The 288,358-nt window shown below is 41.9% G+C and overlaps 7 protein-coding genes and 1 long non-coding RNA gene across 14 annotated transcripts; 2 read left to right on the top strand and 6 right to left on the bottom strand.

Moving 5' to 3' along the window:
- Positions 1 to 49,990: 49,990 nt before the first annotated feature.
- Positions 49,991 to 59,382, bottom strand: MTX3 (metaxin 3). 4 transcript variants are annotated; one of them, XM_030237237.1, is made up of 9 exons: positions 59,266 to 59,382; positions 58,760 to 58,829; positions 57,719 to 57,795; positions 56,110 to 56,202; positions 54,880 to 55,062; positions 54,699 to 54,775; positions 53,709 to 53,866; positions 53,231 to 53,319; positions 49,991 to 51,871 (listed from the first exon to the last, which is right to left on the bottom strand). In XM_030237237.1, the coding sequence occupies exons 1-9, from the start codon at positions 59,344 to 59,346 to the stop codon at positions 51,761 to 51,763; spliced, it is 939 nt and encodes a 312-aa protein (XP_030093097.1). In that variant the 5' UTR covers positions 59,347 to 59,382; the 3' UTR covers positions 49,991 to 51,760. The 4 variants fall into 4 exon arrangements, with proteins under 4 accessions (XP_030093097.1, XP_030093096.1, XP_030093099.1 ...); XM_030237236.1 differs by having other exon boundaries at positions 49,991 to 51,897; XM_030237239.1 differs by lacking the exon at positions 53,231 to 53,319.
- A 69-nt stretch (positions 59,383 to 59,451) lies between these two features.
- LOC127061053 (uncharacterized) lies at positions 59,452 to 63,154 on the top strand. The gene is made up of 3 exons (XR_007780476.1): positions 59,452 to 59,883; positions 60,028 to 60,134; positions 60,929 to 63,154. It is a non-coding gene; the product is annotated as an uncharacterized LOC127061053 (long non-coding RNA).
- A 2,850-nt stretch (positions 63,155 to 66,004) lies between these two features.
- THBS4 (thrombospondin 4) lies at positions 66,005 to 106,093 on the top strand. Its single transcript, XM_030237215.2, has 22 exons — positions 66,005 to 66,092; positions 70,122 to 70,325; positions 74,369 to 74,616; positions 75,702 to 75,807; positions 81,269 to 81,351; positions 81,910 to 81,961; positions 83,288 to 83,460; positions 86,554 to 86,691; positions 87,256 to 87,333; positions 90,626 to 90,778; positions 92,100 to 92,204; positions 92,431 to 92,538; positions 93,976 to 94,135; positions 94,828 to 94,946; positions 95,752 to 95,804; positions 97,764 to 97,957; positions 98,251 to 98,429; positions 99,839 to 99,887; positions 99,987 to 100,183; positions 100,674 to 100,846; positions 103,090 to 103,229; positions 105,151 to 106,093. The coding sequence occupies exons 1-22, from the start codon at positions 66,005 to 66,007 to the stop codon at positions 105,210 to 105,212; spliced, it is 2,862 nt and encodes a 953-aa protein (XP_030093075.1). The 3' UTR covers positions 105,213 to 106,093.
- Positions 106,094 to 108,755: 2,662 nt separating this feature from the next.
- Positions 108,756 to 149,722, bottom strand: SERINC5 (serine incorporator 5). 2 transcript variants are annotated; one of them, XM_030237491.2, is made up of 12 exons: positions 149,576 to 149,722; positions 136,416 to 136,583; positions 129,433 to 129,611; positions 129,000 to 129,082; positions 126,106 to 126,199; positions 124,323 to 124,534; positions 123,420 to 123,515; positions 121,284 to 121,410; positions 119,627 to 119,693; positions 116,486 to 116,525; positions 115,643 to 115,790; positions 108,756 to 115,382 (listed from the first exon to the last, which is right to left on the bottom strand). In XM_030237491.2, exons 1-12 carry the CDS (start codon positions 149,600 to 149,602, stop codon positions 115,235 to 115,237), a joined length of 1,389 nt encoding a protein of 462 aa, XP_030093351.2. In that variant the 5' UTR covers positions 149,603 to 149,722; the 3' UTR covers positions 108,756 to 115,234. The 2 variants fall into 2 exon arrangements, with proteins under 2 accessions (XP_030093351.2, XP_050842968.1); XM_050987011.1 differs by lacking the exon at positions 149,576 to 149,722 and adding an exon at positions 148,940 to 149,102.
- Positions 149,723 to 157,398: 7,676 nt separating this feature from the next.
- CDK7 (cyclin dependent kinase 7) lies at positions 157,399 to 181,122 on the bottom strand. 3 transcript variants are annotated; one of them, XM_030237141.2, is made up of 12 exons: positions 180,962 to 181,122; positions 180,708 to 180,767; positions 177,611 to 177,644; positions 175,703 to 175,770; positions 173,854 to 173,922; positions 172,409 to 172,519; positions 171,117 to 171,235; positions 170,005 to 170,104; positions 168,157 to 168,243; positions 166,299 to 166,448; positions 163,982 to 164,129; positions 157,399 to 158,728 (listed from the first exon to the last, which is right to left on the bottom strand). In XM_030237141.2, the coding sequence occupies exons 1-12, from the start codon at positions 181,019 to 181,021 to the stop codon at positions 158,706 to 158,708; spliced, it is 1,029 nt and encodes a 342-aa protein (XP_030093001.1). In that variant the 5' UTR covers positions 181,022 to 181,122; the 3' UTR covers positions 157,399 to 158,705. The 3 variants fall into 3 exon arrangements, with proteins under 3 accessions (XP_030093001.1, XP_009092266.1, XP_030093002.1); XM_009094018.4 differs by lacking the exon at positions 157,399 to 158,728 and adding an exon at positions 160,670 to 160,882 and having other exon boundaries at positions 180,962 to 181,121; XM_030237142.2 differs by lacking the exons at positions 157,399 to 158,728; positions 177,611 to 177,644 and adding an exon at positions 160,670 to 160,882 and having other exon boundaries at positions 180,962 to 181,049.
- A 1,947-nt stretch (positions 181,123 to 183,069) lies between these two features.
- Positions 183,070 to 190,249, bottom strand: MRPS36 (mitochondrial ribosomal protein S36). Its single transcript, XM_009094020.4, is given in 5 exon segments — positions 183,070 to 183,340; positions 184,557 to 184,711; positions 184,714 to 184,758; positions 189,040 to 189,103; positions 190,144 to 190,249. Coding segments are annotated over 5 exon segments (321 nt in total). The 5' UTR covers positions 190,183 to 190,249; the 3' UTR covers positions 183,070 to 183,322.
- An 88-nt stretch (positions 190,250 to 190,337) lies between these two features.
- Positions 190,338 to 197,841, bottom strand: CENPH (centromere protein H). The gene is made up of 9 exons (XM_018918501.3): positions 197,567 to 197,841; positions 197,409 to 197,464; positions 196,142 to 196,190; positions 195,693 to 195,767; positions 194,959 to 195,015; positions 194,008 to 194,071; positions 193,674 to 193,725; positions 192,352 to 192,512; positions 190,338 to 191,118 (listed from the first exon to the last, which is right to left on the bottom strand). Exons 1-9 carry the CDS (start codon positions 197,815 to 197,817, stop codon positions 191,026 to 191,028), a joined length of 858 nt encoding a protein of 285 aa, XP_018774046.2. The 5' UTR covers positions 197,818 to 197,841; the 3' UTR covers positions 190,338 to 191,025.
- A 9,043-nt stretch (positions 197,842 to 206,884) lies between these two features.
- On the bottom strand, positions 206,885 to 226,857 carry SLC30A5 (solute carrier family 30 member 5). Its single transcript, XM_030236842.2, has 16 exons — positions 226,710 to 226,857; positions 226,390 to 226,512; positions 223,782 to 223,848; positions 222,404 to 222,489; positions 220,915 to 221,002; positions 220,110 to 220,197; positions 218,420 to 218,496; positions 217,115 to 217,285; positions 216,146 to 216,434; positions 215,569 to 215,777; positions 214,397 to 214,554; positions 213,623 to 213,752; positions 213,013 to 213,232; positions 211,463 to 211,689; positions 209,554 to 209,682; positions 206,885 to 208,968 (listed from the first exon to the last, which is right to left on the bottom strand). Exons 1-16 carry the CDS (start codon positions 226,781 to 226,783, stop codon positions 208,798 to 208,800), a joined length of 2,307 nt encoding a protein of 768 aa, XP_030092702.1. The 5' UTR covers positions 226,784 to 226,857; the 3' UTR covers positions 206,885 to 208,797.
- Positions 226,858 to 288,358: the final 61,501 nt, after the last annotated feature.

A 288,358-nucleotide genomic window follows, 5' to 3' on the forward strand; every position in this document is an offset into this window, starting at 1 on the left:
TATTTTTGCATACATTCAGTAACTTCAGTAGAACCTGAATAGACTGGGCATGCTGATCACATGTGGCTCATTTGGGCAAGAGCAATAAATCAAACAATTCCTCAAAGCGTGAGATTTCTAGGACACCTGCATGGTGTCAAAATGCCACCAGCTTTACTTCCAGTTGTTCTTCCACAGTTGTTGGACCCTGGAAAACTGTTTAGAAGGAGCATAGCAGTTAGTGTCCATCTGAACAATATTCCTGCTACATTCAAGCTGGAGAAGTTTACTTTGCACTTTAAATCATGCTCAAAGGTAAAAGTTCAGTTAAAAGGACGAAGGTGGGTAAGTCACACTGAATTTACCAGGGAAAAAATCCAAACCACTAAAGAGGTCACCTTCCCCAGCTACTCTACAAGTACTTCATGGTTGTGGCCCACTGTAAGGAACCTTTTGGTGTTCTGTTACTGAATGCCATATTTTCAACCACTTTTTAGTGTATTTCTCAATTTAAAAAAGCAGGATCTCTGCTAACAGCAAAATGAGTTACAAGAAATCCCAAGAATTTATACAGAGCTCTGTCTTTGGCGTAATTTTTACACTGTTGTTGTTCAAACAAGTCTAGAAATAATTTAAGATCTTCACATTAGTGAAACTCTTCCCTTAACTAGTATGATTTTGATCTTGAATTAAGCAGGCTAGCTTTAGCTTTCAAAGCTTAAAATAGTTATCTGCCTTTTACAGTTTAGTTTCTGTGTTTTAAGGTGGTACGCATGATCTGTTCATATTGTAGCTGCAAGGCAGCTCTATTATCAGCAGTGCAGTGGTTATGGAAGACATTAAAGATTATGAAGTAATGGGTTAAAGGCTGCAATAATCACGGGGAAGCTAAAAAAAAAAAAAAAAAGAAAAAGAAATCCACAGCTGGTGCCACATATGTGTAACATTTAAGTATTCCATAGGGAAGCAAAAGCTTGGGGATATTACTGAGTATTACAGATGTTACCCAAGAAAGATGTGGATGCTGACTTTTATTGCACAAAGAAAGGAGTGAACAAGAAAGAGAGATATGCTTGATACTTGGATGAGGTCTTATTTTTGTCAACATGTAACAGACATGTAAGAGTACACTAATGACTGGATGCAGCACTCAGTGCCATGGTTGAACAGACAAGGTGGTGATCAAAGGCTGGACTTGATTATTAGAGATCTTTCCCAACCAAAATGATTCTGTGATTCTGTGAATTCTTCTTTTCAATGTACACTTAATTAGAAAGCAGTGGATCATATATATGTGCATTGGAAAAGCAAACATTTTGTCAGACTTTTGGCACAGAAATTAATCCAGAGCAACAGAGTAACAGTTCCCACACTATGGCTTTACATAGTCTGGTTCCTTGGATACCCCACTCCAGCTGAGAACTGTAGAACAGCCATTCTGGATTCACTGCCTGCTTCCTTGGGACTGCCACCAAAGGAGCCACTGAAAATGACAGTGATGCTGGAGTGCAGTTCCACCTCCTTAGCCCTACAGAGGTGCAGCAGGGTAAGCTGTTAAATCACCCCTCTCAGCCCTTGTATCCTATACTTAGGGTAAAAGAAAACTGGGAATGGCAGAATGGCAAGCTCCAAATCAGAAAGACAACAGAATGTGCTGGCACATGGAACAGCTAGTCCCTGCCAAGCAACAGCTCCTAAAAACAGCTGAAAATGGTAACTACGTGTGATGTGTACTTGACTTACAGCAATTTCACAGCAACTTGTCTCTTGCTGTAATTCTATGAGAGTGCAATTATTGTTTTTCATGTCCTACTGAAATTTGCCCAGTCCAGCTGTGACAAGCAGGTCTTTTTTTTTTATAATGAAAAAAAAAATACTTTTAAGAACATTCTTGACTTGTGGTGTGCAACTAGCCGTCTGTAATCCCTTCTGTGAGCTTCTCTGTTCTCCCCCAGGTGGGGAAGGTGCTTGTACCATGAATCTAGGACAGCTGTGGTATGGTACCAGGTATATAGCACATCATCCCCACCGAAATGTGCCTGCTTGTGACTATCAAAGACCGGTCGGTTGGTTTGCTGGTGTGGTAAATCAACCAATAACTTGTTCAATCCCTTCTACCTTTCATGGATTAACCCGTACATGCCTGCTTTTTGCTTTTAAATGTTTATACTCTGCTTACAATGTCCTTGCTCCCACCAATATTAATATCTTGGAAGACTCCAAGGCAAACTGTTTGGACAGATGTGCTCTGGAGGCAAGGATTTGGCCAAAGAAGCAAGAGGAGCTTTTTTAAACTGGCAAGACCTCCAAACCAGAGCGGAGAGAGGCACGCCAGCCCCCTCTGCCCTGAGCAATGGAGGAAGCAGTGGAACCCTGAGTCACAGGCAGCTCTGACTCAGAGAGGGTGGCAGTAAGAGTGACAGGGGCCCCCACACGTACAAAAGCCACCCCCAGGGAGTGCAAGCAACCAGAGCAAGGTGCGGCAGCTCACAGGGAAGGGTGCACAGGGTAGGTGCTGAGGACTGCCGTCTCAAACACTTAGCTCAGCTGGTGGTCATCATTCTCACTGAAGAAGTTTGGTTTCCACTTGGCCAAAAGACACATCCTCTTTGTGCACCAAAAAGGATGCGGTGGGCCAGATGGAGCTCCCACCAAAACATGGAGCTGTTCAGGTCTCAAGCTGCAGGAAGTGCCAGAGCCTGACACTGCTCTTAGAAGGTAGCAGAGAAAAGAGTTGTGTGAGATGTGATCATGGGGACAATCTGTTCAGCCTGGTGGCTGAGCTGGAAGGAAAAGGTGAAAGGCTGGGAAGTGTTGGGGCCTCTGAGAAGGAGATTGTCTGGTAGAACTGCACTCTACCACCCCTTGGACAAACACATATGCCATCCACATCACAAGAAGCAATGGATCCTCTATCCTCTCATCACCAGGCAGAAGGATTGGACATCAGAGACAGAGGGGAATTGAAATGAGGTTCTGCTTGGGATGGCAGGCAAATCTTCTCCTGACCTACCTCACCTCGCCAGCTGTCCTTATGCAATAGGTGTGGGACTCTGGAATTCAAGGACCAGGGAAAACAGAATGTGTGTACGAATGTCCATCCAGGCTGGGGGGGTTTCCCAGGGCAGGGCAACCAATCCCATCCATCATGATCACCCTAATTAAGGAGGGAAAAAAAAAAAAAAAAGGTAACCACGGGTTTGTCCCTTCTGAGAGGAACAGAGGAGCAGAGGGCCTTTTGTGCTGACTGGATCCAACCCATAGGGAAGTGTGCTGCCTCCCTGGGGCCACATCACCAAAAAACTCCCCAGCCTGGTACAGCCCACTGATTATTACCTGCTACTGGTTTTCCAGGTGGGCAGCTGCAAAGTCACACCAAGAAGCTGGCAGGCAATCAGTCATACAACCATAGAAAGGTTTGAAAGGGACTTTAAAGATCATCTCTTTCCAATAACCCTGGAATGGAATGCCATTCATTAGATCAGTCCCCCATCAAACCTGGCCTTGAACACTTCCAGAGGTGGGGCATCCACAGGTGCTCTGGGCAACTGAGAAATGCATCAGCAACAAAAGGAGACCCAAGGAAAATCTCCTTCCTTAGTTGTTTGTGGGGGAAACAGTGAGAAAGGATAAGGAGAACGATGGGGTACTTAATGCCTTCTATGCCTCAGTCTTTAATCACAAGACCCTTGTCCTTAAGGTACCCAGATCCCTGAATCTGGAAGACAGAGACAGGGAGCAGAATGAATCCACGTGATCCAGAAGGGAGCTGACAGTGACCTATTATGCCACTAAGACCTGCAAAAATCCATGGGGCCAAATGGGATCCACCTGAGGCAGTTAGTGGGAAAGCTTAACCAAACTAGTTTTTATCATTTACCAGGAATTCTAGTTAGCCAGGGAGGTCCCAGCTGACCAGAAGCTGGCAAATGTGACACCCATCTCCAAGGAGGTTTGGAAGAGCATCAGACCAGAGCCAGATATCACTACTGGGGAAAGTCACAGAGCAGCTCATCCTGAGTGCCATGACACGATGTGTGCAGGACAGCCAGGGCTTAGCCCCAGCCAGCAGGGGTTTGTGAAAGGCAGGTCCTGACTGACCAGCCTGATCTCCTTCTGTCACAGGGTGACCTGCTTCATAGATTAGGGAGGGCCTGTGCATGTAGTCTCCGTGGACATTACTAAAGCCTTTGACACTGTCTCCCACGGCGTTATCCTTGAGAAACTGGCAGCTGATGGCTTGGGCAGGTGTGTTGAGTTCATGATTTAAAAACCTCCTGGATGGCTGGGCCTAGAGTGGAGTTACACCCAGCTGGTGCTCAGTCACCAGGGCAGGTTCAGTTACCTGGTGTTCCCCAGGCTCAGGACTGGGGCCAGTCCCGTTCAATATCTTTGTCAGTGACCTGGACAAGGGGATCGAGTGCATTCTCAATCCGTTCACAGGTGACACCAGGCTGGGTGGGAGTGCTGATCTGCTGGAGGGCAGGAAGGCTCTGCAGAGGGATCTGGGCAGGCTGGATCGTGGGCTGACATCAGTGGTGTGAGTCTGATAAGGAGCAGTTGAGGGAGGTGTTTAGCATGGGGAAAGGAGGCTCAGGGGAAAACTCATTGGTCTCTATGCCTCTGCAAAAGGAGGTTACAGACAGGTGAGGGTTGCTCTCTTCTCCCAAGTAACCATGGTAGGACAAGAGAAAATGGCCTTAAGTTGTGCCAGGAGAAGTTTAGACAAGGTGTTAGGGGAAAAAAGTCATGGAAAACATGGTAAAACATTGGAACAGGCTACCAAGGAAAATGGTGAAGTCGCTGTCCTTGGAAGTGTTTAAAAAATGTGTGGATGTGCCACTTGGGGAAGTGCTTTAGGGGTGAACATGATGGTGGTTCTGGGTTGATGTTTGAACTTGATCTTAGAGATCCTTTTAAACCTTAATCATTCTAATAATTCTGTGACTCTATCTACAGCCAGTAGATACATCTACAAGTAAGGAAACTAGTAGCCATAGCAAGTCTTAGATTTTCTCTCATATTTCTCCTTCAGCTGTAATGACAGCACTGATTTCTGTTTCTGCAAGTGTCTAATTCAGTGACTGCAGCAATGTGAGAAGCACTCTCACTTTCTCCAGTTTTAATCTACAGTCAAAGCATGAGTGTGTGGGAGTATATCATGCAAGTATGGCTTCACAAGGACTGACAAATGCTTAAAACACTTTCCTCTGATTACGTTCCTGGAATGACCCTAGTGCAAATGATGAATATTTGGGCAATTTTATGCCATCTCATTAGTTCTTGTAACTAAGGTTGAGGAAAGGGGAAGAGCATTTAATTTAAAAAAAAGGCTGTGAGGAAATTTTAGGGAGACCAGAGAATACATGGTAATGTTACTAAGCCATATAATTCTGAGCTACTCAGTAACTCTTTCATTATATATTTTGCTTTGGAATAGAGGGCCATATCCTATTGAATCCCTACCAATATAAAAGGTCCATCACCTGTATCACAGAATCACAGAATGTTTATTGAGGTTGTAAGGAACCTCTCTAGGTCATCTTGTCCAGCCTCCCTGACAATCCCTGTTACTGGCTGCCCAGGATGATGTCCAGGTGGCTGTTGAAGATCTCCAAGGATGGTGACCCCACCAGCTCTCTGAGCAGCATGTACCATTATTCTGTCACCCTCAAAGTAATAAAAATTTTCCTGATGTTTCCTGCCTCCTAGCCCTGTGGAGCCTTCCCACAATGTTTGCAGCTGCAGTAGCCAGGCTGCTGTTTTATAAAAGTGTCTGGAAAAGGCTTGGAGGTCTGTGACTGGAGGATGAAAAGAGCTATTTGTTTGCAAAGAGGGTCCAGGAAAGGACAGGGCTGTCAGCATGGACTCTGTCCAGGGGACCCTGCTTCATGTCAGGTGGCCCAGCAGCTGCTTGGGATACATAGACAGCTCTGGCCTGGTGGGTGGGAGAGAGAGGGGAGGAAACTGGAAAGCATTTACTGCAGTAGCTTGTGCTTTGGTTTTGAAACAAATGCAAAAGCTATCCAAAAGCTTCTGCATCTTTATTCAAATTCCTTTCACCACTGCAGGTCATAGCAGCTGCCAGGTTAATCTGCTGGGCTGGCTGCACTCTATGCTGTGACCTGCTGGACAGAGACACCGGGACACCGTGGAGCTGCTTGGCACCTCCCTGAATGCCCCTTCTCCCATGGTGGCTCACTGCAGGGGCCTAGCCTTTGGCACAGGGTGTAGTGCTGCTACAGGCTTCTGCTGCCCGCCTGCTCCCTGGCCACAGCCTTTTTCTGGCAGGAGGCCAGGTTGAGCAGAGCTCCGTGAGGCTGCTGACTGCCCTTAGAGTGCCCGGGATGTGGCTGAAAGGCTGCCTGCAGGGCGGTCACAGCTGTCACAGCCCATCACTGCGGGAGCAGTGGAAGCAGAAGGTGTGGAAGCATCCGTCAGCAGCAAGGGCTGCCCTTGTGGTGTCTCTCCAGCGGCTGGAGCCCCGCTCCAGTGAGCCCTGCCCACTGCAGCTTCCTGCTGGTGGCTGCTGTGGCAGAGGTGCTCGGCTCCTGGCTGTTCCCAGCACCCAAAACCATGTCCTGCCAAGAGGGATGATTAGAGATTTCTTGGCATTACAAATGGAAAAGCAAAGAAAGACCCAGAAAAAGGTGGGAGAGGAGAGTCAAAAGCTTCACAAATAGTGAAGTTTCCTTGAAGGATGAAAAGTGGCAGCAGAAGCAGCCCTGTGGGACAGCCAGCCCCAAGGACTGCCCTCCCTATCTTTCTCAGCTCCTTCACAGTTCAAGACACCACCACCCCCCCCCACTCTGTTCCTCCCTTAAAACACCACAACTTAGGCAAGCAAAGGGTACGGAAGGAGGCATCCAGGGAAGGCAGAGGAATGCTGGAAATCTCCAGTGGCACCCACTCCAGTGGCCTAAGCCAGCCAGGCTTGGCACAGAGGTGGTGCTCCTGGTGGAGGTCTGCAGTCCTGAGAGACTACCAGGACCCACAGTTCCCTTACCGTGTAGCTGCTTTCCAGTCAGCCAGTTCCCTGCATACACTGGAGCTTGTTCCTCCCCCAGGGCAGGACTTTGCAATTCCCCTCACTGAAGTTCATGATAGTTTTTCCCCAGTTCTCCAGATTGTCAAGGTCCCTCTGGCCAGCAGCCTTACTTCCAGCATATCCTCCCAGTTGTGTGTCATTGGCAAACTTGCTGAAAGTACTCCCTAACTCATCATCCTGTTCATAAATAAGGATGTTGAGCAATGTTGGACCCAGTATTGAATTCCTGGGGTGCACCAAGTGTTACTGGCTTCCAGCTATACCTTACATCATTCAATGATCACCATGCTGAATCCACCTGCCCATGCCTGTAACAAAAGTATCCTTTGTAACCCCTTCAAAAAATTATTTTAAGCTGCCACAGTAAATTTAGCACTATATAATGGAAACTTTGCATGTAATCACATCTCAGTGGGATGTTTGAGCTTCACCATGACATTCTGGTGAGGCAGATCCCCAAGATTTTGTGGAGGTCTGATGCCCACATAGATACTGCTTAGCAACCAAGAGCTTCTTTAGGAGAAAGCAAATCCTTTGCAGCCTGGGAGCTGGTTGCTCTGACTTCCATCCAGGAAGGAGGAGGAGAGCTGAAACTGTGAAGTGAGTGGCTCATGGCTCATTCATCTTCAAGAAGATACCAATGGCTTTGTACCTCACCCCATTATCTGTGTTGCTATCTGAATCAAGCACAGCTCAGAGCCAACCACCGCCTTGCAGACTTCTCTGGTGCTCTGAGGACATAAGGAACCCTCACTTCCTTCCTTATGAAAATCTTTGCTTAAAGGTCTGCACCCGGACTCCTGCCGTCAGAACCTAGACTGTTCTGAAAGTCTGTCCAAAATTTATTCTTTTCCTCAGCTCAGGTAGCATTAGCCTAGTCTTGAGGAACATTGGCTAAGAACCTAGTGGGGAGCTGGGGCCAACTGAGGCTCAGTACTTGCTTGTCACCATGAGGATCAGTCCCTTCACCTACAAAACTACCCCAGGCGACCTGTTCCAAAGAATGCAGTGTATGCTGATTTTTCAGAGCTCTAGAAGTGTCTTTGCAAAGGGACAGATGAAGGAAAGGAGAAATTGCTGAGCCAGCCCAGGAGTAACAGTTATTTTCTAGTGAGTGATGGGCACATCCAGAGATGTCTGTCACCGTCCTGTCTGACACAGTCCACTCAGATTATGCTGCAGCTGCAGACCACTGGCAAAGAGATGCTTGTCCTGGGTTATTAACACTGCTGAAAGCTGGACTCCTGTTGGTACCCTGAACCTTTTCTGGAGGATAAAAAACAAGTCCACTTTCCCTCTCCCTGTTATTTTAGCTTTCCCAGCCATGGGAACAACACACCGTATACAAAGAGGAGATAAAATGGAAAAAATATGCTGTGTCTCAGGTGTTCCCTGTGCTAAAAGCTGATTCTAAATCTCTGACAGCACCTTCGCTAACTTATCTCATGCTTCTTGTTTTTTCTGTCATTTTCATTGTCCTTTAATAAGTCCATTCTGATGTGGATTTACGTTGCTCTGCATCTTCTTGCGGTCATTTCTGTAAATATTAAGAAGTTGCCTTGGAATTCCTTCTATAAATATTAAGTCTTAACCAGCATCTTATACGATCTGTGGCAATGTTTTGGAGCTATTTTCAGGGCCAAAGTCTTTAAGGATGGTGTACAGACTTCACAATCATTTTGCTCAGGGAAGTTCTCTTGTCCAATAAAATTTTAAATTCTATAAGCTCTCTGAAAAGCAATCTGGTACTTGATGTTCCTTGTGGCTCCAGATTTTTTTCCTTGTGCCAAATGTAAATCTTCTTGCTATGCTATAAGCAAGTGACATGCAGAAAGATCTATTTCTTTCCATTTTGTAGATACTTATTTACATCGTTGTATCTCTGTACAATATCATCTTTGCATAAATCTGATTTGTAATCTATTTTCTCACCAGTTATCTTTCCACACCTCTAAAGAGCAACTTTTCATTTTCTGTATGCTCCCCAGCTGCTGTACTCTTTTTGTAGTTTGGTTTTTTCCTGACATCTACTGACTAATACAAGAAATAGAGACCCACTAGTACTGAGTCAAGAAGAGTATTTGCCCAGAATTCTTATTTATGCTTATGTGCTCCCATAAAATATACTCCCTTTTGTATATTACAGCTTATGATACAGTGAAACTGACAGACCCATTCCTGAACTACTGATGCCATCCGTTGCTGTTCCCATCCTATGCATGTGTAACTCTATATTCTTACCTAAGGGGTTTTGCTCTTTTTCTCCAGGTAGGGTAGGGTTATTCTGGGCTCTGATTCCGTCTTCCAACACTCTTGCACCACCGTGACTGTCCCCAGGCTCTCTTGTATGTTCCTAGAACAGCACAAAAATCACTGAAGTTATTCTGAAATAGCAGTGGAGTCAAAATTCCTTCTTTCATATGGGTATTTTGGAGATGAGAAATGTGTATTTTCCAATTATTTATAAATAATAGATTTTTTTTTTCAATAATAAACTTTGTTTCTGGTCACCTATTTCTATAACAGGGCAATATGTGGTAAGAAGAATTGAACCGCACAGAAAGTTTTTGTCAGGACCCAAGAATGGGTGCATTTTTGCCCCCAGTTTTCTCTGCTTTTCTTCATCAGGGAAGGAATTTGAAGGATCTCAACCTTATTGGTTGATGATGTGTTATTGGTGTCTCACATCTCTTGAGAAGCTCATTTTATTTTACACACTTATGGCCTTCAGTTGGAACAGTTGTGCTGCATTTGTCTTTAGAGAAAGAAAAAGTTTTTTGTAAGAGAAAATAGCAACTTTTGTTTTCCATTTTGATATGTTGTATGAAGAACGGGAGAGTAGTACAAATGCATCATTCAGCTGAAGCTGTACAATTTTGGAAAAATAGTTTTGCCAGAAGTGGATGAGATTACAAGATGAATATCCTGTCAGTGGTATTGAAAGGGAAATCTATTGTCAGTTCACTGGCAGTTCATCCACCTTTATGCTTTCACAGCAGTGCTCCATATAGAAGGGGGAGAGGGCAAGGTAATTTTTCAGCTCATATATGACTTTGCTATTCCTAAACCAGCCTGATCCTTCACATAAAATTTAAAAAGCCTTATGGACAGAAGCCACTGATGCCTAACAGCTGGGATTAGCCAAAAAATGATCTTCCAGACATATCCCATTCCCTTCACCTGTGCCACAGATGGCACTGCCAATGAGGCCACTCTTCTGTATGTGGCACCCAGGGTGTCTGCCTGTGCTAGTCATGGCTGAATATTTCTGGTGGAGCAAAACTGGCAGTGAGGTTCTCTGTGCATCAGTGGTGGGCACTTGCACTAGCAATCTACATCATTCCTTGACAGATAACAACAGTGATCATTACCTGTCCTGAAAAACATGTAGAATAGGATATGCAAGAAGAGACACTGTGTAATAGTTCCAGAAGGAAAAATATGCACAGGAGACCCTGGTAGTCTCATCCTTTTTTCTGTTAGTCATAGACTGAAGGATCTGAGGGGTAAATCTGTAACCAGATCCACTGAGCTGAGGACAGTAATAATTAACTGGGGGCCAGGACTTGCATCTGTCAAGCAGGTCTCTGATAGCTTTTGCTTGGTTCCAGCTGCTGTTATCTGAAAGATATTCTGAGTAAATTGTACTATTTAAGTATTTTGGTGTATGTTAATGTTTCTGAATGTGTTCCAGGAACAGTGGCAAAAAATATCTTTACTCTGCTAATGAGTAAAGTTGTTAGCTTCTACAGAGGCCAGCTTCCCAATATCACTGAAATGCCAGGCAGTCTGAGTCAGTCTTGATCATCAATTTGGAAAAAAATCACTCCTTTTCTGAAAAATAGCATGAGAGAGGCATGACCTCCCAATTACTCTGCCATTCCTCAGAACTGGAGAACTTGGTGTGAAGCACAGCACAGCTTCCTGAGGCTCAGAATGGGCCATGTGACAGACAGCTCTTTTATGCCCCAATGCTTCAGGTACAGAAAAAGATATTTTAGACTCCATGGTGCTAAATGTCCTTTCCCCTCTGGACAGCTAAAGCCTATTTTTGTTTTCTGCCCCTCTTCCTTCCCAGGCATGGTAATCACCACCAGTGGAGCTCTGATTTACTTCTCCATTTGAGTCTTCTTTTATGCCACTTTTCATTAAATGCTTCAGAAAATCCATGCCAGGCTCTGTGCTGACAGAAGTTGAGCCCTTATTAAGAGATGGTGGATTCATATTTGTGCAGCCTAGTCTGGAACTTTAGTCCCAGTAACAAGTTATGCAAAGTAGTTGTTTCTTGTTTGGCTTGTCCTATGGCTACACACATGTCCCTGCCTCCCACCAGGGTCTGGGACAGTGGGCCTTGGGAGACCTCTGTGTGAGATTTTGCAAAGCTTCCCATCACACTGCTCTGCTTTGGCTGCAGAGAGCCAAAGGAAAATGAGCACCAAAGGATTCGTGTCCAAAGGTGTATCCTTAAGTACTAGATGTATCCATTCTCCCTAATTGGCCACATAACTCCTTACTTCAACATACTCTCTGTCTTAATACCAAATATGTCTCTAAAATTAGAACTAACAAGAAAACTAAGGAAACAGAAGAGGGAGATAAACTGATTTAAAATTCTAAGACTAAAAACATTTTTCTCTTATGAATTTGATATGAAAAACAGATGGTCCTCTGAAAAAAAAACAACCCCCCCTCAAAAAAAAACCCAAACAAACAAAAACCCCCAAACAAAAACAAACAAACAAACCCCACACAAACAAAAAAAAAACCAAAAACCAACCAAACAAACAAAACCCAAAACCAGTTCAGGCAGAAGAAAGGAGCCTAGAATGAGTCTCCCACTGCACTGGGACTAGGACCAACCAAAAGGCTAATGTAATTGATTGCTCTGTAGAATGTAAATGTCTGTCCTGACTGCAGAAAAAACAGCTCTGGCATTTTTAAATTCATAGTTGCTTCTTTTAATTTTGTTTCTCAGTAACCAGTGTATAGCAGAATTAGACTATATGATGCTGAAATACACTGTCAGTGGGAAGCCTTAGCTGGTCTTCTTGGGATGCATTTTCATTACTAATCTATATGTGCAAGAGCTAGACAATCTTGCTATAATGATGTTTGAAAAGGGATTGTTGTTATGAAGATGAAGAAGCAAATAGTAAGACATCTTATTTTCTTTATCCTAAAATACACTCTATTTCCAGCCATCAAGACATTTGCTTAGTACTGGTCAGTGTGTGTCTAAGAAGCTGAATTTTTCTTCTCCAGAGATTGCTCTGAAAGGCTCAGTTGTTATTAACTGAAACTGCTACCCCCAAAATGTAAACCCTACTGAAACAGGTTTTGCCTTTAAGAAATTATTTTTCTGCTTCAAAACCTCTAGTATTTATCTTTACTGACATCTAATGATGAACAACTGGTAGCTGAAAGACAGGCTAAACTTTTCTTAAGTCAGTGCATTACTTGCCTTGGTGGCCACCACAAAATCTGTCACAAATCCAGACCATCTTGCCTTCTTTTCCTTCTGTAGTCACAGCTCTCTTAAACTGCTTTCTATTCACATGGAAATAATTTTGAAAGTGGAAGTCAAGCAACTGGATCTCCTGTGGTACATTTTTATTTAAAACAATTGAGCTATTAGTCATTTATGGTGGCTTGGTCTCCCACCATTTTTCTGTGGCAGGCCTGAGACACCATGTTTAAAAAGAGGTTTGCTTCTAAAACTAACAGAAAAGGTCCATTTCAAATTGGATGAGTTAAAAACTTATTGTTTGCCAGGTGCCAAAGGGAGAGTATTTTGAGGTAAACAAGCATTTGGAGCCTTCACCTCGCAAATCAAAAGATACTTCCTCAAATCAAATGCTTTCTATTCCAGCTTTGTTATAATGTTTTGTACCCTTCCTTCAATTTGTTTAATTCGGCAGGACTGTAATTACAGGCCAGACATGGACAAGTCTTCATCTGAGGAAAAGAACAGTGAGTGAAGCAGAAGAGTCTAGTTGAATTTTCAAGAAGCATTTTTCAAGGATGAACATCCTGTTCTTTAAACTGAAATACTCAGGGAAATGACAAGGCTCTTCTTTTTCTAATTGCTTCTGTTCTCCTTTAAAATTACTGCAATCAGTAATTTTAAAGGGGAACAAAACAGAACAAATTCATTCCAATCACATCACAAAAAAGGGTAAGACCTCACTAGAGGGGCATCAGGCAAATTCAGACTGCAGCTGTTACAGAAATAAACATTAAGAATCTTCTCCTCTTTTCTCCTCTGCAGAATCAATGTGCTTGTATCATCTTTATGCCATTGTAAGACTTTACTAGATTAACTTCTGGTTTATTCCCCTTGCCAACAGTGGAGGGTATATTCCCTCCTGTTCATGCATCCAATGTTGTGGGAACAGCAACACTGACCGTACAATAAACTTAATCAGTTGGAAAAAATTAAGAAGCATCTGACTAACAAGAGTGTTTCCCCAGAGGCAGAGGAAGAACTTTGAAGAACAGCTTCTGTATGTTCTGCAGTTTTCATCCTTTGGCTGCTTCAAGTATGTGTCTGTGAAGGGCCTTTGTGCTTGAAATTAAATACTCAAATGAAGTACTATCACAAAAAGTTTCTGTATGCTATAAAAGTTCCCACCCTTATACGTACTTGTTGCTCTTACTGCTTTCTGATACTTCACCATGAGGAAAGACCATTTTTGTAATTGGAGTTGAGTAAAAATAACACTTGAATCTGAAAGATATTTGCTGGGTTTTAGAATATTTTGATTTCTGGAAACAGACCACCTGCTGCGTAGGACCCATAAGTCTCCTAGCTAATAATCTTCTCTCCACTTGGACTAATTTTAGCTATTGCCACTTGAAACTTTTAATGGTTTCAGCCACCTACTGCCTTAACGTAACTTTTACAGCCCCTCTCTAGAGCTCTGCCTGTTCATATATCTGAAGATTATAAATAGTTTTATTTGGAAAATGGTCACTGGAGATGGAGGTGGAGAGACAGGAATCATCTGAGAGTAAATAGATTGTTAATTCCCTTCTGAGCACTGAGCTGCTGATTCATTCCCAATCAATTCCCACACAGCCTGGGCTGAGTCAGCCCAGAGGGTGTTGAATAGTCAAGAGCAAAGACAATTCAGAGGATAATGGTTCTGAAAAGTCCAAAACAGAAAAGTGATTCAGAAGGGGTAACTAAAAGAAGAAAAATACATAGTGGAGACAGGGAAAAAAAGAAAAAGAGGAAAAAAAAAAGAAAAAAAAAAAGACAAGTAACCCCTATGCTGCCACTTCTGTGTGGGAAATGAAGGTGAGCTAAGAGAAGAAATAGGTATACTGCAGTGTATGGAAGCAGTGAAAAGACATTAAAAACAAAAAAATAGAACTGGAATGAAATCATCAGAAAGAGCAAAAAAAATAAGATGGGTGTAGGGAGAAAATGAACTTGAAGTAGGAACACACTTCCAGGTATGTCTCAGCCTAGGCACTGATTCCCCATCCATGTAAGTAAGCATATAAGAGCGTGTATCTATAAATGTCGTACCATACACATCTGTGGGGAGGAAATAGAAGAAGATTGACCCTACAGTCAAGGACTTTCTATTCTTTACAGATCAAAGAGCATGAGATGGAAAAATAATAAGATTCATATGAGAAATGGACACTTCAGAGATATATGAACATATTGGGAAGTACAATGATCCTGATTAAAGTCAGTCTTCTCCCTCAGAGTCTGCTGTCAATAAAGTGAAGAGGGTGAAGCCGAACTGGATGCTCTGAATCAACCTGTGAGACATTTCCACAGCCTTTGATTGAGCTCTAACGCTTCAAAAAGTTCTCTAAGCCTCCTTGGTCCTCATACTGCAGTTGTCTTAAATCTGAAGGCCGGTGCTGCAGCCTGCTTGGGCTCAGGACAGAGACTTGGCACACTGGAGAGTGTGGAGCCTTCTCCCCCTGCACTTTGCTCCCATGAAAGGCAAGCTGCTGCCATGGTGCTGTGCCTCCCACAGCAATAAGCTCCCTGCTTGCATTTGGCACTGCTGAATATATGTTATGCCACAGTAATATGGGCTCTGATTTCCTTCTTCTTAAAGCTTCTTATTTTAAAATAGTGTGTATATATTTAACCTGAGCTAGTTTAAGGAGGCCATAGGGAAGGCTTATCAACAACAAGAGAGGAGATTGTTGGAAAGATACAGTATTTCCTTCCATCTGGCGAATTAAAGCAAATTAAAGTAATGGTTAAGATTTAGTCACAAATTACTGGTATTAATCTCAAAGCTTGAGGACAAACACCTTAAGGCATGTCCCTGGGTACATCAGCACTGCTCTGTACAGAGCTATAGGGATGATGCAAGGCACACTTGAGTGAGATACCTAGGTTAGGAATGTGTTTGCCCAGTAAAAGGTGTGGTGTGAGTGGAGAGAGATGGAGCCTGAGATGATGATTCAGCCAACTCAACCCCTACAGGTTTAAAGAGCACTGGATGGTTGGTGTTATCAGCTCAGTCAATTAATTAATGCCCAAGTATACATCCCTAATTCAGACACTAAGTTAGGTGTTCAAGGGAGGCTGTGCAAGCTCCTACAAGAGCATATTGATTATTTATATGCAGAGACAAGCCCCATATAACTGTGATGGGAATGCTTGTTTGACAGTTAATCCCATCTCGTTCCTCTAGGGAGCTGAGATAGACTTAGCATTGCATCTAAGCCTGCTGTGTACTGCTCTGACACCCAAACAGATACCAGAATGGATGAAAAATAAAATTAACAGTTCTGGTATATTGTTCACAATGCCACAGTCTTCTGCCAAAAAGAGAGACTTGTATGATTGTGGTTTATGATCTGGTAAGCTCCTGAAGTTGTTGAGAAAAATTTGTTTTGCTTTAGTTTGCTGTGTATTCACACAGAGAAGGAAAACTCTAGAAAGCACTGGGCAAATACCACTGAGTTTTGACATGCTCCCTGGCTCCTGGCATGGCTGAAGAGAAATTTCCAGTCTCAGACCAGCTCCAGAGAAATTCATATCTCCATGAAATGAACATAGTTATTATATCTCTGAGGCACTGATGGACCTCCAAAGAGAGGTCTGTCTGTGTCTGACTACTCTGACTGCTGACTGGGAAAAATTACCATGTGATGGCTACAGCAGGCTGTGCTAGTGTGACAGAACAGAAAACCTGTGAACAGTCATGCTGCCTGTGTCAGGACTAACCAGACTACAGACCCTGAGCTCCACTGGGAGCATGGAGAGCAGCTGGCTCAGCCTGGCATTGACCTGAGCCATGACGTCCCACAGGCACTACTCAGCCATGCTTGTCTTCCTTGTGGGCTGGAGACCTCAGAGAAAAACATCTGCTCACCTCCAGTTCAGACAGAGCTCCTTGTCAAGGGCTGTCTTCATGCATTACTGTGCTAGAGGCTCGAGGCGTTCCTTGCTCAGCTCACTCTGACGCGGGGATGGCTCAGAGCCACGCAGTGGTGCAAGGAGCTCCCAGCAGATGTGAGTCCTGGGCCCTCCTCCTCCCCCACCATTGCATGGTGTACTTCTCTTTCCTTCCTAACACCCTGCTTTAGGGCCTGCCACAGTTTTCTTTGCTGGTCTTCCCACAAGGTTGTTCTGGATTGATCTACTGTTACCTAACAACACAGCTGGCGGGGACAGGAAAGGAAATGAAAGTATCTCGGAGTTCTGAAAAGCTCCAACAGTAGGAGACATGTCAGCTCGAATTGCTCCTTGCTTCAGAGAGTCTTTGGTATTACAGCCATTACACTGTAAACATAACATGCATTTTATAATTTACACACTTGAACACATGACTAACTTCAGAGGACTGTTCCCATAATTAAAGTTAAGTCTGTATGTAAGTGTGTTGCTGAATCAGTGACCAAAGGCTAATGCAGAAACATTGATTCATTATATAAGAATAAGATTATAATAAGAATTAATAACACCTTAACACACTAATAAACTCCTAATTGGTTTCTGCCTATTTGCACTGATAGGATTTAAGAAAAAAAAGAGTATACTTGCAAAACAATTTGGGATCCTTATTAAGCAGAAATGAATGGACTTGCCTTACCTCATTATGTTTGACTGGAAAAATTATATTTGTTTTTACTGATGGTGTAGTCAAGTGTGTCCAGGTTAAGTGAAAAGCTTTTTATATCAGCTAATACCTCAATGTACTAAGAAAATTTTGATAGCAAGTTTTTCAACAACTCACTGTTCATTCTGTGTGTATATACTTCACAGGTGTGGATCTGGAATCTTATGAGAGTTTTCTTTTGGGGAAAAACAAACAAACAAACAAACCCCACAAAACCCCCACAAAAACTAAACAAAAAAACCAAAAACAACAAAAAACCCCCACCCCAACCCTGGAATGATGATATTTGGATTTTTTACATTCTGCCCAGAAAGAAAAAAAAAATATTTGCTGAAAGCATTAATTTTTTATTCAAAATGGGGCATCTTCATTTTGATGTTGGAGATTGGAGAGTTGGGAGAGTACAGCTAACAGAGAAAGAAAGACATCAATATAAAAGCAAGTGGAGATCTCAAAAAGACTGAGAGAAAAAACCCACTCTTCAAGGAAAAAAAAAAGTTTAAATTTACATAGGAAACTAAGGTGCAATCAAGTAAACAAAGTAATGTATTGAGATAATCTCTTGTCTATTAGCAGCCTTCATCTGAAAGAGACCAAGTCCAGACCTTTTGTCCAAATGTCTGGCTTGGGATATGTTTTAGCTGTGTTCTGTGGGAAGAATTACCTTATGCAGGGAGGGTATTTTATGACCTAAGTTAATGTTTCATATCCTCTGGAAAACAGAGGGTTGGCTTCTAAGTATTTGAATCCACTATGTGGAGGGTGTTTGATCATGTGGCAAAACATTTCCAGTTTGATCAACTGGAGAAAAGAGAGAGATCATCTTTCATCATCCTAGATCTATGCTAGGATCCTGGCATATGCTGAGCTGGAAAGGACCCCACAGGATCATCAAGTCCAGCTCCTGGCCCCATGCAGGTCACTACAGGAATCACACCCTGTGACAACATTCTCTCCTGCGTGAGAGAATGTTGTCAAACACTTCTTGTACTCAGATGCTCCTACTACAGACTGCATCAGTATGCTGGATAGCTTAGGCTGGGTTCTGGGTACTTCAGCTATCCAATACCACACTGGAGTTTAGAAGTCAGCTTGAGGTTCATGAGAATACTTGAAGGAAAAACATTTTCCTTCACTTTATTCACTCAGTTCAAGTCTTAGAATATCAGGCAGTTCAGAAGAGCAGAAATAAAAAAACACAGAACTGAACTAAGCCTTCAAGTGATAGCAGTGGGTGCTCCGGGGATCAGATCCAGGCTTGAGCATCATGGCATTTGAAAAATCTCAGTACAGCTTCTCTGCCTTGGTTGCCTCCTAACAACAACCTCAGACAGGGATTGCATCTGAAGCTGGAGCGAATTATCTTTTGAATAACCTGACTTTTCCAAATGCTGAGTTTTCTCCAGACTGTTGTACTTAATGAATCATCTTATATAAATTACTGACAATTCCAACAGGACACTGACGGAAATGGTAGCACAGCAAAGGACCAAGCTGTTCCTCCCTTTGAGCTGGTGCAATATTCAGCAGGCCCTTTATTAACGAGTCTCTTTCACAACACTCCTGGAAGGGAGAAACAGTTCGTGGGCTTCTTTTGTAGGTTAGTTGGGGTTTTGCTTGGTGTTGTTTGTTTTTTTTTTCTTTTGGTGGCTTTTTTGTTGTTGTTGTTGTTGCTGGTTTTGGTTTTTGGGTTTTTTTTGGGGTAGCTGTTTCATTTCTTAAAAAAAAAAAATAGTTAACTCTCTGGTGTGTTATTTCTTTACTTGTTTTTCTCCATCTTCAGTCACACCAACATCACATCTTTTTTTTTAATTCAGTGTTGCAGAGACTGGGCACTTTTTAACAGTCTGTTTCCCTCAGTGAATTGGGAAATTTGAAATTTCTAACTGAAATACTTCCCAAAGGCAGATGCTTGAAATTGGTGCTATTTCTAGCATAGGATATTGCTTATTGGGACAGTGCTCAATGGGAACACCAGCAGCTTATGGCCCTGGTTTAACTTGCATTTCTGATGGTGCTGCAGGTTTCTGGAGGCTCTGCTCCCTTAGATGCCAACTTTCCAGCTTTCCTCTAGCTCAAGACAGGCAGAAAAGCTCCTCTCTTGTGCAGTAAGCACTGGCTATGAGTGCAGAGGCTCTAAAACCTGGATATTTTATACCTGTTACATATGATTAAGGGGGAAAGTCCTCATCCTGTATCAGCCAGGACACAGTTGCATTTTTATGCCAGTCAGTGGAGCCAGAAGCTGCTCCTCTGAGAAGATCTTGCTCTAATTACAATGGTTACGAGCACCACCATCTTTCTGTGCTGTTTTCCTTTCCAGTGGGAAGGAGGATGTTTGGAGAAGAAAGCCCTGTGAGGAATCTGCATGGGTTTAAAACAGTTTCTTCATGCAGAGATTTAACACTGGGTTCCAGCTCTCCTGCCAAGATAAGCCAGCTACCCCATAGCAGCCTGGATCAGAGTCTAATCCTGCCACATCATCACTTTAAACAGGGAGTAAACAGACTTTATTGAATTGGCTAAGCTTTCAATTAAAATAATTGGAATGCTAGAACATAACAAATGCTTAAGCAGTGAAGTGAGGACTAGATAAAAATGGTTTTAGAAGCCACCACTGAGAGAGAAAAAAAAGAGCTCTTAAAGAAACCCAAGAGCATAATGCGTCATATGTACCAGGGAGGAAAATAAGCACTAGGAAAGAAAAACATATTATTACGATGATAAAAGGAACTATGTTGGAGCGATTGTCTGCAGACTCCAACATCAAAATTAGAAGCATTTCTTTTCCCAGAACTGCAAAAGAGCTGATTCTCCACATGAATAATATGTTTACCATGTATTTTCTTGTGCTCTTCATTACTGAGACATTGTAGAAAAGAACTCTTTATTTTTTTCTTGGAAGCCAGTAATTTCAACAGGAACAGCTGAAGAGCCTATGACCCATCAGTCTAGAGGTCTGTATATTAGTAGAAAAATCTGATGTTCATAGTCTGATCATAATCCAGGGCTTGCAGAAAATGACAAAGTGTTTTTTCATCCTACGTATTGTTAAATTACCTTCATAATACATAGTACAGGTCACTGTGAGCTAGGAATTCATGCTGGGAAGTGAAGGTCGATCCTTTGTAGCAGCATGGGGATGTATCAGCCTGAAACATCTGCCTCATTATAGTCGCTGGGTTTGTAGCATTCATTTGAAAAGCATTCATATGAAAACATTTGAATAACTAGTTTGAGAGACTGAGGAATATCCCCTTCCCAACAGAGCAGTCTTCAAAGTCTAAAGACGATGCTTAAACTATACTGGATGATCTAAATAAACCACGTGCCTGGAAAATTGTTTGCTTAAGGTTTGTTTGCACTAAAATTGTGCACATGGCAGCACAGTGTGTGGCTAGCTCTTGCTTTTGGAAACCAGTGTGCACATATCAATTTCTGTTTCACCTGCCAAGCAGGGAATAGCTGAGCAAGGATGGAGGAACAAGGTTCCTCTAAGTGTGGTCATCTGGTCATCAAAGAAGACCCTGCAGGGAACAAAGAAGGAGAAACTGCCTGATGAAGGATTAGTGAGGAAGTGGGAGTGTCACAGAAAACATGCTTAGCCCAAAATGGTTAGTCTGATCAGCTTGTGAGCACTCTGCTTTAGCTAACTCCTCGCATTGCTGTTATATCCCCATAACTGCTCATCTTCTTGCCCCTGTCATCTGACAAAGCATGCCCCACAGGTCTCCTGTGACTATGAACCTCCTTGCACTTAGGAAGTGGAGGGTGCTTCCTCACTTGTTTTTTCCTACTTACAAAAAAACCTATCCCCTTCTTGATCTTTTCTTTCTTCCTTGGCCAAGAAAGATGATCTCCTGCTGCAAATCCCCTTCTGCCTTGGATCCTGCTGTATGCCCTTGCTCTGTGACATCCACCTAAACCAGGGAAAAGCAGGAAGAGAGAAATGGGATCATGTGAACTTTCTCTGCTTAGTCATTTTCCAGCTATTATCCATGTATTTTAAACTCTTTTTCACCATCCATGATAAGAAGATACTCTGGCCATAATTTGCAGTGAATAGGAAAGGAGAATTTCAGGTTCCCTTTCCAAGACCAGAAATAAACCTCAACCTAGCATTGCATTTGCTACTGACACCAGACTAATGGAGGCAGATATGTACAATTATGACCACCTCCTCACCTTATCTCCTCATCTCTTATATCTCTGTGTCTTCTGGAAAGCTGTTTCCTGAGCACAGTCAGGGAAAACTTGAGCCTAAAAACAAGAAGTTCCTCCTAACCTTTGTACCACAGAAAGGGCACCAGGCAAGACGAACTTTATCTAGTTGTGAATAGTACAGATCCAATATTTGTATTAGAGTTTAGCATATTCTAGTAGTAGTAGTCTAGAATTTTGTGTCTCTTTTGAATTTAGAATGGACATAGATATATTTGGTGCCTAGATTCCAATGTTTTTTAGTCCACTTTTGAGAGCATTTTGACCAAGCCTTTCTCTTTAGGAATGCTACAATAAACTCAAGCCCTGTGCCATCTCTTAGTTTGGTCCCTGTGGGAGTATTCCCACAAGTATTCCCTGACCCCCCAACCCCAACCAGTTGCTGATTGGATTTCCTGCCTTTGCCCCTTGCTTCTTACCATATTGGATCACATCTGGTCATACACCATAAAAATGTAATGTGGTGGTGTGCTAGATGTCTTTATACCACACAGGAGGTGTAAACATGGGAGAAATCAATTACCCTTATAAGCCATCAGAAAGAGAAGGTGAGAAAGTATTAGAGAAAATATATGCCGGGCAAATAGAGTAGGATAGAGTTACTTTAGGCCTAAAAGATAAATGGATTTTGTCTTCAATAGCAAATTTTTCTTTGAGATAATTTGAACTTATTGTTAAGGATAAATGTAAGGACAGAGAAACAGGGCATTTCTGACAATTGATGTTTGTTAGACCTGCAGAGGTTCTTCCTGAATGGTTGAGGGGAGAACAGTGGATAGTGTCTCCCTCAACTTCAGCAAGAGTTTTGATAGTGTGTCTCACAACATCCTCATAGGCAAACTCAGGAAGGGTGGACAGAATGAGCAGAAAATGAGGTGAATTGAGAAGTAGTTGAATGGCAGATCCCAGAGGGTCATAAATAGTGGCACAGGGTCTAGTTGGAGGCCTGCCCCTGCTGGTGTCCCCAAAGGTCAGCACTGAACTGTTTAACTTCTTCATCCATCACTTGGATGAAGGGGCAGATGCCTCCTCAGCAAATTCAGAGGACACAGAGCTGGACAGAGTGGTTGATACCCTGGAGTGCAGCCCTTCAGAAGGACCTCAGCAGGTTGGAGAGATGGACAAAGAACCATCTGAAATTCAGCAAGGGCCAGTGCAGGGCCCTGCACCTGGGGAGGAACAATCGCAGGCACCAGCACAGGCTGGGGCTGACCTGCTGGGGAGCAGCTCTGTGGAGAAGGACCTGGGGGTCCTGGTGGACAAGAAGCTTTCCATGAGCCAGCAGCGTGTCCTGATGGCCAGGGAGGCCAGTGGTACCCTGGGAGGCATTAGGAAGAGCCTTGCCAGCAGGTGGAGGGAGGTGATCCTGCCCCTGTACTCAGCCCTGCTGAGGCCTCACCTGGAGTGCTGTGCCCAGTTCTGGGCTCCTCAGCACAACAGAGACAAGGAGCTCCTGGAGTGGGTCCAGCAGAGGCTACCAAGGTGATGAGGGGTCTGGAGCATCTCTCTTGTGAGGGATGGCAGGGGGAACTGGGGCTGTTCAGCCTTGAGAAGGTATAACTAAGAGTAGACCTCATCAATGTGGTACAGAATATATTCTTAACTGGAAGGGACCCACAAGGATCATCAAGTCCAGTTCTTAAGTAAATGGCCCATAGAGAGGTTGAACTCATAACCTCAGTGATATTAGCACCATGCTATAACTAACTGAGCTAATCTCAGGCTCATGTGTACAGGTACCTGAAGGAAAAATACCAAGAGGATGGATCCAGGCTCTTCTCAGTGGTGCTGAGCAACAGGACAAGAGGCAATGGGCAAAACTGATCTACCTGAGCATGAGGAACAACTTCACTGTGCATGTGACTGTTCATGGAACTGGTGGCCCAGAAATGTGAAGTCTCCCTCACTGCGAGGGAGAGCTGTCTGGACACAGTTCCAATCCTGTGAAATGTGCTCTGGGATGACCCGGCTGGAGCAGGGGGGTTGGACCACAGGACCCACTCTAGTCCCTTCCAACATCACCTTTTCTGTGATATCATCAGAAAAATAAGCGAGAAGGAACTTTTTGCATTTATTGCATTCTATAAACAGGTTTTGTACTAGCCAATGGTCTAGAATTTAGACATTCTGTAATGAAAAAGATTCAGAAATTCATCAGGAGATCAGGTTCCGCCAATATCACATTTAAATAGCTGAAGGTTTCACTTTGGCAATATTGCAGCAAATAAAGCACATACCACACAAGGCTCTGCAAGAAAGATCACCAGTGAGAATTCCAGCTACTACAAGATGCTAGACAAACATGTATCACCTTTCAGGCTTAAAGCAATAGAATTTGAAATTTCCTATCTGGATATCCTCTCAGATCCCTAGGCTTTTTGATTGGCAAGTAGTGGAACAACTGAGAGGTTACCAAGACTGTGCTTTGGAATTTCCTGAGGAGTTTAGCCATAGTATGTCCTACTTTTTGACAATGATTGCAGATGTCTGATATCCATAATGAGATTTTATTGCAATCCGTGGGTGCAGTTAATTCTGCTTTGATTTTTTCCAGTTGTCATGAGTCTTCACTTTGGAGATAGAATATCTGTTACCTTTAAAAACCACCACAAGAAATCCAGTTCCTGTCATAGCACATAAATATTTTTCCCTTTAAACAATTTTAACCCAAATGCTGTTCTACATCACAAAGATGAGAACTGACTCTTAAGAACCCAAACAAAGAAAATTTTGATTATGGACACGTAGTATTGGTACCCTATCTCTTAAGAACACAGTTCCTGGACAGGTTATCTGAACACCATTCTGTGAGTTCCCTTGAGTCAGCATTCACCTCTCCAGAGACATCTCATTCAGCAGAACATGAACCTTGGTGGAGGCTGTAGAAATGGACACAGCCTGTGGCCTTGTAGACAAGAGAGAAAAAAACCTTAAAGGTTCTGCTGCAGAGAAAGGGTTTTGGTCAGATGAGATATTGGTACCTGTGGGTTGCAGAACACTGTTGCAGGGGTGAGGGTACAGAGACTGGAGACTGGCACCTGTGTCCTCCTGTACAACATCTGCCCCAAACAGAACCCTGCTCTGAGCCTAGGGAGTGCCCTCTGCCCTAGCAGCAAAGCCACCTTCTTCACCTGGTCACTTGCTGAGACTTGTGAAGACAGTGTACAGTCTTTAATAGGATCTGCTTGTTTAAAATGCTGTTATGGTGCCCACAAGTCACCAGCTTCACCCGTCACTGAGATTTAATTATGTGGCACACAGAAGGATTTTCAGCACTTTTTTTTCTTTTATCTATGAAATTCTGAAGGTGTCTCATTACAGTCTCTGAAAGCCTTCTCAGTATCCTCCCTGCACTAAGGTCATAAACCTGTTAATGAGTTATATTCAATTGTGTTTAGAACCATGTGAAGATTCACTCTGTTCCTATTAGACCCTGTACTTCTTGAAAGACACCAGAGATTTTAATCCTACAGAACTTTCTACATATTTCAGTCACAATGCTCTTCCAAACAGAGGTAAGACTAAGATCTTCTGGCATGAAAAACTGATTCTCTTATCTGTCCACAAATTACTGAGTCCAGCCATGTCTCAAAAATTCCAGTCCCTGGGACTCTGATACTTAGTTATTGACAGAAATTTGAACACCATTAATAAAAGATAATTAGGAGTTCTGAGAAGAGAACTGTTAATGTTCTCAGTGCTCTCAGCAGGGCAAGGTGATGGACCAGATGAGCTCCAGGCCTTCCTTCCTGTTAGTACTTACTACTCAATGATGATGCTGTTGCTAAAAACAGGCAGCTGAATTGCCATCTTGAAATTCCTGTGTAAAAATTCAGACCTAGGGGCTACTCTGGGTTTTTACATAGGAATTTCAAGATGATAATTGAAGGGGGCAGGTTTTAGAGAAAGTATTTTTTCAGAAAATTCCTTCTCATCTCTCACATTGCATTCTCAATGTTTCACCTGGGCATGTTCCTTAGAGGCTGCTCTTAATCACTGCAGCCTGCACTTCATGATGACCAGTTTTTCATCAGAATTTGTTTAATTCTGGGTAGATCGTACTCTGCTGTCAGATAGTTAAAAGTTATCTTGACTAAATCTTTGTAGATTGGGTGTCCTTCAGCCCCATATGCTTTAAAGAGAGCTACCAATGGCAGGATGACACTTACCCCTAAGACTGTGCAGCACACCTGATATTTTCAACATGTAGATGCTGACCTGGCCTTGTAATGCTGTCTGGTATAGGGGAATTGTTCTGGTAAGCAAGATGGGGTTTCTGCATTGCTGTTTTTTTCTTTTAATATTGGCATGCATTGCTCTCTCTGACAGCTCATTTGCTAGTAGATCAGAAGGAAATACTATGAGAGAAGTATAGCCTATCTGTTCAGGCTGCAAGGTGCTTTGTGACCTGTTGAGCCAATGAAGATGTTGATTGTTTGCTAAATGTTATTTGCCTAAGCTTTGGTGTCTGATAACCAGCTGAGCAATTCGCTGCAGGTTTCTACTCACGTCTGCATAGCTTGTATTGCGTCCACCAACACCAAAACTGCTGATGTCTGCAGCAGTGTCCGTGGGCTTGGAAATTACATCAAATACAGCTTGCAGTACATGATCAGGTGTTTCTAGGTCTTCCTTTAAGGAGCTGTGTGAGATCAAGTTAGACATGATATTCCTCTAGCAGCAAAGAGAATACACTCTGTAAGTGTTTTCCATGGGGGAATGCACCTGTCCTTATACACTTTCAGCTATGATATTTCAGGCTTGACCCCTTTTGGATGTGCCCTTTCCTTCATATATCAGTCATAGGTGCTAAGAATAGTAGCTGACTTTTCTGGATGATGTGCATTTTTCACATAATTCTAGTACATCTTAGCTGTGTGTTAAGCTGTACTAGAATTATCACAGGTATAATTGTTTCTCTTACCTAAATGTCATATGAACAGCAGTACAGTGCCTTCTTAATGTTAGAGAATCACACTTTTGTAGAGTTTCTGAAGCCCCTTCTGACACTTTGATATTGTACACAAGTACAATTCTTGCCCCAAAGGGTCAATACAGTTCCTTTGTTCTGTTTCACTGGTCCTTGTTAAATTTGTACAGACCTCATACAGACCTAGCATGTGTCTTGACTTTGCAGCTTGTCAACAGTTTTGAATCATCTTAGGTGAAATATGTGCCCCTCCAGATACTGAGGAAAGTGACTTTGAGCCATTCCGGTCATGGGCTGATAATCATCTTTGGGAAAGTTTCTGGTATAACACAGTGGACAGAAGCTTTGTTTTTCACATGAAAAGGTACTGCCGACACCAAGCTAGAGATGCTGCCTCCCTGAGGAGTTCTGCAATTCAGTAAGGATCTCAGAAATAGCACACTTTGCTTGGGACCTGTTTCCTCTGCTTTGATCTGTTCTGTCTTCCAGTGGGGTTACTCCTGTTTTTTGGTGATCTGATAGACCTCATCTTTTGTAGACTCTTATCACAGCTGTGCCTCTTCTGCTCCCACTTTCAGAGTACTTACTCTGCATTTATTTCAGGACTGGGAGAGTCAGATCCCAGGGGGAGCTCCCTACCACCCTTACTGCTATTTGCTTACTTCAGACTACCTGCCTCATATAAGACATTTCCGTTTATTTTTCTGAAGTATGGACTCTTTTCTTTATAAAAGTTTCTTCTGTGTTTTTTTTACCTTCTAGATCAGAATAAGGCATATAAAGCAGAAATTTTGATTTCTAGCATTTTATTTATTCTCACTTCATTCAGAAGCCATTTCCATTCACCACAGGAACAGAACTCTGTAGCGCTGAATTTTTCTTTACTGTTGTAGCAACCTATCCCATTCTCTCTACGTTCTCTCTCCCTCTCCTCCATGCTGGGGTGTTGACTTTTCCCCTGGCTATTTGTGTTGGAACCTTTAGCAATAGCATTTCAGCCTCAGCATTCTTTCCAGGTTGGGAACAGCAGGGAGTTTTCCTTCTGACTGCCTCTGATAATTTCCTACAAGGTGAAAAAAGGAGTGTGTGCTCTGAGCTCCCAAATGGGCATTGGTTTACATGTTTGGAATTACAGGTCTAGACAGCCATTTGACTAATGACATTTTGAAAGTGCAAATGTGTTTTTTTTTAAACACACCTCCTGTCATCCTTCTCTAGAAACAGACAATCAAAATGTCTTGGAGGTGAAGCTAGCTCCTATGGCCTTTGGGTATTATTGCTTGTCAGTAATTTCTTTTTGAGATCTAATGTTGACAAAGGCAAGTACCTCTCAATAAAGCTTCAGGAGTGGGCTCCTTTAGGTGAAGTTCCCGGTTGTAAAGTAAAGTGTTATTTACTGTCTGTGTAGGAAATTAGTGTAGGAAGACTAAGCAAAAGACCGTGTGAAAGGAGAGTGGGATTTTATTTTGCAAATCTCTGTGTAAGTTGTTTCTACCCACTGACATTCTCACAAGCACATATTCCAAAGTAGGAAGACATATAGGCAAGTTTCCTGACTGTTTTCTTTCCCAGTTTTGGGCATTTTTGCCACTGCGGTGTGTTGTCCTGTTGGGAGAGCTGGAAGAAGCACAGCCACATGCACCAGGCTGTACTTCTGTTACTACCCTCCTCGCACCACAGTGTGGCTTCATCACAGGCTGTCTGACCTTTTTGTAAACATTATCTTCCTCTGTGTTGATCAGTTTCATTGCTTCCACTCAAGACCTATAAGCACAAGCCATTCTTCTAAAACTTGCTTTTTTTTCCTTTTTCCCCTGCTTCCACATGCATATTTCCACTTTATATTAGAATTGTCATACTTCTGTTACAGATCTCTGCACCTGCCAGCAGATACTAGGATAGCTTGGGGGTGGAGATTTTCAAAGGATACCATATGGCAGGTTTTCTCACTAAATGTAGTCCCATGTCACACACTAATGCCAATACAACCCCACTCTGTGCATCTCACCGATACTTGTTTTCACAAAATACTGAGTAGCATTTTATATTCTCTAAGAAGTCATACATTCCTAATACTTGTGGAGGTATTAGGCCTGGAGGAGGATGGTCCCTTCAAAGAAAAACAAACTAAAATTAATTTGGAGGAGTGTACTAGTAGGAAGCCACACTTCGGGTCGATTTATTTGCTGTGTACACACAAAGCTGGCTTCTCTGCTGAAGCTTCAGCCTTCAGAGTATGAAGCCTTTGACTGCCTTTGAAGTGAGACCTGCCTGGGATGAGAGCATCAAAACACATTCCGCAGACATGGGCAGCAGCCCCTTGAGGGAAGGCACACTGTGCCATCTGCTGTCTCCAGCACAGCAGAGGCATGCCGGTCATCTCAGCAGGCAGAAGTGTTGGCAGGGAACAGGGAGTGGTAATGCTTTCAGTCTGTTAGCAGAGCTTTCTTCATTCTTTGAGAAAACCCATCCTTTTGGTTTCTTGCCTTAATCTTTTGGGAATCATAACTGGGCCTGTCTTTATTTAAAAACTCCTGTTTCTGCTGAAGAAGCATATTTCTTAAACACTGGGCTCAAAGGATCTCATTGATAAGCTGCTGAGCTTCCAAAACTTGCCATGCTGAAGTCCTTGTGAGACATACATTCCAAAGACCTTAATGAAAGATACCCCTTCTCTATTGCTGTGAATAAAGGTCACAGAAAATTGCTCTAACACTGAGTAGAGTGCAAACAAATAAATTACATGCAAAAAATTTCTAGCAATATAGTTATTCTGTAGTTTTCGGTATAAAAACATATTATCTCTATTAGCTGTAAAAGCAAAATTAGATTCATCTGCAGGATTTTTTTAGTAATTCATTTAATTTCCTGCTTTCTGAGTTCTTTGACTTCCAGAGCATGATTGTTAAGACAGGGGCTGAAAGCATCAACTGCTTTTCTTTGAAGATGGTACAGGAAACTAAGGAAACATAAATTTCAAAAGATTATCCAGTTCATATGAGGAATATATTTTACCAAGTCCATGTATATTCCAAATAGTGAACTAACTCTCAATTGGGCTGTGGTGACCAGCAGCCTTCATCTGTTTTTATAAAAATAAAATAATGTCTTTCTCATATGTCAAGGAGCTGGGAAAAAAAGGGAATATGTAACATGGTTGTGTAACAGTGACAGAGAATATGTACCTGCCACCTTTAACGTAAAAAAATAATTTAGGTTCTCTCTCCTCACAGCCTCCCAGTCCCACCTGTAGCCCAGTGTAAAGATCAGATCTTCACTGGTCTTCCCCATCAAAACACTGCAAATGTTTTCCTTCCCACATCTCAAATCCAGATCCAGAAACCTCCCCTTCAGTTGTTGGGGAGTAGTGAAGCTATCATTCCAGGTTTGCCCATCAGCCATGGGCTAGGGCTTTTTCTCTCAGGATACAGATCTTTGTCAGCTCTGCCTTGTTCCTGTGGGATCCTGGGCCCTGTACAGACTTTGGTCTCCCTCCCATTAGTGAGCCCCAGCTAATATGCCCTACTCTGGCCTCCAGAGTTCATCAAAAAACACACAATGAAACGGCAGCAGCATGAACTGGCAACATGAAAAAATGAGTCCTGGTGAAAGATGTGGAAACATTAATATGGATTCTTCTTAAAGGCTAGATACAGAAGAGATGAATGGTAGTGCTCATAATGCGCATGCCTTTATTCCTGTGCTACCTTCTCCCAGGGCCCCATGACACCACCCTGTGACCCCCTAAAGTGTCTGGGTTAGGATCAAGGGCATGAGTGCCATCTTACAGAGGCAATTCAAGCTCGCCTCTAGACACATAACAGGTTCAGCAGCCGATGCCTCTAAGCTAAATCTTTCAGAGGCTATATTCAGAAATTATCCCTTGTTACCACCCCTGGATGTCAAGTGAATACCCTGGCTGCCCTATTCAAGAAATGCCAAACTCCTGCACAGGCTGCTTCTTTGCTCCTGGAGAAGAAAAGCAGCCAAGTAAGGGAAAAGAAAGGCTCCTCAGAGAAAAGCTTTTATCTAACTTCAAAGGCAAGATTTTCAGAGAGCTATGGAATAATGAGCTTATTAGCAAACAAGTTCCGTGTTTCTACAGATAACAGCCATATCTGATTTCTGGCACTAAAACATTTAATTCTTCTCATATTTGCTGTCCAGATCCTTTGAGCTATCTACTTCCAGGACCAAGCCCCAGTTGTATGGCTGAAACATAGGCCTGGTGCATGCAGATGAAGTGCAGTTCCATGACAAATGGCCCAGGGAGTGTCTCAGGGCTCAAAACCTAGAAGAGATACTGTGACCATTCAGTCCAAGTTTTCTAAAACTTAGGCCAGAAATGCATCCTGAATTCATTTCAGCTTATGTTGGAACAGACCAGTTGGAAAAGTAGCCCTCTCCATTTCAAAGTTTCCATGGAGGCAGAATTCCTGCAGCTCTTTACTAGAAGGCATTTTCTGATCTGTTTATCATTCCTAGTTCTGCTCTGTCTCTAATTCACCAGCACCCTTTTTTGAACTCTGGGCATCAGAAACCATCTGAGCACTTTTGGAATTTGCACTGATGTCAGAGACAGACGTGGCAACTCCTTTGCAACTGGCTGCAGGCCCATTTTCACGACATCCTTTAGCTGTTGTGGTCCCCATGTCCCATGGAGGGCTCACAATTTGCTAACTATCTGCCCTGAACCCTTGTCCTCCATCAAAGTGCTGAGACAGTTCCCTTATTCTGCAAACGTTCACGATGCTTTGTCGTCTTCAATGGATGATTTGCCATTTAGCTGTATTCAAATGTACTCTGTTTGCTTACCCCACACAGTCAGCCTGTCTAGGTTCCACATGGTTATATCTTTATTTTGCACTCCTTAGCATTCAGGGGTATTTTTTACCATCTGTGCTGCTAACAGGCAGTGTGATAGAAAAGAAAAAGAATATTAGCTGTTCAGTGCAGGAACAGCAGGAAGGGTGACTACTCTTCAGCATACTCCTTCCCTTTTCTCTCTCCTGTAGCTGCTACCATTTCGGCTGAGCATAAGGACTGTTACAAAAGAGGACAGTGCATGCAGATGGAGCAGGGGTGCTTTGGTCCACAGGGAATGTGGAATCTGCTGGAGACCCTCAGTGCTCACCCCCACGCCATCCCTGGGAGGCGGGGCACGGACACAGAGATGACCACCCTGCACCGCTGATCCGTTCGCGCTCCTGGCAGGCACACGGGAACAAGCTCCAAGCTGGTATCTGGATATCCCAGCAGCCAGACAGGGGGCCTGACCCAGCCTCTCCCTTGAGCCCCAGCTGAGCCAGCCTCTTCCTTAGGCCCCAGTTGTCATGACTGCTGTGCCAGTGGCATCCAAGCCCACCTCTGCAACTGGCATGGCCTCTGCTGTGTGCTGTGTGCTCAAAGGCCACTCTGGATTCAGTAATGCTTATTTTTTAAGGTGCTTTTTTAAGAACACCTTCCAGAAATAGAGTTTGTAAAGTATACCTCAGTCTTTTCTCATTTGCCTTTTGATACCAAAGGGAATAAATTAGTATCAGCATGGGTGTAAGAACTGCAGGTAGAAGAAAAAGCTATATGTACTTTATTGAGTCTATTCAGCTCCCAGAGAGTTCTCATCAGACTTCATCCAAATGTCATCCTTGGTTTGCTTCTTTCAGAAACCTATTGTTCCTGTATGTTTAAAATGATCCTGTGGATGTACTGCTCATTTGACCTAATTAAAGCCTGTAGACTAATAGGCATACTTTGCTCCTTTTTCTATCTACAGATGCTGGAGAGGCTGTATGTGCAAAGATGTATTTTGCAGGTAAACTATGACAGCTTTATATACAATAAAAGGAATGTATCTGAGCTGATGCTGTTTATTGCAGAACTAATTTTAAGTGTTCTTTTTTATTTTGATGTTTCAATAATAACCTAATGATTTTAATCCCAGGAAGGAGGAATATATAACATTCTCATCTTTTAAAATAGCTTCACTGTTATATGCAAGTTAATATTAAATAAGTTAATGTTATAACTTGGTTTATTAACTCTTTCAAGTATTTTTTGGCCAGCTCCTGATAAAACTTTTTAAATTAAAATCTTTTGTCATAATACTCGAAGAATGATGGTTAGAAAATTATTCTATATCTGCCTTTTGAATCTATAGTGATTTCCTAACTAAATCTATGGTTTTGAAAAGTTTTCTTTTTAGTCTGTGTACTATTAATAATGGACTATTAAGCAAACAAAACAATGGAGAAATCTAATCTGGAACATGTCACTGTATGACCTATTCTCATTTTTTATTGTTGTTACTACATTCATAACATGTTAAAAATTGCAATAATTTGGAATGAAATACATACAAAGCTATTTTAACAGGCAAACTTAGAATGATGCATAGCTACATTTCTGAATAGCCAAAATTTCTGCTGAGATTTTAAAACAGTGGTTTTTAATTTTTCTTGTATTTTGGTATTGGTTCATCTGTTATCTTTTATTGTTGTCTACAATATGCCCTGTTAACTGGAACCCCTTTTGAAATCACAAATGCTATTCTCTGCTTGAATCAGCAAAGGCTGTTCCCATAGTGTGTTTTAAGACCCTGGTGGAATGAAATGTCTGCATGGCAAATGAGATTTATAGACAGATGGATAAGACAGGCAAATAAGATGAATTAGATAGAGATCCAGTCCCAGCTGACATTTGTTGAATCAATACTAAAATAGCTGTGTTAAACCACAAGGCTTTTATATTGGGTATATTGACAGCAGTTAATGAGTGGAGAACAAGAACAAGCTTCTTCCAAAGCAAGATAATGGGACAGTTTTTTCATTTATGATCTCAGTAAGCCAAGGACACAACGCAAAGAAAATTCCATTGCTCCTAAGGCTCAGAGGAGCTCCTGTAATTAGCACAGCCTCTCCCCATCCCCTGGCTGGAAGGCAAGGGATGGGGGGTGTTGAAAGATGTATCTTGAGACAGGTTGAGCTGCTTAGCACTAGGTGTCAGAGGGGTACTCTTTGCCATGAAATGACCCTGGTACTACTACTAGCCCTCACCTATTTTGGGCTGTGTGTCACGTAGTCAGAAACTGATGCCCCTACCACAATATTATTCATTGCTGTAATGCCTTGAGTATCTGCATGGCTGTGGTCCTTTTACAGCATTACAAAAAGCTGTAGCAAATTCTAATCCTTGGGACTGACTGCTCAATCCTGTTGCATTTAAGGGAAGCTTTATTTTTTGTGCAAGGAGGAGCTGCAGCATACCTTCCCATGTCAGTCCTTGCATGTAATACAAAACTCAGGTAGGAACGCATTGCCTGAGACGTGATCTCACTAAGGTAGGCAAAACCTGCCATGAGAAATAATGGGATCAGCGGTCATGCTAAGACAAAACAACCAGCTAAAGGGCAGGAGAAGAAGCAGCAGGTGTCTGAACATGACTTTAAATCATGACCAATACTTCTGCATTGACCACAAGCCTGTGAGGATGTGTTCCATTTGCAAAGACTCAAACCTCGCATATCACATTTTTCTACGGTTAAAACAGACAAACAAATGAATAAACAAAACAAAACAAAACCCAAACTACTGAGAAGACATGGGTCTTAAGGACCAGTTTTCTGGATAGGAGGATTTACAAACAAAATTTATCAATCATTTGTATCACACAAATCCAACACTGGTCAACTGATTTCCCGCTTTCCCATTCCTCATGAATGCTAACCAGATTTTAAGAAAGCAGAGGCAGAGTGCTATTTAGATACTTCTAAATGTACCAGAAGCCTCTGTGTCAATTAACCCAGTTTACAGCTGGATTAATTCTAAGAAAAAAATACTATCTTCCATAGCTATTGTTGAACCCCTGAGGAGTTGGGTAGAAGTGAGGAATATTATAATTAAATTGCCTCCTGTGTTATCATCTGGCTGTGCCTTCCAAATGAGACAGGTGTCCTGAGTCCCCAGTGGTGTCTGAGTGATGAGGCTGAAAGTTTTTTAGTCTGGGCTTAAGCCTTCAGTGGTCTGGAAATCAGTCCTGCCATGTATTGTGACATCAGTGTAATCTTGATATATCCATCCTCATGCAGAGCCAGGAAATAGGTCTGGATCTGGAAAAGCAAAAGGCAGATCAGCTCACCCTATGTACAGGCATCACAGTGGAGAAGTGGGTCTCTGAGGCCAGACTGGTTTGAATAGCCAAGACTGGAGTGGATGAGTATCGAGACCGAACTATGAGAACTAACTATCAACAGCTGCCAGGTTTGAGACTCCTCTGCATTACACACCTTGGAGGTGGTTGGGCTGGGAGAGGCTGGGGTCTCCACATTCAGCTGTTCTCAATATTAACTGCTACTTCACTGGTATATTGATACTGCTACAACAGGGGCTCACCACCAGCTTCTCATGCTTTGTGAAATGCTGGGATCCTACCAGACTGCTCAGACCTGGTTTCATTCTACCAGGGCAGAACTGATATAGGGAGGCTCTTGAAAATCTTCACTTAATTTATGATGTCAGGCTTAGCCCTTGTATCACCTCCAAGAAGAAGTTCAAGCTACTGTAGGTTGTATAAACTCTGCACCTCTGCACAGCAGATTAAATAGAAAGGTATTTTGACAAGATGGGAGAAAATGTTGAACTGCTGTTCAAGTAAGTGACTTACTTGGGGCTTCATCTAGTCAAGAAGAAAAGCCAAGTGGAAATTCCAGAAGGAAGGGCATGAACTTCCTTTTTTGAGGCATCTTTAGTATGCAACAACCCTCTCAGACTATTTTTTTTTTTTGGCCTATTTAATTCTGGGGAAATTCTTGAGACAGAGTACTGTCAAATGAAGTAGAGGACATAGAGCCTGTGAGAAATCCTAGTACAACAGGGTAGCACACTGTCCAGTGTAGGCAGCATTTTACAGTGTGTGTCTTCTTACAGTCACAATTTCTTAACTGTGGGGTGTTGGAGCAGCCAGCTGCCTCAGGAGGTGATAACGCTTAAATGCTGAGGTAGGTAGGAAAGCTTGTCATACAGTCATGGCGACTGGGGAGACTCTAAATCTAAAATCTCATGTTTGTCACCATCTCTTCTAATTTATCTTTCAATTGAGGGTTTTAACAATGTGAGAAGTAATTAAAAGTAAATATGGAGGTTTTCTCCATCTGCTTATATTTTGAATCCACAGCTGGTCAAGCCTAGCACAGTGAATTTGCAATTGGTTTTAGTCTATGCTGTGAACAGTACAAGACATTTAGACCCTTGGGGAGGTATACAGGTGGAAGCAGTGAAATTGCCATAGCACTGATTCCCCAGATCCCTCTGTGTCCCTGCAGGGCACCAACAGCAGAACAACCCCCAAAGTTTCCGGAGTGTTTTCTGGCAATGAGGACAGGGCACCTCTGCTGTAGGAGCAGATGGGAAGCCCTGGGTTGGGGAAGCTGGGCAGGGAAAGGGCTGTGGGGTATAGCAATCCTAGCCAGGCAAGGCAGGACACCAGCAGGAGATCTGCCACCCCATCTTTCTCTGCTGCTGAAGCACTCACTATCATCACCATTTGTAAATTCTTTGCAGTTATACCCAAAGTAATCCTGACCCGGAAAAGAAGAATATTTTTCTTTCCTTAGTTGAATGTCCCATCAAATTAACCAGACTGGAAAGACAGGTTTATCCTAATGAATACTGGCCCATAGTTCTGTCAGAGAAATAAGGGTTTATGCAAAGGCAAATACTTAAGATCACCTTATGAAAACACTTAGATTGCATTTTCAGCTAGTGTTAACCTTCCAAAATTTAAAAAATTGCTGATGTTTGAGAAATTTGGTGTTTTTCTGGCAGGGACACAGCTGAATGCTTTTATTCAGAAGGAAGCAAAGTTTGTCAGAATATACTGCATGTTTATACAACAGTCAGGCCTGTTCAGATGACACATCTGTTTTTTCAGACGCCAGCAGAAATGACATCATAAAAGCAATATTTTGTTCCCAGAATCAGTAGAAAATGAAAAGAAAAATACCAAAGCAAACAAAAAAACACACCTAAGCTAGTCACTGTCTCCACCTGGAGGCAAAAGGCTGTCTGAAATAACCAGTTTGTCCCATGAAGAAGAGACCATGTAGACAACACGGAATTCAAAATATTTGCCAAAAGCCCCTGAAAAGCCAGGCGGACCAAAAGTCTGTGGACCAAAAATCTCCACCAAAAAAAAAAGAGCATCACTAAGCTCTCAGATTAATGTTAAATGCTCATTTGACACCAGATCATGTTTCTCTGTGTGGAAAAGGGTGACTGGGGTCCTGTTTGATCTCTCAGAAGAGGTCCAATATGGGAAGAGAGAGATCCCTGCTCAGTCACTCAGAACAGCAATTGCTGAAGAGAATCAGGTGAAATAAAATGTGCCTAAATTCCCAACCTGACAACCATGAAATACATCCTCCTGCAAGTCAAAGTGTGACCCAAGCCTCTCTGATACTGCTGGGCAGTGCAGATGGTGAGGCAGAGCCCTTCTATGAGCCATGAGCATTCTGGGCACAGCCAGTAAATTCAGTAGAGGGTTAGATCAGTACTTGGGTGAACTGGAGCTTTTCTGGAAACAGCTCAGAAAAAGACTAATCTGATTTTCAGTCAGGAAGACATGCTGTCCCTAAGGAGATGTCACATGCTGCTGTGCTTTCTATGCCCTCGCAGAGACCCCGGGGACCTCAGCAGCAGACACAGGGAAGACAGGATTTTCAAATGTAATTTGAAACTTGCCTTGATGTGTTTATTATCCCTGTGCTATCTAGGAGGTGGTTTGTCTTTTCTATTTGCCATGGTTGAACATTGCAGGGAGGAAGCTGGGAAGACAATGGAGCACAATGGAGATAGGGGTTACAATTTTTTATCTCTTAGGATGAATTTTACTGTGCCAAAATGTCTGAAACCAGTGAATTTTAGCCAGCAGTTTTGGAGAGAAAAAACCAGAATGACAGAGTTTGTCATACTGGTTTTGAAATGCTAAGAGCCAGGGAGGGCTGGTCATATCTCTGGAGGAACAGCTGTGCAAACAAGAGGCTTGGTCTCTTGGAGGTGCACTGGTGTGCATTGGCTGGGTAGCCTGGAGCTGCAGCAGGAAGGACTCCAGCATGTCACAGCCTGGGATGTAACTCTGTGCACAGCCCTAGTCTGTGGTCAAAAAGTGAGCCTTGGTCATCCTCTACCTGCCAGTCACTTCACCATACCTCAGATTCCCGCTCCACATGGGTGCATCTCATGGCTTTCAGCCCCACTGAGAGGTTGGGATGGGGTTTCCAGTGCTGTGAACACTGGTTGTGCAAGCTTTCATGGGTGTCATCTAGATGTCTCCACTCAGTTGGAGATGAAAATTAGTATCTTAAAAAATCCATGCAACAGGAAGGAACTTAGCTGTATACTCAGCACTATCTCAGAGGGTTAGAGGGTGGGCATGGACATGCTGACCCAGAAGTTTCACCATGTGGGTATTCCACTGCTGACATGAAGACAGTATCTGAGTCTATATTCAGCATTTCAGTGTGAGGAAAGCCCAGGTTCATTTTGGTCTTTGTGATTCCCAGGGAGTAGTGCGATGAGTGTTATGCCAAAGGATGCTCAGTGTGATGAGTACTTGGATTAGAGTTACACTTTGAAATGGTTCTGTGATGGGTTCGCTCCCACCTGCAAGAATTGCTTTTCCAGGAGATGGAAAAGTTCAGTGTTTAGTGTCAGAGCACAGCTGCCTAAGGAACTCTGTGCTGCCCCTTGGACATCATGTTACATGTGCATCCAGCTGTGGCTGCCACACACAGACACCCCCAACAGCGCTGCCCCAAGGTAGTGCCTACACCTAGCCTCTGTGCAGACCAGGAGCTGCTGGAGCTTCAAACTGTTGCAGCTAATCTGTATCTGTGCAAGGTAGTAAAACTTACATCAGTGGCAGACACCCCATCACTTGTCATGTCTTGAAAATGAAGCAGGACAGTATTTGGATGACAGTCCTCCAAGGGTGACGCACATGCTGCATCTTATGATGGCACTGGCTGACTAAACAAAGTCCACTTTAAAAGAACATAGCTGGAGTGTGCTACAAGAAGTGCAGTTTTTGACATGAGGCATTAAAGAGAAGTCCTCATTGCTTACTGCTATTCCCACTTCAGGAGTGCCTTTGTGTAGGAGTGAGTGTCTAGTAAGTCTTTTGCATCAGGATGCTAGCTTGGATTTGCTGGATAGATTCCAATTCAGACAGTAACCATCTATCTCTGCAAATTTTCCATGCTGTTTCAGTTGGCTACAGAATGATATTTCATTTCATGTTCAAATCTGACTTTAATAGTTACTTCATACACTTGAACAATTCCTTTATTTCACACTTAGTGGTGGGTGTAAGGATGTTAAGTAGCATATACTTGGACCCACTTCAGTGGAAAACTATTACCATCACTGCTAGGGTTGCAATGATGAATAAATCCATGCCAAAGGGAGCAAACCAGTAAAGCTGGAGAATATTTCACTGTAAAACCTACTGTGGGGCTTAGAGTACCCTGCTCAATAGACCAGCAGCTCATGACAGAAACCTATAGTAAGAGCTTACTAGGTGTTTAGTTCTTGAAATTGTTATTTGTGCTTATGGTAACCCTAGAAAGTTATATCTCTCTTCAGTGAAAACAAGCTCAGTCTCTGCAACAGTAGAAAACTCCATCCTAGATGCCTGCAGTTTTACTACACCCCAAGAGCATTGACTCCTTCTTGGCTACTCAAGTTCCCTCACTTCCCAAATAAACTTTTTTCTTCTCTTATATTCCAGTTGTTGAACTTGTTTTGTCATCCTCTCTTCAAAACTGCATTTGTCTTTTTCCTCACACTTTTCACAACTCTCAGGATTATCAGCTCAGCAATATGCAATGTAGATTCTTGGGATCTGATGTCATCTTGCTTGGCGTATGTTACACACTCAAATAAGCTGTTGTGATGAATAATGTACCATATGTATACCTCCCAGGTTCTCCCTGCATTGTAAAGGCTTATCAGTGCTCTAATTGTGTGTCACGTAAACCAGGATTTTGTTATGTAGGGTTTCCAAGTCTGGTGTTACCAACAGAAATCAAATCCTCATCTCACCCTCTTTTCTATCAAACCCCAAAAAAGTTCTGGGAAAAGCCTACTCTTCTGAAGACCTGATCTTTTGAAGATACTGTAGGAATGCTGTGTGCCAGAGTCTGAGATGCTGCAGACCATGATCTCAAGCCTGGGATAAAGACAGTGTTCCAGAATGTCCAGACCAGGCAGGGTGGTACCAAAATGTTATTGCTGTAGCTGCAGGCCATGCTCAGGCCTTGGGTACTCTTTGAAAAGTAAAGTTCCCCAGCAGGGAATGAGGGAGAAGTCATGGCACTGCTCATGCCAAGCCAGACCCACACTAAAGTAGTGGACTCCTATTCTGCCTTCTGAAAGAGCTGTATAACAGGCAGACCCAGGATGTTTTCAGGGGCAAGGGGCTGCAAGTGGTGCCACAACGAACCATGTTCATCCTCAGACTGTGCCTTTCATTTTAACTGCTGAGGTCTCAAAAATATTCCATTTTCTGAGAAACTTCTATAATGTCCTTTCTTGAAGGAACACCATAATTAGCCGACATAAAGCAGAACTGTGTGACTGATGCTCATGAACAGAAGGGTCGGCTCCAATGAACCATGTTATTTTTTCAGCTTTATGACCTTCTGCATGCATGTTACTGGCATCACGTGTTTAAGTGATTCAAATTTAAAGACTTTCAAGCTATCAGAGGGAACTGGAGTCTGACCACCATTGTGATATCTGACTTACAGTTAGCAATATATTCTGTATTCCTGGATCCCATTTGCACCCTGGGAAAACACCAGGAACAGATGGTTTACTATCCAAATTTTACAAGCAGTTCAAAGAGGACTAGCTGCAAACATTTATAGCATAATCAGCTCCTGCTAGCCACAGCCAACTGCGTCAATTAAGTTAGCAGTAAGTACAGGGAGAAAAGCCTAAGGCAATACAGTTTTATGAACATACTACATTGTCTTGCACAGTATTTAAGATTACAGCTAAAGAGCTGACACAGATGAGAGTTCCATGTCTGGAGCAGAGACTTTAACATTTATGTTAGGTTATTCATCAGTACCAGTGGCTAGCAAAATAAGTCTTTAGTTTCACTTTACCTTGAAGGTGTGAAATGTTCTTAAAATTTTTTTTGGTGAGAAGTACTCTGTCTGGAGTGCATTTTTTTGTTGATGCTGATCCCTTAACACAGAGGCAAAAGAAACAAGAAGGTTTTACTTGCTTAATGGTCTTTGGTCAATTGAAAAGGTATCTTTGGTGGTCTTGCTTTTGTCCAACAAGAGTTAAACATTATATATCTGCTCTTTCTTTCTTTGAACAAGACAAAGAAAGAGGGAAGTGAGAGAGGGATTCTGGTTGAGATTCTCAAAGATCAAATTTATACAGAAAATTAAAACCCCATTTTCTATAACTACATCTGAAGTGCAAATCAACAAGAAGGTGTGTCTTTGTTTTATGATTTCTATGTATATTTGATTTCTAGCTGTATTTTTTAGGTTTATCAAGAGCTGTGTTTCAGCAGACATCAGCAATCAACAGAATACACAGTCTAATAGTTTTATTTCTTGCTTATTTAAAGTGAAAAGTCTAATGAGTGCAGCACACACTCTTTCTTGCAGGTGAAATATTTCCATAGCTTCCTTTTGATATATGAAAAAAATGAAAAGCTGTTACAATCAGCATAATGACTCATTTAATAGCTCAAACAGATCTGTTCAGAAAGCACTACAACTCATGAAGTATAAGGAATAGGTTCTGTTCCATTAGTCTGTAGGAATAGTGGCTTGGAAGAAAAGATTTCATGTCAAATAAATGCTATTAGTAGAGTGCATCCATGCTATAAATGAAGATTTAAAATTGGGATTTGGAGACAAGTAATGTAATGTGCTCTGCGTTGCAAACAGGCTTTGTTGCACAATCTTTACACTGTATTTTAAACTAAGCCACAGGTATTAGTAGCTATAAAATGTCCTCTGGTTAACTATAGGGTTAACAAGAGTATAGTACTTTTTCAGAGTCAGTACTGAAGCAGAGTGACACTCTGGTTTACTTCTAGGACACAATAGCCAGGACTTGATCATTTACATATAATACATCTTAGTTTAATATGCATTGAATTTTAATATGACAGAGAACTTGACTTCTGGAATCTGAAGAGAATTGGAGTGCATTTGCTGCTTGTACTGTGACAGCCAGCGTTTCATTTCCTGGAAGAATCTGCAATCACTCTGTTCAAGGTCTGCTGAGAATTGAGACTAATTGTAGTGACAAGGCATCATCAAGTTTGGTACTTCCACAGCAACTAAAGTTCTGCTCTTTTTTCCAGAGACCTAAAGACTTTAAAATACCTTTTGGAAAAGCCCACAGCTCTGCCTCATATATTTGACTCCTCAGGAAGATCCTTTTCAGTGAAGAAAGAAGTTTGGGAAGGAAGGAAAACAAAATTCACTCATGCCTTAACTGTAAAAAGAAATCTAAAGGATGAGTATTAAATCACTAGGAAGGAACAAGATAAAAAGCTTCTAACAAGAAATAAACAAGATTTTTTTTTTTTTTTACTGTATCATTTTTCAAAAGCCTCATGATATTCTCACTCTTAAATGTTCTGGGACAAAAAAATTACTAGTTCTCAATGAAAAGAGAACACATAATTTAGAATGTCAACCTGCTTGCTCTTTTGAGGAATCAACCAAAATTTCACTCTCCTTTCTGGTACTCTGAATACCTTTGTCTAATACTGAAGTACTTGTAAAAGAATGCACTTTTAGCATAAGGTGCTATAGAACATCTTGGGAAAATCAGGCAGTGGGACTACAGACTACTCTAAGTGATGAACACACTAACAAGTTCCCTTGCAGGATCCTTTCTTTATATTCTTGGATATGTTGCTTGCTGCTCCAAGTCTTTCTTTGGCTCCCAGTTCATAGTACAGTACCCTTCTTCAACTCTTGTGACTTCTCACATGAGCTGTAAAATCACCTTTGCTTTCGCTTTTGAAGGATGGATAAAGTGATCCTATCAGCAGCTGGGGTCTCTAAGGGCACCTTGGGGATCAGTCTCAAGAGGTGATACAGCTGCACATCAGGCTGAGATATATCTGAGCACTAAAGAGTCTTTGACTTGCTTCAGTGTACAGGTGCATGAGTGAGGAGATACTAAAACACAGAAAGAAACAATTTGGGTAAGTCCTAAATGCATACTGGTTTTCAAAAAACAGTATTTCAAGCTTCAGCCCCCCCAAAAGAATATTGTCCTTTTAAAAAAGCTTTGCTAAAGATTTGCCCCGATCAGTAATTTTGTTCTCTGAGTTAAACAAGAGACATGCATACATGTCTTTGCCAAAATACTTCATTCAATGTATCCTCATTCATGTGGCACAGGAGGTCCTAGGAACACATCCTGTTTACCTTCCAAAAAGCAACATCTTTCCAACATCCCCACCAAGCACTGTGGGTGTATCTGAAGTTACCAGAAATTTCTTGCAGAATTCAGCTAGCAAATAAGTGGGAAGGTCCAGGAAAACAATGAAGAGCAGAGGAGCACAAGCCAAGGACACAAGTGCTTGTGTCACATCAAGCCACCTCATCTGCTCAGTACTGGTGTTTGACCTGTAAAAGCATTGGAAGCTTCTGTAAAAATGCATCAGAAAAAACTGATTTTGTAAAAACATGGGAGGGGGAAAAGCGGAAGCATATTAATAAATCTGCCACCAAATGTAGTCAGAAGTAAGAAGTAGGCAATCTAAATTCACCTGTATCAACTTAAAATGACTGTGTATCGGTCTTCTCCAGGGTGTGTCAGGTTCATATGCAGAATTTCCTGACTTTTTTGTAATGATTATGTCAAATCAAGTTTCAGGAAGATATCAAGTAAAATCTACAACTAAAGGAAGTGTTACTAAAGCTGAAAACACACAGAACAGTTATTAAAACCTCAGGCCACACTAAACTGACTGAAAAAAAAATGAAAAGGATATCATTATTATTCAGAACTAGCAGCTAATTGCTTAATGAAAATTAGATGGCTTACATACTATGGTAATTTCTGAGAGCATTGCCTATTTTATTTTGTTCAAATGGCCTTTGGAAGAAAAGTGGTCTGGTTTTGTTCTGTACTGGCCCATTTATGGCAATATGCTATTTCAATAATAGCTCTAACAGATCAGCAGATGCAGTGAAGCAATGCAGGCTCTAAGGCTGTTGAAAACCCTTCAAATAGCCTGACAATTCAGGGAGCAGATGTCATTCTGGCACTTACTGTTTCTTACTCCACGAATACAATTTGTGATTCAGGAGCTAAGATATTCCCTCTATGACAGTGGACAATTTTCTTAATGGTGAACAAAGAACCTCTCAAAACTGATTCTTCTTTATGTCAGACTTTGCCAGGCAGAAAAGAACAGAATACAAGAATTCTGTGCACCAGAAATGTGAATTAAAAACGAGAGTGGGAAATGCAGTGTTGTGCAGATGAGGGCAGGACTCTTCTACCAACATGCGCACTTACTGTGAAGGAGGTAAGGAAGCCAGATAAAACAACAACCTCATGCTCTGCAAAAATTTTCCAGACTACAAACCACTTTAGGAACTTGGTGAGTACTTTAACCAGCTCTGAAAACCAGCCCCTTGTATTTCTCAGGAACACCCACCTCTCCTGCAACCGGATGAGTCAGACAGCATGCAGGAGCTTCATTCCAGGAATCTGGCCCACTCAGAAACCCAGAAAAGAAGCACAGAGAACTAACATTTTCTTGATAAAAGGGAAAGCACAGCGAGCAAACACTCTGGACAAAGTCTACCCTGAACATTGAACAAAAGGCCCTAAAATTGCCAAGGGCTCCTCTTTAACTGTTTGCCTTAATGAACTGTACAGCTCCCTCATTTAAACTGCGCATCAGATTTGTTTCAGAGTCAATCCTTGTCACAGCTATGGGTTAATTTCTGATGTCCCAAGACAGGGCATCCATACTTATTTGTCTTAGTATCAACTAGTTATTAAATCCCAGGACAAAAACTGTAAAAACAGGAATGGTAACATCTTAACGCGTGTTGGAACTTCCCAAACCAAACACAGTGAGCAATTATATGGACAGCTGTCAGCTTCAGGTTAAGTCTTCCTCATCTGGTGGGACTGGAGGAGAGCAAACTGGAACAACACCAGTATCCAGATACACCAGCATAAGTCAGGAGCCTTCTACATCAAACAAACATAGGCATACCTAAGTGTGACTTGAGGCTGACCCAAGAGAAAGCTGAGATGGTAATTTGAGGAAAAATGTGGGTAGTGACCACTGTCTTTCACTGCAGGACTGCCATTTCAACTGCCCTGGTTCTCTTCGGGGTCTCTGGTGGAAATTGATGTCCAGTGATCAGGGCTGCAAGCAGCACAGAGCCCTTGGGGATTGCTGTCATGACTGCCCATTGCTGGAGGCAGTATCTAGCAGATAGAGTGCCTCCCACAAAATATTCTTCAGGGGAAAAAAAAAGTATTCTGCTTCCTTCAGTCCTTTTGAGCATGTCACTCCGTTGCTATGTTCTCTGCACTGGGTGCACCGATTGCCAACACCATTTCAACACTTCATCTTCCCTCTGTAAAGACAGCTATTGAGCTCAGCTAAAATAAGGATACCAGATAAACAGAATAATCCTTGTGTGCAAGCTAAGAAAGCAAACAGAACAGGTGGGAAACTGCTTTCTTTCCCCATGGAAGCCAAGGGGATTTCTGAGATTTTCACATCCTGCACCAAGGAAACAGGACCTTTCAGGGATTTTGTGAAAAATAAAGTACTTCTGCCCACTGCAGAGAAGCTACTAATCCACTGGCTCAGACACTTGCCAAGAGCTGTGGAGCAGCCAAAATGAGTTATCACTTTCCTTAATTGAGAGCAGAGAGCTGAAATCCCTTTCCCACGTAATCACAGAGTAGCAGCTATTCCAGGAGAATTTGTGCCTGTTCTGTATCCATCAGTTCCCTTCCCTCCTCTCCAAATTTCTATCTGGGTATGAGCAATCCTTCCTGTCCAAATCGCTACATTTTTTTGCAGAACATGTAGGTGTAAATAATTAGCTTTTTCCAACAGCAGTTTCAGCAGGACCTGTTTCACTGGCCATGGAGGGTCTGTAGCTCTCTCTCCCTCTTACCACGGCTACTGCTGAGCAGTTGTGTGTTGCTTTTACATGTGTTGGTTTTTGGTGGGTAGTGATTTTCTGCGATAAGGTTCTGGAAGCTTCCTCCATGCCTGGCAAAGCCAATCCTTGGCTGGCTCTGAGAACAGACATGCTGCTAAGCCAATTATAGAAGTTGGTAACGCCTCTGTAATGACATATTTAAGAAGGAACTCAAAACCGTGCGCAGTTCTCTGGGGGGCAGGGAGGTGCAGCACCCAGGGCTATCCTGGCACTGCAAGTGTCCATGTGGCCAGTGTGACCATGTGGCCAGTGACCCTTGCCTGTCAGCCAGATGTGCTGTGGGCAGAAGGGCAGGGGTGGTGGCAGCAGCTTCCCTTTTTTCTGTGCCCTACATGGGGAGACATGTAGAATGGTGCCAGCGCTGTGACTGGTGGGGCCACATGGCCTGGGGCGGGAACATGGCAAGTGACTCCTCGGTGTGGACCCAGATAAGATCAATCTTTCTGTGAAACCCTACAAGGACTTTTCAATTGACAGAACTTGAGAATAGTACCTATGGACAACAATTTTCTTCCAAGTCAGAGAACAGGAAGAGATAAAGTCATGTGAGGAAAACCAACATGGTGGCAGTGAGGTCAGTAAAGAAAAAGGGAAAAGAAGTGCTCCAAGCCCAAAGCTGAAATTTTCTTATGCAAATTGTGGTAAAAGACTATAGTTAAGTAAGCTGTCCCCCCTGCCCCCAGCTCACTGGGTCCACAAGAGATATGCAGAGGTCCACTTGCACAACAGAGCGAGCAGATGCCAAAAGGAGCTATAAAAACCTGCACCCACATGGACAAGTGACTCACAGGCAACAGTCTTGGGAAGGCTGTTTTGGCCATGAGGGGGACTCATGTTTGCAGAAGATTGGGTGGGGCTGCTGCTCATGAGAAGAGAACCAAAATGGAGAAGTTCACAGAGAACTGTCTCCCAAGGGGGGACCTCATAGTACAACAGAAGAAAGACCTTTTTTTCCTGAATGAACAGAAGAAAATTCAAAGTGATGAACTGACTAAAAACCCCATGTTTTATCTCCCTGTGCTATCAGTGGGAAAGAGGGAGGGGCTGGGAAGAAAAAGTGTTCTAAAAGTTTATTTTAATTCTCATTACCCTCTTTTAAATTTGTCAGTAATGAATTTTTCTTATACCTTTTAAATATGAACCTGTTTTGCCCTTAGTGCTTTTTTCCTGATCCTTGTCTCAACCCGTGAGCCCTTTGGGTTTTTTCTCCTCCTCTGCTCAACTACTGCAAAGGAGAATGAATGAACAGTTTTTTGTAGATGCCTGGTCTTGCAACTGTGTCAAACCATGACAAGTTGTAACATACTACTGAAGGGATTTTCAGAGATGTCTTTCACTAGTAGTCAACTCAGCAAAACTCACTGTGAAATCCTGGCCTGAACATACATGTATGTTCAGTGTATGTTTCTTTTCCCAGTATATGTTCAGTGTATGTTTCACCACAGCAAATGACAATACAAGCAAAATGAACTCCACCTCCATCACTTGGAGGCTGCTTTGGGCAAGCCAAAGCTTCACAGAGACTTCCTCTTCCTTGTTTGTGCTCTTCCTCTCTCACCTCTCTGTTCCTGAAAACAAAAACTGTGAGGTGTCTGTGTGAGTTGGCAGGCTGCCTAGCTGCCCTTGTCAAAATGGCTTGGTAAATTTGACTTGAGTACTGAATGTTTACACAAGGATTTCTTCTACTTAATGAGCTGCTTGATACTCAAGGCATATAATTTCTATGCACTGAGGGCTTAAATGAAGGACCACATTCTGAATTTTGATAACAGTAAATCTCCAACAGAACTCACATGCAACACTTGAACATATACAAATTTGGAACATTGACATTCATGATGAATAAAACTCATGTGATTTTAAAAATAAATGAGCAAAAGGGAGGTGAACAGCACTGAGGAACATCCTTGTGCCATGGGCTGATTTACTGCAAGATCTTGCTTGCTCTGGAAGCACAGTGATTCCTGGTCTCAGCTTAACTTTCAAAGAAATACAGTAAACCTTGCTCACTTGGTCCTGTACTGAGGCAGACTGGCCTAGCACATTACAAATATTTTTTTTTACCAAACTTGCAGCAAGTCACTGGATTCCTCCCATGTTTTGCCCACAAGAGCTGTATATTTTAACTCATGAAGCAGTCTTTCAGTCCCATATACCACAACATTCATAAAACTCTGACAAGAAGTCATTGAGGATGAAAGCAGATGCCCCTGATGCCTCTCCCTTGATCACCTTTTCTTTCCGTCTCCTTCCTAGGTTCTCAGTCCAGTCTGATCTGGTATCTTTAGGGAACTGGGATCTATTCCTGTGACTTTTGCTACGGGCACAAACAGCAAACCAGCACGGCACAGGGAACTCTGGACTTAGTTTCTCCCTTCTTTGCTAAAACACATCCCTCAGACAGTGCAAAAAACTCACTTGCCATCGTGGCAGCAACCTCTGACATAGAACTTAGCTCCAGAACAGGCTGCTCCTGGGCCTTACCTCTGCTGGGCAGGTCTCCATTGCGTGAGGAGGAGACCACAGAGTGAAGCTTGGCTTCTGCCCTGCTGCCCAGACCAGGACACAAGGCACTACGGGAGCATTAAGCCCCACATCACCATTACCCTGGCATGGCTGGGTCTCATGCAGATGCAGGACAGCAGAGAAGCTGAAAGCCTCCAGGCCAGATAACACATACCATAAGCCTGGCAAGTGGGAATAGCTTCTCACCAATAAACGTGCCTATGATCAACTACTTGTTGCCAATTGCGCAGACCATCCAGATTTTTGAGCTACAGTATAGTTTGTCAAACTAACATTTAAAGCTGGTCTGCCTTTCTGCATGGGGTGGGGGGTTGGGAAGCACACTATGAATGGTTCCTGCAGCAATGCCAGGAATTCTACCAAGGAAAAGAAACCTGCTCAAGGGAGTCTGCAAACCTGTTTAACCAGGAATCAAATGGGGTGGTTTTTTTCTTAATGGAGTGTTATACTACATTAGCAAAAGTAATGTGACATCATGAATGTGAAGTGATGTAAGTGAAAAGTCCAATACAACAGTATTTTCAGAATGGGGGCTGGGAAGGAGAGGAAAAGGGGAAGGGAGCAGCAGACATTTTTGAAGCAGTCTTGGAAATGTTAAATAGAACATATTTGTAGCCATTAACTGGCAACCTTTTTCATCTCATTTCTTCTGGAATATATATATTCCTACAAGCAGGTGACACAGAAAAACACAAGATAGCCCTAAGGATATCTACATACAGCTTTCATCAGAAAATTGCCTGGGAGCAGGGGCATTAAATTTGCAACCTGCCAAAGTGGTTCACTCCACTTATGACTGGCAACTGGGTAAGCTGCTTTCAAGGTAGTATCTGTTGCTACCTTTCCAGGGGGAGGGAAAGGAGGATGAAGCTCGTCAGCTGCCGTAGTAGTAGCAAGGCCCTGGAAACCCAGTGCTATATCCCACACTTGCACATTGTAGGTGTGCACCAGAAACCAGAAGTGAACACGTGAACCTTAAGTACGTGGAGACCGCAGAGCCGCAGAAGCTGCAGCAGCCAGGGCTCTGCACACGAAGCAGGCTGCTAACAGTGGTTCCAAGGCCACACCACTGCCGCCCAGGCAGAAGGCTACCTGACTGCTTGTGTTTCAGACCACCCACCAGCTCAGGCAGTGCAGGAAAAGCCAATCACCACAGCAGGTTTTCATCTTATAGCTTCCTTTGCACACAGCAGACACAGCATGTGTACAGGACTCAACTGTTAGGTATCTGCTCTAAGGAGACAAATGACACCTCGATCCCATCTTTCTCCCCTAGCCAGAGAAACTGCTTTAAGTACTTCAGATGAAGAGCATTACTCAAATTGACCCCAGCCTGGAAAAGCATTCAGCTCCCAGCTTCAGAACTCAGGCACACAAAATATGCTAGTAAACTAATGGGCAAGCCTGAGTTACCAGGCCAGGGACGACACTGCCCACATAAAGGAGTCTGAGTTTGAATTCACCTTGGATAGAAAGTGAAATAAGGAAGTGTATCGCTCTGCAACATCACTGGTTGCTTGGGATGATGTGCATGACTGAAGGCAATGTTTGCTGTGACCTCCAGCCCTGTTGTTCTCTGCCATCAAGTGAATGAAGTTCCCTAAGCATTGGTTTACCAAAATTTCAGATCAGCTCAATCACATGGCCCAAAGCTCATATTTAGTAAGATCAGCAAATGTGTGCCTCCTCATTCCCTTCCCCAAAAGCAGCTGAATAGAAAGAAAGGAATGGTACTGAAAAGGTGTGATAAAAATTTAAAATCTGATCTCATGAATGGGCTAAGATGCTTCAATTCTTGTCCTAACAGTCAACAGTGTTTTTTGGTTTGGTTTTTTTTTTTTTTTTTAATGGACAAGATAAACTTTTCTACAAGGAAATAAGAAAAACTCTCAAAAAAGTCAATGTATATACCACAAACAACTCTACCAATATTCCACTAAAAATCCAGAATTTTAATCTTGGAATAACAACCCTTTTTACAAAGAGATTTTATAGGCTGAGTGTATGCATTCACAAAAGCAACAAACTAAGGCATATTCTCCATAGCTGTGTTTGTAGAAGAAAAGCTCTGGAAAGCTATGTGACATCATCTCATATAAATCTTGACAAGGTACAGGCAGTAAGAATTTTAAACATTTAAATTACTTTTGCATGTAATGGACTGTCAGTTCATACAGTTATGAGTATGAGCTAAATTAATTTCAAATCACTGCAACAAATACTCTAGTAAGAGCATGAAGCTTAAACAGTATTTTAAAGTGCTCATTAGAAACCCAACATTTCAATTAAGAAATGTTAAAGATATTACATTCCTTGCATATCAACTCCAAAGGTACAATATGAACACAATCTACCATCTTGTCTTTACAAATAGGAAGTAATTTATCTGCATATCTCAAACATGACTAGTAGCCAAAGTGAAGCTGAAAGACTATTTTGATTTGGCCAGAAAAACAACAAAACATCTCCCCCCTCCCCCCCCAGAACAGTTATTCCACACATACTGCTATCAAAATTCTATATCCGAAGCACTGCCACTTTGGCCAATCTCCCTGTCTGTCTTTACACCTACTCATGAAGCATCTGCCAGTACTTTGCCAGTAAAAAATGACAGTTACTCTTGTAACAGAATTGCTTGAGTCTCTAGAACTAGCAAGACTTCTGTTTAAGACAAAATGTAACTGAACAGAAGAAATACGGCCTGCAATATACCACAGTTTGCAAAGAGAAAAGAGCTCTTAACTAAATAGCCCATCATATAGCAAAAATTTTGACAGTTTTTAGTTAATTTTTTAATCAACTGTAGTACTTATTAAAAAATAAGATGAAACTAATTAAGAGGCCTTTGTGACACATTTAAAAGCCTACATCAGCCTTCTTATAAAACCCTAACCTGTCCCTTTCAATCCATAGACGCAGCACATTTGCTAGTCAAGTCTTGTCCTGACAGCAACTAATCAAACGTCTCCATTCACTATGAGTTTTCTGTGATTTTGACCTAACAGTTTTGCAGCATGTGGTATTACTCTGTGCACAGGTTAAGCCTGTTGCACAAAGGACTGATACGAGGTACTGTGAAATGTTAGCACTGTGCATCATTTTAATCCCCATAGCGCACATGCTTTTCAATAATCCCCTTCGAAGTACAACATGACAAATTTTCAAAGATACAAACAACCATAAAACACAAATCCCAAGTTCATTAAAGAACAATAAAAATATTTATGTTTCTGTCATTGATTTCATGTCTCAGCTGCCATGAATGGCAACATTTTGTCTTTTCAGACTTTGCAACTGGACTTTGTCCTTTTCAGACAAAGAGTATACCCACTCACATACAGTAACATGATTACAGTAAAATCAAAACCCACAATAAAATAACAGTGAACATTCCATAAGCAGATTCTTAACTTTAAGTAAACATTTCTGCTAGGCTAAAGGCAAAAATATGCTGTATAAAATCATGTTAACATCTGCAATAATAAGCTTTGTTTAGCTTAGCTTAGCTTCAGTGTAGTGTGTGGCCAGCCTGATCTATGCAATTTCTTAAAAGAACAGGTAGATAGAAGATTGTAAAGCTCTAGTTCTTCTCTACTTGTACCCAATAGCAGATTCTTCCCTTGCTAAACATTCATGTGAAAAAAATCTACTGTGGCACTCAGCTGAGTTACAAAACACAAATTTCTGGTCAACAGGAGATGTCAAGGTGATAAACGACTCATTGGACTGCTTTCTTCTCCTCCTGCAGCAAGCTTGAGCGTTGTGAGCTTACGAGGGGGATGCTGAGGACTCTTACGGAGGTTGTCGTCCATCTGCAGAGAAACAATGAGAGCCGGATCTGGCAACAGCAGAATACAGATTATACGATTAGTCTTTACTTGTCAGAGCTGCCATCATTAATACTGGGTTGGCTGGTGTATGTTTACTGTCAGGACCAGCAACAACTGCTGCTTTGGTTTCTTTCCACTCCAATATATATGTCTGTGTTAGAGCTGCTAATCATTCCCTTACATATGATGAATCCAAACCAGGGATGTGTTTCTGCTCAAGTTATCTGGTCAAGATAACTGAAGGAAGCAACACCAATTCTAAGAGGTCAAATATTGTACAATAACCAAATGCTTGAGAAGGCAGATCAAGAGTCAAACTGCTAACAACAATGGATACTTCTGTATTCAGCAGCATGCAAGAATAAATCTTTTGAAATCAGAGATATTCTGGAGATGCTGAATGAATTTGTATTAGTTACACATTTCAAAAAGTACGTAATAAGGCATTGTGATTAAGACCTTTTCAAAGACTGATTAAAATTAATCTCCTAATAAACAATTTACATTTTCTTAGGAAATCACTCTAATGACCTATGTGTAATGTGGTCTGAAAAGGTTTAGGTGATACAGACTAAAAGCACAGGGGAGATCTGCAGAGGCTCTCTAGTCTATTCCATTTCTTCAAGTCAGGATCAGATTTTCCTCAGTCATGCCTGACAAATGTCTTTGTAACCCATTGTTTAAAACTTCCACAGCCACACTTCAATGCCAGAAAGAGCATCAATACCTAATGCTACAAAAGCTGATCATAGTTAATGATCTATTTCACACACTGATTTTTCTCAAGAAGAAATGCCTTCTACCCTTTCAGTTAGACTGTTCTATCTGCATAAAAAGGCTAATTCTTCACAAGTATTTTTCAGTTAAGTTGTATAGCTTTTGATAGGTGCTGAATGACAGCCTTAGAAACAGAGACCATAAGAAAAAACAGCTAGATGTAGAACAAGCAGAAGAGTGACTGCTGGGTAGTTACTACAGCATGCAGCTGGGAGCAAGGAAAGCTGGTGATCAGTCTTGGTTTGCAGGGCCATTTCTGAGTTTTGACCAATACATTTTCCTCCTTCTTAGCTGAATGTATACTTGCAGAAAGATACCATTCCTCTGTTGGGGTGCACACCTGCAAGACAATGCTCTTTTGGTTGTATTAAAAATACTTTTTTAGTGCAAGGCTTCATTAATTCCTCCTTCCAAATGATGTAATAGTCTTCCTGCCTTTCACTCACTAGAAAAGAAGTAATTAAAATAAAGTCCACTGTACTGTTGCAATTGCCATGCAAGGATATCTGTGAACAAGTAACCACAACAAAGCAGTAAAATTACAGATACTGAAGCAAAAGTAACCTTTTCAATCAAGTTGGATTCCTTATTTACAAGCTGTGTGAGTTTCTGCAGATTAGCATCTGCTGTATCCTGTCCATCTGGAGAATGGCCTGGAGAGTGAAGGCAGAAAGATGAAGAGTGAAAAAGTATTTACAGAAGCTTTTAAACCCTTAAAAAATAAAATCACATTGAAGAGAATTCATGCAGTATTTTAACGCAAAGAATTTAAGTGAAAAAGCCATTCCATGTGAGAAAATAAGAAGTACTAAGCATGAGCTATAAGATTTTGCAAATGCTTGACAGAATTTAAAACTGAGTATTAACACTTGCTTTTAATTTTGCATCCTTTCTGCCCAACTTTAGAAGTTTGTTTATTTTCCCACAGAAAGTCTATCATAAACTACATGAAATCTAATTTGCCTTGTTCCCAAATGGAATCCTGGGTACCAATCCCAGCACAGGTACAGATGACAAAAAGGAGAAAAGAAACACAACCTACCTGAGACAGTTAACCTGAAGTAGCTAGTTAAAATATCATCACAAAATCGACACAGATTGGGAAGCTGTTTCAAATGTTCTTGCAAATGTACCCTCGGGAAGCACACTTTATAAATTGGTGCAAGGAAACCAAACACGAAGGCATCCAAGGTGGTAGGCCTAAAAGAGTGACACAGGAAAACACTGAAGTGACTTGAGATAAGACTCTTATGACTTTTACAGCCTAGTTTTCCGTGTATGTCAAATACCACTCAGGACAGACTATAGTCAGCCCTTCTGTCATTCCACCTTTGCCTATCACCCTGGTAAATGCTTTTTACCAACTATCCACTCCTTTCAGCATCTCTTAACTAGAGACATGCTGACAAGCTGAAACAGTAATGTCAGCATCACAACACAGTCATGCTATCCCATACACTGATAAGCAAGCCCCTCTAAAACACCATAAAATTTGTACTGGACACCAAGGGACCAGGATCCTCCCTCAAAGAGTGGCCCAACTTCAACTGCTAAAGAAGAAATCATGCTTTTCAGGACCTGTTGGCTCTGTGTTACTGGCCCTATCTATCTGCTTCCTGCTCTGCACACATACCACAGGAACACTGTTCCTGCCCTCCCAGGAGGGCAATAGCCACACCTCAGTCTAAAGCATTTTTTCTTACATACAAAGCCAGGAGGTGACATTCAGTGGCTAGAATCATCCAGTGCACCTCACATTTTCTTAGCAGCTGTGGGAAGCATTTCCCTCTCTGTGAAACAAAGCAGGATAAGAGAGACACCACATTGACTCAGTCTAACGATCTCATTTGTGCCCTGTTTGCTCATTCAGATTTATCTGAAAAGCAGACTGTGTGACACAAAACTACTGGAAAGCACTTTTAACATTCTGGCAGGTTAAAAATAAAAGAGAAAGTTCAAGTGTTCATAGAATGGTGTGGTACCTTTTTCATTACTCATTTACCAAAATAATTTTTTTAAAAATCACACTCACGTATCTCCAAAGAAAAACTGAGATGTCCCCAATCTCTTCGACAGGAGATTCAGGCACTCCTTGGCATCCCTGTATATCTGATGAGACACAACAGCCCTAGGTGTAGCCAGGCTGGTATAACTGTTTAAGTTCTTGTCTTTGACAGAACCAACTTATGAATTCCTTACTGAAGAGCCCATACCTGTGCTTCCACTTCAGTGAGACTGTAGAGTGGAGGGCCTCCTTTGGTCAGCATGATCCTGTTCAGCGCTTCTCTAGACATCTTTCCAGGCAGAAACAAACTCAGTGGGAAGGCAATCCTTGAGGCAAACCATGGCTTTGTCACACTGCAGTAATTTTCAGCCTCAATCCAGAAAGTGTGCAGCTGTATCAACACAAGTAAAAATGTAACTGAAATTTGAATGACTTGAGTAGACATCTCATGACACCTGATATGCAAGACCTCTCTCAGAAAAGCAGCAGAACCAGGAATTATTGTAATTTAAGGCTATCAAGCTCTGTAGAGGAATATACTAATCCTCTGAGTGTAGGAGTACATGAGTAAGGAAATAGTTACCTTCCAAATAAAGAAAAACACCAAAGATATTACAGAGATCTATATGAATCTGCATAAAATTACTTACGCACTATGTATGTACAGATACGTACATACACACAGAGAATATATTGAAAATATATTGCAAAAGAGTTGCAGACATACAGCAACAGGTTTGAACTTTCTGGAATTTTGTTTTGGAATTTTATATAAATCTTAAAATACAAGATACTACGAAACTATGAACTTGAAACCAAGGTCAGCTGAAAAGGCTAGCTCATGGTACCATCTGGTCAGAGTATTTTTTGCTGCACAAACTGAAGCCAAAGTCATTCAAGAGACTCAGTTATCTGTGGGTCTTACAGCTCTAATGTAATTACACTGAAATGGTGAGGGCAAATGGCCATGTCTTTAGACATTGTATTTAGAACTGAAAAATTAAACTAGTTATGGGCATTTTAATTTATTAAAAGTTTTAACTCAACAGTTCAAAAGGCTTCCAGTTGTGTGTCTCACATCAGACACATCTTATTCAAAAGTTTTTCAGGAAGTCAAATGAACCAAAAAATGGCCACAATAAGGCATTTTCAGGATATACTGTTTCCCAAACACCAACAGGAAAAAAAAAAAGACCTAAGTAATTGTCCTTTTAAAATGTCTTTCATAAATCTCCTGTTATTACTTGACACTCCACAAACACACACTTATTTCCTTTCTGAAAGTTGGCGGGCAGTAGTTCCAAAAAACAGACTAACAAAACAACTATGTTCCCGCCAGTGCTGTGGCTGAAAGACTTTACGTCTCTCACAATAGGCACCTCTGACAGTATTCAATTCCAAGTATTCGGACCATTACAAAATATTTACTAATATTTACCAGAGCAGGAAGCAATTTCTCTTCAAGTAGTGCAATATATGCCAGTGTATCAGCTCCTTGTTTTGCAGACAAATCATAATCAGCATTGTATTTCTATGAATCAAAAAAAAAATAGACTTATGATGAACTTTCAAAAAACATTATCAATGGAAAGTTACTTCAAACTTAACACCTATCAAGGCAGTAAATGTATAAACAATTTTTGGAACAGAAAGTATGCACTCACTAGAATTTTCCTTCTTCAGGCCAACTCTGTCAAACCTTATTACATCTCACTTTTCCATCTTCCAATTCCTAGAGCTTTGGGCCCTCCTATTTCATAAATATTTCCTGTGTCTCCTTTCTATTGGTTTCCAAGCAAATACAGAGGCAATTTTTCAATACTAGGGGATGTAGCAAACCTCTACATCTGGTTAAAAAATAAGCATCTGGTAAATCTCCAGATGCTTATTTTTTAAGAAGCATCTGACACTTCAGAAGATGTAAGCATTAAAAAAATACATGCATTCCCATATTTTGTTTTTAATGAACACTCCAAAAGTTAAAAAATTGGATGGTAACAATGTAAAGGAGCAAATATATATCAAAATTAATGCAGTTACTGACTGAACTTGTAATTCTAACAGTGGATTCTTCTAAGATCAGTTATAAGGATTGAAAGACTGGGGGGTGGGAGAGTGAGTAGATTTGCTTCATTAATTTATAAACAAAGGGCCAGTGCTGACACTTGAACATCTGAAAAGAAAGAACACAAATGGTATACTTTAACATAAACAAGGGGTTCCCCCCCAACATTATGGCGCCTTTGGTATTCACACTAATAACAAATTCAATCCAAATGAATCTGAAACTTCAGAATTTCAACTGCAGTTTTCGATTCTGTTTTTCAACCCACAAAGATTTGAAGTTTCTCTAACATGGCATTTATCAGATCATCTGACCAAACATAAACTGCATTTCTAATGTAAAAGCAGAATAGTGGGCTAGAGGACCATCTTGGGAATAAAAAGATGATGCCATGGTTTATTAGGTATCTTTATACTTTGTGAAAAGAAGAAATTGTACAGTTTTGTTCTTTGTGTACAAAACATTAAGAGTCCTACAAAAGGCAAGCAAGAGGCCATAACCTGGTGTGCATCAAGAAACACCTGCAGATCTTTTTATGTTACAAGCTATAGAAAAAAATAGAATAGATTAAAAACAATGCTGTATGTATTCGCTTTCAAAAAAAGAGCACTGGGAAATGACCCATTTAAAACTGTTAACCTAAACTATGATATCCTAGGTCTACAAAGTCATCATGACATTAAAAGTGCTATAATTACAAGCAGGGTGATCAGTAAAAAAATGCTAAATTAGGCACATTTTGCTGTCCTTTTCAACTTTTTTTCTAATTTTTATTTTTAAATCTTTCCCACAACTAATGATCAAACTTTCAAACAGCCATTTCTTGTCCATCATTTTGCAATTCTCATGCCTGTATGAGAAAAAGAAAAGCACTGGCTCTGAACTAAATTCCAGGTTTTTAGAAGCCTGTACCAGTGTACAAAGGAGACATGCAAGAGTTCCTGCAACTCAAGGAAAACACATGTTTTTGAAAGAGACCTACCTGCTTTCTTAAAAAGTTTAGTATTTTTGCTGGCTGAGAAATTACAATGTCTTCTGATACCAGGACTGGTAGATCTCCTAGAAGGCATAAATAATACAGTCAATTTGTATGGATGACTTCTGACTAGAAAGCAATCAGTCACGGTATGTACTTTCCTTTTCTCAATAGCATGCTCTCATTTTCCTAAAATGTAAACATAAACACATTAAAATTACACAGCAGGAGAGTTCCACCAAGGTTACATAGACTTTTAAACTTTTTTACGTTTAATAAAAAACATTAAAAAGGGCAACATCAAATCAGACTGAAGCCAATGTTTTTTGCTAGGTATCCAATACTTTGAAAACCACGCTACTTGTCTGGATTTCAGATGTTCATCTTAAGACAAAAATTCCAGATCAGTCCAACTACCCTCTCAATTCATCCATCTTCTGAGCCTCTTTGCAATTTTTCTTCTGTCCTTCTCCTCCAAATCCATTTTAAGCATCTTTTTTTTTCTCTAACCTTGCTACAAAGCATCCAAAACAAAGAAGTCCTCTCTGACAGCTTACCTTCACCTTTTCTCAGTTAAACCCTCTAATTCAACACAACACCAAACATCCCAGCTAGTGTAAGCTGTACTTGCTGAGGCTCACATTCTTCCACCTGTACCAACTAATCAAGCTACGGGTAATTAAAGAGCTCTTCCACACACGTCTAGTTATTACCTTCATAAATATGCAGAGTGAAAAAAGCTTACAAATTTACTTTCACTACACCATCAAATCAGGCTGCCTGAATGAAACAGTTAGTACTTGGCATTACTGCTTTGTTAACTGTCTGTTGCCTCACCCACACACATTTTAATAAACTGTCCTCTGGAGCACTTTATTTATTACTTCCATTACTTCATTCTCTCAAATTCATCACTCTTGATCCTGTGAAGTGATTCAATTGGGGCAGACTGCACTCATGAACGCAAACCCGATGCAAACACAGAAACTGGAACCTACATTTGTAACATGGCTGTGATTAGAGTAATAAAGGCTGCAAAGATGGTACCTTTCGGTGTTCTCCAGGACTTATTTATAGTATTCACTGTCAGGGGAGCACCAGAAAATTTGGCGTAAGCCTGCAATAAAGATTGGAGGATAGGAAAGAAAACCTCTCACAACGTGTAAGAAAAGCGTAGAACAGAGCTTCAGAAGTTGTGTTAAACACCTTTGTGCACTGAGGACCAACCACCAGCAGGTGCGCGACGGGCTTCGGCTGGGCTTCATTACCCTAAGGAAGCTCCAGGGAATGCCGGGCAGAGGCCCCGCTGCCCCCGGGCAGGGCAGCAGAGCCCCCGGGAAGGGCTCGGCGCCCCCGGGAAGGGCGGCAGCGTTGCTCGCGTCTCCCGCGGGGAACGAGGCAGGCGCGCACCGCGGGCCCAACATCCCGCCTCCCACCCCCGGCCTCTCCCAAGGCAAGAAGGAGCCCCGCGGACGTCCGTGTAAGCGGCAGGCAAGCCCCGGGGCGCCGGCGCTCCCTCCCTCCCGGGCCGGAGGGTGGCCGCCGCCCGTTACCATGACGGTGAGAGACTCCGGGTGCAGGGACGGCAGCCCCCAGTCTCCTCCCCAGCAGCTCAGCTCCATGGGAGCCGCCATCTTGTCCGCCGCGCCGGCCTGGCAGCGCGGCGCTGCTCCCCCCGCATGGCGGCGCCCGAGCGCCCGCGGCCGCGCGCGGGGCCCGGGGAGGGAGGAGGGCTCGGAGCGCCGCCGCACGGGCTCCTGCTCCCGGGAACCCCCGCCCTACGGGCTCTTGCTCCCGGGAGCCACCGCCGCACGGGCTCCTGCTCCCGGGAACCGCCGCCCGCGCTTGTGGCGGCGAGTCACGGAATCAACTGGGTTGGATAAGGCCTCTAAGATCATTGCGACCGACTTGGGCCGAGCACCATGTCAACCCGACCATGGCACCAAGTGGCACATCCGGATTTTCCTTGAACACTTCTAGGGATGGTGACTCCACCACCTCCCTGGGCAGCCCATTCTAGTGTCTAATCATCCTTTCTGGAAGGAAATTCTTCCTAATGTCCAGCCCAAAGCTCCCCTGGCACAGCTTAAGACAATATCCTCACACTGCCCACGTACCTTCCCAAAAGGACAGCCCCTGCCCGGTTACGGCCTCTTTTCGGAGGAAAGGAGGTAAGGAAAAAAAGCGTTAAACCTCTTCCCCGAGGCTCCTCCTTTTACCAGGCTAAACAAACTCAGCTCTCTCAGCCCCTCCCCACAGGACTTATGTTCCAGAGCTTTTCACGGCTGTGTTGCCCTTCTCTGTACTTGTTCCAGCGCCTCAATGTCCTTGAATTGAGAACTATGTCCTCGTGTCCTGTCACTAGCCTGGGAGAAGAGGCCTACCCCTACGAGGGAACAAGGTCGTTTCAGGTTGTATCCAGGTGGGGATCAGCCTCTTGGGAAGGGAGGTAACTGACCAGTACCTGTGATCCTGTGGGGAAATGCTGCAGCCATAGTCCTCTTCAAATGCTTTTGGTGCTGTCTGGCTGAACCCTCACCCTCCAACCCTGACACTGCACACAGAGTTGTGACTTTTCATAGGAGCAAAAACAAAAGAAGGATTGTAGCTCTCAATCAACCACGATGAGCAGCCGTCAGCAGTTTGGCACTAAAAACAAGGAGCTCTGATCCTAGGTTAGCAGTTTTGACCAGGTTATAATAATAACCATTCAGTGTGGTTTTAACTACAGACCTTTAGAGGCATCAGGTTGTCAGCTGTTTATTCCAGAGCTTGTGCAGACGTGCCACAGCACATCTAAATACTAAGTCAAGTTTCCATCCTTCCCACAAAACAAAAAAATACCACACACTGACTAAAAAAACCCCTTGCACTGACCACCCTTACTTATTTAGGTCTTCTTTGCATAAGGAGGAGTAAGGATAAAGCTTCATTTTTCCTTTCACCTTCCCAGATCCACAATTTCAGATTCACATGAAGTTTGTGAAAGAAAGTGTGATGATAAAAATTTATGCCACAGATCTGAGATAATTCTGCTCCATTTATGAGGAACATGGGAGAAGAAATACACACCCTCTTTTTTCCTCACAAAACCATACCACTAGCAATATTAACAGAAGCAATTTTTTTTTAATTGCTATGTTACATTTTTGCTTCTAAAGACTTATTTAAGATATATATTCTGAGGATATTTTTAATGTCTTCTCCTCCCTACAGGTACCAGCTAACGTCCCAGTCTGTCCAAGTACTTTGCTTTGGTCCTTTCACAGTGTGAACGGAGATGCACTGAGATGCAAAGCTCTGAAAGGAAATCATGGATGCCAGCAGCTGTGATCCCAAAGATCTCTTTCTATAAGGAGTATTTTACAAAGGGCTTAATACTTATATCCTTGTTGATTTTGATGACCTGGACAAGGGGATCGAGTGCATTCTGAATCAGTTCACAGGTGACACCAAGCTGGGTGGGAGTGCTGATCTGGTGGAGGGTAGGAAGGCTCTGCAGAGGGATCTGGACAGCCTGGATCATGGCTGGGGCCAATGGTGTGAGGTTCAACAAGGCCCAGTGCTGGGTCCTGCCTCTGAGTCACAACAGCCCCAGGCAGCTCCACAGGCTGGGGCAGAGTGGCTGGAAAGGAGCTGGGGGTGCTGGTGACAGCAGCTGAACATGAGCCAGGGTGTGCCCAGGTGGCCAAGAAGGCCAATGGCATCCTGGCCTGGATCAGCCATGGTGTGGCCAGCAGGGCCAGGGCAGGGATTGTCCTCCTGCACTGGGCACTGGTGAGAGCACATCTTGAGTGCTGTGTTTAGTTTTGGGCTCTTCACTACAGGAAGGTCATTCTGGTGTTGGAGTGAGTCCAGAGAAAGGCAGTGGAGGTGGTGAAGGGTCTGGAGCACAAGTCCTGTGAGGAATGGCCAAGGGAGCTAAGGGTGTTCAGTCTGGAGAAAAGGAGTCTCAGGGAGGACCTTATCAGTCTGCAAGTACTTGAAAGGACACTATAGATGGGTGGGGTTCAGTTTTTCCTCCCAAGTAATGTTAGAACAAGAGAAAATGGCCTCAAGTTGCATTGCACTGGGGAAGGTTTATTATGAATAATTATTATTTTTGTATTACTTTATAATATTTAAAAATTATTTTACAATAATTTTTCATTGTATTATGAAAAATTTCTTCACTGAAATGGTTGTCAAGCATTGCAACAAGCTGCCCAGGAAAGTGGTTGGAGTCACCATTCCTGGAAATGTTGAGGACACGTTTTAGTGGTGGATATGGTGGTGGTGCTGGGTTGATGGTTAGACTTGATGAACTTAGAGGTGTAATTTTAAGAAAAACCTAACTATTCTATCAGCTTTTCTGTCATATGGCTTTTCTTGAGGCAGGCTGCAAGAAGGCTTAGGAGGTAAATAGGGAAATAAGCTTTGCATTGCCTTCAGGCCCAGTTTATCTCTGTGTTGTTGTGGAGTCTGGAGCAAAGATTAAAAAAAAGAGGCAATCCGTACCTTCCCTCCCCCATGTCAGGAACTTTTCCTCTTGGTTGCCTAAGTGGAATTCCTATCAGTGTAAATGAAAAGTAAATAAGTGCATTGGAGATGGATATATGACTTGACTTGAAAAAAGTGGAGCTTTTTTTTGTGTGTTTTAGAAAAGCAAAAATTCTTTTGAAACCTGTCTGAAATTTGAAACCCTTGAAACCAACAATTATTTTTTTTAATGAAGCAGGATCAAAACCAGGAGTGTTGACATAAATACGAAAGGATGTATTTTAGAGCTGATACTTCACTTGCCATAAGATTTCTATATCTTAATTGCCCATGAATCCTGACTTTTAATAATCCATATAGTTCCATTAAAACAGTGAGTCTCCTGATGCATATTAGGAACCAAACATGTAAGGAGAATTAAACAGCAGGGTCCTTTTCTATTTCCCTTACCCCATTATTTGGAATTTGAACAAGTTACAGACACTTCTGTAAATAAAATCTGTAATGTTTGCAGCTTCTCTGTATTCTGTATACTTAAAATCTTATCGAATTACATAACCAGGTCAAACATTATAGTGATTGAGGCTTCCTTGCAGATGCTGTTTAAAGATTACAGTCACACACTTATGACTTCCTTACAAATTGTGACCGACATTATGAAAGTTTCTTGGAAACACAATTGATTAATCATGTTTTTATTCTTGCTTCTTATTTAACCTCCAGTAATTTAAGATGGAGTTTGTACTTCAGAGAAAACAGAAGAGTGAAAAGGGAATTGCTAGTAACTCCATCATTTTTATTGAAAATGTTGATTAAAAGGTCAAATAGTCCCTTCCAGACAGCAGATAAACTTTCTACTTTGTGAAATACATTAAAGAAGGTTGTGCTGAGCACCAAATCCCCTTTAATCTGTAACATATTCCAACATAAAACTCAGAATAGAAATAAAAACTGAAAAAATTACAGTGACCTTTAAATGTGCTAAGTTCATCTAAACATGGACTAAGCTTCTGTTTATATACATTGTGAACCAGTCCTCTTCTGTCATACTGGATTTTGCCTTGTGGGCTGTTTGCCAAACACTGCTTCCATGTGCATTCTTTGTGAGTAAGCACAAAGAATAAGCAGATACAGAGCAGGAACAGAATATGGTCCTCACAAATCTAACACTAATGAAGATATAATACTACAAACAAAATCCTCCTTCTGGAGGGCTGGTCAACATCAGTATGATAGACTCCTCTGTATTTAAATCAGAAGTAAGGAATGGTAAGTTATAATTACTTAATATTTCTGTCAGATAAGGAAATCTTTAAAGAAAACATTTCATATGCTTTAATAAGCTCAAACTCAATAAACTCAAAGTACATGATAAATGGCTGCAAATTATTGATGGTGTTCCCTTTAGACGAAAGCAAACCCTTACTATCCTTCTCTCTCTCTCTCTTTTTTTTTTTTTGTCCAGAACTGTAATGATTTTGCAGATCTTCACAGTGTTCTTCTATCATGCACTTAAGTATATGTTTGCAAAAAATGCTCTTTTTTGAGTCAAGGCTTTTCCTTAATAAACAGTTGAACATCATCAGTACTACTCTAGATCCAAGTATTAGCCTTGCAGCATTTGTACTGTCTCCCCATGCTTCCTCATTTTCCATCTTCTTGCCTCTTGCTTACCCCTATTTAGCCTCCCTTTCTTCCCTCTCCACAGCACTCTGCACCTGATGATCTGTTTTTCTCACTCCCATGTGCAGCTCTTGGCCATCTCATTGACGCTATCATATCATCCTGTCATTTGCACTGCAGGGGCAAGGATGTGGGAGTGGAGCTGAGGTGTTTTTCTTGTGTTGAGATGTATACAGAAGAGCAGTAGGGCAAGGAGGAGGAATAGCACCATGCTGTCACACAGGGGCTATGGCAGAGCACCCTTCTGCCTGACAATGGGCCAGGAAAGAAATGGGCAATTTCAGGAGCGGGTCAACACTGCTAACAAAAATAAGCTAAGAAGTAGGGGTGTGTTATGTAATATATGCTACATGGGGAGGGCAGTTAGAGGGCATGTGAATATAGGCCAGCTAAAGGTATCTGAAAATCTCACTGGGGCTGTGTTGGAGAGCAGCCCACAGCTCTCCGTGATGTAGAGCTGCTCAGGCAGCCCCTCTGCAGCGCTCGCAGCCCCCGCCCTGCAGTGTGCTGTGTTTTGCCTCCAACACAATGAGCTCCTCAGGGACTGTTCTCTGTGATGCTCCTTAGATGTATGCACCAAGCCTGATGAGACTGAACATTAATCACCACAACTTTGCTCACTTTAACATAAACTTTCCCTTCTATTGTTGCCAGACTTTTTCTGATGTAAATAATATCAGACAGCTCCAACTTTTCCAACTGAGTGTGGATAGCAAGCTGCGATGTGGCCAAGCAGGGCTTCCTGGATTTCTGACATCAGCAGAGCTGATACAGAGATGTACAGGACAAAGAGAGCTGTGCAGCAGGATAGGAAGCTCATGATGTTTTTGGGTTTCTCGCTTCCTTTCTCCTGTACTTTCTTAACATCAGCAGTGCAGAGGCTAGAATTTTCTGAAGTAGAGGACAAACAATGGGATAATGATATCCTGAGGGAACACACAGTGCTGAAAATTGTTGTAGTTGAAAGAAGAGGGTTTTTTTAAAATTGACTTTGGCTAAGTTATTGAGTTTGGGAGTTTGCTAAGACAAACAGCCTTTTTCCATAGTCTCCATCTGGTAGTTTGAGCACTCCCAATGCTTCTGAACCCTTTAAATGAAACAAAGGAGCAGATGATACATTCCTCAGTTTGCCAGCTAGTCTTCTAGACTAAACCCAATTTGCCCCAGTCTGTAATCTGCATGACCCCTTTTAAGTGACACTCTTAAGTTAGGAAAAGTGGAGTGTTTAAATTCCTACCAAGACCAAGTCTGCACACCAGAGCATCCCCGTTTTAACTTCAGATATGCATGAGAGAGAATCTGTTCTAATATATGTTAAACCTTAACAGTTGACACTAAACACCTGACTGCAGAGCAGGCAGAGAAACATGGAGAGGGCTTTGCAAAGACGACAGCTGTATTGTTGTCAGAAGACACAAAAATCACTTGCTGAACATAGAAAGGGAGGCAAGAGAGGTTTTAAAAGTAAAATTGTGCCAACCTCAAAGTTAAGCATCCTGCAGTCAGCAGAAAAGAGTGAAAAAGGCTGCATTATCTTCATGCTTCTGACACTCTTCTACATCCCTCACCAGGCAGGTGTCTGTCTGAAGGGCTGCTTGCAACAGCGCTGGACTTGCTGTCCCTCCTGAACGTACAGAACTCTTACTCGGCTCTTAAAGCACACCCAATTCACTTTTGGGGCCATTTTCTTGTGACTGGTAGCAAGCATAGTGGCTTATTAACCGCTGAACTCCATGATCTTAAAGGTCCTTTCCTACCTCGCTATTTCTGTGATACTGTGAATTTAAAGCCATTAAACACATTTCAATTTCCAGGGCTCTTCAAAGGGCAGACTCCAGACAGAGTCCTCACAGGTGTTGATTTTGTGGGGGGCATCGCCAAGATCTCCAGTTCTGTCCGAGCCACCTCCACCAGCTCCCGGCTCGGGTTCCGACGGCGGTCCCTCCAGGTCCACCCCAGGGCCCGGCCGTCCCCCTCCGCAGCCCCCGCCTGCCTGTCGGGGGGAGCCCCGGCCAATGGCCCGCCGCCTGCCGCCTGCCGTGCCCGGCCCCGGGGCCGCCCCCGTTAAACGGCGGGGCCCGGTGGCAGGCGGCCGCCGTCCCTCGCCGCCCTGCCCGGCCCGCGGCCGCCATGGGGTGCGAGCGCGGCGCCGCGCTGCTGCTGCTGCCGCTCGCCCTGCAGCTGTGCCCGGGCCGCGCCGCCGCGCCCGCCCCCCGAGGTAAGGGTCCCGCGCCGCCCGATGGAGCGCGCTCTCCTTTTCCCTCTTCCATTGACGAGAGTCTGGGCTTGCAGCGTCCCGACCCCTGCCCTCCGCCGGGAGCCCTGGCTGGCAGCGAGAGGGAGCGCCGCTGCAGGTGCTAGGGGAGCCGGAGCCGTGGCGGGCAGAAGGAGACGCCGCTGCCCGTCGGGGCGCAGAGCGCTCCCGCGGAGCCGCCCAGACTAGCGGTGGGGACCGGAGGAGATGCAGCCTGCAAAAAGTGTTTTTGTAGATGTGCTGGTGGGTGCGTGGATCTGAATAGCCCTTTTCCAGCTGCAAGTTCTCCTAAATGAGAAGTGAATTTCTAAGCCGTGAAAACTTTTTGGGAAAACTCTACTACATAGTAGAGTCCATAGGAAAACTCGTACTTTTAAACCCAGCATTGCCGTGGCAATATTATGCACGTAATAAGTCAGGAGCTGCTGTATTTTAGAGCTTGAGTGAAGTGGGTGGTATTGCTCTGCGATAGCAGCTTGTGACTGCAACCAGCTCGTCTGCCGAGTGCAGCAGTTAGTGCAATTTGGTGCTACTCAAGAGCCTTAAAGCTTCTTGTGGTTTTCGCTACGTTTTTAACCCCCTCCACTGCCTTGCAGAATGACTTTTGACACGTCAATCGGTTATTACTTAAGCAGATCTAAAAGACAGCCAATCACAACAACATTGTTGCATTTTCAGAGCCTTTGTTGAAGACCTTTATGATGTGAAGATGTTTAGAGAATTGTAATGACAAGTTGCATGTTACCGGATTAAAATAAACCCAGCTTTCTAACTTTTCAGGGGCAATGGCCAATGAAGAACCCCACTCTCAACAAGGGATGTTTTCAGCTTCTTGGAGTCAGCGGGAAATTGTTGTGGTAGGGGTTAGGATTTCACCCAAGTGTCTAATCCATTAATAATTACCTTGAAAAGTGCTGAACAGTAGTGGAGCAGTGTTTACATCTACAGCTATGATTAGGTGTGACCAGAAAATAGCCTTGGAAGGTCTTAGAAAGCTGGTGTGATATGGAAACAGAGTTAGAGGAAAGAAGGGGTATATTAAGTTCCATGTTCTCCTGTGTCACTAATTTCACTCCCCCATGCCTCCTCATCCTAGCACTTTCTGTCATGTCTTCTAGCTCTCATCTGAAAAGCTAGCCTTGATGGGTTTGGGCAGATTTCCAATGTATGGTTTGCCACCGTCTCACCATGTAGCTCATCCCTTGTTAGCATTTGGCTAGGAGGGTAAGAAGCTCTATTTTAAAAACCACAGAAGAAAGGTGCCGGAGAGAATTCCTGGTCTGTCTCATGAGGAGGCTCAGTTTAGCCCAGTGGGAGTGCACACTCGTGCCTGAAGGCATGAAGGCATGTCAGAGTTTTCAATCCATTGCATGGATTAGAACCAGCTGCTTGTGCTTTTCAGCTTTGGCAGTCGTATTCTATACATTTGCCCTCAAGTCTGCCTTTCCATGTAGAGGAACAAAGACAGAGTTCTTCAAGAATGAAATGGGAAATCTTTGTGTTTCCCCTGTTTCTCCCAAACAAATAATTGTCTCTATAATGGTCAAGAGCTGTCTCTCTCTGCCAGCTCTGCTAAAGATGTAAAATGACTTTTCATAGCCTAGTCATTCTTCTGCTAACTGCTAGCATGTGTGTAAGTTGTGCTTAAGGATGGATCTGATCACATAGTGTGTCCACATGCTCGTCAGTAAAGATATCCCAGGAAAGAGTTTGATAACATGGTGCCAAAGGATCTGGCTGAGGTACTGTGCTTTGTGGAACACAACTGCCAAACCAATTTGAGTATTAATTTAAATATGCAAATAACAAAAATTTCCATAAATGTTTTCTGTAACATTAGATGTTTCACAGTGTTTAGTCATTAATTTTGAAATATTTTTAAGACTCTAGCATAGATTAATGAGTATCACAATTGATAGAACTTGACAGAAATTCAGCCAGTAGACCTAGAACTGAACAAAATGTATAGTTATATTTCATGCTCTCAAAGTCTTTGGTATTGTATTGCATTGCTCCAGCTGAGGAAACACAGCTGTATTTTATGAATGGCTGTTCCTTGTAAAATGCTGTTGTACAGTTGTGCATTTCAGTCACTTAAGTGGGCAGTTCTCTGCTCTCTCTGCACTAAATGTGATGAAGTACCCAGCCTTTTACTTCTGCTTTCCGTGTCCTTGGTTTCAGTGGGAGCAGTGGTTGTCATGGGATACTGTAAATCTGAACTGAATGAAAGAGAAGTCTTTTGACCAAGTCTACCTTACATATATATTTCTTAGTTGTATGACAGCGGTATTACTAGTGCATGCAAGTCAAGGGCCTCATATTTTTTGTAGTGTGTCCTGAAAATTCTCTGTAGAGTCATGAGATCCTTAGACCCAGTGGAAGTGTAGACTTTAGAGATGATTTCAGTGACTTCATGAAATGAAGGGAAAAAAGTCCTAATTTTTTCTCTTTTTTGGAAATAACATTAGTGTCTAAATGAATGGATGCTTAAGAATGAGGGATGGGAGCAGCATGAACCCACACGCTAGTATAGAGGAACATATATCTGTGGGAAGGTCTGCATGTGGCTGTTCTTTGAGTGCTCTTCAGTATTTTTATTTGTAGAGGTGTGGCTGTTCTTTGAGTGCTCTTCAGTGTTTTCCTGTGTGTAGCTTAGGGAAACACTGGAACAGTAGGATGACCTCATCACCTTATAGACAACAGCAGCTTTGGGGTTGTGCTGCGTAGACAAGGCTCATCTGCAGAGGTCCACCAGTGTTTTTTCAGCCTGGGAAATGAAGCTTATTAGTACAACCACGGGCTTGAAAAAAGCTAAGGCACAGTGTGCTGTCATGTGCCTTTGCCATCTGCCTAGTATTACAGCTCTTCTCTGGTGAGAGCTCTACAGTATTCTTCCAGTGTGGGAGAAAAATATGGCCAAGCTATGGTAGCCTATGGAGTGTCAGTGGTATACAATGGCTCAGTGTGCTCTTATGTTTAAACAACACTTGTCCAAAATCATTTATCAAACTTTACTGCCAGGGTATAATATATATACTGCTTTAATTGCAGCGGGTTGGAATAGGAGATAATCAAGAAACCTAACAGAATCGTTTATTGAGATGTTGTGGATTTAGGAACGTTGAGGAAAACTGCTTTAGATTGTTTCAGTGCCATAAAGGACATAGTCCATGATATTTCACATGTAAGTCAGCTCTTTGCTGATGCATTGTGGAAAAACTAAAATAAAAATTCGAAAGAGCTTTCACTATATCTTCAGGGTTTGTGGGTTTTGTTTTGTTTTTTGTCAGGCCTGTTCTTCTTTGTTTTCTGTGCCAGAAGGGAAAGATGAGTCTTATTTGTATAATATATATTCTGAAGTCAGTGAAGTGAGAAGGTTGTGAACATCATATTGCTTACCTGGCTTTTTGGCATTTTAATTGGTGTCCTGCAAATGCTATCAAAGGATGAGCACTCTAGAAATCTGTCTGAAAATTTTAATGCTGAATCCTTATCTAATTGAAGTGTGAACACAAAGATCTGAATTTATGAAAGCAGAAGTAGATTAAAAAGCTTTCTATTGAGGTGAATCCTCAGCAGAGAAGCACTTTTGAGATCTATCTAAAAATATTTGAGTACCTCAATTTGAAGACCAGTTATTACTATGTTAATAACTTCTCAATAATTCCTTTGAAAAATAAAAGTTGTTAAAATAGTATCAGTTGCAACAAATTATATTTTGATACAATGATAGAATAGTTGTAGCTGGCAGGCACCATCTAGTCCTAACTCCCTGCATCTATGGGGATGGGTTTCACTAGACCAGATTGCTTTAGATATCCCTTCCAGTGCCAGGGATTTGAATTCATGTTATTTACAGATGATCATCCTATTGATAATTTTTTTTTTGGTAGAAAGAGTATGCAATCTCCAATATGTGGCTTAAAATCTCATTCTTCTTTGGTCATTATTATATTTAATTTTCTGTTGAAATTTGCTTTTTTTCCCCCCCAGTTTTTGATCTTCTTCCTTATTCAAACAAGCGAGTGGTACTGAACTTCTTGCAACAAGCATTTGGGGATCCTCTGCTGAATGAAGTGTACTTGCTCTCAACATTCAAATTACAGCCAAAGAGCACAGCCACTGTTTTTGGCCTATATTCATCAGCTGACAACAGCAAGTATTTTGAATTTACGGTAATGGGACGGATGAGTAAAGGTGAGTTGCTTGGAATGTGTATGGTAGAGCTGGTGTTGGATCCATAGTCACTGGTGTGTGACAGATGAATGCTGACAACTGTGTGATTAACCTTTGTGCTTTAGTCATTCTGTTGTGTACTGTCACTTTTCACATCCCCTCTCACCCCTTCATCACTTTCCTTTTATCTCCTTGATGCTGCTCTCTCCTGGCCAGGGGAAACTGACCTCATAATCAGATGGTGTCTTCACTTTGGTGAAGTGCTTACTCTGAGCAATGCTGAGAAAGGAGGAAAACACAATGGAGTATGGAGCAAGGAGACAGTTTGGCTTGGTCTTTTTTTTTTTTTTTTTTTCTTTTTTTTCCCTAGGGACAATCACTGGTTCCTATTACTCAGGAATGCGAGGGACACACGCACATGCTGCCTCATGCATATGAAAGCCAGGTTCTTGTTCTGATGACCCTGGAGGTTAGATGTGACTATGCAAGACAAATATTCCCTGCACTTACAAGATCTGTTGGGTGAAATAAAGTGTTTGTTCTTTATTTACTGGAATTGGTTAGTCGGGAGTCAGAGTAGGAACTGCAGCACTTTTAGAAATAATAATAATAATAGTTTCATTGATCTAGGATATACTACAATTTTAAGGTTCAGTAAAGATTGTTGATTTATTGATTGATTGTTGTCGATTTATTTATTGATTTATCATTGACTGTTGATTTATGTATATTATTGTTGCTGCATTGACTTGACCACTGCCAAAGTAATTTGCTACAGAGTAATTAGCTGAATTGAACATACTGTGAAATTCGACTGAGAAATTTCAGTTTCTACATAGGGAAATTATTCAATATGCTGCAAAAGAAGAAAAGCATACCTTTTTGTTAAACATTGTTGGGGAATGAGTTGAATAAAACATTGGTAGTTTTATCAGGTCTGCCAAATTCGTTCTGAGGTAAGGGAATAAGAGTTATGTGTGTGTAGGGAATGGGTAATATATGGTCATACAGCCTTATCAAAAGTGCCATACAATTCCTAACACTGAATTACTTAATTATTAAATAAATTATAAATTACACATACTCGCTCTCCCTCTCACACATGCACAACTATGTGTGCAAATGTTGTGCATATATTGAGGAAAACATTTGTATATGCACAAATGTGTCTATATACGTACAAGTTTGAACATAGTGAATTTATTTTGCTTGTCTGATGGTTACTGACAGTCTCTTAAGCCTTTTAGAAGGTTACATGGTTTCTTTTGGTTTTGTCCTTGGTAAGATCGTGTTTGAGGAACATCTGTGTGACAGGACAAACACAATAATGATGTATGCATAGGCATCATGAACCAACTTGTCCTGTCAGTGACCTGTGTTGAGTAGATGGGGGACCTCTGTAGCCTATTTGATGTAAAGGATTGACTATCAGATTGTGTAAAGGATTGGCCAAAGAGAGGAAGGCTTTTTGCAGCGAGGCTGTTCATTGGATCTCTTTGCCTCCTTATTACTTTAGAGTACCTTGGTTGAGGCATATGGCAGTGAGCAAGTGGTAGGCAGTGTTTTCACACATGATTTCTCTGAAGTATTAGGGATCCCATATGACTGCTTCATACAGTAAGTTAAACTGCATCCACGAGATTGTCATGTCAGCTGCAAGTATGGAGTGTGTGAGTTGTGTATGATCCTCTCAAGACTGAGCAGCATTGCTTAAGTGGTGAACCAATGTTGGTATCTCAGCAAAATGCAGGGTCTTTCTTCATATCTGTGGTATTTCTCTGCATGTTACTTCTAGTTATGCACCCAAATCTGATTTAGGGAGCTCGAAGCAGGCCTTAGTTATACTTTAAAATGCCACATTTAAGAGTTTTGTTCCCAATGGTTGCCTCATATTCTGATTTTTTTGTGGTATAACTGATAGTAATGTGTTTATAACACCTAAATATTTATAAAAGCACAGATCTGAATTACTGAGTTAACAGCTAAACTTACGGTAGACAATTGTGTCTTTCAGAGACAGATAGGATCCGTGGATTTCTTGTACTTTTTAAATTATTCTTTTATGGAGTAAACAGCAGTTAGTGCATAGAAATGTTGCATTTAAACAATTCTGTGAAGCAGCTCCTATTTTAATTGAAAATTTGTTTCTTAAGCAGTTTATGTGACACTCTTATGAATATCTGTAAAATATTCAAGCAGCAAACATACTGCAGGGGCTTGGATGAGTTAAATCTTGGAGGTGGAGGCTGTGATCCAAGAAAATCTCTCTTCAAAAGCCTACTCTAGTTTACCAGATGAATATTTGGCTTTGGCTGAGGAAAGAATACTTGATCTTCCTTCCAAGTCTGATTGCTCCTTGTCCTGAAACTATTCTGGCAGGGTCTGTTCTGGGCCCTGCCTCCATCTCCTCTTTCTTTCTCTAGGCTACTGTTGTGTTTGGTCACTCTGAGTGCAGGGCCCAAATCCAATTTTATATGGCCAGGCGTGCATAATATTCACATAAATAAAATGCCTGCAGTGTACTCTGTCTTGCTGTATCTTTGAGTTTGCCAAGAAATGCTACCTTTAGTGAGTTACTGGTGACCTCGTGCACCTTTGTGAAAATCCCAGCTCTGGTGGTGTTTTGACATAGACAGCAGTGAAAACATTCCTGATATTGATCACAGCTGCTGAGGCTCTAGCACTAGTGTAGACTTCAAAGATGGAGACATACCCTGCCCCAATCATGCTGGTATAAATCTGGGATTTTTTTCATCACCAGGCTGAGGAATTAAAAAAATTTTATGGAGCATGTGCACAGTAAATTGGGAGGTCACCAACAAAGAGGTATCATAGCATTAAAGCAATTATATCAGTAGTGGAAAGAATTGTTAAATGAATAGAAATTGGATTGTTTTGGAAGTATGTAGCTTTTATTAGGTCCAAAGCTAGTATGAGCTTTTACCTCCACTACATCCACAATTTTTGGTTGACTTTGATCGTTTGTGAGCTCTCACTTGATGCAACTGTAGCAGCCATCTGTGAATTTCAGACTTTAGCAAGAGCCAGCTCGTAAATATTTAGATGCCTGATGTCTCTGCAGCTTGATTCCTCATGCGCATAACTGTTGCAATCAGGAAATAAGAGACTGGCAGCTGGTGATCAGTGGGATCTTTGAAGGTCTGTCTGATATTGCAGAGTAGTTATACACTGTCCAGATGCATTCAGCTTGTTGCTTCTGCAGATATGCAGTTGGAAAGCCAGGGAGAGATTTTGTGGAGAGAACTAGCTAGCTGATCTTAGAGATCTGACTCACAGATTCTAGCTTACTGATCCAATTTCCTTAGGAAAGAGACGTTCTTTTCAAAATTACTCAGCGGGTATTTTTTGTAAGAGTATTTGTCTGCTGTTGTGGGTATTTTTGATGGTGCATTTTATTTAATAAAACGAGAGTTTTTATCAGGTAGGTCAGTCACTAATGCTTTTAAAAAGAGTTGAGAAAAGGTTTAGTCATCCCTAGAAGTGGAGTATGCCTTTTCTGCATGATACTTTGGTTTTACTGAGTGTTACAGAGAAGTGCAGGTTATTGGTTTGGAAATATGCTTCCTTTGATTTTTAATTATGCATCTGCATACACTCTTAGACGGCTCCACTGTATGCAGTAGGCATCACTGGAATTGATTTTCTAGTTGTGCACTTCTGCTACAGAGTATCTCTGGGTCTGTCAGGTATGTCCATACCAAAGTGCTTACTGGGGGTTCTCTGTAACTTTACCGCTTGCCTTGTAGCGCGTTATGGCCGGTAAAGTGACTTTGGTTAAGCCATTTAGAGAGGCCTGGACAAAGCAGAGGAAAACTCAGCACAGGCAGCAGAGCTTCACAAATGTCATGCAAGCATCCTGCTAGTACTGCTTTGAGAGTCAATGTCCCATTTATTATTACCATTGTGTCTGCATATGGGATGCATTTACAAAAGTGGACATGTGGAAAAATACCAGAGCAACTGCAGATTTCCACAGGATGTTCCTTGATCAGCCTTGGGCTGTCTGCTACCCTCTGAAAGTCCTTCTGTGTGTTTTGTCCTAGCGGTGCTACGCTATTTGAAGAGTGATGGAAGGCTGAATTCTGTGATCTTTAGCAACATCCAGCTGGCTGATGGGAAACCCCATGCTGTCATCTTGTGGCTGAGTGGCCTGCAGCAGGGGTTGAGCACGATAGAATTGTATCTGGATTGCCTGCAAGTAGGTTCCATTGAGGACTTGCCAAAACCATTTTCAGCACTGTCTCAGAAGGTGATGGCAGCTGAGTTGCGCACTCTCCAGGAGAAGCCACAGGTGAGCATGGAAGCTGAGAACAGGCTAAGGACTTAAAGGGATCACCACTAAACCTCTGGATCACTGAATTCAAACCTCAGTCCTCACAGCAGCCAAGCTCTGTACAGCAATACTTTAATATTAAGTTGTGAAGTAAATGTAAATAGAAGTTCCCCATGGAGCAGGTGAAATCTTAGCTCACATGAACCCTATAATATTTATGCTATTTGTTTTAGACGTAATTTTTAGCTTTTAAAATAAATTTTTCAAAACTTACTGCCTCTTTCATTTCAATCTAGTTGTTCTTTGGGGAGTGGACTTTTTGTGATGACTTAGCTAATGCTGTAAGGGCAGCTCTTCACTGGCTTCTTACAGCTGTTCTGTATGAGCAGTGCTTGTCTGTGTATGTGGCTTTCCTCTTCATGATATGCCAAGAGACTAAGAAAGACAAAAGAAAGGGAGAGCTCTTGTGGTGCCAGACTGAAACCCTCATCTCTTTGACTGCAATAGCTTTTCTTCCTCTGTCTGTCAACCAGGAGTTGATAAAGCTTCCTGTCATCTCCCTATCAGCAGCCTGAGATAAACAGTGTCTTCCACAGCATCTTCCATCATCATTAATCAAAAATACTTATTAGAAGGTACAAAGGCATTCTGCCCCCAAGGTTTCCCACTTACTTTGTTTCATTACAGGCTTGGAAGTGAGCTTGTTTTTATGGAGAATGACTGATGTGCCCATATTTCTGACATTAATATATGTACCTGTTTGAGAGGAGAGGAAAAAAAAAACCACAGCTTTGGATGTACTTAAAAAAAGTCATATGCCACAGAAATATGGGAACTTCTAGGATGTGAGATGATATTAATTGGAACAGTAAAAAAAGAGTTTGAAATAAAACCACAGCCATGCAAAAATCTGCAAGGCAAAGATTAGAGATTTTATACAGTTCAAATGGTAATGGGTGGTCCTGAAGGGAATGATGTAGGATCCCTGCATGTGTAGCAAATGGACTCCCCCTCTTAAAATAATTAATTTACTTTGTCTGATATTTCATATTCTTCCCATTGTTATACCAGAATTGTGAGCTCTGTTTTTCTTGTAAACCCAGGATACACTAGATGAGCTAAAGCTGGTAACTGGAGGAACCCTTGCTGAAGTGGGAAACCTGCAGGATTGTTTTCTTCAACAAATTGAGCCTGTACCTCAGTACACTGGTAAGGCCTGCAGTTGGGAGTTTAAATTATTCTTAATGATACCAGTGAAAGGAAACCAATGTGATGGATATTGAAAATGTGAAGAAGCCTATTGTCAAGTAATAACAATTATTTATTATTACTAAATTATAGCTATGACAATTTCCTGTAAATGTTTTAGAAATAGCTGTGTTTGGAGGTAAAACTCTTGCCGGTGATAATGCAATTGTTGTTTTAGTGAAAGACAAGTCTGTTATGATTAAAAGGGGTTTTTTAGCCTAATTTGGAAGGCAAATTTTTGTGATGATGATCTGTTTGTGTCAGCTTAATAATATTTTAAGTATTCAAATTGCAAACAATTGCAGATGTAAAGTAGTGCTAAATGGGGTACATTGCTACAGGTTGTGTGAAAGGAAGATCAGTGGAGTAGCAAGACCTACCCATGTACTTATCCACCCTGACAGTGTCAGTCTCTTGTTGAGGGCTGGACTATCACCCAGAGGGGAGGAGCAAGATGTGAAGAAGATTGCAGGAGACTAAATAAAATGTTTCTACCATGGCTACAGAGCCTGTATGTCTGTGTGGGAAAAGCCATTGCAGAGTAGCCATTAGTCCTGCCGCAATTTAGCCAAGGCTTTTGTCACCTGCTGAAGGGGCTCAGGGGCTTCATGCAATCCCCTGTGTTAGGTGAGGGTGCTTCCTGACCTCTGGACACAGAAAACCTGTGCTAGACTGTCCCATCTGCAGTTGTTCTATCTGCCTTTCTGCTGTGGGTGTGAGGGAGAAGAATGGGTTCACACTGTGCATGGAATATGTTAATATATGACAACCATAGGAAGGAAACTCAGCGTTTAAGGTTTGAAATAGGATTAATGATATGTTCTCTCTTGCACCCTTTCCTGTCCCCCTGCGAAACCCAACCCTGCAGCATTGCTAGTTTTGATAGGAGCAGAGACAAGATGCAGAAATTTTATGAGAGCATCCTTGGTATGTCACATGAATTTAGGCACCAGTGGTGTGTGGTGGTAAAAAAATCTGGTCTACCTTCTATCTTTGTAAATCCTTAGTTCCAGATACTTCTATTTCCTTGCTTCTTAACATATATACGCTTAGATAAAAAATGAATTTTATCCTCCAGGATATGATATAAAAATGAATTTTATCTCTCTTTTTCACTAAACCAACAGGCATTTGAAACATGAAACAGAAGGGTAATTCAGTGTTTTCTTCTGCAAAAACTGTCAGCTCTCCTATTGTGAGTTTCCAAATGACTAACTTGCAGCTTTTTCATTTTTAACTTTTTGGTCACTAATCAATAATGCAAATGGCAATATACAGACAGACTATCTCTCTGTGGCTGCTTCCACCTGGCTTAGACTCTCAAATTCAGTTGCTTTTAACTTTCAAGTGGAATTAGTGTCAATAATAATAAGAGTACCCAACTACTCACATAAATACAGCCAAAGTCCACAGAGTCTAATCCACCAAAAGAAAAGTTGTGCATTCCAACAGCAACTTTAACTTGTCTGCCTTGGACTTTGTGTATGCATCATTATGCCATTCTATGGCAGTGATACATCAGATAATGTCAATTTTGCCTACTGCCAGGAAAAGCTGGAATGCAAATGTTCAGCTGTATAGGGGGGTAAGACCTAATATCTTGGTAAAAATGTGTGCTTTCATATTAATTGGAAAATCCTTGGGTGGGCTTTGGACCTGAGTAACTGCACATGGCTTTGACTGTGTGCCTGGTTGTTGCTCATTTCTCTCACAGCAGCATTACCTCCACGTTCAGTCTGTGACGCTGAGACACCTAAGCAGTGGGATGAGATTATGATGATCAGACACAGGCTGAAGATGTATATTCGGATTTTTGTGTTTGGGTAGGAAAATAGAATGCAAGGTGCAAGGGTTTGGTAGATGAGATTAATATGCTGCATGTGATCATCATCACAAGATCATTCTGGTCCCAAGGAACCTTAGAAGGTTGTATAATTCATGTAGGGTACCTGAACCTGACAAAGTATAAAAAAAAGGCTATGTTGCACCAGACCAAAGGTTCTTTAAACAAGTCGCTGTTAGAGACAGTATGTCAGTATAGACCCACAGGCAAGAAAATGATAGAATGGAGTCTTAGTGTGGCTTTCTCTGAATGCTTCACTGTTCTCCAGTTTATGTTATTCAGAGCTCTTGACTCAGTGGTGTTGTCTTTGTGGTTTGTATTCAATATGTGTTTTTGTCCATGAATCTGTCCAGTCAGTTTTAAATGCATGGTCAAGAAATTTATCACATATCTGAGGAATATTTCATTCTGTTTACTTGGAACCTGTCTCTTCTTAATTCCACATAAAGCTTGTATGTACATCTTCTTTGGTGAAAGAGTATAGGCTGTTCAGAAACGTTTTTTATTGTCAGTCATCATCTGTACGATAATCCTGTTTCACTCTCTGGACAAGAAACCACAATCTTCCAGAGTTCAAGAAGCTGGACAATGTTCTCATGCACATTGTGTGATTCTTGGGATTGTCCCATGTGGGGCCAGGATTTGACCCGATAATCCTGATGAGTCCATCCCAACTCAGGCTGTTCCATGATTCTATGGGTGTCATTCTCTTAGAATGACAATTCAGGATTTGAATGACACAGACAGGAGCAAATGTGTTGCTTGAGCCAGAGAGCTGTTGTTCCTAAGAGAGGTAGCAGCAACAGCTATGAGGTGTTTCACTGTGGCTAGTGTTTGTGCATGCTGGGGCCAATTGGCTGTGGATTGAAGCTGCTTCTATACTGCAACATCCTGGCAAGAGAAAGATGGGGACTTCAGTTCCCAGTTGGTCAGTCATACTTCAGAGCAGTCTCCGAACTTAGTTATTACTGTGAAAGCCACTCTGTTAATCATATTGTTAATGACTCAAGAATCACGGGCTGGCGGTACGGACTAGCTGAACTGGGGAGTTGCCTTATAAAATGTTCGGGGTATGGATGAGAGAGGCTACCTGGAAGGGCTAGATAACTCTATAGCTTCATGCTGGTACCGTTTGCTTACCTGCTTTCTCCTGGATCCACTATATTGTGGACTGACAGCTTCCTTAAAAGCCTCTCTGAGTACTTATCTCTAAACACTGGTTATTCTGCTATAAGTGGGTCCTGCTGTTGGAATTACTTTTAATGGAAGAGAAAAAATCCAAAACTAGGTGTATTCAGCTGTTTCTGCTCTGTCTAAATTTGCACACAGGGCGTGTAGTTCATGGCAGTTTAACCAGTTTAGTCCACCTTAATGTTCAGCAGTCTGCAAAACTTAACTACAGAATAGGTCTGGTTTTGATTTAGATACTAGCCAGAAAACACCATCTGAAGTCTTGAGAATTTTTTTCAGGTTTCAATCAATAATGCCTAAATGAGCCTTTGTTTTAAAGATAAAACAAGAACAGACCCTAGCATCTGGCCTGACAGCCTGTGTGCCAGGTTCTTCTGAGGGATTCTAAAATACCCATGATATTATATCCTGTTGTTGTCACCCAAATAAAAATATGGCAAGACTAGGACTTGAACAGAAGCAGGCTCTGAAGAAACAGGTGATTCCTGACTTCAGACTTGTTCAGTGTTTGGATGAAAAAATACAAAGTGAAAAAAACTTTGTGTGTGAGGATTTGGATGGTTCCCATTAGAGTGTTTGAAAACAGTTAGACATGCTTTGAAGTACAAAACAATGAGGTAAACATTAAGAGACACATTTTTCATATAAGCTTTCAGTACTCACAAAAATAACATGTGAATAAACTCCCTGAAGCTATCAGGCATAATATCAAAATATCCTGCCCGCCTAGACTGTGGAAGAGCATGTATTTGTGAAGTTTATTTTTAGATACAGACTTTGAAACAAATATCTTCTTGAGAGGTACAAATTGATAAGTAAGCTGCAAAGAGAAGCAAATACAAGCTACTGTGCTAAACACACTTTCTGCTTCTTCTCTGTCACTGGCTCAAAACCAGTGTTTCATTTAAGAGATTAAAAGATTTTAATTTGAAAGATTCTGTGAAGATTTTGGGTTTGATCTGGTCCTTCCTATGGCTCATTACAGATGTAACATTTGGTCTTGTCTTACAGGTCTTTTATTGTTACTTGGTATTGAAGACCAACTTTTGGTATGAGTTCACAGTGTGTTAAGTAGATGTTTTGTGAGTCCATACAAAATCTGCACCTGTCAGAAGCAAATGCAGCCATGAAACTTGTGCAGTGTGATGAGCTGCCCTTGAGAAGAAAAGCCAAGTGACTGTTGCAGTTACTAAAAACACTGTTTTGTCAGAGCAAGCGCTGTTGACGTGTTCTCAGAGCTTCACAGTGAGCTTGCTCAGAAAGCTGGGTAACTTCACTTTGAAAAATATGCATGAATCAGTAGTGGTTACAACTGTGCTATGCCAGCAGGACCAGGGAAGTAATCAACCCCCGGTACTCAGGGTTGGTGAGGTTGCACCTCAAATCCTGTGTTCAGTTTTGGGCTCCTCATCTTAAATATGAGATTGAGGTGCTGGAGTGTGTTCAGTGAAGGCTGGTGGAAGGACTAGAAGATGTGTCATGAGGGACAGCCGAGGGAGCTGGGTTTGTTCAGTCTTCAGAAGAGGAGGCTCAGGGAGACTTCATTGCTTTTACAACCACCTGAGAGGAGGGTATAGCCAGGTGGGCACCGGTCTCTTCTGCCATGTCTGCAGTAGGAGGACATCAGGAAATGGCCTTAAACTGAGGCGGGGGAGACTCAGCTTAGATATTAGAAATATTTTTTCATTATTAGGGTGGTCAGGCATTGGAATAAGTTGCCCAGGGAGGTGGTGGAATTACCTGGAGGTGTTCAGATGGTGGCTGTATCTGGTGCTAAGGTGATGGTTTCCTGGTTTAGGGGTCACAGTGGTAGTGTTGGGTGGATGGTTAGACTGCATGATCTTAAAGGTGTCTTCCAACACTGAGGATTCTATGACTCTGATTCTGTGACATGGAATTCACTTACACAGGGTGTCTTCCCATTGCATGCACATATGCTTCATGGCCTCACCTTGCCCTCCTGCCCCAAGTGGGTTATCACAAACACCACACCAAGTTCTGAAATCCTGATGTTTTAGCTTAGGGTTGCTGGTCTCAGGCCTTGAGAGGAACCAGTGGCAGTAGTTGCCTAGGAGAGCCTAAACACTGAAGTAATAGTAGAAGAATCGTGATCTTATTTTTCTGTGGTCTGTGGAGACCTTTCTGCTTTGCCCATTTCTGTGGTATATGAGGAGTTCAGTCCACAAAAGCCTTGAGTTAATGAAAATCACACTATAGAATTTGAGGTAAATACTGTGTTTGCTCTGATGATTTCTACAGGACTTGCATAACAGTAGTGCCTGCCCTCTATGTCTCTTCATGAGGTTTCTATCTTATATCTCAGAAATTACCATGACAAATAAAGAAGAGTTATGTTGTTCATTCTTTTTCATTGCTGTTTCCCTGCAGGTGATTTTAATAGGCAGCTGATGGGTCAAATGATTCAGATGAACCAACTGCTGGGTGATGTGAAAGACCTTCTTAGACAACAGGTAATGTACAGAGGCTTTGGTGTGAAATATCCCAGTTTTGCTCCTTTGATAGAGTCAGCACAGACTTTGGGTAAGCACTAAACTCCTGTCTAGAGTTATTGCCTTGAAGGCATGACACAATCAAGAAGAAATAACCATATAGGTCCTGGTACCCTGTGCTTGCAAGGGAGGATCATTGAAAGTGGGAGTGTATGGGGCCTGCTTATTGAGATCCAGAAAATTTAGTGCCTGGTGAGGAAGCAGAGTAGCCATCCTGGCTCACTGTTAGATAGTTGTGAGTCTGTTGCATGGAACCGAAATTGCATTTGTTTCACTTGCTGGTGGCACATTTCCTTTGGTCAAACAAGGACCTTTAGACCTTTGATAAAGTCTGAACCTAAGTACATCCATTATCCATATCCTTAATTTTATTAAGACCAATTTAAGCATCTTGTTTAAGACCAATTACCTGTGTTGCAAGGTTTGAGTGGCATCTTGGGGACTAATGGTTCTTCTGTCAGCCAAGTGCAAACTGGAATTATCTGTACCTAAATAACATTTATTTTTTATATTCTCAAGGTCAAAGAAACAACTTTCCTGAGAAATACCATAGCTGAGTGCCAAGCATGTGGTGAGTATTCCTGTTATTGGTGGTAATCTAGAAGAGATCAGAGTTGTTTTAAAACTAGTATTGATGACATTAGCTTTATGTGGTTTCTAAAAAATACTTCTTAAAAAATACTGTGTCCAAAGTTAAAGGTGTATCTGTATTTGGACACAAATTTAAAATAGATTTTCATTAGAGAAAAAGCTTCCACAGACCCAACAATATGTATTGGAGGATAAAATGCCACTAAACCAAGCAGTACCACTCAGGCTGTACTGTCAGTTCTCACTCTGCCACAAAGCTGTGCCCCATGTTCTGGTGGAGGGAGACACTGTCTCCCAGCTATCTCATGCACAATCTTAGTAGAAGGACAAAGGAGAAATCATATTCTGCTCTGGCTGGTATTATGAGTCTGAGGAAGATCCCATGCAGTCCACCTGAAGTTTGTCTGATTCTGAGTAGGCAGTCACTAGGCAGTAACATCAGTAAGACCCAAAAGGTGGTCTTAATCTTTTCTCTACATGAAAAAAAATGCATACTTTTCTAAATGCTACTGCGTGGCCCTCCTGCATCACACACAACTGACAATCAATACACAAGTGCAGTCAGTATAAAAACCAGTATACTCCCTTACTGTGTGAGATGAAAGGTCTTAAATTCATCAGGCCTTTTAGCTGGTTTATTCTCACAGTCTTTCAGCCTCATCAAAACTCAAACTGAGCTCTAGGCAGGGTAACCTTTATATGTAAGTGCCAAAGGACAAGTCAAAATCCTGCAGGTACCAAGGTTCTGTACCTGAGTCTCAGAAGGACCTGTCTTTGGCTAGTCTCTGTGTACCTAAGCCCGTGTACTTGCATAGTCCTGCTGTGTTTGTGGGCTGTCTGCTGCTTCTTCTTTATTCCTCTTATCTGTAGACTGTCAGAGAAGCTGTTGTGAATCCAGAACATAGTTTTTCCTATGGAGTTGTGGTGTTACCACTTTAGCCAGAAAAGTGCCCTATATTTGTACTTTATACTTGAGTCCCTTGATCTGAGGTCACAGACTTTCAGAGTTTCCTGTCCTGGCCATCAGCAGATCTCTTTTAGGACAGACGTAGAAGGAAGACTGCCATATGTAGCCAGGAGAAGCATGTGAACCTAGAAGAATAGCCTCAGATTCCCCTTGCTGGGGACACAGTGAGTTCCTGAGCCATTCCTGGGATGGAGCCTTTCAGCCACAGCACAGCTGGCGGCAGCAATACAATACAGAGACATGAAGTGTCTTGGGAATTTCTTCAGAATGCTTGCCAGCTGTGCGCCATGATGAACATTTCTTTCAACCACTGAAACTGTTGTTCTCTCTGCATTAAAGGTTTAGGCACTGTGAGTTTTCCAACTCAGCTTCCTAGGCGCACTAAACCGAAATGTGAAGTTAATTCCTGCTTCAGGGGAGTGAGGTGTATGGAGACAGCAGAGGGATTTCAGTGTGGGCCCTGCCCTGAAGGACTCACGGGAAATGGAGTTACATGCTCAGATATTGATGAGGTAAAATAGTTACATTCACTGAATTAAAAAGAAAAAAACTAAAAAGCAACTGTTTCATAGATATCAATGGGTTGCTAATACTTTCTGTCTTCAGCATTTAATGACTGCTTGCACAGTGAATATTAATTCATTCTGATTTGATTTTATATCCCTGTTTTGCTGTTTCTTCAACTTTATGGAGGTTATGTGTGTGAAAACTTGAACCCCTCTGGTGAGTTGAGAAGTGACTTAAAGAAGCTTAATGTTTGGGAAAAAACCCAGAACCTCAACCCAACCAAAATACACTTTTGACATTGTCATTTCTGTTCCACAAGAAGATGCTGTAGCTTCTGCAGAAGCATTTTTGTTTTTTTAAATATGGGCTTTGTTTCTTTAAATTTTTGTGCTTCTGAACCAGCCTTGGAGACCAAAGTCTTCTCTGCAACCCAAACTGGAGTCATGTTTGCATCCTTACCTTAGAAGTCTATGAAAGAAGTTAAACAATCATTGCATTGTTCCTTTTGCTTCTTTGCGTTTGTGTTGAAATCTGATAATGTTGACCTAAATCTACTTCTTTTCTTGTGCTATATGTTAGAAATTCAGAGCTTGCTTGTATTGAGGAAATCTACAGTATCTTAAATGATTAAAGAAAACCTGTGTTAATTGGAATGTGACACTCGAAACAGAAACAACAAAACCACTTACAGGTTCACTGCATTTTTTTCTGTGGGATGTTTTTCACCGTTACTCTTTAGTCTTTTTTGTGAAAAAGTACCTGGATGTAGTAGACCAAGGAACCAGCAGAATTAGGTCATAAACTGTGCCTGTGGATAACACAGTTCTATCAGTGTACCTGTTTAATAATGTAAAATAGCAAAAGCAATTCCCTATTTCTCCTTCCTAGCCAACAGGAAATGTGCTTTGACTGCTCTTTTGATTTTCTCCCTCCTGAAGACCATCAGGAGAGGATTTGATGTGCCTTATACCTGTCTGCAAAAAGCACTGGAGAGAGAAATAGAGTTGAGGTGGCAGTTTCCTGAGGCATTGGCAATGTCACTTGTTTTGCCTTACCTGGCATGAACTGTGTCTGCTGCAACAGAAGGTGCAAAAAATGGAGGTGAAGCTCTGAAATGTGAATGCAAGTGATGGACTCATGACAGCTGTGGTACGTGTTTCATGCTACAGACAGCCATGGTGTGAGGCTCAAGCCAGCCTAGTTGGAGCCTGCCAGTTCGGATGGGTTTCACCTCCTGAGCTATTTTCAGACTGAGGCAAAGCATGGCAATAATCTCCTCCCTGCCATTTTCAGGGTTGGAGCAACTCTACCAATTACAGCAGTGGTGGAAAAAGAGATGGCTTTATATTAAAGTGTTGTCTGTTAGCAGTAAGGCTCTAATCACTGGAGATTTATATACCTTCATCTTCTTGCCACCATTCCACATGGCAGACCACCTGCTTTCACATTAGAAACAGCAAGGAATTTTTGCCAAAATTGTGTCATAAAGTCTTGCTTATTATGAGGTCTTTATGTGGACACTGCCATTAAAATGCCACCTTGTCAAGAGCAGTTTTCTTCACCAGGAAATACCTACCTAATCAGCTGGATTTTTAATTAGAGTTGCACAGGGAGAAATAAAGAAGCAATAAATGGCAATAATTTTGAATTGTCTAATGAGGGGGATGTGTCATGTTATTTGTTTTCCTGAGTTAGCTGATATGCAGGAAAATTTTTTGGTTTGGTTGGTTGGTTTTGGTTTGTTTTTTTTTTTTTTTAATTTATTTAAAGCCTTTTATGAACAAACTATTTCTGTGCTTCCTGATAATAGGCATTTTAAAAGAAAGCATTGTACAAAATCTGGCAAAGACAAATCTCGAAGATCCCTAAGAGCTGCCATCATCTTCCCTGGGTGTGTCAATATCTCTGCAGTACCTTCCCTAATTCATTACCAGTTTGAAGACATTACTTTGGTATTCTGGTGCCCATAATCCTGGGAGCTGCAGCCCTGCTCTCTGTGCTGTGTAATTTGGGTGCCCTCTGCTGTCTACAACAAAGAATCCACAACAAAATAAGGAGGCACAAAATGTCTGTCCTCGGTTTGCCATTTTCCTCATATTACTGACTGATGTACTATTAACAAATCTTTCTGTCAAACACACTTTGATATTAAACATACCTTTTCTTGCTTCCATGTGTGTGTGTGTTTGGTTACAAGTTGTAGGTCTCTTGTATGTGTATATTGTCTGGTTTGTTCTCCCTGCATCTTGCATAAGTTTTTCTATTAGTGATGGAAGGAGGAAAAAAAGGCATTTTTTAAAACTTTTTAGTACTCCTTTGTCATGTTACTCATGTTACTCACACTGTTGTCTTTGAGGCCTGTGTAGCAGGATGGCGGGTTGATGGTTTTGGTACTCTTACAAACATAGCCTAGCAGCTAGTTGTTGATGTTGGAAAGGCAGCAATGCAGGATGTGTTTCCCACACTGGCACCCACGAGACCAGTGAAATCGGTCACAGCTGTTTTGTAAAACTGGATAAAGCAGTGAAGTGAGTGGTGCCTTCAGGCCAAGGGTGATTTTGTGGACATGTGATATTTTGGGAGACGTTCCAAGGATTGTCTGTGAGCCTCCAGTCTAGAATGTGTGGATGCCACTGACACATCCCTGCTTATCTGGCTTATGTTTGGATTCCTTCCTTGGCTATGAGATTTGTCCAAATAGAAATGAAGGAAAATGCTGCTGCCACTTCTGTGTGTACAAAACACGTTAGAAGGGGTGTTTGGAGGCTTGGAGTTATGTGGCTTTCCTGATATTGTGGTCTGGAGCCTTCAGCCTCCAAGGGATCTGAATCTTCCCAGCCAAAGGAAGGATTCAGGATGAGAGTTTAGGACATCAGCTACATGCTGTAATGGAAGGTTGCAAATGTTATTTAAATTACAGAGATAGCTGAAGATTACTGAGGTCAGAAATACCTGCAGAGATGGTTTCCTCTCTAGGCCCTCTCTGAACAGAGGACGTAGAGGTGCTGAATGTAGCATTGCCTTTGGTGGGAGGTCTGTACTCACAGTCAGATGTTACTGAAGCATGAACCTGTGCTTGGTCCGTTTTTTCTTTGCAGTGTCGTTACAACCCTTGCTTCCCTGGTGTGCGATGTGTGAACACTGCTCCAGGTTTCCGATGTGAGACCTGTCCTCCAGGATATACGGGACAAACTGTGCAAGGGATAGGACTCAGCTATGCCAAGAGCAATAAGCAGGTGAGTGGTCGCAGCTCCACGACAACTTGCATTGCAAGGCACTGGTTTTATATTAGCAGTGCATCTGTATTGAATGGTATTTATTTTTCAGTTGTTCCATAATTGCCTTATGCTGTTAGGCAGAGCTCAGAGTGTTTCAGTTAGAGATCTGAATTGTGTTTGCATAGCTTTCATGGGAGTGTAAACAATCTAATACTCTTGACTGGCATAGAGACAAGAAAAAGTGTCATCACCTCTCTAAGTATCTCTGATCAGCTTCAGGGGGTTCTGTAAAAGGCCAGTTTTACTGTAATTTTTTTGTGTATTTCTGTAAGCACCCTAGAATGGGAACACAGTTTTTGTGTAAACTCTTCTGCATGAACCAGAGTACATCCTAAAGCTGAAATTTTCTCTTTCTTTGGGGTTTGGAAAGTTAGCCTATGGATCATGTTTGTGACATTCTGAGAGCAGTTTCAGCAGAGGCTGCATCTCTTTTCTAGTCTTAAACTTTGGTGTTGTTTCTTCAGTCTTTCATCTCAATAAATTATTTTAATTTTTTTATTTCTGGATTTGGTTTATTGCTAGGTCTGCTTAGATATTGATGAATGTCAGAATGGAGGACATGGACTCTGTGTTCCAAATTCCCATTGCATAAACACTTTGGTAAGCATCTTTTCATTTATGCCTTTAAAAAAAATCAATTGTTTTAAAATTCCACAAGGCTAGGATTGAATTTTTGGGTCTGATGAAAGACCAATTAATAATACAATTTTTTTTTCTCCTTATAAATCAAAGAAGCCTTTTCTCTTTTCCTAGCTAATAATAAAAAAATCAATACTTGATTTGTCATGAGCGCATTCATCTGGGTTGTATCCTTGTCATTTTCCCTGAAGAGCAGGAGCTCTCCTCTCCATACCATCCAGTGATGTGTGTTTATAGGTATGTTGTTGCAAAAAACCTCCTCTGAAAGATTAAATCTTTGCTTCCCTTGTCTCCTCCCTCCTGAGAACTGTGGCAACAAGCTGTTCCCCTGGGTGCTCTCTTTATAGGAGTTATGCACAGAGTAACAGCTGTCCCTCTAAATAAATGGAAACAAAGAGAGCTGCAATTGGTACAAGACTGTTAATGCTCATATATATTAAACTCAGGAGAGCAAGTATAGGAGAAGTAAAAATGGTTTGAAAGATGTTAGGATCCAATAAGGAGGGCATATGGCTACTTTATTGCTATGAAGCAAGCTGGACACAGAATCACCTGATCATAGAAAAATTTATGATAGAAAAGACCCTTAAGGCCCAGTCCAACTCTTATTTTCCCAAGTGTCACATCCACACCTATTTTAAACACTTTCAAGAACAGTGAGTCCACCACTTTCCTGGGCAGCCTGTTTCAATGCTTGATAATTCTTTGTGCAAACAAATTCATGCTAATATTCAATCTTAAACTCCCCTGACCTGAGAGGGCCTGAGGATCTGAGGCCATTTCTTCTTGTTCTATTACTTCTTACTTGGGAGAAAAGGCCTGAACACCACCCACCCATCTATTGTGTCCTTTCTGATACTTGTAGAGTGATGAGGACCCCCATGATGCTCCTTTTCTCCAGGCTAAACACCCCCAGCTCCCTCAGCCTCTCCTCACAGGACTTGTCGTCCACACCCTTCACCAGCTCCATTGCTCTTCTCTGGACTCATTCCAGCACCTCAGTGTCTTTCTTGTAGTGAAGAGCCCAAAACTGAGCACAGCACTCCAGGTGTGTCCTCACCAGTGCCCAGCACAGGGGGACAATCCCTGCCCTGGCCCTGCTGGCCACACCATGGCTGATCCAGGCCAGGATGCCATTGGCCTTCTTGGCCACCTGGGCACACCCTGGCTCATGTTCAGCCGCTGTCACCAGCACCCCCAGCTCCTTTTCCTGTGGGCAGCTTTCCAGCCACTCCGCCGCGGCCTGCGGAGCTGCCGTGGGGAGCAGCACTGGTGACTGAACACCTGGATGAACACTGAACTGGACTGAACACTGGACTGAACAGCGGGATGTAACACCATTCATCACCACTCTCTGGGCACGGCCATCCAGACATTTTTTCACCCAGTGAAGAGTGCACCTGCCCAAGCCATCCGCTGCCAGTTTCCCTGGGGGATTGCTGTGGGAAACGGTGTCAGAGGCTCATCCACTGAGCAGGTCACCCTGTTACAGAACAAGCAGGACCTGCCTTTCCTAAATCTGTGCTGGCTGGGCCTGATCTCCTGGTTGTCCTGGACGTGCCACAGGGTTTCTTCATAGCAGGAGAAAAGTTAAAAGTATCCTTCAGGTGTGAAGGTGATCCTTTCTGCAGCAAGGTATTGTTGAGGCTACCATTTGTGTTCAGTGTTAGCTTTCTTTGAGAACAAGCTTGTTTTCTTGGGGCTGCTTTCACTGTTCAGTGTGTTTGTATCTTTTTTTAATATCAAGAACATTTACTGTCCCATTTTGTATCTTGCTGCATGACTAGACATGCAGCTTCTTTGGGAAGCCGTTGGGCCCTGTCTGCAGAGGGCAGGCACCGAGTGTCCTGCCATCTGTCCAAACAGAGCAGTGTGGGGTTTCTAATCCTGTATCCCTTCAGAAACAATCTGGTCTGGAAATGCCACCTAAGAGGCTATTTTAATGCATACCAGAGCTTGATATAGGACAGAATATAGGACCAAGAAAATTCAGCAGACTCCAGAATATACTACCCTGGCATCCATTAGGATAAAGTACACAGGCCAGTGTGTTTTAAATAAGCCATACCATTTGTATCACCCAAGGATTATTTTACTCTTCAGTCATCTGTTTGTTTTCATCTTCATCCTGAAAGTATGCAGACAGAACAGAGTTAAAATTTGCAACAAATTTTAATTGTTAGGAGTAGGGATAAAAAATGATGACCGTCTGAGCAGTAAGTAGTTTTCTCTGTAATGGTGGACTGCGACAGTCCTGCCAGCTCTTCCAACAGACTTTGTACACAAAGAGTGAAGTTGTGTGAAGCACCTCAGTTTCACCAATGGTTAGATGCACATGTTTGTCTGAGATCTGTCAATTTCTGTCCCTTGACATGTCAAAAAATAATTATTCTCCATAAGATAAAAAGATTGATCTCAGTTAACTTTTATGTCTTAAGTTACCGGTCTACAGGAATGTAAGACAGAGACAAAAGCCATTTTGGATGCCTAAAGAAGATCTCACCTTATCTGCATTTTTCTGTTTATATCTCATATGGTGATTAGCTCAGCACATAATGAGATTCCTTGGCTTAGTTCCTTTGTGTCTGTTAACACAGGAGAGTAATTAATATGAAATACATATGCATGTGCCATGGTAAACCATAGCAAAAACTTACATGGATGTTCTTATTGCAGCGTAAATGAGGATGGCTATGTCTTCAGATACAGAATTATTTTCTGAAGAAGAATATTTGAATCAAATTGGCTTAAAAACATTTTAGCTTAAAAATAAAACAGGACAAAACATTATGAACTTTCTTTGATTAAAATGATCTCTCTTTGATTAAAATTTGTGCCCAGCTGATAGACTGATAGGTGTGCTTTACAGTGAAATGAGATTATCCAGCCTTGATGATTTATCAGCTGCTGCTTTGAGTTTTGCACAAAGTTTCAGCCACCTGGAAGCAGCGCAGGATGTTGCTGGCAAGGACAAGGTATCATGAAGAAGGTTTTGCTGCTACATGACTTTTCTCTGGCTTTACAAAACACTTAAACAGGCAAGAGCTGAATATGTTTTCCACCATGCGCTCTAAGAGCCAAATATCATTTTCCTGTAGAAAATAAAGTTTGTTCACAGTACAAGAGGCCTCAGTGGATGAGCAAGTACACTTGCACAGCATAAACAGTGTGACTTGAATCTTGTTCTTGTGCTTGCTTTCAAAAGGAAAAAAGTACCATTAAAATGCTGGCTGGTGACTTCTTGTTCTTACAGGGGTCTTACCACTGTGGCCAGTGCAAACCAGGATATACAGGAGACCAAACCAGGGGATGCCAGGCTGAACGGAGCTGTAGGAATCGAGCCCTCAATCCATGCAGCATCCATGCCCGTTGTATTGAGGAGAGGAGAGGAGACGTGACATGTATTGTGAGTTCATTAATTCATGCATTTTTACAGTGAAATCCAATCATTTTTAGGCTGGAAATGAGAAAGGCTTTGTGGTCATTTCAGACAGTTGGATGTTTTACTAATTGTGGCACACTGGCCAAGACCAGCTGTGAAAACTGGCTTGCAATTGTTTTATTCTTGCCATATGTCTGTAAAGCAGCCATATTAATGTATCATGTTCACAGTGCCCGTGTAATTAGACCTTTAGGAATCACTTTTTGTAGACCTTCTGTAGGCCCCTCAGAAAAGACTGTCAAGTGTCACTCTACAGAAGACATCACAAGGACAAATTCCTCTCCTGGTGCTCAGCTACATAGCTGTGACTAAGGATCCTCTCTGCATAGCTAAAGTGCCTGTATTTGCTGGCTGATAGAGATGATGTTTTTTAAAGTGAGATGACAGATTCCAGGCACAGGGAGGTTGTATGAGGCTCTGCTCCAGCTATGGGAGTAGAGGACTTCTACTGTAAGAGTATACTTAAGTATATTACTTAGTTTTTCCATCTTGCAACATAAAGCAAGAGACTAATCCTGTGTCCTAAATTTGGGTGCAGCGCATGCTTTTGCTGGCACTTGCTTTGGTCTCATTTTTAAATACATCTGTTTCAAAGATAAATAATAGGATATTTTAAGTCCATGCTGTAATGGGAAGATGCCTAGATACTTGTAGTAGGCAAGTCCTGGTTTTAAGGGTAGTCCAGAGTTTGACGTGTAGTTCTTTGCATGCGTCTTCGACACAAATGATGTGTTGGTTTGAAACAGTAATAATTTAATTCGCTAGGATAAACTTGTGTGCAGATGCATTTGTTTTGTAGATGCCAACTTAGTACTTGCCAATACAGTTTTCTCTTAAATCTTCCTCTAGTTGCAGATGTGTTCTTGAGATAGTGAACAGAACAGTTATCCCGTGTAACCGTGTGTCCCATGCCGAGATGCTAGGTGCATAATCTACCTAGATGCTCTTTTCTTTTACTCAATCCGCCAGCAAGGAGCCAAAATTAGTTCCTGGCCAGTGTCTATAGAAATCTGTAGCTCCCACTGAAATCATTAGGTGTGGCAGGCACACATTTCAGTTAACATCAAGTTGTAGCTTTTTCCAGCTATGTTTGGATACGTTGCAGCATCTCTCGAAGTGGAAAGAAAACCTTTGTTTCAAGCTCTCTGTATCTCTTTGTACTTCAGTATCTGGCCATGACTTCCATATACTGCTGTTTTGAAGACTGGCATGAGTTTTCTTTCTTGAATATTTCTACAGTGACTCATTAACCTTTTGGTATACTACCATGATGTTTTATTGATAGTGTGGCATTGGCTGGGCTGGTGATGGTTATATTTGTGGAAAAGATGTTGATATTGATGGCTACCCTAATGAAGAACTCTCATGCTCTGCTGAAAACTGCAGAAAGGTAAGAAATGCTTTCTTAATTCTGTAATAATTCAGAGCATGAAAGGATAAAGAAGAAAACTGTAAGAAATATGACTCAATGCATTAATCTTTTATTCAGGTGATTGAATTAGGTTTAATTTGGTGATTAATTTTCAATTAATTAATAATAGAAAAAAGTCATTCAAATTATGAAGGCATCCAGTTTACCTGGATGGAACATCAGATTTATCTGCTTTTCTGTCTAGGACAATTGCAGATTTGTCCCAAACTCTGGACAAGAAGATGCTGATGGTGATGGGACTGGAGATGCTTGTGATGACGATGCAGATGGAGATGGCATTCCCAATGAACAGGTGCTGTGTGTAGATCAGGATACAGGGGTCTGTGCCAACATAAGGATTTCCCACTGCTGCAGTGGGAAGTGATTCTGAAATCTGACTCACTACTGTTTGCCAGAGATTGTTACATACTTCATTGTCATTGTCAGTGGCCCCTTAAATTCTGTCTTTTTCTTTTATATAATGCTCATTCTTACAAGACTTAAACCACACATCCTTAAATTCCACCTTTGTATCCTCCCTTACTACCTTTTATCATTTAATTCTAGAGCTTTTTGTATAGAGCTTGTTTCTTTCTGTCACACTCTCCCACACCATGACTTCGGGAACATTACTTGCATTAACATCTTTCTATTTAAAGAGCAGGTTGACCTGACAATACATTTCATCAGGGAACCAAAATCCACATAAATGAATGTATGTCTTGCCAATAACTTGAAAAAGCTTTGGATTGTGTCCGCAAAGCAGAAGAGGTTTCCATGTGGGTACACGCAGCAGGATGTATTAGAGGATAATTCAGATTGGAAAAGCTGTTTTGTTTTCACCCTGTATTCTTACAAGCTAACTGTTGTTCTGTATTAAGATCATTTACTGATGTTGCTTAATGTGCTTCCAAGCCAAAAAGAATGTGTTACCCAGAATACAAATGTCCACCTGGATCTAGGGCAGACTAGCAGTCACAGAGGGTCTTTCTCAGGCAGTTTTGCTACAGAGTTCCATGCCAAATTCTGCTAGCTTAAATCAACTGGTTTTATTAATGTTCTAAAATGAAAAAATTAGATCCTCCTACAATTATAAATCTATATGCAGGTTCATCACCTTCATAATAAAGTAACTTTTATCTCGTTTCTATTGTTCTTCTCTATGGGCAGTTGGATGAGGTCATGGGTGTCTGGATAGGTGTAGAAATTTTACACCACTTTGAAATATACCTCCTGGTGGACTTTAAAAGTCAATAGCAGCTTGCTTGAAACAAACAAACCCACCAAAACCAAAGAAAAACTGATGCCTTTTTGCATCAAAAAGTTCTTTCCCCATTTTCCAGCTTGTCTGTACCAGAAGGGGGCAATGGCCTTTCACTGAGAGCGTCTGCAAACCCTGACAGAGTCTCTGAACTGCAGCTTTTGAGAAGAACCACGTGAGAAAACTCGGGTACCAAAACTCAGGTTCCTCACCATGCACCCATGCAAAATGAGAATCAGGATTCAAGGTTAAAAGTAAAGCATTATGGTGCTGAATGTTTGTGGTTAGGGTTCCCACAGTGTGGTTCAAAGCAGAGCTTTGAGGGAGCACGTGAAATCTGATCCAGAGCTAATATTGACATCAAACGTCAAAACTGCTCATACTTTTTTTTTTCAGAAGTAGAAATAAATGAAAGAGTTTTATAAATCAGCTAAAGTAGAAATTAAAGATTCACGGCCTGACTAATGTCTGATTCTGTGTCTCTTGCAGGATAACTGTGTCTTGGTTCCTAATGTTAATCAGAGAAACAGTGATCAGGATATCTTCGGAGATGCTTGTGACAACTGCCGTAATGTCCTGAATAATGACCAGAGGGACACAGATGGTGATGGGAAAGGAGATGCATGTGATGATGACATGGATGGAGATGGTTGGTGTTTTTTCACTTTCAACTTCTCTGATGTCATTCAGATTTTCCCAGAGTGTGCTGCATGTGAGGAGATTTCATGTCACCAGCTGTAACCCAGTCTTTCTTCATGAAACTTGTGTCTTTAATCCTTTTAATTTAGTTAATACATATCTTAGCCTGCATTGGAAGCACTGTACACTGTCACAGAGAACCCAAGCCATGTTTCATGTAGAAGCTAAGGCTGTTGATCATTCAGCATTTCATTAAAGGTACGAACATTCCAGGGCATCCAGCTGCTGCCAGTCACTGGTACCCCAGAGCTACATAACATATTATTTTCATTGCTGTAGGAGGTTTGAAAGAAGTGAAAAAATCACACTTCTTCAAATATAACTTAAAAAGTGGAATGTCCTGTCCTGTAAGTTGTGATACAGGAACAGGATAAGAATTAATTGTGTGTAATTAAAGGGTGTGATGGGGTGGACAGCTGTGCTTAAGTGAGATGTTCCTAACTACTATTAAATGAGTGATGCACACATAAGAAAGATTTACTGTGCAGGCTTATAATTTCATTGCAGGAATTATATATTTTTTAAAAATTGCATTTCATTAAGTAGTTGCTGAATAGGAATAGTGCCTTTACTGTTGTAATGTTTATATTGTCCAGTATAAATAGGGGAATTGTCTTTAACATACAATCCACTTTTCTCTAGGTGTTAAGAACCTTTTGGATAATTGTCAGAGGATCCCCAATGAAGACCAGGAGGACATAGATAACGACGGTGTTGGTGATGCCTGTGACAGCTGCCCTACAATCAGCAACCCAAACCAGGTTAGCAGGCAGAAGGAAAAACTATTCTTGTTTAGGGACAGGGACTGCTGAGGCCTAAAAAAGTGCAAGAGAATGAAGCAACTCATGCAGCCATGGTGTTTGTATTTTAATAATAAAGTGTATTTCCTGGATAATATAATATAGTATATATTTAGGTTTTCAGGAGAGTTTTACAGACCTGCTGACTCTCCTGATGTGAGAAGGGGGAGCCACCAGTTGTACTCTCACTGTCTGGGATTTTGTAAGGACCTCTGCCCAGCATGTATCTTCTACTCTCGTGCTCTGAAATGGGCTCCAGTCCCACAGAGTTCAGTGCCAGACTCCACACAGGGGTGTGAGTTAGTTTCACTTGATATTTGTTTAATCAAGACAAAAATTCTGATGTCCTTATTTATCTCCTAGTGCTCCTAGGTGAGAAGTCATTGTAACTTTTCATGTGTTGGAATTTTGATGTCACCCTCGGGGACTAATGAAAAATGTTGGAAACTACAGAGAAACGTAGTAGATTTTTAAAGATGCTTAAGAAATAAACCTTGGCTAGAAATGAGATTTACTTTTCAGTAGCAGAGGAATCTTGCTTGAACTATTCAATTAAATTTAACTGTGCTTGTTCACTGTCTTTTTTCTTCAATAAAACTGAATTTTTGGTTAGATGGATGATGCAAGAGAGAAAATATATTCTGCAAAACAAATGTCTTAATACATTTATTTTAGTTGTATTTGATTTGGTTGTGTTTTGATTTAATCCTGCAAATAGATGCTCTTGACAGCTGATACTGGAACTTTCTCTGTTTCCCTTTTGCAGTCAGACGTCGACAATGACCTGGTTGGAGATTCCTGTGATACCAATCAGGACAGGTATGCTGTGAGAGAGGCTAGTCCTGAGCTGAAGCATGCTGCTGATTCCTGGAGAGCTGTAATCCTTCAGGCTAGCCTGGATTTAATTCCTGAGAGATGTTATTTCAAGAACAGTGTTAGGAGATTTATTAGCCTTGTTTGTTCACTTCCCTGTGGTAGTACACTTACAGAGCCTTCAGCCTTGTAGCCATCCACACAGGCTTCCTCTGAGTTCCTGTGGATGTGACATTCAAGCAGTTCTCTGGGTGTGAAACCCAGAGCACTGCTCAGAGCTTCTTAGTGAGAAAATGTTTTTCCTTTTTTGCTTTATTTTTAATTTCTCTGTTATTTCTCTGTTTCCTTAGCAGAAATTTCACAGGTAAGGGCTCTATGTATTTCCTTAAGAACCTAGTGTTGCAGAAACAAAATGCTGTTATCAAGTGTAAAACACTCACAGAGCAACAACCCCTTTGCTTTGGCATAGCAAGACTGGCAAGGATCCTCTGTCTATGGCTTTCATATGCTTGGGCATTCACAGGAGCACATCCCATGACAAATTGCATCACTTCTCTGGAAGCAGCTTCTGCATAACCAGCTTAAGGGATGGCAGGTTCTCCCATGTGCACCTCCCTTACAGCAAGAGGCAAGGGAAATGATAAATCCTGTGGTGTCACAACATTTCATCAGCCACAGACAGCTGCAGGGTTTCACCCCAGGGCCATTGGTGGGTGCTGCTCTCTGTGAAGGGAACTGCAGGGAGCCCAATTATATGTCTCTGCAGGGATCATTCTCAGTCTTGGGCCAGTAGCTGCCAAGGCCATCAGCATTTTACTCTTAAGCTGATATGTCTTTGTTCTTTTTCCTGTTTTTTTAAAAAAAAAAACTTCCCCCCAACCCCCTGCCCAGCCAGTAAACTTTACTGATGTATGTGAAGCATTTCCTGTGTGAAACATGTTTAACCTTGCAGTAGATACACATGTGTGGTGCTTATTGCATTTTATCTCAATATTGTGCAAACACTGATTACTCTGACCTAAAATTAAAGCAAATTTCCTAAGCAGGAGAGGTATTTGGGAATATTCCTACCTATAATCCATAGCATGATTTTAATTTGGCTGCAGGTAATTTCTGCTCCACCTGTTCTAATAAGAAGCTACTGAGGGGAAAACATGCCTGCTAATTGCTAGAAAGCAATTTGGTTTTGGTGTGCATATAAAACATACCATACTTCAAGCAGTTTTTTTCAGGGATGCATTTAACAGTTGGGATGGAAAAGTTATGTAGCCACCCCATAACTTCTTGAAGTCTCTTCTGTAGTCTGTGTCCCTGTGCTTTCCCTGTAACCAGCTGATGCAGCCATGGCCTGGATGGAGCTACAGACTTTTTCCTCTATTTCTTACTGTATGTCCCCCCTGCAGGATTCAATCACTCAGTTTGGAAAACACCTTCAAGACCATTGAGTCCAAGCACTAATGTGCCAGTGACAAGTCCGCCCCAAAAACTTGCCATGCAGGAGGGTGAGAACAGTGCTTGTTTTTAAATAAGTCTGATTTCAGGTGCTCATGTAGAGGCTCTCATACAGCTTCATTCACACCTCTTGATTGGTGACACTGCATTTGCTGGATGTGGCTTACATGCCCTTCAGGAGTGGACGTTGACAGGGTCTTGGGCTCTAGTATGTTTCCCACAGAATGTAAGGCTTTTTTTTCTTTTCCCTGAGGTTTTTTTAGCTCCTGGCTTGCAACGTTTTTTAGTTCTGGCTCCCTTGCTTTCCTGCCACCTTATCTTATCTGAGTCTTTGTTCCTGCTCTCCTTGCAGTTCAGCCATCTGAGCAACAACAGGTTGTGTTGCCCACTGGTCTGCTTCCAGCTCCAGAGCTGCCACTGGTGTGTTTCCCCCTCAGGTGTCCGTGCTGTTCCCTGTGCAGAGGCAGGAGCTGATGCTGGCATACTGTTTCTTTTTTGTTTCTGTGCCTGCAGTGATGGTGATGGGCACCAGGACAGCACGGACAACTGCCCTACTGTCATTAACAGCTCCCAGCTGGACACAGATAAGGACGGGCTGGGTGATGAGTGCGATGAGGATGATGATAATGATGGCATCCCTGACCTCTTGCCCCCGGGCCCTGACAACTGCAGGCTGGTCCCCAACCCGGGGCAGGAAGATGATAATGGTAAGATGGCCCTTAAGGAGCTGCTTTGATTCTCAGGCACCACATTCATCTCCAGACTGTGTACACCAGGATGCAACACTGTCATTACCAATGCATACACTCATCCCTGGAACTACAGCAGCATTCAGGCTGCTGGTTTGGCCCTATAACCAAAACAGAGGCACTTTCTCAGGCAGTACAACAGGGCTGGCACTCTGCCTGCTCCTTGGACACCCTAATCCCATGGCTGGGGCAGATGTGACTACCATCTTTGCTGCACCATAAATCTCCTTTCGCTTCTCTGATGCATTCAGGTGATGGAGTTGGTGATGTCTGTGAGTCTGATTTCGACCAGGATACAGTGATTGATCGGATTGATGTGTGCCCTGAGAATGCAGAGATCACCTTGACAGACTTCAGGGCCTATCAGACAGTGGTGTTGGACCCAGAAGGGGATGCACAGATTGATCCCAACTGGGTGGTTCTGAACCAGGTAAAAATACACTTGGTCTTTGTTACCTGAGAAAGATCATTTGAAAACCACAATAAAATTAGCTGTGTAATTGCTGGACCTCTGGCAGACATGAAAGCTGGAAGGTGTTTGTTAGTAGAATGTTTTCAGGAGTAATAATGAAGGAATTTTCCTTTTGATAGCCTTCAAGCTATCAAAATTGATGCTCCTAATACTCTAAAACAGCTACATGCTGGCCAACTTATTCTGGGTGGATTTCACTGCTGCCAGAAGGCAGACATGTGCTACCCTGTTTAAATATTTCTGTAGCAAACAAGTTTCATTAATCCTTCCCATAATTTAAAAGTCTGATGTGCTAAATAACAGAGCATTTCAGAGAATCATAGAACGGTTTGGGTTGAAAGAGCTCTCAAAGCTCCTCTCATTCCAACCCCAGCCAAGAGCCCGGACACACATCAATAGACCAGGTTTCTGAGAGCTCCAGCCAGCCCTGAACACTTACAGGTTTAGAGCATCTACAGGCAACATGCTCCAGTGCCTCACAACCCTCACAGTAAAAATTTTTTCCCTCATACTTAGTCTAAATTTACTTGCTCTTACTTTGAATCCATTGCCCCTTGTCTTGTCACTGCATGCTCTTGGTAAAATAAGATTTTTCTCCATCTTTCTTGTAGGCTCCGTTCAAGTACTGGCAGGCCACAATTAGGTCACCCTGAAACCTTCTCCTTTCCAGGCTGAAAAACCCCAGTTCTCTCAGCCTGTCTTCATAGGAGAGGTGTTCCATCCCTCTGATCATCTCTGTGGCTTCCTCTGGACTTGCTCCAACAGGTCCATGTCCCTGTGCTGGGACCCCAGACCTGGATGCAGTACTCCTAGATGGAGTCCAGTAACTTATTTCCATGAACAAATTTTAGTCTTCAGGAGGCTAATGTGTTCCCTATGAGTCACAGGGAACATGCAGTTTTTTCCCATTGCAAAAGTCTCTGCCAAGCCAGCTGGGATGTACACATCTTCATTAACAGTCCTGGCAGTCAGTTTAATCCAGAACTCTGTGATCCAACTGTATGAGCTAAGCCTAGGAAAAGAGCTCTTCCTCCCACAACCCTCTTCCCTCTTCCCCTGCACCCCAGTTTTGGCCAGATTCAGATTTCCAGAAGATTATGGTAGAGAAAGAAAGTATCAAAATACCAGTGTGACTAATTCTGCTCTAGAAAAGCTAACAAATCATTCCCGACTCAGGCTGTGCAAGCAGCTGAAACATTACTATTTGATTATAGTTCTCACTGATTTTAGCTCAGAGCTGCAAACGTCACAGATATGTTGTGAGCAAACAAAAGAGAGGGATGAAGGAGGTGCTAGAGGGAAACCAGAAAAAGCTTAGCCAATCCAGCTTATCACACATGCTAACTACCCTAAATTTACCCTTACAGGGGATGGAAATTGTGCAGACTATGAACAGTGATCCTGGTCTTGCTGTTGGTATGTAGCCTCTTCTGAGATTCAAGTTTTACAGCAGAAAATGCTGAGAATACGGAGATGTGTTCTGCAGAATTGTTTTTAACTTGTGTGTACTCCTAGGTTACACGGCTTTTAACGGCGTTGACTTTGAGGGCACTTTTCATGTGAACACAGTGACAGATGACGACTATGCTGGCTTTATTTTTGGTTATCAAGACAGCTCTAGTTTTTATGTAGTAATGTGGAAGCAGACGGAACAGACCTACTGGCAGGCGACTCCCTTCCGAGCTGTTGCAGAACCTGGCATTCAGCTAAAGGTACTGGTGGTGGCTCCTAGCTAAGGACACAGCGCTCACTGCAGCCTGCCTATGCCACCTGTGCTGGCCATGGGCTAGGTCATCATGCCCATGCATAAGCCGAGCCACTGCACTGCACATCAGCTGTGCTGCCCCACTGCTGCTCTCTGTTGTTGGCAGCTGCTGTCCCGACGGTCAAGTCACATGGCCCTTTTAACAGCGGTGATTTTAAGGAACTTAATCTTGCCTTTCTCATCAGCTGGAGCATTTAGTCTCTGCAGTGATTGTGCTCTGGCCCTGACTGGTCAGATTGCCTTGTTTTCCTTTGTCCAGGTACCCAGCTGGTTCTTTTGTCCATGTAGGCAGTGGCTGTGGCTGTGGACCAGAAGTTAGGGGCCTGTTAGTAGCAGAGAGGATGTTTCTGCAGACCTCCTCCTCACTAAAAAAAAAATCTTGGTTCCTGAAAGTGACTTTTCTCTGTGGTCAGCGCTGGAAAACTGTATTTTTGCAGGCTGTGAAATCCAAGACAGGTCCTGGCGAGCACCTCCGCAACTCCCTCTGGCACACAGGGGATACCAATGATCAGGTCAGGCTGCTGTGGAAGGATCCCCGAAATGTAGGGTGGAAAGACAAAGTCTCCTATCGCTGGTTCTTGCAGCACAGACCTCAGATTGGTTATATCAGGTAAGAGAGGAAAGATAGATGAGGTGAGTGCAGATACTGTAATTTCTCGACACCTGACTCAGATGATAACCTGAGAATTTGTATTGCCTGGGCTTTGTACGAATTCAGCCTGCAGCTCTTTTCCTAGACAATTCCAAGTTAAACCTCTTTGTATGTACCATCTGCCTCTTTTAACGGTGCATTATCCTGATGAGTTCTTTTCTGGCTTTAATATCTTGTATTCCAAGCTACTGCTGGCCACTGATCTGAAAAGCAATATATTTCCAATTTTCTTAATTTTGATATATTAGAATTTTTTTGTTGGAATTGGGATAATTCATTTATGTATTCTAGGGTAACAGAATAAAGGTTGTCCACTTAGAAGTTGTAATTCTAACTAACAAATAATTATCCTCATGTGATAGATTTGACATTACTCAGCATATAGTCAGAAAGTTTGTCAAAGCTTTGTAATGTGTGTTATATATTCTTATTTTGGGGGAAAAACAGTTAATAATATTAAAAAATGACCATTCAGGGTGAAACATTTTACTCTGCAACATCCAGCAGAGAAATCAGCAGGAATTATACTTGTACATCAAGGCTGATGTTAAAATGCAAAAAACTAACTGCCCCAGCATGATGGGCTCTTTCAACCTTATACCAGAACAGAAATATGGGTAAGTCAGCTTTTCTTCAAGAAAATCACCAACCTGCATTTGAGATGCAGTAAATTGATGATGTAATTATTCCACATTTCTAGTGCAGAGCATGATCCTCAGTGGCAATTGGAGTGAGCATGACTGACTTTTACACTAAAATGGATTAGGAACATTTATACCATCAATTACTGTTCCCCAGCCACAGGGCAGCAGCAAATTGATCTCAAGTGGCAACTCACATTTAGACAAAGAAGTTAGTGAAGCTGCTGCATGAGCAAACATCTCCTGTTTGGCTCATGCAGCAGCCAGCCTCTCCAACCAGCCTAAGTAATGCTCCCTGTAACTGGGAAAGGTAGCACAGTCTGTGTCACAGAATCCTTTAAAACTAAAGGCAGCCAGGCCTAAAGCAAGCCTCTGTCAGCTGTCTGTCTACTCCAGCTGTGGTCTGGTTAGGGCAGATGCCACAGACCACTGTGTGTCTAGCAAAGGTCTCCCAAGGCTTCAAGGATGTCACTTGAGCCAGCCTCTCCCATGGATATTTGCAAGACTACAAATTCTATTCCTTTTACAGATACTTTTTGAACTGGGAAATTGGTGGGGGAAGCTTGCACAGGGCTATTTGGGAATTTGCTGATGTGTTTTCTAACAAGGTGCTAAATCAGCAAAAGTTCCTGGAGTTAATCATACTCACATTTTTAAAGAAATCTCACAGACAAGTTTAAGATTCCAGTGGTTTGTTTGAAACTTTTCCTATTATATAAAAAAAAAATCAGTAAATAAAATCAGAAACATACCAGGATTTGGGCTTTTTTCTTTACTTTATGAAAACACACAAGAACTTTCATTCCTTTCACCATTTGGTCTTGTATGCAGAAATGTTTCAGCAGTATCCTCATCCAGAACAGGACCCTCCAGGTTCATCATCCTCTAGGTCATTTACCCTGTATCCCATAGGCTGAGGACTCGATGTGCTGCAACAGACAGCCCAGCTGGCTCCAGTGGGGTCCTGCTCAAGCACTCAGTACAGAGCACACTGGGAAATTGGTGGGGGCAGCTTGCACAGGGCTATTTGGGAATTTGCTGATGTGTTTTCTAACAAGGTGCTAAATCAGCAAAAGTTCCTGGAGTTAATCATACTCACATTTTTAAAGAAATCTCACAGACAAGTTTAAGATTCCAGTGGTTTGTTTGAAACTTTTCCTATTATATAAAAAAAAAGTTCAGCTTCAAACTGTGCAAGACAATATCCATCTAGACTTCTTGAACTGATCTACGGTGGTTCTCCTATCACTATTGACTGTGGAAAATTTCAAGAGCTAAAGAGTTCAGCTGGACTGACTACAGGAAAAAAAAACATTCCAAAGCTTTTTTAGGATATGTAGAAACCCCTCAAAAACCTCTCCCTTGTCTGGCTCTTGCCAGCATGCAGCAATGCTCTAGTTCCCAGTCTACACTAGAGCTACCTTAACTGCTTTTTTCCCCTGGGCTGGATGGGAGGGATAGCATGTCCAAGAATAGAGCTTCCATGGATAACAACGTTATTTTCAGGAATGTTGCAGCCTTAGAAAAGACCTAATAGAGCTTCTATTTGCTTTCATTAAGGGCAAGATTTTATGAAGGCTCTGACCTAGTGGCAGACTCTGGTGTGACTATAGACACCACCATGCGTGGAGGACGGCTTGGAGTTTTCTGCTTCTCTCAGGAAAACATTATTTGGTCCAACCTGAAATATCGCTGCAATGGTAATGTTGCTCTTAGGCCATTTTAGCTAACAACTAGCAAGTGACAATGGAGAACCAGTAGTAAGGCTGTTGCATTAAGCCATTTAGCATTCTTTCCTTTGCCTTTCTTTTACAAGTTATTCACAGCTGTAAAATGCCTCCCCTGACACCAGCAGCACACTGCAGCCCAGCCAGACAGGAACTAACACCTCACAGCTGCTCCTCCCAGAGCAGTCACTCTGCTGCAGAGAATGTGCTATCTGAGGGGCACAGCTGTCATCAGAGAATTAGGAATGTTACATAGAACCAACTGACTGAGAGCTGTACACACACAATAAATACACTGAGGGTATAATGTGTGTAGATGCCTTGAACTTTGAATACGTGGTGAAATACACCTGGAGAGCCAGTGAGCTCAGGCATCGGGCATCACTGTCACTTGTGGACTTGCTGGCTGGTCCTATGTGTGTGGGGGGACAAGATCATAAGATGCCTTTCCTCCCACGTTGGAATGCTCTTGATTTTGTGGGAGGGTGCTGGCTCAGTTGTCTCGAGGCAAGAGCCTTTTAGCCCTGACTGTCCACTATACAAAGTAACTCAAACTTTGGTCACTCACAGAGAATCTAATCATTTCAGGGTATTTCTGTCCCGGCAGCAGTTTAGGTAACTTGAACTAGGGCTGAAGGGGCTGCCCCTCTTCCTCTCAGCATCCATACCCCGTCTTTGGAAAATAATCTACCAGCCAAGTTGGAATAGTTTCCTCATCTGCTTTCTGTGGATCCGAGAAGCCCAGTCCAAGACTGCAGGGGACATGGCCACTCTGTGGCTTATTATACTGATGGACTCTGGTAGTTGGACACTTAGGACACTTAGGCTGGCTCTCAGAGGTCACAGTTAAACAAGGAACTTCTAGACAGTGCCGCTTACAAATAAAAATTACTTTGAAAGTATTTTCAACTGTATTACAGTTTCCCAGAAAGCATGTATCAAAGCTGCCACTGAGCCACACTTACATGGCAGTCAGCAGGCAAGTGGCATTGCTGCAGGAGCTACAGTCAAAACCCACTCAAAAGAACTCTGAAGTCCCACAGTATTTCTGTTTTCTATCAGAGAAGTTCCTACATTATGCAGAAAAGGCTTGAAATTCCTTTTAAGCCTTTTAAAGGTGCTCAGCAAAAAGCAAAGGACTAACCCCCTTTTCCTACATACGGTGTGTTTATATACATGTCCTTTTTTTGAGTTTAGAATTACCTCTCCTGCATCAGGGTGGAAATAATCAGAGTGAAGTTGAGGTCATGCAGTTGAGCTTTGTTTGCTGTGGCTCCATTGCTGGCTGCAGCTTTAACTCTGTGGCTGCTCTGTTGCTCTCCAGATAAAATGTTTTGGGATCTGGCAAAGGCAGACTGCAAATAACGCTTTAAACAGAACTGTAGCTGCTCTTATGACATTGATCCATCTCCAGCTCCCTTGTCCAAGTCCCAAGTCTTTATGCCAGTTGCTGTTGGTCCTGGGGTTAATATTTTTTGTCCCTTTTTGTGGCCTGGGAAACCATCACAGGGAAGTTGAATTAGGATACATGACAAATAGAGATGCTGACACTACAAATGTGTCTGGCATGCAAAGCAAGACAAGCATGTCTCTTGCCTTTCTGGTCAGTGTTTATTGATAAAAATTAAAGAGTGCTAGCCACAAAGTCTTCAGACATATGTAATTTGAAGATTGACAGTACTCCTTTGTGGACTGGCACTGTAGCACTCACTGTCTTGTTAGCCTCTTTGTGTTTCTCAGTGGTATACAGACAAAACTGAAAATATTCCCTGTTCATTCTTATCGTGGAAACAAATGAGAAGCATTTTACCTAAAAAGAGAGTAGGTGGGTTATTTAAGTGCTCCTCAATTTTGTCAGAAGAGACTAAACTTTTGCGTATTTTTCTATTTTCAGACACCATCCCAGAGGACTTTCAAGAATTTCAAGCGCAGCAATTTGGTGTTGGGGATATTTAAAAAGTAAAAGCAAACTAACATTGCTATTGCAAACAGTAAAACAATATATTTTAAATCCTTATATGAGTTTTGTTGTCAGAATGCACAGCGCAGCTTTGTTCTCATTGATGTGACTATGTCAGACTTTTTTTTTTGTAAAAAAGTGAAAATAAAAAGGAGACAAAATATACTTGGGCCTCACTTCTTTTCAAATTTGCCCTAAAATCTAGAGAGCAGCAGGTAAGTGGAGTAACAACTTGCTTAAAATACACTCAAGGAAAGATTGAATCTGCTTTTTTGGATTCAGTATTAAACAGGGTAGGGAAGAAAGTGGAATTATCTCCACCTTGAAGGTGTTATAAACAACAGGCTGCATCTGGTAATTAAGTGGTTTGGAGCTGTTTGGCTGAGCCATGTAGTACCTTTCCAGTCCTCCTAGGAATAGGCTCTATCTCCTTTAGGACATTTTAAGGCCTTTGGAGACTCTTACCTTGGGCAGACCTCCTGTTAAGCAATGTATGAGACCTCCCACTCCCAAAAATTGTGAGTCACACTTCCACATCGTGGAAAAGCAAAAAAGCTGACAGCACAGCATTGTAGTCACATCTTATGACTGCATGTGACTAAAACAAACAAACAAAAAGACTACAGAGATAATAAATGCAGAATCACCCAGATAAAACAGTCCTAACTTTCACATACACAAAGCCAGGATTTGACCTGTCACCAGAGCCAAGCTCTCTAGGCAGGTAGTGCAGTACTATGCAAAGAAGTCACCAAACTAAAACCCCAAAACGCATTAAACACTAGTAGCCACTAGAAAAGGACTGAAAACAGCCAAAAGAAACTGTATCACAATGCACTCTCTAATTTGATGTGCAGAAAGGTGTTAATACAGTGTGCATTTTTACTACACTGTCTTTCAAAATGGGGCTAGGAAAGGAGAGAGGACAAGCTCCAAGGACTGTTGAATAGACAGGATAATTACTTTAAAAATAACGATATACTTTTAAAATAACTGTAGGATAATGACTTTAAAAAGGACAGATGGAAACAGCACTTCAGTCTGCAGGGAAGGGGAAGGAATATAGTGAGAGTATTAAAATCAGAAGTAACCCTGGGAAAATGAACAGTCCTAGCTCTTTCCCAGCACGAGGATACAGGGGGAATGCTGAGTTAAATTATCAGGTGAGATCACCAAACAACAAAAACACATTTTTTTTGTTCTCAGTACAATAAAAATACCCTTAAGGATACTACAAGCTATCAGAGACTTTGACCACTGGCAGAATTTTCCCACGGGCTCCTCCATCATTGCCAAAGTTTCTGGAAGTAGGGTGGCCCTAGGAGCTGTCCCCTGAGGACCCCAGAGTCCCACTACAAAAAGCACAATGCCAAAGCATTCCTCTGGTTTGGTGCTTCATGATGAACAGTCCTCCAGTTTCAGTCCTCCTTTCCCCTTGGCATCACTAAACCCAGCCACTCACCAGATGTCTGAGGACTGAAAGGCTATTTACTCTGGAGCAACACAGAGGGCATTGTCAAATGATGCTTAATAGATGACAAAAAATGTCGTCTTCAAGCTGAGCACGGGCTGTAACTGCAGTATTGTTCATTTATGAAGGAGAACACACACTGTAAAACAAATTTACATCTTCCTTATCAAACATTTGCATTTCACCAGAAACAGCCCCTTCTCCAGGCAGAAATCCTCTCAGAATGGTGTGGGCACAGCCTGGGCAGAAGGCACTCACTGTGCTCACCCATGCCCCCACTGCAGTGCTCACATTTTGCACAAGTGGTCTCCTCACAGTGGAGGAACAGGCCTGGCCCACCCTGACCTCTCTGCAGCGTGGGCAGCACCAGCTCTATCAGAAAACATCACTGCACTTGGCCTTCGAATCCTTGCCAGGCTCCAGTGCTCTGCTCAGTGGCTGTCTCCTCCTGCTATAGTGGCTGGGAGGGAGCAGCCTGGCCCTTTGCCTTATCAGCTGGCTTACCACCATGGAGCTTGCCAGTTTCCAGGCTCTCTTCCAGGCTAGAAGGCGAGGTCCAGGCTCTGGCTCTCATGCTGTTGCCAAAGGTGACTGTGTGAAGCTGTGAGCCTCTAACCACCCCTGACAGAAAACCTTCGGGCTTGCAGTGCTGACAGCCAGAGACAAAAGTCACAAGTCAGACAGACAGAACTTTCATTTCAGAAGGTGCTGTTGGAACCTTCTGATGGGATGGTGAAGCTTGCTGTGTCTGTTGATACACATTGATACACCAAATGCTGGGCAGCCTATAAGCTCAAGAGTGAAGCCAGCTGTAGCAGCATTTGTCCCTAGATCACAGTCTGGGCTTGGGAAGACTTCTGTCTCTTACATTCTCATCAGAGAGCATGCAGTCCCTGTTTAAAAGTGTTTAAACAAGCTTCTCTAGCACCACAACCCCCTTCTGGACTGTTGTGCAACGCAGACATAGCTCCATGTGTGGCCTCTGGCAGCTGAAGATGCTGCAATTCCGCATCTCTAAAACTGAACACGTAGCTCACTCTTGACCCCACCGCCTGCACAGCAGGGCTGCACTCAGCTGGAGCAGCAGCTGTAACTTCTTTGGAGTTCAGAGTCCTGCAGTTTCTGCACCAGGATCCACCCTCTCAACAAAGGTTAACTCTTTCCTGTCTGCTGCAAACACCATGGCAAATACACTTCAAGTGTTTCTGTTTCCTGAGGACCACCTGGCTGGCATTGTGAGGAGGGAACACCCTGCCGGGATGCTGCGGCGCTGGCCAGGGCAGCGGTGGGCAGGCTGGGGGGAGGCTGGGGAGCACAGGTACTGCACTGTGCCAGTCCTTGAAACCTCTCCGCCTTCCTCCTAGGCCCAAACACACACCCTCCCGGCTCCATGCAGAGAGCTCTCTCACACCAGGAGCTGCACAGGGACTACCAGCCGCTGCTGGAAGCTTGGTCAGCACAAAGCCACAGGGAACTGTGTCCTGCTGTGGGTCTGGTCAGCTCTCGGGCACAGGTGCCACCAGTACCTGCAGCTGGCACATGCTGAAACAGGACACAGATGGTGAGAGGGAAGGAACTACCACCTGTGAAAACAGAGCACTCTCCCTGGCGTGGATTTCAGCCTGTCAAGTTCAACAGTTGTTCACCCCACACCTAGGCAAGTGAGGAGGGGAAAAAGAAAAAAAATCAGAGATCTGCATCTCAAACAGCTGTGCAGTGCTTCAGTGACACATCAGCCTTAAAGAGATTTTGTGTGCACTGCAAAGGTATCTTACACATCTCAGGGAGTTGTATTGTATGAACAGATGCCACAGACAAATCTCTGCAGTCTGCCATCATCCAGTATCACACATCAGAGAAATACAGAAACAACATGGACATTGAAAGCCTCTAATATTCCACAGAACAGCATTTTTTTGTTAAACAGCATTGAAATTTAGTGAAAATAAAATATCAACCAATTTACTTTTACTGGCTCAGTAACTGCATAGCTCATATATTTAGATTATTTCATGAGTTTCTTCTAGAATGAACTGATTTTGAAAATTTAATGTATCACAACAATTAATTTCAAATGTAAGAAAAATTTTATTGGTCCATTAAACATTAAATCTAAAACAATACATTCACTCAGTATACAAAAGGAAGTGTCCATAAAAACCATTAACATGCTAAAAAGGCAAAGCTGTTGACTATTTTACAAGTAAGATCTTACAATTCTGGAATCTTTACCAATCCTTAAAAGTCAAACTTACAGTTACTAAAGACCACAACATTTGCAAAAAAAGTTAAATAAGCTAGCAAATTTCCACTTCACTGGGCTACAGCTTAATAAAATAAAACCACACATACACACCAAAAAGTTCCCTTGAGATATTAAGAACCTTAAAAAGACTAATTAAAATCCCCTCACCATTAAGAAAATGTGTTTATATTTTGACAACTATTTTGCATCCAGTTTTTGAACATGGCATGTATGAGACTGAACACCACACATCCGTGGTGAACAAAAAGCAGACACGGAACACATATGTTCCTAGTAAATCTTTTCTCAGCTTGTATATTACAAGTAGAATGACTTTATCTGGAAGTTAATTCTCTGCACTTTTAAGTTTGCATGGATGTCCAAAGGACATCTAAGCACCTGGACTTGTATCAGTAAGAGGAAAACTAAAGCTATGGTATGTCCAATGATCCATTACTTCCCCTTAGTTTTGCAAAATTCTTGGCTTTGCACTTTCTTCTTGGCTTCATGCTGAGGCTTCTTTGGCAAAAGCACGGCTGCAGTGCTGCACCCTGCAGCTCTGGTGAGGAAAAGCCCTGGAAGCTTTAGGCTGCTGGAGTGGTTTCAAAGCTGATGAATGTGGCTCTGAACAAGTCTGTGAAAATGTCTGTACACTGCACCCTGGGAACCATCAGGGACTGGCAGGCAGCAGGGAAGCCAACGTGGCTTATATCTGAAATAAATCCTAACTTTTTAAAAACAACATTATTGAACAGGTGTGGAAAGAATCAAATCCAGATCTGATAAAAACCCCTGAACAAATGGGATTTAAGGCCTACTTGAAACCTACAGAATTTCCTTGGGCATTAGAAAGCAGTCATCATGCCAGTCTCTCAAAGCTGCTGCTTCAGACTCTGTACAGCATGCCTACATCCCCCTTCTGGAGCACCTGGGCACTCTGCCATGAGGATGTAGAAAATGCAGAGACACACCAGTTCCCAAGCTATGCATCCTGTTCCGAGTAAAAAAAGCTAAAGCTTTCTAAGCACTTGACCCCTGGCATTCACTTGTACAGTCACGTGAAACACTGAATTTTAACTACTGTTTACAAGACTAGAAACACAAGTAAAATGTCACGGTGCTCATTATGTGTTTCCGTCCCACAAGAGCTTGTGGGCCACTTTGGAACACAAAGAAGCAGCTGTCACAGAGAAAAACTGATCCATGTAGTAAACTATGATCCTTGACTCTGCTTCAATGCTGCAGGCTGTCCTGCTATGAAAAGGAAAGGATCAGTAAGACTTGGCAAAGAGGTCTTTGCTAGTTTCTAGCACCAAAGACATCCCATTTGACAGGCAGCAGGTTGTCTGGGAATGAAGGAGGTTTACAGTGCCTTTAAAAAACAAATCCAAGGAGAAAAAGGCAAGTAAAACAAAGAGATACAGCCTCCAAGCAAGAGACATTGCTTCTAAAGCCCAGAAGGAAAATGAGAGCAAAATTTTAGCTGTGGGTAATCTCAATTCATCTAGCCACAAGGGTATGGTCTTGTGGTATTTTGCTTTATCAGCTTAGGAGAAAAGCCTAGCAGTTTATAAAATCTGTACAGCACAGTTTTAAGAACAGTCAATGGATTACTCTGTTGCCGATCTGTTCAGAAATGCCCATGATACTGTGGGCTGCTAGCCAAAGTTCAAGCAGCGCTATCTTAAGTACCCAAATTTTCCTCATGCCATCTTTCCAGAGCCAAAGAACTGTTAAAAACCAGCATTTTCACAAGTGCAATGGTTGCTTTGCTAATAGCAACGTTCTAGCCCAGAAATGGCTGCAGCAGTAGCTGACAAAGCTATTACACATGCATAATTTATAATCTCAAAGCGCTTATAGATTTGTAAAAAGGTGCCAAAACACAAAATAAATAAATAAATAGACATGCAGTGTTTATGATTCTGTGAGGGGACAAACCCTCTCTCTGGACTACACAGACACTAGCAACACTGAATTTCTGCATTTCAGAGGAAAGCAGCCCAACCCAGGCAGGATTTACCACACTGGCTGGGCGTGCACAAGTGTTTGAACCTCAGGGAAATGCCTGAAGGAGAAAGCTGAGAGTATCACAAACATGCAATACCTTCGATGTGCGGCTGCAGTGGAGCTCAGCTGCCAGGGCTGCCCGCGCACTTTGAGGAACTGCGGGGCCAACAGAAACTGAGCACACCCATCTGCTTTGTGCACATCCCTAGCAAAGTTTTATCATCTCATTGGTTAGTCCAGTTACTTGGATTCAGACACTTGCTCTCCAAGTGTGTCCGGCTTATTTTACCCCAAACAAGAACCGCTCATGACTGCGGCTCTTGGTTGCCTTCACCAAGAAAAGTAAAATTGTTCCAGTCTCAGATGACAGTGCAGCAGTGAAGTCCCATATAAACTTTATGATGGCAAATCTGACAAAGTAGAAAAAAAGCCAATAAAATTGTTTCACCTTCCCAGCAGGACTTCTGTCAACACTGTCTGTTCCTCCAAAAGTCTACTAAAGATAGCATTAGTTCAAATTTAAATAGAGGAAATTTAGTACAGGACATGTTCTCTGGTCGTGCTGTCTCTGTAAGCTTTCTCTCTTCACACAGCCCAAAACCACTAGGAGCCAGAAGTGCTGCACTGCTTACATCTGGGAACAAATTCAATGAACAAACATGGTACAAGGCAGGACAGACACTGTGCTGTGACCTGCCTCAGCAGACAGCCACCGGCACTTTCACGTGTGGGGAGAGAAAGTTAACTGTTTACAGCTTAAATGTAAAAACAAAAATTATTTATTTACAAAAGCATCAGGCTACCTGTGAGTTTTCCCACTTAATTTTCCACTGCACAGTAATACCTGAAGCAGTCTTATCCCCAAAGGTTTGTCAAGCACAGATTGTTTGGTCTTCCATGTGCACTCTGACTGTGCCTTGTACACACTGGTGTAAGCTACAAGGCAGCATCACCCAGTCACAGGCTCAGTCCAGGTTTTCCAGTTCTAGTGCCACCTGAATTAATAGTTATCACAGCAGTAGGTATGAAGGCACTTCTTAACAAGTTTTTTTTTAAAGCCCATTTGTGTGAACTGTTTGGAATCTATGGGCTGGAATTTGACTCCTTGACCTGAGCTGAGGATTTTATTATGTAGTTGCACATGGAAGTTCACAGTACAGATTTTACAGCAAACACTAAGGCTGTAACATTTGCCTGGCCAGCAGGAAGCCTTGTCTTGGTGAGGAACTAGAGTCTTTGCACACCCAAGTGCTACTAATTACTGGTTCCTTAGAAAGGCCTGGGAGTCCACAGCTGGATCTGGGACACCATGGACATACAGGCCCTCAAAGTTATTTATTTTTGGGGGTTTCCCTCCAAACATTTGCTCAAAATAGGCAAAACTGTGTAAACAGGCACTGCCCTATTTCCCACTATGTGTATACCTGCAGATCTACATGCTTAAGGTCAATAGTTAGTGGTAGGGAAGGACAAAGAGCAGCTCAGTGAGGTGAGTGCTGTGTAAGAAGAATGGACTCATGCCTCACTGTGGACTTTTTACAGCCTTGCTTCCTCTGTGCAAAACCTATTTCCCTAAATGCAAACTGTAAAAAAACCAGCACAAGGAGGTGCAGAAAGCCCTGATGCAAATACAAGGTAAGTGTTTCTGTAAACAAGAACATCCAAGGACTAAGTTCAGGATTAAGATCATCCACATTTGTGACTGGGATGCCTGCTATGAGAGCCAGACAACAGAAACCTTTCCCTGCCCTGTAACTTGGCATAGTGTGCCTTCCTCCATAAAGCTCCTTTCCCTGATTGTTCTGTTACAAAAACCATGGCTAATTTACGAAAACAAACAAACAAACAAACAAACAAAGAAACAAACCCCAACCAAGCTTGCTTTCTCATAGTACAACATATATGGCACTAGAAGGCAAATCTTGCATGCCTCTTAGGATCAGGCAAGGCATGAGGCTGGACTATTTCAGCTGTAGCACACAACTACAGCACTGGATCAAAACTGTTTGTCAGAACTGCTGCTGTGAGTGAGGTGGGACAACCATGAGTCATCATTGCATAGCCCACAAGCTCTCATCTTAGAGATTGGACAGATAAATGCTTCTGGATTGAAAAAGCATAAATAAAGGCCTACTTCAGGTGTGTAACAAGACTCTAAATGCAGGCAGAAATGTTCTGAAGGTCCCCATGCTAGCAGAGCTATCCCCATGCTAGCTCTAGAGGATCAGAACCTCCCAGCAGAAGCAAAGGGAGAGAGAAAAACCTGCCTCCCTGTACAGAGCTATTTGTTGCTCTTTTGACTCAGTGTCAAAGCCCAGCTTCAACTGCTGTTTTTAACTCTTGGTGCAAACAAGAAGAACACCAAGGCAGCCCCTGCTGGACAGACTCCTCCTTCCCTTAGATCTCAGGACGTGTATTTTGAGCCTCTAATCACTGGGATAGGTGGCGTAAGTAGACAGGACTGCAGACCTGAAGATTTTGTTTCAGGTAACAGTGCACAGGGTGGGGAAAATCACATCCCTAGAAAGCTCCAAACAAATCAGAAGCCCTGGGATACTGTAACAACAAGGCAGCTAAAAATGGCAATGGAAACAAGACAAGAATCAAGATCCAATATGTTACGATTATTCACCAGGTGGGCATTAGCCATTAATTATTACAACAGAACAACTAAGGCATGCAAATATTTTGGCCAACCCATTGGCATCCATGTTGTGCTTTTCTTTGACTTGCAGAAAGCAGTGGATGAAGATTTAAGGCTCAATCATATTTTTTTTAAAGAGAGCTGCTAATTGGTTGATATTTTACACTCTACATGTGTGTGAATACACATGTTGGGTGAGAGAAGACAAAAAACCACCAGGACTAGGTCAAGTCATATTTTCATCCCATCAGAATGCAGATAAAAATGGGGGTTCAACGTTTTTCAGCATTCAGGGCATCTGAGCTGTTGTTTTACCACCAAATCATCTGCTTAAAATAATTTAAAAAAAGGTGACAAAGCAGGGTTTAATATCGTCAAGTCATTTGTGCTAAGGCAGCTGCTTGTTGTATTTGTTTCTTCTAGTTTTGCTTTTCTGACTGCTTACTCCAGTATTTGGAACTGGAGATCTACAAGAGAATTTCTGTCTCCATTAATACATTGGCTGGCTAACTCCCATCCCAACAGAAAAAGTAATACCAACAGAGGAGTATAAAAATATAGCAGTTAGAGAAAATACTTTCCAACCAACGCAAAAGCAGAAAAGATGATGACACACTAAAGTCCTTTTCTGACCATCAATGCATCTAAAATATTATAAAACTGGTCATGGAAACACAACTGAAGGGCTGGGAGACTTTTAGAGACAAGCTGAAACAGCAGGGCAGAGAAGTAAATGAGCACCCCACTTTCAAATTTAACAGCAAAGGGCAGTGCTCCCTTAACTACCATTTTCTCAAGAGCTAACAATGTAAATAAAGAATGTACCTTATCTTACATCCCCATGCAGTACACTCAGTTTTTAAGTGACCTGGCAAAGCAAAATTGGACAAAATTCAGTTTGAGAAATTGTGTGTAGAACTCCCCTTCAGTTATTAATTGGGCTACATCTGAATTGCATTAAAAATCCAAGTGCCTTTAAAGTAATAATAGAATAAATACTTTACTATCATTGGTACATTCCTTTCTCAATCTAGGTATAAAATAACTTAATATATTTAATACTTAGATAATTTTTAGTAGATGCTTTGGCAGTCAAATTTTATATATTCTTTTACTTCTAAAGAAGTATTTAGATACGGTTTTGGAAAAAAAATTATCTGGATACTACTTACAAGAATTATATGCTGTACAAAACAGCAGTCCAAATTATCACTGCAAACTGTAAAAGAAACAGTTAATGAAAGAGTATAAAAAGGAATTAATGCATATTTGCTGGAATATACCAAACATTCCTGGGAAGTAAGAAGATACTATCGGCACCATGAGTTTTTCTTTTCTTGTCAATGAAGCCAGAGAAAGATTGTCAGTTATTTGAAGAGTATTTCACTTATTCCAGTTTATGCAACAACTGTGTATTCCACACACCACACATAAGCATTGTAAAGTTTCAAAACAGATTTGTTCCCTTAGGCAATGCTTGTTCATGATAATAAAAAATGGCAAAAATGTCTTCAATCACTTGTTTAGTCTGACTAAAAAGGTAATAACCGGTACATTATGATAAGTGGGTAATTGGTGTTTCCTCATTCCAAAAAAAAAGGGAAAAAAAAAACAAAAAGAGAAAAACTTAAAATGACCTTTAGACTGTTCACACTGAGAACTCTCTGGTTGGGCAACAGAGTGGAGCAATAAGAGTCAATAAGTACAGACAGACACAAACCCAACAGGAGACCATCTTAATCCAGAAGATAGACCAGGTTCCAGTGAAGAACTTTTCAATCTGAGCACTTTCATAACTGTTAAAGAAAAAAAAAAAATAGAATGACACAAAAGACTTTAACTAGGTTAAACCATGGAGGAAGCAAGGGAGAGCAGCCCTTTATAGAGCAAGATCTTGCTCTAGAATGCCCAAGAAAACTTGTAACATCTCTTCAAACTTCTACCCTAACGACTGGAAACACCCACACAGCAGAACTTCCCATTCACATCTTCCCCTCTCAACACAGAAACGTTAATTTGTCAGAATTTAAGAAACACATTAAAGAAATACACTTACTGGAACCAGTGAGTTACTGTCATCATCACATAGAGAGAAGCCAGGAAGAAAACGAAGTGGAAGTAGGCATAACTGTACACTGTGCCCTTCTTTTCATCATAAACCACAGTCTGGCCTCCCCTTTTTTCAACGTGGTCTTCAGCATCAGCTGTAAGAGACAGGAAACAAGAAAGTTTTGCAAATGTAATGAGAACTGAAAACAGCAGCTGGCTTCACAGAGAACGCAGCAAAACATCTCTGGTGTGATTTGGGAAAGCATGATTGACACAGAGTAACACGAACATTTTCTCATCCGCAGGGCATGGGCGTAAACCCTGACTGAAAAACTGGACTAAAACTGAAATCCTGCCTTGTAACAGCTTCCTGGTTTACTGAGTAGATGTTGAGCATTGAGAACACTTAAACTGCTCTACCTGTGCAATACTTTTCTGGCAAGTCCAAGCTGATAATCCTGATTGTACCAGGTCTGCAAATAGAACACTCCCTCCCTATCTCACTCCTCAACTGCAGCCCTTGCAGAGCTGCTGAGCCAGAAGTCCAGCAGCCAGTTACACTCACAGGCATGCCAAAACCAGAGATTGCTCTTTGTATTTTGCAGGAACGAAATGTACTTTAAAGAATTATTAACTAGCTTAGTATTCCTAATATTTTTGAAATGGTGTTGTGACATCTCTTGCTTCTCTCTGTAGCCTAACTTGGAGCACTTCATCTGCTTCAGTTTGCATTCAGTACCCTCCTAAATGAGGGTATGAGCAGCTCCCCATCCACAGCTGTGTCCTTACTCTCTCAGCTTTGGTCCACAAGCCACAGATATGGTAAATTGTGCAGAGAAAACATAATTACCATCTCCGTCAGGTACACAGCAAAAGCAGCAACGAGCTACCTGTGGAACAGACAAGAGGAAGGGGGTAAGAACCTGTGCTGCAGCAAAGCAGAACCGCTGGGGAAGGAAGGTCTGTTATGTCCAAACTGCAGACACTAATTTAGAAAAGTCTGGTTTGTATTTCCAACCGGCACAAAACTTAAATTAGGATTTGCTCAGTAGCTCAGAGCAGCAGTTGCCAAGCTTTGGAAAAACCTGCTCAGTAAATCTGAAGAAGTGAGCCAGTTTTTAAAAATTACTCTACCCATTTTACATAACTCTAGGTCCAACACAGATTCAAATAATTATGACAAAATGGTGGAAAAGCTACAATAAAGCACATTCATATTTAGGGGACTTATCTATTTAGATGTGCACACAAGTGCTTTTTAGGACATTTCTGTACTAAGATGAAAGTATAAGGAGCTTTTCAAGTTCTGATGCATAGGTTGGAAATTACAACTGTACCAGTGTGAAACGTACTTCTCTTTGCAAGATTTTGCTGAAATAGAGCCAGAATGAGCACAAGAAGAATGAATAAAAGCAGAAACCTGGTTTTACCATTTTATTTACATGAAGATTTCCTTTTTTTTTTTTTTTTTAACCTGATGGAGAAAGAAAAGCTGAAATTTACACTTTCTGTGTTGAACAGTAATGTAAACAGAGAAAAGGTGCTGACCATCCAATAAACAAATATAAGAGAATTTCCTGCACCAGTAAAAGTCAGCACTTTCTGTAGAACATCACAAGTATTATTCATACTCACAGTATTCTTCTCTGGGATTTCTTTTGCTTGTGTTCTGATTAAGACAATGAACCCTGGTAGGAAAATTCACTTTCCTATCACATCTATCAGTCTTTATACCATGAAAGTGTGTTAACTTTACATGAAAGTGTGTTAACCTTGTTTACTTGCATCAGTTCACAGCATACTGTACAATGTAATGAGGCACTGGAATTTTACTGGAGACTTTGGTATTGCTCATGCTTAAGTTAAGGGCTGCCCAGTCCTGGAAAAAAGGACATTGCCTCTTGGAAACTTAGAGCTGTCCACGAAGGATAAAAATGGTCCTGGACAGCCGAGGTAAGGCCAGCATCCTAGGGCCTCTAAAACACCTTTGAAAGCCTTGCAGCATCATAGATAAGTAGCTGTCTCAAGACTGACTTAAAGGATGTCTGGCTCAACAGATAAGCAGCAAGACCGCTGCAGAAATATAATTTGCAAAGTTTTATTATGATTAGTAATGATGATGTGGGTGCCAGTGATTAGACAAATCATGCTGCACCTGAATGCCTGAAGGGTAGAACATTCTTGTGTACAACCACATTTTGGGTGCTCCAGTTTGCTTGGGACACCACATACACATGAATAAACATTTATGCTTTGCACTTCCAAACTTTGTGTTATAGCTTATCCCCTGTTGCAGGGATATAGCTTATCCCCTGGTTGCATGCTTTCCCAGACAATGGGTATTTAAAGTAAAATGTCCAGCACAAACATCAAGAGGGAGGTTCACACCACATATCCCTGATTACCTGTACTCAGTGGGTTCATAAACTCAGGGAAAGCCAAAAAACTCATTCTTTCTCAAAGGACTGTCTGAGACTTAAACTCCTTATTCTCTACCTCTTTCTACTCCTGTTGTGCCAAGTCTCACCTGCAGTGCCAGCCTGCCTTATGCTGGGGCTGCACTCACACTCTGAAGCAAGCACTGGGGTTCCCTTCACCACTTCAACCAGCTGTAATTTAGCCCTGGGACAGACTGGAATTAGCGACGCTGGCACACCTGCCCCAACCCCAAACACTCAGCTGCTTCCCCCGAGCTGACAAACCCTCTCTGGGCCATCAGAGTGCAGTGCTCTTCAGCAGCCCTCGCTTTCTACTGACATTTTGTGGCTCTTGCACGCTATTTAAAGCACAACAATCCAGAACTAATCCAGTGGGCAAGTACTCTGGCTGACGAGATGGACCTTCCCGGTGAGGGGCCACATCCCAGCCCCATGCCGTGCCATAGCTCCCAGCCTTCCCGCTGCTCCTCACGGGGCACAGAGCCACACCTCTGGCAGGGGCCTCCTGCGGTGCACAGCTGGAAGAGGAGGTGCAGGGCAGGAAAGGCAGCTGTTTTCTCTGCAGTGCTCCCCGTCCTGTCCCTCACACAGGGCTGGAAGGCCTAAGGCAGGCCATGCCAGGTCTGTGCTCCGTCTGTGCCCAGCTGCAGCGAGGGCTGGGCAGGCACTGCCCCTGTCCAGCCACAGCATCCTGACACAGGGAAGCGCCCGCACCCTGGCACTCCCACGCTGGAATGTCTTGTGATTCCCCACGCCCAGCAAACACCAAAGGCCTGAGCAGACACCTCTGCGTTTTTGAACTCTCACACTCTGATTGAAGACTTGTGAAACAGAAGCCAAAACTGCAGATGCAAGGAACACCAACGCAGAGAGAGCCAGGGATGGAGACTTACCTTCCAAACACACACATATATTTGAAGAGCACCACTAGCAAGCCTAAGCAAGGGGAAAGTGTTACTTAGCAAAACCCCACTGATTTCTCAGAGTTTTCTGGGTGTTCCCAGGACAAGGAAGCCAAAGTAACAGGTAGGTGGAACAAAAAAACTTATACAGCTGAAACAGGGACAAGAAATACAATCAGAGATTAAATTATAGGCAAAAAGAAAGGAACGACTTATGTATGGAAATAAAAATAAGAGATAAGAACTTGGGATCTTAGTTGCTATGAGAACAAAGGCAACCAGGACTGAAAATGTTCAAGAACGCCTCCACTTTTTCTTCTGGTAGCTTTCCAGCACACTTTTCCCTTAAATGTGAGGACATGAGCTCATGTCAAACGTAAGATTTACAGGAAGTCTGCAGAATGCTGAATTAACTTCAAGAGCAGCAAATAGCTTCAGTACACAAAGGCACCTCCACAGGACCAGCGAGACCTACAGAAGGGCTAGTGTTAATAGTGGATAAATGTTCTGATGAGTCCATACCCAGAGCCACATAACATACATGCTACCACGAATAGCTTCTCTTTTCAGATTACTGGCCACACAAACAACAGCAATAAAAGCATGGGGAAAAGCCTGCACAAAGATCCTGTGTGAAGAAGCAAGACTCACTTCAGTTTCAGCTGTGGCATATATTCCTCTCAGTGCCTCTGAGCTTGCACGTGTTGTTGAGGTCAAACTAGGAGGAAAAGAAGACAGTGTCAAAGCCCTGGGCATAACTATATCCCCAACAGGGCAACTCTGCAACATCACAGCAAACACAAACAGTCTACTCCCATGTCCCAGCCTTTGCACCCAAGCATTTGCCTGGATGCTATCACCAGGCACAAGGTATGTGAAAAGCTAGTCCTGCACTAGGTAGAAACCAGCCTGGCAGATGGCCACTAGCCAACTCAGACTGAATCATGAGCTTAAAAGTAGGTCACTCCAGAAAGGTGATGAATTCACCATCTGACAGCAGCAAAATCTAAGTGCTCCAATTTGCAAGCCAGAAGAGACCTCCCCTGCTGTGCACAACCAGTGCATTTATACTCAGTTCACAGCCATCACTTTGGCTCAGCATTTCTGTAAAGGCTTTGCCAGCAAACTCACGGGTCTCTGGCAGTCAGTTTTCAAAAGTAAATTACCAGTAACTGTTGTCAGTGGACCAGCTCCGAGAAATTACTTTCTTGCATGACTGCAGTTATCTGTGGGGGAATCCTTTCTAATTTCTTCTGACAGGAAACACTTCTTGCCCTGTCCTGCCCTTTTAGGATGTGAAATGCAAACTTCCCATTACCCACAGGAAGCTTTGGTGTACACACTGAGCCTTGGCAAGCAATGCTTCAAAACATCCCCCTGAAGGTATTCTTACCTCCCCAGCTACAGGGTACAGTTCAATGGCAGCCTACATGAATATTGTCTGTGTGCTGAAACACCTCCCTGATGCACTCTAAGTGCCCTTCTGATGTGAACTAGATCCATGATATCCATATTTATACATTTTGTATCAGAACAAAATGGAACACGTGTATTTGATAAAAAGAAGAATAAGTCTCTTGTTTTCACTTCACAAAAATATGAAGGAGTTTCTGAATGTGAATTTTGAAGTGGACTGATTCAGCAGCAGAACCTGCTCAAAAATCTGCAGCAGACAGGCAGTGCTGTCTCCTGGCAAGCTGCACAGCCAAAATAAATGACACACCACTTTTCAATCACCGGCAACTCCCTGTCCCGGAGCATAAACTAATTAATTGAAGTGAGCTGCAATAATATAAGATGAGCATCAAAGGTGAGCAGCACAGGCACAAGAAGGGTTTTATTTAGAGCAGATCAGTGGCAAATCCTGTGCTCATCATTTGTTCAAAGGAAACCCTAAACCCTCCCAACAGTTTATTTGTTTTAAAGACCTTCAAGGACAGTCATAGTCTCTGCCAGGAGCTACAAAAATTTCAGACAGATTTTTCAGGTGAATGTAACTGTAAGGAGTTTCAGAGCTTAACACTGAGATTACTTGGGTTCACGGACAGGTGGAATTTCTTTCCCTCTGCTTCTAGATAAACTGCCCTATTTGATTTTAATGAGACATATTTGTTTCAAAAGTTGTATTATCTTGTTGAACATTTTTAGCTAAAATGTCTGAAATTCTGAAGCTGAGGAAAATACGAGCCTTCCAGCCCAGCTTTATTACACACTTCTCTGTGACTTTGCATGAGGCCTGCTATAAGCCTTCACTCTTTGGACCACAGCATTGCATTTCAGAAAGGTAACTGCAAACTCCCAGACTTACCAGGAATATAAAATGCAGCCAAAGAGAATCGTAGTACCCAGGCCAGTAACCAGGTTTTCATCTCTGTGCAGGCCTTGACTGAATTCAGGTACACAGATTGTGATATTCCGATTGTTTTCATCCAGGACTTCACAAACAAACAAAAAGAACAGTTTGCAGAGCTCATTTCATTCCATTTTAAAACAGTCTTCAGACTGAAGGCTTTAATTGATTTTTATTATCTGACAGTAGGTAGATAAATTTCAGTTGTTTCTGTCTATCTCTTTGAAAGATCACAGAGAAAAAATCTGGTAAATCTGACCTGGCAGACTCTGTGTTTCAGACAAAACAAAAATGCAACTTAGTAGGGTACTAAAATTTCCTGTCTGACCGCAACAGACAAACAAGGAAAAAAACAACTGTTTTGTGAACTAAGAAATAGGAAGTTGGAAGCCTGCCAACACTTCACCCAAGGCTACAAAACCATGTAAAACCAAGGCAGTACAGACCTCAGACCAGAAATCTCCTTGACAGGAAGGGCGCCTTAAGGACAACCGTGAAAACCATACACAGTAAAAAAAGGTGGTCAGTAGTTGCCCTGTTCTCAGCCAAATCAATGCTAGGTAAGTTCATGGCAAACCTGAGTAACAGGGCTGGGACCCCACAGACAGTACCAGCACCTCACACATTCTCTAGCACATGCCACTGTGAAAGCTGACAAGCAAATGTGGAGTCCTTATCACACAGACAGGCAAAGAAGGAGCACCTCTGAGAGCAGATGACAACTGTGAAAATTCTCAGGCATGGGAAGAGGAGGTCTGAGACTGTGCTTGATGCAATAAACTCAACAACCACACAAATGGACAAATTCAATAACCACACTTGCAATATATACTAGAATTAGAACATTCACTTAACTGCTGAAGACTTTGTCTGTGACAAGCATGAAGCAACACAAGGCATATTATTTAATTCCACATATTACCTTCTTCCCCTGCTTTTTACAGCGAGGACAGACTTTTGAGTAACTCAGATGCCTTTTAAATTTAACTTTATATTCATTCAAAACATGGCTAAAGGTCCATAAGTAAATTTTACACCTAAGTACTGTCTGGTATACTTCCTAACTCTAGAATACTCTTGTGTGTATATCTGTACCTACACAAGTATGACAGACTTTTTCCCCCACCTCTCCCCTTTGTTTTTGAGAGGTGTCTGTATAAACTTTTCCTTCCTGTCATTTGACTTATTTTCCTCTAGCTATTGTTGTCTCAGCTATTGAACACTTAAAAGTTGGGCAATAATAAAGAAAGGGTGTACTAACTCAAACCAGGAAAATCTTCTCTAAGTGAAAAGAATGCTTCCAATGCAAACATATGAATCTGACATTTATTTGGGTAAAGGAAAGTTTTAATTGTGCTGTAAGTTTTGCTCTGGTTTTGCTGTGTCAAGAACTTAAAGCACTAGCAAGTTCCATACTCCTGAACTGCAATACTAGTGGCTGAAAGGCAAGTGGAGTTCAAGAACTCTGCTGAAGAACAGCATCATGTCAGCTGCAACATAATTCTGAGACAGAACTCTGAGTCCTTTCTTTGAATATTTCCTCTCAAAACAAAACACAAGTTTTTGCTGCATTAGGAGTCCAGGCCTACCCAGCTGACTAAATCTGGGAGAAAAAAGTGTCATATTAGTATCCAATTTGATGGCCAGCACATACTAACTGGACCTTGTAAATTTTGGATGGAGCTGATCACCCAGCTTCTTCCAGAGGAATCCAAGAGCCATTTGTTCCAACCCTTTCCTATCAGGTGACCTAACACATGATGTATTTTGCCACAGTCAGTAAAATGCAAACGTGTACTTGTCATAGGAGGAATCGACTACAAGGCTTTGGGAAATTCATTCATAAGAAATGGAACAACAGATGCAACTCACCCAAGGTAAGTAAAGTGCCCCTAGACCAAAGCAGTTAACACTCAGGAAGAGTGCCACTTTCACAGTCTTTTGGCTGCACAGATTTATTTGTACCATTTGCAATGTTTTCTGTGAAGACCAAACCCAGCACTTCTATATCCCTGAGTCTGCTAATCCAGGTCTGCTAAATTCTTTATTTTAAAACACAACATGTTTAAAAGCATTTACATAAAGATAACTTACTTGTTTCTGGTGGTTTGCTGGATAGTGCTGAGAAAGTGAGGTACATGACATAGCAGCTGATGACTCCTGACTGCAGCAAGCCAGAATGGGGCTGGCCTTTACAAGAATGAGGAAAGTTAGTTATTTTTGTAGACACTTTAGCAAACAGAAAAAGAAATTTACATTCTTTAAAGAACAGCACACCAGTATATTTTTTTTTCACTTAAGGCAGTTAGTAAGTGTTTGAGGCAGTTTAAATACAGTGCCACTGTCCAACATAGAGGAAAAAAGTCTATCCTTTAGTTCTGTGGGCTGTTTTAGGAAAGCATTAGTGATTCCCATGTAAGTAGAGAATCACCTCTGTGCTTCTGCCAAACACAGCTGCTTTTCAAAAGCTGCCACAATAATTTTATTTCCCTGTAAAATCTGTTGGGAGTCACTCTACTATTTTCAGACCCAATGTATGCAAGATACTAACAGCACACAAAGTATAAAATGCTGCTGGTAACTCCATCAGGCCCAAATGATAAATGATACAAAATGATAAAACCCAAGAAGTCAAAGTAAATAGTAAAACACTAGTGAGTTTGAGAGCTACCACTGCCAGACTTAGGTAGATTTCACAACACACAGCTGGCCATCAGCAGGCAGGTGTTCTCCACGCTCTGTGCTTGATGGCACACCCAGAACATCTCACACCTCTGTAGTTTCAGCAGCCATGCTGACAATGACAGACAGCACTTCACAATGTAGATGAAGAGTCAAGGGCAGCACCAGCTCTGAGCCATCACTAGACTTTCTGCCCAGACACGGCTTATGCCTCCAGCACACAAGCCGGCAGCACCGACAGCCCAGGAGGAGGGGAGGGCAGGGCAGGGCAGGGCAGGGCAGGGCAGGCAGGGCAGGGCAGGGCAGGGCACTCACGGTTCTGGACACAGGGCGATATGGCCACCAGGGACACCAGGAGGCACAGGCAGCCGTTGACCCCGATCAGGACCTTGTTGTGCATGCAGCCCTCCGGGCGCGTGTAGAAGAGAGCCATGAGCACCAGAGCTGCCACCGCGATGGAGTACAGGATGAGAGTGACCAGGGCCAGCAGACCATTCCACACCTGCTTGTGGTTTGCACCTGCCGTCCTGGGGAGAGAGAGACAAGCATCTTACCTTTGTCTTCTCATGCCCAGAACATAAAACTCTAGCAGCTGAAGAGCTCATATCCTCAAACACAAAAGACAGTGTTTACTTTCCCGAAGCATGGGTGCATCACTACACTGGCACAGATTCCTACTAGCATGGCTCCTACCCCTGAAACAGAGGGAAACATTCCTTTGCATCAGTGTTTATCTTCTGTACTATCACAATCAACTCCTTCTGTAATTATAGCCCAGTGCTGACTCCTAAAACTCCCAGGAGCTGCCTGGTCTCAGCCCAGCAGCACACCTCAGCTCAATACTTCCTCAGCAGCAACTCCAAGTACCGCAGGCAGGGCTAGCGAGTGGGGCTCTCCACACAATGAAACCAGAGGCTTACTGATCATGGCATGGCCCCTCTTCTGCTCCTTGTACTACCTTGGAAGTTTTACTACTCTTCCACGCAAAAAGCCTCCTCTCCCTCTGAGTCTAACCCCTGGTCTCCCTCAGCTAAAGAGTGCTTCATCTTGTTTTCCTTTCTTCACCTTCCAAACATCTCTTGCAAAGCCCACCAGGGTTTAAAAGGAGCAACTAAAACAGCTGTTTTGAAAGAACAGGCTGTTTTGTAGATGGAAAGTCTTTTCAGTGGGGTTTTTTTTTCCTGTAATTTTGTGGAAACAGGACTTACTTTAAAAGAATATCTAACGTAAAAACAGCTAAAGTTAAATGCTGGTGCTGGAATTCTTTCATCCACAAAAAACCAGCTATCAAAATTAGCACTAAAAATATCTGTGGTATAAGGAGTTCTCACCTCTTCCTCCATGAAACAGGAATTTATCAAAGCCAAAGGTTTGCTATAACACTTTCTTAGCAGATATTTTAATTAGAGGAAGAAAGAGCTGCAAGAGTTTGTAGAGGAGGAAATGTGAGACAGAAATGGTGGAGGTGGAGGCAGGAGAATACATCTGGGAGGAAAACTTAAATATTTTAATTTGATGAGAGGTGAAGAGCTCAGAGAGTAATAGAAAATACACTTGAACCAAAAATGAAGTCAATGCCCAAATATTGTATATCCAGGCTGATAATGGAATCTTGCCTATTTAGATGACAAGAAAGAAGTTGAACACAAATTAGCAGTCTTCATTTGAGAAAGAAAATTGACATGCATTAAGCTGACATAGAAAAAGCAGGATTCATCAGTTCACAACATTGCACACAGTTTCACTATTATATTTTGCAACTCCAGTTTTACTCTCTTGCACCACTCCACTTGGCAGATGTATTTCATACAAACTACATAATAACTTAAAGTAAGAAATTTTTGAATCCCAAGACACTACTACTTAATGGAAGCCAAGCAGTTCAGATTAGAATAAATCAGCAGAGTAGAAGTGAGCAATGAGGAAACATTTCTGTTGGGGAAGGAGAAAGTAGATGAAGGAAATACAAACAGCTCTGATTCAAGTGTCTTCTTTCAAAAATTACATCCAACACACACCTACATTCTTTGTTGCGAGAAAAGTATTGGTCAGGAGTCCACCAGAATTTTAAGCAAATAACTACTTGCCCAACACATACCAATTTTTATTCCACTTGTGTGCGAACTCAACCAGCAGGATGAGCTGAATGGCAATGAAAAGGAACCCTCCTGTTGCTCCTACATAGCGCCAGGCTGCAAGGCAGAGAGGCAGAAAATAGGTCAAACGCCTTTCCCTTGAGATAAAATGGATTTATTGTCTATGCAGTGAAGCTGTTAATGTGGTTGAATATCTCAAGCTCACAAATGCAGCAGGAGATGAGTGATTTCAGATGAAAGGCCAGCTCAGTTAACTCAAGATCAGCTCCCTTATGAATCCAGCTCGCAACCTGCTACATTTTCAATATAATCATGTCAGGACAGCTACTGGGTTTCCCTAACCTAGAAAATTTTTGTGGAGCCTATGAGTTACTATGTTTAGACAGAAAAGACTGAAACTTTTATTTGTGACTAACAGAAAGGAGATGGTGTGAAGGCTTTCCACCGGAATCTAAACCCTGAAATTGAAGGCACTGGAACCCAGTCATTACTAAAACAGGCAGTTTCTTCTCCTCCAGATTCCAGTACCACAGAAAAACAAAGGTGGGGTTTATCTATTCACAAATGCTGTTCCAAGCCACTCCCAAGGAACACTTGGTGTTCACTGACTGGTTTTAGGACAGGTTATTTGGGTACTTAACTGCTGACCTACATATACTGCATTTGGGTAGCTGCTTGAGTGTTTTAGACAGCAGATTTCTCACATGCAACATCAGAAGTGTCTGAGGAAATACAGATACAAATTTTAATTTTTAGCTGTATATACAGCTTGTGCTGCTCTGCAGTACACAGCCTACACACATCCAGGTGTGCAACCAATTTCAGTGAAAAAAAGACCAAGGAAGTGCATCAGCAAAATTCAGCCATATCCTTCCATTGTGCTTTCCTTTTGAAAAAAAGGCCTGTGTAAATTAAGTGGAAGAATGGAACAGCCAGGGCTCACTTCCATTAGCAGTTGATGTAGAGATTTATTTTTTTATTCTTACTCTATCATAAGCTCATTATTTAAAAGCAAGCAAAAATGTCATTATCTCGTTTGCTAAACACATTGTATACATTTGACAAGCTCCTTCAAACATACAAAACAAAAAAAACCAGATTAAGTTATTCTGTAAAAAAGCACATAAAGAATAGGCAGGGCACAGAGTGGCATGTGTAATTGGGAAACGGAGAGTAGGAAAGGTCAGACACAAATGGAGTGAATAATTAAATAAGACAGACTCTCCTGATCTCCCTCTGCCACAGTATACTGCAGACGTTTATGGATCAATCACAGGTGAGATCAGCATAGCCAGGGTGGATTCAACACTACCACCCACAGAAACCTACTGCTTGCACATAATCTTCTTCCTCCATGATTACCAAACTGCTTGGGAAACATGGCAAGTGATTTTATTTTTCAAGGAAAAAAAAAGCAGTTTGAAGAACGACCTCCTCCCTCTAAAAAAAAACCCAAACAAACCAACCAACCAAAAGACGGTGTAAGTTTCTTGAAAGGATGGCAGAAAACCCCAAAAACATACCATACCCAAACCATCTGTAAATTTCAAATTCAGGGGCAGACTAGAGGTCAATTTAGCAGGAGTCGCTGAAGACTGCTGTTGAGAATTAGCACAAAAAATTCTGTTTCTCCTTTTCTGCAAACACATCAGTTCCTGAAGACATTTCACCAGGAAAAGGGTCACTTGCAAAGATGACAGGCAGTCTCACCTGCTCACGAGTACAAGACATTGTACTGCTACATCTAATCCAAACAGAATGGGTCCTAAGGACAAACACATAGAGGCATCCCACAACTTCAGAGAGGACATGGAAGAGGGCCTCAGACTGAGGCAGGACCAAACAAACAGACAGCAAAGGCAAGAAGCTGAATTATACCTGTCAGTGGTTTACTTGTAGTGCTTTCTGCTTTAGTTTCCCAGAGTTCTGTGCTCATAGTCTGCCTGCCCACTGTGTTCTCTTCCCCGTGTTACCCCTTCCTCATGGCCTTTTAAACATCCTGGCTAGAGCAGATGGGTGTTGAGAACAAGGTAACCAAGCAACTCTTAGTGGAAGCAGGCAGCATACTGCTGCTCCTTTGCTTTACTGATCCCATCCCATTCCCCATCACCTGTTCAGACCCAGCAGCTTAAGGGCTTACAAGAACCTGTAAGATGTACTTACTGCAAATGTAAGAGAACAAACTCATCTTGGTATCACCAGGAGTTTTGCTCCTGGCCCACAAGATTTCAGTGACAAACTCCCCTCCCCTCCCAGCTGGCACATCAGTACTGAGCTAGCACCAGCATTCCTGTGCTGTGCCAGCACTCCTTCCAAAACTGGAAATGCTTCTGGTATGGCATCCTCAGCAGAGCACACACACCAGGGCCCAAGAACTCTAATTTTACTTTACTGCATGCATACCCCCAACCTGAAAATTAACAGCATCCCAAATCCTTTTGGGGAACTGCAAGTTTCCAGGCAGCAAACACCAGTGCCCAGCCTCCCAGAGCACCGGCACCTCTCCACTGTGCAGCCCGACTGCTGCACTATGCCAGAGCTACCTGCACAAGCCAAACTAATATGCAGCTCCGTGTCCTTGAGTGAACAACTCCTTCTGCATCATTATAGTTCCATATTTCTTAAAGAATTGGCAAGAATTCTTAAAGAATTGCTGCAGTGGTATCGTTACCTACCACTTCAGCTTGCTCTTGGTGAGAATAAAACAGGATGTTCCCTGCACATTCACATGAAGTCCATGTAGTTTGCACACACAGTGCTCCCCCCAAACACTGTTTTTTCATCTGGCCTTGACTTGAAGAAACAAGGCAATATTCATGTTGATCAGACCTCTGATTTCCAACCAGTCAGAAGATAGCAGAGGATGAAGCAGCATAACAAGAATAAGAGGACATACCATTGAGGAAAGTGTCCTGATCAGGAATGAAGAAGGCTCCTGAGCACATTGCTGCCAGAACTATAAGTTTAATAAGCCAGAATCTGTATGAGAGAAAAAACCCATAACTGTAAGTTTAATAAGCCAGAATCTGTATGAGAGAAAAATCCCATCTGGTTGTAATAGGAATAAGAGATTTTCAACTTTAGTACCACAAGAAATCTTTATTTAAAGAATAATGAGGTTAAAAAAAACCCATCCTTTGATGAGTGATTACCACTTTACTTAGTTTTCACTTGACCACATTATTTCTAAACGTAAGAGCAAAGTGAAGATTTTTTGAGTTTTTGAGTTTTGCGGTATTTTTTCTGCCTAGTACTACACCCAAGTAGAAAGTTTGTGACACAAATTTGTAAAGAGATGTTAAAATTAGGCAACTAAACAAAAAACTCACCCATTATGAATGTAGGCTCGGCAACTTTTGCTGTTGTTAATTTTGATGGTGAACAAGAAGAATAAAAAGAAGAAACAGGCCATTCCAAAACAGACTTTGTACACTGCAGAGTATCCCACCAACTTCTCACACATCTCCCCCGCCTGAATACCCTTGCACATCTGCTTGTAGAAGGGAATCTGAAAAGCAGAACACATTATATATAAACTTAGAAAGGGCACAAAGCACACATAAGCATGTCCACATCTGTACACCACTGACTTCTCACTGGCTGGTACCAGAGAGAGTAAGAGTAATACTGAAAGGTATTCATTTAATACCTTTGACTTTTGACACCCCTTCAGCCTGGATTTCAGCATTCAGGCTGAAACAATACCTAAAACATAAGGGACTGAACTCTTCCAGAGCCTTCTCTCAATTCTTTACAGATCCCTTGGGGTACAAGTCCACTTTCCTTCAGCTCTCCTGGTTCATGCCATTACTGTTTATTCCCTCACCCTAGGGACCTTCTCCCTTCTTCCCACGCTGTACAGCAAAAGACTCTGACTGCTTCAGTAATTCAGCTTACATGAGACACACCAGGGGCTTCTGCTGCCCTGGCTGGAAAGGCAGACTGAAACACATCCACAGGTCACAGGGGCAGCAACCACCCTCCTCTCCATCACAGCTTCTGAAAGGGAGTTGTGCCAGTTGACCTGATTTTGTTTTAAATTAACAGAAAGATGGAATATTCCTGCCTCTCTTGACTCATTAAATATTTGCCTTTGAGGCCTTTCCCCGCAAAGGGAAAAACAAACAGCTGCACATTCTGGCTTCAGTTTCACCACATGAATATGATGCTGGGTGCTCAAAAAAACAGGTCTGTGTGGCCAGGACCCACCCGCTGCTGTGAGGCACCTCTGTGTACACATCGGCTCCTCACAACCAGAGAAACATTTAGCTGCACAGAAAGACAGGAATTTAATTAGAAAACCACTATCCATTTCAAAGGAAAAAAGGGCCTCTCTGTATGCTTACAGCCTTCAGCTGAGGCTGGTAAGACCAGTTGAACAGCATTATTAAACCCTCTGGAGCTGACTGCTGCTATCCGTGCAGGTGACTGGAGGACAGAGAAGCCAACATGCAGCAGGACACAGCATGCACAAATCAACAGCTGCGGAAAGGAAACCCCTTTATTCAGCAAGCGGGTCAGTACACAAAGCCATCACAATGAAAGAATAACAGGTCTGTGTGCTAGCCATCAGGCAGCATTTCCAGCTGGGTAGAAAGCCCTCTGAGAGGCAGGAAACAAGTGATAAACAAGAAAACTGCCAGCTTCCAGCCACCAGGCTCCACAAGCCTACCTCTCTAGCAGGGTATGCAACTTCAATCCATGTTCCAGGACTCCAAACCAGTCAGGGGCTCAACAGCCTTCCTAGCAGTTTCTCAAAAAGAGGAGCTCACTGCAACACTTGGGTGGCTGAGCTAAGGGTAGCATCTCGGGGTCTCTGCTGGTCAGAGTGACCCCAAGATGCGTTACAAAGTCTCTTTTCCCAGCCCAGTGCTTGAAGAAAGAGTCAGAGCTCGTCATTTCTCAGTCTCAGGGTTGTTTATTGATTCTTATCTATAAAATTCTTTCTCCTGTCCTGCCAAGGTCCGCTCAGCAAGACAGTCAGAGGCATTCTGCCTGCCCCCAGGGTGGTGTTATGTCTTTACACTACAAACTACAGGTACAATATTTACAATTACTTTCCAATACCTGTCACCTATGTTAGACAGTGAGCAGGACACGCCCAGATTCCTCCATCTTGCCCCCTGAACCCCCATTCTAAAAACCCCAAAATCTACTTTTTTGCCCCATGATAAATTCTCTATCATTCTACTTAAACTTTTGTGGCTTGTAATCCTGCATATAAAGGTAGGTAATTGTTTTTCCAAGGGCTGAATCAAAGGCACAGGGGTCTTGGGCTCTGTGCCAAGGCCTCTGAGCCCCCTGGGCAGGATCTCGAGCCCTCCAGGGCAGCAGGAGGAATTCCCTGGGTTCCAACAGTAGCAAACCTAACTACAGTTTGGAGCTGATCTTTGGCGGGCTAGAACCAGCCAAGGAGATGAAAACTGCTGTTTCATCTGCTCTTTCATCTGCTGTTTCACCACCAACAGCACAGCTCTGTGGTGTTACAGGAATGGACTCAAGCTGGGCCACTCCAAGCTGCTCTTTCAGCAGTAACTCAGAGATTAGTAGACACTGCATAAAGAAGCTGGACATTAAACAAGTAGCTGTGGCTAACTTGCATCCAAGAGTTTTTGGAAAGCTCCTGAGAAATTGTCTGGAGCATCAGCAACACTTTTCCCAGGTCTTGGAAAGCAATGAAATGTCAGACTGGGCAAACATGCCAGCATTCAAAATGAGCAAATGGATTGACTGGAATAATTATGAGAACTCTCAAAGCTACAGAGATGCCAGAGCAAGCCAAGGGGCCACAACAATGCCAGGGAAAGCAACTGGGCTACCAGTTAATGCTTTCCTGCTCTTTGCTTAAAATAACCATCAATCAGGAGAGGTTAGAAAACAGCGTAATATTGAACTAAAAATATTTCTGGGAAAATTACTTATTTGTTTGACATCAATGACAGTACTCACCAAGGAGAAAGATTTTTACAAGACCTGTTCACTTTACTTACAAGACTTTCAGAACAAAACACAACAATACAAAAATATCACAAAACTTGATTAACTGACTAGCTAATTAGAAACAGATCTCTCGGTAGCCATGAATAGGCACCTTCTTTAATAGGTTTCTACAGAAATCTAATGGGATTTTTGAACCTATACATTCTTTCCTCCTGTAAGTAAGTATTAACTTCACTACAGGTCCGGCTGAGAGAAACTAGAAGGATTCACAAGAACAATGGCTCAGTTTGCCCTACATAAACAACAAAGAGTTCAGCCACCATGTAGTATTCACCACACTGTGCAATAAAAAGTGATGGTCACAGAAACAGTCCCGTGAGACTGAATGCTCTTTTAGGAGACCTGTGGTCCTGAAGGAACAAAACAAGAATAAAACCAAACTAAACTCTTGGAGACCCTAACAGGTAGAACACACAAGCACAACACTGGGAACAGTAGGACTGGTGTAATAAAACCTGCATGTTTTTGTGAAAGGATGGTCTACTGCTGGGAACAATGTATCAAGGCTCATGTGACTTCACTGACAGACAAAAAAGGACTAATGTTTCTCTTCAATCTGCATCTCTGAAACATGCTCAACTGCTGAGAAGGCTGCCCACCCTACGTGGGCAGATTCACCATGCTGGGCATTTTCGATAGGCATTAAGTCACATGCTTGTTATTCACCAAGATACAGTGAAATAGCTACTTTTGTACCTTTAAAAGCAGCAGAAGCTGAATTCTTTGGCCTCCGAGCAGAGGACAAAGCACTCTTGTTGCAGAAACTCAGTATCCGCTCCAAAAACACAAATGCCTCAGCTGCTGTGCAAGCACTGATGTTATCACAGCAAAGCTGGCAATGGTCCAGCGCTCACTGAAGCCCCCAGAGATGACCAACATTTGAGCAGCATCTACAGAAACACGATGTCCTGAACTTGCTCTGCTCTCAGTGCAAGCTGCAAGCACACAGAGCCATCACGGGGCCTGGCTACCCCGGGTAGGGTCTGTCAGCACCAAACCTGCGAGCACGGGAGCGTGGCAAAGCACATCCGAGGGGAAAGCGTGCAGAAACAGCCCTGGAGGACCCTGCTTTCGCCTGGATATCCTCATCCAAGGAGGGAGAATATGGCAGGCAAACTTCGTTAAGGATGCAGGATGAAAATCCGGGTAGGTGGGAAAGCAAGGGCAAAAATCCCCACGTAAAATCACCTGTCCTGGGCAGCTGAGAAATTAAATAAAAAACCAAGAAACAATCAGACCAGAACACATCATCATGAATCAATGGCTAAATTTTTATCAGAAATGTGCAATGGACATCTGCACTCAGAACTTTTATTTCTGGTAGCATATTTGGGGTTTAACATGCAATAAATGCAGTTAAGGGCCAAGATACAAACTTAGCAGAGGAAGTAAGCCTGAAAGTATGTTTTGCCAGAACATGTGACCACCTTGTGTGAAATGCTTTCACACAACTGAACTGAGTTTTACTGGTGTTTATTTTCCTGAAAATTTCTTATTTTTCTTTTCATTAATTAAACAGAACATGGATCTTTTCAGACTGAAACCACTAATTTTGAAAGACCTTTAACATTAAAAATTTAAGTTTAAAAAAAACGAAACATTGCTTTGAGAATAAAACAATTCTTTCCCTTTTCTTTTCTAAATTATCCTTTCAAAGCCTGTAAAATGCAATTTTTTGCTTTAACAGAACACATGTGATTAAAGCTGTGTCTGTTTTTTTTTTTTTTTAAGCATAACAGGAAAAAAGAAATAATATATGGATCAAGGTATTGAAGCACAATATGGAGTGCAAGTCCATATTGGTCTTTTCGGTATTTCTGTTCCTGTCACTGGGCTCAGATGTCTTGACTGATGAATATCCAGTCTTCTGCCCTGATATGCAATGCTGCTCTTGCAAAATCTATTTCACATTTTACTATCCAAAATTTTTCTGCAAATGACCATCAACTTCTTCCCTGTTCCTCCACTGCCTCTTGATTCTTTCCCCAGAGGTCTACTACTGTACACTTGGGAACTTACAGCAAAACAACCAAAGAGAAAAAAACACCTCTCACTGACAAACGAGAGATTCCCTCTATGTAAGATCAGCATGAGTATTTGAACTCTACACTGGTAAAGGACACGCATGGTTCCTTGCCAAGATAACAGCTTTAAAAAGGACTGCACTACAATTTGAAATTTAACATTCTTTACCTACATACAATTAAAAAAAAAATCTGATTAAAATTAATCACTATCTGTTTTCTCTCAAATAAAAAAAAAAAAAAAAAAAAAGGAGGGCGAGGTCCCAAAAATATCATGTAAAGTATTTGCTTACAGTCTGGCTTCAGGAGCTGGGAGTGTTCCATGACCCGGCCAAAAGCAAAGGAATCACTAAGTGCACAGCACTTTCAAAACACAGCTCTCATCACTGAGAAGCTGAGACTGGTTGGTCTGAATAAGGATTTTCAAGGTGCACTCTATTAAAACTGTGCTGAATTAGCTTCAGGGGTCTTTGAACTCTTAACAGCCCAGAACATAATTATTAAATTAAAAAGCAGATAAAGAAAGCCTACTTTCAGATGGCCCATTTCACATTCAAAGACATCAAATGCTCTAAACTAAAACAGTGATTATCCTTCCTCTTCAAACTAACAGCTACTCTTTGTGCCATTTCTTCCCACACTGAGCTCTCAGGACTATGAACTGGAAAAGAAATTTGGCAATACTGAAAAGCATGTTGTTGAAGGCTTCTTGAATGACTTCTCTGTTGGATAAAGAGTATTTTTTTTTAGGGATACAAGCTGCATTAAAACCACACTACTGATGGAAAAGGACTTTATGAAATTTGGATATGAGCACATAATTTGTCTCCCACACACTTAAGTTCCTTGGGTTATTCACTTTATTGCCAAGCTAAGCATCTAGTAAGTCAAGGCAATTCCTGGCAAGCAATTTCAGCACGCACATGCTGAACAGTTTTTAGGTCACAGCTTACAGGCAAGCATCACGTCTGCACTGGGTGCTCCTGCAGGGTGGTCAGCAGCTTCTGGTGGTCTGGGGTAAAATGTGGCACTAGGATAACTCATGCAAAGTGCTATTAAATGCAAGAAAATTAGGACAGAACATACAAAGAAGGTACAACTGGAAGAAAGAAAGGTCATAGGCAGCAGAGTACAGAAGCTATGAACCCACTGGTTCATCTGTTTTGCAGGAAGGGGGTGCTGCCACCAGCTCCTTCATCTGGGATGCTCTGGAGGGAAGTACTTCAGAGACAACCAAAAGTCAAGTGCAGAATGTAACCAGGGCATCAGCTTGTCCAGCAACTGTTCAGTCAGGAAAGAGGCCTCAGGGTGCAACCTCACTCTCTCGGGAGTGGAGCACAAAACAATGAGATGCTCACACTGATGGAAGCCTTCAGAGCCTGCAGGACAAGGACACACACAACCCCCAAAGCAGGCCCAATGATGCATTTGATGCATCCTCTTTTTTAAGAATTAAGCAACGCAGCCCTTGTTCCCTCTAGTTTAAAGCAGAGTTTTATTATCGTAGTTTGTAGTGGGTGAGGGAGAGGATTTGTGCTACTTGGGTGGCTCAGGAAGCCAAACCAAATATGTGGTACAACAGGACCAGTGTGTGAGCACAAGCAGGCTGGTGAGCATTCAGCTTAGTAAAGTTATATTAAGAGTCTGAAAGAAACTTGAGTTTTAAAGTCTAGCTTCAGCCACAGCTCCTTTCATGCTTTTGAAGCTCTCTAATTAAAAAGACCATTAGAGATGAACAATATTTGCTGTGGTTAGAGGCCATGTGAACACAAAGACTCAACACACACTGAAGAAAACCCCTTGCAGAGGCTCTATAACATTGTGCTTTGCAGTAGTCTGTCACACCAGGAAGGCAGAATTAAAACTGCAACACTTGAAGAGTTATTTTCTAATTTGCTGCTTCTGCTGCTAAACAAGAGACAAAAATCAAGGTTAGACTGAACTGATTTGTTCTACTAAAACAAGTTCCCCAACACCTGTCCCTCCAGCGACACTGCCTGCGCAGCAAACCTGGGGTGGGTTCACTGCAGCAGATTTCTGCACCAGAGAGGAAGGATGCCAGGCCTTGGCTCTTCCTGTTGTGAAACATGCTCAGTGGGTGACAGGAAGACGCTGAGCATGGAAAAATCAAGAGACTGAGCATGGAAAATCATCCCATCAGTGTTTAGAAGTGGATGGGTGGAGGAAATTGACCACTTCTTCTGAGGGAGCACCCCTGTGCACAAAGAGCTGTGGAAGGAGCCCCATTTTCTTCCAGAGGCAGCAGTGACCCCATTCCTGCTACTTACGTGAGTTTTCATCTCGTTAGCTACTGTGGTGGACATCATGACACAGCAGATGATGGTCACCAGGATGAAGTAGAGCGCGTACATGAAGCGGGTGCTGGTTGACTGTTTTATCTTGGGGCAGCATTTGCAGCACAAGGAACAAGCAGCAGTACCACAGCAGCAGGCCAACTGAAAAGTAAGGAAAAAAACACAAGTCAAAAATCCACCAAAACCCTCCATCTTAAGGTTTCTCTTGCAAAAGTTAGACAGCTGGGAGACTTCCTGCAAAACTCCAGAATTTCTCAAGCTCTCTCCTCCCAGCTGAGCAGCATTTAAGTGGAAGCAGACTGCTAATTATCAAAACTCACTAGTTTTAAGCACATCAGTGTCCAGCTTTCTCAGATTTGCTAAGGATGAGAGACAGATTTCCCTGCGTATTTTAGTTTTCTACCAGCAACTGAGGGTCCACCAAGATAAAATCCACCAAATATAGCAAAACCCATGTAATTATCTTATTCAACAAAGATAAAGGTACTGAATAAATCCTGAAAGGGATTTAGACTGAGGTTCATTATTTTCTTGCTGTCAACAGTATCACTGACTTTCAAAGAACCTGGATTCACCTTCCCTGCCTTCTACTGTTAGAAAGATCATATATAAAACACAAAGGTAAGCCTGACTTATATATACATAAGGCAGCACTGTCCATGGCTAGGCCCTTACTTGCAATAGGCAGCAGCCCCATATGGTTCTTGTCTGTGCTTAACCCACCAACCATGACCACAGGAGGGATTTTTGGACATCAGCAGGCAGCCAGGAGCAGGGAGCCGCCCTTCCAGGTCTCATTGCTGCCAACCCAGAGTAACCTCACCCTGCTACACTCCCATTTTCCAGGCACTCCCTGAGGCTAGGTATGGGGAGCTGCCAGAGCATGGCACTCCAGCACACCAAGGCTGCTTCTTACTGGCATTTCCTCAGCTTTTGGAGGGGCCACAGTAACTTTCAGAGGACCTTCCGCTTTCTGCAAACAGTTGCACAAGGTGGATGCTTGCCAAAAGATTGAAAATCCACGAGTGCCATATGTGAGTAGTCCAGGCAAACTTCATTGGCTGTATGGGTCTTCAGGCACCCAAGCATCATGCACTGTATTCCTCACAGGACACTTTCTCTTCCAGCACCCAGGGCTTGTCTGATAAAGGGGAGGGAGTTTCTTGTGTGTTTGCAGACACCTATATCGAACTCCACAGACTATCACAACCAGACCGGCTGTTCAAAGAGCCTCAAATCATCCTGAAGAAGTCTCTTGAAAAGACTCCCAGTTTATCACTTCCTTTCTATCTCTGCAACATTCAAGGTCATACTTCCTGCCTTCAGCCCCCAGGAAGGGGGTGGCAGACAGGCCCTTCCCTTTCTCAACAGCAGCTCTTCAGTTGCAGAAGACAAAAAATGGGGACAGTGCAACCCAGCCCCCAAGCTGCTCTTCTCCCACTTCACCACTGGACCTCCTGCCAGGGGCCTCAAAGCATGCAGCTGCTGAAACTGCTGCTACTGCAGAGCAGAAATCCTGCCCAAAACACAGAGTTCCAGATATGGGGAATAAACAGAACGGGCTCATGTTGGCACCCAAGCTGGAAATTAAAAACACTATGTGCAAAAGCACATCATGCAAGTATACTTTCAAAATAGAAGGCTCTAGTGGCTGGATGGCAATTCTGCTTTTTTATAGGTAGTGAAATTACATTACCTTTTAGAGCACCAACACAGGTCCAGGATATAAGGAAGCTACAGCACGTTACTGACTCAGCAAACAAATGCAGTAACATTTCAAAACAAATGCATACCATAAATGCGTACTTCACCCACTTCAGAATTTTAACAACAACAAAAAAGTAAGGCTTTTTTTAAAAGAAGGTCCTTTTAACATGAAAGGATTTGGTATCAGCCCAATCCAAAGTATCCACAATGAACTTGAGCTGCTTGCCTTAGCATAACAACTACAGTATGGAAGTAAAAAGGTATGCAGCTTTGGCATTTGTAAGGAGAAAAACATTTTCCTACACCAGGTGCTAGAGAGCTCTGCCAGTAAAATCTCATCCAGATCCAGCAAAGTCTGCTATTCTACTCCTGGGTAACTGGAGCTGCTACTTAAAGCAACAAATGCTTTAACAGAATATGTAAGTAATTTATGTACTTTTCCACATTAGTTAGACCTTAATGATAGTTTCTAATACTGAGCACATACCCTAAAAATAGGAAATATTTGTGAAAAATACCACTATTTCCATCTATTTCCATCTTCTTCCAGATGCACTTCTTCAAGCACTCTGAAAAGCCATGGAAAGCCATAGAAAGTTGGTTAGACTATTCAGCCACAGCCTCAAATTTGGTGGTTTGGGTTTTTTTTTTTTTTTTTTTTTTTTTTTTTTTTTTTTTTTTTTTTTTTTGTGAGGACTTTTATTTTTTTTTTTTTTTAAACTGTACCTCTAACATGCCAGAGTAAGCCACAATGAAATAGGTGTTATCCAAAAATAAATGAGAACAGTCTCTGTCCCAAAGACTCAGATGCTGACCACAACCTACTGACCTGAGAGGTTTCGAAGATATTATCTTTGGGTGACAAGACAAAGAGTTCTCTATTAAGTTTTGGTCAATGTGTAGCTAAGCTACACAGACACCCTGATGCCACATCCTTTACTGCAGGCATGGCCCATCTCATTTCTCCTTTGCCTTTCGACTGCAGCAATGGTCTGCACAGGGGCTCAAAACTCACTGCAAGCCAGCAACAATTTTTTGTCACATTATAAAAAACAGACTGAGAAAAAAAGAAACTAATGTCAAAAATCTTTTACAGATTGTGAAAAACACCAATCACTTGGTTTTTTAAATTTTTAAATATTTAATAGTAATAAAATAGTTATAAAAATAGTAATACAATTAGAGTAATAATAATTTAGACAATTTGAATTAAGACAATATGAGACAATAAGAACAAAGCCCGGGTACCTTTTTCTGGGCAGCACAAACCCAAAAAAGGACACCCATTAACAAAGGATTAACCCTTAAAAACAACAGCCTGCTGCATATTCATACACTTCATGCATGATGCATAAATTCCATTCAAACACAGGATTTGGTCTGGTCATCGTCAACTTCTTCCTCGTAATCCTAACAGTGCCTTCGAGGCGGGAAGAAGTCCTTTCTTCTGATAAGGGAGCAATAAATTCTTTTTCTCTGAAAGATTCAGGTGTCCTGTGGCTGCTATCTCGCTGCAAATCCTTTCTTTAAAAAAAGTATCCTACGTAGCATAGTTTCTATTTTAACAATTGTTATAACCTAAAACTATATTTAACACACTACTGAAGAGAATTAATACAGTGTTACTTTCTAACACAACGCATATAATATTCATTTCAATATTTGCGAAAAGCCAATCATAAAATACGCATTTTTCACACAGATTAAGTTTATCATTAAAAGCTCTTCCAAAGAATCGGGTTCTGCAGGAGGAAGATGCTGTGCAGTTTTTAGGACAGAGACAACCCAACAAAGAAGATTTGTGAACAGAGCTCCTTCAGAGTCTCATGAGCAGCCCAAGCCCAGGCTCTCCAACAGCCCAGCAAGCGGCACTGAAAGCCAGGCTGCTCTGCCCGGGGTTTGTCATCCTGCAGCACGTTCTGGTTTCAAGTCCCTCTCAAAGGCTCCACCAGTCAGGCAGCAAGCACAGCCAGCCCAGCTCTCTCTCTAGCTTTACATCTCCTCACCAGGGTGAACACCACAGTCTGATAATAATTACAAACAGTGGGCAAATATTTGTGCTTTCCACAAACACCATCAGCCAGCTCCCTCACACTAACCCCTAGGGCGCCGCAGCGTAGACCAGCCGCCTGCTTTGCTCAGCGCTACCCTGAAGAGCTCACAGAGCACAGTGCCAACTCGCCTGAGACCCCAGAATCTGACAGCCTAACATACTTGAAAACAGATTGGAACTGCCTGGATGATGGCTGACTCGACTGGTTTCACAACAGCAGCTGTGGGAAGCTGTGTGGGAATTATTTCTGTTAAAATATATTCAAAGTGCACTTCCACAGACATTTTTTCTGGTACTAGGCTGGCTTAACAACCCCAGGCACGACCCAGCCTTTCTCCCAATGATACCAGAGTTGGGGGTATGATCCCCATATAGGCCATACATGTAGGAGCTGGACTCAACGATCCTTGTGGGTCCCTTCCAAGTGAGACTAATCTGTGACTCCTCTGCCAGCCACTCACCCACTCTTACCCCTGCTCCAGCACTCATGAGTCCTGACAGGTCTTTCTTCTGCTGTGGGTGAGCAAATCGAGCAACCTATTGGCAAGTTGTAAAAATCACATATCAACCCTTCTCAGCTGCTGATTTACTACACAATAGCAGCAACAGCTCTACCACTTCTGGTCAGGGCAGAGAGCACGGGCAGGAGGGGAAGGCAGAGGTGAATGCTTTGCAGCTGTCCTACACACCTTCTGCCTTCTCTGAACAGATGTTTCCAGCGGTGCTTTCCTACCACCTCATTCAATTTGAGTGCTGTAGGTGCCTGCCAATGCAGGGAACAGCAATTTTGACATGCACCCAGTAAAGAGCAGAAGTCAGCAGACATGTCACAGCCCTGGTTCGTGCAAACCACTTTCCAAGCACCAGCAGGCACGGACATACTGAACAGCCCCATCTTACAACAGCCTGGGGAGCACCTATGGTTAACAAGAGTTAGACAGGTTAATAAAACAGGGTAAAAGCAGGCTTACCAACCAGCGAGCAAACTATCAATCCCCTACCATAAGTACTCTGCCAACACTTACTTAACATCTGCCACACACTCAAGTCTTGATTTTTGCAAGCTGTGATGCGATCTGATAAATCAGTGGAATGGGGTACGAGAGTAATGTTAAGCACATGTAACTGTTTACATACAAGACTGAAAGTAAGAGAACCTATCTAGCCTGCTGCTTTTATAGAGACAGTGAAATTTTAAGAATGTATTTTCCACATATGTTTCCAAAAATATTTTGAAGGCTTTAGAAAATACTTTGTGCAGTCATTAAAGGGAAGAGTTTCAGGATCACTGCCCAAAATAGCCTATGGTATTTTAAAATTATACAAACCATAGGCAAGTATCAAGCTTATCACAACAAAGAATTTCCTTTTGGGAGACTTCAGCAGAAGTGGTAAAAATCAAAGGGGATATGAGCACAATGGGGAAAAAAACCTGCATTCTTTAATGAAATGAAGACTTAGCAGCTTTTCATTTCTTCCTTCCTAGCTGACAGCCTGGTGAGAGCTCAGGGGAGAATGCATGCCTTACAGCCTGTCCACAGAGCACAGGAATGTGCCTCGCTGAAGCTTCTTTTCATGGGGGCCTACAGCAGATTAGTTTTTCATGCACTGCTTGACTACCAGCATTATCTGGGCCATAAGATTTGCAGATAATGCAGGCACCGAGCTGTTAACAGCAGTGTCTACCAAAAACATCCAAACATCTACTCTCACAGCTACAGGCAGCATCCAAGCAGGCTGGACAGGCAAAGCAGCCAGCCCTGCATGAAAAAGATCCTGAAGGCGCCACACACCCACCCTTGCTTGGACTTTTGGTTTCAGGAAAGAGCATCCAGATGCAAATATTTCATTAGTGCACTGGTTCATGAAATCAAGAGGTCTGATGCCAGGTGTCCTGAGTGTTAGGAGCTGGTCTCAGACTATTATTGAAAACCGACTGCTGTTATGCGTATGCATTTTCCAAAAGCTTCTTCATCGGGTCACATGATTACACAGCTGTTTGTCCCTCTGAAGTAACTAAACTCACCAAAAAGGAGGCTTTCTTTTGTCCTTTGTCTGACTTAACTGGCTTTCCACTGCTTGTTATTTAATATTCAGACTCACCAGTGACTTAAGCCAAGAGGCTTTGAGAACCAACATACCAGTTAATCGACTGATGACCTATTTTGAGGAGCACATCTCACACTGCAAACTGCAAAATTGAAACAGATTTCAGAGAAAAGCCACGCCAGCCCAAACACTGCCCGAGTCCCGCTTTCTGGTGAGGCTTTCCTGCCCTCAGCCACCACGGGGCAGAACTGCCACGCAGCACCAAGCAGCTCAAAACCTACGCTGAGAGTTAAACCATGGGCGAGCCAGTGCCGGGCACCGGCAGAGCTGAAGTTAAGCTGGGCTTAACTTCTGTCTCTCTGCACAAATGTTACTGAGTGGTGACTCAGCTCAGCATCAGAAAATAACATCACTGCAAAATTCAAGTCTGCTCAACTGCTCTTCTCCGGATGATTTCGGAAAAATCAAGTCAATTGTTTAGTCTGATCTGAGCCTCACAGTGTATCATATCACCCATCTCCTCTACTGAGCTATTTTCCATTAGCACAGACCATCTGGATTTGACAGCAGTATGAGGAAAACTGTCCATCCCTGTGGTTACTTAAATCTGACACTGAAAAGTGAAAAAAAACCCACCTTCTAATTCATCTGCTACAATTTCCCAGGCACTGGCTCCTGGTAAGGCTTTCTTTACTCGCTTAGACAACTTTTAATTTCCTGGTCTTTTCTTCCTGCTCTTCAGAGAAAGAAACCAAAACACTTATCCTCAGTCTCATTTGAAGGCTTTAAGACTACACCTCCTACAACCTAAGTTGTCCAGGGTCTTTTTTCCCCCAAAAAAATTTCAAATTTTCCCAGGCCCTCCTACAAAACTATGGTAGTTCGAAGGCAAAGAGTCCAGCAAGTCTCCACCTGACGGCTCTCTCCAGCATACAGCCACAAAGGGGGCGGGACTCAACCTTGCAGCACTCCACACACAGGTGGGCAACCAGCTACGTGGCTGCACTTAAAAAGTTGTATTTTTGCCATTCGGGTTGCATCTGCTTCAATAGTAGTCTCTGCCTCACCAGTCCTTTCATCTGCCTGTGTGCTTCTGGGAGCAATTTTGAATATCCTCTCAAGTCAGACCTGATCCTGAATCGCCTTTGCACTGATCCCTGGACATTCTTCACTGAGAGCAACCTCTGCTGGGCGACAGGTTCAGCGGTCCTTTCCTATAATTTCACATTAGCTCTGATGTTCGAGACCTGGACTCTAGAGGTAGGATGGCACCTGGTATAACATGGCACATCACCAGGTACAGAGAACAAAATGCAGGGCAGTAACTGCCTAAGTCCATGCACCACTGGAGTGAAGAAGCAGTTAAAATGAACTTTTCATATGCATTGACTTAAAAGCACGTAGCTGGAACAGCTGCTTTGCTTTTGAATGAACAGACAGCTCCGAGCTTTTTCACAAACATGCTGTGTCTTTAAAAGATGGTTTCAGTACTGAGTCCAAGACGACTTCAGGGCGGGGAGTAAAAAAAGAAAAGAAAAAAGACATTAACACTTTGCACAAAGAGACAAAAGCCAATAAACTGGTATAAAGCCTTAACTCTTACTCATCCCTTCATATTAAAAAAACCCTACTTGTTCAAAGCATTGCAAAAGATGCTTCAGTTTACATCACTACCACAACATTCACACAGTTTTCCTGACCCACAGGTTCAAAGTGAAGCCTGCTCACATCCTGACATTGCTTCTTGATGAGCATTTTTAAATGTAATGCCTACCTCTTCCTGATATAGAAGTATTGCTGAACCACTGTTTTGCCAGTGACGGTAATAAGCCAAGAGAAAAACCCTTGAGACAGGGTCTTTTCAGAAAACATGAAGAACAGTTCCTGTTAAAACTCAGCACCAGAGATTACAGGTTGATGTATTTTGGATCAGTGCTTATTGGGCAAAAAAAAGAGCAAAATTTTATGCACTCAGACTGTTAACATTTATATGCTTAAGCACTTGAGTACACACCATCTTTAATTGCTGGAATATCCAATTACTAAACTGCAAACACTAGTTTCTGTGTAGCCACCACTAATTAAAATGATGATGAGATGGCTGGTGTGCAGGTCTCCCTTCAAAATGGGCACAGAGCCACCTCCCCGCCCATGCCATCACAGGCACACCCTTCGGTCCCCCCCAGCTCTGGGTGGCTGTGCCTCGCTCCCTCACACTATAACATCCTGATGCTGCACCTTATTTCCTGGATAACTTGAACAAGGCAGCAGGTCAAATCCCATCGACAGAATGGTCAGCTGCAGACTAAATATCTTGGAGGGTGGTCGTTCAAAATGCAAAGACCTGTTAGGGCCTGCACCCTAATGGTGGGGAAAGCAATGGAAGCACCATTGACTGGGGTCCTTGAGAAGGACACAGGAAGCAACCTAAGGTCCAAGCATCTTCATGTGACTAACCTGAGGACACCATGCAACCCCAGCATGTGTTTGGGAGGAGAGCAGTCACTAGCTCCAACGAGACCTACAGCTTCCACCGCAGTCACAGCTCAGGCTTTCATCCCTGAATTAAGTAGGTCTTGTCTTGTACCTACAACTGCAAGTGCTTCCATTACAATGAAAGTTCCAGAAACAGGAAAAACATATCCCGGCACAACCACACTTGCAAAAACTAAAATAAAACCAGCAGTAGTGTTTAGATCCTTCGGCAGAAAAATCCTCCCTTGCCCTTAAAAGTGAAAGCCCTGCTCTTACCCTGCCTGCACTCCATAGCTCTAGAGCTATGGGTATTCAAGGCATTTCTTTAAGCCCACAACCAACTCATGGGATGCAAGAGAAAAAGTAAGAAAATAGGAAGCAATTGGAAATCAAGCAATCTCAGAAATGAGAAAGACCATCTTCTCCTTCTTACGCAGTGACAGGGAAAGGATTCCAACCTAGAAATGCAGCGTCAAAGGATACAACACTAACAGGATCTCCCCATCTTTTGGTCACTTTTCCTTCCCATTTTGATCACTTTTGAATCCAGCAGTAAATTTTATCCTGCTGTAACTTTTTTATCCTGCTATAAGTTTTTAAAGTTTCCTTGAAAATAGGCAAAAGTATTAGTGGAAGAAAGAATGATCTCTCAGCCCTAAGCAAGGAAAAGGTTGCAACACAACTTCATATTTATTAGAAAGGGAATCAGCATGAGAGACCAACCTCAATGGACAAAGCTGCAGGAAATCAGGCTTTGCTAATTCAATTATTCAGGAAACCATTTATTTAAAGCAACAACTCCATGTTTCTGCAAACTGGGAAAATAGTCCTTCACCAGGCTTTTTTCCCTAACATACTGGAGTACACTGCAATACCCTACATCTGACCTCAGACAGCTGGTTTCACCTTCTATCACAATTAATAATGGCAGTGGCAGCTAACTGTTCAGGTCAAGCACACCAAACAAACCCCTGTCACCTAGGAAGACCATCTGCAGGACAAGAGATGGTATTTTTGGGAGCCCCGTGTGGAGCGGAGCCAGGAACACCACCGCACCATCCCTCAGCACTGTGATACATCACACTACACATCCTTCCTGCAATGCTCCTGTGACCTCAGAGGACACCAGTCTGGATAAGGGTGACAGAACCACCCTTTTCACCATGTAATGAAAAGAGGAGACCACGGGAGACAGGACTGCAAGCCCCCTTCTCAACCTGTAGGTGCAAACAGGCAGTGTCAGAGAGGCAGGCATCTGCACAGGCATCTCCCTCCTCTCCCCAGAAGCTGTGAGTCACAGGAGTCAAAAGACAGGCCAATGTCAACCTTAAAATATAGCAGCACTGTTTTACCCCGCCCTTTTTTTTTTTTTTTTTTAAAGCCCCATCAGAATTAGAATTCTGGGTAGAAAATGAAAACTTGATCTTCTAACTTGTGGCACGTCTTTTATTTACTACCTGATATGACTTCTAAGTGCAGAACACTATTAAGTACATCTCTCAAGATTTAACAGACCTACAAAGAGAGCTTCATAAGCATGAATAGCTACCAGTTCTAACTGGAAAATTAATCTTCTTGAACAACCCAGCTACAAGATACGATCCACCCAAAATGAATGTTAACGATCTAAATTACATTTATTTAACTCTGGAAAAAACATATTCATTATAATAAAGATTTTCCGCAACAGCTGCTGTCTTTAACCATGATCTCAACTTTATTCTCTTGAGAATCAATAGTGAAGAAAAGCCAAATATAAAATCCTGTTTCCTGTCAATTTAAGCAGAGTTTTTATGTAATCAAAAGCAATGTGAAGGCCCAAGCCAAACTGTATTCTCACTGCATTCTAAAAATAGGTCTATCAATGAGACACAAGCAAAAGAAGAAACATTTAGCAAGGTTATTTCAGCTCAGAAATCTAAATATCACAATTATCTTCCAAGCAAGGTTGTACACTGCCCAGTAAAAAAGAACTGCAGAAATTAAAATTTATGAATGGCCAAATTCCTTCAAAGTAAGTTTCCAGGATCTACTTGGCAAGAATGCAAATCACACAGTAATGTCCATTAATATAATTTTAAATAATTTTGCAAATGCAAAATCAAGTACACTGCAGTCTGGCAGCTTGCCGCTATATCCTGTAACAACAGGAATCTGGGCTGCAAAATCTGGATGCATTCATTCTGACAGGCACCATCAGCTAGACACTTAGCGTGGTTTGACTCAAAAAAGTACCAATCACTCATCTACTTCACACCCCAGAAATTTTTTCTAATGAAAATTAATTGTCATGTTAACTCACAATAAAATTTTCAGATCAGCTACAAACGGCAAATACACACAAACAACAACTGCACTTAAATAGCTCAGAAAGACAATTCCAAAGTTCTCAGTCAGCTCTAGGAAAGCAGATACACAGAGAGAGACATACACAAGATATCAACAAGGCAAAAATACTCACCTCAAAAAAATCCTTGTTACAGGACATGAAGCACATTAAACTACTATACTTTAGGAAAAAATGAGGGATCTAATATGAGAGTTGTTTTGTATAACTCTTGTTAAAGTTTCATCTTTCCTCAAGCACTTAATCTCTTTCTGGACACAGGGTTAACTTTATCTTCAGGGAAACACTGAAGGAGAGGCCAAATTCCTTCTTGATTTTCCAGCTTGATTAACAGTACCCACAAAATGCCTGAGGAGCTTGGATAAGACAAAATGAAGAACTTCTATCCCATTTGTTTTTCTCATGTATTAATCATGTTATACAAACACTCCCTAATCAAGGTTGAAATAAATCAAGTTAAAAAGGCAAAGACCATTTTTCATTAAAAAAATGTGACACTGCCTGCTAATGAAACATGGTTTATGCTGTAATTATTGTAGCCAATGAAAAGATTATCCATACTACGTTTTCTGGTGTTACTCCAGCAATATGGCCTATTTAGCATAGATAATTCTCACATCAAAAGAAGTGCTTAAGCCAGGAGAATAAATCTCCCCAGAGATCACAGGCACTATGACTACATCCACCTTAGGGCTTTTGCTTCTTCTTCAACAACACTAAAGAGTTCAGTTTATTTACAGACTCCTAAGTGACATATCAGTGTCAATGAAACACATTACTATCAGGGATCACTACACAGGGTAGGGATGGAGGCTTTAAGAATATCTCAAAGGTTGGTCATGCCAATGCCATTCACCACTGAGCATCACAACCATTTCATCCTCTTGGTAATTTAAGTTACTTCTCTAGGAGCTACACCAAAAAAAAAAGCACAATGAAAATGCAAAAAAGCCACGAGCCACTGTGGTAGCAGCACCTACTAACTGCACTCTGTTGAGCTGCTCCACAACTTGTTTCACACGCTGCCAAAATGGTTATGAAGCAGCAGTCAGGGAGGCCCCTGCATTAAGAAGAGTGTTAGCAAATGTGGTTACTGCTGTCCCCCAGGTCCACAGGACTGTGTGGAGAGGCTCAGAGCAGCTCCCAGAGGGTAAGCAAGTGGATGCATGCTCAGCAATCCTCCAGTCCCACTGAAGATTGAAAGAACCACAGACAAAAGACCAAATCTACCCCAGGATTTCAAACTACAGGAAAGACACAACATTTTTCCCAGGTGGTTCATAAAAGAGCAAGAGAATAATCAGAGTCTAAGGGCAGAGTGAGCAAAGGAAAAGAAGTATCAATAGAATTAGATCCATAAGGTACTTAAGTATGTAAAACAACAGGAATAAGTTCGCTGGCTCGCTGCAGACAGAAGCAGTAATGGATTTCTACTGCAGAAACAGAGATTTATGAAAATAAACCACAAAACAGAGTGCCTGGGGAAGATGTCCAACATCATACCAGGGAGACAACTATTAGCAACAGGAGTCCTTCCCTTCAGTGCAACCAAGAAGGAGATCTGGAAAGGGCCTCATTACTGCCTGTCTCCTCCAAGTCATGATCCTTCGTCTGCGGAATTGGTTTAAATAGGAAAACAGGTGCACCATGGTAAGATGAGGAGTTCTGAATCCCCACTCCATGGATACTGAACAGTGAAGGTGCTGCACCGCCCTCCCTCACCACTGGCTCTCATCTCTCACTTCCTCTGCCAGCACCTGAATATGCTGAAACCTTCCACAAGCCGAATTTAAAGGAGTGTGTTGAAGGATTTGAGGACTGACAGGCAGAGACTATGAGATTAGTTAAGTGCATTCCAATTCTTACCCCATGTGGTATAAGAACTCCCCACCACTGCCAGTGGTAATAGCCAGTGGCTACTACCCAACCGCCTCCCGCAGCAGCTCAAAGGATCTGCAGCCCCTCTGGGAATCGCTCCTTGCCGCGCAGGGCTTTGGGAAGGCCTCTCTCTCCGTGTCAGCGCCTCCGCACTCCGTGTCACCGGTGCCCGCACCGGTGCTGCGGGCACCGGTGGGCGGAGCGCTCCCGCCTGTCCGCACGCACCTCGGGACAGCCTGCGACCAGCCTCCTTCCCGAAACACGAGGGGAATCCACCCAGGAAACTGGCAGAAACACCACCGTGGGCATTCCGAGAGCCTGGAGAGGCACCCCGGCTCCCTACGGGGGCTGCTTCTTTTCTACCGCGCCGACGGCCCGGGGAGCCCGACCCGGAGCCCGCCGAGCTGCGGCCGCAGAGCAGCGCAGGGACGGCCCCTGCCCACCCCGGCCTCCGCTCCCGCGGGGAGCGCCCACCGCCCCGGCCCGGCCGGCCTCTCCCCGGCACCCCGCTCCCCGGCACCTCGCTCCCTGCCGCGGCCACGGAGCGCCCGGGCGGGTGCCCGCAGGAATGCCCGGGAACGCCCGTCCGCACACCTGCCGCGCTCCCCGCACCCCCGACCCTACCTGGCCGGCACAGCAGCGGGCGGACATGCTGGCGGAGCGGGCCAACTCGGCTCCCCCGCTGCTCCCGCATGCAGGAGCGCGCAGGGCTGGGAGGTCCTGGGCTGGGCAGGGCTGGGATGTTCCGGGATGGGCAGGGCAGCCCGGGGCGCCGCGGGCGGAGCGGCACCGCCTCCGCCCCGCTGCCTGCCCGGCCCGGCCCCGCCACCCGGCTTCCGCTGTCGTCAGCCCGTGTGCGAGCTTCGCTGCCGCGCTCCGGGAGTCAGCGGTGCTGCTGTGCTGCGGTACGGAGGGTGGATCCGAGCGGGGCCGTCCGCGGCAGGCTGTCCTGCTCGCAAGGACACTGCTGAGACCACTTGCCTGCTAATATACTTACTGAAGCACCTGGTTTTGAGTAGCTGGGATCAACTAAATTCAGTGAACTGGGCATTTAAACGTGCGGATCTTACGAGGCCGAGCGTGGGATTGAAGTTTAAGGCTGTGGTGCATCAGCCCCGGTGCAAGCCGCTTTGGTGCGCCGCACGCCCGGCACTCGCCCCCGTTCCTGCGTGGAAAAGCCATGTTTGTTCCAAGGACAGCTGTAAGGCCGTGCTTTCCTAGCAGGAGCTGAGACCTTTCCTCGATGTTTCCAAAATACTTTCTCCAGCCTCAGTCGCTAAGAATCATGGGCAGTAGTACTAGGCAGTAGCCAAGGGTTTCTCAGCTTCCCATGGTGACGACAGGAACTTGCAAAGCCAAATTAAGATATGACCGGCGTCATAATAGCAGATAAATATGTCTTTACAAACGCACTGCTTGTAGATAAGGCCAGAGATTGGTAGATAAAGAAATAACGAGAAAACACATCAATTTTAGAAAGCCTTACTAATCCATGCAGACCGCTGCTCAGTCAAGGTTGTGGTAAACTCCTGAACTTTGTGAAGAACAAAAACTTGATAGAGGTATGAATATTACCTTCTCTGCCCAGGATAGATTTAAAACTAATTTTAGTCGTCGTGTATGTTCTAAAGGAGGGCTGCATATTAAGGAGGTATGCTGTAAATGGATGGGAAAGTCTGTTTTCCCATCTATTTTCCGCACAAATAGGAATTACTACTGTAAAGCTATGGAAAGTGGAAATTAAGGACTCTCTAGAAAGACCCTGGTCTTGACTGCTCTGTGTGTGTGTGCATTTTGTAATATTTAATATAACTATTTTAAACTCTATTTCTAGTCCTAACTGCTCTTATTTTAGGAATTCAGTGCAACTAAAAGCTATTTTCCTGAATAGGGGTACATGCATACGTGTAGATAATGTAGCAACACTTACCAAGGAAACGGGGATGGATTGCAGGATGTAAAACCCCTTCCTCTTTCCTCATGTATGCAAACAAACAGAGTTGAGGCTTCAGGAAGTGGATCATATGGTGAATCAGCATTACATAATTAGGTGTTATACTAGGGACTGAAGAGACCAGTTACCATAGTGGTACAGTTAATAAAAACCAGATATGTACTTTGTTTTTAGTGGTGCTCCAAAGACTGCATATACTCAGCTAGAGACAAGGTATTTACCGCTCTTACAAGATTAATCCTGTCAACCAGATGGTTATTAAACTGCAAAGGACACCAGTTTGTGGGCATCTGAGAGGACCTCATCACAGTGCATGCACTGATGTGGCTGATGCTCATGCTTTGTAGCAGCAGCAAAAGTCCCAGCCTCAGGTGAGGACTCCTCAAAGCCAGGACCGGGGCTGGGGACTCAGTACACCTTCTTTGATTTGTAGCTTCTTTCCCCAGAAGTTGCAGAGGTAGACTCAAGAATTGAACGAGGATCAGGAAAGCAGCACGACCAGCCAACAAGCAGTGGAAAACCACTGGTGTCATTAACTTTGAAACACAGTCAGCTTCCCAAAGAATGTGGTTAAGACATGGGAACACAAGGATCACAGAATACTGAAAAGTCAGCAAAACTGCAATCATCTTCTATTTCTGTTCCAGACTTCTTATACAATTGCAAGAAGCTGTCTAGTCAGGTTTTGTTAAATTCCCACATCTGCAAAATCAACTAAAAACATGAAGGAGAATCTAAGGTTTAATTTAAAAATTAAGCTGTCTTACAAAGAGAGGCTGGTGAAGGTGATGTGTGGGCGTGGTGGAAGACTTTTAGGGGCTGTACCACACATCAGCATGTCTGCAATAGCAGCAAGCATTCACTGCACAGGGAGCACCATTAATTCACTGCTCTGTGCAGATCTGTTAATGTCAGCCAGGGCTGTTATGAACAAACCCAGCCTCTACACTGAAGAAACCAGCAGAGCTCTGTAATGCTCTCCAATCAGTTAGAGCACCCTAGAGCTCTGGGATGTGTGCCTTGGCTTTTTCAGTAAAAATTCATCATCAGAAAGGCTTGAACTTCCCTGCTGTGTTGCTGGCAAACATTACGCAGACTAATAGCAAAGCAGTGTGCAGATGTTATTCCATGGAAAGAACTGTCATTCTCAAACTATCAGTGCATTTAGAATAAGATTTATCCATCAAATGCACATTCTAAAATCAGAGAAGACTGATCCAATTTACTGGGCAGAAATCTTCAACCAGTAGTAATTCCTGCTGCAAAGTCTTCCTTTTGGCAGGGGGTCTCTTTGAGAAAATGCTAATTCTTGTTTAGGGCTTTCAAGTGACAGGGAATTCACTATGGAAAGGCAAGATGCCTTGGTCTAGCTTTGTAGGGGGAATTTTATGCACACAGACTTACAAAGTTCTAGTAAGTCAGGAGGAAGGGATGTATGGAGTGTCCCTGCAGGACAAAAGGCAGCCAAGGAGTAGCCAAGAACTGACTTAAAACTCTGATCTCCGTTCAGGTGCTAGGGAGCAAAGAAGGAAGGAAAGCACTGGGTTAGAAGGTGTAGCCATGGTGCAATTCTCAGGAAAACCCCTGGTTAGAAGCCACTTGTGCCCTGGGAGCAAACCATTCATCTCACCAGAATGTGCACTGGCAGAGCAGCAGAACCTGAAGTCCTTGAAGCATGTCACTTTTAGGCAGCCCACAAGATAGCCAACCCATTTTTAGACATCCTGGTGACCTCTGGCACACCAGCTTTGCTCAGGTCACTGGGACAGGCATTATTACCCTCAGATGCCAACCAGAGTTTCACTTGCATGTGTTGCACCTTTACACGCTTTACTCTTGCCCCTCTCATTGCTGCATGGACTGTTGTTGCAGAAGCAGAGGTTCTCACCATCCTCCTTCACTGCAAGAAAGTACTGCCTCTACAGAGAACTCAAAAGATGTTTGTGGTGAGCAGAAAGCTTTTTGGCTTAGCACAGGGAAATCATAACTTACCAGGAATGCTCAAAGACTCTCTGCTTCCTCAGCATGAACCAGCTCAGTGTATTGTAGGATAAGAATATTAGGAATTGCCTTGTTCTCATGTTCTGAAATAAAGCTACAACTCAGAAAGATGTTTTCAGTGTTATGTAATTTCAATTTTTCTCAGTAATTAAACAGTTTTGGTTTGTGTCAATTGGCAAAATGAAGAGCACAAAATGTCTGCATCCAACGAGAAGGAGAAATACACCACTTGGCTGTTTTTCAGGTGAAAATAAATACGGCAATTTTCTTCCAAATGTGTATGCAAGCAGAAAGAAAACAAAACCACATTGTTACATGTTGTGGTGCTCACTTCTGTAAATTTAGAGTTTGTATGCCTGTTAAAACAAAAAAGGCTTGAAATTGCTTTTTAAGTAAATCTGTATTTTGCTTGAGCCTAGTAGTTAAGAAACCAGAAAAAAACATGGTTATGGGAAGGAAAAGAAATGTCTACGCATGTGCACACACGTGTTCTGGGAACCACAACAGATTCCCAACGAGAGTTCTGACACAGCCAATGACCTTACTGTTTGCTACAGTTGTTTCCTGTGGAAAAGATATTCTAGTATAGGGAAGCACTGTGCACAGGTGTGATCAGACAGCAGAAGTAACTTACTTATCACCTGTAGTTTTACTTGTGTGTCATTGCAAGACCATCTGTGTCATGCAGTCTCGGTGGCTAAACACCATAAAGTCACTTCTTTCTCCATTTGTTCCTAAGTGTGCACCAGCATCTGGATTATGGACCACATCACCTCACATTCTTGTAGGTGGCCAAGAGTTTCCAGAAGCCCTGTCCTTTGGACATCTTCCAAAAGCCAGCATACCCTAGTGTGAAAAATGCATATTATATGATTGGCTCTTTGCAAATATTAAAATGAATACTATATGTGTTGTGTTGGAAAGTTATGCTGTATTAATCTCTTTTAAGTAGTGTGATAAATATAGTTTTTAGATTATAGCATAATATTAAAATAGAAACTATGTGATGTAAGATACTTTTTGTAACTAGCTCAAGGAATGGAAAAGATCATCAAGAAATTCTTTGCATTATCCTATCTGGATAGAGGTAACAGCACAGACACCAAGATCGCAGGTGAAGAATTATTGCCTCCTTATCAGGAAAGCTCAGACTTTGAGGAACCAAGAAGGCTGATTTAAAAGATGGGAGGGGGAAGCTGAAATTAAGCAGAAACACCCTAGTTTGAAAGGAATGTTTGAATCATGTATGAGATATACCGATATACAATAGGCTATTGCTTTTAAGGGGTAATACTTTGTTAGCAAGGGGTGCTTAGAGTGACAGACATCTGTAATTCTTTGCTTTTTATTGTCTCTTATTGTCCTAATTTTTAATACTATTTTTATTACTATTAAACTTCTAAAATTTTAACAAAAGTGAATGGCGTTTTCACACCAGGAATCATGCCAGGAGCAGCTGGGACAGCACAGTATGTCCAAGCTGTGGGCCTGAGAAAAAGGAAGTTGGATTATCCCAGTACTTTTTGATGATGACCCTTATGACTGTGTGTGGAGGCTAGGGAGGCAGAGCGAGCAACCACCACAGCAACCCAAGGATCAGCCAGCACAAGGCAAGAGCAGCCTGCAACTGTAAATTGCTGAGGGGGAGTGATCACAGACACTATCAGTGCGCGTGGGGCCTGACACACAAATGTAACTGCCCCTTTCAGAACAATGGGTTCTTCATAAAGCTAAATGGTGGTATCTTCCTCTGTGTCTTTATTAGTGTCTTGTAATTCACACAATAAATATTTTCTGGCTGGCAGCAGTTATTGATTTCTAAGAAATTATCCATGCATTAAAGTATTCAATTTGGTTAGGTTCTGGTCAAATGAAACTTGCTGCACTTGAAAGAAAGTATTGTATAGCATTTGAAGAGTTTAGTTTTAAAAAAAACACCAAGGCTGGTATTTCCAGGCAAAACTGCTTAAAAAAACTTGGTTTTTTAAGGGTGATAGTTTAATAAGCTGGTTGGTTAGTTGTTTTTCCACTCCAGTGTTAATTTAGAATGGATTAAGATCTGCATTGTCTATTAAGGAAATGCATCAATTACACCTTTCTGAGGAAGTTAATTTTTGTAACGGAAGCACAGAAGTGTGGCAGTACACAGGTTTGCACTGAACTCCCCCATGTTGCATTTGCATGCTCTTCATTGCCCCTTTTTAGCACAATGCCATGAAATGCCACTTACAAATGTTATTCTTTTTAAGCCCCCTGCCACTGAATGCAGTACAACATTTCCTTCCTACTCAGCATTTCATTACATGACATCGCAGATTTTCCATCACAACTAATACCTTTACCTTAGAAACAAGTGATATGGACGTTTAACTTAGGTGATGTTGAGGAAACTGTGTGCTGGGAGGAAAGGAGACTGCAGCATACCCCAGCATATTTCACATTTCAGACAACCAGGTAGCCAGCAGGGAGTCTGGTGCCAACTGGGAGGCACTGAGTCCTACTGGATATCATGAGTGATAGATGGAAGAAGGAAAGATTGATATCCCTGAGTTACCAGATAAGGTCAATATAAAGGGTCTTATTAAAGCAGCAGCTAAAACTGAGCTGGTTGTAAATCAGAAATTCAACTCCTGCAATTAACTCTAATAGACTAAAATCAGTTTCTACCATCATTTATAAAGATGAAAAACATGGTGGCACTTTCTGGACTGTTGACTTTTTTGGGATGCTGATGTGGAAACACAAGAGGAACTTCCTGAAACTACAGGTAAATTTAGAGTAGCAAGATAAGGACAGTTTTACATTTGTGAACTCTGTAGCAGACTTCTTCAGGACTGGCAGATTGCAATAACTGTTAATTATCTGTTAATTTTGACAGTGAACATTTTCTTTAAAAAAAAAATAAATTCACAGATGACAAGTCCATGCAGGACAGCATAAATATTCTTTGAGGGTACCTGCCTACCGCCTTGGCCCAAAGTGGAGATTTCCCCAAATCAAGCACATAGATTTTATACATACCTGTTGTGTAAATGAGCTTAGCATAACTATCAATGGCAAATGAACAAATGCTATGTGGTAGGCAATAAACACAGCAGTAATGCATTCTAGTTAAGAGTAAAGTGCCTTATCTTGTTCTTCCATCTCTGCAGATCATTCTGCTCATATCACAGTAATGAATACTATTATTATGAAGCTTTCTGGGCACAATTTGGGCTGGCAGAACAAGAAGAAATGGTTACAATGCTAATGGTCTCTCAATGTGCTGTCCACAGAGCAAGATCTTAAAAAAAATCCTTGTGCATGATCTGCAGCCCATGGATATGATACTTTGGAAGGAAAAGACAGAACCCTCCTCCCGATCCTGTCCTTTTATTTGAAATTAGTTTTTAGAAAGAAATAAATAGAAATTTTCTGAATAAGTTGCCAAGAAAGAAGAAAAAAAGTATTGGAAACACTAGAATGGAACACAGAGATTATATGAGTCTAGATCATGTAGCATCAAAGCTCTACTTAGGAAAACCTGAAAATGAGAAATTCGCATTATGTGATGAAAAAAGTTTGGCCAAATAGAGTTCTCTCACTAGCAAGATTAGAGCTGGTTCAGGAATCTTCCTGGTAGTGGTGGGCTATGGTAGGAGTCAGTCTAATTCCCAGAAAGTCTTCTGGAAGATTAGAATCAACAAAGGTTTTCCTAGACAATGCTGTTTTGGAGCCAAAAGAGACTGCAGTCGTGCAGGTCTTTTGCAGAGCCACTCACACTACTGGATATCAGCAGGGTGTATGTCAAAATACAGCCTGCCAAAGGTGTTCAAAGCACTCAGTTTAGTTCTCTGAGAAGTTTTTCCATCTCAACTTGATAAACCATATGCAGACCTATCTGTGGTTTATCCTGTAATTTTATTACAGGCTTGTGGAGACAATAGCTTAGTTCAGAGACAAAGCTGATGTGTCTGAGTATAAAATGCAAGGGGGATTAAAAGAAAATCAGACCAAATGATAGCCTTTTTTGTAATGACCCCTTCCTTCTCTTGCAGTATTAAAAGGCTGCAGGTGAAACCTGCTCTGTAAAATAATCTACACTAGAGCACATGGAGCATAAACATTTGTGCACCAGAAGAAATGGCTAAGTGAGCAGTGCACATGCAGTAATTCAAGAGAACAAGAACAGTAACAAAAGCCAAAAATGACTGGTAAAAACAAAGAATTGGCAGTGCTGCCTGGAACACATCAAGGTCACACCACATATAGAAAAATACCAAAAATGCAAAACATAACTCTATGTAATGACTCAGCTCTGAACCTTCTTTGCCAAGACAAAAGGGCTTCTGGGATCAGCATTGTCGTTTATCAAGTACCAGGGAGGGAGAGGAGGATGTGATAGCTAGCAGTCCTTGTTCTCCATGCCGCCACAAGTAATCCTGGCATTTACAAGAAAAGGAAATCAGTTTTATTTAAAACAGAGAGCGCCTTGCTGCATGATGTGCTCATACAAGGTGTTTTGCTACTTTTATTGTGGCAAGAAAGTGGAAGAAGAAAACAACATTCTAGCTCAATTATAATTACAGCATTCTTATTCAATTACAAACAATATCAGTACAATGCATAGAAGTCACTCAAATTCCATCAAGTCTCGAGGTTAAAGCCATCACGTTTGCAAAAAGGAGAATTAACCTTTTAGGAAGAAACAGCAGTAACTCATGATCAAAAGATGGTAAAAGCAGAAGAAACATCGCAAGGTACATACATTATGTTCCTGTTTGCTCAGGTGTTCAACTGAGGGTTTTGCACAAGCATGCACACACATTGCATGTTCCAGACAAACCATGCTTGATTGTTGTGGTTCTGAACAGAAGCTAAATAGATTGCAGCAGCCGCATATTCAGTAAGTTGGTGTGATTAGAGACAGACTGTCAATGCTGGAACATGATTATAAAGCTTACAAAATAATCAAGTCACAAATTAAACAGTATTTAGATGACTAATTGTGTGACTGCATATTATATTCATCACAAATCCCAAATATTTCTTCCAGAGTTCTCACCTGTCATGAAAGTTAAATCAAACCACCCAAAAGCCTGAGACTAAAGAAAAAAATGTTGTGCTGATCCATTCTTTGATCTTATCTTACTCTGTGATGCACATATATTCTATCTGTGCACACCATCCTAAGAGCAAGGCAGTTTCAGTCCCTGACACAGGTGGCTTTGCGCAACTCCATTCAGCTGAAACAATTCAGCTGAACTCAACTGAAAATAAGACTTACTGCATACACGCATGGTATAGAACAGGGCCCAACTGTACATATAGAGCACAAATTGCTGTGTGGGATCTGGAGGGAAACAGCTCCTGAACTTGTATTATATGAAAAAAATTGCACTTTGTGAGCATCTGCTGTGTCATACATGCACACAAGGCAATAGTCTTGGTCACAAAATATCTTCCCACTTTGTTTTGCCAATTGATGGGGGCAATTTAAAGGACACAGTCACCAATGGAAAGAATGATCTTATTTTACTATGTATATTAAAGTGACACAAAAGTTAAAAGATACATTCCATAAAACAGTAAGCTTACCATGTGCTCAACTTTAGCAACATGCAAAAATAAGCAAGGCAATGCACCTCATCATTACTACACAAGAGAAAAGACAGTGATTTAGAAAGATATATCACCAATTGCATAAATACTTTACCATCATCCAGAATAAGAAATTGCTAGGGAGCCCCATTTTGCAGTGATGACCTGGAGAACTCTTCCTGGCAATTGGGAGAATCCTGGCAATCGGTGCATCCACTTTTAGATGAGATCTCCAACTTCACCTGAAAAGGGGATCCAGCTTTTATAGGCCCAAATCAGCCAGTCAAAGTGACTCGATTATATTTTTAGTGCAGAAGCACCTGCATCTGATGGCGTACTTCCCTCCCAGTTGGGGGTAAGGCGTGGCCTGAGGCCAGGTCTTTGCTGGGAGCATTTTCCCTAAAACACCCTACAAACAAGCCTCTATTAATGCCCAGTGGGAAAGTTCCTTAAAATGATACATTTCTTGCAGATAGTTGCACAAGATATGAAAGTTTCTAAAGTAGCCAGTTTGGTGATAAACAGCTAACATAAGCATCTCAGTAATTTGTTTTTAGCTAAACAATACTGTTAGTCACATAATGCCCAGGATTCATCTGGCAAGTCAGCTCTGGCTGAGGCCTGCTGCTCAGCCTTTAGCACCTCACACTTCAAGCCCACTCTTACAGAGTACAGTAACCATGCTCTATACATTAATATACAGACTGCCTATATAATTTGGTACCTACTCTACAACTCTTGCCAGTAGGAGATTAGAGGCTTTCTACTTGTTCTAGTGGAAAAGGTTTCCTTCAGGGAAAGGTATTGTCAAGACAGAAAGAGCTTTTTTACAAGAAGGAAATGGTGTTTCTTTCACAAGGCAGAACTGACAGGATACATAAGAGTGTCACTGTCACGCAAACCTTATCTGTTAGTAGGGATACTACATTTTTCAGTTACTATCTGTTTTAGGGGCTGAAGCTTTCCAGGCTTTTAAGAACAGTTAGAAAGATATGCTAGATAAGTAAATGCAAAGTTTACAGTAGTCCTAAATCCCTCTTCCCTATTCTGATCACCATATTTTTGAACCTGTGCCAGTGAGAAGTAGGACTGTAGTTATCTTAATCCTCTAGCCTTCAATGAAGAGGATGACATTTGATTAAACAGACAATAAAAACTTATTCAACTAATGTTAATGGATAAACTTTTCTCTACACTCTCAATTAGATCCTAGGAATCTGTTTACTTTTCAACTGCCAACAACCAATAAAGAACACAATAGGCCACTGGGAAAATACCAACTCTTCTCCTTTGCAAGACTTAATACTTTACATTAGCTCAAGCAGCAGCAAAATGAAGGAACACATGAGCAAGATGATGGGTGCTGTTCCTCTACAAGCCTCAAAGTCTTGCACCACTATACTTGCCACAAAATTAGAAAAGAGAATGCTGAATGTGGTTCAAAGGCAGAAAGATGACAATGGCTCAGCAGGTATCCCCGAGATATACCATACAACAGCAGGTGGGCACACAGTTAAGATGCAGGAACAGTGTATGAAAACTTGGTTCCCTCCATTTGCAGAAACTCTGCTACCCCTTGAATTCAGGCAAACCTGAGTCCAGTGTCTGCAATACAGATTGCCCTACAGAACAGGCTGACAGGAGGACTAGTGTAATGTAATTTCCTCTGCTGGATCTTCCTCCTCCATCTCTCACTGCAATTTTTAAGGCTTTGAAGGAAACAGTATTTGTATTTTCTCAGGTAACTTTTCCTGCAACACTGGAATAGGAGAAAAAAAACCATTCAAAGAGTTCACATTAAATTGAATTTTACACTGTTTTCAAGGCAGTGGATGTATCTTTGCAGAAGTCTTAATGCATGACTGCTGAGAGAGCATAAGCAAACTCATTTGTTAATACTTGAGCCTACTAACTGGAACAAAAACATATGCTAACCTTTTCTTACAGGGACACATTTTTATTATTGGTCTAGAAGACAGTCATATGTTCACCTAAGCTGCATGTGAGAAGAAAATGTTATTTATAGTTTTCCCCCTTAGGATACATACCTGTACAGAATAGCATGTGATTCAGCACAGAGGTTCGGCAAAATTACTCTGTGTACACCTGTAGCCTGCAAGCAGTTTTGACAGTATTGTCTCAGAGCACGGCTCTCAAAGGACAAGACAGCAAACCAGATAATCTTCCTTTCTCAATAATGATTTTATTGTAAAAAGAAGGGTTAATAAAACTTCTGTCCATAAGGAAATAAAAAGTTCCTATTTTACATAAGAAAATATTACAAAATAACCATCCAGCGACGATTACAGCATTTTATCAATGCTGGGACTCAGGGCATTTTCGCTCATTTTCATTCATCAGCCAAAGTAATCAAAAATTCAGTTTTTTTGGTAATCCTGAAAAGTGTAAATCACATTGTTAGCAAAGTATAGAGGTCCAGCTCCCTCAAGGCTCCCTCCTACTCTTTACTGTTGAATGCTGTTTATGACAGTGGCAGTACACGATGACATTTTCTAACAAATCTATGAGAGAGTGCTAGAATCAAAGATCAATTTAATCAGTATGTATATTTCCAAAATTCCTAAATTCTGTAATTAAGTTTTAATTGCATTTAGGATACATGTAAATATTTCTCGTCGTTCATATAAAAACCTAACTGCTGATATGAAAAGCTAATCACCTAATCCTACTTTGAAACACAAGAAAAGCAAACTTTTCTAAGGCTTAAACCTGTCCCACCATACACACACCCACACACACACCCACACACACTAAAGGATTTTTCTTATGCGCTGTCAAATCTAGGACAAATTCTTAATCTTAAATACATATAAAATGTTTTTGTTTTTTTCCAAAACCAATACTTTTGATATCAGATTCCTTATGCTTAATTAACTGTCCTAGGGTGACGTATGATGCTTGTATCCCATTTGTGTGTTCTGTTTATGCTGGATATTATGTTCTGTGCCTTCAAGACTGGCTCTGCAGAGTGAAAGTTTTGGTTTTGCTATCAGCCACTCCCCCATGGCTGGGAGAAACAGATACTGGACAGTACATAGTGCTGCTTTTTCTTTTTGCTGGCTTTTCGCTTTGCTCTTGCTTTTTGCTTCTGCTTGTTCGTTCTTTTAGCGAAGCAGTCCAAATTGTTTCCTGGACTGTTTCTCCTTTCCTTTTTTGGATCTACCAGAACCTGCTCTGGACTGGGACCTGGGAAACACCGAGAGTTTGCACCCCGGGGCTGCAGCAGCTGCCCCAGCGCCAGAGGGACCGATAACAGAGCAGCCACCCCAGGAGAGACTTTCTGAATTTGTCATCTTTTCCAGAGCAGTGATAGAGTGGTGTCATCCGGTATTGTTCATTGTGTGTGTTGGGGGGTGCTGGGCCTGTTAAATAAACAGGTTCTTTCCACTTCTCTCTGAGAAATCCTTCCTGAACCAGTTGCGGGGAGGGGCCATGTGGTTTTACTTTCTGGAGGGACCCCCTTTTGGAGGTTTTCTCCCAAATTTGCCCTAAACCAGGACATAACATAGGAAACACTTCAGTGCAACATCCTTTATAACCCCTGTTTTGCATAGCTACAGCTCTGAAGGAATGTGTATTAACAGGACTAGAAATAGGTGTTCTGGGGAAGCAGTGATGATTTTGGTTAAGTGACCAAGAGGAGATGGGCAGTTATGTCATCATAGAATCAGTGTCTCCAAAAACCTCACAGATCAGAAGCTGTAGCAGTAGATAGAAAGCACATGTTTCATACTTTTCACAGGCAGTCATCCATCTAGTGGTAGTTTTCTCCTGAGAATAGAGGCTGTTTTCTGAGAAGTATTTAGACATGGTGAACACACCCCACAGGCTTACAGGGGTTTGTTCTTGTGGAAAAGCAGCACATACAACAATGGCATGAATCTTTATCCCAGCAGTCCCTGGTGCCAGTATTTTCAAAGAGGATACCCATCAGCAAGTACTCAGTTTATACTTCCAGGTTCTGGGGGGCTACCTCAACAGGGCTAGGGGAAAGAAATGAGCTCTGCAGGATGCAAGGCAATTCTAAGAATTTCACAGAATGCAATTTATATTTCTTGGAAATTATATTTCCATCCCCTACAGCAATGTTATCCTTCAAATTTCTATTTAAACCAAGACTAGAGAATTATTCTTCCAAATCACTATTCAGATTTTAAATTTAGATGGCAATGTCATGTAAGAAGAGCAAATCCAGGGCAGTAGGTTTTCTAGCTCTACCATTGGCTCTCTCCTTTAACATTTGTTGGCAGTAGAGGAACTACCTTTGAAACCTTTTGGATCTGTCAGCCCAGCTAAGGCAGTAACGGAACATTATGGAAAATCTACATTAGAAAATACATAATATCTCCGTTTCCAGTTGGTAGAAATTATATTGCTTTTTATACCAACACTCAAAGGTCTCAAAAAGTAATGCTAACTTCCTTACGGCCTCATTTTTAGCCAACCTCAAAACACCTAGCATTTACACAGAAGCATGGAAATATGTTAAAGCAACTATTGTTCTAGCTTGATACAGCTCTGGAAACTCTGCTCATTGTCAAATGCACAAATTCAAATAATTAAGTCACAGAAATCAAGCAAGCATTTCTCTCTTTTTCTTGTCCTTTAGACAAGTGTATTTTAGGGTGTATACCCCCAAACATTTATCACAAACCTTCACATGATCTTTGGAAAAGGAGCTAAAATGCTTATTAATTGTCTACACTACTGTAACTTGACAAGTTGCCAGGAGACCCATAGTACTGGGGCCAGCCAACAGTGTGCAAGTAGTCAGCTGATAGATTTTTGAGATTGAAAACTCAAAGTAGTGAACCTAATGTATTTTCCTTCTAATTTGACAAAGAAACAACAAAATGCCTAAAAAGCAAGCTGAACCCTAATAAGGGAGATTTCTCTCTGAACTCAAGAGGAAATACACTTTTGTCAGAGTAGCTCCATTAAAAAAAAAAACTATCACTCATATCAAAACTCATACTGGCAATAACAAAGAGCTGATGCTAACCTGACAGCTGCTATCCAGCATATTCCAGATGTTAAGAAGACCAACTCCAAGTTTAAAAATAGTATTTACCTCCCTAATAGAAGGCCTGAGTAATTTAGTGGCAGACACAGGTCTTGAGTCCTGAGCACTTGTACTGCCACAAAGGTATGAAATACATGCTACTATCTGGAGAAGACTGGAGGTGGGTCACAGAAATGTGCTTAATGTTCCTGACCTAGAGTGGTCTTAAAAGGAATAGAGTTATTTCTTCTAATAGACTCCAAAGGATCATTGAAGAGCCTTTTTCGTGCTAATTCTGTTAGAACACAGAGCTAAGGAATTCTGACCCCAAACAATATATCATTAAAGAGCTTGAGCCAGTGCTCAGGGAATTAGTTCATTTAGAGAGATTTTCTTCTAAAACACTGGAAGCATCCCATTCTCTCTGAGCATGTAGCTCCTATTTACAAGTAGTGACGTACTACAAACCTACCTTGATTTATTCCTTCTGTTCTTTTCCTTTTTAAATTTAAAAGTGCATTTTGTTGCTCCTTTGCAGCCTCGGCAGGGCAGTTGGGTCTTGGCAGCTGATTTCCTGGAGTGGGTCCTGGTCGGTTACTGAAATACTTCTGTTTCAATGCCTTAACGATAATTGAAGAAAAAGTAATTAGTATGAACTGTAATTTATAAAGAGGTTATAGTGAAACCAAGCACTTTTAATTGGGACTTTTTATAACACTTTTTTATTACAGAGTGATGTTGCAGTGTGATGTCATAGTTTGTCTCAGGTATCCCAATCTTTCCCAGGTGCCAATCACCTCTCCTTTCCCCCCACCCTGACCCCTGCTGAGTGCTGTCACACCTGGCATTCCAGAAGGGCACTGAATGATTGGCAGAGTTCAAAAGATGCTTGGCATCCCTGGGGGGCCATTGGCCCATCCAGGTATCCCTCGCACCTGAGACCTGCCTGCCTGGCACCTGTTTGGTGGGATCCCTACCCCTTCCCTCCCCCTCTCCCTGGGGTTAAAAGAGCCAGCAACCACACGGTTCAGGGGTTCTGTTAGAGGTGTTACGGGATCAGAAGCTTGTGGGTTGGAATAAAACTCTGGATCAAAACCCTGTAGCAGAACTGACTCCTTTCCTTCACCTCACCTTAAAGCATCTGCACAGAGGTAGACTGGAGTTCTGCATGTCTGGACTTGTCTCTAGCGCCAGCTACAGCACCCAGCATAGCCAGAGCTGTCTCTGAGGTGAAACCACCACAGCTGCCACCTTTTGGTCAAGCAGCAGAGGCTACTCAAGCCTGGACAAGTCCCATCTGGATGTACTGGCAATTATTCCAATAGAGTGGCCTTGGGGCAAATTGCGTTTGCAATTACTATCCACCCCACATGGATCTGTAAAGCAAGGGATAACTGCACACTCCTATTTTTAAACAGTGCTCAGACATCTTGACAAAACTAGATTATTTTGTAAGAAGTCTTGTATAAATGCCTTCTAGCTCTGAAGAGCTTACATTCTGAATAGCAGATCAGATAAGATGAGGATAAAAAAGAAAGAAGGAATAAAGAAAAATTAAAGGAATATTTTTTAAGTCTTGATCAGATTCATGATCTAGACACCAGCTGTTTTGTTAGTTTTTAAGATGGGTCTTTCCCTCATTATTTCTTTAACTGTCCTGTTTCTACCCTGTAAACTGTGAGAAAGACATCACTCAGTGCAGAAGACAAACATTAGTCAGCAAGATTAATTCCACTACATAAAACCACGTACTTTACTTTAAATTTTTGGAACCACGAAGTGTGGTTAACAAAAAATGGCTGTCTCTTAGGTAATAATTTCTTGTGCCAGTTACATGATATTCAATGTCGGCTATAAATCAAACCAATACAGTAAGCACAAGTTGTTTCCTATCTTAAACTGTGGCATTGTCAATAAAAATTGACAAATATATATTCAAGTCACTATCCTGTAATATGACCTGAAAAATTACTTCACACATATGAACTATCACAGACATGTCTCAAGCATAGCAGAACTAATTATCTGGAAACTTACAGTGAATGTTCTTAAAGATGGTGGCCAGAACAGCCTGAATGTGCTCTGAAATTCCAGTAAAAAGATAGATAACACGTGCACTGATCCCCTGGATTCAAATCTAACCAGGAATGAGGGAGTCCTGGCCCAAAGGGGACAGTGGTTTCTTGCATGCTTCCCTATCAGTGTAAACTGACAGAAATACACTTTTAACTGTCATCTGGTGTATCCACCTCAACACAGAAATCAGTATTGCAAACTAGAACATTCTGCAAGATTTTTCTTCCACATCCTCCATTTCTCCCCATCATGGAGTAGTAAAATTGGAAGTATCATGGAAAAGAATAATTAGATAACAATGATGGTTTAGTCACCACAGAATTTTACGTTTAAGAAGTACCATAAAAGTTTAAAAGACATTGAAGAAGAGACAGGAAGTGAGGAGAAAAATCTTTCAAACCCAGGGAATAAGATAAGCTATGTTAAGACTTAACCTTTAAGTTTTAGGTGACTGAATTCAGCATGTCAAATATGACTGCTGGAAGGTCATGCCTCATACACATTTTAGCTCTCTACCTTGACTCCACACTGGGAATAGAGATGATCACTTAGTCCTATCCATGCCTTTCACAGTTCTCTCTATAAAACACTGGGATTATGTTTCTAGTATTTCATGTGATGTTTAATTTCAAACATGGCTAACTGGCTTCAAAAGACATCTGATATTAACAGTGGTTTAACGAACATTAGGAGATAACCCAAGTGTACTATACCTGAGTTGCTGTTACTCTAGTTGAAGGATTAAACGTGAATAAGCCTTGAAGAAGACTGAGCAGATCATCACCAGCTGCACTGAAGATATGTTGAAGTGGCATTCCAGGAAATGGCTTAAATGTGACATAATCTGGAAGACTTGTCATCCCCTACAAAGACCAAAAATGGAATATATGTTTTTACCCAGAACGAGTTCAGCTCTTCACAGAAAGTGAACTCTATACAGCTCTTTCACCAGAAGCAACTCAACTTTCAAAACACATTACTAATATTTGGTCACTGAAATAAAATAGCTATAGGAATAGAAGGTCCTAAAAGCTTTGTTTTAGTAACTGTTACTGTGTGAAACAATCCAAACAATCTGTCCTTCCCTTGCTTTAGTTGTGACCAGTCCAAAAGGAAAAACTGCTAAAGGAAGTATGAAAGAATTTTAGACTGGGTCAGACAAATTAAATAAAACCTCCTTTAGTGAACTGACATGGTGAGAGGGAAAATATTTACAAAAGAATCGGTCTTCACTTTCTCTACATTAATAAATGTTATCTGAACATGATGTGCATTTTGATTTTAAATGCACAACTGAAACTTTATATGGGCAATGGGATGAGGGAAGGAAAATATGCACCAAGCAGCTAAACAAAAAATTAACTGCATACTTTTTTGTCCTCTAGGTATGAAATCACCCCCACTGTGTTCACATTCTAGCATAAAAATTACACACACAATTGTAACAGACAATTACACAAACACAATGATTTTGTAGTGTTTTAAATATGTAAAGCCTTAGTTGTCACACCTCAAGTTTGTCCAAGTAAAGTAAAATGTCAATACAAAGTCAAATACATGTTCAATCAGTTATAATCTTGATAGTAAAGGTTGCAATTAATTAAATGTACGTGTTTGGAAATGAACTTGGGAATTATGTCGTCTTTGTTGTGTTAACCAATCTATTCTCTCTTTTCCCCAATTGTACTCAAATTTTCCTCTCCAAAGGAAGCAGAAATGTCATTGCAAAAACCTTCATGCATTCCATTTAGAACTCTGTAGAAATATCAGAATTGTGGGGACCTAGCAGTGCCTTACACAGCAGTTCTCCATTTGGCTACAGCTCCATTTCACAATTACATATCATAGCATTCCAGCACCATTTACAATAAGGAAAAGCTGCATGGAGAGGGAGCAGAGGCGAACAAGTCCAGTGAGCACTTCCAGAACTCAACAACAAAAGACAACATCCTGATCAGGGAATTCTGGACTCCCTGTGCCTGGCAGCTGGTGCAAGCAGGTCATCAGACATTATGTCCCACTTCCTGTCACTCTGTTTAATAACCGTGGTTAGGTAGGTCATTGTGTGACCTGACAGTAAGTTTGGCCTGGTGTTACTTAACTTGCTGTCATCTCAGAGAAAATTGTACTAAAAATTGCATTTGTTTCAGAATAATTTTTGAGGCAAATTGTTTATCCTCAAAGCTGTTGGTCTGTGTTTCTTACTATCTCCAAACTATAATTTACCAAGGCATATTTAGGTCCCTACTAAAGATTCCTACTTCTGAAAGTGATTAAAGCCTTCCAAGTTAAAGCATGGTAATTAAACAAGCATCTCAAAAACATTAAGCAGCAACAATAATCTCTCACCAGTAGCCATGTGAAACTGTGCACACAGAAAGGAAATCAACAAGTGTCGATACTGTTTGTTGACCAGAGGTTTGCCAAGAGAAGCAACACATCTCAGCTACTTCATGAGATGAAGAAAAATCTGAAAAATCTACTCAAGTATTCTGGTATAGTCACTTAATTTCAAGAGCTAAAATAGAGAGTATCAAGTAAAACCAGTATCAGTCTGTTAAAATAACTCACAGGCCATTGTTCTTCTGTTGGAGTGCCCAGTGTTTCAAATATCCTTGTCAGCTGGTCAAGATCAGAGTCTCCAGGCAAAAAAGGAACCTGGAAGAAGGAAGAACATGGCATTTGATTGAATTCTTCTGAACTTCAATTTTAGAAAAAAGCTTTGAATGATACTGCATAATTGCAAGGTAAAAGCCCTCTGTATACTATCTGCCCACAAAGAGGTACACTAGGTATTTGAGGCATTCTATTTATGCTAAAATAGATTCTGAAAGTTTCCTGAATGATACAAGGCTTGGTATCATTGACTTGACAGCAGACAGCTTAAGCATAAGATTATATTTAATCACAACCTTATTAATGTAAAATTTACTAAACACAGAGAAGATTTTATATCTCAGTTGTCAGCCTAAAGTCAGTTGGTCATGGTGATCTTTTCACCACCTGTTCTTCGGAGGTAGTTTTTATATATATTTAAAGAGAATCATAACTGGATTACACAAGTTAGCCTTATGAAATTAAATGAAAACATGAGGGAGAGTAGAGACTCACTAGGATAGAAAACTGTCTGATCAGTGTCACATGTCATTTAAATAAAGCAAAAGACTGAAAAGGGGCTATCTGTCCAGTTCAACTTCTAGCTCACATATCAGGCACACAATGTAAGGAAAAAGAAACTTGGTAACCAAAGCAAATTTATGAAGACTTAGAGGCAGCGTTTAATTAATTAGGACAGAAAAACCATAATGGATATCCCTAGCGACAGTATATTAAATTGTGGCATCATTAAAGCCCCTTGAATATAAACTGCTTTCATAAAAAGCTCCCAGAAGTTGCATTGTCCAGAAAAAGGACACATACATTTCAAAATATTACAGTGATAAAAACTAAAACTAAAAAATATCACAGTGATAAATACACTTTGTGTTTGTGACAAACCAAAGAATCTACTGAATTCAAGAGTTATTGGCTTACTAACTTTGCTTAAGCATACTCAGCTTCAGCAGGTCTAATGCATATTTATGTATCCATCACTGGTGCTGCTTAAAGAGCCACTGTACATTTCCGTATCTGACCTGCCAATCAGATTGAACCAGCACACCAATCAAAGCAAAAGGTTTCTTTCAAGGTGTTTTCACACAGAAGTCTGGTTATGATATGATCACAAAAGCATTCAAAGGTGCAGAAATCAAGCAGAAGTCACTTTGTCATGGAAGATAAATTGTACTGCAGGCTACTCCTTGCCTTCAGCCATGTCTATACCCCAGCCCTCCACTGCTCCTCTCACGCTTTAATGCCTTCTCCAAAGAGCTGTACAATAAACATTCCACTACAGGGAAGGATACTCAAGGACCATTACATTTGTGTACCACACTGAGGAGTACCATAGGATTATCCTGATGTTAACCTTCATAGCTTCATTCCAGTATTCTCAACTAATGGCAGTTTAGAAAAGCATTAGTGTTCCATTCATTTTCAATAAAACCACAATTAAGGTACTGGTGATCATAACTCAGGAACAGTGTATAAGGGACATATATGCACTTATATGTGATGATGCATTTCTAGAACAGTAGTGAACTAAAATAGGTGTCTGTGGTCTGCAAGAGTTACCTACTTGACCTCTTGCAAGGCAAGACTGTAACAGTTTGTTGCAACTTTTTAACCCAGATGTTTAAAAACTTCCAGCGCTTGTGAAGCCTCAGTCTATTCCAAAAAACCACTTTCATTACAGTTAACAAGATTTTGGAAAGTTTCCTCTAGCCTGTATTCACCTGCTTTTAGCAGGAAAGAAAAAACCCATAAAAAGCCATAGTGAACAGAAGGGCAAATACAAAATGCTTACATTTGAATACTTACTCTGAGTAGCAATTCAGCTAAAATGCAACCAACAGCCCACATATCAACACCAACACCATACATTCTAGCCCCAAACAATAGTTCTGGTGCTCGGTACCACCTGAAAAGAAAACACATTTTGGAAGAATAACCTGGCTTTGCTCATGTCAAATACATACTGTAGCAATGCAAAAGCTAAAAAAATTACATAACTTCTACCTGTACACTTTTCAGACATTGAAGAGTTGTATTCTGCAAAGTGTTTTGTTTAAGAAAAAATGAACAAATTTGTGCACACCTCACCATAGGGTCATGGATAACCACAGATTAATTGCAGTTTCATATGGCCTGATTACAAATATTGAAGGGCAGACATGTAAAGAAGAAAGTTCTTAACATGCAGGTAAACTAAAATTTTCTTAAAATCTTATGTTGAATGAATCACAGCAAGACAGAATTCCTCCCATCTCTGAGGAATTTCCATATCAACGGACCTAAGTATAGAGATTACTTTTATGTAAAATGAACCCTGTTGTTTTGAAAAAACTACTCACACTGCCTAATAATAATCAAGCGTAATGAAATGACACCTCATTTGACACTGTAGAACTTCTGCCCTTGAATAAAGGCATTAAACCAGCTTCACCTGAATAGTTTTAGCATCCCAGCAGTCAGAAAGCAAAACGCTGCATATTTTGCAGCCCCACTTTTTATAGCATACCTTGAATAAGCATGCCATAAAAACCATACATAAATATCAAATGTTAGTCTCAAAATAGATAATGTGAATAGCTCCAAAAATGGTTCTAGGTTCTTGTGATTAGCAGAAAGTAGCAGCTGTCTTGCTCCAAAATCCAGGCTTCTAAGGAGATACATACTATTTCCAAACACTTCAAAAGCATATAATTTTGAGATACAGATATGAGAAGAACCATCTTCACAGATGCATACTCAAGCAGCTCTTATGGAGACTTTGTAAAACACTGCTTACTTGTGCTATTTTTATGCAGCTCTTGCCACAACACATGAGCAGATGCCACTCTGAATATGTTGATCTGACATGACATATTTCCAGAAACACCTACAAAGCAACTAAACAATCTCTGTGTAAGAAACAAAATAGAGTGTCTTACCTTGTTACTACCTGGTATGTATAAACTCTGTTTGGGCTTCCAAAAGATTTTGCCAAGCCAAAGTCAGCCAATTTTAAAACTCCGTTTTCATCTAGCAACAAGTTATTTGGTTTAAGATCCTGTCAGGATAGAAAACAAATATTAAATTTGCCAGTATTGATAAAAACAGACATACAATGAATCTCCTGGCAGACATGTCATAACAGTATTGTAAAATGAAAGGTTTGATTCTATCCTAAAATCTGCATTGTGAGCAAAAAAATTTAAATCCCCCGAGATATAAGTATTTCATCATATATGAAAACCTCAGTGAGACAGACCCATTTGAATATTAACATATTTAACTTGCAGAGGACAAAAAAGCCTCTTGGTAGGTTTTACATTTTCTGCAGGTGCAGCAGTTATGTTATCTGCATAGCTGCCAACTGAATAATAAAACGACTTGGCCAATGCTTCAAATAAGGGCAGAAATCACAGAAGTCACACAGTTCAATACAGTAGCAGTATATTGTGGGTTGACCTCAGGCCAACAGAGGTCAACCCAACAGTACCCAACAGTAACACAACCTAAAAGTATCTGCACAGCCATTTGTTCTTTCTATTCTCATCCTACCACCAACTTCAGCAGTACAGTGGAGAGAAGATCAAAAGCAGGAAAACTCTAGGAATAGTATAAAGGCAGTTTAACAGGAAAGAACTAAAAATCAAAGCAAACAATTAAGGCCATCGAAATCCTTCACCACCCCCCCAAAAGGAGAGTGATACACAGTCTCCAAACAGCAGTCAGCTTGCAAACCAAAATTCCCCCTTCTTCCTCTACCCCAGTTTTTACCACTGACCAAGGCATTACATGCCATGCAGTATCTCTATGGACAACTTGGGTAAGCTGCCCCAGCTGTGTCTCCTCCTTTCTTCTAGCCCCAAGCCCAGTTATCAGGGCAAGGACAGAGACAGAAAAAGAGAAAGCCTTGACATTGCCTGCTAGAAAGGAGAAAGCTTTAAGAGTTCAGCTGCTGTGAAAAAAGTCCAATCCATCCCAGACAGACCCACACACAGCGATAATTAAAGTCACATCTAACTGCAGAACCTTTTATATAAAAGTATCAACATCATAACTGCATCAGTAAATCGTAACATTTCTGGTACTGCTATTATCTCTCCAAAACAGCAAATATGAATGCTTATGGAATGAGACTGAATTCCAAAACAACCTTCATTAGGCTTGAGACTCTAAATCCACCCAATGTGATTTTTGTTGCAGGATGAAGGCTGTCAATTTAGTACATGCTTACCCTGTGTAGAATCCAATGCTGATGTAAATATTCTAAGCCTTGAAGTGTCATCAGCATATATGCCTTGATGTGAGACTGCGTCAACACAATACTCGTATCCTTTATAATAACCTGCAAAGTGTTGAAGTCACAGTAAAGCACAGCACAGAAGACAACCTTATCTCCATTCTTTCAGCTCAAAAGCTATTTCTACCTTTAAGACAGGCTTCATATTGGCAGTCACATATTCTCTACCATTTCACCCTTTTTCCAGAAAAATAGGTCAATTCTGGAGATTGGAAACTGAAATGGGGAGTCCAGATAGCTTATGTGAACTTTGCATAACCCAACAATGAAAAAGTGTGTGGGAAATAGAAGTTCAGCATTTAATCTCAGTTCCATGTTGATACCCAAACTTCCAGGACAAAGATGTACACACACAAATTATAATTGTGACAGTAAACTGGAAATTATTTTTCCACTTATTCTTTCTTTCTCTTTGCAATCTAAGTAACCAATCTTTGTAAATACAATGGTTTCCTCTTCTTTTTCCAAAACGACCGGATGGTATGGCCACTTGCCTATGTTTTAAAAAAAAAATCAACTTCAGTTTTCTACATTCTTTCATTTTTAACATTAAAATTCTGTGCAAAGACCCCAAACTTGTTTGTTAATACTACTGTCCTGCTCAGTAATAGTGTTCCACAAGCTGAGTTACTGAAGACCTAAGAGGCTGCACAAATTTCATGTATGCAGCATATGCTTAATCACAACAGGGAGCAGTCTCAGTGGCAGCCTGAGTGACACCACAATACAATTTAAAGATTGCACACCACAGCATCATGCAGTTCAAGAGTATTTAATTTTTCTTTGTACACCAATCTTCGTCTCTAAACTTTGCATAGCTACTATGTGAATGGAATGAATCCTCTAAAAGTCTACTCATTACTAACATCTATTAGCAAAAATCTGAACTAACCTTTTCAACTCTGGCATTCACCTACATTTCAGCAAGCATGTCTCTGGAAGGTACTGATTTGCAATTATCTAGCACTGCTACATTTGAAAACATGTTTAAAGTGCATGTGATTTTATTACCAGCTCATCTCTTACTATATTTTAGTGTCACACTTATGTGAACATGTTTAGTATTATGCTTATCGACTGCATTCCAGAAGCAATGATCTGTGCCAGAAGTTCTACTCTGACTGGAGTTCCAGAAAACTAATGTAGTAAACACAATTTATTTTCTTAAGGTCATGCTGACTAGTATTTAGAAGTAAAGGAATTAATCAAATGAGAACTCATAAAAACTGAAGAAACTGAAGGTACTTTTAAAACATGATCTTCATCAACTGACATAATAAAATTACCTTTCTAATATGGGCAAATATAAGCCTGTTAAAGCAGCACTTTCATAAACAATCTTAAGATACTGAAATAAAAAAAAGTCTTGAAAATCTTACCTCTAAATCTGTTTCCATAAAATCAAACACCAGACTAATATTAGACTTGTGTCCAAATGCATCAATAAGCTGCAAAACAAAATACATTATGGTTAAGCATGCTCTAATTCTTCCAGTGTTCTGAAATTCAACAGCATTTCAATCTGCACATGGATTTTCAGCTTATTGAGAACTTGTTTAAGTTCTTTGACTTGTAACACAAAAACTCTTACTCAGTTTAGCTTCTTATCTCAGTTTCCAAACTAGAAAAAAATCCATCCCAAATATGGAAATAACAATTCAAATGATTGCCCTTCCTTCCTGGAGACAGGAAAAATGAGCAAGAATTAACTTTATCATGTTAACTACAACAGATAATGCAATGCACACCTTGTCTTCCAAACTTTCCTGTTCTAACTACCCTTTATTGAGACAAGACTAAGCTTGCCCATGCATTTAGCTCTGTGTTTCTGCTTCCTGTAAGCATACAGTATTTAGAAATTTTAAGTGCTAGGCTTATTAGCTTCATACCTTTTTAGATGTGTATTCATTTTTGTAGTTAGATTTCCAGGGTAAATAAAACTCTTCTGAAGACACCCAAACAGCCCTTTCTTAGGATGAAGCTGTGTAATGACACAATCAATTTCTAATTTGAGATAACACAAGCGTGATGTTGAGCAAAAGCAAGAGATCATCTAGCCTGGTGTTCTTCCTTCAAGATGAGGAAGGTATGTGTGCAACTGGTGCAGCTCATTCCTCAGTCACAGTGTGATGACCACACAAATTGGCAAATTGTAAGGTATTGGTTTGAATAGTTCATAACAGCAGTGACTCTGCCCCTTGCACTCCCAACACCCACAAAAGTTTTGTAAGGACTACTAAGAGAGGCACAATACCGTCTCTTGTTTTAAGAACCTGCTTATGGAATTTCTGATCATAAATTTGTCTAACCCCTATTTGAACTGTTGATGCAATTTGCTTCTACGTGGCCCATGGCAACACAGCCTATGAATGCATTACACACTGAGTGAAGCAGCACAATCTCCACTCTGGCTGCCATTAGGTTTTAAATACATCTCTTATTTCTAGGACAATGGTGTTTGGAAAAACCATTTCTGCATGGACACCACCTATCACCTTGGTTTTGCAGACCTCCCCATTACCAGCCCTTCCCTCTACAAAGTGATGAATTCCTCATTTTTCATAAAGAATGGGCTTCATCCCTTTGCCATTCTAGTTGTTGCCCCCTGCATATTCTCTGACCTTGATAGCTAAAGCAACCACTTTAAAAGTAGGGTCACAATCCAGAAGAGAACCATATTTCCACTTTGAAAAGTATATGGAAAATTCATATTTTATGTACTTAAACATATTGACACTTTCTAATTATCACTATGATATCACTTTAAAATGTCTATAGCTTCAGCTGGGTATCTGTAGATGTACGTCTACCAAAACTGAAACTAGAAAGATACCAGTCTTACTTGTTCCAAAAGAGATTTTAAACATCATATCTGTTTGCTAAAATAAGCCTGCTATTTTATACATGACTAATAAGCCACATGACTTTCCCTTTACCATTGCTTTAAAAAGCCTGCTTTTGACTGTCACCAGTTCCACATGAAGCAACCAATCAGGTAAATTCAGCACTGTGTTCTTTAGCAATTCTATCAGAGATGCAAAATTAGGTGATCTAGATTTTCACAATTCTTCCACCACAAATATCTATGGAGGCCCAGGCAAAAAACTAAAAGGATTAAAAAACAAAACCTTTGCCTTTGTTATTAAAATAGTCATGCTGCCATAATAATTGTTGAATTACTGAAAGTATTTGAAGATTGATTCTAAAACTAGTATTTATTTTACTTACACCAATAATATTTGGATGGCTTAGCTCCTGTAACAGTTTTATCTCCCTGAGGGCAGTCCTGTTGATTCCTACATTGATGAAAAGAAGAAAGAAGATGAAAGAACAAAATAAAAACTTTGGATTAAGCTCCAAATAAACCTGTTGTTCTGCTACTCACAGATTATTTACTACTATGTATTACATTCCTAACACTCGTCAATTTACCGAATAACAAGGACATTGCAATAACTAACTAAATGGCTGCAAAATAAGTGGGCATATACTTTCTTCCACAGCAAGTCCATTTCACACCATGGTAATCAGGCTTAGTTTATGAAGCAACACATCTACATTTTGGCAAAAAGGGAAAGTCGTAGGGAAAAAACAAAACAAAACACCTTTTTCAGGGTATTGGAAGGCTTGCTTTAATTTTAAAGAAAAGTTTCATTTTGCAATCAGTCCCTCAACATGTCTCACTTCCAGAGGGAGGCATACTGTCAAACCTCATTAATAAACCTCTTTTCTTTTTGACATACCATTATCTAATAATGCAAGGCACATGTTTTTCTACATTCATGCTGTAGCATATATAAGGCATAAAAGAGAGAGTGACCAAAACCTGCTTACTCTTGCTTGAGTCTTCTCATAAGCAGATTTTATAGAGGAAAAATCAGGGGTCAACAGGAAGCAAATGGTGCCCTTCAGCAGTCACGCTGATGGCACTGTATCAAACCATGGTTCCTGCAGGGTACCAATTCCTCCTTCAAAAATGCTAGTATGTGTGGCTTGTATAAAAACCGGCAAGCAAATGCTCCTGTGGTGTATCATGCAGGAAGCTGCAGCTGCACATAAGCTGAAAAACAGTGTTCTCCTAAAACTTGGCATAATTCAATGCTAAGACTAGCAAAGTTTTGGGCCAAGCTACATGGATTACTTCACATTCCTTCTTTGCCTGTTTCAATTACCTGCTTTGGAATCAAATTAATAAAGGCTGCTTTTGGGTAGGCACAGTCTTAGATGAAAACAAAAAAGCATGCCATGTTATCAGATAACACAGGGAAAGCACATAGACCATTATTTTTAATAACATCTTTCATCTACAGCTAGACACTGCAGAGGCCAAAAGTAATGACTGTCCCTAAGGGCCATTAGGCCACTGAGGGCCAAGTGGATCACAACTCTCAGGCAGCTGGCTCAATTGTGAGACTGTGGTCTTCTCTTCTCAGTTCTTGAGGACAGTTCTTTCCTTTTAAAGAGACAATTTCTCTTTAAAAGAAAAGAACTGGAGAGTTGACAGCAAAGACTCTTCACTGGAAAGCTGGTAACCTGATGGAGTCCTGAAGGACAGCAGCCTGCACACTAAAAATTCTGCAGCACCATGGAGGCAATAAGACCAAGATTATTTGGTTTCAATTTGCCATATCCACTCCTAGAGGCACAGGACTGGTCAGAACACATGCTCCATACTGCTGAACATGAAAACAAAAACAGGACACAGAGACAAGAGTTCTGATTTTGTTTTCATCCACTTTTGCCTCTGCACACATCACAAAAATAGAACAAAGGAAACATTTGAAAACACACAAATATTCTCACTTGTCTTGAATACTTAAGATATAGAGATGTATTGATATGAAAAGATATTCTAAACTCAGTGCTGTTGTTATTATTACTATTATTCTATGCTATATTCATGTTTGAATTCCATTAAAATTGAGAAGTTATATACTCATATTTAAACATGCATGCAGCTGTCTATGCTGATTTTGGTTGTCCCTGCAGTTTGTGAAGCAAACCTCTACAAAGCCTTACAGCAGGCACTGAGGCTCAATTTTCTCAGCCAATGGTATGGAAAATTAATGTATCAATTCACAAAAACCAAGCAAGCAAAGCACAGCTACTACAGTATGAATTTGTTTTAAAACTCACCATCTTTAGCTTCTGATCTATGCCCCAGTTTAATCTGAAAATAAATATTTCATGTTAAGGAAGATTAAGATGGTGGGAATACATTTTTTAGTGTTGCTCCCCTAAGACAGAATTAGTTTCAGAGTAATGAAGCACTTTACCAGCTGGGTTGGTTTTAACTGGGGTTTATTTCCCTATTAAAAAATAACTGTCTCTACAGCATTAGTTTTTACAAAAAATAGCCATGAGGGCACTAAAAACAGACATTATGCAAACTGACAGTATAAGCTGCTTTGTAGCCAGGAAGCTTTATTACATCGCTAATGAGCTTCTCCTCAGGGAGAAATGAGAGCTCAGTAACTGATAGTTTTCTTGGAATGTTTCTAAAAATTAGCATAGGCTGTATACTTGGGCGGACTCTAGGTCCTTTTGTCTCAATCATCTAATGACCTGAAATTTTAAGTCCAGAATCCTACCACTGATATTTCCAGATGATAAAAGTTAAGAAAATATTCTGATAAATCAAAGAATGCTCATCACCATAGCCTCCACCAGCAGCAACCATGCAAGACAAATTTTGCAATGCTAAAGGGATTAGTGCATTAAACAAGATTACTTACTATTGACACAATTCAACTTGTTGAGTCTTCAACTAAAGAAACGTCTGTAACATGCATTTCTCATCCCTTACAAAAAACAGCTGAAGACCCATTTTTAATATATAAATTTCCTTCAATTTCTTCAGATAGTAACAAGTGAAACACTTTATGACAATGTAAACATTTTCATCATTTGTATGCAAACAAGCATGTTGGAGATCCAAGATCACTTCTGTCATATTTTATCAAAAAACAATGACACTGGATAAGGGACATAACTGGAAAACTCTCAAGTCCAGTAAGGCCCTCTGACTACTATTCATTGTTTGTTCAAGCTGGCACTTGAGGTACTCAAAAAAGACTTGAGGGGCCCAGGACAATTAATAGAAGGATATGGAGCACAGATAATGATTTCCTCAATCCTTCTGGTATCAAGAAATAATATTGATAGGAATGGGCAGATCCCACAGATGAACACATAGCTCTGAGGCTGACGTCTTCAGAAAAACTTTGAGGTTTATGGCCATGCGATGATCTATTCAGCACCTGTCCTGTCAACCCCCGATGGGCTGCACCTTTCTCAGAGTGGAAAAAGAGATCTGGCACAGGAGCTAGCAGGGCTCATTGGCAGAGCTTTAAACAGGCTTTAAGAAGGGAGAAAAGGAAAATACCCAGCTCACCTGTGATAATCAGTGGGACAGTGTGTCAAAACTTGAGGAAATGAACACTAATGGGCTACCTCAATCTGCTTCCTGAGGTCTTGGCTACAAAGTACAACACCTAAAATGTTTCTCTACCAATACAAGCAGCATGAGGAGCAAACAAGAGGAGCTCAAAGCTTTGATTCAGTCCCAGAGATTTGACATCATTGACTTAAATGAAACCTGGTGGGATCAGTCCTGTGATTGGAGTGCCCTGTTGGGCAGCTACAGGCTCATCAGGAGATGCACACAGGACAAAAGAGGCGGGGGGATGGCATCATATGTAATGGAAGGGCTGGCATGTCCAAAGCTTACAGCTGGCAATGGTGCAGTTGAGAGCCTCTGGGTAGGAAACAAGGGACAAATTATGTGGATGTCATTGTGGGAGTCTGCTATAGACCTCCCAGCCAGGACAATAATGCCAATTAATTCTTCTTTGAGGAACTAAGGGATGCTTCCAAATCCACTGCCCTTGTTCTTATAGGGGACTTCAACTTCCCAGAAAGCAACTGGAAGCATCACACAACAGGTACAGCCTGGGACAGAAGATTCCTGAAAACCTGGACAACTTTGTGGAAAAGGTCCTAAGGGAGCCTACTCAAAAAGATGCCTTCTTGGATCTGCTGCTTGTCAACAGAGAGAATCTCTTGAAGGAAGAGGAAACTGAGGCCATCTTAGCCACTGCAATCACAAAGCCACTGAGTTTAAAATCTCTGTTAACAATAAGAAAGTGACAGCAAAACTTCAACCCTGGACGTGAGGAGAACAGACTTCAGGCTGTTCAGGGAATTAGTAAGTAAAGTCCCATGGAAAAACATTTTTGCAGGTGCTGGGGTCCATCAGTGCTGGCTACTTTTTAAGCATCACCTCCTAAGGGCACAAGAGCAGGCAATTCCCAAATATCACAAATCAAGCAGATGAGGCAGAAGGACAACTTGGCGGAACAGGGATGCCCTCTTGAATATAAGGTAGAGAAGGAAGGCGTATATTCAATGGAAGCAGGGTCAGGTGACATGGAAAGAACACAGAGATGCTGCTTCCCACTTATTATTAGAAAGGGAATCAACATAAGATGATGGCCAACCTCGATGGACAAAGCTGCAGGAAACAAGACTTTGCTAATTCAATTATTCAGGAAACATTTGTCTAAAAATGACAAGACTTGAGGTAACAGTGCAAAGCTGATTCAGGGGACCTTTAGGTTGGATATTAGGAAAAGATTCCTCATCCAGAGGGGCTGAGCACTGAAACAAGCTTCCCAAGGAAGTGGCCATGGCACCAAGCAGTGTTTGGACAATTGCCTCAGAAGCATGGTGTGATTCTTGCATTGTCCTGCACAGGGATGAGAATTGGACTTGATGAGGTTGATGGGTCCCTTCCAATTCAGCATATTTTATGATTCTATAAATTTTAAGGAACCGAATAAATGACAACATTCTGTAATGAAGAAAATTGGGCACCACAGCAGAAACGATTTAAAACAAAAGGAAAAAAAAACAACTATCAAGGTACAGTAAAGTCTGTAGTTTAGAAATGTGTGTGTTGGTCTGTTTGTTGAATAAACCAAGCAAATAACTAGAAATTCAACTCACAGACCATGAAACCCTTCAGACACTCAGAAACACAGCAAAGCCAATCCCTCTTCTGGGGTGGGTAGGCATTACAGACAGGTTAACCATTTAAACAAACTTCTCTAGAAATAAAAATGCGTATTATGCCATCTCCCATCAAGTTGGTTAAAAAAAGAAAAAAAGTTGTTAGGCAGGTCAAGAGTAACCAGACACTTTGTGACATGTGAGAAGACATTCTGACCCTTACCTTCTTAATAGCAACGATTCGGTTGTTAGTCTTGTCCTTAGCTTTAAAAACGGTGGCGAACTAGGGACAGAGAGAGATGCTGCCGTGAGCAGGGCCTGACAGACTGCGCGAGGGAGAGGCCGCCGAGCCCTCCTCGGGCCCGGAGTGGGCACCGCCGCGTTCCCCCGCCTGCCGCGGGCCGGCGGCGACACCGGCGGGCCCAGCTGGGCTGCCGCAGCCCCAGGGCCGCGGGCGGCCCCGCCGCGCTCGCTCACCTGCCCCTCCCCAAGGAAGTCGAGTTTCTCATAGCGCTTGGCGCGGGCCCGTGCATCCATAGCCGGCGCGATGGGCAACGGGGACGCAGTGGAACGGCGCCGGCCGGGCTCGGAGGTTTAACCCCGCGGCCCCGTCGCTTCCGGTCCCGCCCCGCCCCGGCCCTGCGCGCGCAGTGGCCCTCGTCCAGGCGCACGCGCCATTCCCTGATGGATAGGCGCCGGTTCCGGTGTGCGGCTGGATCCGCAGTGCCTGTGACTGCTGCTGCGGTCAGCAGCTCAGCACAGAAGCTGCTTCTGTTTTGACCCTGATCTCACGTCTGACATTCAGGGAAATTTCTGTGCGTTGAGAATAGTTTTTTTATTTAAAAATTATTGTTCTATGGAAAGGGTGCTCTCAGGCACTTTGTTAGGTTCTGCTGGAAATTCTTAATAGTTAATTCTTCTATAGTTCCTTCATTATGAACAATGAAGTTCATACTATAATATAGTACTTAAAAATACCATCAATACAACTACTATCAATAGTCATCCGAGAAATTTCTCATACAGGAGAAATTTTCACTTGAAAATTAACTTCCCTACATGGCCAATCTTTGCTTTTATTTAATAGATGAGTCTGTAAGACCAACAAAGTTGCGTAACTATGAAGAATAGTCATAATCTCTAAGAGCACTTCATTGTCTTTTTCCTGCCTGTAAAATCATTCTCAGTGACACATCCTGCTGAGTCAGTCTTAACCTCAATCCCTGGAAAATTGGTGGCATGCCTCACAGTGGAGGCCATCTCTACCTATGTGGATTACAAGAAGGTGACCAGGAATACTAGCATGGATTCACTAAAGGTAAATCTTGATTGACCAACCTGATTGCCTTCTACAAGGAAACAACTACCTGGATGGGTAAGGGGGGAGCAGTGGATGTTGTCTACTTCATGTCAGTAGGGATTTCAACACTGTCTCTTAACATCCTCATAGACAAACTCAGGGATGTGGAGTGGATGAGTGGCCAGTGAAGGGGATGAAGAACTGGCTGAACAGATCCCAGAAGGTTACAATCAGTGGCACAGGGTCTAGTTGGAGGCCTGTCCCTAGTGGTGTCCCTCTAGTGTCACCCCTAGTGGTGTTCAGTGCTGAACTGTTTAACTTCATCCATCACTTGGATGAAGGGGCAGATGCCTCCTCAGCAAATTCAGAGGACACAGAGCTGGACAGAGTGGTTGATACCCTGGAGTGCAGCCCTTCAGAAGGACCTCAGCAGGTTGGAGAGATGGACAAAGAACCATCTGAAATTCAGCAAGGGCCAGTGCAGGGCCCCGCACCTGGGGAGGAACAATCGCAGGCACCAGCACAGGCTGGGGCTGACCTGCTGGGGAGCAGCTCTGTGGAGAAGGACCTGGGGGTCCTGGTGGACAAGAAGCTTTCCATGAGCCAGCAGCGTGTCCTGATGGCCAGGGAGGCCAGTGGTACCCTGGGAGGCATTAGGAAGAGCCTTGCCAGCAGGTGGAGGGAGGTGATCCTGCCTCTGTACTCAGCCCTGCTGAGGCCTCACCTGGAGTGCTGTGCCCAGTTCTGGGCTCCTCAGCACAACAGAGACAAGGAGCTCCTGGAGTGGGTCCAGCAGAGGCTACCAAGGTGATGAGGGGTCTGGAGCATCTCTCTTGTGAGGAAAGGCAGGGAGAGCTGGGGCTGTTCAGCCTCAAGGAAATAGAACTGAGAGGAGCCCTCATCAACATCTATCAGTACTTGAAGGCAAATGGCCAAGATGGGCCAGACTCTTCCTAGTGGTGCCAAGCAGTAGAACAGGAGGCAATGGGCAGATATTGATGCCTAGGAAGTCCTGCCTGGATATGAGGAAGAACATTACTGTGCAGGTGACCATGCACTGGAACAGATTGCCCAAAGAGGGTGTGGGGTCTCCCTCACTGGAAATATCCAACACCATCTGGACACAATCATGTGCCATGCGCTCTGGGATGATCCTGCTTGAGCAGGAAGGTCAGAAAAAATTACCCACTGTGGTTCCTTCCAATCTGATCTATTTTGCGACTTTGTGATCTCAACCAGTGGAAAAATAAAATGACACTGTTAGATTGTTGACTTTCCAAACGGCTAATTAGAAAAATATTTTAATGGTGCAGATATCATATATATTCAGTTGCTATTAGCCATCAGCATAAAATCCTTCTCAGTCACAAACAAATCAGTATCTTGTGTGTTGTGTCAATCTTCTCACCCATCACATGAGATTTTATTAAAGCTATTAGTATACAATAATTTTTAATATTAAGGCATTTTAATTTAACGCCTTTATTGTGAATATAATGCCTCATTCTTCAACAGCGGCAAGAAACTATCTTCTACATTTATTCTGGACCTCCACGCTGTAAAAGAAAAGCATACAGTTAAATATATTCCACTAATAGAACTTAAAACTGAGATCAAATTCTCTTTTACACTGTTATAGACTAAGAGACACAGTTCTAGTTTTAATTTCTGATTTAAATATTGACTTTTCTACCTATATAAGAACAGGTAGTTTGCCAAATATCAGTATCCACCAGTCATGGCTACATTTTTTTCAAGGGAAAGCACAAAAAAATCAATACATGCTACCTACAGTTACAGCTGCTTCTGTGTCTCTTTCTCTGAAGAAACCTGACTCTTAACCTTCAAAAGGTCTGACAAACATTATGCTAACAGACACAAGTTTTAAAATAACTTTTGCTGCCTACATTCCAAAGTGCAAAGTAAAAACAAAGCCAAGCAGAGTCATTACATTCTTAATGAGAAATCAGAAAGGTATTCAGTTTATTATTTTCCCAACAAGAAGTGTATTGCTATGGGAAATAATTGATTTTATTTCTACTATATAGATGCAGCCTATTTGCATATATGAAGATTTCTAGATTTCCTCTACTAACATGGTTATGCTGTATATGTCCTTACCATTTAATAAAGCTTTGCAAGCATCTTTTCATTTCAAACTCACCATCACCTCACAAATTCCTCATATTTTATTCATTCTCCTTTTTCAACCATCAGTTTTTACAACTGAGAATTGTTGCAGAGTAAAAACAGGTTTTTCTTGCCTTTCATGTACAATGTCATAGTTACAGTTATTGCAGAAAATACTTATATCAAGTTTAATAAAATGTTTCTACTACTAGAAATACAAGAGTTAATTTACTAATAAATAACTTATAAAACTAATTTGAGAAATATTTTGTACTTTGATCACCTGGTAATAGCCTTTTCTGGTCTAAGAACAGACTTCTGTGATCCTGCCCAGCAAAGTCAAATTACACATTAAACAGCTGTTATAAAACAGGTAGTGGTGGCAATTAATGCAGGCTGTGACTATCACCAGCTTACCTGCACATCTGTTCTAAGTCTAAACCTCTCTACTACTGTTTAGTAGCTTGGTACCACAAGCTACTAAACAGTGATATATATATTTATATTTGGTACTTTCCATATTAAGAATTGGTACATTGGGTATTACATATGAAAACCATGAAAGCCCAGGGCACACTCTTATATAGTATTACTATGTAATACCATACCAGAAGATGTAGAAATTAGCCAAAGAAAACTTACTTGAATATATTCAATCTCTTCATCTGACATTTGTTTCCTTCTGTATTTCTGAGGTAAAGTTCTTGTTAATTCAGAAGTATCTGGTGTGCCTTGTACTCTACTAACAGGTGAAATATTTTGAAAGGCCGGTGATATGCCTCCTACAGATTCCTGTGTCTTGAAGCAAGGAGAGATGGCATACTTGCTTGTAGAGAACCCTGTACTGAAACCCAGATTTCAAAACCATTTACAGAAATATTACTAGACTGTAAAATTAATAAGCAGCCAATAAAATCTATCATTGCTTGAAAATCTTATTCATTATAACAAACACCTAAAAGAATTAAATCACTCTACTTCTCACAACCTACTTTTATTGTTGTTAAATGTATCAAGTGCAGAATCTAAAAATTCTGACAGTAGTCTGAATGGCAGAAACACTGATGTAGAAACAAAAGATTTATCAACATACACCCTAACAACGGCTTTTTTACTGGGAAGCTGTACTTGGAGAAAAAGCATGTAAATGTTTGTGTGTGGACAATTATGTAGAAAGATAACTGAGATGATGCGTTTTGTTTACTGCAACTGAAAAGACAGACAAGTGAAAAAGATCTAGAGGCTTACAGAAAGATAAAGCTCACAACCACAACAGGCCACAACATGCAATGCAGTGCTGTGCCCATTTTAATATTACAAAATGGCATCCTATCACATTTTGGTAATGATGTGCAGAATGACCACCAAGTATCCAGCATCAGGAATCAATGTTAATGAAATGTAAAGACCGAGGAGGGCATTAAGTTCTTCACAGGTGAGGATCAGGAGCTTAGCTTCTGAAATTCACATCAGGAAAGTTGCCTTGACTGTGCAGATAGAAGAGATGACAAAAGGGCAATGTCACAGTCAGCGTTCCAAACCTTAGGTCTGTCCCACCATAGCTGATTTTACAAAGGAAATCTGCAATTGCCCCACTAGGCAGGGCAGAGATCATAGCAATATGTTCATTTCAGGACTCAGTCCTATATATGGGGTAGGATCCATCCCAGGGTGATGAGGGAGCTGGAACATGAGCTTGCAAAGCCGCTTTCCATCATTTACCAGCAGTCCTTGCTTACTGCTGAGGTTCCAGAGGACTGGAAGCTGGCCTATGTGACTGCCATTTATAAAAAGGGTGGGAAGGGGGATCCTGGTAATTTTAGGCCAGTCAACCTGACCGCAGTACCCAGTAAGGGTTATGGAACAGCTTATACTGAGTGTCATCACACAGCACCTACAGGATGGCCAGGGTATCAGACCCAGCCAGCAAGGGTTTAGGAGGAGTAGGTCATGCCTGATCAGCCTGGTCTCCTTTTATGACCAGGTGACCTGCCTGGTGGATGCAGGAAAGGCTGTGGATGTTGGTACCTAGATTCAGCAAGGCCTTTGACACTCCCACAGCACACTCCTGGAAAAGCTGGCAGCCCATGGCTTGGACAGGAGCACTCTGCTGGGTTAGGAACTGGCTGGATGGCCGGGCCAGAGAGTAGTGGTGAATGGTGCTGCATCCAGCTGGGGCCAGTCAGCAGTGGTGTCCCTCAGGGTCTGTGCTGGGACCAGCTCTGCTCAATATCTTTATTGATGACATGGATGAGGGGATTGAGTCTTTTACTAGTGAATTTGCAGATGACGCTAAGCTGGGATTTTGTGTTGATCTGTTGGAAGGTAGGATGGCTTTGCAGAGAGACCTGGAATGACTGAATGGATGGGCAGAGTCCAACAGGATGAAGTTTAACAAGTCCAGTTGTCAAGTCCTGCATTTTGGCCACAACAACCCCATTAACGTTACAGGCTGGGGACAATGTGGCTGGACAGTGCCCAGGCAGAAAGGGACCCGGGGGTACTGGTGACAGCTGACTGAACAGGAGCCAGCACTGTGCCCTGGTGGCCATACAGGCCAGTGGCATCCTGGCCTGTGTCAGGAATAGTGTGGCCAGCAGGAGCAGGGAGGTCACCCTTCCCCTGTACTCAGCACTGGTGAGGCAGCACCTTGAGTGCTGTGCCCAGTTCTGGCCCCTCAGTTTGTGAAGGACATTGAGACACCTGAGCCTGTTCAGAGGAGGCAACAAGGATGGTGAGGGGCTTGGAACACAAACCCTGTGAGGAACGCCTGAGGGAGCTGGGGTAAGTTTAGCCTGGAGAAAAGGAGACTCAGGGGTGACCTTATCACTCCCTACAACTTCCTGAAAGGTGGTTGTAGCCAGGATGGGCTACAGCCCAGGACTGTAGCCAAGGTGGGGATTGGTCTCTTTGTCAGGCAAAATCTGACGTAATCAGAGCACACTGTCTTAAGCTGCACCAAGGGAAATACAGGTTGGATATCAGGAAAAGGTTTTTTATGTAAGGAATGATAAAGTACTGGAATGGTCTGCCCGGGAAGGTGGTGGAGTCACCATCCCTGGATGTAGCACTTGGTGCCACAGTCTGGTTTAGGTGTTAGGGGATGGGTTGGACTTGATGATCTTGAAGGCCTCTTCAAACCTAGTGATTCTGTGATATGTAAGGGTATAACACCTGACAAAGCTGAATGCTTCCACAGAAGCCCTTCCCAGAGCTCCAGAAAATTGAGCAGGATAAGTGCAACATCTAACAGCTGGACAGAAGCTCTATATAACTAAAAAATCAGCAGCATGAAAGCATATATGAAAGCATGTGAGTAGCTACAACACCAGTTTTGCCTGCCTTTGCCCTTCCTGGCTCCAGCAAGACCAATGACCACAAAGGAGAGGGAGCCAGTTTTAGCCGTAGTGAGTCTGATGCAGTTGTAGGATTGGGACAAACAAACACCTGCAGCACTGTGACGAAGCTACCATTGAGAGGCCTGTTAAGAAGCTGTCAGTCACAAGACTGGGTCTGAAAGTCCCAAGGTGGTTCAGAAATAATGGAAGATCCCAAACAGAGCAAGGCAGAAGTGAGCCCATCAGAAGCAGCATATTTATTGTAAACAGGGGGCAAAGTATTTTTGTTTTAAGAAATAACACACATACAAAAAAAAAAAAAAAAAAAAAGAAAAGAAAACAGAAAAAAAAAAGGCAAGAAGAAAAAAAAAAGCAGTTTCTCCAAGCTTGCTTTACCTACCACAAAAGTCTAGGGATTTGTCAAGGATTTTCCTCTACTGTATGTTTCAGTCTGAAGTGTAGTTGGAGTAGACTCATTAGCGAATTAAAAGCATGAGAAGTGCAGTAATCAGAAACTTTACTGTTGCTGCTTTAGTTCTATTACAGTCTCTACTACATCTCTCCCTTCCCTGCTTGAGACCATAATGTTGCAGTAGTAATAGGCCCATTAGAATTTGGCTGGCCTTTCACATCTCTAGTTGCTCTGAGGAGCCATTTAGCTATGTAGCAGCAACGATCTGGTACAATTAAATGCAGATTTTGCTACAGCATTCAAGCAAGACAAAGTAGGTTGCAGTTACTAACAAGATGACAGATACTGATGAAGGTAGAAAAGTCTAACATTCTTAAAAGATACAGTCATAAGAATCTTTTGACACAGATATAAACAAGAGGTCAGAAACACATTTTCAAGCTTTTGAGAAAGTAGTTCACTGGCATGATAGGTGGTGCATTTGGCTGAACTGTGCAAGATGTACAGAATTTTTACAGAAAGTTATTGCATAAAAATTCCTGAAGAGTTCACAGGCAAGTCAGAAGAGGCATTTATATTCACTGTGGAGGCTTTCAAATGTTAAACTAAACTTAAAGCTAAACTGTGAGCTTGATAATGTTGTGACAAATAACTAGGCATAATATAATATCAAAAGAAGTGAAAATAATGTAACAGAGCTTTTAAAGACAACTCGTACTTTTCTTTCAGATGCTTTTTGACCCAAAAGGACTTCTAAATCAACGTTTTTCTAATATAAGTCTGTTGTTTAAATATAGTAGTATTGGGAATACCATAAATATCAACATAGGTATAAAAGTTAATGTCAAAGATTGCAATGAAATATTTTCTTCCCCTCAGCATTAGTTAGTAACACAAGAAAATACTTCTCAAAATGTACAGAGGCTGGATCTCCCAGCTATAATCATGTTTTGAAAAAAACAGCAGAAAATACACACTTCAGTTAAGAAAAAAATGAGGAAAATGCAACATCATTTATGCAAATATCACTGAATAACTAAGTTACTTCAAAGTGACTTGGGCACAGTAATTTCAGTAAATATTAATATTTGGGAAAATGTGACTTTATATAAAGTAGAACACAAATACTGGAAATCCTTGTGAATCTTTCTTGACAAAAAAATATAGATCTGCATGCATTATGTGTCTACACACAGCTGCACAGAAAAGAAGTTGTGGAGAAAGTTCAAGAGTTGCCTTCAAACTAAACCAAGCACGTTTCAAAAACTCAGTTCAGCTGTACAGCTGAAAGAGAGAAATTGGGTTCTGGTTCTTAAATAAAACAGTCCATGTAAAGAAATGTGGCACAAGCTGTATCTATACCCAAAATACTTACTTTTAGGTCTGGGACCACTTTTTCTGTCTGGGAACTTTATTAATGGAGTATGTGGCTTGACTACCTAGAAGAAGACCAGCAGCAGGAGAAACAGACACAGGTTACTGTGAATAATAAAATGCAATGCAAAATGTATCAAACAACCACTCCAAACAGCTGCTCTCTGTACCACTACTCTGATACACTTACTGCTTCTTGAAGTCCTAAGTTTACCCCAGGAATAAATTTACTTTAAAAAGTAGTCCTGCACCCTGAGGTCCAGACCAGGTACAGACTTTGTCTTCCTTTTCTCATCAGTGTGTGTGTATGCAGAAACAGCCACTGCCATTGCATAAATGCAACCTCAATGCAATCTGCTCTGGTGAGCACCCACCCAGAGTGCTGTGTCCAGCTCTGGGGTCCCCAAAGCAAAAAAAAAAACCGAAACCATGGTGAGTGAGTCCAGAGCAGGGCCATTAAGATGTTCAGAGGGCTGAAGCACCTCTCCTGTGAGGACAGGCTCACAGAGCTGGGGTTGTTCAGCCTGAAGAATGCTCAGGGGAGACCTTACAACCCAAAGGGCAGGTTTGGATTAGAAAGATTAGGAAGATTGGGAAGAAATTCTTTATTTTGAGGGTGGTGAAGCAGAGGCACAAGTTGCCCAGAGCATCTGTGGCTGTCTCATCCCTGGAAGTGCCTAAGACCAGGGTGAACGGGGCTTTGAGCAACATGGTCTAATAAAGGTGTCCCTGCCCACGGCGGGGGGGTGCTGCAACTAGGTGACCTTTAAGGTCCCTTCCAATCCAAACCATGCCGTGGTTCCTTTAGCACACGGAATCGCGAGCTGTACTCTGCTGTACCAAGCACTTTCACTTTGCAGAGGCCCATCTTAGGGAGGAGCTGCCAGCCAGCTCCGCGCCCGCTGCTATCACAGCACCCGGCACCTGCGACACCGGGTGCGCGCGGCTGCACAGCTCTCCCCAAGGACATCGGCCGCCCCGGCGGCGTGTCCTCAAGCCGCGGCCGCCCCGACCTGCTGCTCGGCGGCAGCAGCAGAAGCGAGCCCAGCCGTCCGAGCCAGGGCTCCGGCTGTCTCAGACACCGCCGTCCCGGGGCCGCCCTTACCTGCACCGCCCTGGTAGCGGCCGCCATCTTGCTGCCCATGGTGCGGAGCCGGAGGGCAGCTGCGGGCCCCGCCCACAGCCACGAACGCCGGCCGCGGGCGGGGCTTCTCTCTGGAGGCGGGCCCGGAGCGGGGCCTGGCCTGCCAAACAAGCTGCTTTGCCATGAGTTAAAAAAACCCTCCAAACCAAGTAAAACATTTTCAGGAAAATCAGCGTTTTATTTTTATTATTAGATCACCTAAAAAAAAAAAGCTGGTGATCACTCACCAAGTTAAAAGAGAAGTTACACGCCAAGATGAAAAGGGACACTACACACTCCCAAACTGTGCTACGCCCCGAGAGTCAATTTCCTTGAAACATCAAACAAACAACACCAACTGAAAAAAAGTGCAAATGCTAGTGAAGACATGCAATTAAAACACTGATTAGCTGGACAGGTGTTTAAAATTATACACAATGCCTTAAAACAAAAATAATCCCAACTCCAGACTTGCTAATAAATTTTCCCTGACTGAGCTTTTGACTGAGACTGAGCAGGGTTGTGCACACTGCTTGAGCTCTTTGGCCTGCTGGTCCCCAGGAAAGGGGTACAGAAAATCCTCAGTTTAAGTCCACTTCTACATGAAAGCTTGAAACTTTTCTTGTGTTCTTGCTGCCTTTCAGAGGAAAATAAGTGCTTGAGACAGGACAGCTTGAGAAATGAGTCTTCAGGTAGTTTCATCAGCTCTACTGCCTGCTTTGACACATTCCATTTCTCTGGAGAGAACATCTATCAGAAAGTTCAAATTTTAAAATTCTTGAAGTGTGTTTTTGAGATACATATAAGTTTATCAAGTTTAGTCAAATGCACACAATGTATAAAATAAACACCACATCTCCTGACTCACTGAAAATGCACATTTTTTTCAAGCTGTAGAACAATTGCCTTTAAAGATGTATCTTCTGCCCAGTTAACTCTGCTTCCAATTATGACGTTCTATAAATGAGAAAGATTTACAGATTAAAACAAGCCTTTGTGAAGGACAATTCCTAGTAAAATATCTCAGAGAAAGTCTGCTTTATAATTTTAATTTGAAAGCCCTTGAAATTCACAAGTGTTTGAAGTAGGCAGGATGGAGGAAAAAAGAAGGAAGGGAAGTATTGCTTTAGATCCTATTGTTGATACTTAGGCAAAAAAACCTAAATCCATGCTTTTTTATTTCCTAGAGGGCCTTGCATACTACCTCTATGGTAAACACAGAAACCTAGAGAACATTTTTAACAAAATGAAATAAAGTTTGCCTCAAACTAAAAATAACACAGTTAACATTCTCACCCTGCCATTTTGGATGAAAGGGGGAATTTAAATTTAATCAAAGAGTATTTGCTCTCCTTAGGGCTCAGAAAATTTCAGGAATACAAAACCAAGAGATAGTTTTAGACTCTGATATAAATCCCACTACAATGTTAAATTTCTCATTCTCAATTTGAGATGTAATGGCATTATCGATGCAAAATAATAGCAGCCATAGCATGCAGAACAAAAAGTCAGAACGCTCTTTTGTTCTTGATAATTCCTATGCAGCCTGAGACCCTTCCACCCTAATGCAAGCCATGAGGTTTTTTCCCTCACTTAGCATGACTCCACATTGCAGGTGACCTGCCAGTTGCTGCATGTATACAGACTGTTAGCAGCCCCTGACACATGGATAACCAAAAGGGCAAAGTCTACACTGCTGAAGGAATCTGGAGACTGGCTGTGGCCAAGCCAAGGGTTTCACAAGACTGTAGGGGGGTGACACAAAGAGAAGGGGCAGATGAAGGCTCCCTAGTAACATTGGATTAACACCTCTTCATTTTTTCTAATCATGAGATGAGGAAACTGATTTGGTAGGGTGTAGAGGTGACTCAGAGTAGAAGGAAATACAGCCATTATTGTGACAGACATTCTTTAAGAAAGATGCATTATTTTTGCACCTTTAAGGAAACTAAGACAGATTAATAGACTGTCTCTAAACTCTGCAAAAAAATAATGCAAAGATGCTTGTGACAATTTCATTCTCTTAGCCTTTAAAGCAGTTGAAGTCTTCCTTCTATACACAGTTTTTCCACTGTTAAACTTAAAGGTTTTAGAAAACAATTTTGAGTTGTTAAGTTATATTTGCCATACAGTATATTATCTTGAGTGTAATCAAAATTTGTAAACTGGGTTCTAAACGCCACACATTACCTGGAACACATTTTTAATTATTGTAATAATCTGTCTTTCTTTTTCTAATTTCTTAAGCATCTTCTCTGTTTCAATGACATTCACACTTGCTTGTTTCTCCTTTTGCCTTTTCATCATGGTAGGAATTTGCTGTAGTTTCTCTCCTCCACGTTTTTTTAGTGCTGTTACATTATTAGGAAAATTAAGCATTAAGTAGTTAGTTTTACAGTACAACTGAAGATACTCTTTTCCTCACAGCCACATAAAGCACTTCCAGTGCATAACTCTTATTTCACACTCCACTCGTTCCCTCCAATATTCTTCAATATATTTCTTTTATGAAAGAATCAACACATGCTGTGGCTACTTGGTTATCAAACTACATCAATTGGTTCCCTGGCTAATAGCAAAACAGAAAGTACATTGTATGCTGCCTGCATTTCCCTCACACAGGGACTAATTTGCATCTCTGTCCTATACCCTGTTTTTGAGTGCCACAACCTTTATAGGTCTTTTTTATACCTTTTAAAGACCCTTACTCCTTTTTCAGATTTCACTGAAACCAAATTCCAAAGTCATACAAGGAGCATATGAACATGACCAGCAAATATTACTATTTCTATAGGAAACCAGGTTAAAAACTAGACTGATTAAAAGTGTTCAGGGGCTGTTCATATGTTGAAAGAATGCTGGCAGAGCATTCCTTCCTTTATTTACAAAGATATCAGTATGTTCATTTTTCCCATGTGAACAGTTATTTCACTGTGTTTGCTCATTACTGTCAACATATACACAACTCCCTACATGTGAATGAATCAAATAATAGCTGTTAAAATTGGTGGCAAATGTGGTCAGGAAAGAGTGAGCATTCAAAGAACACATAAGAAGCTCTGAATATTGATGTCACATCTAAATTTGACCCACTCTAACAAGAGTACTGAAAACCAATACGTACATACTTCTTTCTAAGTAAATTCCCTCTCTGTTCTGCAAACACCTCATTAATGTGCAGTAGGACAAAAAAGGATCTTTTAGGTGCTGTAGGGCTGATTTAAATGACTAAACAACATGTAACTTTCTGGGGAGCTTACCTAAAATATTAAAATGCTGCAACATTGTTTTTGAGTGTTGTCTTGCATCTCTCATTCTAATGTGTCAGTCTCACAAGTAGGGAACACACCAGCTCATCTCTACAGTACTTTCTACTCTTTTTAAAAGTTTTCTAACTGTGTTTTGTTACTTCCCATGGAAATTATAATTGCTACAAGTATAACTTTAAAATATTAACTATATGAACTCTACATTAAAATACTAACCAAAGTCAATACAGATAACACACTTACAGAGTCTTTCCCTTTTAAGGTTAATCAGCTGCTCTTCCTTCTGATGTACTTGCTGAAAGGAAAAAAAAAGTATTTTCTAGACTCTTGTCTTCAAAAATACTGAAAGATGCTAATTCAATTCTCAAAAACAGCTAAGGGCAACTCTAAACCAGACTTATTTACATGATCACTTTAAGTAATGCTTAATTTTGACAGCAGTAGGAACTGTACCCATATCACCATATATTTAGCTTTGAATGACTTGTGGAGTCATGTTGCTTTCAAAGTGCACTCCTTACCATGCTGAGGTTGGCTGACCTGCACACCAGTAACACAAACTACAAATACCACTCACCTGCTGATAGTCAATTATTGTCCGGCTGAGCAATACTATGTGTTTCATTGTTTCCAGGATCATACTAAGGAAGGAAACAGTTGCATATCTTAAGACAACTAATATAAGTTAATATCATAAATGTTTTAATCAACTTTATCTAGTTTAAATAAATAATTTTTGATTTCTCCTAAGAGCAAATTAGTAATATGTATCACTTCTTTTTGCACTTACACTTACAATAAATCACTTCTTTTTAGAGTTAACATACTCACTCAGTGCCATTGTAGAGGCCAAAGTGTTCCGTTACTTCACTCTCTATTTCCCTAAGATTTCATTTAAGTCTGTCCAACAATTTATATCACAGAGTTTGGATGGCATCAAGAAAGCCTAGCCATCTGGAAAGGGCTATGAATTAAAGCTCCTAAATCAAGGAGATGCAATCTCTTAGCTGTATTTCTGACAGAAATTAAATTTCTCATATTACACTTCATATACATCCACCTGTTAATAATGGGCAGGCAACAAAAAGCTACTTTTAAAAATGTTTAAGCTTTCAGTTCTATTTCAAAGACATTTTGCTCCTACACACTTAATTAACAAATGCAGCAAAGCAGAGGCAAGGCCCTGTTACAAACCTGCAATGTGCTCAGTTATCATAAAATGCAGGTAATTCAGGTACTAAAGACAAAAAGATCTCTTGGCTACAAGCAGTCCTCACTAGTGAATCAACAGTTATGATGTCTGTAATCAAATGTGGGTAAATTCAGAGCCCAACTGCAAATCTACCATGGGTGTATAAAGTCTGATCATGCTGATTCTAGCCAGAAGGCAGACAGTATATCATTCTGTCAAATCTAGAAAAAGGAAGGTTGTTTCACAAGAAGTAAAATGAAATAATCTAGAAATGTGTCACAATAAACTGTGCCAAGTCCATTGCTTTCCAGCTGTCTGACTCCAGGAACGCCTTACCGTGAGTCCTCATCATCTTGTTTGAATTTGTTTCTCAGGGCATCCATAATTTGGATCCTGCATATTGCAAGAAATAGCATATGACTGATGTGAACTCATAAGAAACCTAGAGAAGCAGATTTAAATAAGTAATATAAGAACATAATTTCCAGGATTCCACTTTTGTGCACTTGCACGTTGGAATTATATAAACAAAATACTCAGTACCTTTTAAATACCACACTTCTTAAATAATGGGGCTTAACTCTCAGGACAGGAAAGATTTATCAATGATTATTTGTGAGAATGACAACTCCTTTTTCTCTTGAGCAACATATTTGGACACCATTGATCCCAGAGTCTGCAGAAAGGAAGCTGGGAAAACGCGTGAATTCAAATAAATAGCCATGAAACACATGGGATGTCTAACATTATCAACTTCCATGTTCTCATAGGCATTTGGAAAATATTGCCAAGAAATACACTTACTGATCTGTACAGTCACTCTTTCCCAACTGTAAAAGAACTTATGGGTATACACATTTCAACCTGTAAGTTTTCTGTTTTGGTGGGCTTTCTTTGTTTTGTTTTCTTCAGCATATCCATCTGCATTCCTATTGTTCAATGGTACTTAAAATCTCCCCAATCTCCCATATCACTTTAAAATCCTGTTTTAATCAGACCTATGTATATATGCTTCTATGTATGCACACACAGAGCGAAATGCTCCAAATAAATGGTGAAGAAAATTCTACCTTTGCAAGGCCAACATCTTGTTCTGGAAAGAGACTTTTGCTTCCTCTATATCTCTTTCCAAATCTTGTGTGGCACTGAAAGACAAAAAGCAATCAGACAAACAAAAGTGTGAAGATAACAGAGTTTAAAAGCAGTGTCACATTTTAACTTGCTTGCTACATTTCTAATGTAAGAATTGTTTATGTGAGCCACAAATCACTAGGGCCAGGAGTAATTTAGCATGTGGAACTATATTATTGAATTCTAGCCATCATGTAAAGGACTGCAAATTTAAAAGCCACATCAGATACTGAAGTACATTGGGAGGATGAATAAAGCATTTCTTTCCCACAATTCCTCTTAGTTTCAATTATTTTCACCAATCTTCTCTGAAGTACTGATTGTAAATCTAGTAATTCACTAAGAAGGAATAACTAGAAGAGAATTTTGAAGTTATCCAATGACATACCTCTGGATAAAGTTTTCTTCAATTCCATGACCAAATAAATTTTCCTGACCTGCAAAAGAGAATGTTGCTAAAACAAGCGCAACAGAGTCTTTAAAATACAATCTATAGAGCATAAAGGATTAGCATTTTTTGTGTGAACAAGTAATTTCTTACTTCTACCTCAAAGCTCTATTATCTTTTACTGTTAATGAGGCTATGTTCATCAGTTGTAGCAGAGAAATAATTAGTTTAGCATTTTTTAGATGAGCTAGAGCTGGTTCTTGACATTGCTCTATATATGCCACTGGATAGTTCAGTGGATGAGCATGTACGCAACTGCACCCTGGACTGTATCAAAAATCTGGCCAGTTGGTCAAGAGAGGTCATTCTGCCCCTCTACTCAGCTCTTGGCAGACCCCACCTGGTGTGCTGCATCCAGGCCTGGGATTCCCAATATGAGAAGGACACAGATCTGCTAGAGAAGGTCCAGAGGAGGGCAGTGAAGATTAGAGGGTTGGAGTACCTCTCCTATGAGGAAAAGGCTGAGAGAGTGGTTGTTCAGCTTGGAGAAGGAGCATGGTGACCTTGCTGTGTCCTTCCAGTCCCTGAATGGAGCTTACATGAGAGCTGGAGAAAAACTTTTTACTAGGGTATGTAGTTTGTATTTGAAAGATGGTAGGTTTAGATTAGATATACTGTGGGGTGATGAGGCACTGATAGAGAGATTGCCCAGAGAAGCTGTGGATGCCTCATCCCTGGGAGTGCTCAAGATCAGGCTGTCAAGTTGAATGGGCTCTGAGCAAGATGATCTAGTGGAAGAGCCTGTGCATAGTGGGGGGTTTGGAACCAGATGTGTTTGTCCCTTCCAAACCAAATAATCTCGTGACTCTACAGGTAATGAAAACACCTTATATCAGTATTGCCAAACACTCTGGCAAACTTTTGGCAAGACTTCGGCCCCAAGTGACCAAATTTCTGAAAACCATCACTACATGTCAGAAGAGCCTAAAGTTCAAACCCAGAAAAGAAAGGAGAGGACAGTGGGCAGCAGCTATATGGTATCTTTGCAAACATTCAGATGTGTCTCAAAAGCTGCCTAGAAAATTTGTTAAAATGTACAGCCAGGGGAAAAACCTCATAATTATCGTAAGGAACACTTTTGATAAATAATTAAAGAAAAGATTAAAAAACTATGTAAATATATATTTATATATAAAAATATAAATATAAATGCCACATCCCATTCTTTGTTAGTGCAACATCCCACTGCAAGGAGGGATATACTTACCGGCAAGAATAGCCGTCTCGTACTCCGCGAGCTGCTCCTTCATTCGGTCCCTCAGGCTGCGGCGGGAGTAAAGCGACAATGGTCAAAGGCTGCGCATCCCTTCATCCCACCCGTGGGCTGCTCCCCGTCCCGTCCTGTCCCGTCCCGCTTTCACTAACCGGAGCAGAGTGGGGACACTCACGTCGCCGTAGCTTCCGCCACCGCCCTGGGACCACGCCGAGGCCGGAGTCAGTTCCAGCTCTCGGGTCGGGGCCGGGGCAGGAGTCGGGGCCGGGGCCGGGGCCGGGGCAGGAGTCGGGGCCGGGGCCGGGGCCGGGGCAGGAGTCGGGGCCGGGGCCGGGGCCGGGGCTGGGGCAGGGATCGGGGTCGGCGCCCGGGCCGGGGCCATGTCCCAGGTCAGTGCCGCCATGACGGCACTTTCAAAACGCGCGGCTCCCGGCGGCCCGCGCGCCCCGCGCCTGCGCAGTGGAGCGGAGGGGTGGGCGTGCCCCAGCCCTCAGTGGCCTTTGTCCCGTGCGTGCAAGGGAGGAAAGAAAATAACATTGGCAGAGCTCTAGGTAAAGCGCAATCGTCCTTGCCTCTCACCTCGTGTTCGCGTGGAGATAGAAGCAATAGGTGCAAGCTACTAACGGAAGTAAAAAATTGACTGCAAAAAAAAAAAAAAAAAAGCCACTAAGTGAAGAGAGCTGCTGTATGGAACCAGACTTTATTTGGTTTAAGAGCAAGTGCAGCTGTCAGCCCAGCGCAGTGATCCTGTTCATTAAACCATGGTCCATTAAACCATGACCTCAGGTGTCATATTCACACATTTTTGAACATGCCCAGTGATGCTGACTCCTTCACAACTCTGGGCAGCTTGTTCCGATGTCTGACTACTTTGGACAGCCTCTGTAATTGTCAAAGGGAAGGTACATTACAGCTCCACCAGCCAGTCTCCTAGAGTCCTCAATATTTCTCCTTCCTCTTTGAGCTCTGCCACCAGGCCGAGTAGATTACTACCTCACACAGCTGTTTTCTCTGCTGCCCCCAAGTCTGATCTGGCAGACACTCCAGCACCAAACTAGCAGAGCTCATGCCAATGCTGCTGTCCATACACCAGCCTGCGTGACCAGCCACGGCACCTGCGCTGGCCCAAGCCCACCCAAGCTCTCAGCACTGGTCACAGGCTCCAGGGAGATGCCTCAGCTGTAGGAGGAAGGTAACTGTGCTGCCCTCCCCACTGAAAAAAACACAGCCGAACAAAAATTATAACAGCTTTAATAAGTTTAATACAAATCAGGTACTTTGTATGTACAGTGAGCAGCATTCTGCTTAAATTAATACAGAAGTTAAAAATGTTTAGCCAGATCTCATATAATGGGAGAGTACAACTGATAAATGGTGCTTACCTTTGTGTTGGCCATGCTGGTGATACCTTAAAGACCCAGAAATGAAACAACACACTTTTGAGCCAATATTAGTACAGGAGATAATATAAAGGCTGGTATTTATTGCAGGCCTTCAGAGGAAGATATGGATGAATGCACCCCACCCCCTGCCCATGGGGATGAATAGTTTTGTAAGTTTAGCAAATTAACAAAACTGACAAGAATTCTCAATTAGATGCACAAGTGATGAAGTCATTCCCACCTGTTCAATCATCTCTGAATCCTCTCCCACCTCCTTCTATCTAAGGATAGAAGCTAAACTTTGCTTTTGAAAATGTGTCTCAAAGAGCTGGTTTCAACCTTGGCTCCCAGGAAGAACCAAGATAGAATAGGGGCCTTGAACCCCCAGGGTTTGGCGCCTCTGGATGTATTTTGTCTTTCTGCTATCAGGGTAGGGAGAAGGTGAGGGGAAGTACAGGGGCTAGCTAGGAACTATGTCTACAATAATGTACAGAGCTATGAATATATATGAAGGAAGTATAACAGCAAAAATCATTCTGGCATCAGTGGCATATATCTTCATAACTGAGAAATAAGGTTGATTATGTTTACCCTGTTCACTATTTCAGCTCACTTAATGCTTGGTTATCAAGCCAGGCCCATCCTAGTACACAAACTCTGTTCATGGAGGGTCCATGCCACCTAAACAAAATAAAGATCTTCAGCTCAGAAGTGAGCAGATCTATTTTAAGTCTGTCTGCAGTGACCCAACTGAACCAGCCTCTATGTGCCATGTATCGACACATAACCACACATATTCCTCCCACATCCCTGCACCCTAAGATTCTACCTTTTGCTTGGCAACACACTTATTCACATTGATTACATTCTCTGCCGTATAACTGAGAGAATGTCACTCTCAGTGTAAGATGTGTAGCACTGCAGAAGTGGTAACTGAAAGGAAGGGAATCCATTAGATAAGCCTATTAGATTAATCCAAGTACACTGGGTTCTTTGTCTTCAGTTTTGCTTGGACAATTATGGTCTCTTGTCTCACAGTGGGAGGTTTTAAAAGGTACTGCCCTACTGCTGTCCCTTTTTAGTGGTCCACAGGGAGACAAGAACATGGTGAAATACCATGAGGAATGGAGGAAGAATGCACCTTGTAAGAGTGGCCTTTTAAGCTTCTGCAAAGGCACACTGAGTCACAAAGTAGGAGGTGGCCTGACAAGCACAACTTATGAACATGCATCCATCAAAGAGTTTCAGAGACAAAGAGAAGGCAGCTGCTGCAATCATGGAGGGAGGGACATGAACCATGTCATAATTCACAATGAACAGCTCTATCAGGTACTTGGCCAGAATGTTCAGTTTACCTGCAGTAAATCGGAGTTGAATATTGGCTGTCTCCAGGGCACGAGCATCCTGTCAAGCCTTGGTTAATTAAAGAGGAAGAAATACTTCCTTAGAGAACTCTTTCAGAATACAGGGTTGAAATTCAAGTGCCTTAATCACAAAGCACTTCTGTGTTATATTAGGCTGCTCATAGTCTAGGACTGCCCCTTTTCAATAGCAGTCTAGCAGTTACCTGCAATATCCGTGTCATGTTTCACTGTGGGAAACTGCAAGGAATTCTTTTAAAATTAAGTGGTCAGGAACCAAGTTAAGTCAAACGAGACAAACATTTATCTATCTACTTCCTAATGGAAAACAAAATGAAAGGCAGTTACTCTACTAAAGAAGGCTAGATAAGATAGAGCAAGAGGAAGAAAAATAGGAAAGGAAGGGGGAGGGGGGGTGGGAGGGGGGGAAGAGACAGAGTGAGTGAGAAAGATCCCACTGGAGATTGGGGAGTGCATCCACAAGATGGGGGGTGTGAAGACTGCTTCACAAGCGACTGGACCAAGGTGAGGGGGCACTCGGGCAAGATGCCTGGACAGGGTCGCAGTGAGGATCACAGCAGTGGGCTGGCTCAGAGGCCAGCAGAGTTGGACACAGGTGGCGTAGGTATGGACACAGGGAGGCAGAACAGGCACAGAGGTGAGCAAGAGCCAGCAAGGAAATGAGAGCCAAAAGGCAGGCTGGGGCCAGGGCAAAGAATCAGGGGATGGCCAACAAGGCTGACATCAAGGATGACAACAAGGCTGGTGGGAGTCAGTTTTAGATCACCCAACCAGGATGAAGGGGTAGATAACTTATTCTACAAGCAGCTGGAGGATATTTCAGGATCAGCAGCTCTTGTTCTTGTAGGTGACTTTAACCTGCCAGACATCTGCTGGGAAATCTACATAGTAGAGAAGAGGCAGTCTAGGAGGTTCTTAGAGTGCATGAAGGACAACTTCTTGTCACAGCTGCTGAATGAGCCCACCCGGGGAGGGACAATGCTAGATCTGCTGTTTGCAAACAGAGAAGGGCAGGTGGGAGGTGTGGTGGTCATAGTCCATCTGGGACACAGTGATGTGATCATGAAATTATAGCGTTTTCAGTATTTGGTGAAATAAGGAGGGGCATCAATAAAACTTCCATGCTGGACTTCTGGAGGGCAGACTTTGGCCTGTTCAAGATACTTATTAGAATACCTTGGAAGCAGCCCTTAAAAACAAAGGAGTCCAGGAAGGATGGGTGTGCTTAAAACCAGAAATCTTGAAGGCACGAGAGCAGGCTGTCCCTATGTGCCGAAAGATGAGGAAAATTACTGACCTGGACGGGCAAGGAGCTTTTGAAGGAGCTTTTCTTTTCTTAAAAAAAAAAAAAAATGAGTGTGTATCACCCTTGGAAGGAGAGTCAGGTATCTCAGGAAATTCTTAAGGGAGTTGCTAGGTCATGTAGGAAAAAAATTAGAGAGGCAAAAGCCCAGATGGAACTCAATCTGGCCACTTCTGTAAAGGACAATAAAAATTATTTTCATAAAATACATTAATGGCAAAAGGAGAGCTAGGACAACCTCCATTCACTATTAGATGAGGGAGTGAATTTAGTAACTAAAGATGAGGAAAAGGTAGAGGTACTTAGCACCTTCTTTGTCTTTGTGCTCAGGACAACTGTCCTCCTGGGCTGGTAGATGGTATCAGGCAGCAGGACAGCCCCTGTGTAATCCAGGAGGAAGCAGACCTGCTGAGCCACGTAGGTGCTCACAAATCTATGGGACCAGATGGAATCCATCCCAGGGTGATGAGGGGGCTGGCAGGTGAGCTTGCAAAGCCCCTTTCCATCACTTACCAGTAGTCCTGGCTTACTGGTGAGGTTCCAGAGGACTGGAAGCTGGCCAGTGTGGTGCCCCTTCACAAAAAGTGTATGAAGGAGGATCCAGGTAACTCCAGGCCAGTCAGCCTGACCTCAGTGCCTGGCAAGATTATGGAACATAGCACTTACAGGATGGCCAGGGTATCAGACTCAGCCAGCAAGGGTTTGGGAAGGGGGTAGGTCATGCCTGACCAACCTGGTCTCCTTTTATAACCAGGTGACCTGCCTGGTGGATGCAGGAAAGGCTGTGGATGTTGTGTACCTGTATTTCAGCAAGGCCTTTGACACTCCCACAGCACACCCCTGGAAAAGCTGGCAGCCCATGGCTTGGACAGGAGCACTCTTTGCTGGGTTAGGAACTGGCTGGATGGCCGGGCCAGAGAGTGGTGGTGAATGGTGCTGCATCCAGCTGGGGCCAGTCAGCAGTGGTGTCCCTCAGGGTCTGTGTTGTGATCAGTCCTGTGTAATATCTTCACTGATGATCTGGATGAGAGGATTGAGTCTTTCACCAGCAGTAAATCTGCAGGTGACACAAGCTGGGAGCATGTGTCAATCTGTTGGAAGGTAGGGTGCTCTGCAAAGGGACCTGGACAGGCTGGATCAATGGGCCAAGTCCAAAAATATGAAGTTTAACAAGACCAAGTGCTGAGGCTTACACTTTGGCCACAGCAATCCCCTACAGTGCTGGGGAGAGTGGCTGGACAGTGGCCAGGCAAAAAGGGACCTGGGGGTACTGGTTGACAACTGAACATCTACACCTTGAGTACTGTATCCAGTTCTGGGTCCCTCAATTTAGGATGGATTTTGGGACACTTGAACATGTCCAGTGAAGGGCAACAAGGCTGATGAAAGGCTTGAAACACAAGCCCAGTGAAGAACAGCTGAGGGAGCTGGGATTGTTTAGCCTGGGAAAAGGAAGCTTAGGGGAGACTTTATCACTCTCTACAACTACCTGGCTGTAGTCAGGGGGGAGTGAGTCTCTTCTTCAGGCAAGCATTGACAGAACTAGAAGACACAGCCTTAAGATGTGCCAGGGAAAGTTTAGATTAGATATCAGAAAAAAATTATTCACTGGAAGAGTGACTGGGCACTGGAATTGGCTGCCCAGGGAGGTGGTGGAGTCGCTGTCCCTGGACATGTTTGAAAAAAGACTGGATGTGGCACTCAGTGCCATAATTTAGTTGATGGGGTTAGGTTGTTAGGTTTGGTCATAGGTTAGACTAGTTCATCTCAAAGGTCTTTTCCAACCTAGTTCACTCAGTAAAAAAAAAAAGGGCAAAAATAGGCTAGGGCCAAGGCAAGAAGCAGACCTCAGCAGGCTGGAGCCAAAGCACAAATATAAGATTCAAAAAGCCCCTCTAATCACCAAGCCTCAAATGCAAAAGCAGAGTCTCCAAAAAAACCCAAGCCAAAAACCCACAAAAGAGCAAGTTTCCAAAAGCGCCAGGCAATTGTGACACAGTTGCATTTTATGCCCCTAGCTCCTCCCAAAGCCCATCTGCTGCCAGGAGACCATTGGCCCAGTCCAACCTTTCACCATCTGATTGGAGAAGTCCCTCTGGGGAGTTCAGCGTCTCCTACTACCTGTGAAGTGTTGCCAGGTGAAGTCCTCCCACAGACAAGGCTTCTTCTAGTTGCCTCTTACACCTGGCCCATGTGCACCCCTCCTCCACATGCCTCTGACAACCATTGTTGAGGGAAATAAAAACTAAATTGGCTCCTCACAATCAGGCATGTATTTTAACACTGAATTTTGATAAGTTAGGCTCATGTCACAGGAACATATAAATAAAACTCATTTCTACATGGACGACAGGTCTCAGCCAGGTTCAATTGCAATACTCAAAAATTTTGAGCCATTTTAACAAGTTGCCACAGTTAAGTATTGCCTTTTCCAGATTCAATTTACAGTAACACCTGTTCTCAACCCTTCTGCAATCTTTGAAGCTCTTCTTAGGGCAGTGCTGAGAAGGCAACCCAGAGAGAAGTCCAGGGCTTCCAGGATCTTTGTCTCCAGGTGGTGGATATGGACCTTTGAGCAAGTGTGGTCAGCTGCATAGCTAAAGTCTCCAATATATGGGTGAAGAATCTCCTCATATTTGGTGGCAATGTACATAGCTATGACACTAACCAGCTGCAACTTTGCCTTGGAAGCAGCATTGTCCTGTAGAAGGAAGCAGTAGAGATTTATCTAAATTACTTGTTTCAGAACACAGGTTTTCAAGGTAGTCAGCAACAGGTTTGTTATATGGCAGGATGTTCATACCCACTTGCACAGAATAACTACACATCCTCTGTTACCTCTGTTGGCACCTGCAGGGGTGTTAGAAGGCCTTGATCTCAAATCAGGGAGAGGAGTAAGCAGTTTTGATATGTCAACTCACTGAGCTCGCCAAGAGCTTTTTGTGGTACATACAATTGAGAATCAAATGTCCTTTGTTGTCATCTGTATTGTTAAGGGTATGTCCAACCATGTAGGGTGTTACTGTTCAGCATTCATGCTTTAGCCTAGGGTAAAAGCCCTTTGTCAACTGACACATCCAGTCACTTCTTGAACACTTCTGGAGAGTGACTTTCCCACTTCCCTGGGAGCCCATTCCAGTATCTGACCACCCTTTCAGTAAATAAATTCTTCATGTTCAAGCTGAACCTCCCCTGGCACAGCCTGTGGCCATTTCATCTTCTCCTGTGCTTATCCAGAAGTTTGGTAAGACATAATGCATGGGTGTGGACCACAAAGTGCAAGGTTTCCTTGCTCACTAGACATGGACTAGAAAGAGCACAGTATTAGTATTAGTAGTTGTTTGGTCTAACAACCAGCTTTTCTCCATATTATCAGCTGAATTTTATCCTGTATTTTAAAGTTGAAGGAGGCTTTCTAATGCCCCTGGAGAAATCATCAGTGAAAGTGAGTCCCAACTCCAAGGCAAACCACACCAACAAGGACAGTCTGTTGTTAGATGCCTACCAGATGTTGTTAGATGCCTACCAACCTCCAGGTGTCTCAGATAGTTGTAGATGTCTTTCACATAGTGCTACACAGGTCTGGGTCTTCAGACTCAAGCAAGACATTAGAGAAAGCCTGATATAGTATGTGTCTTCTGCTGGATGACATTCATCTAAGTCCATGGGGTTTGGAGACTGATGCTCTGACTACCAGGAAATTCAGAAAATCAGTGCCGACAGCACCTTCCTCCACAGCCTAGTGTGGGCCAAGCTGCAGAAATAGGGGTCATGAGCACTGCAGGGGCTCATGACCCCTATTTCAGGGCACCAGAGGAATGCACGCTCTGCCGCAGAGGCAGCCAAGCGCTGGGCTGGGGAAGGGACAGTACAGAGAGGCCAGGACTGGTATTGGCGGTGGGACTGGGACTTAGGCTGGGACTCCAAGGCTGGCGGTGGCACGTTTTCCGTGGCGAAAGCCTCCTGGTAACCATCCTTCCCGGCGGCGACCTACTTGACACTCGGCTGCTCGCTGTCTTCCTTCAACGAGGCGACTTCTTGGCGGCTGGGCACACTTTCGGCTCAGCCATGCGGTGCCGATGTCCCCCCATCGTGGGGGTGGTGGTCGCCGTCCCATTCTTGTGGAGCGGCGGCGCGCTCTTTTCTTTCGAGGGATTGTCTGCGGAGCGGGACTGCAAGGGAGGGTGAGAGAGGGGCGGTGAGCAGGACGGCGCGGGTGGGTGTGCGCTGCACCGCCGCGTCCCCGGGCCGCGGGAACGGGGGAATCGGGGCAGCGCTGCAGGCAGCGCCGGCGGGCTGGAGGAACGGAGACGGGGCAAGAGCTCCGCACGGCTTCTGAGCCGTAGATGCGAAGCTGAGGGGCTTCACGGCTGCTCACCTTCGCACTAGAGGGCTGAAGGGGAGCAGAGTGAGGGAACCAATGGGCTATCCCAAAAAAAAGAAACGGGCACACAGCCACCACTCTACCCGCCAAGCAAAGACCGGGCTGCCCCCCGCACTGCCCGCCGAACTGAAGGGAGGGGAAGGGAAGGAGAGAGCAGGACACGAAGGGTACCGCCCAGGTGCCTCCCCGCGAGCCACGGCAACACTCCGATCCGCTCCCCCGCCCGCGCCGAGCCGAGTCGGCCCCACGGCGCACGTACCGAGGTGAACCTGCCGGGCAGGAGAGAGAGCCGCGGCACGGACAGCGCCGCAGGGGCCGCTCGCTTCCAGCCCCCTGGCGCCGCCTCTGGTTGGCCGCCCATCGCCCGCCGCGCCTCCGCAACTCGCGCCTTGCTTACGACCCCATGGCTTCTGCAGTAGGGAATAAAATGTTACTGGAAAACACGAACATTTTCTTCTTTATATACACACGTACTGCTCGCTCGCAGTTCCTTTTAAACCTGTTTAATCTTTCAAAGTGCTTTGTTGCGGCTCTGTGCATACAGATCAGGTGACTCGACTGAACCTCCCCATGCCCTCTCAGTACTAAGATACTAATCAACTGGCCTCCACCTGTGGTTTGAAAACTAGCCCACACAGCACAATTCCAATAGATCTTATGGAGAAATCCTGAACCCTTTTTTGGTGGACTATTGCCAGACTAAGCAAATTTAAGATGGATGTTGTAAAATAGACAATGCTTGTTGCCATCATTTTCCTGCCAGAAGAGCCAGGAAGAACACTGTGCATGTGTGCTGGGTAACGTGCAAAAACCGGCCAAATGCAAGCTAAGATGCAGATCTGCATTTGCCTGTGAAATATACAGGGCTCATCTTCACTGCCAAGATCACAGTGCCAAGACACCTTGATTTGTTTTGGGTTTTGCCGCTACAACTGAAGTAGGAAATGGCCATTTGCTCAGAGGAAGCACTAAAGCTTTACAGTTATGCTAAGATAATGATTTAAAAGACATAATCACACTCCTTTTCATCATCTTCATTTAATGTCACAATGGGGTTTGCTGAAATATTATCAAGTCCAGTTAAACCACTCAAAAGAGGAGTGGCATATGAAAACATTAAGTGAAGCTTTTAGTTTGAGATTGGTTTCAAAACCAAAATAGCACCCTAGTTCTAGACTGAGCATAACTGTAGCTCATCAAGTGATGAGCCTTCTGGAAGAGGCAAGGTTAAATGTGTAAATGGGCAGAAAACAGGATCCAGCTTTGAGGAGGTGGCTGACTCTCCAGTGCTGTCCCAAGATATGAGGGACTGCAATTTATGCACTTTATCTTCATCACTCTACACAAATGCAATGCAACTTCTAGAAGTTTTCTGACCATAGTTTTCCAAGCCAGTCTTGTACTGCAGACAGTGTTTTAACATAGGTCAGGAAGAACTCCCTCAAGAGTAACAAAACAAACCACAAAAGTTGTAAAACAATCTGATAACAAGACAAGCAGAATAGCTCAAGAACATCCCTAACTGCGTTCCTGGTAAATCTCCTCCAGTTTTATAATTCCTTCTTCACTCTGTTCTGTCCTTCAATTTCACTAATATCAAGTCAACTCTTATTATTATGGTATTCAAGAACCACTGAATACCAGAAACAAGAAAACAGTACAACAAAACAATACTGCCATGATACATGGGATGATGAAAGATGTATTTGTTCTTGTTAACCACTGAATTAATTTCTTAAATTTCAAGGAAAATATTAATGTGCTACAGACAAGAAAAGGGGGCACAAAAAGCCTATCAACAGATGTTTGCGCCTCTGAAGATGTATTTTATTATCCCGTTGACAGGTTTTCACTAAACACACAGATTTGTTTTCTTTGCAGTATTAAGTCCTCAACATCCATAATTCTTTCTTAAAGGCATTCTTTCACTTTCCAGTGAAGAAGTCTCAATTTACTGTTCATTTCAGCAACTTGTCAAGTCCAAGACTACTTTCATATTTTAGCATTCTAAACCTGGACTTCTTCCCTAGGTAATACATGGAGGTACAGTTGGCTACAGTACACCTGCAGCTATCGTGCTATTAATAAAAAAACTAAGTACAGGATAACATCTCTTGAAGAGATGACATTAAGCAGAGTGCTAGGATGCTCACTGATTTATTACTTCTAGACTTCAAACACTGCATTTGCAGTTATTCATATAAAAAGTACAAAAAAGTTTTATCTTAAGTGGTCTGAGTTATAATTCTGAGTCTTCCCAGGAAAAAGTGCTTTAATTTTTCTTCCCTTCCATATTTCTCACTGTTAAATCTGTGGATTTCTTTAAAAAAAATACTTTGATAGAAATGCAAAATGGTAACATATATTTGCTCTGGTGCATTAAGTATAGAAATCAGATTTGTATGCTGAGACATAATATAAAAACTGTATATTTCTATTATCTAACAAAGTATGCAAAACACAGTACTTGATGTTTTTTAATCCCCATAATAAAGTGGTTTTTTCATTCCAAGAGTCTTCATGCTATCCTTGAAAGAAAGAAAAGTAGTGCCCTGTTGATTGTTTGCATTCCAATATAAACTACTTCTATTTCCCACTAACAAGAAATTAAAATACCAATGTTCCACACTTTAGAGAAAGTATGGAATATATCTGTGCTCATCTGCAAGTTTCAAGACTTCTGTTTAATAAACACCAAGTATAGTATATAAGATTTCGACTATTTTCACATTTACAGCAAGTACTCAAGTCCTTCTTATTTCCTTTATAAAAGCATCTCAATCCAATTAACAAAGATAGTACACTTACAAAAATTCAAATATATAGTACATTTGTTTCTGTACATGTATGTGCAAGATCTCCCAGCAAAAATACAAATATGGAATCCATTAGCTTGACCATTTACATCTCCTTTGGCAAATACAAATTTGTATCACATGATGTAAGTACCATCTTTGTAGTATTTCATGGATTCTAGCTGCTGAGTCATTGCAAGGACATCCTGAAATCCTGTACTGAGTCCAGACATGTGTTGAAAATAAGCTTCTTTCTCCACTTGGACCGTTAAGTTGTTTACACCAGCATCTTTCAGAATTGCTGTGACCTGAAGAGAATGGTACGGTTAACATTGGTATCGCACTTCACACGTATCTCACAGTAACTTGCAATTTGCTGGCTCTGCAATGCAGTAAAAACCCCCCATATATCATTGTGAAGAATTCAATACTCTGGAAAGCAAAGTCTAGCTTTAGAGGGTATGGCTTTGCAATTTCTGCACACTGGTTGACTCTCGGTGTCTTGCATAGGAAAAGAAATGAAAAGAAAAACCCATGGCAGATAGGTAGTGGTAATCCAGTTTTAGACATGTGATTAGCATCCAGATATCCCTACTGTTTACTCCCGGTTTTGCAGGCCTGTTTTAACACCTCCCCTTCTTTTCTCAGAGCAGATGTAGTGACACTGTCAGTCAGTGTTCTGGCAGATGTTCTAGCAAATAACTCTTTACATAACGAATTTCAAGCTAGCAGGGAAGGGGCAGTACAGCATTAGAGACCAGCTCTGAGAAAATAACAGAGAGCCACAAAAAAAAAAAATCACACGTGTCAGCTTGAAACTTCAGTCTGTGACCAAAAGGGAGATGCCAAGTAGGAAATTAAGGAATTAAGAGTCTAAAAACCTTGCACTGTACCTGCTGTACAATTCTCTGTTCCATCACATCTGATACCACTTGCACATGTATTGTGCCTGCCACAACAGTTGCAGAATGACACCAAAAATGAGGATCTCTGTAGGATATAACTCCCTCTATTTTTTGAATCTGTGAACAAATTTCATTAGGAAAAATTGAGTAATTTTAAACTTGTACATATATATAGCTATTATATTTCACAAGGAAACAAAACTGTAGCACAGCAGCTTTCCAACTAAGCTATATTCAGAAATACCTTGTATTGAATGGTCACCTTGCTATTACTGTAAAATTCTAGAAGGGAAAAGTCAAACCAAATTAAAACGCCGGAAGAGCAATGCTAAACAGGATGAGGAAAAAAAAATCCCTTGATTTATGAACAGATCACAGGAACACAAATGCATAGACTAATCAGAATACTGGTCCAGCATCTACTAGGGCAGTAGTTACCTCATTGTTTAGCAGCTAAATTTAGTTATCACAGCTGAACTTTATTCAGAGACATAACTTCTTTTCCATAATACATTAATTTTTTCAAACTGATCTTTGTTCTGGGTTGGCTGTGATGGTTTTTCAGCTGATAAGGCACTGTATTTTAGATTTCTGCTTAAAACCGTTTTTGTAACACACCAATGATTTGGCTATTGCTGAACTGTTCAGACTATTTCTTTTCTATCAGGCAGTTTCAAGGCTTTGTATTTTTCCCACTTTGCCCTTGCCCTGGTGGGTAGGCTGGGGATGGGCAAGAACCAGGGAGGTGACACAGCCAGGGCAGCTGACCCAAGCTGTCCATGGTGTGTTACTGCACACCATGTAACACCTTGCTCAGCAGTAAGAACTGGGGTAGAGGATGAAGGTGGGATTTTGGCTTCCAAGGTGGCCGTTATTTGGGGACTGCTTTTTGTTTCTTTTTTCCACTGCTCTTCCTTCACCTATTATATTGCTCCCAAGGTTTTTTTGCTTATGCTCCCATCCCACTGGTGGTGGTGGTGGTGGTGGTGGTAAAAGGAGGGGAGAGAGCAAGTGGCTGTATGGATGCCTGGCTGCTGGACAGGGTCAACCTACAGCAAACACACTGTTTTACTTTTTGTAAAAGTTTTACTTTTTTTAAACAGCAAACACACTGTTTTACTTTTTTACCTTTTATTCTCAAAAAGTACTTTATTTTTCCCCAGTCTCTCAGAATGATTGTCTTACCTCATCAAAAAATGAAACCACACTCTGCATGTCACTTTCCTTTCACTACATGAATCTCTCCCAGACAATTTCCTTATTTCCTTTTGTTCTTTTCTTTTTTTTTTTTTTTTTTTATGCTGACAAGAACACATTTTCCCATCTAGTAAATGACAGGACACCATAAGGATAGTCTTCCTTGAAGCTTCTAGTTGATGGCATCCTCAAAGAACTTTTAACTCATTCTTTTACAGAGAGGAATTCTCCACACTGAGATCCACATTATGATTTTGGGCAGGAACTTTGCCATCCCACCTACTGTGAACCAGTATACCCTTCATGATACGGATAAATCAGAAAACTTAAGATTACAAGCTCGTGATATTATCCTGTACCCTGAATGTTCATAACAAGTTTTAAAAGGATGCAGATTTGGGGAACTGTATATTACTTTCTCAGTACTTCAGTGTGGTACATTTACCAAACTGTTACTATACTTGCCTGAAATTATGGGGCATTCATAAAAACCAAAAACCAGTGGAAGTCTTTTTAGCTGCAAATCTACTTTTATAGTTAGAACTAGTCATCCTGTCACTTCTCTGAAAAATAGATTTTAAACAACTTGAGACATGAAGTTGTCTAAGACAACAGAAGCTGTCTGTCTGCTTGAGTTTAATAATCATTAAAAACAGTTACAGTTTTGTATGTTTGTATACAAAACCATTTATAATTGTACCTTTTCTAAAGCAGCATGCAGATCTTTCTCCTGCTCTGGAGGTATCCTCAACAAAAGCACTTGACAGGCATCTTTCAATAGTGGGATAACACTAAGAAAAATCAATGTAGCAATAAAGAGAGAGCAGAGTGGATCAGCTATGAGCCATCCAAATTGCTGAATAAATATTGTGGATACGATAACACCAACACTGCCAAGAGTGTCTGCTAACACATGCAGAAACACACCTAAAACCAAAACAAACAGAGTGATTAACAGTTCTGTCTAAAATGTTTGTAAATATTCAATAGCAGAAACTTAGTAAGCTTACTAAGTATCCTCAAGCTAAACAGAGACAACTCTTTGCCTAACCTGAGACAAAATACACTAAATATTTAGCTATTCTAATGTTTAATTGCAAATTTTTGTAAAAAACAATTTTTAATCAATGGGCCAACAATGTAGGTAGGCATCCACAGACTAAAGTATATGTGAATAGTCTTTCAGTTGTTAGTGGGATTTGTACAATATAGCATAATCATTTACCTTGGTATGTAAGGACTCATTGATCCCTAACAGAGAGTTAGAAGATCAGTGTATATTGCTTGCTAATGTGGACATACAATAATGTACTGGTTGTTTTTTGTACACCAATTCTACTCCAATTTTACAAGAGAATTGTCTTCATGCTACTGCTATGAATCTTATACTTTCTACTGCTTTAATTGAGAGTTCATTGTCCATGTACACTCAATGGGCATAGAAAAATACTCTTCAACCATTAGTATGATTAGTACTAGCTAGGTCTCAGGATTTTAAAGAATATTAAAACATGACTATATGCAGACTTTAAAAAATTACAGACATGATGAATATGAATAGCCAGGATAACCAACTGAGTTAAGACATAACATATGAAACATGAGACTGTTCACCATATTCTGACAAGCTTACACAAAAAAACCCCACCATTTTTTAATTTTTTTTTTTTGTAAGCCAGACAGTTGGTAAGTAACTATTTTCTAACTACTAGGGAAAAAATTCTATGCTGAACTTTCATATACAGTTAGCTTCATGATTTCATATTTGAAAGTTTTTCTTTACCACTTTATCTTCTGAATCACAAATAAAAGCATATGCCATGCTGGTCTGTATTTGTTCTCCTGTTTTTTATCCCCTTTCCACTATTTTTACAACCAGCTGTCACATTATTCCTAGAAGCATGGTAATATCTTTATAGACAGAGACATTGTACCTTAATTTCCAGTATGAACTTAGAAACAAGACTTAAAACTTTTTAAGTATGGCTTACAGTGACCTTTTTAATCTTAGTACTATAGATTAGTGCTTCTTATTGTTCCTTACATTCATGTGCACAGAAATATCTCACGTTTCTTCAAGTTAAATTCATAAATGGTTTGAGCAATTCCTGTACAGTGCATTTAATGCCTGTCAGATCACTCCTCGAGAGCATTTTTAGATGGAGGGATAATACTGCACAGGTCAGATCCTGAAAATCTTCATCTCCTAGAAATCACGTACATCATTATCATTCAACAATCTGTACTTGCCTCTCATGTTGGTGTTCATGCCTCCTCCAGAAGATCCATGGGAATGTCCATGGCCGTGGCCATGGTCACTGTGGGAATGGCCGTGCCCGTGGCTGTGGCCATGGTGAGAATGGCTGTGATCATGTGTGGGACAGCCTCCCCGCGAAGCCCCGTGGGAGTGTGCGTGGCTGAAAGCGCAGATACCAACAAGGTTTACGATCAGCCCTCCAACAGAGACCGGCTGTGAGAGGGAGAAAAGTCTTTAACTTCACTTCATCCTCACATGTATTCAAACTTATTTTCTAGAACATGGTAGCCAAAACCACCATGCACTTAATTAACAAAAACTGTGAAAGTTCACAACTTCTCTGGGCAACCTGTTCCAGTGCCTTACCACCTACACAGTAAAGAATTCCCTCCTAATATAGAATTAATTCCTAATATCTAATCTACACCTGCCCTGCTTCAGTTTGAAGCCATTTCCCCTTGTCTACTAAATGCCCTGGCAAAAAATTCCTCTCCAACTCTCCTGAAGGCTCCCTTCAGGTACTGGAAGGACTATTACCCTGGAGATAAACATAAATTAACCATTAACTGCAAAACTACACTGAAACAGAAGGACAAAACTTACAGTTAGCATATTTGTATCTATATCTGGAGGATCTACCAGTCTTGCCACTGATTCCATGAAGACAAAGAAAGCAATCACCATCAGAAAGAGGCCATTAATAAATCCAGAGAGAATTTCTACACGTCCATACCTGAAAGTAAACACATATACATTTGAAAGTGAAGAACAGGTACTCTGAACCAATGTCAAAGTTACAATAAATAAAGTTATAAAGTTATAATAAATAAAGTCATAATTCTTTCAATACAGCATTAAGATTGCTGAGTTTTTTTTCCTCAATGTCAAATAATCATGCCTCAATTTCTGAGTTATTTTGTTCTGATCTAGAGGCGGCCAGTTTCCAACTGTCCAAACTCCATTATAATAAAACAATGTAGAAGTATTCTCTTATATATACTGCCCATTCAGGACTTCAAAATGCTAAACTGCTATGCAAACATATAAAGTTAAATTATATAAGCTGAATCTAAATCTTCACACAAACACTGATTTTTAATATAGATTTATGTTTGACATAAATGCCCAGCATGAGGCAATTTCTAAAGAATATTCATAGTGATAAAAGTTTTACTTGTAGCGATAAATGAAAGTTACATTTCAGACACATTTTTCGCACAGGTAAGAAGAGAACAACATGAGCACAAATAGAAGAGAAGAGACGCAAAAACGCACAGAAGCATGCATCACTAAAATATCCCATACATACCAGGACATTTTGAAAATGAGCAAGGAGAGTTAAGTTTCAAATAGTCCTTATTAACCCAAGATACATACCCATAGGAAAATATGCGAGTTGCTTTCCACCTTGTCATCAGAGCTGCAAAAAGCCCCATCACTAATGCAGAACAATCAAAAAGCATATGAAATCCATCAGAAATAAGACCAAGGCTATTGGTCCATACTCCATAAAAAAGTTCCACAAAAGTGAAAGCCTAAAACAAAACAGAGTTTAAATTTTTCCTTAAATATTAACCTGTGTATTAATGTTTTGGTAGATTGAAGGGTATTCTTTTTATAGAACACTCCATATTTTTAAAGGTATTGTTCTAAGTATTTCTAGACCATTTTTCCTCTCCTCCAATGAAATACATTATGCACTCCAAGTCTGTAAAGAGACTTTTGAACCCACTCTCCCTACAGATTCACACATAAAAACCTAATCTTTACAGGAGTAAATTTTTTGTTTGAAATTTTAAACTGACATTCTGCAGACAAATTCTAAGCATTTTATCATTAAAATGCAAGAACTCTGATCTGATACATTATTAGTGCAAAAGTAATGCTGCCTATAAATCTGTTAAGGCCAACATTTTCTTCACTAGTAAATTGACTGTTTAAATCTTAGGAATTGTCTCTGAGAAAGGTACACAAGGAAACATTTTTAATACATACATTTACCCTGTACATTTTACTATCATTAATCCATCTGCTTAAAAATATTTTTCCAATCTTTCATATTCCACAATGGAATTCCTTACAGTTAACACAGATACTTCAAGTTTCTCCCTTTATTTTCCTGAAGATCTTTGCAAATGAGGTTCTACCAGTTTTGCTTACTGCATCATCTTTTCCTATTCAAGAAAGAGAGAAGGTAAAAATAAAACTAGCCTACTCCAATGACACTAAACAATCCCACAACTTCTATTTTGTTGTCCCCATCCTTATCACTTTCATTGAGGCCTTATCAGTTTCACCTTATCTGCTGGCAACATTGATGTATCTCAACCTTCAACATACTATCATACAAGTATTCAGTTACTGGTGTAACCCTTACACATAGAAGGAGAGCTGCACTGTTCAACAACAAATCAATGACCACTACTTAAATTGCCCTGTCAAAGGTCACTTTCAAACTAATCAATTATGGGAATCTTCTAAAGAATAACTCTTCTTTATTATATATGCACTATTGTGATTGGGTTTGAATAAAGAAACCATGCACTTACCAGATTTAGGCACAAGAAATAGAAGATCTGCCGAGAATCATACTCCTCAAGGATTTGTTTCAGTGACTCCTTAATAAACCGGGGCAATGACTGGGAGCTTTGCTGCAATGCATCACCCATGAAGTTATAGAGAGGAGTGCCTTCAGGGGAATAGCCAATAAGGGTACCCTTCTGCCCTTTCCTGGAGGGGGAGGACAGGATATTGGCAGCTGCAAGGAAAGTATTGAAGTTTTTGTTGCTGTTTCTAAGCTTCACAGCTATTTTATAATGTGTTTAATCAGCAATCAAAGTTTACATGAAATTTTCTGGCAGCGAATTGATTGTCAACTTCATCTTGAGGTTTATTATTGGATTTCATTGCTATGTAAAATTAGATCATCACTTCCACAACAGATCACATTCCTTTGGTTTTTTTTTTTCTGTAGACAGACAATAGAAGAGCAAAAAGCTACCAGTTGCCCTATGCCAAAGAACCCATAAAAGCTCATCCAAAAGAATTCTGCACACCTCAGTTTTCTGATTGGCCTCCCAGTCACACAGACCACAGATTTACTATAGTTTAGACAAGAATACGTACATAAAACAAAGAAGACAGCACTCACTACCACCCCTCCAGAAAGAACATGCTCTGTGCTTTCATGGTGTGGTGGCTTGTTCATAGCTCGAAGCTGGTCTGTTATTGGATGTGTCCAGAAGTTTCCAAAAAGTAGTGCACTAACGAAAATAAGAAAGGATCCATATCGAGCACATGTGGAAGCTTCCATCTTCACAGAGCATATGGACTCCACGTAGAAATCCAGGATCACAACAAAGAAGATGACTGTTATGAAAGGCATGATGAGAGAAGACCAAGACTCTACTTTACTCTGCAACAAAAAAAAAATATTTCAAACAGTACTGCTCACCAGAAGAGTTACTGTATTTAGAGCATTAAATGTAGTTCACTTGAATTACAAGTGTTTTCACTAATCCACAAAACATAAATACTTTTATATTTTCAATTTATCATATAAACATATAATTCCCTATATAAAAAGAGACATATATCTAAAATGTACTGAAGCACTTTATTTTAAATACCTTCCTGTTCGTAAAAGGAATTTTGTATACAATGCCATGGTTGCAATGGCCTACTGTCCCCATGCATGCAAGCAAAAATGACAATAAATGATCTACTTCTTAGGGATACATTTTTAAAATTATCTACATTTTTAAAATGACAATAAATGATCTACTTCTTAGGGATAAAAGAGCACTGTATTTATAAAGTCATTAACGCTGGTGCAATGTTAGTAGATGAACCCAAGATATAGTATCTGAGCTAGAAGGATGAAACACATTTATCATACCAACGAGGAAATTAAAGTATCACAAAGATAAAAAAACAAATATAGAAGAAAAGCATAATGGAAAATTCTCAAAGAAAGCTTACTACAAAAATAAAGATAGCAACACCGGTAATTTGAAAGATATTTTAAAGGCAAGATTTAAATTGCAATTCACAATCATTACAAAAAATTATTTACTTTTGTACTTATTATCTTACCTCTGTTGTCAGAGAGAGAACAATAACCCATGGGCACAACAGAAGGACGGAAACAAGATGGGACAAAGCCTGAAGACGCTTGGCTCCACCTACATCTACAGATAGTTTTCGGGATGCCATGTGAAAACCAACCTTGCAGCATAATGCCAGTACCAAAAGCAGTACTCCACCCTGGAAACATAACGGGATTACCTTAGCATTTCTTAAGTACTAAAAACCTCACTCTAAACACAGTGACACCTACAAGGATGAAATATTAATGTGTTTTCCTTAACCTGGAAACAAAAGCCAAAACTAGGATATTTCCTGTAATTTTTACTCTAGCTATGAACAGTAACATAGCATACATAGTTGTGCCTTAGCACTATTCACAACAGACTGAGCTGAATTTTAAAACTCTCAATAGTGTTGACATACACCAGCAGCAAAATGGTAGCAAACAGCATCTGAAGAAGAAAAATCACCCAAAGTTCTCCCATCTACCATTATAAGAAGCGTGTTGAAAGCATACATAAACCCCCAAAGATTCATATTATCTTGTCCTCTAAACCCTTCAAAGCCTTTTCATCTACCTACCTTTGAACACACCTTCACAATATACTCTTTCAAAATTTTTCTTTAAATGAATTACAAGATACACAGCATCTCCTCTCCCTTAGATCACACTTGCTTTTCTGCACCATTAACCAGTCTTTCTAATATTTGATTTATTTTTATATTAACACATTTTCAGCTACTCCATATTTTTTCCTATTTTAGTCCTCAATTAAGCCACTTTAGCAAGACTAAGCTAACACACCTCAATCAGCCAGTTCAACCCCATACAGTCAGATTATGGTATTCAGCTATTCCCACCACCAGTTACAATGGGACTATCTTACTAAGAAGTATCAGAATCTGTGTCTTCAAATACAAGTATGATGTAAAGGAAAGACTGGGGAAAGCTAAAGATGCAAAAACAAAACACAGGCCTTAAAAGTGAGTAAAATGTAGTTTGTAGGCAAAGCAATATAAACACCAGGAACACTGATGACAGAATATTTCATGATCATTTTAATGAGACTTGTTAGGCTATGCATTACAGCAAAGTCCCTATCAGCTATAAAGCTTGAATATTCTATGGTTTGCCTGGCTGTATTGAAGCTCCTCATACTCCAATCAGTGTGCAAAAATTACAGTGCTGGTTCAGTTCCAATAGGGGGTAGGGATGTTCAACCTTTTGGTTTTGATTCAGGCTTGGATTAACTCTGAGCTGGTGAAATTCTTTCCTTCAAAACTTAAAGATTCTAAATACATGTTAATTACCTTGTGATCTGCCACACCTAGGAAAGCAATGATTGTATACAGAACATGAGTAAGAGCACTGTCATGATGCCCCTCAGCTAAATAAAAAAATTAAGGAAGAGTTTCATTAAATTTTCTTTTCTTTTTTTTTTTTTTTTTTTTTAAACCAAGAACAAGAACAGGCAAAGGTAGCAGAACACAGAAAGCAGAGGTAAGCAAACTGAGCTTTACAGTGTGTTGGCATGTGCAGGACAACCAGAGATTAGGCCCAGCCATCAGCAGGGGTCTATGAAAGGCAGGTCCTGACTGACCAGCCTGATCTGCTAGGATGAAGTGACCTGCCTAGTGGATGTATGGACTTCAGGGCTGCATGGATGCCCTGGACACCATTTCCCACATGATCTTCCCAGAGAAACCAGCTGCTCCTGACTTGGGCAGTTACACTGTTCACTGGGTAAAAAACCACTTGGATGGCCAGGCTCAGAGAGTGCTGGTGAGTGGAGTTACATCCAGCTGCTGTTCAGTCACCAGTGCTGTTCCCCAGGGCTCAGTACTGGGGCCAGTCCTGTTTAATATCTTCACCAATGATCTCATGGAGTGCACCCCCAGTCAGTTCACAGGTGACACCAGGCTGGGTGGGAGTGCTGATCTGCTGGAGGGCAGGAAGGCTCTGCAGAGGGATCTGGGCAGGCTGGATCATGGCTGGGGCCAATGGTGTGAGGTTCAACAAGGCCCAGTGCTGGGTCCTGCCCCTGAGTCAAAACAACCCCAGGCAGCTCCACAGGCTGGGACAGAGCGGCTGGAAAGCTGCCCAGTGGAAAAGGACCTGGGACTGGCATGAGCCACTGCATGCCCAGTGTGGCCAGCAGGAGCAGGGCAGTTATTGTCTCTCTGTACTGGACACTGGCGAGGCCACACCTCAAATCCTGTGTTTAGTTTTGGGCCCTTAAGTACAAGAAAACACTGTGGTGCTCAGGTGTGTTCACAGAAGGGCAGCCGAGCTGGGGAGCACTTAGAAGGAGCAGCTGATGGAGGTGGGAGTGTTTAATCTGCAGAAAAGGAGGCTCAGGGCAGATCATACCACACTCCACAGCTATCTGACAGCATGCTGAACCCAGGTGGTGGTCAGTTTTTTCTGACAGAACAAGAAGAAATAGCCTTATCATATCAGATACTAGTATTAATACTGAGTAGATTGAGTATTAGGAAGAATTTCTTCAGACAGAATTATCAAGCATTGAAACAGGCTGCCCAAGGAAGTGGCTGAATGAACATCCCTGGTGACTTTTAAAAGACATGTGGATGTAGTACTTAGGGACATGATTTAGTGACAGGCTTGGCAGTGCTGGGTGAACAGCTGGACTTGATCATCTTAGGGTGCCTTCCAAACCAGGCCATTCCATTACTCTATTTTATGATTCTACTCAGAGAAAACTAAGTAAATTCATCAATAAGGTTCCAGAATACACTATTTGCATAATTCCATGTTTTTATTCTTCCTTTGGAAAGTTTACTTTCACCTTGTTTGTTTTTCCTGCCCATCTGCAGACGTACTACCTTTTTTCAGTACACCATGATGAGATGATCAATTGAAAACTAACTTCAAAATCACGTCTAATTACAATTTAATTCAATTGAGTACATTCAATTTCACTTTTTTCTGGTCCAGTACTAGGAGTCACTTGCTCTTTCACATAACAAGAAAGGATACGATGTTCTGCTATTTTAGCCATGAGGTCGTCATTATCAAAAAGTAGTAAGCAGATGATAGCTATGATGAAAAATGCAGCACCTCTTGTCTGTAAAATAAACCCAAACAAACAATAAACAACCAAACAACAAAAAACCCCAAGTATTTCTAAACTAGTACAACAGATTACTGTAAAAAAATCTAGGAAATCGGTCCTCTCCTTCCCTGCTTCCTAATCAATGTAAGCATACTTCAGCAAGAAAAACCATTAAAGAAACCCCTATTATTTTATGAAAGTGACCTTGACAATATAATTTCACATTTTTTCTGTTTTTCAGACTTACCAGATAACTCAGGACATATCACCACTGCAAGCTAGATGCTGGTATCTTATGAACTTTAAGTGTGATTACTTTCCTCATGGTGTCTTTCTGCCTGTCAGAATGCACTGCTACTTCAGCCTGATGATTTAACATTTCATATCATCAATGAGCTACAAACAAGATCTGTACAAACTGTTGGATTTTGTCTTACGGGACCTAAAGGCTAAAGAACTATGCAAAGGCTACAAGAAAAAACAGCTCTGAAGTTCTTTTGTTGGGAAAGGACAGAGGTAGCTATGAAATCCCAGCTCCCAGAGCTTTCACCACCCAGACTTAAACCACTGCAAGTAGTACCTCTTACTATTTCACCACTAATTCAACTAAAAAAGCACATTTTCTATGAATGTGGATCCAAAACACAGTTTGTTCTTCACAGGTAAAGAAGAACTTGAATTTATAGGATGTAGTATGTTTTACATTTGGTAAAAGAGATTTTTAAATACCTTTGCTGGTCCTCCACCTGAGCTTGTGAACAAGACACTAAGGAGTGACAGCACAACCACATCACTGTGCTCAAACAGCAATAATGTCCTATAAAACAAACCCAACAAAACAACTCTATTTACAATGAGTTTAAACCTCAAAACCTTGATATAAACTATTTCAGCTAAAATTAGTGACAAAACAAAGATTTATCCTATGATTACAATAGCAGGTTTAAAAATTCAAAAGAAAAAACAAAAATCAATTTGCCTTCACCAGCAATAGATACAGCTGCAGACAACTATATATGTTACAAAACAGGAACTTCCTAATTCAAGTAACAGATTAAAATTATGCATTTATGGATAACTTTAAATTGTATTTTCTTCTAGCACCACAACAAGATACCAACTTGTTCAAGATGGGAGTTATTATTCTGACTACAACACCTCCTCTAAACCAGCTGCTGCTCCTAGAGAAAAAAGATGTCCTGTTCTGTACTACTGTGTCCTGTTCACAGCACTTGTCCTGTGCTGATGACCTAGTAGCTTATGCCACCTCAAAATCTCTTAATTGCTGAAAATAAAAAATTCTAGCTTCCATGCTACCGCTACCTCCTTCAGACAGCAAAGGCTAACTACCAAGCTGTACTGACAGCTTTCCTGAGCAGAACATGAAAGTAATTATTGCCCTCAAGTTTACCAAATGCTTTTGCAATCCTCTCTACAGCAATACAACATAACTGGACCCATGTAACTGGTTTGGTTGGGGAAGACTGCCAGCATCCAAAAAGACATAAGAGTATTAACTACATTAATATAATTAATCACAGTATTATTACTCTTAGGTATGCCTTCTCCTATGCAGATGATAAAAATTCGCCTTAATAAAATAAATCATTTAAGGCTTTACTTTCCTCTCTAGAGTGAAACATGCTTTCCAATATGTTAACCTTCATTTTTGAAAGTCTAGCTACTCTTTCATATTTAGTCAGTAGTACAAACACACAGCACAAATGGTTTTACCTGTATATGCACTAATGTTACCCAATTTCAACACAGAGCACAGCCAACCAGATAAAGAAGTACTCAGCAACAAGTGCAGAAATTGATTCTAGTCACCTGTCAAAGAATACCAGCTGCTACCATTAGCCATCAAGCCATGGACTCCAAACAGGTTGGCATTACATTAATGAGGGCAGGGAAATGACAAAAACTGCATTAAGTCACCTTGATGTATCATTCACATCAAGTGTTTAAGCACTATCAAGAATTTCACTGGCTTCTCAAAAAAGAAGTAGGTCTTCTGGTAGAAGAAATTTACTAGTTCTACAGAAATGATATGTACTTTTTCCCAAGGACTAAAGATTTCACATGAAAATTCTTAAAGGATTGCATATACATCAAATGACTAGCAGCATTGTCTGACAGACAGAAAAAAAACATCAAAGGAGCAAGACAGGGAAGGATCACAAAAGAAAACCAGTATTTACAGTAGATATGTATTTACCTCAGTGGTCCACACAGCGTAAGGCCAAAAAACCATAAGAGTGAAATGATACATCCAACAACAGCATGCTTAAAAATTTTGATCCACTACAAAAGAAAGGTATTTCATTATAATTTTCTCCAAAGTTTCAAAATAAACACTCTATTACTAGCATTGTTTTAGCACAATTGATGTAGACATTGAGGGCGAAACGTGCTTTGCAAGTTCTATAATTTTTATTTAAAGTATGATTATTTTCTTGGATACTTTGCCAGGCAACTAAGATTTATTTGGACATACTATGAACCAGAATTTTTTTATACCACAGTCCTAAATTCTGTAACATTGTCTGAATTCTCTTCAACAAAAAGCCTGAAAAACAGTTAAAAAAAATCAAGTCCATTTACCTATTTTGTAATCTATTGAAAATATCAGAAAAAGATAAACAGAATAAGAACTAGATAAAATGTACAAATTGAAGCTAAGACCTTGTGCCTACAAATATTTATGTCTGTGTTATATTCTTTCTTCAGGAAGTAGGCTGTAATTTAGATATTCAATAAGTATTATTGAATATATTATTTATTAACTTCAGATGCAAGTTTTAGAAGAAAATAATTCTGGAAATATGCTGAACAAGGTGTAGCACCTACAACAAACATAACATCTTAAAAATCCAGAATCTGAAATTTTTTAGCAAAAGTAAAACCATACATGGACAGATTTTTCTGAACTCAAATCAAAGATGCCATTTACTCCTGGTTACATTTTTCAAATTCTGCCATACACATCTAGACATGAAAGCAGTTGACACAAGGAACACTTCGAGGCTATCCTTCAGATTCTGTCTACTTACTGCACACACTGGATGAAGTTTTTGTGCACACAATTAAATAAATCCAAGATGAATATGAAGCAGGTGAGGAAAATTTATTTCTTACAAATCAGCACATTCCAACCAGGCTCTACTCTAAGCTCCCTGGGATACTGCAAACTCACAGAGGTCTGATAAGCTGTTATTAGGCCCAGATCACATGCAGATGGGACTCTTCTGAGTGACAAGAATGGAGCATTTTGACATCCTGGCAGTACAGAAATTGCCTGTCTAACTGTCCAGGTCAGCTAAGTAGAGTGAGCTTTTTTTGAAAATCCACTCCTTACAGCAGATGCTGGCTTGGCAATAAGGACCAGCCTTTTCACTATACTCTCAAAAGATGCTGACAAAAGCTAAGAACAATGAATATTCAGCCACAAGACACTGAGTTAGTAGCATACTTCTAGAACCTGTAACCACATCTTCAAAGTGGAGTAATCTTTGTTCGCCTTTCATTTTTAGCAAGAGCCATACTGCCAAGAATATTGACAAAGATAAGAGTCACTCCTACATATGTCAACTCACCTGACGCTTGGTTACCACTTTTCCAGATGAAAATGGTTTTTGAAACAAAACCATAAAAAAAGCAGACCTGTCAAAAGGAGAAAGTTTTGTCTATTAGTTTATTAGCAGTCAGCTTTTTATTCAAACCAGATCTAAACAATTCGGTTTCTCATATTTGCCTCAGTTTACAAAATGGCTCCCTCTACATTTTATGCATTAACAGGCCACGCTGACAACAGTCACTGGTTTTATTTTCCCTGCTGCATTACCAGCATCAGTTACCAGTACTACAGCGATGACAAGTGAACTTCAGTTCTGATCAACTTCAAATGCCAGTTCTTGAGAGAATGGCTAATGATAAGTCTACTTGTGATTTACAAAAATCAAAATAATTGATCTCGGAAGTTTTGAAGAGAAATAATACTCTGATTTTTATTAGCAAGATAGGTATACAAAAAGGCTTACTCATATACAGAATGCTGAATGCACAGTCCTGTAGGAATAAAAGATATAGCATACAATTTCTTCAAGTGGGATCAAAAGCAATGGGCAAAAAAAACTACGGTGCTTGGGAACATGCAAGAAGAAAGTCCATAAATATACTTGAATATGAAATAAAAGGAAAAAATGGAATTCCAAATGTTCCAACTCTGTCAAGTTTATTACATAAATGCTCTTCCATATCTCATCAGGTAAACATGAAGCAAAGATTGTTTCGGTGTATTTGCTATCAGTTTTCATATATCACCCCTTAATCTGGGAAAAACAGCAGCTGAACCCCACAGGAACTTCAGGAATACAAACTATAGAGAAGAAAGCTGATCTTCCACATCCTTGTTAACAGAATTTGGACACGCCTGAGTTTCAGAGCGAGTGCTGATTCTCTGTCTGTGGTGGGGTAACCCTGCTTGTATGCATAAAGCAGGGAACAAAAGGCTGGACAGAAGCCCCACAAAGAAATCTGGAGGTCTGGGTTGATGGAAAGTTGAATATGAGATAAATTTTTCTCAGTAGCTGCTACTTCAGTGCTACTGCTAGTGCAATGCTGTTTTGGATTCAGTGTGAGGACAATGCTGATAGCACAGTTTTGGCTGTTCCTCAGTGCCACTTATCCGAAGACAAGGACTTTTTGGTTTCCCATGCTCTGGCAGCAAGCAGGTGCACAACAAGCTGGGAGGCAGCATGGCCAGAAGACCTGGCCTGAATAGGCCAAAGGGATGTTCTATATCATAAATACTCAGTACAAAAACTGAGGGAACTACCCACATGGGGTCTGACTGTGGTTTGGGGATGGGCCGAGTATCATCATTGTGTGCTGAGCAGCTGCACTGTGCATCCCTTCATTTTATTAATTTATTTTGCTTAGTAATTTATTAATAATTTATTAGCTTATTATTTTCAATTATTAAACTCTTCTTATCGCAACTTGTGAGTTTTATCTTTTGTTTTCCTCCTGATTCTCCTCCCCAGCCCCCTAGGGTGGGGGAAGGTGAGAGCACATTTGTGTGATAGTAGATTGCCAGCAGGAGCAACATTCATACCATGACCAAGAGCACTGTCAGCACAGGCCCAACTTTGAAGTTGGAAAAACACTGAAGTTTCTTGAGGGCAGAGAGGCCTCAAGACATGTGGAAAGACTAAAAAACTGGACAACTGCCAATTATATGAAAAGAACGAGTGCTGATTCTCTGTCTGTGGTGGGGTAACCCTGCTTGTATGCACAAAGCAGGGGACAAAAGGCTGGACAGCAGCCCCACAAAGAAATCTGGAGGTCTGGGTTGATGGAAAGTAGAATATGGGTCAACAAGAAGGGTCAGCTGTATCCTGGGGTGCATTTGCATTCAAGAAAAGCATCAGCAGCTGCTCAAGGAAGGTGATTATCCTGCTCTGCAATGCACTGATGGGGTCTCAGCCAGGTCCTGTGTACAGTTTTGGGTGTCTCTGTATCAGAAGGACATCAAATTGTTAAGAGTGCACCTGGAGAAGTGCACCTGGAAGAGTGCACCTGGAGGACATTACCTGTCTTGAGACAGTGTAACGTCTCAAGAGCAAGAGAAGCATCAGCAGTTGCTTGGTTTGCTCAGCTAAGAGAAGGCTGAGGGGCGACCTCATGGCACCTTCTTCAGAGGAGGGACAGGGAAGGAGGAGATGTGTCATTCCCTCTCAGGCCCTCCAGTGACAGGGCCTGAGAGGGAATGACACTGCATCAGGATAAATTCACACTGTGCAGTATGGAAAGGCCCTTCATTGAGAGGGTAGCCAGCCACCGTAACTGGCTCCCCAGGAGTGTCACAGCTCTGACACTGTCAGAGCTCAAGGAGTATCTGGAGAACAATCTTGATCTCTTGAACCCACATATGTTTCAGTTTCAGGTAGCTGTGTGAGGAGCAGAGAGTTGGACTCAATGGAACTTATGGGTCATTTCCAACTTGAGACATTGCAAGACACTGAAATTACAGTGAACAGAAATGCGAAGCAAAACCACTGCTATGAATAGAGCACTGTGAAGTACGCCTTCTCGTCTTCGAGTAACGATAACAACGTAATGCAGGATTTCAACCTTGACGCTGTCAAAGAACATCCAAAGTATTAAGCGTGGGGGAGAAGGCTCCACCCCCTGCACACTCACCCCAGCTGCACTACGAAGATAAACTGCACGAGGTGGACCACTTTCAGAAGATCATAGGCTTCAAACAGCCCCACGGCTTTCAAAACCTTGGCGAAGCACAGCAGCACGATGTACCGAGTCAGCCTGTAGAAGGAGAGAGGCCGATTCGCACCTGTGACGCCGCCGCCCGGGCCCGGGCCGGTCCCGACGCCTCAGCGAAGGCCGCCGGCCCCACGCCCCCGGGAGGGCGGGGGGCGATGCCCGCTGCCCCCTGAAAAAGGGACGGCGACGAGCCGCCTGCCTGAGCCGGCAGAGCGGCCGCTCCCCCCCGCCGCCGTTACCGGGCGCTGGGCACATCCACAGGCCCCAGCGCGCCGCCGGCGGCTAGGGCCTGCCCGCCATACGGCTGCTCCATGGCGGGACGGAGGGAGGCAGCTTCTGCGGGAACGGCTGCGAGCGCTCAGGAGGAGCTCAGGCACTGCCCGCCTGCCCTGCACCGGGAGCAACGCATCGCCCGCAGGCAGTGCGTCGAGGCGGGAACGAAGGGAATGGGACAGGAACCGGGGGAGGGGGACGGGAGCCGGGAACGGGGAATGGGGAACGGGAAGTACGAGAGGAAGAGCTCCCGCCAGCGCGCGTGCGCGGGAGCAGTGCGCAGGCGCCGCGGGGCGGGGCCGAGGCTGTGAGGGGAGCGGCTCCCTCCCCTCGGGGCGGGGCGCGCGGCGGTGTTAGAGGTGTTTTTTTTTTTTTTTTCCCTTTTTTTTTTTAATGCAAATCGGTTTATTTTGTGTTATTATGGCGCAGAGCTCTGCGCTAGTATCAAGCATCAGGAGACAGTTTCCCTGTCAAACGCTTCAAATGTCTAGTTGAAACAGATGGGAAAATTGAGGAGGAAGATAGGAAACGTCCATATTGTGAGCCAGCTGCTCTCTTCCAGCCATGTAGCAAGCTCTCTTGGTTTTGGTTCCTAACACATGATTTTGGTACATAGTTCAGAACTGAGGTAGGGTAAAGAAATCAAGAATGTACTGATGTATTGAATTAGCTCACCAATGGTCAGCTGCATATTGGATTTCTTTGAAACGGACTTGGATAGATTTAAACTCAGAAGAGATGGAGAGATAGAAGAACAGAGGACAAATGAAATGTTTCACTGGTCAAAAATCAAAGGTTTTAAAAATTTATTTACAGATTTTCAAATTATTCCCAGTACAGGTGAAGACCTCAGGATGGCAAGCATAAAAAAAAAAAAATGCGGTCTCTCTGTTCCAGCTGTCTTGTGCGGACCCCTTCAGAGTATAATCCACAGGTCTTGTCTCCTGTCAAAAAAGCCCTCATATAACAACTTGGAGACCCTGAAGCCCATGGATCCACCACAAGATGTCGGTAAGATTTGTAGGCAGGGGAGGGGTGAAAAGACCTGCAGTTAGGTGCAGAGTGCGCCGTGTCCGGGAGATGGAGGTGTTGGCAAGCGCCACGCCAGAGGCAGGGGGCTGCATGGCCCGGAGCCGCGCAGGGAGACCGAGGGCTGTGGAACAGGGCAGGGGCTGGGTCAGAAACATGGCGAGAAGGGGAGAGAAAAAGGCTAGTAGGGCACAGGGGAGTGCATCCTCGGACCAAAACGGGGAAACACAAAAAGCAAAAGCATGAGATAAATGACAGCCTTGCAAAGCCCAGAAGATGCAGACAGGCATCCTCAATGCTTTTTCAGGGTGGGTGTGTGTGGCATACTGAGGCAGGCTGCTGCCCATCAGTGGCTCTCCTGCTCTCACAAGTGGTGTTACAGTCACTGGCCTGCCAATTCACTTAGCTGGTCCCTACTGAGTGCCTCCCCAACATATGTCTGAAGCACCTGTGCAAGGTGGCATCCTCTTGGCATCTGGGGATCCCAGGCTAGCGTGGTGGCACAGCATCCCTGCCTAGGGTCTGCACCCCAGCAGGACCCTTGGCTCAAAGGAAACTCCTGGACCTGTGTCCTGTCCCACATGAGCAGTCTTGTCTCACCTGTATCTCCATAAACATACCTAGGACATGAACTTAAACCTGGGTGTAATCTTGACATACTGGAAATCCACTCCTGGCTTGTCAGCCTGGTGCAATTGTACTTGATTTGGCCAAGTGGTGTCTTGGCGTCAGCATGTGAACTCTATTACGTGTGAAAACACATAATAACTCCACTAGTTTGGAAAATACGCATTACTAGGTCCTGCCAGGGCTTATCAGATGTGCATATTCATACGTTCTAGTGGGGCACCACTGCACACACAGATGGTTACTGTCCTGCTGCAAAGATGGGGGTCAGGTACCTAAAAAAGAAAATTGCAGTATAAAAACCACATGGTGAAACTGGCGTGGGTTGTTCAAGGGAATGGTGAAAATAGTGACCACTAGTGAGAGCAAAGTTGGGAACAGCTGAAGGAGAGAGAAGCTGAAGTCCCAGACTGAATAGACCTAAACCCACAGACTTCATGACTGAAAAGGAAGACGTGCAGGGTATGGGGTTTTTGGATAAGATTTGAAAGAAATCTTATTTAAACCCTGCAAAAGCTGCAGGGTGAGAAAAGGTGAGAAAATCAAGACATAATGTAGAAAGTTCTGTCGTTTCATTTAGTTCTAAATGTTTATTAAGCTTTGGTTTCTGTTTGCTTGAATGTTGTGTACCTCTGAAGACTTAAATAGTGAAATCAGAGTATTGAAAAAGTTAGAAATCTGTGGAAAAGAGTAGCTGAAGTGGTCCTAAGGTGTCTGTGTTTCTCCTCAGTGAAAATGTGATGTGGTAAGAAGGAGAATACAGGCGTAACAAATGTCCCTGTGAAATGACAAACCTGATTGTTACTGTAACCTAGTGAGACCAGGGGAAACTTCCAAGGAAAAGGTTCAGAGAAATTTGGGAGGATAAATTTTTGCATTTCTCCACTAAATGAGATCTCAGAGCAAAAATCTAAGGAAGGAAAACAGGTCCACTTCTTAAGCGATGTACTTCTTTTTGTTATTTCAGGATTATGGTTAACTATAGTAGATTAGCGGGAAAAAATTCCCCTCCCTGTGAAAGCAAAAGTACTTAAACTTGTGCTCAGTGAAGAACTGCCGTCATTTCAAGTTTGGACTTTTGTTCTGTAAAGAAACATCAAGCATTTTCCCTCTGCACTGAAAGAAACGATGTCTTAATTTGCCACCAAATGCAGGAGCAGTTATCTGGAGATTGCTCTGGACTTAAGTCTATGGAGAGGCATACTCAGGATAGTGGCAAATGTCCTGGTGAGGGAGCTCTGGTAGAGCAGTGCATCCACTGGGCATTTATTTCAAGTTGTCCTTTTATGAAGAGATTTGTTTGGGAAATATCTTAATAGCCTTGTGTTTATTGAGTAATGGTGACACAGATATCTGTTCCAGGAAAAACTCACTGGGATTAACTGAGTAATTGTATTGGCAGAAAATGTCTTTTTGACTCAGCTTAGGAGGACAGTGACTTTGCTAAGACTTGACTTCTGCTCTTCCTTTTGATTCTAATGCAAGCTGTGGTCTTTCATTTTTCAGCTAGCAGAGAACAACCAAGTAGAGAGTGGCATTATTGGGAAGTGCACAGATATCCATGGTTCCTGTCATCAAGCTATCATCACACACGCAATTTTGCAAAAAAATGCAGACAGTTGGTGTCTAAGGAAGCGAGGAAAGGAGAGCAACTATCTCTGAAATAATATTGTGACTTGGATTGCCATGAATCTCCAACTCTTCTTGTGCTGCTGCTATTGTATATATGTATCACTATGCAAACTAGTGAAATTACAGTGATAGAAGAGAAAGTAAAAAAAAAATCCTTTGGTGTAGCAATTCAGAGAAAATGATGTAGCAAGAAAGCCTAATTGTGACTTTAAAGTGTCATTTTTCTGTAATAAAGCTACAATATTACTTATGTAGCAGGCATGAAAAGGGAAAAAATGGCTGTTAGAAAATTAGAAGTGCCTGAAAATCAGGGTCACTTTGGAGACTTTTGTGATCTCCTGTAATGTGACATAAACCACCTTTTGTATTTTTGCTGGGAAATTTGTAGCTAAGATCAGTATAGCAGAAAGGAAAACTTGGGGGTTTTTTGTGCTAGAATGAGAGTTGTGTTCTTTATCAAACCATTCACAGAGGATGGTGCCTGTTCAAATTTACATAAAGCATGCTAAAATGTTATGTTAGGCTGTATTCTATCATCTTTGTTGTTTCCTGTCAGTAGGAAGAAGCAAAATGTTTGATTTTGCATCATCAGAATGCTTGAATTTAGCTATAAGCAGCCTTTTTTTCTTGGACTCCTTAACACAGCTTACTACTCTGGCAGTAGTTTTCCTTCTTCTCCCTGTGATTGCTGCAGCCTGACACCATCTTCCTGGTGTGGCTCAGGCTCTGCCATGCTTGGCACAGACTGAGCCCCTGGTGGGGATCTGGCTGGTTCCAGCACTGCTGGGTTAGAGGGCAGTCAGCCTCCTCCTTCTAGCTCTGTGCTCAGGTCTGTAGCCCTGCTGAGACCTAGTCTTCAGTCTGACCTGGATTTTCCCCACAAAAAGCAAGAGTCCCCAGAGGTCAGTTCTGCCTTCTGTGTTCTCCCCTTCAGGGTTTGTCCCTTTGATAGTGGTGATGCATGCAGAGAGCGGAGCATCTACCAAAGTCAAGGTTTGATAAATGTTTAGTAAAGGGAACCCATACAGCAAGGCCAGGAAAGTGATGTGGTTTCACTTGATGTCTGGACTGCAGTCTAAGGCCAGTGATTTAACAAGTTCAATTCTTCATTCATATAAGTTTATTTAATAATAAATCTGAAATAAATACTTGAAATTGTCTTAGATAATTTTTTGCAACTTTTCAATCAGAATTAATTAGATGCTATGAGTCAAGCAGCCAAATCGTTAGAAATGATTCACTACTTTCCTTTCTAAGGATGTGAATTAGCACATGGTCTGTTTTGCTGATGGAGTGCATTCTGCTTTAGGAAACCCACGGAGTATGCCTAGTGTGAGTACAGACAACTACATGGTGCTTTCTGTCTAAACCTAGAAGCTTTAGTTAGCTCTGATCTTATATTGTCTTCCCAGTGCCAGACCTGAGTGATAAGAAACTTGTGTTGCTGAAAAGGTGAACAACATAAATGTTCTTTAATGGCATTTTGCCTAAAATTTCCCCTTTTCCCAGCATGACTGAAAGCATCAAGTATGGCTTCACAGTCATGGGAACATTAGCAATAAAGTGTTGTCTTCCTGAGTCTCCATAATGATACAAAGATATTAATGGTTATTTAATGCCAGCTCACCTATATTTTCTAAAAATTATATAAAATTGAAGAGAGCTGACAATGCGGGCAGGAGAGATGGTGGAGAAGTGGTGGGTTCATGGCAGTAGATAATCCAAAACCAGTGACTTGCTTCACCACCCTCTTTCCTTCCCTCAGAAACTACCAGGGGCTTAAAAAGGAAGGCCTTGGGCATGTGTTACCAAAAAAATATAATAAAATATGCTTTAAAGCCCCTATATTTGGGCTATGTACTGGCTGACTGTGCCTCACTGTATCTGGCTTTGTTCTGGTGTTAGCCACGTGTGACCCACAAGTAACTGCTTGGACCTCCAGCTCCTGGCCATGGAGGAGTACAGATGTATGGGCTGGACATGATGTGGATGGTGTGCAAGCCCTACCTCATGAACAAGCCTGGTCAGAAAGCTATCCACTTTGACATAGATAAATGTAAGCTGTAGAAAAGTGATAGAAAGCAGAGTTCAGACTACTCTCTGTGGGTGATATTCCTCTTCATGTTTTATTTCCAGTTATTTTAAAATTAAGCCATAAATCAAAAGCAGAATTCACATTAAGCATTCCTCTCTTCTGCAGACCCCAGGGGGACAGCTGGACTACTTTATCAGGATGGAGAGTGGAACGTATCTGACCATTGCTGAGCTCTTGTGTGAATGTATGTGTACTGCTTGAACAGGCTGGTGTTTTACATTGTCCTGGGATATATCATGCTTTTTTTCCATACTGTTAACATCCATACTGGTATTCATCAGGTCTTGTTTTGATAAGTTGTATAATAGGGCTTGGTCTCTGGAGAACTAGGACTTAGGCTGAGGACGCATTTTTCCTCATGCTGGAACACAGGGTTTTTTATTTTATTTTAAATTAAAAGCCTCATTACAATAGCAGGTAATGTGAGGAGAGGAGGAAAGAGGAATTAAAAAAGGCACTGTGAACAAAGAAACATTTTTGTCACCAAAACCATAGCAAGTAATAACAAGCAGGTTATCAGGAATGACATTCTAACTACTGAATCATCAATTAACCCTGAATGAAACTTTATCTATTACTGAGGCATTTAGGATGGTCTTACTATGTGTGGATTCTCTTTTATCTGGTAGTTGGATCAAACTCATAGTGAAGACTTGCCCCAGTGGGACGCCAGTCTAGATCTCTGACCTCCACCTAGGTGCATATTTTCACAAAATTCTGGGAACAGAATGTCTCTAGGACCTCTGTTGCTCCACCAGTAGCAAAGGCTGGCCAACAAGTGACAATATCTTAGGAGGAGAAAAAAGCAAAGCCACTGAAATTACCTGTAGATAATACTTGGGAGAGCAGTCTGGTAGGAAAACACACAGAGGGTCATAGATTGGTTTGGATTGGAAGAGACCTTAAAGGTAATCTTGTTCCAGCTCATGGGCAGGGACACCTATCACTAGACCAGGTCACCCCATCCAGCCTGGCTGTGAACACTTTGAGGGATCCAGCAACAGTGAACCGAGCTAGGAAATTAAGCTGTGAAATGGTTTGTCTGGCTTCTGGCACATATGGCCACGCTGTCTTGAGGTATGGGTTTGGCTCTAGCCCCAAGGGAACTCATCAACATGCCCGCTCACAGCTAATTCACTCTGTGAGATCTCACTCATGATGGAGGGTGGCTGGCTGACTTGCTTAAGGGAAGGGGGTTTGTGGAGTTGCTGAGTAGCAAATGAGGTGTCTTCTCATAGTGCTGAGGAAGGAAGTGAGCCTGAGGGGTTATAGTTCTTGTTGGAGAAATGGAAATGAACAGTAGAAATGCTGCAGGGGGGATCTTGACGAAATCAGCAGTTGAATTAAAATGGAGGTGCTCTGATGAACTACTTCTTACTTCCTTTTCTTTCATAATCTGATCCTCTCTACAGCTCTGAAATGATGTTTTTGTACATCTCTGCTTGCTTAATGTGCTCCCACTTGCTATTTGGCAAGGCTGAGTGTTTTCATGACTGGGCTGCAGAGTTCTAGGCTCTTTGGCACAGCTGATAGCTGGCGTCAAGGATTGCTTTGCATTCTGGCTTGGCAGGTCATGCTTCCTCTCACTGCAAATCCTTTTGGCTTTTGCCATCCACACTTGTTCTTACCTGCCTGAGTGTATCTCCCTCCACCCAGCTAATGGTGCAGCATTACCTTTCCAGCAGCAAAAATTAGCCCTTACAAGAAGCATCGCTCAGCACTGCTTCTCTCCCAAGTGGACCAAGTGGAACCTGTGGGGCAGGTGACTACAAACACATCCATTCTTACTTGACAAGTGACAATCCTTTTTTAACAGAGCTTTCTTGACTTTTGGAGAGTCTAAATCACTCTAGCTCTATTTCACACAACCCTCTGTGGTACTCTCTTTGTTTCAGGCAGCAAAAACTATTAAGAAGGGGGTATGGTCAGCCTGACAATTCCCCAGATAATTGTGGAAACATGTTTAATCTTATGTTGCTGTGAGCCCACTGTCTGTTTCTTCATGCCAGAAGTCAGAACATTTATCATAACTCCTCTGAATTATCTTAGCATGCCATCATATCAGGCAGAGCAAGAGTCTCCCTTTGAAGTGACCTTTCTTTCAGTAAGTGGATTTAGAAAAGAAAAGCAGAAAGGATTTTAGAAAAGATTATTGAAACAAGCTGCAATCAGTGAGCTCACTCACAGTGCATGGTCCTGCTTGAACTGTTGCTTTGTTTGTACTCAGAAAGCAGCAGATGATGGGTGGCCCACTAGGATCAGGGATGATGAAGAGTGGGATCTGACACTGGCATCTGCAAGTGTGGATCCTCTGAAACCAACAGAGTGGCCTGTTTTGTCAAATCTGGATTTGGTAGTGAATACAAAGACATATAGGATGTGGAAGAAGAAGATTACCAGAAGTCAGGAAATAGCACTGGACTGAGAGTTAGTCCACACTGGACATGATCAAGCTGCTCTCTGTCTCCTGATAAACAGTAACTGGGGTTGTGAGCTAAGGGAGATGACATGTCTCAGTCCTTCTAGAGCAGCATATTAAGAAGGCTCATTTTTCTCATGGCTGAACCAGCTGGAAGCACTTAAAATGTGCCACAGCATGGAGATAGAATATCAAGCTATAAAAAACACAGTGACGGGCAGGCTGGAGGGATGGTGCTAGGTCTGGCTGTGCTCAGAGCTGGTTGAGCATCCTGCAGCTCAGCCTGAGCAATCTGTGGTCAAAGGCTCAGCCCAAGCAAGTGAATCCTGCATGGATGTAAAAGGATCCTTGCTCAGCTCAGCATCAGGCTACTGAGAGCACACCCTTCCCAACGTGGTGTAGTGGAGGAAGGTAAAGCAGGCCTGTTCCTCCCTTTGATCTACCCTGTAGCCATATCTGGGACAGTGCTGGCATGAAACTGGCTTCATCCTTGCCAGCTGCTTCAGATTCTGCCGATGAAGGTGGGGACATCAGAGGAGTGATGGAATCTCTCTGAGAGTTGTGTTAGCCCTGTAGACTCTGGAGATGCAGCTACAGGAGAAACATGAAGCTGCAGAGGGGATACAGTGATGAAGGTGGCAGAGGAGCACTGATATCTGAGCTGCTGAGAGAGATTTCAGCTCTGATGGTAGCCACATTGCACAAGAGGATCTGAGGAAAAGTCAGGAATGTAACTGGGACAACTTATATATGTTGTAGCTTTGTATCCTCTGCACCACTGAGACAGCAACGTTCCTCCCACTGTATGCGTTCCTGTCAGGAACTTCTGCAGTGCTAGCAATAATAGCCAAGACCAATCCTTTTTGCTTCTTTTCCCCACAAAAATTGGCCTGTTACAGCCATACAGAGTGCATCAATGTCTGTATGTTTGCACCTCTCATCAGGACCTATGGACCAATTTCAGGTGGAGATGTAAAAGCACTTATTTAAAAAAAAATTATTAGAAATGACAGCCAGCATAAAGAGAAGAGATGCCATGGAGGGCATCTTTAAGGGGCCTGTGCCTATCTGTGTTCACCCTTTCTTGAACCTAATAGAAAACCTACATGTGAAAGGTATATTTTTGTTATTTCTTATAAAAGAAATCTTCACCTGGAGCTTGTGCTTAATTGGCAAACTCCAGCCTGGGAGGCAGAGCATCAGGACACCAGATTCCAGTAGCTCAGTGACTTTTGGTGTAACTTCTCCCTTTCTTCCTAGCTCTCTTTAGTGGACATGCAGAACTGAGAGTGAGTTTGGCACAGTTCTTGGGCATCCTGACACCGCAGGAGCTGAACTAGGCAGAGGAGCTCAGCTCACCTGCAGTGCTGCCACACCAGAGATGTGCTGTGAGCAGGACCTGGAGGGAGCCAGGAGGCAGAGAAGGACTAGAAGTGAACCTGAGAGATGGAGCAGGTTTTTTTTCTGAAGACATGGAATATCCAACCCTGTTCTACATTCTTAGAAGTGCACCTATTAAGTGTAGCTCACTGAAGGGCATTGTTCCATTTGCCTGCATGTTTAGACAATGTGAGTTTTTACCAAGTTTTATTGGTGCCCTTTGCAGTTTCATTGGTTCACAGAGACCAAGCCCTCAAGGCACATGACAAGGGATGTGAGCTAGAAAGACAAGCAGCCTCACACTGCAAGAAGTCACGTTTCTTTATTGTAAACATGTGGAAATTATTTGCTAAAAACACAGTATTGGAAAAACAAACTAGATCAAGGAATGACTGAGCCAATGCAGTTCATATGAAAATAAAAAGTACTAAACCAAAGAAAGACAGGAGCTTTTTTTTTGTCATGAACTGATTTGCAGCATAGTAATTGTGAATACAATTACAGTTTGTGTTTTTCCCGAGGTTTACAAAATTCTAGGTAGTCTTTTTTTCTCCTTTTTTTTTTGTGTCTCCTTATACTTATTGGTTTTGGATATTACTGCAGAAGAAGCCATGAATTATGAGAAATATTGGTGTTACTATATTTCTGGCCAGGCTGAAATTTTCAGAATCTTTCCTGGAAGAAAAGACATGGGGTGATGTCATTTTTCTAAATCAGGTAGTTTTGGATACTTGAAAACTATGCTTCAGGTCCAGGTTGCTCTGCAAATAAAATCACAGGACTCTGTATGTTGGAATTTTGTACTACCTGCTTTGCTGAGCCATACATTGCACATGCAACTATTTAACATGGACGAAATTCCCATTTACATGACAACTTCTTTGACACCTGGGTAGTGCAGTGCAATACTTAACACTGACAGATGTACAGACACAGAGCTACACCCACAGCCACACACAAAGGCATGCATTTATCCCTAAAATATATGCATGATACATGTATATCTAGCTATATATTTTACAAAGAAATTCAGACCGCAAGTATAAAAGTTTTTTGTTACACATGGTCATTGTGGTGTTCTCCTCTTGACACCAGTGAGAGAATGGTCAAGTGTAGAATCAACGGTCAGCCCCTTTTTGTGGTGTATGTGCTGTTAATACAAACATCCTACTCTAAATGCTGATCATATGGAAATTAGTGCCAGTTCTGTCATTGATTCCAGAGCAATAAGGATTTGACCCAAACTCTCAATTTACACCACCTTCTTAATGATTTTGCCTATTAAATTTAAATTGCTGGAGACTATAACATAAACATGGGGGGGTAAAAAAATGTAATAAAATGGTTTAATTTATTTCTGGGTCCATCAAACATTTGTGCTGATAGCAATTTGATGTTCTTAGTTTTCATTTTAAAATAAACAAAAACACTGTGGTGGGTGATTTCCTAATTTCCTGTTAATAGAGTTTAAATTGAAAAGCATTTTTCAGTGGGAGAGCTGCTCATTAAATTTGTAGATAGCAATTTTGTTCCATTTTTAAGCTCTTCTCTTCTGGCTGAAGATCCTTGAGTCATAAGGCATTTATAGTTTCTTTAACAATACGTAAAAACAACAGAATTCACATTTCCACATACATCTGTAAAGATGTTAAAAGTGTATTTTTTTGTAACAAAAGAAGAGCAAAATCAACAGGTTACAAGAGATAATCTGGAACACCTGCAACCCTTCCCCAGCCTTGAAACCCATGTCTCTTTCTTCCCTCTGGTAGTGATTCACCTGTGTTAGTCCACAACCAGACAAGCAAGACTATTCAAAAGAAGGGCCCCAGCTGAGCCACGACCCTTGGTGAAGGGAGGACAGGATCATACCCATGACCTTGGGCACATATCAGACCTGCAGGTTCTGCTATCCAAGTTCCACCTAATTTAGAGCAGGGGACCAGGAGATGACACCTCTCTAGTGCACTGGTGCTCCAGTGTAACCTAGGCTGTGCAGCTGGGTTGCTGGGCATTATAACTGTGTGAGCTCACAGGGCACTGGGACCTATACATATTTGAAATCTTTAGTTTATCTGTATACACTTCATCTTTCCCTCCTTGGAATCACAGATGTACATACATGGATTTTTTTTTTTGTATATGTATCTGTATCCATATAAGTACATGTGCTCAGTAAGGTGTAGGAATTTCTTGCTGATGATGAAGCTGTGGAGATATCTGCTGTAATATCTCAGATATCTCATGGGATATCCCAACAGAAGGTTGGGATGGGCAGGTAGGGGGCCTAGCTGCAGGGCCACTGCAAGTTAATGCCAAAGAACAGGCCCAATAAAATCCTAGTGTGAGATCGTGTGAGATCCATCTGAAGTGAATGGAGGCTCTAAAGCCAATACTTCACATGCTATGAGCAAGATATTAAAAGTGAATTGATTAGAAAGTAGAAATCCTGGTAAACAGTGACCATGGAAAGAGAAACAGGAAGAGTAGATGACGTTTTAATGGGGCTTTAGTTTAGCAACACATTTCGTTTTCTTAGGGAGTGATACAGTGTAAAAGTGATTCCTTGATTCCAAATTTATCTGCTTTATTGGTTTTGTGTCACTGCCATAATTTTATTGATTTTTTCTTTTAACAGTGATTCCATAAGAGGCCTCTTAAGCTAAAACATATAGTGAGTAAAATCTTCTACATTCATTTCAATTTGCAAGTCAGCCTCCTGTGTTTAAATTTGGTGTTCTGACATGCACTTTGAGGCTTATTGTAGTGGTATAAATGGCCATTATGTGGGGATAGGGGAGGGAGAATTCTGTCCTTGAGGCTCATTTTTGATGTCTCTGATTTGAGATTATTACCACAGTGGGTTTCATCAGTCATGTTGGATATGCAGTAAATGACCTCAGCTGTTTGGAAGCCATTAATCAACAAATCATCAACAAGATATAAGTGTCTCTTTTTGTGTCTTTGAATGTGAGGGACAGTGCCTGATTGTTCCTGAGACAATATAATCAGAAGAAAATTGCTGTTGATTTCTTTAGGAGTTAATGTGGTTTTATTTTCCTGGTACCAAGCTTTCCTAGTGAGTATATGAAATCTTGTGGGCTGATATCAAGGGATGTTTTGTTGGCTGCTCTCTCACTGCAAGGAAGTTCAGAGACTGGAATGTCTTGATTTTATGGATGTGAGCAAGTTGTTTAGGAGATTTTGCCTGTGACCTTGAAGTGAAGTAAGTGCACAAGTGGTGTTGCTTGGAACTCTGATTTTTAAGCATTAAGAAAGACAAAATCCCCAACATAGAGTGTACTTCTGCAAAAGCATTTGAATGTTATCATATCTCCCATTCTGAAGAGGTGCAGGGAGCAAAGGAATTATGTTTTATCTTGGGGGATAGGACCTGAGGGAATAGCATGAAGCTGTGTCCTGACACACATAGGTTTAGGTTCAATATTTTAGGAAAAGCTTTTTTGTCCAGAAGGTGGTTGGACCCTGGAACAGACTTCCCAAGGAAATGGTCATGACAGGAGGCCAGCTGGAGTTCAAGAAGCATTTAAAAAACACTGTCATGAATGTGTTTTGAGTCTTGGAGGTGTCCTAGCAAGGCCTGGAGTTCCCTTCCTTGTCAGGATTCTATGATCCTAAAATATGATTTACAGTCCACTGGTTTTTGGTGTTGCTGGTCCAAAGCACTGACTGCTTCAGAGATTCCATTTATTAGGCCTTCCAAGCTCAGTTCAATTTTCCTAGTGTATGTATTTATATTTTACCTTTAGCAGAGTTAGATGTTAATATCTTTTCAATCTTAAAATGATAATTTGCAATGGGCTTTTGTAATGTGTCGGTTGCTTATGAAATTGTTTTAGTTAACACAGCAATTCTGTCTGATAGAAGAGGGATATAGTATCAGGAAAACTTGATTTGAACCACCTTGAAATGTGTTGCGCAAGCCTGTAACATGACTCAGTGACGTGCACTCCCTCTGATGCATTTTTAAAACACTTGCAAGTCAAACTCTCAGTCAGTGCAATATTGTGCAGCTCTTTCTTGCATTTCCAGTATTTGTTCCATAAACACCTACTAGTCTGTCCCAAACTTCAAAGAAGTCTCATCGGTTCCTCCTGAAATCTCTGTATTTCATTCAGTATTGTACAGTGTAGTAGGCCTCAAACCCTGGCATGCCTGTGTTCACAGCACAACTTTTGGAAGAGTCAGATTCACTGGGTAAACAATAACCTCTACAACAGAGGGGTGCAGACAATTTGTCCTTGTTTCCAACAGAAATGTACCAAGAAACACAAGAAAGTCAAAATGATGGAAGTTTGTAATCAATTTTGCTTTCTAAGTGCCTTTATCTCACTTTATGGAGTTAAATGACCTGCAGTGAATGATATGTATAAACCACTTTATCTGCTATTGGGTGATGCATTGCAAATGAGTTAGCAATTTTTTAGGGAAGGGGCTGCTGAACATCTATGTGTGTGTGTGCACTGTGTAGCAGAATGAGCATGGTTTCTAAGGATTACCACAGGGGTTCTGCATTCTCCATGCCTGCTAAAGCTGGGTCTCAAATATTAATAAAGAGATATAACACCACATCCGAAGTCCTGGAGACTTCTGAAACAAAGACACGGCACTGGTAGAGCAAGCACACTGATAAATAAAGTGGTTTTGCATTATACAGGTTAAGACTGTGACATGCACTACACCTACCCACCCATGAAGATTGGTGATAAAGGAGAGGGACAACTAAGATTTCTGGTGGTAATTTTAGAAATCAGATGGTAATTCAGCTAAGTTGCAGTTTTGCTAATGCATTCTGCGGCTGATGAAATTCTGCTGTAAATTACTGAATTACATATACCTGTGAGTGCATGCATTAAAACCATAATAAGTATAATTGGGTTGTCCTACAGACCAGTAAATGTGCTTCCTTCACTGAATGGCATGGGAACTCAAAATCAGTAGAAGGCAATAAAGTTAAGTCTTGGTCTTCCAAATACTTCTGCATGTGCTCAGCTTTAAGGCTGTGTCTATGTCTGCTGCTGTTAATGGCACTCATCAGGTTCCTAGAGGTGAATTGTTTCTAAAAGCTTGCAGGTGTGTAGGCTAATAGCATCCCAGTCCTGGACCAAAAGAGAAAAAGAAAAAACAGTTTATCCCAAAATGTACCATATTAATTCAACAAATGTATTTGAGCTTTAATTATTTATGATATTTCAGAGTATATTAGTAAGTGTTCTGTAACATATCGACAATAGTAATGAAGTCTGAGTAATTCAAGGTCTGATTACATCATCTTGCTATTAGGTTGTGCTTAGAAGTAGAAGAGAAAGCACCAATAAAAGTTTGAACAACAAAATATGATTCAGCAAAAAGATGCCAGTTGCACTAGACTTCTAAAACTTTTAGGAATATTGAGTAGCAAGCATCTCTGCTTGTCTTAAAAGATGGGGCTATTTAAGTTAAATGGATAACATGGAGTCTTGATTTACTTGCAGTATCTGTGGTAAGAGAAGCAGACTGTCTTTCAATTTGTATTTCTTGTATTCAGAACCTACAGAAACCTCCCAGATTTGGTCCCCATCACTTTCATTGTGGAAGAGGTGTTGCTACCCTGTGTTGAACAGGTTGGACCAGCATAAACTAGACCTGCCATACACATGGTGTTGTGGCATTTATTGTCACAGCTGTGAAGGCCAGTGGTAGCACCAGCTGGGGTTTGTCAAGGCACACTGATGGCGAGTCCAAGGATTTGTCTTGACTGGCTTGGGTGATGAGCACCACAAAGAAAAGATTTCTATCACAGCAAGCAAAGGCCAGATCCTCAGGAAGGCATCTGTCTTCCTACCAAAGTACCAGGGTGGTGAAAAAGGCTCTCATGGCTGATGGGAAGCTGTGTTTGAGATGGCTTCCCTTGCTTGTCTTGCCTACTTTGTAGTGCTGTCCTTTACCTCCTCCCTAGTGCTGTCATGAAGAGGTCACCAATGTGTATCCTTTATGAATGAATCAATAGACCAAAAAGAAGGAAGATAAGACCTCCCCAGTTGTTTTAAGATGTTTCTGATTCTGTTTTAGCCATTTCAGTGCTCAGCAGTCTTCATTTGTTAGTGTTGATAGTGGAAGTCCATGCCTTGCCTGAATCTGAGTTATTTTGACCAACAAACATGGGTCAATTCAAATCAATAGAAATGCCATTAACATCCCAGTACTGTGAAGGATAATATGAACATTTCTCATGCATTCAGTTTATTAAAATTTGCTAAAGTGTGAAATATGTATGGCGAGTAATGATGTTTTAATCTTTCACCAAGGTAACCATTGAAAGCTGATTGATTCCATTCACTAATTGTAAAATCAAGACGATGGAAGATTGCAATCAAGAAGGATTCTGTCTCATACTTTGTCATGCCTCTATGCAAGATAAAATTCTTATTTGTAACATCTCTTTTATCTGAAAAGAAATCAAACTCCTATTTACCAAGTTTAATGCTCGTGGCTAGTTGGACAGCAAACTTTTTTTTAAAACTCTGATGAGAAGAAAAAAGCAGCCTGTATCCACTAAAGCTGCCAGCTTTCCAGGAGAATGCCATGGAAGACAGTATCAAAGGCTTTACTAAAGTGCAGGTAGACAACATCTACAGTCTTTCCCTCATCCACCAGGTGAGTCACCTGGTCATAAATGGAGATTAGGTCGGTCAGGCAGGGCCTGCCTTTCACAGTCCCCTGCTGGCTTGGCCTGATCCATTGGTTGTCCTAAATATGCTATATGATCACCTACAAGAGGATCTTTATTCCATAACCTGCTCTAGTACTGGGGTCAGGCTGACAGGTTGTAGTTCCCCAGATCTTCCTTCTGGACCTTCTTGTGGATAGGCATCACACTGTCCAGCTTTCAGTCATCTGGGACCTCCATGGTTATCCAGGACTGATAAATGATGGAGAGCAGCTTGGCAAGATCTTCTGCCACCTCATTCCTTAGATGAATCTTATCTGGTGCCATACCCTTATGAATGTCTGAATTGCTTAGCAGGTCACTAACTACTTGTTCCCGGATTTCAGAGGATCTTTTCTGATCCCTATCCCTGTCTACCAGCTTACAGACTGGTTGCCCTGAGGATATTTAGTCTTTCTTTAAAAGACTGAGGAAAAGTAGCTTCTTGTGGACCTCAGCCACTCACAGAACACCTCATCTGCCTCTTCATTCAGGTTGTGTACTCTGTAACGACTCCCACCAGTGTATCGGCCTTCTTAGCCTGATTTGTACTCATAGCCACTTATCCTTATCATCCCTGTCCTTAGGCTCTGTGCAGTGAAACGCTCCCTAATGTACAAGGCCACTACACGGCCTCTGCTTCCCCACCTGACTCTTCTGAAGAACCATTACAACCATTCTGTCATCACTCCAGCCATGTGAGTCAACCTGCCAACTTTTGGTGATGGTGACTGACACAGCTTTCCTGCTGCTAATGGCTTCCTCCTGTTTGTTGCTCCTCCTTTGTTACCCAATACTGTGTGCCCCAGCGTGGATGCTCTTCAGTTGGGCTGCTGATTTTACCCCCAGTGCTGGCATGCCCACTCTAGGATCATCTCTGCTGAGCCTGCTTTTATCATATTCCCCCTTCAAACCTGGTTTAAACCCCTCTCAAACAGTCATGCCAACTCACAGGCTAGAATCCTTTTCCCTCTTTTAGACAGTCAAGCCCAATCTCTTTCCAGGCCTGGCACCATATACAACACACTGTGAGCAAAAAAGCCAAAATTCCACCAGTGGCACCAGACTTCAAGCAACAGGTTGATGAGGTGGCTGCTCCTTTTGGCATTCTTCCCTGCTATTGAAGGAATTGAGGAAAACAACATCTATGCTCCTGTCCTTACAACCAGTTATCCGAGTGCCCTGAAGTCCCTTTTGATTGCCCTAGGACTTTTTGCCAACCTGGGCAACAACAGTGAATAATAAGCAGTGTGCTGACTCAGTTAATGGAATTCAGCCTCACCCAGGCTTCAGGGAGGCAGCAGATTTCCCTGTGGAATGGGTCCTTTTGGCACATAAGAGCCTCAGTTCCCCTCAGAAGGAAGCCACCTAGAAAACACTAGGGATTTGCCGTTTATATGACCAAGGGGGAGACACCATTTAAAATGTCAAGAAATAAAAAAAAACAACAAAAAATCCCCCTGAAACCACCCCCCCCAAAATATTTTTTTAAAAAAAATCAAGATTTCTTTGGTTTTCTAGTGATTCAGCAAAAGCAAAATCTGGCTCTGTACTTTTAGGAATAAGGAAATTTAAAATTATTTTCAACTGCATTTCTCACTGCAACATTTTGCTTGATGCAGGTTAATGGCTGACTGCTAAAAAAGAGGAATTCTCTGTTTCAGTTGTCTGATGGGATTTTTGGCAAGTTTCTTGTTAGAAGGATTATTTTCTTTAACAATATTGCTGTAGGAATGCATCTTCTAAATAGCCTGCTACATTATTTTGACATGACCTTCATGTCTTTTGAACTTACAGTTTCTGGAGTTCTTTTTCTCCCATTAGGAAGCAGTGTTGTTGGGTGTGCTTTTTCTAATAAATCTTGATGGATGTTCAGGAAAAAAGCTGGTGTGTCCAACGGCTTGATAATTTCAGGGTCAAAAGAGATTTTATGTGTTGATCTTCTTTCACTTGCTGATGCATCTGTTTAACCAGGCAGCTGGCGCATAAGATCTAGCTGGCAGCCCACAGAACACATTAGGAGAACAAAGGGAATGTGAGATTAAACCAAAAAGAGGCAAGAGCAGCATTTCCTCACTGTTCTGCATGAAGGCAGGAGCTGCTCCAAGAGGATGCAAACTCAATTTTCTTGTTGGACTTATAGCCTCTTCCCCCATCAGATTATTCAAAGGTAAATTTGCTTTTCACTCTCTCAGAAAGACCATTTTCCCCTCACTGGTATATTCATTTATTAGTAACATTATTTGTAAAATGCTAACTTCATTGGCTGCACTGTTATGATGTTATCTCTGTGTGCTTCTGTGAGAATGTAACAATGTCATGAAGAAAAATGATGTAAAAATGATGAGGGTACATAAAATGGGATTGACAAAATGTAATAAATCACTGCTGGGCTGAGGAACAGACCTGCATGTGTAATGAAATACTTCAGCATTACATCATCGTTTATGTAACATCTGGCAGAGCCTTGTATTTCAGAGCTGCTTTGAATCAGGATGATTTTTTTTCTCTCCGATAAAAGAGAAAAACAAGCCTCTAGGTTTTGCACATAGAAAACTATAAAGAAAAAGAATAAGAAAAAACCCTAAAATATCCATGTTAGTTTCACCCTGAGTAGTTTTGCCATCTCCAACTGAATGCACATAATGTAATGACTGAAATGCTAATAATATCGTAGAGGATATTTTCAGTTTTATAAGAGAAAAGTATTTTTTATATGAAGGGGATTTTTTGAGATTATTTCATCCAGTAAGAGTTTTTCTAATTTACATCATTATACATGTCTTGGAACCAGATATTAAGAAAAAAAAAAAAAAAAAAAAAGAGGGTGTGAATTCTATGTACTTTAGTGTTATCCATTTAATGGTTTGGGTGGTGGGTTTTTTTTGTGGTTTTTTTTTTTTTTAAGGAGAATTGAATTATCTGTATTGTGGACTTCTGATCTTGTCTCATGCAGACATGTGGGTACTACATCCGTGTGGATTCCTCCATCCCAGGCTGCCAGCAGAGTCTTTCTCTTCCCTAGGGTGGATCATTCTGCCCTGTTCACCTGTGGTGCCAGGCAGGACAACATGATGTGCTTGTGTTTTGAGGATTAGTTGAAATGTATTTAACTGGCTGTTGAAATAGATTAAATCAGAAATGTGTCTGCTGCAGAGGTGTCTGGATGACACACTCACCTGTCTGAAATCAGTAGAAATCTTGCCATTAATTTTTAGGGCTCTTGGCTGTTGCCTTGTGCCTCTTGCCTCTGAAGCCTTTGGGAGGTCCTGGTGTGGTGGTGGTGGTGGTGCTGCTGCTGCAAGGGTGCCACTGGGATCCAAGCTGCCAGCCCTCTCTGCAGCTGACTCTCCTTACCCAAACTTTTGGTGAGTAACAGCTTCCCAGAACACAGTGCTGGGGCATTGACAAGAACTTGATGTACCTAAAAATAGGCTTGCTTTCCTTTTTTTCAGTACTAGGAGGAGATAGAACAGATTGTCAGAAATAAATCACTGTTTATTTAGTTCCTTTTAGTTTATCAGATACCATACAGATAAGCCACAGTTACTGCATTCCCTCATCTGCCAGGGATTTTCATGTGGTATTTTTATCCAGCAGTGCAGGACTGGCTGCCACACAGATAGAGCTAGTTGTTACAGCTATTTTACTTCCCTTCCATATTTTCCCAAGAATGGTAGATCTTGATACACATCAAGTAAAATGTTATATCTGAGTTTGTTTTCCTGATGGCAGAAAAGGCAAAAGGAAGAGGAACAGTTCCAAAACAGCAGTTACTAAAAGCTTGATGAGGTGCAGGTGTCTGGAGTGCTTTTTTCTCTTTCTGAGCAATTGTTAGGGTTACTGAAAATATTGTTTCCTTCATTTTTTAAACTAGCAGTGACTTCTGTTGATTACATTTGGAGGAGAGTGGTGCTGAAAAGCATGAATATCATTGAAAGTAGTATTGTATAAAACTGGCAAAGGCAGAAGAGAGAAGCAATGGCCTTAAGATTCAGAGTCAGGATGTCTAATTCCTTTTTCCAGCAGGTGACTTAGGGAAAAAAAATCACTATCAGGGGTTAAAACTGGCCATGTGCAGGGCCACAGTGACTCTTTTTGGCAACTAAGGCAAGAGTAGGATGGTCTAGGATGGAAACCACTTTTTCCAGCCTGAAACCACCTGGGGATTTTGGAGAAACATGTTTTTTCCTTACAGAAATGTAATGGTACATTGCTGTACCAATGACCTATGGATTTCCAAGGGCAAGGAGAAATATTTTTACATCTCAGAGGCATGACCATGACATCTTTGATCCTGGACATTGCAGGAGTGGAAGCAGACTGTCAGGGATAGTAGGTTACTGAGCAGAGATAGTGTAAGGTTAGAGAACAAGTGCTGGTGGAAGCTAAGACCATCCTGAGGTGAAAATTGAGTTGTGCTAATGCCATCTCAACCAGCTCTCTCTCCAGTAATGAAAAATAAATGACAGACCTTTGCAGTGAGGTGATATCTTCCCACAGGACTTTCCATGAGACACCAAGTGAGACCTTCAGTTTAGCAGCTTCTTCACATTTGCAGTTTGTACCCTCATGGGCTGTAATGGCCACAGTTTGAACAGGTTAATAGAGGTCAAAATTATCTAATGCTTGTAAGGTTGTCTTAGTCCCCTGGAAAGGATAAGCTGACAATGCAAGAATATCTCTAGGCAGCATTGAGAACTGGCTTTCAAGGAGGAAGTCCTTTGCTAAATATTGCCTGAATAGAAGGTGATTTTTTAAATTTCTGCTTTCCTCAATTTTGGCAGCCTTGTCTGTGAAGAAACCTCCGACCTCTCCTAGCCTTAGAAGTCCAAGGAAAGACAAGGTTGCTCTCTCTTCTGTGCATTCCTCCCATGGTTTGATCAACAGGAACTTTGGTCCTTAGCTTCATCCCTGTCCCTAGTGGATCAGAGCCCCTGTATTAAGGTGTGACTCCATGTCTAAGACTGAGCAATATGTTACTAAAAGAGGTTGAAGACACTCTCTCTTTTGCTGGTCTTTTCTTTGCCCATGGCAAGGGCAGGAACTGGTGAGAAACTGTTGCTATAAAAATAATTTCTTTCCTCAAAAGTCACTGTTGGGTCTGCCTCTTGCACAGGGATTGCCTTACTCACCTAAACAGTATGTGGGCACTAGCTCATATGGCCAAAGACCATGTCTAATTCAGGGTATGGCAAGGATTTTGGGCAGTCCTTTACTGTGTTGGGCAGGACAGAGGATTTCACTCTTTCATGGACTAGTAACGTGTTCAGGATTTAGTCAAGCAGTACTAATACACATCACTGGGACGAGAAAATGAGACTGCCCAGTCTGTCAAGAAGATGAGAGCAATTCTGGAGAATTACTCAGTCACTCAGTCAGGAAAAGGGCTGAAATTATGCCTGGGTGGTCAGAAGTACTAGAGAAGGTTCACTACTGCTGCTGGCTGAGACAATCCATTCCTCACAATCCCTAATGTCCTGTAACTTCACAGTAAGGTCAAGATGCCCTTGTGATTTCACTCTGTATATGAGGACATAAAAAATGGGTTTTTCCATTTCTATCAGCTTCTGTCTGTAATAACTTTGTAGCCATGCTGCCTGTTGGGATGTATGACTACCTACCATTTGCTTGTATGATGTCTGGTTGAAATTAAGTCTGAGTTGATGCTAGGGTCCAGGAACTTTTAGGCTGGCAACTCTTAAAATGGATCCCGCTCTCTGAAGTCCAGGGAATGGCTTGAGGTTCCCCTCACCCCTGCCTGTTCTTTCACTGAGCATGGACAGTTGTCCACCATCACTGCCACTGCTGTCTGCCTGGACAAAGGGCTCTAAGTAACCACTGTGGCCACACCAGCCTGTGAAATCAGGGAGAGTAACCAACCAGCCTTTGACCATTGCTCAGCAATCAAAGTTTTGAATAATCTTACTGAGTTAATCCACCACTTAGCAAATCTTTTCCTGCTGGTGTAACAGATAAAGGAGCGCTAATGGTTACATTGAATGAATTATATGTGAGAGTGTATACTAGTGGCCTTTCAGATTTGTTTCTTTTCACTTCTTGACAGCTGTTTAGCATTTCTTAAATGCACATATTGCTAATTTTTCTTGTCATTTCTATATCATGAAGCCTCACTTATTTTCCAGATCTTCTTTTTAGTTCAGCCAAGCAATACTCAGTTACCTATTTAAAAAGCAGATTGTGGACAAACAAGGCTTGGAAGGCTTCTTCTTGGAAGAAAAATTGTTTGGTTAAATCACAGCTGATTATGGAAATGTGCCTCCATCCGGCTGTGCTCCCTGCTTCCCTTCCTCACAGTTTTGTGGAGTTGTAGGGACAGGCGAAAGGAGAAAGGAGGCAAATCCTCCATCTCCTACCCTGGCCTGTGCCCATGCTCCCTATTCCCACTAGGTTGACAGGATTCTTCTGGCAGGAGAAGTATTAAGTGAATGGCTATCTTGATCAGTTAGACTAAAGATTACCACCAGCAGACCATATCAGGTCCATGTAAAATGTTCAGAGAATTTCTGCTGCCTAAGTTTGTTTCTGCCTTGTCTCTTCCCTGTGCTGACCACTCAGGACAACCTTTATTAAAACTACTGGGCTCTTCCTGATTGATCTTATATTGTGTTTTTTTTCTTTGAGCTGGTGATGCCAAATTATTCCAAATTTATTGCAGATGAGGTCGGAATCATAGAATTATTTGAAAACAATAAGTTTGGGTTTTGTAGTTTGGTTATTTTTTCACTTTGTTCTCTGCTATTTGATGGTTTGTTTCCAATGTTCTTTCCTGCTGACTTCCAATAGAAGTTTCTTGCTTTATAAACAACTGTATTGATTTCCAATAAAGACTTTTACTTCCTTGAAAACAGATCTTCTCCAGGGAAATTGGCAGTTCTCTCTGTATGTATTTTCTTATTTGTATTTACTTGGAGGGGTTTGAAGCCCAAAGACAAGATTTATGTCAAAAAATCCCTTTTCCTCTTATCCAATTTAGTTTTTTTAACATAATGCAGTCATTTTCTAAATCAAACTGATGGAGTGCTTCCTAAAGGCATTACACCAGCTGTATATCTGGAATTATATTTGCCTTCTTTTATTGCATTAGCACTAAGCTTGAACTTTTCAAATTTGCATTGTGCTTTGCAGAAGTTCTCAGGATATTTGAAGCAGTTTATAGCTAAAATCTGGCATTTTTTAAAAAAAGACTGGAAAGTGAATTGTAGAGCAAAAGACATGTAGAAATGAGACTTTAGTTTCAAGGACCAAATAGAAATTGGAATCAGTAAGCAAGAGGAATATTGCATTTTCTGGGTGCATCTGGAGGCACTGAAAAGGGAGGGGTGCTGTGTTACAACACTGATCCTGGGTGTCTCACAAGGCTTTCTGAAATGTTTCATTTCTGCTCTTTGAGGAGGATGCTGTGTAAGGATCTGATGTACAGCAAAAGCATATGGGCAGAGAGTGCCTGTGACAATGCACTTAACAACTGGGATATAATGTGATGATGTCTCTGCACTGGCTTTTGGCAAATCCATCTCTTGTTATTTGAACGTTGTCTTTCTTTTCACTGTATGGTCTGACACTATCAGGCATCCTTCTCAAGACAGGCTTGTAATATTATTGATGGGAATTTTCAAAAACACAACCAAGATTCTCATGTTCATCTGTACTTTTGAATATGTCCTCCCTTGTTCTTGCGTGGTTATTTCAGTGGTAATTCTTGGTCACACAGAGCAATGGGTATTTTGGAACAAGCTAGCTAAAATAAGATCAAGAACACACAGTGAAAGGGAAAAAGAAAGCTCAGATGAAATTGGTTCAGGTGCAGAATTGAGCTCCCCAAGCTGTGGGAGGGAGAGATAGGTTGGTGCAATGACTCTCTGTTTGAACAGGACCATAGTATGTCTAGTTCTCAGGGAGCTTGTGTGAAACCCTTCCAGTTTCTCAGTACTTGGAGCAAGTTAAACCACAGCTCTGCTAACTCTTCACCTGTTACTGTGATGTCACTGAGATGATGAAATTCCCATTAGAGCTGGATGCTTTAGGGTATTGCTGAAAGGTTGTGGAGGTAACCTGTTTCAGTCTGGCGTCTTTTCGTAACTCTTCTCATCTTCCAGAGCTGAGGGCAAGTAATCCTTTCATAAGTTCTGTCCCTTTCGCAAGCACTGGTAGACAAATGGGTGCAAGGGAGGTTCTTAGGGTGAGACTGGGCTCAATAAATCACTTTAAAGAAGAGAAGTAAGCCAGCAGGGGAACACTGAGGGTCCTTGCAATTGCCTTTCCTGTGCTGTGAGTCTAAGCCTGTCTCAAAAGCATTTTTTTTCATTCCCCACCATCCCAAAATACCACAACCACCTGTTGGACAATAGCTTAACATCTAAAAACTTAATATCAGATATGACTAATAAATTGGCAGAAGACAGGTGACAGCTTGAGAGCATTCTCTATTTTAAATGCAAATTTTAAATTTTAATCAGCAAATAAAATTACCCATTTTGAGGTCTCTACTGCAATTCTAGGAATAAGATTACTTAAAAAAAAAGGTAGTCCACTACCTGCAAATGGCACTTGGATGAACAACTGGGATCCCAGTGTAGACAATTAAAAGGAAGCTTATGGTATTTTCCTGCAACACAGATCCTATCAGGTAGGCAGGTATTCCTGGAAGACATGAAAACAGCCTTGTGCCCAACTGAAGGATCAAAGAAACTTGTGTGCTGGTGTGTGGCTGAAACTTTTGGTGGTCAAGGGGTAATTTCTGATGGTATGGTGATCTCTTCATAAATCCACTGAAGGGGATGGTGTGGTTAATGGAGAATGATCAGGAAAGGTTCCTAGTCTGAGTCCAGTTGTTAATGAATATTCATGACATGTGTGGTGTGGTGTCCACTGATACTTTTGGCCCTTTTGCCCCATCCTCTCTATGGCTTGTGTGGCTTAGCTCCTCACCCTGGAATAAGCACTGTGCAAAGGGAAGTTAACCACTGCTGAATTCATACCTAGCGCACTACATTTTCTGAAAACGAAGAAGTTTGTGGTGTTGCAGAGGTGTCTGGCCTAACTGACATGGTTCTTGCTGACACTGCGTTAAACCAGCCCCATTGATGGCTGCAACACCCTCTCTGAGATGGTGTTGCTTAGTTGTTACTAGGATATTTTAAAGATCCTCTCAGTCTATTGACTACCCACATGAGCAATTTACTTACAGTCCATTACTATTGATTATATTAGGAAAGATGAAAAATAGGAAACTAGCATTGCAGAGAATAGGTCAATTTTTAAAGGCTACCCCTCCAAATTAGCTGGTTTAAAATTCAATATATATATATGAACATAAAAATCTAGTCTTAGTGAGAAAAAAGGACTTCACATAATTTGTTCTTCTCACTTTATATTGTTAGGCTTTGCAAGGGAACCGTGAAGATATAGAGTGCTTGACCTCTTGCCAAATGATTAATTACATATTTTTACCTCAGATAATCACATTTTGTCACAGTTTCAAACTGCAACAAATTATCAGTATGTCCCACATTTATTTCCTCTTGCCATATATCAACAATGTAGTTTTTCTCCGTGTGTTTATTTTTAATACGAATAGTCTTGTTAGAGTAAGATAATCAAAATACCTGAAGTGCAGTATCCCTTCATCCTTTTTCATGCTTTTCCCTTTCTGTGTCATATGTAATGGATAACTGAATGATCATATTGATAGCAAAATCCCAGAGAGGGTTAAAAATCCCACAGCAAATCTGCGCTGGGAAGGCAGGATTGCCTTCCTGCCCTAGAGTACGATCCTCCTTCCTGACAGAGGAATGCCACACTGATTACCTTCCAGCCACACACACTGCCAAACTACGTCTGATTGTCTGTCTCTTGTCCCCTGGGTTTATTTCAATCCTAAATTTTGAAAGGTGGTATTATGTTCTTAATGGAATGTGCATGTTGCTGTGTGTACTGAAATAGGACTGAAATGCAGAGACTGAGGAAAGAAGTGTTCATACCCAGCACTTAGGTGACCATTTGTGTGGCAAAATGGCAGCTCAGATTCATGCCTTGTACATGAATTTGCTATTTATCACATAACAAAATGCGCCTGGAGAATCAGTGTGTGAGCAGGGAATGGGAAACTTGTCCTCTTCTCTGCTTCCCAGCTTCTTGCAGCATCTTCATAACTTACACTGTAATGTCACCTCTGATGTCAGTGGGTTTTAACTCAACAGTTAAATCTGCCAAAGGAAATCAGTAGTAAACTGTCCTAACTTGATTTTCCTAACCTGGGGACCTCCTTTACCACTGTATTCCCAGCATATAGATTTTCAGATTTCATTTTTCACCTGAAATGGTTATGAAAGGATGCTTTTTTGTATGACCTTACAGGTCTGCTGACAGAGTAAACAAAACTAATTCAAATTTTGTTTTCTTCTTCTTCAGCCAGAAATTTATTTACAAGCATGGGGCTCCCTCATGATTATGGTTGGGTGTTTTCCTCTACCAGTGTTCTCCTGAGGTTTAAAATAAAGGTTAGAAAATGTATCAAGATGTGCTTGACCCCAGAGTTTAGGGCAGATGTGGGCTTGATGGGGATTTTGGCTCTCCGATTGTATGTGAATCTTTTTTCTCTGTATTGGGAAGCTCAGGGAGGCAGGGGGCTGTGCTTGGTCATGGAAAACCCACTGTGGGGAATATCTTTCCAAAACTGACCTGGACTCCAGCCAGCATATGGGGGAGAAAGCCCGAGTGCCTTGAACATTGAACTGTGAGAGGTAACACTGAAGTGTGAGAGGGAGAGGTGGCTGCTGCCACTGGCTCATCCACCAGAGTCTAGTGGCTCAGTGAGCAGCAAGGAGTGCTGTGGGGGGTCGTGGGAGCAGGGCTTTCTCCTGAAGCCCCTGAACCTTGGCCCCAGTGCTCCTCAGCCTCCCCCTTCACAGTTGGCATGGGGTCTCCTCTCTCTTTCCCACCCTGGAAACCCAACAGGGGGTGCCTCCAACCCTCCGATGGACACAGCTTGGATACAACACTTGCGCTGTCACAGTAACTACTAATGCTAACATACAGCAAATACTGCGTACTGCCACAGAGGAATGTTATGTTACATTTTATTACTGGAAAAATTATAATTTTGCCCCTTGCTGGTGTGCTGGTGTAGTGGTGTGGTGGTGTGTTGCTTTCCTTGCACTTACCTGCTTCTGACTACCTTTCATGTTCTCTTCTGCTGTTGAGATACATTGTTTATAGTGTAGAGGTATTTCAAGTTATTTTGGTCTAATAGTATACTCTAAACTTCTCATAATTTTATGGCCCCTGAGACCCTGTTATAATCCAGCTGTTGTCCTTTCTATTTGCTAATAGTGTGTATAGTGAAAGAAATCTTCGCTTATAGGCACATGTACATGAATAGTTTTCTTCAGCTAACTGATGGCAAACCCTGCATTATGTGCCCTTTTCCCCATGTCCCTGTCCCTCAAGGACAGTGCAGCAGGCTACGTACTGCCCTGACAGCTCCAGTGGTGTTAGCTGCACCATCAGCTCCTGCTCCCACCCCTGGACATGCATCTTGAACATCCATCCTTACAAGCACAAGCTTGGGGTGCATATGATTAGAGGGTGATCACCAGGGGCCAGAGCTGCTGTGGGCTGTGGAGAAATTGCTGCTAGGAGCAGGATGGCAGCAGGGAATAGGAATCTGAGATCAATGTGATTACTGTGGCTCCTTACCTGCTAAATGTTGTGATGTTTGTTACATAACGTTTAATGAAATTGGGTCCTGGGATTTGGCTGCAGAATCCTCAGCTTGTCTGGTATAGCTATACATAAGATGGGAAGTAGCTAATTTTATACTAGTCCTGGTTGTGTTGTGTGGACATTTGGTGTCAAGAATGAATGAGTTGTCAGTGTGGGAACCAGTCCAGATCTTGGAGGTGGCAATGGCAAAGCCAAGTCTCTTAGAACAAAATTTGGGATCAGTACATGTAAGCAGATAGTGTTGACATATTTGAATGAACTGAACATAGACATCACCTTAATCTCCACCAGGCACGTCTACTCTGTGTTCTGTAGTGGTTTTGTAAGTGACTGTCTGCCCTTGTCTGTGCTGATACTGTTGACAGAAAAATATAAGGACCTTTCAAGTGACACCTGCCTTAATCAAACAGTGACATAAGAAGACCAAATCACACTGGTTTTACAGATGTCACTGGATGAAAGCTTATCCTGGTCAGAGCTTCTCCATGGATCTGCAGTGACATTTCACAGGCCTATTGGGGGGAATGGAATGTGGGCTTTGGATGTTTCATTCAGCTAATATTGGCCTTTGTTGCGGCATTTATGGTGTCTTAAAGGAAAATTCTAGTGATTTTTCAAAATTCTAGCAGTTATTGAAAGCAGTTGAATTGCTTTTGAAAAAACCCCAGAATGTTGTATTTATGAGACCAATCATCAATCAGGAAAAAAAAAGAAAGAAAACTCAACAATGCAGGAAGGCAAATGGTGATAAAGATCCCACATAAAGTCACTTTTCTCAGCAGGCAGAAAGTCTGATGAACTGAAATGGAAAGTCCTTCTCATTGATTTCACTGGGAAAAGTAATTGACTTTGAACTCTTTGAATAAGTTGCAATCTGTATTTAATTTCTTGTCCAAGGAAGAGAATGTAATTTTGTTTTTCTTGTGGCTGCTATTAGCCTTAATGTCAGTTGCACAGCCGAATCTCTTGCATCAAGCTCCAAATTTACCCCTGATGTCAGCATGCTTAGGAATAAAGCAAAAATCAGCCTTTCATCTCTCAGTTGCTTAAAGGATCATGCCATAATACCACATTTATTAATTCAAAATCTCTCTTGTCTGTACATGCACAAATGGAGCTAAGTATTCTGAGGAAAGGCAGAGAAAGTATAAAGACTGTAATTTAACTTTTAGACATTAATGCAACATACTAACTGAAAATGTTCTGAGAGTTTTAGCAAACATACACATTTTTGCCCTTGGACTGCCTGAATGGAGAGATGCAGCACTTCAGGCTGTCAGGGTGGCAGATATGAATTGCTGGTTTTCTCCCAGGGCCACACTAACTTTTGAATGACATGGACATAGTCCTAAGTTTGTCGTCATCAATTCCGACATGGACAGGGAGATCTGCGCTGACCCCATCTGACCAGAGGAGCCACAGAACAGTTTCCTCAAGCAGATGTATTCAGGTAAGATCAGGTCAGCTCCGTATTGGGACAGCCATCTGAAGGCAGAGAAGCTTGTGCACCACGTCTTGCCTGTCCCAGTATGAAGCATCTGATCCTGCAGGCCCCTTCCTGACATAAGCATCTTACATGTGCTCTTGCTGTCCACATTACCTGGGTATGTACAATCTGTCTGTAAAAACTCCTGACTTCTTCACCTGTTGCACAGACTTGTTTAGCCAAAGATTATGAAGAGGAGAAAACAGTTTTGATAATTAAACATTAATGATTTACACTGGCAGTCTAGGGATGTTACACTTTTAATCACCAGTGCAAACAAGATCATAAAGCTCATCTAGAAAGACATCTTTATGGAAGAAATAATGAGTCTTTTTAAGGGTCCAGATAGCAATGTGTGTTGGAAAGGCAGCAAATGTTAAATCCCAACCCACTTGAAAGATCTTTTAAAATGACAGAAAAATGTAAACAGACCATTCTGTGAATGAGGATTGGGAATTATTTGTTTCCATTCATCACCCTTTGTTATAAAAATTAAGGGAAAAAGGCAGTCCAGATTGTTTTTTGAAGTGTTCTGACAGGAAGAAACTGTGATCTTGAGGTGTGGACCGGTGAGGTGGCCATGCCTGGGTCCCTGAAGTGGCACCTTCTTCAACCAGAACAGAACGTCTCTCCCATGCACATAGTTTCACAAAGAGAAGTCTAAGGGAAACTGGAAATACAGATGACAAATATATTTGAAAATGATGCTAAACTGTTTTAAATGCCTCTTTTCTCAGGGAAAGGAAAAAATATGTTGCAAATACATTTGCTTCCCAAGAGACTATGTGTTCTTGTGTGCAGAGTAGAAAATCAGAAGAACTTTTGTTTTTCCCAGAAGTGATGTTGTTTGTCTAATACCTTCTTGCATTCTTCTGATAAAAATAGAAGATGAGCTAGATTATTTCTGTACACAATCTATAATGTGGGGCTAGTGTATTCTAGGGAGCCTCAAGCTGCAGGAACAATGTGGATGTAGATGTTCATGTCTGACTATGTGAAGTTCAATATTCTGTGCTGTTTTTCATTGTGTTTGTTTTCCTTTTGTTTTTCATGACAATTGATATACAGATTTGCTCCACAAATTATGACAGCTTAATGTTGTTCCTGCAAGGTCATTTTTGTACCAGTGGAGTACCAGTTTTGGTCTTTCTTTTCACCTCTTTCTTCCTAAGTCATGTGCTTTTCTTTTAAATACTGTTTTCATATTAAGTTCTTTGAACATTGTCATCATGTTTATCTCAAAATTCTTTTTGTATATTTTCATGGGCTTATCGTAAAAAGTTCTTATAGGAACTTCTAAGAACTTATTTTCTGTAGCCCCACTGAAAATTTTACGAGCTAATTTGCATCAAGTTCTGCTACAGAATTTTTCTTTTCCTTATTAACAGAATTGTCATTTATCTTTTTAAGTATGTGTTGTCACAGGCTGTTTTGTTTGACAACATTACTCTTATCCCAGACCATGACTACAGTTTTGTTATCAGTATTAAAATCCTGTGAATGTCAGAGCCAATCTGGGAAGTTGTGGAGTAGCTCCACTGTAAAGGTCAAACCTATAGATACTGCACTGGCTGAACCATGTACAGTACTGCAAGGACTCAGAATAACATAAGTCAATGAGTAACAAACTAAACCCAGAAGTAATTTTTGGACACAAAGGCCAAAGGTGATGCACCTGAAGTTGTTTTTACCAGCATTACCAATATTGCTTGTGTATCATAAAGGCTGCCAGGAAATCCATGGCTTTCCAGCATCTCTTGTCTTTCAAAACAAGTCCTAAACCTTTTTGTGTAGCTAGAGCAAACACGGACCCAGCCATTATGGTAAGCAGATACCACTTGCCAGAAAGACTTAGTGTTGTGTCTGGGTAATCCTCTCCTCTACAACAAAGGCCCCCTCTTACTCTGAGGTTTTGTCAGAGGTCGTGATATACAGCTGGTTCTGTGATGAATAATTCCCTGTGCACCATTGCTTCTGTGTAACAGGCTATACCAGCAGGCATGTTTTGCAACTGATTTTTAGTTAAGATATTCTCTGGAGCTCTTGATGATATTGACTGGGCACTCTTGCTTTGATGGCAAGCAGGTAATGTGCGTGGGCCATAGTCTTAGTTCATTCATGGCAGAAACAGAATAAATAAGCTGAAGAAACATTGCTAGACTGACACACGTTCCTTGAAGTTTTACCTGTTTTCTCTCTTCTTCAGTGTGCTCATCAGACATTTCCTTTTCATGGCACATATGCTATTGTGGAATCTCAGCACTTCAGCATCTGAGCTGAAGTGTTTATCCTCATAAGATACCATGACTAGAGCAGCATTTTAATCCTTAAATTTTTTAAAGAGTGAAAAATTAGTTAATAATTACAGTTAGTAAGTGGCTTGATGAAGATGACAGAGCTATTGTGGGCCAGTATCCCATGAACTCTCTCCTTTTAGTCAATCCCCAAGCCCTCAGCCCTGGAAACATTAACTACTTACCATAGAGTTAGCCCTCCCATAGGGAAAAACAGATTCCCCCATGGACTTGGTGTCACCACTTCCTCTGGTTTCTCCTTCCCCTGTCACTATCTTGGTACCCCTGGTGGCCACCCCCCTACTCCTGGAGGCCAGGCCCCTCTGCCCAGCCCTTAGCTCCACTCATCCACCCCTTCCCCTTTATAAGCCCTTTTATAAGTGGTTCATGCTCTTTCCCCAGGTTTGCCCTTTGCCTGCTGTTTTACTCTGCTGGAATAAAACCTTGGCACAAAGAGAAAAAAAGAAAGGCAAATGAGCCTTTCTTGCCTCTATTGCTGAGCCAGCTGTGGTGAATGTTGAGTGGAGGTTTGACTGCATTGCCTGAATGTTCACTCAGCCTGCTTTTCACAGGAGAGGCTTGCTGGGAACAAGAGATAGGCAGTAGCATCTACTACTGTAACACCTGCATTTTTAGGCCAGGAAATCCTAAATCCAAAACTTGTGGTAAATTATTCTATTCTTCTTCCATGACTGTGTGAAGAGACATTTTCTAGTCATGAGAAAGTACAGCCTTACCAACAGGCTGATGACACATGAATATTTTTGTCATGTGGGTCTAGTATGAGCTGGCAGAGCTCTTGGGCAGTGCTTCCACCTGGAAGTGTGTGACAGCTTTTGTCTTTGGAAACTTTGCTCTTGAAGAGAGCCATTTGCTGGAAGGGAACTTGTATTTTCTCCTGGTTTCTGCTTCTGAGGAAATGTGGATTGAAGCAAGATGCAGCAAGAAGAGCTTCGGTGTATTTTCACCAGATTATTTGTAGATATAGGAATGGGATGTAGGCATTTTCTGTGCATTGCATCCTAATTTCTGGGTGGACTGTGTTTACCTTCTGGTGAACCTGAAGCAGCAAAGAAAGACACACTTGTTCACTCCTCTCCTGTGACCATTCAAATGGTCACAGACATTTAATTTCCAGAGATGGCTTCAGATTAACATATCTCTAATCATGATTTTCTGAGATTCTCCTTGGATTAAAGGAGATGTATTTCTGCATGGCCTGGTGCTGAAGATGTAGCATATGTAGGTGATTGACTTCACACTTCATCAAAGTCTTCAAATCCATCTGTCTCCTGTGGAAAAAAAAAAAAATGAAAAGTTCATAGATGGGTTAATACTGAGTAGTCTGGAAGAATGATTGGTCGTGGGGAAGCACTACAGAGTTGGGGTGGCTGTAATGCTTATGTCTGTCCTAAACCTCATATTATTCAGCACTCTTGTCAGAATTCTTTTTACAAATATAGAAGAGATTCCTTTTATAATTTTATACCACCCCAAGGGCTACTGAGGGCCACTACACTGATTAGTAATTTTTGCTGGATCAACACAGTCAGAAGGACTTTCTCCTAAATCAAGTAAGATTTAGTGCATTAAAAGTAAGTTATAGCCCAAAGACAGCCAATTGCTGTCTGTCCTCTACTAAATGGGAAATGCTGGATGCCAGATTTGACCTGAGAAAACTTAAGGTGGTGACTCCCATCCAAGGGGTTTCATCCTCTCGAAAGAATGTTATGGAAAAGCTGCTCTCACTAAGCTCACCTCACTTTAGTGTGTGTAGAATATGGGATCAAAGAATTTGCCCTCTTGTTATCTGTCAGAGAGGTGATTTACTTGTGGTGTGCAACTCCTCTATGGAGACAGAGTAATAGCTATTAAAAGAGAATTTAGGGTAGTGGAGAAAGGCATAACTGGCTGGAGCTGCAGTGCAGGGAGGGTAATATTTCTGGGGTAAAACATGGGGGCAGAAGATGGAGTTTCTATTTCCTGATCTTTTCATAATAAGACTGAATGTCCAACCAGACGAAAACATCTCAGGCCGAATCCAGCGGTTTTCAGGTCAGATGTAAGTGCAGGCTCTCTCTACCCTGGGCATCTCAGGCACTCATTAGGTAATGGGTATTATCCTTCCTGGCATCCTCTATAGAAAGGTGGTCCAAGTTATGTTGGTGTAATGTTTTTTATCAATGGAATTGTCCCTGATGCTGCTCAGACATCCTCTGAAGGACCACGGTTCCACTGCACCTCAATAACTGCTCAGACACCCCCTCCTCCTGATGTGGTAGCCAGACAATTGGGTGCCCTGCAGAGAGCTGCTTCCCAGTCTCTATGCTCAGTAAGGGAACCATCGTGCTGGTCTGCTGGGGCTGCTGTACTACTTCCAGTTTTGCAGGGAGCCTTCTTTATGGTTTTTGTTTAGAAAGAAATTTGTATCTTTACCAATTACATTTATGTTTGTGAGTTAATGAGACCTATTTTGGGACTGAAATGCACGAGGTTACTTTCTTTGCTTGTTGTTATTTCTAAGAAACATATCCATATCCAGATTTCTTTAACACCTGCCCTAATACATGGATGGGTAGAAAACAATACAATTTAGAAATAAATTTCCCTATGTAGACAATGCAAACAAAATTTACAGTCATAAAAGAAATTTTTTAAAATGTTCCATTTCCTAGCAATTAAAGGAGATTTCTAAGCATGTAGCAGGGGCAGTCCACCAGCTGGTGATCAGTGAGACCTTCTAGAAACTTCTTTCTAAAGGGAACAACTGGATATGTGAATGAAATCTCTGGTGAGGGGAGATGGCTGTGTGCAGTTGAAATGGCTTGGTGTGCAGGTCTGATAGGCTCACTGTCCTCTGCGAGGAGGAAGGTTGCCAGCATGTGGCAACATTGGCTGTTGAGGTATTTGACAGGAGCTATAGACAAGACTGGCACATAATTCAACCCAAATTTAGCTTGCTGTTTACATAAGTAATTTACTTTTTGCACTTATACCTTATACTGTTTGTCACCTGGGGCCATGTGTGAAGCTGATGATGTTACATTCCTCAGGGGGATTATCAAACATCAGAATTTTTGTGTTTTGATTGCAGACCAGAAGTGCTGGCAGGTAAAAGCAGAGCTGTCCAAGTAGGCAGGCAGGAGGTGCCATGGGCTCTCAGGGTGCAGGGCTCACAGCTGTGATGGCTCTGGGGAGAACTGATGGGGATGAGCAAAGCACACTGCCCTGCTGCCCTGTCAGCACACTGGGAGGGTTGCCAGCTGAGTGCCAAGAGTAGGTTCCTGTACTCCTCCTGAAGCATTTTCCTCCAGGAGCTAATTTTTTCACTCGTGAGAAGTTTAATTTAGCTGTCCCTTCCCCCAAAGCTTTAATGACATCCAGTGCAGGCAGTTGCTCTGGATCACAAGATGGTATTTAAATTTGTGTCGGTGTGACAACTTCACTCTCTTGCTCACCTTTCTGTGCAAATCTTGTCCTGCCCTCTTTCTGAGGTGAATTTGGCTTTGTCAGTGACTGATGGCTCTCTGCTAAATGTTCTTCTCACTCCTCCCAGCAGGTATTGCAAATGGATACCGAAGAGGTTTCCAGGCATTTGAAATTGCTGTAGACAATTTCTTTGTTCCTGTACACCCTCTGGAGCATTTGTTCTTTCCAGAGAAGCTGTCCAATGAATGATAGACACAGACAGGGCAGTTATTAGCATATCCTTTCTAATGCAATGGACAGCCTGGAGCATTCCTGCTTCCTTCTCTGAAATGAAACAGTCCAGCTGTGACAAGAGGTACAGAGTGTCTCTGTAGTGAGAACAACCCATGGGGCTCACACAAGGGCTCCTGCCCAGGCCCCCGGCCAAAGCAGGGCAGCAGATTTGCCACCTCTGCAGACTACTCAAGAAGTGCCTGCTCCTGCCCAGGGCACTGAGAGGCTGGCAGGGAGTGTCCCATCAGCTCTACAGCAGTGGCCCATGGATATGGCACCATATCTCTTTGAGGGGCAGCACAGAGCAGGACCCTGCAGGCTCTCTGCCTTGTGACTAAGGCTTATCAGTCATTTCATGATGGATATTCCGATCTGCATAAAGTAAGGAGTGACATTTATTCTCTTTTTACTAAAGCCTTTAACTTTTCAATAGAAGAGAAGAGAAATTTGTTTTATAAGGATTCTTTTCCTCTTCCATATTCCAAAGCACTTTTACAGATCAGTTAAGTTAGGATATAGTGCTGGTAATGCAGTGACTCTGGGCAAACAGGGCCATCTTAACTGAACCATGTAGCATGGCACCCATCTCTGCTGGATGTGATGCACATGCTGTTTGATTTTTTTAAAGATCTACTCCATACCTGCCCTTGATTTTGACTGACTAAATCCAAGCTATTAAATCTGTTCCTCAGTATGTCTTTAAAACAGCTTTTAAAAAGGATGTTTAAGCGCTTGTAGATGTTGCCAGATTAAGACAGGTTAGTGGAATACACGGTTTTATCCCCTAATCACAACGCCAAAGAATTCAAATATTCAAGGGGATTGTATGAAGCATCAAATCAGGAGCTGAACTCTGCTGAGTTTTGTCTATCTGTAGGGAAGACTGTCCTGATTTGGTGTCCTTTTATTGCAAGAAGTTCTATTCCCAATGATAAAAAAAAGGGCTTTTTCCTTGCAGGAGATAACTTTTGAAAATGAAGGACAACTCTCTTTCCTTGTAAATATCTTTTTTTACCTGTTAAATACTAGGCCTCCTGTGTGTGAGAGTCATGCAGGTGCTGCTGGTTCCTCTGCACTGGTGGCCAGTGGGGATGTTGGCACCAACAGCAGAGAGCACAGGACAGCTGCCCAGTTATGGGAGCTGCCCCAACCTGGCAGCCTCAGGAAAAACAGTAATGTTGTACCAGCTTCTTAACCCGAGCAGCACTGCTGAGCAGAGGGTAGTGCTTTCTCAGTAAATCTGAGACAAGACTGTGGCAGCTGCTGGAAGTTTTGAGATATGATTATTCATACCAAAATACTGGCAAAAGTGTTATTAATAGCCATATACTCCCGAACTTACTGCACCAGACCAGCTTGAAACCCTTGTGATCATTAATTTTTTGTTCTCCCATTCGTGCCTCTAAAGTGAAATAGTAAATAATTACTTCTGTACCCTAGAATCTTCCCACTAATCTTCATTAATGATTATTTCTGTCATTTTCAAGCTGATTCTGTAAAAAAATTGTGCTTGTATAATTGACCAAATCCCTCTCTCATCTCCTCTTAGGCTATATTATTGATGTAAGGTGAAAACAGAATACTCCTGAAGTGTGAGACCTGAATTTGGCTCAAAGACTATACTATGCTAAAAGCTTTCTTATCAAATTATAGGTTGTATTCAATATATTTAGTGGAAGAAATCAAGAAATCTGAAAAATTATCAGGAGAACACTAACAGATACTGTTGAAAGAAAAATTAATTAGGGTTTAAAAAGAAAACAAAAAAAAAAAACTGAAACCTTTAGGGCTGGTATAAAATGGCAAACACATTGTATTCCAGTGCAAATCACTAATGATTAAATTCTTCTTTCAGACCTACATAAATCAGAGTAGCCTCACAGACTTTATAGAGTCATGCCAAAATTATGCTGGTGTAGTCAGCTCATTTTGGCCTTCTATACTTGGCATTTGTCATTGTAGCTCTAATCCAAACTCTGAGGAACCTCTTGGGAATCTTTACATTCAGATAATGGGATTTGGATTGGACAGTATAAGTTTAACATGAATCATAATTAGCTCAATTTGGTATTTTTATGGCTCATAATATGCAGGAGAGGCACATGAGCCAGCTGGAGCATTGATCTTGTTGCCTAGGAATGGAAGTGAAACCATGGAGTGTTTCCCTTAGTCCACCTAACATAAATCAGATGGTACCTAAGTAAATACCAAATCAGAACAATCTTGAGCCCTCACCTCATATTGTGGGTTCTGTCTTCTGGTGCCAGGTCTCCAGTGAAGTGATTCTTCTCTTTTACTTCTCACGAGCCTTGGCCATTCATAACCCTCATCTCATAATGTTGATGTCGTTAATTGCATTAGTATTTAATTGTATGCTACCAGGATGGCATTATCTTGTCTACTATGTTTGCTTAGTTCATTATGTTCTGTGCATGTAGAGGACAAGAGGACCCTGAGGTCACAAAGCCTGTTTCTGATCTCATTTACACTGGAGATTCATCAACAGAATTTGATGAACTTCAATGAAATTATTCTTGGTATACAGTAGTGCAGCATGTGTATGAGTCTGAGGTCTGCTGTTACTCTGCTAATCTGCTAGAATGGCATTGCTCGTGCTGAGGGTGAGAGGGAGCTGTAGTTCACACGTGTATGTATAATGATTTATATATATACATAATGATTCTTTAAAACGGCTGTTCATGTTCAAAAGGAAAAATACCCAAACATTTTCTGTTCATTGGGGATTTTCTGGAGATATTATTCTGGTGGGAAAAGCAGCAAAATTTAGCCTAGTGTATTGCATGCTTGGAATCAAGATGACACACAACCAGTACATGCATCCCCTTGTCCAAAACCCTCACGTAGTAGAAAATATCTGCCAGCTTCTATACTGATGAAAGGAAAACATCTTACTGCCAACTTGTTTGAAGAGAAGAAGCCTTCTAATCTTCATCTAAGAAACAAGCAGATGAATGGAAAGGATGCTTTTGTATCAATATCACATGAAGGGTAATGAAATTGAAAATAGATGAATGATGTATTGCTCTTCCAGCAGCACTCTTAAGTATATGGGAAAATTGGCTTTTAGTATATAAGGTAGCTGCTTATATAGCATGACTAAAAAAAGACCCCATGAATATGAAAGTTCCCAGATGAATGAGGCCTGAAATGGAAAACCTCTATTTCTACAGCAGGCAGGGTTTTGTGACTTTCACAGGCCTTGCCAGTAATTTGCCAGTGTTTACATTTGATCTTTGGCTTTCAGAAGCATTGATTTAGTAGGCTGTAAAGGCTCCTTTCCCCACCTGCCATTTGCACCAATAAAAATTATGTTATAACCATCCCTTTTTCTATGTGTCAAGCAGGAAAGCCATCCCCTGGGAAAATGGGAAAAGTGATGGTGTAAGCTCCGTGCCAGGTTCCGCATCACTTGCTACACTGAGGAAAACATGAGATGTGTCTCTTGGATGCAGGACAACCATTTCACCATGGAGAGGAGGAAGCAGCCAGGAGTGGGAGAGTGTTTGCTAGCAGAGAAGATCTTGACCAGGAGAGCATAGGGAGGCAACAGCCTCTTCTTTGAGCGTTGCCTGGTGTCATTCCCAGTGGAGCTGCTGTGCCTCTGCAAGAACAAGTACCCCTTCCTAAGTGAATGACCCAACTACTGGGGCCGGGCTCTCTTTCTTAGAGAAAAGAAAGAGAGGTGCCAAGCAGTTTCCTAAGACCTTGGTGCTTGTGACTTGGAACAGGAGAGCAGGTGAAATCTTGAAATGCTGCGTGGGGCTGGAAATCTGGTTTCTAAACCTGATTTGGTTTCTAAACGAAGCACCACCCTGCTTGGGTGTTGTCTCTATGCCAACATGTGATGGAGGAACAGGCTTGGGTGCAAAAAGCAGACGTGCTCTTTGTGAAGCCCCAGCTCATTAAGGAGATATGCAGTGCAATTTCTTTTCCGAATTAATATTCCTTGAGCAGGCCCTGGGACTGTATCTGTTTCCTAGATCTCTCCAGTTAATGGAATGGCCAAATACAATTGTCTGGCAATGGAACTGCACTTCAGTAATACAAACAAAAAGACATTAATTTACATTTGTGCCAATACCATTAATGTAAATTGGTTATTAGCTATTTATGCTAAAAGGCTGTAATAAAAATCATAAAGGTAGTTTTATTAGCAACATTTTGCTCCATGAAATCCATGCTAGAAGGCATGCTTTGCAATCAGTTGCAATCAGGCAATATGGCATTTTCTCCACCTAAGTAACATATTTATAAACAAATTACTCCCCCTTTTTCTGTGCTTTGCATTTTATAACATATCAATGTTATGAAGTTAATAGGACAATGTTTTGGCTATGCTTTTGTAATTCAATTGCAATGTTGTATTGTTCTTTATCCTATCATTTTCATGCATATATTGGGAGGGGTAGTTAAAGAAAAAATGGCATTTACAAACAATTATAAAGCAGAAATAGCAAGGATGGAAATGTGTTTCAGTCATTGCTTTTAAATAGGGATGTGGGGAAGACTGACTATAGCAGAAAAATGGAGCAGGACCTGATCTGCCCTTTTGTTTTCGGTCTCTTCATGCATCTGTGGGAATATTTTCTAGGTTGCATGGGTCTGATTTTCCATTATCTGGTGCTGTTATATCCATGCTGATGGAAGGAAGAGCCTGTGACGTCCTTAATTTCCAGCACAGCCATTCCAGTGTCATGCTGTGTCACCTGAGCCTTTCTGCAGCACTTTCATACTGGGTCTCCAAGTCAGGAATGCAGGCAGTAATAGCAAGAGAAAGGGAAGAGGCAGGTCTGTTGGAATGAGGAGAAAAATGTTGGGAATGGCATGCTCTTTCTAGAGAAGTACAGAGGTACACCATGGGACACCATGCCTGCCTCCCCCTGCCATGTTGCATAAGCATCTGTGTAAGTGACAGATTAAAATATTGCATGAGGCTCCCAGACATGTCAGTTCAGGATGTCCCTAAGGCTAGACTTAGACAAGGCTTTCTTCTGGCAAGAGAGCCACAGACAGCAGCACCGACCTCCTGCTCTGGCTCCTGTGGCCAGCAAGGTGTTGCAAAACTAGTTTCCCAAAACCCAGCCCAGGAGGATGATCCAGCTTGATGCAGGTTGGTCCCACAATCTGGTTGTACCCATCCCAACCAGGAGGCTTAGTGCAGCTGATGGGTTTGTGTGAAAAGCTTCCCTGTGGCAGGATGATGTGCCTGTGTGTGATTCCTGCTTCCTGCCCTGCCCATCACTTGAGGCTGAGGTTCTGCTCTGTTCCTCTCCCAGGAGGAGCTACATTTGAATATTTGATGTCAGCTCCTTGGCATGAAAGGAGATCCAGGATGTTTTGGAACTGAGGAGCTATTTTGAACAAACAAAAGGTGCTGCAGTGTGGTTTAAGGTTATCAGGTGGACCTGTCTCAGCCATCTGCCCCTTTCATAGCTAGTGCTTCAGGCATCCTGACCACACCTCCTGATTTGGCTTCACCCCCATGCAGGTGCAGTTTCAGCCAGGTATTTTGGTTCCTCTGACTGATGCTCCTTTGGGGAAGGTAGGATGAGTGAGGTGATGGTTCATGCTTTGCCTTTTCCAGAAATTAAGGGTTTTATTTCAGATAAAACAGCAATATTGCTAATGGCAACTGTAAATTTGGTTTCTTATTTCTGTAAAGAATGTATTCTGATGGATGAAAATATCTTCCGTTTAATGAATTCACATATCCAGTGGAATTTCAGTCCTTCACATTGGAATTAGAAGTTCACATTAAATTATATTCTTGAATTATAGTGTAATCTAACCCAGCTATGTCTGATCTGTAATAGGCTGATGTTAGTTATTTTAAGGGGAACTAGCTAGTTTGGAAAAGAGGAGGGTAAACCTATTTTTTCCGCAAAGAGGTTTATAAAGTTGTGATAACTAATAGATAGCAACCAGCTCTGTGTGTAGGAATATTTTTACCCCATGTAGATTCATTCTCCATGTGAGGATGTATAGGAGACTCTGAGCATAACTGTTCCATGACACAAAATAGTCTGGTGCTCCTTTCATATTGGTAAGGAAGATGGGCAGACTGTTTTTGTGGTGAGTTCATACCAGAGGCTCTCCAGCTGTCTGCATTCACTCATCCTGCCATAGGTTGCTCTTAGAGGGTTTGTGTTGATAGTAGGGAAGGGAGTGCCATGCTCTCCTCTGACCACTTGCTTAGGAGTCAGCACTGGTGTCTCTGGCTGCAGGGTAGAGCATGAAAAACAAGTTAATAATTGACCTATTGTCCTTGTTTTTCATTCTCAAGACTACAGACATAGAAATGATAACATCTGTTTTTTCAAAAACTTATAACTAATAGAATGTTTTTACATCTTGTGTTAAAACAACAGACATGGTAGGTCAAGGAATGAATGATTTTCTGTCTCTTTTTAATGAGTGTTCTTTAAAGAAGAAGAGATCAGATACTGCTAGGGAGGATCACGCAGCATTCAGAAAACTTTGTGTATCAACTGCAGTAGGCTGAGACTGCCATTTTTTGTGACTTTTCAAGTTCACATAAAGGTTACATGGCTGCTGAGATGAAAAGCACTCATCTGGGTTTTTTTCCACCACAGCATTTTCCCATTACTAAAAATGAGGATTGTGATGAATCATGTCTTCAGATGAACATCAAACACAAGTCCATAGTCTTCAGTGAGCATTAAATATAGATGTGAATATAAATAGAGAAGAGGAGGTTATAATGTAGGAAGAAGGAGGGTAATAGCTAGGTACAAGTCAGATATTTAACATGTGCTTTCTATTCTCTTGGTATCCTGCATTCTGTTATTTAGGAAGAAGCATTGAGTTAGCAGGAACCTGTTGTTGTAGACTATAGGCTTTTGGCAGAAAATTAGGATGAATATTTACTATTATCTGTAGTATTTGCAGGGGTCCACAGGATGAGGTGAGAGATGAGTGAATCTGACTCCATGTTCTTAGAAGGCTAATTTATTATTTTATGTACTTATATTATGTTAAAGAATGTTATAATAAAACTATACTAAGGAATAGAGAAAAAAGATACAGACAGAAGGCTAAATGAGAATGATAATGAAAAATTCGTGACTGACTCCTCAGAGTTCAACACAGCTGGACAGTGTTTGGTCATTAATTAAAAACAATTCACATGAAACCAATCAAACATGCACCTGTTGGTAAACAATCTCCAGCCACATTCCAAAGCTGCAAAACAGGGAGAAGCAAATGAGATAATACTGTTTTTTCTCTGAGGCTTCTCACCTTCCCAGGAGAAGAAATCCTGGCAAAGGGATTTTTCAGAAAATATGACAGTGACAATTATCTATGAAGCAATTGTGATTCTGCTCCATCTCTGTAAATATCAGAATGGATATTTCATCCTGCTTTGTACTTACATGTCTTCATCCAGCAGTATTTTGTGTCATGGCACAAAGGGATCCCAGGGTTTAAATTTTCCTCATTCATGAAGGGGCCTGGTTGCAGAGAGCCTGAAATTGAACCTGGTCTTACCACCCTCATCTCTGCTCAAGACCTCCAATCTCTCTCTTCCCTCCAATCCCAGTGCAGGCAGCTACAAGCAGGGCTCTGCTTTTCCTCATTTGATACAGGATGTGAGCAGGTCCAGTCTCTGATGCAGATTTGTTTATTCATTTCTGCTTAGTATGTTGCCACTACACTGCAACTTTTGGTTTGTAGGGGGATTCCTGGCTGTGTCTTATTTGAAGACTGTCTCCAAAGGCCTCAGTGCTCAGCTCATGTATTGGACTTCAAGACTAGTACCACAACCAAATTCAGTAATTCTTCTCTCTCTGTCAAAAGAAAAAAAAATTCTGGATATAAATACTGCGATCACTACCTTGGCTGCACCCCCCAACTATGTGACTTGTTGCAGACTACAGACTGAAAATGGGATGGTCTATTGATCCTCTATATCAGGTTTAGGGTAGAACCTGAGAATTATGTTACAGAATTTAAATGAAGAGTTGCATTGCGCAGGCAACCATTTCACCCAGGCTAAGGTCAAACTTATCACCAGCTAGCTTCCTCTTGGTAAGATGGAAGTTAAGGAAGTAAAGAATCTTGTCACTCAATCACTCTTGGAATCTGTTTTGCACTGAAATAGCAACGCATTTGTACATTTTGAGGATGGAGTTGGGACATGTTTCCTGGTGATTTTGTGGAATTCCTAGAATACAAAGTTTTAAAGACCTGGTTCATCTAGTTAGTCAAAGTTAGAAACTTAATATTAAGATATAATGGGACAGCCTCCGATGATTAAAAGTACTTGGTAGCTCTAGGTGGACAGGAAACATTTTCTAAAACCATTTAACACTTTGGAAAGAGAATCTAGTGTCATAATTCAAATACAGCTGCTTTAATTAAGTCTTCCAAAGATAAAAACGGTTCTCTAAAAACTCTATGAAGATCTTTCTAGCAGAAAAATGTCATACTGACTTTTCATATACATGTCTTCAGTGGACAACTTTGCTGATCAGAAAAGCCCTAAATGATTGGGCTTAATTGTTACTCATCAACACCACTGCACCATCTGTCCTGAAGTGGTAATTTTCTGTGATAGTTTTGTATAATACCACAGCCGCACTTCTCTTCAAATATCAGGATATTGAATTAATCATGAAGGGGTTTTCATTAGAACTGGGAAATACTGCCTCAATTTAAAAGACTTAAAAAAAAAAAAATCTGGTCAAGGATCATTTCAACTTTTCAAGGAAACTTAAATGCATGTGATAAACTCAGCAAGGCAGCTGTGCCCCATGCTGGTCCTGACCACTCTGAGAATTCCTATTAGCAATATTTCTAGTCTTTCCCTGGAAGTTCTTCTTGCTTTAAACTCCTCATTTCTCTTGCTTATGATAGAGCACAGCATTTCCTTCAGACTTTTTACTTGTCTTTAGTTACTTATAAAATCAAACAGATTGCTGTGTACTTTCCAAAGACTTTCAACTTGATCTACTTTGATAATGACTCTTCATCAAAAGATGAAAATCTCTCAACAAAAGGAGATATTAGTAGGGTTTTGAGGTGTCTCTGATAAACCATAGAGGAGTACAGAGTCAGGCAAAACATTTGCCAGTTGTGTTCAATACCTGCCAAAAGTTTTGAAGTTACTTGTGCTTGGAGTGCAAGGTAGCTGAAGCTTCTGCGGACAAAGAAGAGCAGGTAGGAGAGGCCTGGTAACACCATGGAGAAAAGGATTATTTCAGCACACTGTGAGCACAATCCTTGCAAGTATGCAGCCATTCAAGGTAGGTAGGAGTCAAGCATGCACAATCTGGGAAACTTCTCTGAAACAAAATTTTTGTTTCCAATTTGACTTAAGGAAGATGTGGGCAACTATCAAGTATAATATAAGATAGTATATATTATAATATATATATATATACACTTTATATATAATATATATATAGTATATATATTGATATGATGTGATACGATAAAATACAATACAATTCTAACATCTGTAGGGCTTCACTGACTGTGAAATATGTGAAAACTTGAAAGTCTGCAAAGACCCTCAAGGGCACTCCATGCCCATCTCCTTCCATTGTGACTAAATGGGTTACTTTTGTTACCTTTCCTCCCCGCACAAGGTTTTGTAGGCAGGTGAATTGTTCCAGGGCTTCCCAGCACTTGTTCCTGGGGAGCTCCTGGTGATGTTCAGATTGTATCTAGCTAACCTGCTGCAGGAGCCTCACTCAGTCTGGTCTGTTCCACCATGGGCACTGGGACAGCTGGTTTATTTCTTCTTTCCTGGAACCTTTTATGTATTTGAAGTTGAATTCCCTGCAGACACATTCTCGATCTGTGCTTTGGAGATAACATTCTCTACAAGTGTGTGTTCTCAAGGCTTTCAGAAAGATGTTGGAAAGCAACAGCTGTCTAAACTCTTCCAGCTGCTGCCAAAAAAATTCCTGCTCTTGGCCCTGCGCTGTCTGATGGCCCATGCTGTGAAATGTTTGGAAAGGAAAGCCCCTTTGGCACAGAGCCTGTCTTTTCCTTGCATGGATGAGGAGGACTATGAACCTGTCTGAGCTGCTGTAATCATGCTCAGTGTGGCTCTTTGTACTGCTACCCAACCAGCAGTCTATGCAAGCCTGCAATTGTCCTCTTACTCATTATCTGAACACACAGCTGCTAATCCTGTCTAAAATGCCTATTTATGGTCCAGCTTCCTGTTGGACCTTACAGTTATTATTGAGGGTCAGCTATTGGCATTTTGAGGTCCAGTCTGCCCAGGAATTAAAATACATCCTTTTTTCATTCTTACCTTATATTTTCTTTCCTGTGGTGGGAGATGTGACAGTTTTTTCTGCCCATAGCCAGGAGAAATCAGCACTGTTACAGAGTGTGCTGAAAACCATCAGGGCACCTTGTGAGCACCTACAAGCACCAGGATGAAGTCTCAGCATCATCAATACACAAATGACCTTATTACAAAGATTCCTTATTTTTATTATTTTAATATTATTTTATTTTATTATTCCTCATTTTTATTATTATAATTCCTAATTTTTAAATGCTTCTTTGTTCCACAGCTGAAATTGCTTACATTAACATTATGAGTTAATTGTTTCCACCTTACTGATGAGACGAGGAGATGAACCCTGGAATAACACCCTGGGCAGTGGGATCACAGACCTGCTGACGGATTTAATAGCAATATTTGTGTTATATGTGGGGAAGATCCTAGCATAAAAAGTATGTCTGGATATATCCCTACTACCTTATTCTTAAAGCCACTAAGAATGAAGAGTGACTTCACACTTGTGCCATAGCTTTTCTGTTTGACTAGCAGTTGTCTTGAAGAAAAGGGGTCTTGAGCTCTTACAGGCTCCAATAAACATCCTGAGGTTTGAGAGATCCAGACACCATGAGCGATAAACAAATTGCTGTGGTTTCAAGTGGGTGAGGACTTTCGCTGGAAGGATTTTCTAAGGCTTACCTGCACCTGCTTCAGAATAACAGAGCCTGGCATTTGGAGTGCTCTCATCCTGCTATCCCAAATAGCAGAGGAGTCAGTTTGCTAGCCCTTGCACAATCCTTGCTCCTTCTCATGTTTTCTCACTTGGCTTTATTTATTGATATTTTTCTTTCATCATGTATCTCTCTTTTTTCTTTTTCTTTTTCTTTTTCTTTTTCTTTTTCTTTTTCTTTTTCTTTTTCTTTTTCTTTTTCTTTTTCTTTTTCCTTAAAACTCTCCCAAATGTCACCAAGAGTGATTTGCTGCAGGGGCAAAAAAGGTGGAAAGGGTATGCACCTAGGTCCTTTTATTTTACCTTTTCTGAAGTCAATGAGCCAATTGATATGTAAGTAGTAACACAGTTGCTTTCCACACCCTTAAATTAGGCCTAATAATTATTAACCAGGTTCCCATGAAAATCTGAAATGTGTTTTACAGCAAAGTCTCTCGAAAGTGAAAAACTAGAGTGATCTGTTGCATATCAATTTATCTCTTCCCTCTCCTTTCTATCCCCACTTTTTTATTATTACTCTGTTAAGAACAAGATTTAAAACCATGCAAAGTCAGGACCTATGAAATTATAATGTCAAAGGCATTTGAAAATAGTAGGATTTCATGTACAGCCTCCTTTATTTCAGCATGTAATGCTAAATAGAAGAACTTAGCCCATAGAGCCTTCCCTGAAAGATGCTGAGTTTCCAGTTGCTGAGGAAGCTGAAATAGAGACCAGTGTGGAGTGGGAAATCCTAGGGGCATGAGCACCTGATGCTCTTCTCCTGGCTGCAAAAGGCCTGTTCCCAAAGCCTTACTGAAAATACTTTTAAACATGTGCAGCAGCAGAAATACGCATTCCATGTCTAAGTCCTGTTCCTGCAATGCTACCAGTGAAGGAGAATAACTTCTGATCTTCCTATGTCAGAAGCACCAAATGAGGGCTCCTTACCCCACACCTTGTTCTGCTTTTGGGAGCAGGATTGTGAGGGTGCATGTTTCCTGTGTCACCTCCCCTGGGTGCAGCTTCTTCTGCCTCTGTGAAGCTGTGTAGGAAATATTAGAAAAAGTCTGTTTATCTCCTGTTTTTTAGTGGTCTGATTTTTTCTCTATGCTGCACTATAGGTCCATGTAGACCTATAGTGCAGCATAGGGAAAAAATAGTAAGGACTTCACATGGTTTTTGGTGTGAGTTTTTTGCTTTGGCTCCATATTAGTGAGAAAGGTCTCTGGGACTGAGTCTTGGGGAAAACAAACAACTTGTGCATTGCTCTAAGAAGTTAAGACAGGGCAAGGAAGAAGAGAAAATGTGATTCTTTCCAGAGCCCTACCTGTATGTCTGGAGTGAGTCACTAAGAGCTCCTGCTGATTCATTACCAGTGGAGGTCAAGGAAAGGGAATGAGAACAGAAAACCAGGAATGGAAGTAAAACTTTGATTTTTTTTTCCTCTCCATGCATTAACACATTCACTGATATTGGAACTGCTGCGCTCTGGAGCAGACATAGATCAGTTCAACCTCTTCCCTAGCATTTCTCATCCTACAGTATAGCACACAATAGTCTGTGGGGCAAGGAAACTTGGGAGCAGGTCTGCTGGCTGGCTAGCCTCTTTAGTACTGAGTAAAGCAGTGGAAGGCAAAGAACCAAGGCCAATGTGGAAGGACAAGGCATGAGTCAGAGACAAGCCCAGGCCTAAAATATGACTAGAACTAATACAAACCACTGGATGGAGTCTGAATCTGAACTCAGACATGGTTACCAATGACCATACACCTGCAGCCACTGCTGCCCCTGTTATTTTGAGATTTTTTTTCAACTGCAGTGATTTTTTATTTCTTTGCGGACCCAAGGAAATACACAATTTTGCCTGGCTAATATCACTGCTGGGATATATCCTGAACATTTAAAGAAACACCCTGTGCAATAAGGATCAGAATGTTCTTCATCTTGACTGCTGCCATGTTCTTGATCTCTTAATATTCATTCTTTATGACTGTCAATGAAGAGTGGGCCTGGTGCCCAGACAGTTATAAACTAAATCTACATGGCCAATCTGGCACACAATATAATGCACTGAAGTGTCATTTTTATCTTTCAAAGTACTTCATTTTTGCTAGAGACATAATGGGAAAAACATCCCCAAATCATATAATTTCTAAAACTTGCCCTGAAAGTTCCACTTTAGTGAGGTTCTTCCTCTTCTAGTGAGGTTTTTTTTCTGCATTGCAGATTATATTGTCGGTCTTTAGGTTTGAGTTTTAAGAAGTAGAATGTTAAGAAACATTTTAATGCTTTTATGTGTTGTTTGACTAATCTGAAATAGAGCTTCCTGTGGAGACTCTTCTGTCTGACCTCAGGCTCACTCCTGCTCAATTCAACTTGAAAAGGTAGTATATCTCTGTTAACTTGTCAGGTAACTGGGACAAGATTTGTGGTTGTAATCACACTTGAGCAGCCATGGTAATATATCCTGCAAATGCTCAGGATCTTAAATTTAGCTGTTCTTTTCAGTGAAGCTGCTTGGGTATTTGAAGTCCAGCAGGAGTTGATGAGTTTTTCAGAACTAGATCATAATTATCTGCTGAGTTGGTACAGTTCAAATAATTCCAAAAATAGTAAGCAAAAAGCATCTGTGTAGAGTGTTCTAAATGGGAATACATATTTATGTTTTCTTTGTCTAGCAGGATCCTGTGATACGAAACAGTCACATCTGTCTTTACTTGCATTCTCCAGGACGTCTTAATGAAAATTAAGAGATGCATGTTTCCTTTGCCAGCATTACCCTGGCATTTATTAACTGGCTGAGCTAAAACTAGCCTTAGATAGAAATAATGAAAACATGAATCCAATGTGACTTGATGATCTCTATAGTTAATACTCTCATTAGTGATGTAACTGTTTTAAATGATGGTAGAAAAACTCAATATGCACATGAATGTAACACATTGATAGATTATTAATTATCCAAATGCTGAACTAAATTAGTCCTTTATGTAATTCCAGGGAAGTCATATCATGCCAGAAATAAAATTGATCCATATCATTCTTGGTATGATTGTTATGACTAAATTAATGCTGGTTTACTATTTAAATATCTGATGAAAGTCCAGACATACTTCCCATACAATCGGAAAACCATATAATGAGTATCAGTTTCTTTTTAGGTTTGTGGAGCTGGATGGACTCAAGAGGTTGTGCAATCAATTTCTTACTGAACACAGAAGAAGTATGCCCAGGTTATTCCTGGCAGATGTTTGTCTAATCTCCTCTGAGGAAATCTTGAATAATGGAGATCCCGCAGCCTTTCACAGCAATCTATTCCCCTACTTGACATCTGTAACGTACATAAATCAGAGGGCATTCAGAGATGCTGAAAGGCAGCAAGATGCTTGACTCTTCTAACAATCAAAATATATTACTTACCTAATTGTGATTATTTGGGTATTTGTGATCTTGATTTTTATTTGTTATATGTTTGCCAGTTTATTTACTAGTCAGATACATTGATATAAAACTAAGATCACATTGTCTAGAATTGCACCCTGGATAACAGTGTTATGATATTAATATACAAATCTATCCAGAGGGTTGTTCTGTATTCTGTCTTCTTATTAGGCAGGTATGTGCTGGGTCTTGTGTGAATGCCTCTTACATGACACTGCTGACATTGCTGAAGAACTCTCACCCAGAAAAAAAAACCCTTTATCCAGCTAAAAATGAAGATTCAAAGGGCTGAATTTATCATAATTCCATGCTTGGAATAGGTTAATTTTCTCTGTACCCATTGGGGAACTAGTATTGCGGTGTTTTAATGCTATCAATGTTTTATACAGAATTGCCTTGACTGTCACAAATATTGAAAGAGTGCCTAACTGATTGTCAGACTTCTCAAGTAGCATTGATTTTACTGCTGCTGCAATATTCATATGATAAGGTAATTGCACCTTATCAGCTTATTGAAAAAGTCTTGTAAAGCAGTCAATGGTCATGGACTTACCTAGCTTCCTCAATTGTTTTTGTTTCTGTTCTGGATTTTTTTTTTTTTCCCCATTGCATCTGAGTTCTGGAAGGTGGGATAGAGGTCATAACATTGTTCTGTGTCCACAAATATCACAAGGTAACCACTACTGCTTCCTGTTCCTGGGAAAGATGTCAGTCTGGGGTAAGGTGGTGACAAATGTGGATCATCCATGGTGCTCACGATGTCGGGCAGAGGAAGACAACAGAAGTCTTCCTCTGGAGAGAAGCTGCACATGCAGGCACTTGCTGTGAAGTGCTATGCTACCTGCAGGAGGTATTTATGCCAATGGGCTTTGCAATGAAGATGGGAGGTCTGGTAGTAACTACTGGTGTGAAACAGAGGATTCTCTGTGCTGTGAAACTGCACGGTCTTCTGGTGCTTGCACTGGCAGAAATGTTCCTAAAGGACAAATTGCCCACGCTGATTCCCAGCGCTTACTGCCATCTGACAGCAACCACAGCACTTCACTACACGGAATCCGTCAGACCCTCGCCCCAGTCTGAGCTCTGTCTTCACAAGAGCCTCCTCTACTTCTGGCAGTCACCTATGTATCACCAACTGCCAGAAACTTTAATCTGATTACAACCATAAAACTGTGTTCTATCTCTGGCGCCTGACTCAGGTTTCAGAGCAAAGTAAAAAGTATGACATCATCCCTGCTTGCATCTGTGTTGGGTAGCTAATGAAATTACGTGGAGGGTTTGAAGACCATTAAAGTCAATGTTGATCCTTGTTATTATTAAGAGCACTTTCCAATTTACTGCACCGCAGGGCAAGCTTGAAAGCATCATTTTTCAAAGGTGCGTACATTGCACAGGATTACAGCAAAGAGCCCTGCTGGTGGTAGAGGATGCCGGCAAACAAGAGAATCAATTGTAAAATTAATTGGCTAAAAGTCTGCATAGCTCCTTTCCTGCACAGATCCACACCTCCCATTATTTGGTGACAACAGGCGCTGCAGTGACCTTGGCAAAAAAAAGACCCAGGTTCACTCTTGTGTCTGAGGAGCTGGTGGTTTGCAGAGGTTTCCTCTTGCAGCCTGCTGTGGGTCTGGGGCTGCACGTGGCTTGGCTGAGCTCTGTGCAGGTGCACAAATGCCTGTCATTACTCCCAGCATAAGCCTGTGACTCCTCCCTTTACCTGCTGCAGCAGATAGGTTGGGTTTTTTTTTATTCCAAAAATTGATATTGACATATTGAGGCTCAGGCCAAAAACACCTTGATGCTTGATGTCCACTTGCATGAAGTGCCTCTGATCCTAAGTGCTTTCACTTCTGTAGCTGCCTGGGCTTCCCTGCTTTATGTGAGGGTGAATTCCAGCTGGATATGATAAATACTGATACTACCAAAAACCTGAGATATTTTGTGTCAAAATCTTTGTTCTCTCAAATGATTTAAAGCATATTGCAAAAAAATAACCTAAGGCATATTTTGTCATCTGAATATTTATTACATTTTATGACATTGTTTCTTTAGTCCACCAGATAAAGGAGGGTTTTACTTCAGGTAGTGTAGATTTTTCATGAGCTTTATGAACAGGTAAAACTGTTCTCTGTATTTTAAAACTTTGAAAAGTGGAAGGAAGAACTTTGCATTGGAATTATGGAATGAGCAGGATGACCCTCGAGGGATCCCTGGATTTTGATTAGGAGATGGTGTCCCTAGTCAGGCTCAAGTTATGCGAAAGGGTTTTACAGGCTAGCCCAAATACAGGAGCTGCTTAAGTCACGTGTGAGCTTTCAAAAACAGCCCAGGAAGGTGGCTTAAAAACTTGAGCAAGCACACAAAGGTTTCTTTAGCTCAAGAGCTGTCAGGCAGATAGAGGCAGGGAAGGATGTCTTTGCAGGAGTTTTTAGGATGGGTCTGCCCAGCAGTGTGACAGTGTTCCAGGGCCCAAACTGCCTGCCATGTTAGACAGTGCTGGCAGCAGGACTGCAGTCATCTTTGCTCCTCCAGAAAGTTTACCACACAGTAAATGGTGCCCCCAGCAGAGAGGAACAACCAGGAGTAGACTAGATACACCTCTACCATGTCCTGGACTTGTTTCATTTCCTGAGGTGTTCACTGGCACTACAAGGCAGAGAAAGGCTGCATTATGTCTTTTCAAAGGATCATTTTATTGATGGCATATTGAAGGCAGTTCCCAAGTCCAGCAAGAGGAAAACAGAGGAAGAAATCTCAATGATGCTGTCCTTCTAGCCTGGTCATCACACTAATGTTGTGAGCTTCTCTAAGAATCTGGCAGTAGCTCTGTAAACTGCTAATACACAGCAACAGGTTGGAGGTAAGCATACGGGACCGCTGGAATTGGAGAAAAACCTTTATTTCACACTACCAACTATTACTGGTAGAGCTGAAATTCCCATCCATGCATTTCCTTCCTGCCTCCTGATGCATTCATGAGGAGAGGGGAGACACATCCACAGGAATCCTCAGGAAGACTTATTTCTGCTTTTCAGCTTTGCATTGCCTTGTCCCATCAGGCTCACAAAACCTTTATAAAGGTCCATAATGTCCAAGGAGTGGCTGGGGAAATGGTGTCCTCCCTAGAGTGAATAATGATGCCTAGTTTTCCAGACAGGCCATTTACAGTGGTGGAAGTAGTATAATCAGAATAATTTTGTCATTTGAATCTCTTCTAAGTGTTCCCCTATCAAATTTTTATCTTATTTGAAAGATGTACAGAACCAACCTTAGTGCAAAAAAGAGCAGCATGAATTAATACTGGCCAGATAAGGAATTGCATAAAGAGACTGCACAGGGAGTGATGGCCCTAAGTAAACAGAATGGAACTACTAAGAGGTCTGCCTTGCATGGTAAAAAAAAAAAAGATAGTCTTCTGTCTGCACAAATCACAACTCACAGCTGCTAAATACAAAAAGAAGAAAGGATAGGGGCAAAAATTTAAAATTTAAAATGTGCTACCCCTCAAGAACATTTTTCCTATCTGTAACATCACTTCTAAGTGTGAATTTGTAAGGGCACTTGATTATGATAGGTTTTCTTACCAGGTGCTTGCCATCCAGGTACTGGAGCCTGGAGGCTCTGTCCCGGGGACAGGAGGGTGTAACTCCTAAAACAGTCAGAGTCAGCAAGGTCAAAAGCAGTGAGGTATACTTTCCTAGCTAGAAGGTGTAGATTTTATTTCTTTTTAAAGCTGGAATTCCACTATGGAGATATTAAATACCATGACTGCATTAATATTAGAACCAGTGTTCTGAAAATCAGAAAGTTCAGTGAAATGATGTATTACACAAGGTATTTTCCAGCCTTTTGTACCACCATTGAAGATTTCCATATATTTTGTTCCCTCATTTTCATACATATTATATTGCCCATCAGTGTGCTGCCAAGTGTTGCAAACCAGTGAAAGTTCATGGGGTTCTGCTGGGAGGCAAAGATCAGATTAAATGCATTTGTAGTGCTTGAACCATATCTCTTTGAAATTGGGAAGTTCCCTTTGAAAACTTCAAACACTAATATTCCCATTTTAGGAAAATATCTGCCGAAGTACTGGTCCATTTGCCTGTGTACTATGACTTCAGTGGTACCTGCAATTCTGAAGGAAAGCCAGTCACTCAACTAAGAAGTTAGAGAAAATCTATTCAGAAGAAGCCCCCATTCCTTCCCTTAAAAAAAAAAAAAAATCCATCATCTGCCAGGTCCTTAGGTTAGAGAAAGCACCTATCACTGCAATGAAATCAGGAATATGTCTCCAGAGCCATAGCATGTAACATTTGTCTGGACATCTGGGCAATTTCTGACAAACCTGACAGAAATGCCTAGAGGCAAGTAGTACCAGAAGGTAAATACGAGAACAAGTGGTGCTAGCTTAAAGCCCAACTGAGCATAGCCTGACAGCTAAGTCTTTCTAGGCTTTGAGTGTAGGGGAACCCTTGGAGGCCTAAAACAATAGTTTTAGGGCAAGCTCATGGCTATACTTTCCTGAGGACAAGATCTTTCTTGGAGATGCAGGAAGGTAAGGGGGTGAGCAGCTCATTCTGTCGATTTCTCCTCTCACCTTCCCTAATTAGGGAAGAATAGAAGAATTTAGCCATTGTTTGGCAGCCTCCTCAAGTGAGCAGCTCCAACATCTTGTCTCACCCTTGCCAAGACACGACATTTGTCAATGGCAAAAATCCTGATTAAAGATCTAGCTGAGGTTGAGTGAAGTAGCTGAAAGGTCTTAGGACTGTCTTTCTCTGTCAGTTGTACTTGTGTCCAGTGGAGACCAGTGGATCATATGCTCCAACACAGCCTTAGGGAGAGCAGCTACTTTGACAGCAGCCTTCATTGTGCATATAATGGAAATCTAAAACTGTTGGTTTAAACTTTTGACTTTACTCCAGAGACAGGTTTCTCAGACAGGGATACATGGGTTACACAACCTGGTGCAGAGTTATCCTGTGTTGGTAAGTGGCTACCCCAGCTGCTGCTCTCCATAGCTGCCACTGTTGGTTGTGGTATCCAGTGGAAATATTTAGGAAATTGCTTTAAAACTGCATTTATAGCAGGGAACAGCCATCCAAAAGTCAGTCTGGAGTCACGAAGGGAGCCCATGAATATTACCTATAGCAGACCAAGGTTAACAGACCTCTATTTTAGAGTCTAGAGACTCTGCTCCCAGAAGACCTTGAGATCTTCAGGTGGGTTTTCTTAGGAGCCCCTGTGAAGGTATCTTCTTGTTTAAGGCTTGAACAGAAAGGTACAACCTGTGATTCAATTACTTTTGATGGTCAGCAATTTGATATTAACCAAGCCAAAACACAAGCTGATATTTTATCTTCTTCCCTCACTCTTTCCTCACATTTGTGTTCAAATACCCGTTCACCTACCTATCATTAATCATACATTCAATACCAGGTCCCCTGCTAGGTGGCATGATTTGTTTGTTTTAAAGAGCTTGTTCAATAAATCTCTATCAGGATCTGTTTTTTAATTGCCAGCTGCCTCCTTTTCAAAATGCAAGAAACTTTCCTTCCCACATCATTGTTGCATCTTAGTTGAGTGGGAAAAAGACGCAAAATAAAAAGGCTTTACTAGCACAAGGTAGAAGAATATTTTATAGAAATGCATGGATATAGTGGAAAACACTATATCCCCTGGACATCCTTCACCTGGACTGATGAAGTTTGCATTTCAAGATTTTGGAGTCAGGTTCCTCCTTCAAGTCCATCAGCCTGTGGGCTGTAGAACCATGCTCCAATCACAGTCTAACAAAGTGCAATATTTTTTCACAAGTTAAATAAAAGAGCTTAAACTCATTTACAAGCAAAACTGTGATATTTTTCAGTGGCTTACCGTATTTTAACATTTGCTTTGGAATAATTTACTGCCTATATATTGGGTATACAAAACCATATTGCTGGCTGTTAACTTATAAAAAATAGGAGAGTGAGAAAACATACTAATTTCTCATCAGTGTAAGAAAAGATAAGGGGAAAAAAAGTAATACAGTGGATAATAGCTTTCTGAATAGAATTGGATGAGTTTGCAAGAAAGGAGTCCTAGGCACTGATCCTAGGCTCTCTTAGAGGCCTAAAGATTCCCAGTTTTGGGAATAAAACACTTTTAAAGAAGCATTTAATATAGGCCAGATTCTGCATTAGTCTCCATAGCTTGGATCTGGTATAAATGTTAGTGGTGTTGTGTGTGACTGGTTCACAGTCACTGGGCAGGCACCATCTACAGCCTGGCTCCACATTCCATAGTCACAGTGCAGTGATAGCTGAGGAACGAGTGGAAAGCAACATATGGCCAGTACAGAAAGCTGTGCTTACACTGGGAAGTGAACAGGGGCTTGTTCAGAAACTGGTTTAGCAAATCTCCTGGGAAACACTCCTTAATAACAAAGGGCTCCATGAAAGCTAGACATACTTTAAGGGGGAAATCTTAAAGGTGCAGGAGGATCCCTATGTACTGAAAGATTAGCCCAATGGAGAAGACAACTGGCTGGCTGTAGAGAGAGCTTTTGAGTGAATTCAGAGAAATAAATACAACTTTTGACCTTTGGAAGTAGGGTAGGAAATTCTGGAAGAGTACAAAGATGCCGTTAGGTCATATAGATAGAAATTTAGAACAGTGAAAACTCAGCTACAGCTCAATCTGGTCACTGCTTTGAACATAATAAAAAGTGGTTTTACAAGTACTTAGGCAGCTAAAGGAGGTCCAAGGAAAATCTTCATCCTTTATTGAACATGGGAGAAGCATTGTCACCAAGGATAAGGAAAAGACTGAGATACTTAATGCATTCTTTGCCTCAGTATTTTACAGAAAAACCTGGTATCTTCAAGGCAACCAGCCTCCTGATCTGCTGGACAGGAACAGGGAGCAGAAAAGACCATTTGAAATCCAGGAGGAAGCAGTTAGTAACCTTCTATTTCACTTAGATGCTCACAAATCTCTGGGATCAGATGGGATCCAAGAATACTGAGGAAACTGGCAGAAGTGGTTGCCAAGCTGCTCTCCATCATTTATCATCAGTCCTGGCTAATCAGGGACATCCCAGGTGACAGGGGATTGGTCAATGTAATGCCCATTTACAAGAAGGATCAGAGGAGGATCTGGTGAGCTACAGGTGGTCAAGCTGACCTTGGTGCTGGGAAACTTATGAAAAACATCATATTGAGTGTCATCACACACAAGGCAGGTACAGGAGAACCAGGGAATCATGTCCAGCCAGCACGGGTATGTGCAAGGCAGGTCCTGCCTGACCAACCTGATCTCCATTTGTGACCAGGTGATGTGCCTGGTGGATGAAGGAAAAGCTGTAGATATCATCTACCTGGATGTTAGTAACGTGTTAGTAAATACTGTCTCTCATGGCATTTATCTGGAAAGCCGTCAGCTGATGGTTGGTGCACTGTTCAGTGGGAAAAAAAACCTGCCTGGATGGCCAGGTCCACAGAGTGGTGGTGAGTGGAGTTACACCCAGCACAGTCACCAGAGCGGTTCCCCAGGGCTCAGCATTGAGAACAAATGATTTTTAATGTCTTTATGAGTGATCTGAATGAAGGAATTGAGCACACCTTCAGTCAGGAGTGTGGATGCCATGAGACAGGGAGAGAGAAACAGCAAGGGTTTCTCAGTGGCTTGTGAGAAGTTTTAGGGAGCTGGAAAGATGTTGACTATAAACAATTTGCAAGTGCTGTTTTTCTACTTTATTTTTCTGTTCCTCTTAAGGATAGTGTGTGAGAAAGACGCTTTTGTTAGTTAGCCAGTAGAATAGAATCTATCGTACCACTCTATAAATACAGCACAGTTCTTTTGACTAACGTCTTTTCTTCGCCTTTGCTACGATCCTGCCTCTCGCCTGTTCCTGCCCCAACCCCAGCTCATGAGTGACACGAGAGCTCTGCAGAGGGATCTGGACATTGATAGGCTGAGGACACAGATGAAAGGTTCAACAAGGCCCAGTGCTGGGTCCTGCCCTGGGTCACAACAGCCCCAGGCAGCTCCACAGGCTGGGGCAGAGTGGCTGGAAAGGAGCTGGGGGTGCTGGTGACAGCAGCTGAACATGAGCCAGTGCCGCGCTGCTGCTTCGCGGACCCTCGACTCCCGACACGGTGGGGAGGGGGAAGCGCCGGCTAGGAGAGCACTGGCAGCAGCTAGCAGCGGGGGGCACTACCCAGGCGAGCCAGGGGTGTTCAGGCAGCGCCTACGGCAGGCTGGTGCAGCGTTTGAGGAGAGCAGTGAAGGATGAAGGAAGCTGGAGAAAAGAGGACCTCTACCCCGTGGATGCAGTACAGAGAGAGTTTATTCGTCTCCAGGGGAGATTCCAGGGGGCAAAGGCAAGGGGGGGACAGTGACAGCAACTTATAAAAGGGGTGGAACATCGGTAAAGATACATTACATGAACCAATGAGGGAAAACTGAGGAGGGGTATTGAACATAAGTGACACTAGAGGCAACAAATAATATACAGACTAGGGAGGGGCCCAGAGCACCTGCCCAATCACTCCCTGGGGAAGGGAGAAGTCTCTGGAAGAAAGGGCAGGGCCCCGGGAGATGGACAGGGCCTGGGAGGGGAGGAAAATGTAACAAATGGGGTAGTTGCTAGGGGAACGGGAGTGGAGACAAGGGCTTGGCAGCGTGCCCAGACAGGGAGGATACTATTTGAGGGAATGGGGGAACCAGGACGGAACCATCGAACTAAATATGGGGTTGAAACTGGGGAGAACATTACAAAATGGGGGGAACAGTACAAAATAGGGGAGAAACATAACTGGAAATTGGCCGTGCACCGCAACAAGCCAGGGTGTGCCCAGGTGGCCAAGAAGGCCAATGGCATCCTGGCCTGGATCAGCCATGGTGTGGCCAGCAGGAGCAGGGCAGGGATAGGCAGGCCCTGTGTACTCAGCACTGGTGAGGGCACACCTTGAATCCTGTGTCTAGTTGTTAAGGAAATGTCACTGCCCAGCCATCCAGGAGCCACTCTGTCAGTCACACTTGCACCACCTGAGGAGGGACTGAAGCCCAGTCTCAGCTACACACCCCACACCCACGCAGCCAGAGCAGATTTCCTCACCGGCCCAACCCCAGCTTTCTCTTGGCAGAGTCTCAGATGTCCGAATCATGAAAAGAATTTATCATGGTGTAGTAACAAAATAACAGCTTGAGCTGGGTGCCTCTGCGAAAGGACCCAGAACAAAGGAATTTTCTACCCTTTTGCCACGTTTCAATGTCCCCTCCCCTGGCAGGGCCACAGGTCCCCAGGCCCCCTGGGGACAAAGGGTTTCACAAAGAGTTCAGCAGTTTATGGCCTCTTGCCTGGGGCTCTTGTCAGAGCTCAATCTGCAGCTCTGCTGCAGCTGCACCCTCAGCTACCTGCACTGAATGTATTCCCTAACACTGTTTGTGTGCCTTACGAGAAGCAGGACATTGGTGTGCCAGAGTGTGTCCAGAGAAGGACCATGGGGCTGATGAAGGACCTGGAACACAAGTCCTGTGAGGAGCAGCTGAGGGAGCTGGGTTAGTTTATCCTGGAGAATTGGAATCTCAGAGGACACCTTATTGCTCTCTACAACTGACTGAAAGCGGTTCTTCACTGAAAAAGGGACGGTTAAACATTGGAACAGGCTGCCCAGGAAGGTGGAAGTGTTCAAGAAGCGACATGGCACTTAATGGACATGGTGGTGATCAGTCAAAGGCTGGATTCAATGATCTTGGAGGTCTTTTTCAGCTTCAATTATTGTGATTCTTTGATTCTATACTGTTTCATTGCCATAATCCGCCTGTGGCAGAGAAACTCTTATCAAAATTTCACAGAGGTGCTGAAGAATAGACCTACCAAGACTAGAATATTCAAACACTGGAAAACATATTTTTGTCTTAAATCCGCATTGGGTTGTTTCAGTTTTATACTTTTTTATTTCAGAGGTAGTGGAGGAACTCAGCTGAAATTACTCAGAGTTGCATCTTTAGTTTAACTCAAATAATCAATTTTAAGTTAATTTACTTTTAATATTTTAATTAATCAAATCTTTTGTTTTGTCTTTTAAATGAGAAGGATGTTTGTCCTTTATATTTCTTGGTCAATTAAAAGGTGAGAAAAGCCCCTGCAGGAAAACTTGCCCAGCTTTGGGCAAATCTGGAAGTTTTTGCAGCCTAAACCAGAATTGCTTCAATATGCTACAGCCGAGGCAGGCACCACTGCAGCAGAAATGTGAGAGCAGTCAGTTTACATTCTGCACAGTGCCTTTTGCACCCCTGCCCCTTTGTAACACTTGTCTGGTGGCTGCTGGCAAGGCCTGGTTCAATCCCCAGCTGACAGAACAGTGTATGACGACGATGATGGAGTAAGTCTAGGTGGAATAGTGTCCTTCTCCCCTAATTTCTTTCTTTCTTTCTCTAAAAAAAAAAAAACAAAACCAAAAACAAAGAAACCCAAAAACCCCCCAAACCAAAACAAAACAAAAAGCAAAGAGAGAAAGTTGGTTGACTTGATGTTTTTTCACCTAAGTACTTTCTGCTATAGGCATTTCAAGCATTTTGAAATCTCTGTCAGTTTTCATCTTTGAATTCAGAAAACTTTTGTCTGAGGTAGTAAAATCACTGGCTAGCTAAGCCTGGTATCTAGTGGAAGAGGATTAGTTTTCTTTTGATGATGAGAATGAGGTTATACAGGCCGTTTGACAGAGGCATGTTTTTCCTGCCATCAGCCATGCTTTCCACCATTAATCTGCTTAACCACAAGATGAGATTTTATTTACTTGTTTTCTCATAAGATAAATGGAAGGGATTTCGGAACTTGGCTCTCCTTGGGTTTGTATTAATGTCTTACATAGAAATTTAGAATATTGGACAGGAACATATCTTTGGCTTGGCCTGAGCAAGCAGGATGGTAGCAACTTTACCAAAAAGGAAGGGGAAATGGCAGTTTCTTATTATAGCAAAATGTGCCCTCTGAGCTGGTTTCTGACCTCTCTCACTCCATATTAATCATCCCTGGTCTTCAGAAGAGTCTGTTTGAATTTTTATGTGTGTGATGGAGTTTCTTCCTCCTATCTTAAAAAAAAGTGAATTATCTTTCTAACTCAGTTTGTCCTAAATTGAGTAAAAATTCTTATCTGCCTATGGTTTCCAAACTTGGACACCCCAGTGCAGGTGCCCCTGACTGTATGGCTTGCTCACAGCCCACGCATGACCAAAGCAGTCGAGTGGGACTCCCAGGAATGTGAATCATTCTCTCTTGAAGCACAAGCACAGATTAGCTCAGATGAATCACAGCCTGAGTCTCTGCTTGAACCACACTGGTATCTTCAAATGTTCTGTCCAAATGTTGGTGTCACACCACAAAAGTCCTTGAAGGGTGTTCACAGTCCTGATGTCCCTGGGGATCTAGGGTGTCCCCACACCCCACTGCCCAGGACAGCATTTGAGCCACTGAGGGTGAGGAAGGGGTTCAGCCATCATTTCTGGTGGACACATGGACTGGCAAGTGTGCTTCTTAGCAGCTGGAAGAGGATGAGTGTCGTGGCTCATCCTGTGGTCAGGGGCTGTTGTCCTGACTGAACAGCCAGTGGCTGAGCTGCAGCAGTGAGAACTCCTCTTTCTCCCGCAGCCAGTGCTGCCAGCCTTCCTCAGGGGGGTTGCAGAAAGACAACCAGAGAAGAGATGCCTGAGCTGCTGCTCCTCAGAAGGACTGTGTTACTGGTATGATACAACAATACAGAAACCTGTAAACATCTAATTTGAAGAAGGAACCTGAACTCCTGCAGACCTGTCTATTTAAACTGCTTCCCTTTTACCCCTAATTCTTGTTGAGATGTGCATCTCCAGAACAGCATCTCCAGTTTCACCCTGTGCAGAGCATTCTCATACCTTGAGCATGAAAGATGACTTAAAAATGTAAGCTTATTCTATATCTGCTGCAAACATCATATTCTTTCAGCTAATGGAGGATTTTGCAGGACCCATTTCATTTCCCAAATGTTAACCTTCTAGACAAATTTATCTATGGTACAAAGGTTTTATGTTAAAAA

Source organism: Serinus canaria, chromosome Z, assembly GCF_022539315.1.
Source record: "Serinus canaria isolate serCan28SL12 chromosome Z, serCan2020, whole genome shotgun sequence".
In the NCBI taxonomy this organism is placed as follows: domain Eukaryota; kingdom Metazoa; phylum Chordata; class Aves; order Passeriformes; family Fringillidae; genus Serinus; species Serinus canaria.

Excerpts from the sequence above, each read along its gene's own strand:
- SERINC5 (XM_030237491.2), bottom strand. The coding sequence starts at position 149,602 with ATGTCCGCCCGCTGCTGTGCCGGCCAG. Across the intron at positions 129,612-136,415 it reads CTAACGAGATGAAAACTCAC|ATTCCCTTCTACAAGCAGAT; the intron begins GTAAGTAGCAGG and ends TCTGCTTTTCAG. Across the intron at positions 115,383-115,642 it reads ACAGTAACTCACTGGTTCCA|TTATGAAAGTGCTCAGATTG; the intron begins GTAAGTGTATTT and ends TTTCTTTAACAG.
- THBS4 (XM_030237215.2), top strand. The coding sequence starts at position 66,005 with ATGGGGTGCGAGCGCGGCGCCGCGCTGCTGCTGCTGCCGCTCGCCCTG. Across the intron at positions 95,805-97,763 it reads TGTGATACCAATCAGGACAG|TGATGGTGATGGGCACCAGG; the intron begins GTATGCTGTGAG and ends CTGTGCCTGCAG. Across the intron at positions 97,958-98,250 it reads GGGGCAGGAAGATGATAATG|GTGATGGAGTTGGTGATGTC; the intron begins GTAAGATGGCCC and ends TGATGCATTCAG.
- SLC30A5 (XM_030236842.2), bottom strand. The coding sequence starts at position 226,783 with ATGGAGCAGCCGTATGGCGGGCAGGCCCTAGCCGCCGGCGGCGCGCTG. Across the intron at positions 217,286-218,419 it reads TAGGTGTGGCAGATCACAAG|GGTGGAGTACTGCTTTTGGT; the intron begins GTAATTAACATG and ends TTATGTTTCCAG. Across the intron at positions 209,683-211,462 it reads TGCATGCTGCTTTAGAAAAG|ATTCAAAAAATAGAGGGAGT; the intron begins GTACAATTATAA and ends ATTTGTTCACAG.
- MTX3 (XM_030237236.1), bottom strand. The coding sequence starts at position 59,346 with ATGGCGGCTCCCATGGAGCTGAGCTGCTGGGGAGGAGACTGGGGGCTG. Across the intron at positions 57,796-58,759 it reads GTCCTGGAGAACACCGAAAG|GAGATCTACCAGTCCTGGTA; the intron begins GTACCATCTTTG and ends TATGCCTTCTAG. Across the intron at positions 55,063-56,109 it reads AGAAATTGCTTCCTGCTCTG|CTGCACACTTTCTGGATTGA; the intron begins GTAAATATTAGT and ends GTGTTGATACAG.
- CDK7 (XM_009094018.4), bottom strand. The coding sequence starts at position 181,021 with ATGGATGCACGGGCCCGCGCCAAGCGCTATGAGAAACTCGACTTCCTT. Across the intron at positions 177,645-180,707 it reads GAATCGTTGCTATTAAGAAG|ATTAAACTGGGGCATAGATC; the intron begins GTAAGGGTCAGA and ends ATTTATTTTCAG. Across the intron at positions 172,520-173,853 it reads TTATGGAAACAGATTTAGAG|GTTATTATAAAGGATACGAG; the intron begins GTAAGATTTTCA and ends AACACTTTGCAG.
- CENPH (XM_018918501.3), bottom strand. The coding sequence starts at position 197,817 with ATGGCGGCACTGACCTGGGACATGGCCCCGGCCCGGGCGCCGACCCCG. Across the intron at positions 195,768-196,141 it reads GAAGAAAACTTTATCCAGAG|TGCCACACAAGATTTGGAAA; the intron begins GTATGTCATTGG and ends TTTGTCTTTCAG. Across the intron at positions 193,726-194,007 it reads CAATAATTGACTATCAGCAG|CAAGTACATCAGAAGGAAGA; the intron begins GTGAGTGGTATT and ends TTTTCCTTTCAG.